This window comes from Thalassophryne amazonica, chromosome 14 (assembly GCF_902500255.1).
Source record: "Thalassophryne amazonica chromosome 14, fThaAma1.1, whole genome shotgun sequence".
Lineage (NCBI taxonomy): Eukaryota > Metazoa > Chordata > Actinopteri > Batrachoidiformes > Batrachoididae > Thalassophryne > Thalassophryne amazonica.
This window is the reverse complement of record NC_047116.1, coordinates 29,283,158-29,571,515: the sequence shown is the minus strand read 5'-3', so window position 1 is coordinate 29,571,515 and position 288,358 is coordinate 29,283,158. Positions and strand designations below refer to the sequence as shown.

At 40.7% G+C, this 288,358-nt stretch overlaps 8 protein-coding genes and 1 long non-coding RNA gene across 20 annotated transcripts; 5 read left to right on the top strand and 4 right to left on the bottom strand.

The window, feature by feature from the left end:
• The first annotated feature begins 19,393 nt into the window (after positions 1-19,393).
• Positions 19,394-57,218, top strand: LOC117524373 (glutamate decarboxylase 1-like). The gene is made up of 16 exons (XM_034186134.1): positions 19,394-19,559; positions 21,118-21,180; positions 22,088-22,243; positions 23,095-23,337; positions 23,503-23,593; positions 32,775-32,887; positions 33,030-33,145; positions 42,773-42,852; positions 42,948-43,002; positions 43,395-43,511; positions 43,627-43,691; positions 53,300-53,378; positions 53,465-53,614; positions 53,894-54,001; positions 54,895-54,984; positions 55,727-57,218. Exons 1-16 carry the CDS (start codon positions 19,451-19,453, stop codon positions 55,898-55,900), a joined length of 1,809 nt encoding a protein of 602 aa, XP_034042025.1. The 5' UTR covers positions 19,394-19,450; the 3' UTR covers positions 55,901-57,218.
• Positions 21,553-41,692, bottom strand: LOC117524374. Its single transcript, XR_004564756.1, has 3 exons — positions 41,510-41,692; positions 39,355-39,359; positions 21,553-21,565 (listed from the first exon to the last, which is right to left on the bottom strand). It is a non-coding gene; the product is annotated as an uncharacterized LOC117524374 (long non-coding RNA).
• A 27,235-nt stretch (positions 57,219-84,453) lies between the features above and the next one.
• On the top strand, positions 84,454-118,408 carry LOC117524171 (Golgi reassembly-stacking protein 2-like). Its single transcript, XM_034185922.1, has 10 exons — positions 84,454-84,466; positions 92,330-92,463; positions 99,742-99,822; positions 99,931-100,134; positions 111,257-111,343; positions 111,424-111,554; positions 112,917-113,028; positions 113,111-113,240; positions 116,210-116,305; positions 117,399-118,408. The coding sequence occupies exons 2-10, from the start codon at positions 92,401-92,403 to the stop codon at positions 117,608-117,610; spliced, it is 1,116 nt and encodes a 371-aa protein (XP_034041813.1). The 5' UTR covers positions 84,454-84,466; positions 92,330-92,400; the 3' UTR covers positions 117,611-118,408.
• A 166-nt stretch (positions 118,409-118,574) lies between these two features.
• Positions 118,575-157,948, bottom strand: tlk1a (tousled-like kinase 1a). Its single transcript, XM_034185921.1, has 21 exons — positions 157,655-157,948; positions 145,744-145,865; positions 145,532-145,603; positions 137,134-137,209; positions 136,980-137,023; positions 136,747-136,842; positions 136,570-136,656; positions 134,204-134,296; positions 133,437-133,547; positions 133,209-133,345; positions 131,668-131,856; positions 131,404-131,470; positions 125,165-125,262; positions 124,891-124,972; positions 124,689-124,780; positions 123,553-123,642; positions 123,296-123,465; positions 122,666-122,801; positions 122,163-122,274; positions 121,963-122,070; positions 118,575-119,609 (listed from the first exon to the last, which is right to left on the bottom strand). Exons 2-21 carry the CDS (start codon positions 145,858-145,860, stop codon positions 119,439-119,441), a joined length of 2,148 nt encoding a protein of 715 aa, XP_034041812.1. The 5' UTR covers positions 145,861-145,865; positions 157,655-157,948; the 3' UTR covers positions 118,575-119,438.
• An 8,012-nt stretch (positions 157,949-165,960) lies between these two features.
• On the bottom strand, positions 165,961-175,955 carry mettl8 (methyltransferase like 8). Of its 2 annotated transcripts, none has more exons than XM_034186005.1 (10): positions 175,871-175,955; positions 174,200-174,363; positions 171,938-172,029; positions 171,490-171,848; positions 171,343-171,392; positions 169,426-169,486; positions 167,996-168,135; positions 166,569-166,675; positions 166,368-166,433; positions 165,961-166,285 (listed from the first exon to the last, which is right to left on the bottom strand). In XM_034186005.1, exons 2-10 carry the CDS (start codon positions 174,349-174,351, stop codon positions 166,149-166,151), a joined length of 1,164 nt encoding a protein of 387 aa, XP_034041896.1. In that variant the 5' UTR covers positions 174,352-174,363; positions 175,871-175,955; the 3' UTR covers positions 165,961-166,148. The 2 variants fall into 2 exon arrangements, with proteins under 2 accessions (XP_034041896.1, XP_034041898.1); XM_034186007.1 differs by having other exon boundaries at positions 165,961-166,282.
• dcaf17 (ddb1 and cul4 associated factor 17) lies at positions 175,613-197,478 on the top strand. 2 transcript variants are annotated; one of them, XM_034186004.1, is made up of 14 exons: positions 175,613-176,078; positions 176,180-176,283; positions 180,285-180,375; positions 180,487-180,623; positions 180,744-180,822; positions 182,014-182,103; positions 183,955-184,062; positions 185,540-185,642; positions 185,793-185,935; positions 189,054-189,163; positions 190,521-190,608; positions 190,859-190,942; positions 196,939-197,094; positions 197,187-197,478. In XM_034186004.1, exons 1-14 carry the CDS (start codon positions 175,956-175,958, stop codon positions 197,292-197,294), a joined length of 1,524 nt encoding a protein of 507 aa, XP_034041895.1. In that variant the 5' UTR covers positions 175,613-175,955; the 3' UTR covers positions 197,295-197,478. The 2 variants fall into 2 exon arrangements, with proteins under 2 accessions (XP_034041895.1, XP_034041894.1); XM_034186003.1 differs by having other exon boundaries at positions 175,616-176,078; positions 185,540-185,639; positions 185,790-185,935; positions 197,187-197,461.
• Positions 197,479-199,099: 1,621 nt separating this feature from the next.
• On the top strand, positions 199,100-205,655 carry LOC117524233 (cytochrome b reductase 1). Its single transcript, XM_034186008.1, has 4 exons — positions 199,100-199,326; positions 204,123-204,331; positions 204,605-204,759; positions 204,875-205,655. The coding sequence occupies exons 1-4, from the start codon at positions 199,140-199,142 to the stop codon at positions 205,146-205,148; spliced, it is 825 nt and encodes a 274-aa protein (XP_034041899.1). The 5' UTR covers positions 199,100-199,139; the 3' UTR covers positions 205,149-205,655.
• A 2,168-nt stretch (positions 205,656-207,823) lies between these two features.
• Positions 207,824-237,520, top strand: LOC117525132 (cytoplasmic dynein 1 intermediate chain 2-like). Of its 8 annotated transcripts, none has more exons than XM_034186977.1 (17): positions 207,824-207,958; positions 208,688-208,805; positions 209,303-209,417; positions 212,402-212,489; positions 213,510-213,569; positions 215,873-215,988; positions 227,426-227,437; positions 227,841-228,003; positions 228,094-228,193; positions 229,633-229,758; positions 231,475-231,621; positions 231,708-231,821; positions 232,803-232,936; positions 234,670-234,814; positions 235,227-235,367; positions 235,483-235,608; positions 236,796-237,520. In XM_034186977.1, the coding sequence occupies exons 2-17, from the start codon at positions 208,698-208,700 to the stop codon at positions 236,907-236,909; spliced, it is 1,809 nt and encodes a 602-aa protein (XP_034042868.1). In that variant the 5' UTR covers positions 207,824-207,958; positions 208,688-208,697; the 3' UTR covers positions 236,910-237,520. The 8 variants fall into 8 exon arrangements, with proteins under 8 accessions (XP_034042868.1, XP_034042865.1, XP_034042866.1 ...); XM_034186974.1 differs by having other exon boundaries at positions 227,351-227,437; XM_034186975.1 differs by having other exon boundaries at positions 213,510-213,599.
• Positions 237,521-237,639: 119 nt separating this feature from the next.
• On the bottom strand, positions 237,640-286,200 carry LOC117525131 (calcium-binding mitochondrial carrier protein Aralar1-like). Of its 3 annotated transcripts, none has more exons than XM_034186967.1 (18): positions 286,079-286,200; positions 285,613-285,666; positions 275,129-275,271; positions 272,796-272,911; positions 268,770-268,909; positions 265,924-266,070; positions 263,848-263,986; positions 262,784-262,877; positions 251,041-251,125; positions 249,823-249,904; positions 247,749-247,907; positions 246,815-246,867; positions 246,548-246,628; positions 242,652-242,792; positions 238,720-238,858; positions 238,352-238,510; positions 238,136-238,226; positions 237,640-238,061 (listed from the first exon to the last, which is right to left on the bottom strand). In XM_034186967.1, the coding sequence occupies exons 1-18, from the start codon at positions 286,088-286,090 to the stop codon at positions 237,842-237,844; spliced, it is 2,055 nt and encodes a 684-aa protein (XP_034042858.1). In that variant the 5' UTR covers positions 286,091-286,200; the 3' UTR covers positions 237,640-237,841. The 3 variants fall into 3 exon arrangements, with proteins under 3 accessions (XP_034042858.1, XP_034042859.1, XP_034042860.1); XM_034186968.1 differs by lacking the exon at positions 286,079-286,200 and adding an exon at positions 285,897-286,056; XM_034186969.1 differs by lacking the exons at positions 272,796-272,911; positions 285,613-285,666; positions 286,079-286,200 and having other exon boundaries at positions 275,129-275,257.
• Between the last annotated feature and the right edge of the window lie 2,158 nt (positions 286,201-288,358).

Below are 288,358 nucleotides of genomic sequence, written 5' to 3'. Positions count from 1 at the left end.
ACAAAGTCCTGGCTGAAGATTTACAACACCTTGACATACCCAGTACATTGGTGCAATATATGGATGATCTCCTTATTGCATCAGAGACTCAAGAACAGTGTGAAAAAGATTCATTAATTGTATTGCATGCATTGGCAGATGGAGGTCATAAAGTAAGTAAGGACAAATTGCAGTTCTGCAAACAACAAGTAGAATACTTGGGAAGACAGTTGTGTGGGACCACGCGATGTATAGCCCCAAGCCAAGTGGAGGCTATAATCAAGGCTCCCAAACCCCAAACAGTGGGACAGATGCTTTCATTCCTTGGGATGGCAGGGTACAGTCGGCCGTGGATTTGTGATTATGCTATAAAAACTGCACCTTTGCGTGCCATGATTAGAGCAGTGGGGCAAACAAGCAATGCAGCTCTCCTCGTCTGGACAGATCAGGCAACGGGAGCTTTTGAGGCCCTAAAAACAGACATGCAATCTGCTCCCGCGTTAGGTAACCCAGATTATGGGAAACCTTTCCATTTGTATGTTACTGAAAAAACTGGATATGCTTGTGCTGTACTAATGCAGGAAACAAATGAAGGAAAACAACCATTGGCCTATTATAGTACAAAGCTTGACAACATTGAAACAGGATTGCCACCATGCTATCAGGGTCTAGCAGCAGCTGCCTTTGCATTTCAAAAAGCATCATCCATAATCATGGGACATGCAGTAACGTTGTACACGTCGCATCAGTTACATGCCCTGCTAACCAGTCAACGGTTTGTCTTAACACAAGCTAGACGCACTGGATATGAAGTTGTGTTGTCCGCCCCAGAAATAACAATACAACGTTGTCACACGGTGAATCCCGCCACCAAATTGACCACACCGTTAGATGGTACTCCACATAACTGTGTGGCAGAGACAGAGAAATTTTTGAGAGCCAGAGAACATTTGTATAATCACGCCATAGATGCAGATCTAACCCTGTTTGTGGACGGCTCATGCTTTCGGGATGCCGCGGGATTGCATGCGGGTATGGGGATTGTTAAACTAAACACGGATGGCGAGACCTTTGAATTACTGGAGTCCCAAGGAATTGATCAGCCTTGTTCAGCCCAACTGGCAGAAATCAAAGCCTTAACTATGGCTTGCCAGATAGCTAAAGATCAACGTGTTAATATCTACACAGACTCAGCCTACGCTTATGGCGTATGTCATGTACATGCAAACATTTGGAAACAAAGGGGATTCCTGAGAGCAGATGGCACCCCTGTCACTCATGGAGAAGCGATTTCCCAACTGTTACAAGCTCTCCAATTACCGTCTGAGGTAGCCATCATTAAATGTGCAGGTCATCAAAAGAATAATAACATCATAGCTCAAGGTAACAATCTAGCAGATGACGCAGCGCGCAAAGGAGCACAAGGAGAAAATATGTTTCCCCTGCTAACCATCCAAGATTGTGCCCCACTGGTTTCACTTGACGCACTGATAGTGGCTCAAAGTAGGGCCAGTGGAGAAGAAAAACGAATGTGGGTTAAACGAGGCGCTATTGAGACACGCAGTCAGGGGCCAGCGGACAAGCTGTGGCGCAGTAGTCATGGACATTTTGTGTTACCCACCAATTTATTACGACATGCAATCATTTGGGCCCACGGACCTGATCATTGTTCGCGAGTCCAAATTATGAACAAACTAAAAGCTGTCTGGTGGTCACCATATATGGCAGCAACAGTGGACCGTTTGTTGAATGAGTGTGAGGTATGTGCACAGTACAATGTCCGGAAATCATTCACAGCCCCTTTAGCCCACATTCCGGTCCCTGATGGGCCATTCAGACATCTTATGATGGATTTCATAGACATGGGAGCTGAAAATCGAGTTAAACGAATGAGATATGTTTTGGTAGTGATATGCAGATTCAGCCGATGGATTGAGGCAGTAGCCTCTGCAAATCAAGACCATAAAACGGTAGCCAAATTCTTGTGCCGAGATGTCTTTCCAAGATTTGGCATTCCAGATACTATCTCATCTGACAACGGTAGGGCTTTTGTAGCCAAGGTTACACAAGAAACATTCAAACAATTGGGTATCAAACAGAAGTTTGGGTGTGTTTATCACCCTCAATCAAATGGGGCAGTGGAACGGGCTAATGGCATTTTAAAGAACAAACTAGCAAAAATCATAGCAGACAGCAATGGCAAACTAACCTGGCTGGATGCGTTGCCGCTTGCTTTATTGTCAATGCGCTCACAAACTAACCGACTAACCCATTTGACACCATTTGAAGCTCTTACAGGTCGGCCGATGCCTATTCCATACCTGAGAGGACCCTACGAAGGACCATCGCTGGAGCAGCTACAAGACGAATGGCATAATTATCTGAGACAGAACCCAAATACACAAAACTATCTTTTTGCAGGTCAAAGGTGCTACAGAAGACAGAGAAGCAGAGATTCCACTCGAAAATCAGAGCATCCAGCCTGGTGATCTGGTTTACGTCAAGGTGTTCAAAAAGAAGTGGGACAGGCCCCGCCGAGAAGGTCCTTTTAAAGTTATTCTTGCCTCACGTACAGCAGTCAAAGTAGACGGTAAGGACACTTGGTTTCATTTAAACCACTGCTGTAGGGTTGGTGGCCCAGCGCCCCTGCGGCCTTGGCAAGCTCGTCTTGGCAGAGCCGCCGGGCCAAGGGGGGAAGCAGGAGAAGCCAGAGACCCTACAGCAGCACCGAGGGACGGCCACGCCTCCCTGCAGCCAGAAGAAGCACAGAGGGAAGGCCACGCCTCCCTGCAGCCAGGCGAACACCGGCCAAGGCGCTCACAGAGACTGATTGAACAAAGACGACGCACAGCTTCAGAGAGTAGTGGATCCCTGCCAGATAGAGCAGCGACAGACTCAGATGCAGACTCAGAGACAACTGGAGACGCAGGCCAACAGACAGACAGAAATACAGACCGACAGATAGACAGGCCACAGGAGACATCAGACTCGGACAGCAACTCAGTAGATTTACCGACAGAAGAACCGCAGGAAGTACAACCCAGACAAAGCACAGATACACCACACATCCCTAGTGACAGCTCATCTAGTGATGGCTCACTTAGTAGCACATCTAGTAGCACATCTCAACAGTCATCAGAGCAATGATTAAGGAATTATTCAAGGGATTGACAACACTACTGGTGGTCAGTATGGGAGAAAATAGACATCCAAAACATACAACGGACTGTGCCGTGGCCATGGCCGCAATAGCAGCTAAACAAGGCATTCTAAACACAGGAAAAACATATAATTTGGTATACATTAAATCAAAAGCCTACAAGAACATAGGAATACAGGGAAAGCTGGGGGATTACATATTAGGCGAAGCCATTAGCATCAAATGTGAAGAGGAGGGAACACTCAACATAGAGGTCATTTGTGATAAAAGAGGATGCAGGGAAACCAAGCAAGACGTAACTGTTACAGTACATGAAGCCACAAAATGGGTAAAAATCAAACCAAGGAAAAAGAGGACAATTAGAAGCCTAGAAACAAGCAGTCACTTAGGGAGATGGGATCCCAGTACAGACCTAGCCCGCACACAAGGGTTGAAGACCAATTTATTTTACCAATGGTTGAAATTTTCGGCTAGGCAGATCAGTGAAAAGCCTTGCATAGCCTGTCACCGGAAAGGTGTGATACCTCAGGCTAAACCCCTACCTGATATCAACAACTGTTATAGGAGTCCCCAACATAACTCAGACCAAGCAGAATGCTATACACAATGTGTTATGAAAATGGCAGTAGGTGATGAAAAATATGCTGCCGACAGTAAACTTTGTCCAGTGCCCCTAAGTACAGAAGGAACCGTTCCACCTATGATTAAAATAGAGAAAGGGATGATACACCCATTCTGTATAGCTAAAGGCTTAGTAGCACAATACATAAGCGATTGGCAGGTAGGGACGACCCAGCCAAAACACCACATACAGTGTATGCAAAAGCAGCAAGAATACAAACCGGCTAAAACAGCATGGAACATTACCGTCTGTCACACCCTGCCAGCAGCAGGCATACAGTGTGAACAAATAGTACCGGCCACAGGGGGGTCGGTAATTGGACTGAATCTCACCCATGCTTCATGGGTATCTACTCCAAATTTAGCTAAGGGAACGGTACCCTTAGCTGACATCTTTTGGATATGCGGACAAAAAAGGAAACTCCTGTCATCGCTGTCCCCGAATTGGAAAGGCCTTTGTGCTCCTGTGATGCTCACAGGAGCAATAACAGTAATTGAAATGCCGAATTCAATACAACCCATGCCACAGAAACTTCGTAAGAAAAGAGGAATAATGACGTTTAAAACAGACTACAACATCACAGTAAGAAACGGGATACCAGAAGGGATACCCCGACAGTTAGAAGCCATAGACAGTAGCAGAGTTAAAGCAGATGAAGATGCGGATAAATGGGGATGGGCATTGGCTCTGTTCGGGGTTACTCCAAAAATCCGTTCTAGGTTCCAGGAGGTGCAGTGGATTAATTACTTGTGGTATAATCAGCAAAGATACCTGAACTGGACATTGGCAGCAGTAGGAGCCTTAACCGAACAACTGCACGCCACCTCGCTAATGACAATGCAAAATAGATTAGCTATCGAGATGATGATGGCTGATGAACAAGGAGTTTGTATTATGATCAAAGCCACCGAATGTTGCACAGCTATTCCCATGCGTACAGGGGAAGACGGAAATTTGACAGAGCTCTTAATCACACTTGAGGAGATGCAACAGGAACTGTTAAGTAACTCCATAGGAGGGAGAAATGAAACTGACGATTCTGGATACATTGTAGGGAATGGAATGAATATTGGCCCACTGTTTTCACTGTTTGGGACTCTAAGGAGAGGGTGGATATCATGGAAAGACTGGTTATACCAGATAGGTGTAATCTTGGCACTAACAGGGGTGGCGGTCTTGCTGGTAATATGTTGTGGTATTCCCTTGATAAAATTTCTGGTCAATAAATTGATTTCATCCACAGTAGGACAGCTCCCACTGTTAGCCATCCGAGCCCTAGAAGAAAGCACAAACGAAACAGACAGAGAACCAGAATATATGGAAATGGATGAAATACCAATTATCCTCCCCGACAGCCCCCAGCTCCCTAATATTGTGGCGTATACCCCAGATAGGGAGGACTGGGATGGACCGTGCTTGGTGATATTGTAGACGAGGAAGAAGACATGCACGCACATTTACATTCACACACATGCACCCACAAAAATGAGGGATAGGATAGACAATATCTGAAAGAATGATATGGAGCTGTAATAATGAACGTAAATGTATATTACTAGGACACAGGAGTATGGCTGAGAGACCAGACTCCCCTGATCAGGGACCTATGCCTGATCTGCCTCTATCAAGTCTGATTGGACTCTCAGAACTGTTCGGAGAAGAGGATATACAGGAGGGATGGTCGAGACATGATTGGTCGCCACAGCCGCCATCCATCCAGCAGCTAAACCAGTTGGCAACAGAAGGATCTTCATCGTTCCAGCACCTAGCGATGACAGCTTCACAGAATCTGCCTGCAGCAAGAGTCGGCCCGAGGACTCCACCATCACCTGAAAGACCCTTTGGACTCAGGAACAGCCATGGAGACAGTCACATGTGCCAGTGGCAACGATACCCTCCAGGGGAGGCAGCCAAGGTCGGCCATATGCAGCAACCGCCCGAGTGCATCCTAGACCCAATTCACTGCTAGGACCTGTCCCCAGCTTTCCACCCCAAAGGCAGGAGAGATATTCTGATCAGCCCAGTACCTCTGGAGGAGGATCAGCAGGGGTAGACCTTAGCCGAACTCACCCACCAGGACAGAGGGGAGCTTTGTACAGGCTGCTAAATGCCCAGAGTGTCCCACCCACTTGCCTGTGCGACATCAACAATACTCCCCCCACACACGAAATGCCTTCCCCCTTGTACTTCCTGTCCCCTGGACTGCACAACCTTAATCTGGTCATGGTCACCCCACAGGACATGGCAATCTTGGTTCGAGAGCTTCGTCTTCCACAAGAGTCTGTTCCAAAAACCTTGGAGCAGCTCCTGCCCCTCACAAATCACATTCCCCATGAGCTATTTGAGGAAATCATGCCACAACTAAGTCAGACAGCTGCATACCTGTTCAGGATACACCGTGACAATGCCAACATCTCTTGTGCTCAGGAGGGCCTCCATACTCAACTGTGTGGTCTTCAGTCTAGTATGGACATGCTAGCCTGCATGATGGAGCATATGGAAAGGGAACAGCTAGGGCTGGCCACCACCACCCTGAATGTGGGCAAGAATTCTCTGGGGGCCCTGTACAACCTGGCCAAGCAGCACAAGGAGCTGGAAAGATCCATCAGAGAACTGCACGACTGTCTGAAAGCCAGAATTCCTGATCCTTCCCCCACTACCCCTGAAAGGCCAACCTCCCCATGTTCCCCAACTTCTCCCAAAACTTCAGATGCTGAGTAAATGCTGAGGAGCGCGGACTGACGTAATGGCACTGAACACGGACTATGATCTTGGTTCTTGAGTTTGAATTGCGGACTGGTTTCAGAAATCTGAGTGTAAATAAAAACAAAGAAGGATATATGTTAGTAACGAAGGTTGGGTAAATGTCTGTCCTTACCATCATCTGCGTAACACAGATAAAGCTAAATGCATACACATAGATATCACATTGCAAAGTTATAAAAAGGGGACCCTTACACGGCGTGTTTGTAGATTTAGTAGTAAAGATGCACCATAGGGACCCCTTTTTTCTTAAATTATAGCATGCCTCAAGAGACATGCATTGCCTAAATTTGGTGTCTGGCCAAAACGGGCATTAGAAAACAAGCTGAAAAAGAAGAAAAACAAAGTGGAGAATGTTGAGAAATGGCCTATAATGAAAACCATTATACGATTGACTAAGGCAAATGACTTAAGGACGGACATGAAGGGAAACCATTTATTGTGTTTATCATTTAACTAGACATAGCTGCGCTAACCTTAGAATAGTTTCTTGATTGGTTGACTAAATAGTGGTAACGTAGGGGTTATTTGATGCATTTAAATAATAAATGTGTGACGCTTTAACAAAATAATATGTAGAACCAAGTATAATGGGTTGGAGCCTCTGGTTGAGTGAGTCAATAGATGCCAGAAGATGATTGGTTGCACTGATGTCAATGTGAAGCCTTTACTTTGCCATGATTAAGAGGTTGATGTAACTTGTTTTATGTGGCCATTTTAAGTGCCTTGAATTACACCAAAACTCAATGTTTGAATGTCACCTTGTGTTGATATAATCCAGCTAATTGCTCACCTTGTGCCTTAGTATGTAGGTTCACCTGCACTGCAATATATTTACCGTGTGAAGTATCACTGATATTCATATCCGCACCAGAGTTATCAGTAACTCGAGTGATGTGTTTTTCTTTTTTTATTGCAATGCACAAATGAGGATGTCTTGTCAGTAAACAACCCAAGAGTATAGTTGATGTAATGGGACTCTTTCGAGTCCCAGAGGAGGGACTGTAGAAGAATTTTTAGGTCCATATTTGAACTGTGATGAACTATCAAGTGTCCTGATCCGAACTGTATGTCCTCTGGTTGAACTAGCAGGTGTTCAACCCAAAAAAAGGGCTCTATTAGTCATTTAGTCTGTCAGGGGCTTTCCAAGGCCTTTTAGGTGCTTTCCCGCAGGCCACGTGCGGGGGCCTCAGGCCAGCTGCACGTGTGGCTGAGGCCACGTGCGGAGGGGGCCTCAGGCCAGCTGCACCTGTGGCTGAAGGTCTTTTAAAAAATCAGTTGTAAATCCTTCATGTTTTAATGGGAGCGTTTGTCACATTGAAATAATGGCCTAACACCTGCTTAGGGTTCACTAGAGGACGCTTCCAATAGAAAACCATGTCTTGGGAATGAAATAAATAAAAAGTCGAAGGAGGAGCGATGCCCGCGGGTCTCCAATAAATAGACGAGCGCGGTTGTCATATTCAGTCTCTCTAGAGGACTCAGTTTGTCTAAGCTTTGTGTCGAAGGCTTAAATAAACTTAAAAACTCTGTGCATTTTATCTTGCTTAAGGCTGAATTATTCTAAAGTGTTGTGTCCTCTTTCTAGCATATCACTTGCAATTAGTTTGTGTTATCTAAAAGACGACATCCTGAGAAGACCAAAAAGACGAGCCGCGACAACTCCAAGATTTCTCACAGTATTACTAGAGGTCAGGGTAATGCCATCCAGAGTAAGGATCTGGTTAGACACCATGTTTCTAAGATTTGTGGGGCCAAGTACAATAACTTCAGTTTTATCTGAGTTTAAAAGCAGGAAATTAGAGGTCATCCATGTCTTTATGTCTGTAAGACAATCCTGCAGTTTAGCTAATTGGTGTGTGTCCTCTGGCTTCATGGATAGATAAAGCTGGGTATCATCTGCGTAACAATGAAAATTTAAGCAATACCGTCTAATAATACTGCCTAAGGGAAGCATGTATAAAGTGAATAAAATTGGTCCTAGCACAGAACCTTGTGGAACTCCATAATTAACTTTAGTCTGTGAAGAAGATTCCCCATTTACATGAACAAACTGTAATCTATTAGACAAATATGATTCAAACCACCGCAGCGCAGTGCCTTTAATACCTATGGCATGCTGTAATCTCTGTAATAAAATTTTATGGTCAACAGTATCAAAAGCAGCACTGAGGTCTAACAGAACAAGCACAGAGATGAGTCCACTGTCCGAGGCCATAAGAAGATCATTTGTAACCTTCACTAATGCTGTTTCTGTACTATGATGAATTCTAAAACCTGACTGAAACTCTTCAAATAGACCATTCCTCTGCAGATGATCAGTTAGCTGTTTTACAACTACCCTTTCAAGAATTTTTGAGAGAAAAGGAAGGTTGGAGATTGGCCTATAATTAGCTAAGATAGCTATGTCAAGTGATTTTTCAGAGGAGCTACAGCATCCAAAGTTGTCTTCAATGAGGATGTAAAACTATTGACGAGATACTCTATCTCCCTTACAGAGTTTAGGTAGCTACTCTGCACTGTGTTGGTATATGGCATTAGAGAACATAAAGAAGGAATCATATCCTTAAACCTAGTTACAGCGCTTTCTGAAAGACTTCTAGTGTAATGAAACTTATTCCCCACTGCTGGGTAGTCCATCAGAGTAAATGTAAATGTTATTAAGAAATGATCAGACAGAAGGGAGTTTTCAGGGAATACTGTTAAGTCTTCTATTTCCATACCATAAGTCAGAACAAGATCTAAGATATGATTAAAGTGGTGGGTGGACTCATTTACTTTTTGAGCAAAGCCAATAGAGTCTAATAATAGATTAAATGCAGTGTTGAGGCTGTCATTCTCAGCATCTGTGTGGATGTTAAAATCGCCCACTATAATTATCTTATCTGAGCTAAGCACTAAGTCAGACAAAAGGTCTGAAAATTCACAAAGAAACTCACAGTAACGACCAGGTGGACGATAGATAATAACAAATAAAACTGGTTTTTGGGACTTCCAATTTGGATGGACAAGACTAAGAGACAAGCTTTCAAATGAATTAAAGCTCTGTCTGGGTTTTTGATTAATTAATAAGCTGGAATGGAAGATTGCTGCTAATCCTCCGCCCCGGCCCGTGCTACGAGCATTCTGACAGTTAGTGTGACTCGGGGGTGTTGACTCATTTAAACTAACATATTCATCCTGCTGTAACCAGGTTTCTGTTAGGCAGAATAAATCAATATGTTGATCAATTATTATATCATTTACCAACAGGGACTTAGAAGAGAGAGACCTAATGTTTAATAGACCACATTTAACTGTTTTAGTCTGTGGTGCAGTTGAAGGTGCTATATTATTTTTTCTTTTTGAATTTTATGCTTAAATAGATTTTTGCTGGTTATTGGTAGTCTGGTAGCAGGCACCGTCTCTACTGGGATGGGGTAATGAGGGGATGGCAGGGGGAGAGAAGCTGCAGAGATGTGTGTAAGACTACAACTCTGCTTCCTGGTCCCAACCCTGGATAGTCACGGTTTGGAGGATTTAAGAAAATTGGCCAGATTTCTAGAAATGAGAGCTGCTCCATCCAAAGTGGGATGGATGCCGTCTCTCCTAACAAGACCAGGTTTTCCCCAGAAGCTTTGCCAATTATCTATGAAGCCCACCTCATTTTTTGGACACCACTCAGACAGCCAGCAATTCAAGGAGAACATGCGGCTAAACATGTCACTCCCGGTCTGATTGGGGAGGGGCCCAGAGAAAACTACAGAGTCCGACATTGTTTTTGCAAAGTTACACACCGATTTAATATTAATTTTAGTGACCTCCGATTGGCGTAACCGGGTGTCATTACTGCCGACGTGAATTACAATCTTACCAAATTTACGCTTAGCCTTAGCCAGCAGTTTCAAATTTCCTTCAATGTCGCCTGCTCTGGCCCCTGGAAGACAATTGACTATGGTTGCTGGTGTCGCTAACTTCACATTTCTCAAAACAGAGTCACCAATAACCAGAGTTTGATCCTCGGCGGGTGTGTCGTCGAGTGGGGAAAAACGGTTAGAGATGTGAACGGGTTGGCGGTGTACACAGGGCTTCTGTTTAGGGCTACGCTTCCTCCTCACAGTCACCCAGTCAGCCCGCTTTCCCGGCTGCTCGGGATCTGCCAGGGGGGAACTAACGGCGGCTAAGCTACCTTGGTCCGCACCGACTACAGGGGCCTGGCTAGCTGTAGAATTTTCCACGGTGCGGAGCCGAGTCTCCAATTCGCCCAGCCTGGCCTCCAAAGCTACGAATAAGCTACACTTATTACAAGTACCGTTACTGCTAAAGGAGGCCGAGGAATAACTAAACATTTCACACCCAGAGCAGAAAAGTGCGGGAGAGACAGCTATGCTAAATCGGCTAAGAGCTAGTAGCTACGCTAAGCTAGCGGATTCCTAAAAACACGCAAAGTGAATAATGTGTAAATAATTTAGAGGTGATTCAGCAGAAGGAGTGCTTTAGTTAAGGCACGTAAAGATTACACTGGGAAACAAATTGTAATCTAGATAACTAGATCAATCTAACTGCGCAGATTAAACAGCTAACAGATACAGAAAAACACCGCTGTGCTCCGGAACAGGAAGTTATACAATACCGCAGTGAGAGCCAACCACCAGTAGAGGCATTATAGAAGCAAACATATTTTGTGATAAGTACTTGTATTAGTTATCTAGGTTCACAAAATCCCTGTACCCCTGCAGCCTAAATGGAGCTCTGGCAAAACCACTGACGCTAATGTGACACAGATCAACTATAAGTGCAGCTATGAAAAAGCAGACACATCTTTTTATGGAAATACTTTTCTGGTTGCACTTCCCCAAAGTATCATTTAATAAGAAAATGACCCTTTATGAAGCACTAGATTTGTAGCCATGAAAAAGGAAGGTGTTGTCTAAGAACAATGCAGATGCTCCTTCAAGTGCAGCATGTGTTTCTCACTCTGCTCTTTGGTTTATTCGCACAGAAGCTTAAGTGTAGCTGAATGAAAGTGATTGGGGCCCTCATGTCTCACAGGAGATGTGCTAAAACATCTCCCAGTGCTGAAAGCGATGCTCAGACTCCTTCAGTCAAACACAATAACGCTCATCGTGCAGCATCATGAAGATGACCTCCTGTCTCCTTTATGAAAAATATAAATACAATTCCTGCTGTTTTTCACTTCATTTATTGATTAGTAAAGCATTATTGCTTGACTAATACTTTCATGAAGATTATTTTATTTTGTTAAATAACTCTTCTGAATATATAGTTTCATTTTAGATCATTTACATTTTTATGTGAGAATTAAATAATTGTGCTTTTGCATGTTTTAATTGGAATTTTAAATTTAAAAAAATGCTGGTCATTTTATCCGTGAAAGAATGGCTAAATTGGATTCTACGTTTGCCTGGTTGTATGTCAACCTATAAAAGTCTTGTGATTAAAAAGGAAATTTCATGGTAGTTTGGTTAAAACAGCATGTCTTGGACAGAAATGTGTGTGCCACATTCAGCAGTCAGTACCCATGTTTCATACATTATTACCCAATGATTAAAATTACTTTATACGTGATTCTCACTTTGTAGGTCACATATAAGTATGTTCAGATGCACAGAACGTCTGCCACATAATGCAGTTACTTTATGATCACATACATTTGTGTTTATTCCCTTGAGTCAACCTAGTCTGCATTGTCTTTGACCCTCTTTGAGCATAAATTCCACTTTTAATGTCTGCTATTATAAACTCAAATAACAAAACAGCATCTCTGTTTTTACAGTTTAACTAACTCCCTTTGGGTCATTTCTTGAATGTGTTTTATCAAAACAAATTCATGTATCTGAACATATACCACCTGACTTTCTAATCAAAACTGATTAATTGATTGTCAGTGAAACTGTCACACTCTTTCCAACTTTGAAATATTCTGTCAGTATTTGAGCCACCACATACAAAACAAGAGCAATCAGAGATCTCTGACATCTGCCAATCTGGATCCAGATCACCTCCAACATTCAGTGTGGTCTCTTCCATGCCCTAATATCTGCCTGTGGTGCAAATTTAGTGAGAATCTGTGAAGTAGTTCTGAGGTGATCCTTCAAACCTATATAAAGTGAAACTTGATCCAGAGTCCGGATCCGGATCCAGATCACCTCCAAAATTCAGTGGAGGCTTCCATGGCCTAATATGTAAGTGTGTTAAAAATGTTCTCAAAATCCATGCAATAGTTTTGATGTAATCCTGCTAACAGTAATCCTTCAAAGCCTGTATAAAGTGAAACTTGATGCAGAATCCGGATCCGGATCCAGATCACCTCCAAAATTTATTGTAGTCTTCTATGGCCTAATATCTATCTGTGGTGAAAGGTTCATCAAAATCCGTGCAGTAGTTTTGACGTAATCCTCCTAATAGTCAGATAGACAAATAAATAAATTAACGCAAATGACTTTATTACGTCCTTGGCGGACGTAATTATCCATTCATTTAAAATTTGTCACACATAGTACATGTATATTCCATAAATATCTATGGAATAAATGGACATAGAGTATTTGTGATGTCTGCTAAACTGATAAATGACCTTTGAGGTGTATCTGCCACAGCCAGGTGAAACAGGTGTCACCTTGGCCCTCCCATCCACTGAAACACAATTCAAGGGATACTCCTCATCTGAGTCTCCCTAAGTAACCATTTGTTTCATACACAATCAATTTGGCTGTACCCGAGGATCCTTCAAAGAGGCCAAGTACCAAAGATATCCTGTCACTTATTAACCCTCCAAGTTTCACAACCCTACAGTAAGCAGCACCAGGAGCCAAAAGACTTGGGCCTTCGTTCTCCTGCTAAGATATCAGCATCACCAAACACCAGTGTCCAACGACCTCATGATTCCTTATATTCTTCCTACAGTCTAACAATCTCAAAGGCCGAGGACCCAGAGACATGCGGAGACAAGGAAATGTATCTAAACGTTTCATACTTTGTTCGTATACAGATCCACTTCTGGTGGCTCAGGACAAGAAGCCACTGAAACTCTGGACCTTAGTCTTAATCCAAGATCGTCGCAAACCCAGACATTCAGAATCCTCATTTAACTTCTCACATGCTGCAATCAGGGTTTCCATTTATTCTGAAAAAAAATCACAGGATCATACTCAACAAGAGAAGCACTTCAACCACAGGTTTCCACCCTACCCAAAACCCAGTCCATGCTAACACTGAACAGTGTAGGAGGCAGAACACACCGACGCACAGAAGAGGTCACATCCTTTGTTCTGTGTATGACAATATTCTGGAGTATTGGATTGCCCAAGTAAGCTTTCACCTCCTGTTGAAGTCTGAATCTAAAAAGCTGAATGTGATGTATAATAATATTCAGATAGACAAGTCAGACAGTTGTGTAGGGTACAGTAAGCAGTCAGCTTCAACAAAAAGTAGAACAAAATAGATTTATAAAAGAAATATTTCTTGGGTTGACTGTTATGGTGAAAAACATGTCTCAACATTTTGACTTGTATGGTTCATTTTCATTTGGGTTACCAATTTGCTGACACAAAAGCAAGGTTTTGAAGCATGAGTGAAATGTTTTTGTTGAGTTACCTTTTTAAAAATGATGTAACGTCATGATGTCCCATGGAGACGGTATAGTGGGAGGAAAACCAGAGGGTCCCAAGAGGTACCCACACACATATATAGATATATAGACAGCTATAGAGCTATATATATACAATGTATATCCATATTTCCCACATATGTTGCATGTAACCTCTCTCATTGGGTCTGCTCCATCAGTTCCATGTTGTCAGTCCTGGTCCATATATGTCTTGTTCCAGTGGCCCATTTCCCATTTGTGTGTCCTGGTTCCTCAACGACTGACTTGGACCTTGTTAACCCAGGCAAAGTCCGAGCTGGTATGGCTTTATTTATGTCTCTCGCTCATGTTCCAAGGTAAGCTGGAGGAGTAGCATGGGGGAGTCTACCCTGGGGACCCTTACTGGATGTGTGTCCTGACAGGGGTTTGAAGAAACAACATGTTGTGGTGTTATTCCAACGGCAGCAATTCTACCACTACACTATCTAGTAATATACTAGCGGGATGCACGATGCATGCTGGGACAGCATACACTGAGAGGCACAAAAAAGTGTCGGGAATTGTGTACAGGAACATCTGTGTCGCATACGGATTAGAAGTCCCCATGTCCAGATGGGAGATGCCACCAAAGGTGGTTGAGAACGGCATGGCTAAGGTCCTGTAGGACTTCAACTTCCAGAAAGATGAGCAGCTACTGGCCAACCAACCAGGCATATTGGTGGTTGACAAGGGAAAGAAGACCACAGTTGTGATCTATGTGGCAATCCCAGTTGACAGCAACATCAGAAAGAAGGAGCACAAGAAAATAGGGAAGTACACAAGGACTGAAGGAGCAACTGGAGCAGATGTGGAAGGTGTGAAAGCAAAAGAATTGTCACAGAAAAGATAATTGAACTATATAAAACATGAAAGGGATATAAAAAGATATCCAAGGGACTGCAGATGCCAATCAGCAGTGTTCAGACTCTAAGAAGTGAAAAATTAAGGATTCTGTTGGAACCAGGTAGACCAACAAAAATTACAGCAACAACTGCCAGGAAAATTGTTCGCGATGCAAAGAAAAACCCAAAAATAACTTCAGCTGAAATACAGGACTCTGAAAAAAAGTGGTGTGGCTGTTTCAAGATGCACAATATGGAGGCACTTGAAGAAAAATGGGCTGCATGGTCAAGTTGCCAGAAGAAAGCCCTTACTACACAAATGCCACAAAGTATCCTGCTTACAATGCGCCAAACAGCACAGAGAACAAAGTAATTTGGAGTGATGAGACTGAACCTTCTGGCCACAACCATAAACATTACATTTGGAGAGGAGTCAACAAGAGCTATGATGAAAGGCACACCCTTCCTACAGTGAAGCACGGAGGTGGATTACTGATGTTTTGGGGATGTGTGAGCTACAAAGGCACATGAAACTTGGTCAAAATTGATGGGAGGATGAATGCAGCATGTTATCAGAAAATACTGGAGGAACATTTGCACTCATCAGCTCGGAAGCTGTGCATGGGACGTACTTGGACATTCCAACATGACAACAGTCCAAAACACAAGGCCAAATTGACATGCCATTGGTTACAGCAGAATAAAGTGAAAGTTCTGGAGTGGTCATCTCAGTCTCCTGACCTCAATATCATTGAGTCACTCTGGGGAGATCTCAGATGTGCAGTCCATGCAAGACAGCCCAGGAATTTACAGGAACTGGAAGCTTTTTGCCAAGAATAATGGGCAGCTTTTCCATCAGAGAAAATAAAGAGCCTCATCCACAACTACCACAAAAGACATCAACTGTCATTGATGTTAAATGGAGCAATACACTGTATTAAGAACTGGGGTGTGTAAACGTTTGATCAGGGTCATTGGGATAGTTTCTGTTGTCATTATGATTAAAAAAGAGTAAGCACAGTTATCTGACAATAAATGGCTTCACACAACCACTAACCATGATTGAAAAAGGTTTTGAGTTATCATTCATATTATCTGAAAAATGGCCAAAAAAAAAAAACAAATTAAAAATTCTGCCAGGATATGTAAACCTTTGAGCCAAACTGCATATATATAAACTGTAGACCTGCACAAGGCTGGGATGGACTACAGGGCAACAGGCAAGCAGCTTGGTAGAAAACAACAACTGTTATGATTATTTATTAGAAAGTGGAAGAAACACAAGATGACTGTCAATCTCCCTTGGTCTGGGATTCCATGCAAGATCTCACTTTGTGGGGTAAGGATGATTCTGAGAAAGCTCAGAACTACACAGGAGGACCTGGTCAATGACCCGAAGAGAGCTGGGACCACAGTCACAAAGATTACATTAGTAACACATGATGCTGTCATGGTTTAAAATCCTGCAGGGCAGCAAGGTCCCCCTGCTCAAGCCAGCACATGTCCAGGCCCATCTGAAGTTCACCAGTGACCATCTGGATGATCCAGAGGAGCCATGGGAGAAGGTTATGTGGTCAGATGAGACCAGAATAGAACTTTTTGGAATCAACTCCACTTACCATGTTTAGAGGATGAGAACAACCCCAAGAAAACCATCCCAACTGTGAAACATGGGGGTGGAAACATCATACTCTGGGGGTGCCCTTCTGCAAAGGGGACAGGACAAATGCACCGTATTGAAGGGAGGATGGATGGGGTCATGTATTGTGAGATTTTAGCAAACAACCTCCTTCCCTCAGTAAGAGCATTGAAGATGGGTCATGGCTGGGTCTTCCAGCATGACAATGACCCCAAAGACACAGCCAAGGCAACTAAGAAGGGGCTCCGTAAGAAGCATTTCAAGGTCCTGGAGTGGCCTGGCCAGTCTCCAGATCTGAACTCAATAGAAAATCTTTGGAGGGAGCTGAAACTCCAAACCTGAAAGATCTAGAGAAGATCTGTGTGGAGGAGTGGAACAAAGTCCCTGCTGCAGTGTGTGCAAACCTGGTGAAAAACTACAGGAAACGTTTGACCTCTGTAATTGCAAACAAAGGCTACTGTACCAAATATTAACATTGATTTTCACAGGTGTTCAAATACTTATTTGCAGCAGTAACATACAAATAAATTATAAAAAAAAATCATACATTGTGATTTCCAGATTTTTTTTTTTTTTTTCAGATTATGTCTCTCACAGTGGACATGCACCTAAAATTAAAATTTCAGACCCCTCCATGATTTCAAAGTGGGAGAACTTGCAAAATTGCAGGGTGTTCAAATACTTATTTTCCTCACTATATATATATATATATATATATATATATATATATTTTTTTTTTTTAAACATAAATACTGAGATTTAGAAGTGTTCTGTCCCTGTCCCTTCATTTTCTCTTTACTTCTATTATGCTCCATCTTGTGGCCAATCTCGTAAAATTCAGTGTATTAAAAATTTGAGTCTTTGAATGGGGGGTGGAGAGAAAAGGTCACCAAATCTTGCATGTGTGTTATTTTTCACTCCATCGACAGAAGGTATGTGTCAGATAAAAATCTGATTGCAGCTGTAAAAAAATAAAATAAAATCACGCGTTTATTCCGAGGAGCTGTCCAGTTCTGAAATCAGCCTCCACGTGCTGACGACAGCCGTGGTTGTCCACAGTGACACAACACGTGACGTGATCTTTGACCGCACTAATGACATAACACGTGTCCAGCCGTCTGTGGCTGATCTGTGTCTGTTTTTTGTGGGTCCAGCCTGAATTCCAGATTAATGTCTCTCTTTTGTAATTAGCTTCAAGAAGCCTTTCTGGATTGGCCCATGTGTGGCTCGTGCACGAGTCATTCCTGGTTTGTCACTGCCACCTTGTGGATTTTAGTTTAAAATCTTTGAACGTGTCACGTTGAAGCTGAAACCTTCAGCACTTATAGCAGCCGTCTCTCTGGACAAAAAATAATAATAAGCCTCTGACACACGTGTGTCTTGATGCATTAGAAATATTCCACTAATTATCGGAAAATGTTTAAATTAAACATTAAATCCAGTATATCAGAAAACACGGCGGCGGGATTGAAGCGCAGACTTAATAATCAAATGAGCATTTAGGCTGGTAATTGCACGTCTTTCGTCACAGTTGTGATTTTTTTGTCCCCCCTCCCGTACAGGAGGAGAACAGCAGCCTCCCCCCCTCCCTGCATCCATCCTCTTCTCCTCCTTTCCTAATTTCCTCACAGCCTCAAACTTCAAGTCTACGATCGTCACCAGGATTCCTTTCAGAGCCTCGGCGCGCACACTTCCAAAAAGTCACACTTTGGAACATTTTTTTTTTAACATAATAATAAAAGAAATAAATAGAGAGGAATAAAGGGCGTCGTTATTGAGTGTCGGCTCTGCAGGCTGCAGACGGATCCGCAGCGCTGGTGGACGCACCTGCTGTGACAGTGACTGGCGTGCACGCAATGACAAAAAGCAGCCAAAGCGAGCTTTAAATATCAGCGAATCACAACTCAACAAAAGCAAGGTCACCTTGCGTGGGATCTATGGAGAACTGAAGCTCGGGTCTTGCTTTTTTTTTTTTTCCTCCTTATTTTTCTCCTCCTTGGAGTGCACCAAAAAACAGTGTCTCCTGCAGGACTTAATTTGGTTGTAAATTCAGTTGTTTTTTTTTTTTGTTTTTTTTTTTTGAGGAGGAGGGGGGCTGCACCTGTTCACCTGGACAACACGGTAAGATTTTTTTTTTTTTTTTTTTTTTTTTTTGATCCAAAGCTTTTCTGGGGTCTCCTTCTCTTTGTCGTCTCCGGAGGTGCTCTAACAGGTGTGACGGTGATTATCCGGATAGATTCTCTTTTTGATCGGTCCAGACGCGTCGCCCTTTCTTTTGTGTGTGACATTAACCTGCAGCATCAGCGCAATATCACCTTGAACAGGTTACTGTCGTTCAAGTTTGCAAACAGTAAAAATATTCTGCAAGGGGGGTTATTTTATGTTATTTTAATGGATTGCTTTGGCGTGCATGTGGCTCCAAACGGATAATTCATGTGCCAGTTTTTCTAAAACAGAGCAGGTGCTCCTATTTCTGATCATCTTGAGCTCTACTCATCAGGATCGAAATGGAATCGATTTAAGCTGGTACTTACTATTGATTGGTTTAAAATGAGTGTATTGATAATTATTTTTAACTTGTCCTATCTGTGGGTTGTGCGCCCTCAGGTTATTCTAAATAACTCCTGTGGGTTTTTCTCCTCCTCGGCCAGCTCTACTTTTCAGCTTGGATGACATAAAGAGAGATTTAAGAAGCGGGACATATATATATATATATATATATATATATATATATTTTTTTTTTTTTTTTTTTTTTTTTTTTTTTTTAAAGTGAGGCATCTTTTGGAGGTGAGGACTTTGGCTCAGGGTGTCGGGAGTGATGGCGGCGTCTGCACCCTCCTGCTCCTCCAACACCGCCACCTCCTCCTCCTCCTCTTCTGGCGTCGAAGCGGATCCCAACTCGACAAATTTACGACCACCAGGCTCAAGTAGGTCCATCACAGATAAAAATGCGTTTGCACTTGTGTTATTTACTTTTTGTGCAATGCCATTAATCATTTCCATCAAGGGAGGCGGTGGGAGTTCTTTTTTTTCAAATCACCTACAGTGTAAGAAGGCTGCTTTTCATTCAGAATATCAGGACATCCAGGATTCTACTTACAAAAGAATGCTACTCTCTATTATTATTATTATTATTATTATTATTATTATTATTATTATTATTATTATTATTATTATTATTATTATTATTATTATTATTATTATTATTATATTGCAACGGCTTTGTGCAGGGGTGGTGGCCAAGTGGTTAGTGCACTTGGTTTCGGTGCGGCAGGTTCCCGGTTCAAATCCCACCCCTGCCACATTTCTCCATGTAATGTGGAGTTGCGTCAGGAAGGGCATCCGGCGTAAAACCTGTGCCAATTACACCTCGGATTTGCTGTGGCGACCCCGAGTGCAAACAAGGGAGCAGCCGAAGGGTCTTACTATATTGCAACGGCTTTGTCAGAATTCCTGCTGCACAAATGTAAAAAGAATTGCATGCATTTAATCAATTAAAATTAGCCCTTAAGTGGTTGTTAATTCATGCATGTTAAATTGGCCTTAATGGAACTTTAAGTGTTGCAGTCTTCATGCAGGTGCACTGTTGAAGCCCTTTAGAAGGACCACAGCTTTTTCATTGTCAGTTCTTATAGAGGGAGAAGAGCAGAGCTTTTTTATTTGTTATTATTATTACTATTATTATTATTATTATTATTATTATTTTGGAATAAAATCTCCTTTATTTTTGCTGCAAACATAGTCAAATCTTGTTTTCCTTTCTGGATCAGATTTTTTCCCCTCCCTTTGTTTTTTTCAATGATGTCTTCAACAAAATGCATTATGTCTGTGTGCAGTGTGGTTTCTTTCTTTTGTTGTCCATTTTATTTCCCCCACATGAACGAATTTTTTTCTAGAGGACGAGTGCGTCGGATGAGCTGAGCAGGGTAATGATTTATCTAATGATCCAAAACCAAGGGAGTGTGGAAGTGCAGTGTGGGAGCTGTGGGAGTACCTCCCCTACCGCCTGCAAGCCAAATTGCTGCTTTTTTTTTTTTTTTTTTTTTTGAGGGTTGTGGTCCTTGCTCCCATCCCCTCCATGGCTGGAAGCACTCGATAACGGCGTAATTCTCTATCTGTCAGCGGCCAGCCGCCTCACGTCTACTGAAGCGTGCATTGTAACCGGCATCCTTTCACTCAATTAGATTGTTTGGTTGATGTGGGTCCAAACGGATAATTAATTTTAAATCCTTGCCTAGGTCATGAGCAGTGACTTACTGTGGAAATTGGTTAATCCACACCCAGGACCCAGGGAAAGCAACGAAATGTAAAAAAAAAATAATAATAAATGAATAAATTTTTAAAAATTTAATATATCGATTGTTTTAAAATAGCTCACTGAGATTTTCTCGTTTCCTCAAGTTTCTTTCTCATTAAATTGCTTATTTCATCTATATATATATATATATATATAAATGGATCATTTGTTTTCCCAAATTATTTCAGGCTATGACGCGTGGTGTGGAGTTGCGCATGGATGCACGAGAAAATTAGGAATGAAGATATGCGGTAGGTTTGTGCATTTATTCCTCTCGGTTTTGTTAAAATTCTGAACAATATATTCTTTCATCAGTCCTGACAGGCAAATGCCATTTAGATCATGAAACGTGGAGGCACGCGGCCTGCACAACTCTCATAAGGATGACATTGTATCATTAGTAAATGGAAGAAATTACTTTGAATTTAACCTGCATGTGGAAAAACGGACACGAAATCTACAGGTTTGTGAATTAAATGCGATATTGTCATGCTTACTCTTTTGTTATTTATTATCCAAGGACGTGCGCCATAATGTAATGACACGCACCGATGCGCAGCGCTATTATTGACCGACATGTTCTGCTGGTTTCATTAACGCTATTTAATCATAAGACAAAAGGACAACAAATTTTTACTTATTTATTTATTTATTTTCAATTATACAAAATATTGCATGGGATAATTGCTTGCACCCACCCCCCCCCCCCCCACCCCCTTTTTTTTTTTTTTTTTTTTTTTTTTTTGCGCCCTGCAGGATTTGCAGATAAATTCACATTTAGCACCACTCCCACTGTTAAATGTGCCTTTGGGCTGTAATGCTGTTCCCTGCCCACTGAGGTGAACACTTAATAAGAATTTACAGCCGCTACATGACAGAGATTTGTTTTTCTGGGCTGGAGTTTGGTGCTGATGTCACGGGCTCAGCCTTCCACAGACTAGCAGCTCCACCCCAGAAACACCATGCCCAGCGCATGAGGCTTTACTCTACACGTACTTATTTATTTTAAATAATAATAATTAAAAAAAAAAAAAGAAAAGAAAAGAAAAATCAAAGACAAGTCACGCAGAGTTAAATTTTGTGCGCTTATTCAAGCTGCCGCTGTCGGCATGTGGAATCACCTGCCGGACACTTCTCCTTGCTGTGATATTTCTTCAGGGTTTCTGCAGAAGAACAACACTCTGGAGGAGAGGAGCAGGATTGTGAGCTCCATCAAGGAGCGCACAGCCAAAAACCTGCTGTCCTGTGACAACATGCGCAGAGATGCGCTCTGCAGGCGCACAGAGACTGACTTCTCCAACCTGTACGCCAGAGGTAGGCGACAGAAAGACAGAAAGCTGTCAGTGTTTTTGCTTGAAAATAGTTTTGAAATGTGATAAACAATGATATACAGAGTATATAGGCTACATGTGAATCAGTTTGTTGCTGTATTAAGAAGTGTTGCTTTGGTTATTATCAAGACTGTCAGCTAAATCCAAAATTTTGATATCCATAAAGTAATTTTTTATATATATATATAATTGATAGGTTTATCTTTTGAACTTGCCTTATGACATCATAAAGATAACCTGCTGACAAATAGAATTCTGACTCCACATTTTTAGTTGTTTAGAAGCATTGAAGTGTTTCGCTCTAGTTACTGTAGTTTTTTTGTTTGTTTGTTTTTGGGTTTTTTTTTAAAGTAGTGGCTGTTTATATTGGCCTTTGAAAATGAAAGACACCTGGGAAGAACATATGGAGCGATGAGGCCACTGATGAGAGGTGTCTGGTGATGGGTTTGGGCATGCTTTTGCAGGAGAAACATGGTCCATGTCTTGAGAGTCCTGATGCTTCTTGTCTTACAATAGCGAGACCAGTGATCTAAGGTGATGACTGGAAATCTTTGGTAGTTAGTCTCTTCAGAAGATTCTTGGTCACTGTTGGAATGACTTTGCCTCAAACAAATTGTTATTTGTGGAGACTCAGATGAGGCCTATCACTTGAATTTACAAAACTAAACTAAACAAAAACAGTGAAAGTGAGCTTTCTAAGAAACTGCCACATAGTTAATAATACTGAACAATTTCCAAATGCAAATGCAGAACCAGTTTTGAGTTTTGTTTGATTGCAAAATTACCAACATACAGCGGTATGTATTGATTTAACATGTGATTACCTTTCTACAGATCTGCTGCCTGCCAAGAATGGAGAAGAACCAACCATGCAGTTCTTGCTGGAGGTCGTTGACATTCTCACCAACTACATCCGGAAGACTTTTGACAGATCCACCAAGGTCCTGGACTTCCATCATCCCCACCAGCTGCTGGAGGGGATGGAAGGCTTCAACCTGGAGCTTTCCGAGCAGCCCGAGTCACTGGAGCAGATTCTGGTGGACTGCAGGGACACCTTGAAATATGGAGTGAGGACAGGTGAGAACAAGGAGACCAAAGACGCCGTGCAGCCTTTCTACAGTCAATAACTCCTATTAACGTACATGCCAGTGTAATGATTACAGATAAGCCTCTTCTCTCTCAGTCTCCAGTGATTTATAGTTTGAGGTGAAATACGTTCCCTTGTGTCTTCATCAACTGCAGGTCACCCCAGGTTCTTTAACCAGCTGTCTACTGGATTAGACATCGTTGGCTTGGCGGGAGAGTGGCTTACCTCCACCGCCAATACAAACATGTGAGTGATGTGACACCGTTAGATCTGCTGCTGCAGCTCATTCTTTCACCTGTGCAGCATCATGCAGCTCATTGATGAAAAGAATACAATTTGATCCAATTCATAAATGATTTGGATAATATCACTGGAACTCTTAAAATACAATGGTTGTTCCTTATTGTTTCTAAGTAGTGCACGGAGAGAAGATGCTTTATTCATGGTGTCACTTGGAGTGACATGCAGTAATTACTATCTTTGCAGGTCTTTTAGCTGAAGAATACGCAGCGTGCATGCACTCATAGACTGTCAATCAAGAAAAAAAGAAAGCACAAAAGAGCTGATCTCACCCCCACCACCCCCCAAAATGCACACCCACATTCACACACACATTATTCCCAGTGTTTTCCTGCACACTGGCTGTGGTCACATAATACAGCCCTGCAGGCAGACTAAATTGCATATTGATTCCCATTCAGAGTTTACATGCTGTCTTTCTTTCATGTCATGCTGATTCCAGTGATATACCAATGTGAGGGAGAAAAAAGGAACATCTGCTCTGAGACCATTATGTGCACAATATGAACATACCACTGGGACTCACCAATGGCTTCTCTTTGTCAAGAGGAAGACTTAAAGTGGAGTAACCAGTTTATTAGGTACAAGAATACAATGTCATACAAATCAACACAATAGCACTGCAATCAATTCTCTGCAGAGCTGATGATCAGCGGCGGCATCAGAGAGTAGTCAAAGATGGCCTGAGCTGTCACTCTTTCCCCAGTAGCTCTGACCGTTAAGCAGAAATGACTGCAGATGCAAATCCAGATGCAAATGTGATATGTACAGTGAGTGGGCAGGCTGTAGTTTTGCACCTCACATTTTACTGACCTTCATTTTGTACACTGTCTCAGTTATATATATATATATATATATATATATATATATATATATATATATATATATATATATATATATATATATATATATATATATATATATATATATATATATATATATATATATATATATATATATATATATATATATACATATATATATAAACAAGACTCCAACACCTTGAATACTTTACTTTTAATGAAATCAGTTGTAATGTGCATTTCTTATATTATCCATGCAGAATATGCTGAACTGATTTGAACCTAAAGGCCAGTAAAATATTTGAAATTATCCACCGCCGAGGTATTGATTATTGTGACCAAGGTCTACTTCAGAAAATCCGAACTGGGGGGTGCAGAAACTGGTTCCTGCTGAGCTTAACAAGTAATGTTGTTACCATTTTATCAATGTCAAAAAACAAACAAACAAAACAAAAATGTAACAGTTTACTAATAATAATCTGTGACAAAATAGGACATATATAAAGTTTAAGATTGTAAGACTATACAGTACTCAGGTAATTTCAGAGTTTTGGTCCTATGTTGAAAGCCCACCCACACGTTACTATTTATGTGGTGTAAAATCTTATCACATAATAGGGCATTGGCAGTGAAAGAGTTGGAAAAAGACAACTAATTAGTCATGGGTGTGTTGTAGTCACAACATAAAACCAACAAATGAGTTTCATCTGTCTTTCCCTTTAAAATGTGCACCAAGTGCTTGTGCCTTGCTGTTGAGAGGGTGTACTTAGAGGTTAGAGGTTTTCTGGTAAAGCCATAAACTAGTATGCACAAAGACACTGGAAGTGTACTGACTGTAGTAACATGCTTTAAAACTCTAACCAAGATAAAGTAGCTTGATGGAATTTTGAAATTATATAATAATAGATATTTTGAAAAACAAACAAACAAAAGATCACTGTAGACTTTGCTAAAAACAAAAGTATGAGAAATATGGCTGCTGTACCTTGGTGTTGATGGTGTGGATGCTCTGCTTGGTGATGGCAGGTGGTGTCCTGGCTGTTGAAATCAGGATCCTGCCTGATGTGTTGTCCTTGGAGGCCTTCCAGCAGCCAGCCAACAGTCCTTTCAGCTGTTCGGTTGTTTGTGTCTATGAGTTGTGCAAATTTAATATTAGCATTACTTGCATTATTTGCAATCTTGAGTACAGAGAGTCTACAAGGGTCTTAGCACATGTCCCTGTGGGATACCTGAGCTCAATGTCTGTGTGAGGAGGAATTATTGCTGATTCTTACTACCTGACATCTGTCTGTTAAAATGTCCATGAGCCATTTGCAATAAAGTGTGGTCAAGTTTTATGAGCAAGAAAATATAAAAAGCTGAGCTGAAATAGGACCAATCACTCACAATATTTCACTATGACAGAAGTGCAATGGATCAGTCAGCACAGACATTGCTGCAGGTCTCTTGGGTGTTGGAATAGTAAGTCAAAATTTTCTGCCTGCACTTTTGCTTATAAAACTATTTTGTGTGTCACACAAGAAATATATTTCATGATATGTACTGATGTATAAGAATGAGGCTGACATAGATTATAAACATTACCCTTAAGGATTATTACTGAGCATTTGATAATGTACTACAGGAGCTATAATATGACCAACAGCCATAAATCTGACCAGATCATCTTTTTAATCTGTACATTTGAGAGGTAAATACAACATGAAATTTCCAAACATGAATAACGTGATTTACATGACAACATATCTTATGCTTAAAGGGGCTATATAATGTGAAATATTATGCACAATTGGTTTATGCCTAACTTTTACAGTTAAGTAAATACACACTTGACAAAATCGAAAACCTCACCCGGACATGACTCATAGACAAACCATATGACGGTCATCATATGTACATACATGACACCTCCTACTGAAGGCTACACTCTCCACTATTGACTCAGTGGCCCTGTACTGTAATTGCCACGGAAATAGAGTCTGGATGAGACCATGTGTGGTTGATTTTTTTGTAGGAACTGAATTTATTGGGTTTTTTTTTGTTTGTTTGTTTGTTTGTTTGTTTTTATCCTAATACACAAATCACCTTTTGCATGTCCATGACAAATCCAATCTACCGTTCATGAAGAGCTTAAAGGTTCATGGTTAATAGCTACAGAAAAGTTAGGGTTAAGGTCTGTATAGTGTTGCATAACAGTCATGGACATGGACTGTGTGTTTTTGTTGGTTGGAGGAATATCCTGGAGTAAGTTCATTTTAGTGTAGTATGTACATGGAGCTGCTCCTTGAAGTAACTCCTCTGCTGTATACAAAATTTAGGCCTGAAACTGCTAATTTTACACTTCCATGACATATGTCACAGGAATCCATATCAGAGATCCTCACTTTCAGACACACCCATTTAGCCTTTCTATGCTCTGTATGATATGCTGACACAGTCTGTGGAAAAGAGATAAGTGACTTTCTCCCATGAGGGTGGGGGGTGTTGCAGGTGAGCTTTCCATTTAAAACAATGGCTACATTTTTTTATGATCGCCTCGGTGTCTATGTGGCATTTTTATACATACTTGAATATCTGGTGAATTCAAATCAGTTTATTTATGTAGTACCAAATTATAACACAAGTCACCTATTAACAATGTGGCCCATGAGCAAGCACACTGTAGACAGCATTTTTTGGTTACAGGAAAAAGCCTAAAGCAGAACAAAGTCAGTGGGGTGACCATCTGCTTTGATCATACCATCAAGACAAAACACAATGCAGAACATGCAATAAAAAATGCTTCTAAACAACCATATTTGAGTCATTATAGGGCAGTGCAGTCTCGTTTGAACCCTGAGTAATATCGCGGGATTTGACCACTTATGGGGACAGTTGCATTGTGTCCTGTTGCGCAATATATACACAGCATAATGTCACGCAGGAAAATGGTGTACTGTTTTGTTTTCGGCTGCAATCACCAACGCAGTTGCGAAAGGTGCAGTTTTTTTTTCGGTTCCCAGTGGAGAACGGAAGGCGAGGCAAATAGGAGACACTGTATCTGTAAGTGTTAGCCTACACAGCTAATCAGAGTAGCTACATTCTTTTGCCTACACAACCACCTCGACACGTTGGATTTTGGGTCATAAACAAACCGCAACACATGTCCACTTTCCACCGCATCGCCACGTTTTCTTTTGCATTTTCATTTTGTTTGTGTGTAATTTGCCCAAAAACTCAAAGAAAATGCCAATTTTTTGTCCCCGGAAGTAGAGAAATGACGTCGTATGCATCATATTTTACCCCTTTTTAGCCCACCCTCAAACAAGACTGCGCTGCCCAATTTGCAATGTGGCACAACTAAATACACAATAATGAAAGGCATCTGAGGGCTGATATACTATACCCTGTGTGCGCTGCATACGGAGATATGAGTTTATATCACAAATACTTACTGTCAGCAATACACGCAGTGAGCTCCTAGGGACCACACATCGTCGAGGTGTTTTTTTTTTAACTATATATGACTTCATTTTAATTCTTTGTGATTTCATCTTCAAGTCACTTATAGATCACAAATATTTTAATGATCAATATGAGCTTTTGATCAAATCTGTAGCCAAACTGGCAGCAGAGATATTATGTTAAATGTGTTTTTTTGGGCTATGTTTTGTTTGACCTTGACTTTTGGCCAATATGTTCCAAAATTTAATCATCTAGAGACACTAACACAAATAATAGACTCTGCTCCTGTTGATGGTCTCTCTCAGATATCCAGGAGTTTAGCCCACACCTACTTGACCCCTTGTTGCTTTTTTCTGTGTATTCGTTCACTCATTAATGTGGTATTACAAAGTCAGTATCTCATTTCAGATAAGAGATATGCAGGAAAATCTGCTTATATTAGATTGTGAAAGATGTGCTTAATAAGACCCCTTTAAGTGTGATATGTGAGATGTTGTAAGGGACTTTAAATGTGATGTGGATGGTAGACAAAATGTGGCACTGTGTTTTAAAAAAATATATAATTGACAGCTATAAGCCTAGAGTAACAATGATTGAAACAAGATCTTATCTTTTTCCTTCTTCCACTCTCAGCCAACAGTCTGCCATCCCCAGGCTCCCTTAAATTTAATACAGCATCAGTTTGGATGATTTGAACCAGAGGCTGGAGGCTGCTTACATACTTGTAAATTACCTTTATTAATTACTCCATCATTCCTAATTACCCCTGGCAGATATTGATTGACACTAATAGACTGACAGACACATCTCAGTCTTGCATAATCAGACAACACCACTGACTGTGCGATCAAAGGTGTTGAATTAATGTGTAACATCTGGGAAGTGCCATCTGACCTGTTTGTATTTTTCCATTCATTATACTGCACATGCATATGATTCTGTGATGCATAATGCACAAATGCTGTAATATTCCACTGAATTACTGTTTTTTTCTTTGTATAAATAGACAGATTCTAGTTAGCAGAAGATACTACGGTGGCTAATACAATGGACAACACTCCAAATTCTCAAATTAACACAACATGAGCAAATACAAAACTGTTTCCAAATACAGAAATAGATAAATAACACATTATCTCACACTGCATACACATTATCAAGTTAAATTGTTATATTGCAAATTGTAGGTTATATTTGTGCTCGCTGTGCTTATGAGCATTTTCTCAATTTACAAGACATATTTTGATTCAACTACTTGTAGAAATCATGCAGGTGAGGAGGGTTTTTTTGTTGTTGTTGTTTTTTATTTTATTTGTTTGTTTGTTTGTTTGTTTTATTTTGTAGTTGTGAGTCATTTCTTAATTTAGTGGCATGGCCTCTTTTGGACCTCTGCAACATACACTAGATGCCTAGACTAAAAAAAAACAATATACAATACAGCTCACTAAAACCATTATGGAGTTCATATTTTGAAAATGTTTACTGGGCTACGTCACATTTGTTGTTCATTTTCCCTCACCAATTTGAAATTATGCCACTGATGGTAAATTTAATGAGCCTGTGGAAGAACAATGTGGCATTTTCTGTCATTTCACTGCAGAAGAAGAACACCAAGAAAACGATGTTTCACTGAAATATGTCTATGTGCATTATGACACATTCTTTCTTACTGTCAAATCTCCAATAATTAGAATGTACTAATAGATTGAGTGGCTTCTGTATTTATCAAGTCCGTCTCTCCTGCAGAGTTTATTTGAATGCAACAGCAGACAAAACAAGCACATATTCTGCCTTAACCCACTACACCCTTAGCAAATTTTGATAAACTTACTATTGACAATTGATGCTTTTCTGCAGAAATGACTTTTTGGACCAAAAATCAATAGGATTCTTGGGGTCCCATTGTACATTTCTGCCCTGATTGACTTCCCGATGTCAAAAATGAGGAAACTGGGCCTTATTGTCTCAAAAAAGTGCCCTGATTGCCCTGATTGACTTCCCGATGTCAAAATGAGGAAACTGGGCCTTATTGTCTCAAAAAAGTGCAAAAATCCTGTGCTATCCGAGTGTAACAGATCATTGCAGAATGCACACAGGCATGCACGATTCCAAGTACACGATTGTTGGCGTGTATGCACCAAAATGCTACTTCTTCACACTCTGTCCAATCAGCTAATGTCTATGCCAAAAATGGCCATGGAATAGCGTGACATGGTGTGCTTGGCATACTTGTTGCAGAGGAGGAGCCAACAAAGGCTGACTTGAATATTTTAATCCACATTATTTGCCAGTAATCGGGTGCAATAGTGCACGTTCCAAGTGCACTCTACTGGGTACTATTTATGACCTGGTTGCCTACAAGTTACAGTGAAATATAATTTGCACCAGTCAAAAAGTGCCTCTTGAAGAATAAAAAGCATATATATAAGTCGTACCAGACTATAAGTCACACCAGAGTTTAAGTTGCACCTTTTTTCTGTATTTCAGCTCTTTAATTTGGGATTTTTATTAATTTCCATTTATTCTGTGTGCAATGGATTCAGACACCACGATAGTTTTAGTGCTTTTGGATCTTAGTGCTGTGTTTGATACTGTGGATCATCGTGATTTACTTGATAGGCTGGAAAATTACTTTGGGATTACTGAAAGTGTTCTTGCTTGGCTGACATCATACTTGTCCAGTCGTTCTTATTGTGTTGTATATAATAACACTACTTCTGGCCTTGGTGAAATGAAATTTGGGGTTTTACAGGGGTCTTTGTTAGGCCCCTTGCTTTTCTCACTTTATATAGCGCCCCTTGGGCATATTCTGCAGCATTACGGGATTGCCTTTCATTGTTATGCTGATGATACTCAATTGTACATGCCGGTAACTGCTGGTAATCTTGCCCATATAAAAGCCTTAGAAGATTTTCTTATATCTGTGAGAAGTTGGTTGTCTAGTAATTTCCTACACTTGAATTCTGATAAGACTGAAATGATTATTCTTGGTCCAGCCAGACATCAGCATCAATTTGACCAGCTGGCGTTTAATTTGGGTTCATGTGTTGTGCATCATATGGACAAAGTGAGGAATCTTGGAGTACTTTTTGATCCTACGTTGTCTTTTGGCCCCCACATTAGAGACATTATGAGGACTGCCTTCTTCCATCTGCGAAATGTGGCGAGGATTCGTCCCATCCTGTCTATGGCTGAAGCTGAGACTTTGATACATGTGTTTATTTCTTCCAGACTAGATTATTGTAATGCTTTATTTTCTGGCTTGCCTCAGCCTAGCATTCGGGGACTTCAGTTGGTACAGAATGCTGCTGCCAGACTTTTGACACAAAGTAGAAGGTTTGACCACATTACTCCCATTCTGGCATCCGTTCATTGGCTACCGCTTTCTGACAGATCGGATTTTAAAGTCTTATTGTTGGTTTATAAAATTGTTCACGGACTGGCACCTTCCTACCTGGCGGACTTGGTTAAGCCCTACATACCTGCGCAGCCCTTGCATTCACAGGGCGCAGGGCTTCTGTGTGTTCCGAGGGTGAACAAGAAGTCTGTGGGGTATAGAGCCTTCTCCTACCGTGGTCCGACTCTTACCTGCAGTTATTAGGCAGTCTGACACGGTGGAGACTTTTAAATCAAGACTGAAGACCCACTTTTTTAGACTTTGTTTTTATGTTTGCTTTGTAATTTCTTTTTATTCTACTGTGTTTTATCTTTTATTGTGCTTTTCTTGATTTTAATTTTGATTTTAAATTACTTTGTGTTGTTATGAATTGTGTGAAGTGCCTTTCGGCGACTTTGTCATGAGTTGGCGCTATATAAATTGAATTGAATTAAATTGAATTCTTTTACTATTGCAGTTTATTTTGTTTAATGTATTGATTCCTGGAAAAGCCTTATATAAATACTAATGATAATTATTATTAAGAATGAAGGTGCAATTTTTCTGTATATAAATTGCACCAGATTATAAATCACAGGACTCCGCAAACTATTTAATAAAAACCTCAACATACTCAGAAAAAATAGGGAATACTTCACTTTTTTTACCCTAATTCACCATTCGGGAGTGTCTCAATTCCTATATACTATTACACCAGATTATCCACTTTTACTTTTCAACAGTTACACCCAACTGCCAGATTGTTTACTTTTGTTGAGTTGTGATTCATCCCAATGTCACATTTATTTTTTACATGATTAAAACTTTCCCAGTTGCTCACCACGTTCTACAACACTACATTTACCACAGATTACACCCACTTAAATGCCCTGATTGGGTATCCAATTAATTGTTGCACCCAGAATGTACACAATCAGGTGTAAAAAAAAAAAAAATTACAAAGGGAAACTGTATTTACACACATACCAAGTTTGGTGAGGGTTAGGCATTCTGGAAAGAAGTTTTTGCACTCACCCGATTCTTACAAACTATGCTCCAGTGACCTTGACCTTCTGACCACAAAGTCAGTAGACTTGTTGGAGGCAATATACCTAACACACATACCACCTTTGGTGACAGTTGGACAATTAAAAAAGAAATGCTCATATTTACATACACAATCAGGTGTAAAAAAAAAAAAAAAATTACAATGGAAAACTGGCTTTACACACATGCCAAGTTTGGTGATAATCAGGTATTTAGGAAAGAAAATTTTGTGCTCACAAGATTTTTACAAAGTACACTCCAGTGACCTTGACCTTTGACCTCAAAATCAATAGGCTTCTTGTGGTCATTATGTGTAATACATATACCAACTATGGTGACACCCGGACAGTACAATAAAACATGTAACTCTAATATGAGACCAAAGATGGGACTGTATGAGATTAACCAAATAGCAATTATTTATTTATTTATTAGCTTTTTCATATGCATTTTCCAGGTTTACCTATGAGATTGCCCCCGTTTTTGTACTCATGGAGCAGCTGACACTTATGAAGATGAGAGAGATGATTGGCTGGCCAAACGGAGAGGGTGATGGGATTTTTTCTCCAGGTAACAGCCCTCTGAGCAAATGACTGAATCCAGCCCTTATGTGAAAAACAAATATTTATTCTTTCCTGTTTTATCATTGACAAGCAGAAGCATTGTCTCTAAATGTGCCAATCCTGACAGCATATATGTCTCATTTTTGCAGGAGGAGCGATATCCAATATGTACAGTGTGATGATTGCCAGATACAAGTTCTTCCCAGAAATCAAGACCAAAGGCATGGCAGCTGCACCCAGACTGGTTCTCTTCACTTCAGAGCACGTTAGTCAATCACTGCACCACTCCTTATCATTACCTGCACAAGCAGCCTGTAGGTTTACTCAAGTACAACCCCTGGCAATAATTATGGAATCACCAGCCTCGGAGGATGTTCATTCAGTTGTTTAATTTTGTAGAAAAAAAGCAGATCACAGACATGACACAAAACTAAAGTCATTTCAAATGGCAACTTTCTGGCTTTAAGAAACACTATAAGAAATCAAGAAAAAAAATTGTGGCAGTCAGTAACGGTTACTTTTTTAGACCAAGCAGAGGGAAAAAAATATGGACTCATTCAATTCTGAGGAATAAATTATGGAATCACCCTATAAATTTTCATCCCCAAAACTAACACCTGCATCAAATCAGATCTGCTCGTTAGTCTGCATCTAAAAAGGAGTGATCACACCTTGGAGAGCTGTTGCACCAAGTGGACTGACATGAATCATGACTCCAACACGAGAGATGTCAATTGAAACAAAGGAGAGGATTATCAAACTCTTAAAAGAGGGTAAATCATCATGCAATGTTGCAAAAGATGTTGGTTGTTCACAGTCAGCTGTGTCTAAACTCTGGACCAAATACAAACAACATGGGAAGGTTGTTAAAGGCAAACATACTGGTAGACCAAGGAAGACATCAAAGCGTCAAGACAGAAAACTTAAAGCAATATGTCTCAAAAATCGAAAATGTTGTGTGGGCCGCTGAAGAGGAGGTACTGCTGGCCCACCACCACCAGAGGGCGCCCTGCTTGGAGTGCGGGCTCCAAGCACGAGAGGGCGCCAGACCCAGAGGAAGTGACAGCTGTCACTCATCACACCAGCTGTCACTCATCTACACCAGTACTTAAGCCGGACTGCAACTCCACCTCCCCGCCGAGAAATCGACTACCGAGAGGTATTTTCTCTGCTATCTGACACTTTGTGTGTACTAAACCAGATCTCTCTTGCAGCCTTATTCTTGTGGACGTTGCTTATCCGGGACTTCGGCGTGTGGCGTGATGACGACGACTGCGCCACACTCTCTGAACAGATAAGTGGTTAGACAAGAGCTGCACGAGTGTGTGATTCGGAGGTGGAGGTTCTCCTCCTGACTGTGTACAGACTGTGGACCACTGAGTGTAAGGACTTACACTCATTCATCTTGTCTCTGCTTTTTGCCAGCAGTACCAGGGTCGACAGCCGAAGACAGAGGTCACCTGGGGACTCGGGACTTGGCGGCTCCGGTGTTCTTCAGACCGTTGGTGGTGGAGGCCGTGTGGGACGCGGCCTCTCTCTCGTCGGGGTCTTCTATCTTCGAGCCTGCCCACACGTCACCTGGTGTTAACTGACTTTACAAATTCTGTGTGTTACGTTGTGTGTTGTCACAACATTAAATTGTTACCTTTTGGCTTACTCATTGTCCGTTCATTTGCGCCCCCTGTTGTGGGTCCGTGCTACGACACCTTCCCAACAGGATTTCTCGGCCAATCGTCATGGATTCCGAGGGGCGTCACCTCGAGCGTGAACGGCCAATGGAAGAGCCGGGAGCGCAGGCGTCAGCGGGAGGCGTGTTGAGTGAGCTGCAGCAGATCTTAACCGCCTTCACGGCTCGGTTGGATTTAGTGACCGAGCAGAATGTCCTCCTTAATCGGAGAGTGGAGGCTCTCGCCGCCAGGGTGGAAGCGCACGATCAGGGCGCTGCTGCAGCTCCTCCTCTGGCTGGTCCTGGGCCTGTATCAGACGTACCACTGGTCGTTCAACGAACCCCCCCACCGTCCCCTGAAGCATACATAAGCCCTCCGGAACCGTACGGGGGCTGTGTCGAGACGTGCGCGGACTTCCTCATGCAGTGTTCGCTCGTCTTTTCACAGCGCCCTGTCATGTACGCATCAGACGCTAGCCGGGTAGCTTATGTTATTAATCTGCTTCGAGGAGAGGCACGCGCATGGGCTACGGCGCTTTGGGAGCAGAACTCACGGCTCCTAACGTCTTATACTGGGTTTGTACGGGAGTTCAAACAAGTGTTTGATCATCCCAACAGAGGCGAGACCGCTTCAAACGTGCTGCTGTCGATGAGACAGGGGCGCCGTAGCGCAGCCGAGTATGCAGTCGACTTCCGCATCGCGGCAGCGAGGTCCGGCTGGAATAACGTTGCGCTCCGCGCCGCCTTTATAAGTGGGCTGTCCCCGGTCCTTAAGGAGCACCTACTGGCTAAGGAGGAACCGCGGGATTTTGACGGGCTTGTCGATTTGGTTATACGCTTAGACAACCGTTTGAATGAGCATCGTCGGGAGCAGGCCGGGGGGCGTGACCGGGCACGAGCCGTCCCTCCCCCTTCCGGTTCCAACAAGGTGACGTCGTCCCCACGCTTCACTGCCAGAGAGCCCCGTGTGGCTACAGCTCCCCCTGCTGAGGAGGCTATGGACACGAGCAGGGCCAAAGTAAGATCAAATGTCAGACAAAGGAGACTGGCCCGCGGGGAGTGTTTTGTCTGCGGCTCTTGTGAGCATATGCAGAGGGACAGCCCTGAACGGTCAAACTACAACGCCCGTCCTTAGAAACTGGGCTAAGGGTGGGCCATAACACACACGCGGAAAGATCCCGCAGATCGGCACGAATCCCAGTAACAATCCTTTGTGAGGAGTTAACCCTTCACGCCCCAGCACTGATAGACACGGGGTCAGAAGGGAATCTGCTGGACAGCAGATGGGCAAAGGAAGTAGGGCTCCCTCTGGTGGCTCTGCCGGCACCAGTGCAGGTGCGAGCACTAGATGGCACCCTGCTTCCATTAATCACACATCAGACACAACCAGTGACCTTGGTTGTGTCTGGGAATCACAGGGAGGAGATAGTGTTCCATGTAACACCGTCTACCTCCCGAGTGATTCTGGGTTTTCCATGGATGGTGAAGCACAATCCCCGGGTCGATTGGCCGTCCGGGGTTGTGACGCAGTGGAGCGAAACCTGCCACCGGGAGTGTTTAGGATCCTCGGTTCCCCCCGGCACTACAGCTAATGAGGAGGTCAAAGTCCCCCTCAATCTATCGGCGGTGCCTAAGGAGTACCATGGTCTTGCTGACGTTTTCAGCAAAGATCTGGCGCTCACTCTTCCTCCGCACTGACCGTATGATTGTGCCATCGATTTAGTCCCGGGCGTTGAGTACCCGTCCAGTAGGTTGTACAACCTCTCACGTCCGGAACGCGAATCAATGGAGACCTACATCCGGGACTCCTTAACTGCCGGGCTGATCCGGAACTCCACCTCCCCGATGGGTGCTGGTTTCTTTTTTGTGGGCAAGAAGGACGGCGGACTCCGTCCATGCATTGATTACAGAGGGCTGAACGAGATCACGGTTCGCAACCGATACCCGTTACCTCTGTTGGATTCAGTGTTCACGCCCCTGCATGGAGCCCAAATCTTTACGAAATTGGATCTTAGAAACGCGTACCACCTGGTTCGGATCCGGAAGGGAGACGAATGGAAGACGGCATTCAACACCCCGTTAGGTCATTTTGAGTACCTGGTCATGCTGTTCGGCCTCACTAACGCCCCTGCGACGTTCCAAGCTTTGGTAAATGACGTCTTGCAGGACTTCCTGCATCGGTTCGTCTTCGTATATCTGGACGATATACTCATCTTTTCCCCGGACCCTGAGACCCATGTCCAGCATGTACGTCAGGTCCTACAGCGGTTGTTGGAGAACCGGCTGTTTGTGAAGGGCGAGAAGTGCGAGTTCCACCGCACTTCTTTGTCCTTCCTGAGGTTCATCATCTCCTCCAACTCCGTCGCCCCTGATCCGGCTAAGGTTGCGGCGGTGAGAGATTGGCCCCAACCAACAAGCCGCAGGAAACTACAGCAGTTCCTCGGCTTTGCAAATTTTTACAGGAGGTTCATTAAAGGTTACAGTCAGGTAGTTAGCCCCCTGACTGCCCTGACCTCCACCAAGGTCCCCTTCACCTGGTCGGATCGGTGCGAAGCCGCGCTCCAGGAGTTGAAACGCCGGTTCTCGACTGCACCAGTTCTGGTGCAGCCTGATCCTGATCGCCAGTACGTAGTAGAAGTGGACGCCTCTGACTCAGGGATAGGAGCCGTGCTGTCCCAGAGCGTAGAGGCTGATAAAGTTCTCCATCCTTGTGCCTTTTATTCCCGCAGGTTGACCCCAGCTGAACGGAAGTATGACGTTGGCAATCGGGAACTTCTTGCGGTGAAGGAGGCTCTTGAAGAGTGGAGACACCTGCTGGAGGGGGTGTCGTTGCCCTTCACGGTTTTCACTGACCATCGGAACCTGGAGTACATCCAGACCGCCAAGCGGCTGAACCCCAGGCAAGCCCGCTGGTCTCTGTTCTTCGGGCGCTTTGACTTCCGGATCACATATCGCCCTGGGATCAAGAACCAAAAATCAGATGCATTGTCCCGGGTGCACGAAGAAGAAGCCAAAGCGGGGCTGTCGAACCCCACCGAGACCATCATCCCCGAGTCCACTGTCGTGGCCACCCTTACCTGGGACGTGGAGAAGGCCGTCCGGGAGGCCCTGACCAGGAGCCCGGACCCGGGGACTGGCCCCAAGGACAGACTGTACGTCCCACCAGAGGCAAGAGCTGCCGTATTGGACTTCTGTCACGGGTCCAAGCTCTCCTGTCATCCCGGAGTGCGTAGGAACGTGGCAGTAGTCCAGCAGCGCTTCTGGTGGGCGTCCCTGGAAACCGACGTCCGGGACTACATCCAGGCCTGTACCATCTGCGCCAGGGGCAAGGCAGACCATCAGAGGACGACGGGCCTCCTCCAACCCCTGCCAGTGCCTCATCGCCCCTGGTCTCACATCGGCCTGGATTTCATCACGGGCCTCCCGCCGTCCCAGGGCAACACCGTAATCCTCACGATAGTGGACCGGTTCTCCAAGGCGGCCCACTTCGTGGCCCTCCCGAAGCTCCCGACGGCCCAGGAGACAGCAGACCTCCTGGTCCATCACGTCTTGCGGCTGCATGGGATACCATCGGACATCGTCTCAGATCGTGGTCCCCAGTTCTCTTCACAGGTGTGGAGGAGTTTCTGCAAGGAGCTGGGGGCCACCGTGAGTCTCTCGTCCGGGTACCACCCCCAGACCAACGGCCAGGCAGAGCGGGCCAACCAGGAGTTGGAGCAGGTCCTTCGGTGTGTCACCTCTGCACATCCGGTGGCCTGGAGTCACCATCTGGCCTGGATCGAGTATGCCCACAACAGCCAAGTTTCGTCTGCTACCGGCCTCTCCCCTTTTGAGGTGTGTTTGGGGTACCAGCCCCCATTGTTCCCGCTGGTGGAGGGAGAGGTCGGTGTGCCCTCGGTCCAGGCCCACCTCAGGAGATGTCGCCGGGTGTGGTGGACCGCCCGCTCTGCCCTGTTAAAGGCCCGGACGAGGGCCAAGTCCCATGCGGACCGCCGACGGTCCCCGGCCCCCACGTACCAGCCCGGGCAGGAGGTGTGGCTGTCAACAAGGGACATCCCCCTCTGTGTGGACTCACCCAAGTTAAAGGACAGATACATCGGACCATTCCCTATCCTCAAGATCATCAACCCGGCCGCAGTGAAGCTCCGTCTCCCGGCTTCGCTGCGGATCCACCCTGTCTTCCACGTGTCCCGTATCAAACCGCACCACACCTCGCCCCTCTGTACACCTGGACCCACACTGCCTCCTGCCCGGCTCATCGACGGGGAGCCTGCTTGGACGGTCCGCAGGCTCCTGGACGTCCGTCGTAAGGGCCGGGGGTTCCAATATCTGGTGGACTGGGAGGGGTATGGACCTGAAGAACGCTCCTGGGTGAAGAGGAGCTTCATCCTGGACCCGGCCCTCCTGGCCGATTTCTACAGACGACACCCGAACAAGCCCGGTCGGGCGCCAGGAGGCGCCCGTTGAGGGGGGGGTCCTGTTGTGTGGGCCGCTGAAGAGGAGGTACTGCTGGCCCACCACCACCAGAGGGCGCCCTGCTTGGAGTGCGGGCTCCAAGCACGAGAGGGCACCAGACCCAGAGGAAGTGACAGCTGTCACTCATCACACCAGCTGTCACTCATCTACACCAGTACTTAAGCCGGACTGCAACTCCACCTCCCCGCCGAGAAATCGACTACCGAGAGGTATTTTCTCTGCTATCTGACACTTTGTGTGTACTAAACCAGATCTCTCTTGCAGCCTTATTCTTGTGGACGTTGCCTTATCCGGGACTTCGGCGTGTGGCGTGACGACGACGACTGCGCCACACTCTCTGAACAGATAAGTGGTTAGACAAGAGCTGCACGAGTGTGTGATTTGGAGGTGGAGGTTCTCCTCCTGACTGTGTACAGACTGTGGACCACTGAGTGTAAGGACTTACACTCATTCATCTTGTCTCTGCTTTTTGCCAGCAGTACCAGGGTCGACAGCCGAAGACAGAGGTCACCTGGGGACTCGGGACTTGGCGGCTCCGGTGTTCTTCAGACCGTTGGTGGTGGAGGCCGTGTGGGACGCGGCCTCTCTCTCGTCGGGGTCTTCTATCTTCGAGCCTGCCCACACGTCACCTGGTGTTAATTGACTTTACAAATTCTGTGTGTTACGTTGTGTGTTGTCACAACATTAAATTACCTTTTGGCTTACTCATTGTCTGTTCATTTGCGCCCCCTGTTGTGGGTCCGTGCTACGACACCTTCCCAACAGAAAATGCACAATAAAACAAATGAGGAACGAATGGGAGGAAACTGGAGTCAACATCTGTGAACGAACTAAAAGGAACTGCCTAAAGGAAATAGGATTTACATACAGAAAAGCTAAACGAAAGCCATCATTAACACCTAAACAGAAAAAAACAAGGTTACAATGGGCTAAGGAAAAGCAATCGTGGACTGTGGATGACTGGATGAAAGTCATATTCAGTGATGAATCTTGAATCTGCATTGGGCAAGGTGATGATGCTGGAACTTTTGTTTGGTGTCGTTCCAATGAGATTTATAAAGATGAATGCCTGAAGAGAACATGTAAATTTCCACAGTCATTAATGATATGGGGCTACATGTCAGGTAAAGGCACTGGGGAGATGGCTGTCATTACATCATCAATAAATGCACAAGTTTACGTTGATATTTTGGACACTTTTCTTATCCCATCAATTGAAAGGATGTTTGGGGATGATGAAATCATTTTTCAAGATGATAATGCATCTTGCCATAGAGCAAAAACTGTGAAAACATTCCTTGTAAAAAGACACATAGGGTCAATGCCATGGCCTGCAAATAGTCCGGATCTTAATCCAATTGAAAATTTTTGGTGGAAGTTGAAGAAAATGGTCCATGACAAGGCTCCAACCTGCAAAGCTGATCTGGCAACAGCAATCAGAGAAGGTTGGAGCCAGATTGAAGAAGAGTACTGTTTGTCACTCATTAAGTCCATGCCTCAGAGACTGCAAGCTGTTGTAAAAGCCAGAGGTGGTGCAACAAAATACTAGTGATGTGTTGGAGCGTTCTTTTGTTTTTCATGATTCCATAATTTTTTTCCTCAGAATTGAGTGATTCCATATTTTTTCCCTCTGCTTGGTCTAAAAAAGTCACCGTTACTGATTGCCACAATTTTTTTTCCTGATTTCTTATAAAGTTTCTTAAAGCCAGAAAGTTGCCATTTGAAATGACTTTAGTTTTGTCATGTCTGTGATCTGCTTTTTTCTACAAAATTAAACAACTGAATGAACATGCTCCGAGGCCAGTGATTCCATAATTATTGCCAGGGGTTGTATATCAAAAGTTGCAGAAATATAATTTGCTATAAGCAGTAGAAGACACTTTTTTGTGAACATCTGATCCAAGACTTAATCACAATTATTTTATTTTATTCTTGTGAATAAATCAAAAAGTAATGCACACATTTGATCATAGATTCTCTGCTTGAGATAGACCAGGGAAGATGTGCCACCAACATGCAATAATGTGTCTCAGCCTGTGATTCACAAAGTGTGGGCCACAGACCCCATGTGGTGGTACTTTACAGGTCAGCTGTGTGAGGTCATTAAAATAAATAAATGAAAATATCTTGAATTAATGTTTAAAATTACACACAAATATTTATGATTATTTTTGAAATGTAATCAAAAGTAATTAAATCTGCCCTAGTTTAACATAATATATACACATGGAAAAGGGTCACTTTTTCCTCATGTATCAGTCAGATTTGTCGTTAAAGGTTTTGGGTGGGATGCAGAATATTTTCAGATTTCAGAGCAGGCCATGGTGACCTTAAGTTTGCCGCTCATGCACAGCAGGTGAGTCGCCGTGATGAGCGGTGATGCGCAGCAGGTGAGACTCTGAGTGCACCATCTGGGGGAAAAACTCAGAGCTACACACAGGGTAGAAAAGGGAAGGAGAGAGAGGCAGAGCAAAGGCCAACCATGACAGGGGCCTCATTAATCAACAGACAACACACACAATATGTGCTTAAACCGTGCATTCAAACATTTCTATGCAAAGTGTGGAATTTACCACCTTATACATAGAAATATGTGTATACACACAGCTCTGACCATGCATACGCACAGCATCTAGTGGTAGAACAGGGGAAACTGCAAACAGAAAGCATTGTTGCATATATATATATATATATGTATATATATATATATATATATATATATATATATGTTACTTCCTCAAATTATTAAGTACACAATTAATAATTTTGTCTAGTTACAAACAGACTTGTCAACTCATTGTTGTCAAAACCTACAAAAGAAACATGTAAGAACAACTAGCAGTTTTTGTCACCAGCAAAACAGTTTTCCTCCTGTAATTTTATATTAAAGATGGGCTCATGTTATTTTCACTGCTCAAATTTCACAAGGAGAGATTTTATTTTAATAATGACAGCAGCACAGTGATGTTCACATGACTCCAATGATTCTGGGAAAACCACCACGCTAAATATTTGTCTACTTGTTCTGTTCATTAATTTTCTGATAGCTGTTAAAAATTATAAAGTGATTTTGATGTCTAAATTAGGAAGCAACATGTTACACTATAATACAGGGGTGGCCAAGTTCGATCCTCGAGAGCCACATTCCTGACACTCTTAGTTGTCTCCCTGCTCCAACACACCTGAATCCAATGAAAGGCTCATTAATGAGTCTTTCATTGGATTCAGGTGTGTTGGAGCAGGGAGACAACTAAGAGTGTCAGGAATGTGGCTCTCGAGGACCGAACTTGGCCACCCCTGCTATAGTAAATGAAACTGAATGGTTAGGTTTAAAAGCTCAGAGAGACACACTGTCACCACCTACTGTTGCCACTCGCTGCATGTATTTTTGTCATTTCACTGCTGTGACTACACAGAAGCACCTCAATCTCCATTTCACAAAAGATTCTTTTCTTCCCTCTCTTGTTTTGTTATTCCGTTGAGGAACATAAGGAACAAGCAGATGTTTTATTCCCATACATAGTTATTTCAGGGCATTTCTGAATGCAAAAAAACAAAAATGTGCATGAGCATGTGCTTTAGAACATGTGAGATTTATCAACAGCTGATACATCCTGATAGAATCTTTTCTGCTCACAGTTTGATAAATGAGGATCTGGGATTGTTTGGTTTTGGCAAAACTATGCCCACTCAAAATCCTCATCTCTATGAAACGTAATGGTTATTGATAGTTATAATTTCTTTCTGCAGAGCCACTATTCCATCAAGAAAACCTGTGCAGCTCTGGGCTTTGGGACAGAGAATCTAATCCTTTTGAACACAGATGAAAGGTTTGTTTTGTGCTTACACTATATGCAGATGATCTGGTAATGTACATTAACACTGGATCTCCACATGATTTACTACATGTTGTCTCTGTGTCCAGAGGACGAGTCATTCCTGCTGATTTGGAAGCCAAAGTCATAGCAGCAAAGCAAAAGGTGACTATCAGCACTAACTTATATAGCTTCCCTTGCAGAAAAATAGACAACCTTTTAATTTACTTCTATCAGTGACTGAGTTGCTCATATGAGCTGTGACGTTCATCTGTCATGAAGAAAAGCATCAGCAAGGTTATTTCAGTAAGGTTAATACTTCTGTTTGCTAACGTGATGGAGCTCTGGTCTGAATCACATCCACTGGAAGCAATTTGCAAAAAAAGTGATGCGCAGACTGAAAACAAATAAGCAAGCAATTTTGTCCCAACACCAGCTGAAAACAGTGCATTATCTGAAAAATGATTTTGTCTTTTTGGTGTCACACTAAAAGGCAGAATATCACAAGCTGAATTCAGCCCGGAATTGTCTTTTTTTGATGCTTTTTCATCTCGCAGGGTTTCATCCCGATGTTTGTAAATGCCACTGCGGGTTCCACGGTCTACGGAGCCTTTGATCCCATCAACGAGATTGCAGACATCTGTGAAAAGTACAACATGTGGCTTCATGTGGACGTAAGTGAATACTGATCAGCTTGGATGTGGAAAACTGGATCAGCTCTGCTCACCGATTCTTTGTTGTCATCGACGTTGCGTCCTGATTGCAAACATTCTGCTGTGTTATGTGCAGGGTGCATGGGGAGGTGGTCTACTGATGTCCAGGAAACATAGATACAAGCTGGATGGAATAGAGAGGTAAAAGATGTTAAACACATGAATGTAACAGAGATGCCTTTTTCTAATCTGGTCCAGAATGCAGTGGCAGTTTTGTTCATTTCCAGTTGAGGAACAGGGTGTGACCAGCTGTGCTCTAACAGGTGCCATTTACATTATATCTTATTCTCCAAACACATATATTCACATTAGAAACCTTAAGAGGCAGAATGTTTAGAATATTTTAAGTAGTTAGCACAAACCACCCCAAGAAGATTATTGGACTGGTTTAATAGTCTTGATTTTAGTGTGAAATGATTCCCAAGATGTAAGACTGCCCTTCAGCACTGCGTCACCAAAATAAAAAAAGAGTTATGTGTATCAGCTCAATTGAAAAACTTGCTGACTTCATGCTCAAATATAACAACAGGTAATGTCATTGGATCATTCATTGGAAAAAGGTTCAGTTGGATCCATTTTATCTCATGCAAAGGTGAAAACATGAATTTTTAATCATTTTCATGAAAAAATTTCAATTGGATTAAACTGAAACTTGGGGTGTCTGAGAAATGTAACCTTCAGTGAATACTACTACAATGGGACAGGATGAAAGGTCAAAATAGGAATTCCCAGTGATTCAAACCGTTTAATTGCACCATACAGAAACTAGGGGTCTTTGAATAATTTAAAGCCAGAATTTTGCTCTCTTGCCTCAGTGGTTACTGAAATCTAAGTAGTGGGTCATTTAATAATTTATATATATTTTTTATTTTTTGCTTTTACAGAATCAGAATCAGAATAGATTTTATTCGCCAAGTATCCACAGAATACAAGGAATTTGACTTTGATTTGAGCTGCGCTCCACTCCACTCCACCGACCTGAAGAGGGCAAAGCACCTTTTTCCGGTCGAGAACCATGGCCTCGGATTTGGAGGTGCTGATTTTCATCCCGGACGCTTCACACTCGGCTGCAAACCACCCCAGTGCACGCTGAAGGTCCTGATTTGATGAAGCCAACAGAACCACATCATCCGCAAACAGCAGAGACGAGATTCTGTGGTTCCCAAACCAGACCCCCTCTATACCCTGGCTGCGCCTAGAAATTCTGTCCATAAAGATAATGAACAGAACTGGTGACAAAGGGCAGCCCTGGCGGAGGCCAACGTGCACTGGAAACAGGTTTGACTTACTACAGGCAATGCGAACCAAGCTCCTGCTGCTGTCGTACAGGGACCGGATAGCCCTTAGCAAAGGACCCCGGACCCCATACTCCCGGAGCACCCCTCACAGGGTGCCCAGAGGGACACGGTCGAACGCCTTCTCCAGATCCACAAAGCACATGTGGACTGGTTGTGCGAACTCCCATGAACCCTTGAGCACTCGATGAAGCGTGTAGAGCTGGTCCAGTGTGCCGCGACCAGGACGAAAACCACACTGCTCCTCCTGAAACCGAGGTTCAACTATCGGTTGAATTCTCCTCTCCAGTACTCTGGAATAGACCTTACCGGGGAGGCTGAGGAGTGTGATCCCCCTGTACTTGGAACACACCCTCCGGTCCCCCTTCTTAAACAGAGGGACCACCACCCCGGTCTGCCAATCCAGAGGCACTGTCCCCGACCGCCATGCGATGTTGCAGAGGCGTGTCAGCCAAGACAGTCCCACAACATCCAGAGACTTAAGGTACTCAGGATGGATTTCATCCACCCCAGGAGCCTTGCCACCGAGGAGCTTTCTATCCACCTTGGTGACTTCGGCCTGGGTAATGGATGAGTCTGCCTCTGAGTCCCCAATCTCTGCTTCCTCTTCAGAAGACGTGATGATGGGATTGAGGAGATCCTCGAAGTATTCCTTCCACCACCTGACAACATCCCCAGTCAGGGTCAACAGCTTCCCACCCGCACCGTAGACAGTGCTGGTGGAGAGCTGCTTCCACCTCCTGAGGCATCGGACGGTTTGGCAGAATTTCTTCGAGGCCGACCGATAGTCCTCCTCCATGGCCTCCCCGAACTCCTCCCAGACCCGAGTTTTTGCCTCTGCAAGCGCACGGGCTGCGGCACGCTTGGCCTGCCGGTACCTGTCAGCTGCCTCCGGGGTCCCACCTACCAACAAAGACAAGTAGGACTCCTTCTTCACCTTGTGGGTGCAAGTAAAATAAAATGTGCAATAAGAGAAAATAAAAAAAGAAAAGGATGTGTGAGACAGACAACAGATTGAAATTAAACTGTACATGAGGTAGATGGCTTAGTGAGTTTTTAGGCAGGTTAAGTTATTCATCAGTGTGATGGCCTGTGGAAAGAAACTGTTCCTGTGTCTGGTTGTTTTGATGTACAGAGCTCTGTAACGTCAACCAGAGGGGAGGAGTTTAAACAGTGTGTGTCCAGGGTATGAGGGGTCTGCAGAGATGTTACTCGCTCGTTTCCTGGGTCTGGACGGCATAAGTCCTGGGTGGAGGGCAGGATGGCTCTGATGATTTTTTTTCTGCAGACCTGACAGTTCATTGACGTCTGTGTCTGTCATGTTTGGAGGCAGAGAGAAACCAAACACAGATGGAGATGCACAGGACAGACTGGATGATGGATGTGTAGAAGATAATGAGCAGTTCCTGAGCTGTTTGAGGAAGTACATCCTCTGCTGTGCCTTTTTCCTGATGGAGCTATGTGTCCACTTCAGATCTTGGGAGATGGTGGATCCCAGGAACCAGAAAGGGTCCACAGTAGGCACAGTGTTGTTGAGGATGGAGAGTGGGGCGGAGTGATGGTGGGTTCCTCCTGAAGTCTACTATTATCTCTACAGCCTTGAGCCGGTTCAGCTCCATGTTGTTCTGACCACACCAGAGGACAAACTGTTCCACCTCTTGTCTGTCCAATAATGGTGGTGTCGTTCGCAATCTTCAGGAGTTTAACAAAGTGGTTCCATGAGGTGCAATTGTTTGTGTAGAGCAGGGGTGGGCAATGAGGGCCAAGACACTGCAGGTTTTCCTTGCAACCAATCACCTCAACAGGTGGGTTGCTGATGAGCTTCTACCTTGAACATAAACACCTGGTCGTCTTGAAATTACCTGCTGAAACACCTGATCATTAATGAAATCACCTGCTGAGGTGACTGGTAGCAAGGAAAACCTGCAGTGCTTTGGCCCTTCATGGCACATGATTGCCCACCCCTGGTGTAGAGGAAGAAGAGCAGTGGGGAAAGCACACACGGCTGAGAGGCGGCAGTACTGATTGTCCGTGTGCTGGATGTGATGCTCCCCAGCCTCACCTGCTGTGTCCTGTCTGTCAGGAAGTTGAAGATCCACTGACAGGTGGGAGCTGGCACAGAGAGGTTGGAGAGTTTTTTGTGCAGAATGTTGGGAATGATGGTGTTGAACTCCGAGCTGAAGTCCACAAACAGAATCCTTACATACTTCTCTGCCGAGTCCGGGTGCTGCAGGATGTTATGTAGACCCATGTTGACTGCATCCTCATCTGTTTGCCCAGTAGTCAGACTGCAGGGGATCCAGCAGGGGTCCTCTGATGTCTTTCAGGTGGCTCAATACCAGCCGTTTAAAAGACTTCATGAATAGCTGGTACCATGTTAAGGCATCTGTTTATGACCATGTACTCCATTAGAGCCTATAGAAACTTCTATCTTGCAAATCATTTGATGACATAAGAACAAGGGTAATGTGCAGAACTGCTGTAACTACAGAGGCATAAAGTTGATTACCCACAGCATGAAGTTATGGGAAAGAGTAGTAGAAACTAGGCTTAGAAAACAGATGAAGATCTGTGAGCAGCAATATGGTTTCATGCTGAGGAAGAGCACTACAGATGTAATGTTTGCTCTGAGAATACTGATGGAGAGGTATAGAGAAGGTCAGAAGGAGTTACCTTGTGTGTTTGTGGATTTAGAGAAAGCTTATGACAGGGAGCCAAGAGAAAAGTTGTGGTATTGTATGAGGATGTCTGGAGTGGCAGAGAAGTATGTGAGGGTAGTGCAGGACATGTGCAAAGATAGTGTGACAGTGGTGAGATGCACTGTAGGAATGACAGACTCATTCAAGGTGTAGGTGGGATTACACCAAGAATCAGCTCTGACTCCTTTCTTGTTCGCAGTGGTGATGGACAGGCTGACAGATGAGATCAGACAGGAGTCTCCATGGACTATGATGTTTGCAGATGACATTCTGATCTGTAGTGAGAGTAGATAGGTTGAGTCCAGCCTGCAGAGGTGGAGATATGCTCTGAGAGAGAAAGGGAATGAAAGTCAGTCGGCGCAAGACTGAGTACGTGTGTGTGAATGAGAGGAACCCCAGTTGAATAGTGTGGTTACAAGGAGTAGAAGTGATGAAAGTAGATGAGTTTAAATATTTGGGGTCAACTGTCCAAAGTAATGAAGAGTGTGGTAGAGAGATGAAGAAGAGAGTGCAGGCAGGGTACAGTGGGTGGAGAAAGGTGGCAGGAGTGATTTGTGACTAAAGAATATCTACAAGAGTGAAGGGGAAAGTTTACAAGATAGTAGTGAGACCAGGTATGTTGTACGGCTCAGAGACAGTGGCACTAACAAAAATGACAGGAGGCAGAGCTGAAGATGTTGTGATTCTCTTTGGGAGTGATGAGAATGGACAGAATTAGGAATGAACATATCAGAGGGACAGCTCAGGTGGGACTGTTTGGAGACAAAGTCAGAGAGGTGAGATTGAGATGGTTTGGAGGGACCCAGGGTATATAGGGAGAAGGATGTTGAGGATGGAGCACCAGGCAGGAGGAGAAGAGGGAGGCCAAAGAGGAGATTTATGGATATGCTGAGGGAGGACATGCAGGTGGTTGGTGTGACAGAGGAAGATACAGAGGACAAGGTGAGATGGATCTGCTGTTGCGACCCCTAACGGGAGCGGCCGAAAGAAGGAGAGTAATTAAGGCTGTATCACAAATTGATGGCGTATAGTGTATTCTGCATCTTACTTTCCTTTTTAGTCACATCATAATAGTCAAGCCAGTGTAGACGCCATTGTCCTCGTTGACTGAATAAACCAGTTAAATGAAAATGTTTGTGGGTTCACTTTTATTCACCGAAGTATCAAAATGTCAAGTGCATACTGTTTTAAATTATTTCCTGGACTGTTGTATGAACAAAGATCAACAAATTATTTTATTTCAAGTTGTATACTTTTCAATTTCAGGAAAACAGTGAAAACAGTGGAGTCAGTGGCTGCAAAGAAAACCTGCACCCTCTTGGCCCTTTCTGGAATCAGTTTGACATCTATGCACTATACCATCAACTCAGCGCCATTGTATGTGTTAGAATTTAAAACCAGTAGTGCACAAAATAAAGTGCAGAGCATTGCATGAGGTATTGATGTTATTGATTAATGCTGACGGTTTGTTTTCAGATCAGAGTTGAGTATGGTGATAGCTTTGGGATAGAAACTGTTCATCAATCTTGTGGTGCTTGTTCTGATGGACTTGTAACATTTCCCTGAGGGCAACAGTTCAAACAGATAATTAGCAGGATGGAATGAGTCTTTCAGAATGTTGTGTGTCTTCTGCAACCATCGAGCGTTGAAGATGGTGTCCATGGTAGGTACTTGTTGGCTGAGTGTTTTGGGCTATTTTTATAGTCCTCTGCAGTGACTTCCTGCTTGCAGCAGAACTGCTACCATACCACATCAGGATGCTGTGTGTGAGAACATTCTCAATGGAGCAGCGATAGGACTTTGGGTGCTGTTGTGAGAGACTGGCTTTCCTGAGTGTGCGGAGAAAGTATAACCGCTGCTGTTTTCTTTACTGTTGCTGTAGTATTGTCCATGATGTTTTGTTGTGGAGGCACCTTGAACACATGCCTAGGAGACATCCTTACCAGATGCCCGAACCACCTCAGATGACTCCTCTCAACGCGAAGGAGCAGCGGCTCTACTCCGAGCTCCTCATGCATTGAGCTTCTCATGTCAGGAAGCCCATTTCAGCCGCTGGTACACAGACCCGGCGCCAGAAAAAAAATATTAAGGGGGAGATGAGTTTATCACAGGGGGTGGGGGCGGCCCCCCCCCCAAAAAAAGTGCACACCGGAGGGGACATGTCTCTGAGAGTGCATAATGAATAGGGTGCGCTCCAGGAAAGCTTGTGTATTTAGGCTACACCGTTGTAAGAGACTGAGTAAGAGTAAAGAGTGATGACAGAATTTTTTTAATTATTTGAACATATAGACCCTCGGTCAAGTGATCTCCACCATACCACACAGAGCCGGTGTTCTGTCGAGATGAGGTGCGTCAAAACATTAACGTGTGACAGGACTGCTCATTTATAGAGCAGTTTTCTGAAGAAAAATCATTGGAAATGTTTTTTGTTGTTTGCTACCTCAAAATTTCTGATTACTGTTTAAAAAAAAGTTTAGAACACTTGTAAGTAAAATAGCTAAATTAATCAATAAATGGTTCTTTAGAAACCTTTCATCTGTAAATTAAAACCACCTGTTAGTTCAGATTAGATAATTTCTTGTTTAACATAAGGAACCTTGGACATTTCTTTTTAGACAAATAAAATAACATGGAAACGTGTACATTTTTTTAAATTCTGGTAGATTATTTATATCTCATTTCAACCAGAAAAACAAACACTAAATAAATACAAATGTTTATTATAAATGCAACAGGAAATAATTTAACAGTGACTGCAGTGTGATTGTAAAGTAGGATTTCTGTGACATAAACCTCATGGTTTTTTTTTTTATATATAGTCATTTCAACTTGTAATTTCGTCAAGATATGCAATTGCCTTTAATGTTGTTATCAGGACAGAGTCATTTCTAAAATATGAATTTGAGCACAATAAGTGGAGAGCTTCTACCTGTGCAAATGTCTTTTGACTTTGATTCGTGGACATTTTTAATGATCCACTCATTTATTGTTAAAATATAAAATGAAACAGCTTTTTAAAAAATAAAATTTTATTTAGAAGCAGGTGATGTTCTGCTGGATTCTCGGGACCAGATGAAGGTCTCTTCTGCAGCTTTGAACTCTGGTGGTGTTGCTGAAGACACTTTTGTCCTATTTTGAAGAGCAGAGATGTTTTCTTTCGACTGGACTTCATGGTGTTCAGCTCATCAATGGAAGTTTGGTTGTCTGCACAGCAAATGTTCCTGATTGGGACAAATAAAAATATTTCTTTAAATATAAAGAAACACTAAACAGTTTCTATATAAAAAGGGGGGGGGGACAGCAAAAAAACGATGGAAAAAAATGCCCGAAAAAATAAGTTATTTAAAGTTGAGCTTTTGTGGTGTCTGAAAAAAGCTGTAGCTTTATTTGGTAAAAAATAAAAAAGACTGAACCATTTACATATTAAAGCGTTCACTCAGATCAACTGTGCTAAAAGGCTAAGCTAACGTTAGCTGATCAATAAACCTTCACAGCAGTACAGAAACGTCACATTTTACTTTTATTTTATCCTCACCTCGATAAAGCTGCAGAACTAACCTCCGTTGAGCAAACTGGGACTTCCAAAAAGTGGGAGATTTCGGACTGAGTGGGTTTGCTCCATCGCCCCGGCTGCCTGCCTCGGTCTGCCCAGGAATGATGCCTGAAGGCCGGCTTCTCCGTGCGGGTCGGCCCGCTGTTGCGGTTTGATCGATATCCCACCAAGTCGTCAGTCCTCCCTCGGTCGGCATCACTCCGAAAAGTAGCCGAAAAAAAGCTTCTCCCAGCAGGGTGATGGGAGAATCGTACTGCTGTTTTTTAAAGGTTATTTGTTGTTCAGGCGATGCAAATTCAAGATGGTGATCGCACCGGCCTGGCGTTACGACGCGTTGGGAAGCGTTAAAGCATTGCGCTGAAGCTTGCAGTGTGAAAGGCCCTTGACACTGCTTGAATAAATCGAACTTGCCCTCTGCCGCACTGACAAGCACAACCCTCAACCTATCAAATCGCTTGAACACAGACACACGCCATATCCGTTTGTTTTAAAATTGATTACTTTAGTTAATTAATTTGGTTTATTTGTTAAATACGTGATATTATTGAATAACTAATATTTTGCTATATTTTCCAGTATTTGTTTTTCTTTCTTTTTTATTTTTATTTTTTGATAACTCTAACATCCGAGGGGGCGAGGTTGATGACGTGAGGGGGCGTTGCCCCCAAACGCCCCCTCGTGGCGCCGGGTCCGCTGGTACCCATGATGTAGTTCTTTCAGTCATGACCCAACCCTCATGACCATAGGTGAGAGTAGGAATGAATTTTGACCAGTAGCTTGAGAGCTTTGCCTTTTGGCTCAGCTCCCTTTTTGTCACAACAGTACGAAAGAGTGGATGCAATACCATCACTGCTGTGCCAATTCTCTGACCAATCTCACACTCCACTGTCCCCTCACTTGTGAACAAGACCTTGAGGTACTTGAACTCCTTCACTTGGGGCAAGGTCTCATTCCCTACCCAGAGTAGTCAGGGTGGGGAATTCCCCATTGCTATTGGGGTAAATCCCCATTTAGTGGAGCACATTAATGTTCAGGCTTATTGTTACAGAGAAGCTGGTCCTCCCAATTCCTTCACAGAACCCTCACTGCAAAAAATGAATATACGATCTCAGCTTTGTTGATCACAAACGTTCATGAAAGTGATCACTGTGACCTTAAACAAGCCTCCCACTGCTGATTTTTGACACAAGAAAGAGAGACAGAGAAAGAGAGAGAGAGAGAGAGAGAGAGAAGGAAATTCAGATATCAAATCAGAGCCTGATTGAATCTTGTGAGCAGTCAGGAAAGTCTTAAACAAGTTTTTACAAATTTGTGACACCAGGACACATTCTGATTCACAAAACATGAGTATCTGATGCAATTTGTGCAGACAAGGGGTAATATGTGTCTTTTACTTTAATTTTACAGATGGCTTTGTTTTTTATTTCAATAATGCACCTTGAAATGAATCATTTCTGCTTAAATGTGGATTTGGCTGCTCAGTTATTTTGATGCCAGGCTACAGTTGAAGCTAAAATTAAAATTCACTGCAGATTGTTTTCTGTTTTGGAGCAAGCAGTGAATGATTTTATTAGAGCAGGTCAAAATTGACTACAGCGGACAGCCATTATGTGCACTTGGTCTGTAGTTGGATGTACATGGGGGATTGGGAGGGAAAGTATAGCTCCATGAGCATACAGTGTGATGCATGGCTCTGCTTATTGCACTGGCAAAAGCATAGATATCATACACGTGCACGATATCTATGTGCCAGAAGTAGATGATGGTGGACATGGAGTGATAAAGACTGACTGTTCTGTGAACAAAAGCCTCCTGGTTCTCATCCCATGAAAAGCATGTCGCGCTCTTCGAAAGAAGACAGTTTTGAGATGTTAGATATATTTTTGCTTTGTGGGAGATTGTAGTAATAACTGCAGGAAGCCCACATAGACTGTATGGTGTAGCTTTGTGTGACACATGTGCACAGACACTCATGGAACTGTCCATAATCAGGTATAGGCAGCAATAAGAGTAAGAAACATACATTGTTTCTGCTTTTCTTCATGTTTTGGAAATGGAGTGGAAATTGGGACCAAAAATCTGCAATGAGAGGTCAGGGTTTAGATTAGTAGCTATGTTCACAGATATGTCATGACGTTCATGCAATCTGTACAATATGGGGACGGAAATTGAACTGTGCTCACTGTTTCAATATCTGTCCAGGGCCAACTCAGTCACCTGGAACCCTCACAAGATGATGGGAGTCCCACTGCAGTGCTCTGCCATCCTGGTCAGAGAGAGGGTGAGACTGCTGCACACATGTACAGTCTGCATGATGAGCACAAACCCACAGGCACATGTTGTCTTTTATGTCTTTCTCCTTTAAAGGGATTATTACAAGGCTGCAACTCCATGTGCGCCGGATACCTCTTCCAACCAGACAAACAGTATGACGTGACGTACGACACGGGTGACAAGGCTATTCAGTGTGGACGTCATGTCGATATCTTCAAGTTTTGGCTCATGTGGAAAGCAAAGGTGCGCCTTTGTCTACTTTCAGCTTTTATCATCTGCACCTCAGTGGTTCTATTGACTTTGCTATTATCAAGCGTACTTTAGTGCACATCCTCAAAATCTCAGTGGGATGGGGGCAGGATACAAAAAAACAATGAAAACTCAATAGAAATGTACGCACATGGTGAAATTAGAGCTGCCTTTCAGAGCTCCTGTTTCAGTGCTCCGAAACGTTCCATTGACTGTGCAGCCACGTCTAAAACATTACTTTTCACTTCAGTGTTTTGTTTATCATTCTTAAAGGGAACAGTGGGATTTGAACAACATATTGACAAGTCCCTGGATCTGGCGCTGTATCTCTACAATAAAATAAAAAATCGAGAGGGCTTCAAGATGGTGTACAATGGCGAGGTAAGAGCATTAAATAAACAGAAATAAAATAAAATGTCAACATTTCTCAAGTTGATAAGTTGCTATAATACGTGTGCCAGTGAGAACCCTTCTGAAGTTTTCACGCATTCTCAAAAAGAACACTAATTTTTATTACACAAACATAAACAGTGGTGTGCAAATGTTTTAAGCACCCCAAAATTACTGTTATCATTATTATTGTCATCTTCTTCGTCTTCTTCAAAACATCCAAACATTTCTACCCCAACAAAAATAAAAAAATAATATAACTTTTATTAAAGAACCCAATCAGTTGTCAAGATACAAATGTCTTTTCAAAACAAACAAACAAACATCAAAAACCTAACTTTCTTTATAGACATACTCTTCTGTTCCTGCCAACATACTGACAGTAATAAAATGGTCTTGTAAAAAAAAAAACAATTTCATATTGCAGGAAACTACTGAAAAGACACTTAGTAGTTGTATCACCTAAGATAAGTTATTTTTTTTTAAAGTGAACAGTGGTCACATTTACAAATGCATTTAATTTTATTAAAATGGTAAATGGACTGCATTTATATAGCGCTTTTCCATCTGTATCAGACACTCAAAGCGCTTTACAATAATGCGTCACATTCACCCTGATGTCAGGGTGCTGCCATATAAGGTGCTCACTACACACCGGGAGCAACTAGGGATTAAGGACCTTGCCCAAGGGGCCTTAGTGATTTTCCTGTCAGGCTGGGATTTGAAACAAGGATCCTTTGGTCTCAAGTCCAACGCTTAACCACTAGACCATCACCTCCCCTTAAAAGATTTTAGTTATTTTAAATGTGCCTAAAACTCAAACACTGAAATTACAGACTGCGATTTTTACCTTATTAATGTCATTCTGATTTTCTCCCTATCAGCCACAGCACACTAATGTGTGTTTCTGGTACTTTCCACCGAGCCTACGTGACGTGCCTGATGGTGAAGAGCGCCGTAATAAGTTACACAAGGTAACAACTCATCATTGTGGGCACTACATAACCATCATTTGCATGAGTAACTCTTGGGTTTGGCTTGGTGGTATCTCTTTGATACCCCCTCACCACCACCACCATCAAGAATTTTAGCAACCTCAGCCGTTAATTCTCTAAATGTTCCAGCTCTATAGTATCCCCAGTGCTCATAACTCAAATGAGATCAACTCTGCATGATCCGGCCACATATATAATGCAAGATGTCCCTTTTTTTTTCATTATTTTATTTGCTTCGGTATGTTAACATGATTAAAAGTGTACTCTCTCCAACCCCCCCAAAAGAACAGCAGCTCTTATCCTGACTGTCTAATCTGTTACTTTTATAGGTTTTATTGTTATTACTGTTGTGCTTGGAAATTTTCTCAAATTTTCCAGATTTGCATTTGGAACTGAAATTTACTTTAAAATACATAGTTGTACACTTACTAACAATTCTGACAGTCCTTCAATTACTGATGCAGCCTCTGTGCATTTGTACTTTTTCTACAGTTTTAGATCTATTCATCGACTGTCTATGCCAGTGGTGTCCTAAGACAAAAGGTATTCCAGAAAGGGCCATGAACTCATCCCATCTGCTCAAAGTGAGGTTTATCAGTTAAATCACCTGCTGGTGTCAGTGGCTGGAAAGAAAACCTGCACTCTCTTGACCCTTTCTGGAATATCTTTGGATACCATTGGTCTATGTTAAGTCTTTGTAAGACTTTGTTTTCCACAACAGGTGGCCCCAAAGATCAAGGCAATGATGATGGAGTGTGGGACTACAATGGTGGGCTACCAGCCACAAGGTGACAAGGTCAACTTCTTCCGTATGGTCATCTCCAACCCAGCTGCCACACAGTCAGATATTGACTTTGTAATTGAGGAGATCGAGCGTCTAGGACATGAGTTGTAAGAACATATATTGTCAAAGGTTTCTTTTTTTAAAACCATTTGCCTTTTCCAACACTGGAGACCCTTCAGCTTGGCTTTACGTCAAATGTGTTACGTGTACAACTTTTAAACTTGCTGGGCTTTCCTGGCATCGTACAGTAAGTAATATGTCATATGTGTTTCCCTGTTTCTTCTGTCCTTAGCAGCAGTCACCTATTTAAAAATTTGCACCACAGGATCTCTAGGGGAAAAACCTCTGGAGAATCATCACAGCACAGAATTATTCTTGCCAAATCTGTATGCATTTTACTGTTTTATGATATTAAATAAAAACAGAATGAAATCTCAGTATTTTTGACAGGCAACAGAATATTCTAGCATTGTCAAAAGCAGCATTAATGTAACATATGATGTACTGAATGTTGGTGCTCGTGTTGTCCATGTAATTGTCGAGCTAGTTGCACCACCACATTGTACTCTCGCTGTTGTTTGCCTTTGGTAATACGTAAGTGAGATTGTTACAAGTACTTGATCGCTGTGTTTCTAGAGGTTTTATTTAGATTGTGTAAACTACTGTTATATTGCCTTAGTGCCAAATGTGTCCTAGTTTTACAGTGAGAAGTTCCTGTATGTAAAAATCAATCATATGTAACAGATTAATAATCCAGTTTATATCAACAGATTATAATTGTGAAGAGGCTATCTGCTATTCTGTACCATTTGTAATGTTAATCATATTTGGAAAGTTTGCTGTACAGTATGGAGATGTTTTGAACTTTTAGTGTATTTGTGAACCAAAGAAGGGTTGGGTTACATTTCTGAACATGTACATGGCCCCTATTCTCTTTATGGATGGATTAGCATATTTATATAAGAATTACCAAATTTAGTATCCGTACCTTTAGTGCCGTTTTTGTTGTGTAACTGTGTTGTTGTGGTTCATTGTCGTGGAGACATGTGGCTGGAGTCTAGCGGATGGCTCCAACCGCCAATGCTTTGTTAATGATAAAAGCACAATGCAAAATACAATTAGGGACAGATGATCTGCATTATGTGTTAAGTCTAGTAATATTATATGCAGAACTTTGTATTATGATCATAATATGCACACTTTTAATGTGACAACGTAAGAAACAGGGATTGTTAAATCATGTAGCAGTTAGCTTGAAAAATATGATGTGCAGCATTTGTTGCTGTCGTAGGATTTATTGAACCGTTGTACATTCCTGAATTATTGGGATGAAAAGTCCCTCGTCAGATTCAATGTAGGCACTTTAACCTCTCATCATCATTTACAGAGTATTACTGTTGTATCCTCAAGATGAATAAAAGCTTTAAAAGACCTGTGTGCACATCTTTTTGCACCTTGTAAAAGGATCTGTGATCATCTACATTTTGCACTCTAAGAATGGAAATGTATGTTAAATGTCACTAATTTGAAAGACTCTCAGCATCTCTCAGTCACTGCCAAACACTGAGACAGGCTGAATCCATTGAGGGATGGACAAAGTGCACTGATGGGAAGGCTATCTCTCAATCAAACCTCAACATACATAGTACGCACAAAACTACAAAGTTATTCATTATAACAAGGCATGTACATTCACCACTGACATACATTTTTGTTGTAAAGTTAAAAATACAGAGTAGCAAACCCAATATTACGGAAGTGCATTACGGAAATGCATTGCATTCACTGGGTTAAAAAAAGACAACTTATCTCGTAATTACATGACAAGATCTCTTGATTATGAGAAAATGATCTCTTAATTATGAGAAAAGATCTCGTAAATACAAGATTCTGATCTTATAATTACAAGATGAGATGAAGAAAATGAAAAAGGTCTTGTCCGGTGTAAATCCTCGCAAATCAGTGGGCAAAGATGGCGCTATCACAGTTAATCTGCTATACCTTCTGCTATATCTGCTATATGCTATACCTAAAATTTCCCAAAATTTCCTTTGTATTGTTAATTGTCTCAGTAGAATGGTACAAGCAGAGGGTCACCCCTTTGAGTCTGGTCTGCTTGACGTTTCTTCCTCAAATCATCAGAGGGAGTTTTTCCTTACCGCTGTCACCTGTGTGCATGCTCTAGGGGTTGGTAAGGTTAGACCTTACTTGTGTGAAGTGCCTTGAGGCAACTTTGTTGTGATTTGGTGCTATATAAATGAAATAAATTAAAGTTAAAAAATACTGTTTCAGTTTGAAACACTGGGAAATATGGATGTTTCTTAAAAATGAGGATGATATTAATATTAGTATGTCAACACTGCACAGGCATCTCAAGTCTGTGGGATTGTTCAGGTGGAAAACCCAGTCTGAGAGGCTGAATGCTGCTCTCTTTCTGCAGGAGCAGTTGAACCAATACGGGATGCTTCATGGATACAAATTCATGCATTTGAAATGCATCCAAGGTGGTTTGGTAGTGACTCAGGGAACTGTGCTGCACCTGCTAAAAATCCTAGATCATATAATTTACTTGTAATTAATAATTACAAGGTAATTTTCTCGTAAATATGAACTCTTTTCTCATAATTACGAGATAAGCTGTCTAATTTTTTTATCCAGTGAATGCAATGCACTTCCGTACAATATCCTTGAGCTTTGGGGGAGTTTCTTGATCATCATACATTTTACGAAAGCGTTTATTTCATGCAAAGTTGTGCAAAAGCTCTTTTTTAAACGATAACAAGAGTTAGCATATGCTGTCATGTTAACCATGATTAACATAAACAGTTATTGTCAACCACAGTCAGCTAATCATACAGAATAGTCCTTTAGTCAATCAATAAATTTCTGCACCATGCACAGTCTGTAAGAATTTCTTTGTTATTGCACAGTTATGATTATGCTAAGCGTGGTTAATGGTAAAGGCTAGCACCTATCATGATTAGCATGACTGTGCAGCAATCAGTGTTATATTCTGTCAGTAGAGGTGGGCGATACCGGGAATTTTGGTATTATAAGTTATCAAGTTGTTCACCAATGAATATGGCTTTATACACCCTGAAGAAAACCATACACCCTGAGGTGTATGTATCACTCCACGTATTACTCACCCCCTTAAGATATTTATCATAAAATTTGGCAAGCTTCTCCGGGGGAACCCCGAGGCGTTCCCAAGCCAGCCGAGAGATGTGGTCCCTCCAGCGTGTCCTGGGTCTTCCTCCCAATGGGACGTGCCCGGAACACCTCTCCAGTGAGGCGTCCAGGGGGCATCTGGAAAAGATGCCCGAGCCACATCAGCTGGCTCCTTTTGATGTGAAGGAGCAGTGGCTCGACTCCGAGCTCCTCCCGAGTGACCGAGCTCCTCACCCTATCTCTAAGGGAGCGCCCAGCCACCCTGCGGAGGAAACTCATCTCGGCTGCTTGTACTCGCGCTCACGTTCTTTCGGTCGTGAGCCAAATCTCATGACCACAGGTGAGGGTCGGAACGTAGATCGATCGGTAAATGGAGAGCTTTGCCCCCCTACTCAGCTCTCTCTTCACCACGACGGTCCGATACAGCAACCGCATCACTGCAGATGCTGCACCGATCCGTCTGTCAATCTCATGTTCCATCCGTCCCTCGCTTGTGAACAAGACCCCGAGATACTTAAACTCCTCCACTCCTGGGACCTCCATTTAATATATACACAGTATATACACATTTCACACGGATAAATGGTGTACTGTTTTGTTTTCGGCTGCAATCACCGAAGCAGTTGCGAAAAGTTTTGGGGGGGGTTCCCGGTGGAGAAGAACTGGCGAGGAGGTGGGAGACGTCATGTCGGTGTTAGTCTACACAGCTAACCAGAGTAGCTCTGTTCTCTCACCTGCAAAACCGCCTTGACACGTTTGTCATAAACAAACCACAACACATGTCCACTTTAACCCAGCATTGTCACATTTCTTTATATTTTCACTTTGTTTGCATGTGATTTGCCCAAACCCCATTGAAAATGCCGTGGTTTGTACCCCGGAAGTAGAGAAATTACATCATATGTGTCATATTTTACCCCTTTAGCGCCCGCCTCCAAACGAGACTGCGCTGCCCTATAATGTCCATTGTAAATAGTAATGACGAAGGGCAGTTTTCCCCGAAACGTTACGCTTTGTTAAATAAAGCTTTTTTTGTATCGGAGTGCTGTGGTTGTGCGGATCATTCGGTTTCTATTTTCAGTGTAAATAGCAGCCCTATTTCACAAATCTGGTAATTCCTGGGGAAAAAAATGATTACTTTTTAAACAAGAGTGATTTCAAAAGCATAGATTTTTCTTAAGTAATTACAGTAATGTCAACATACTAGCAAATGGAAGGGTGGACATATGGGGTGAACAGTGATTTAAGATTCCTTGGCTTCAGTTCACTAATTTTTACAAAAATGTATTTTTTGTATAATCCCTGTTGACCGTACTACCCCCCCCCCCCCCACACACACACACACAAAACCCCAAACAAACAAATGTGAGCATAACATAACCTGTCTGCATCAAGAATAATCCATAATGACATAAATTAAATAAATAACTAAAAAATTAAGAATATTAAGATTTGTGTCTTTACAATGTCAACACAAAATCCTGCAGCCACGAACAGACTAGGTTTGTTTAAAAGAGCATTTTCTTGCATGATTTTCAGTGGCTACTTTCATTTTTTTGCAATTTAACAGATCATCAACAACCACCGGTCAGATTAATTGCCCTGGAGGGATGTTCACAACTGAGACTTCATGAAGCCCTCCTGCCAGTTCTATCACTCCACGTATTACTCACCCCTTTAAGATATTTATCATAAAATGCATTAGACTGTGCTCTCTCTCAACATTTTTTTCCCGAGCAGCCTATTTCCAGGCTCTGCGTGGCTGCGTTTTATTTCAACACAGCCGTGGAGGGACTGGCTGTTTCAGTGGCTCACCTCCCATCCTCCACCGGCCGATGCTGCTTCTTTGTTTCATGGTCCAGTGCAGCAATCATTACCGACCTGATGTCATTGGCTGCTTTGTGAAGTTACGGGGAACCGTGGATTAAAAAAGAAGCAGTTATAATAGGATGATAGAAAATGTAACCACTGGCTTTTTGCCTCTTTTAAAAGGTCCTTGTTTGCTTGTCAAAGGACGCCAGTATCGTCACTCACTAAATGCTGCAAAGGTTAATAACATAGCTCATTTTAAAAGCAGGTGCAGGAGAATCTTGTAATGACTAAATACTCATGTCATCTGGCCTTTAATAGTTTGCCCACAGTCATGACTGACTGGGCAGATGAAGCAGACAGTAATGTGAAATACATTTCATCAAAGTATGACAATTTCATGATATTCTGTCAATGTATGACAGAGCATGTTTGCAGTTTTCCTGATGTGGATTCTGAAATCAACATTTTGCACTGTTTTAAGGGCTTCTTCACTTTACAGAACAGTTGTAATTACAAGCATAATTAATCTTTCAGGATGGTAAGATCATGCAAAATTTAATGAGTTTTTTTTAAAGGCCGGAGCCATTATCTCTTTTCAAAAGCCTCTGTCTCTCAGGTGGATTGTCTCTGTACAGTAGACTGTGAAATGCTTAATGTCTGTCTGCACGAGTCTGTTCACCCACCATTTCACACCTGACACACACACAGGATCCAGCACTCATTACCTTTGTCCCGCCGGAGAGCAGGGAGAAGGTATTGTAAACGGCGCTGTGTGTTATCTGTGTAGCTCACTGCTGTTTCAACATCAGCTACATCCAGCTCCACACTGGGGACTATTGAATTTTTTTAAGGATTAGTTATCATTAGAAGACAGAGGCCACAATGTCAAATCATGGTCCTATCTCTGGTGATACTACTCCAATGGCCCTAATGGACAATTACCTTGGAGATACGTATGGCTCGTTTTTGACATTGTGGCCTCCATCTCTGTTGATATTGCTCAAATTGACTGGGACATTGTGGAGGGTGTTATCACAGCTTAGTCCTCCTCCATCAGCTGGACTTGGACAACAAACTATAAATTTTTAATCAAGTTCTCAAAAGTAGTGGAAAAACCTTTGCACTTCTGGCTTTGCCCTTGTGAAGAAGCAGCATCAAGTGGCAATGTAAACAGTCGAGAGGACAAGAAAGACTTTAACAACAAAGGTCAGGGTCAGTCTGGGAGCATGTGCTGATGCCATGTGTATTAGCCACACCATGAAGCCATGCCAGGTCCTGGACAGCAGCCAGTTTGGCAGACAACCAGTCTATTCCCCACCTCTTGAAATTAACCATCAATCTGTGGCATCCAGGCATCCTCTTGGTCTTTTCCAGTTGCTGGTGTTCATTACATTGAGGCACCTGCACCACTATGTCATCAGCATATTTATTTCACTCACTCATCTTTAATCGGTTCCTCCAATTAAGGGTCACGGGGGGCTGGAGCCTATCCCAGCATTCATAGGGCATGAGGCGGAGTACACCCTGGACAAGACACCAATCTGTCTCAGGGCCACATTGTCAGGATACGTGGTCACGTGGCACAGAAGGTGGGGGGACACAAATGCAAACTCTCAGACCATACGTAAGATGTAATCTCACAAACAGTCCAGGGTCCGGTACACAGAAAGGCAGGCAGCGTAACAAAGGTACAGATGAAGGCAAGGAAAAAAATATGTGGTCAGGAACAGGCTGAGGTCAAAGGCACGGAGAGATACAATATCAGAGGCAGTGGCAGAAGGCAAAATCCGGATAAACAGAACCAGGTCAACAAACACAGAGGCAAATGAGACAAGATCAGGGCTGGAATGAAGATACAAAGATCAATGAGCTGGCATCGCAGTGAGGGAAGTGAGAGCTTAAATAACAGGTGATGTAACAAGGTGTATGTGTAATTGAGGGTTCTGAAAGGAGGTGTGGTTTGGTGAAGCAAAGAGACGGGATGAGAAGCAAGACAGCGAGAGAGTGAGTGAAAACGAAGCAGATCAAAAGCAAGAGGAGTCAGTGAATGAAAACCAGTGGTGAAAGTATAACGTGTCCACAGACCAACAAAAGGAAACGTGAGCAAAATAAAGGGCAAACTAGGAAACAGAGTGACAGACCAAAAAATAGCACAGGAATAATAAGACTATAAACACAACTTGAACAAATCTGAATATGACATCACAAACACGGGAAATAAGATAGAACCGATTATAACCCAATGTAGAACAGAACGTGGCCGAAGTATAACTAATAACATCACAGAAAATAAGAAACCAAACTGTGGAATGACCGGAAAATAAAGAAAGAACAGAAACAAAACCAGAACCTACTGCAAAACAGATAATGGAATGATGAACAAAAGATCACAGGAAGTAATACCAGAAACAAAAAGAATACAACAAGATAATAAAACACCAAAGATACATAATAAACAGAACTAGAGAAAACATAATACAAAATGATCATAAAAGGGCAAACAAGAGGATCAAATAAGGGGAGGCAGATGACAATAGGGTACAAACCCACAACTTCGCTCTGAGCCAGGACCAATCCTGACACACATATTTAATTCTCTTAGTTAAAAGCTGAATTTTAAACTGTTCTTGTGGTTTCTGATGTCTATAATAATTTGTTAATTCATTAGCAAATTATTATTAGTTGATAAGTTGATAATAATCAACTGCATCTGAGCAATTTCATGAAAAATGGGACATGACCAGGCAAAAAGTATTTTCAGTTACAGATTCTGAAAAAGGTGCAACTTATTTATAAAACCTCCAATTTTACAATACAAGTTGAATTCATGAGGAAATATCCCTTTCCCACATGAATTTTGACTGTCAAATGATTAGTTATCAGTTTTTGCCAGATTTATAAATTAGTTTTTTTTTTTTTTTTTTTTTTGACATATGTTCTTATTTCATGTATCTCTAGAAAGGTTGAGTACGTAGAGGGAAGTGGAAAGAGTTTTCTCAGATTAAAAAAAAAAAACCTTTTAAACCCAGAAATGTATGAAAAGGTGCAACGATGTAAAATCATCAATAATTGGATCATTTCATCTTTTCCAAAGCAAATCAGTAAACTATTTCAGAAAACATGTCTTTTTATCTGCCAGTCATGTTAACGAATCATCCGTCGTGTGACGTCCATCACATGGAATTTTTCTCCACCCTGAAGCCAGTTCTGCCAAATGCTTCACTATTTGTTCTCTACCGCTGTCAGTATATTAGCGAACCTATACTCCTCCTGTATACTTGAAGTTCACAATCATTAATCGTTGTTAGTTTTCAGAGAATTTTGAAATAAAGTTTGAAGAAATTTTCATGGATCTTTTTCTTGTAATGTCTGTCACACTCATATTTTTGTTTTCATAAAAAAAAAAAAAAAAAAAAAAATTAATTAATTAATTAAAAACCAGAAGCATCACTGGATATTTTTCTTCCTTGTCTTAATCCCTCAAGACCTTCACTATGCCCACACACAAGATTGGGGACTTATGGCTTCAACTTTTAGTGTGAGATTGGTTGAAATGTCTCAGACTCCTTACAAATGTAGCAGAATGCCCATCAGCATTTACTTGATATTAATCATTTGTAATAAGTAGAATCTTGAAATACAGCACTCAGTCTGCTCTGTGTAAGTCTGATCGCGCCGGCTCTCAGAAGCTAAGCAGTGTAGATCCTGGTTAGTACTTGGATAGGAGACCTCTTCAGAACACCAGGGGCTGTGTGTGTTTCTCCAGGTAAAACTGGAGTTGTGTCAAGAGGGGCATCCGGTGTAAAACTTGTGCCAAATACCAGTGTGAATCTGAAGATATCTTCTGTGGTGATTTACAAATGGGACCAGCGGAAAGGACAACAACAACATAATCTTCAAATACACCTTACAGTGCCTGAGGCCCATTGGTGCCAGGTCTTATCCCCAAATTCTGTAGTGTGAAGCACATCTGGACAGCAGGCCAGTCCAACAAAGATTACTTCCATCGACAAGGTTGGTACACATTTAGAGCTGAGTGGACTGGGACAATACATATGAAGTGTCTCGTCCAAGGAGACAGACAGGTAGCGTGACCAGGAATTGAACATACTGGTAGCTCCTTACTGTACTGACCTACCTGCTTAATGTGGGGCTGCAACCCCCGTTTCCACCACCTATGTATAATAAATACAAACAAACAGCCAAATGCCATTGAAAACATTTCCTTCTTGGCAGAGTACAATACATGTTCTAAGTCAAATGTAACAGTGTTGTTACAGGAAAGTTTGTTCTTGTCTATCCTTGGCACCTTCAGCATCCCCCCCATCAGCTGTTCATTTGCTGTTCTATCATCCTATTCTGTGGTGTTGCTCTTCTGTCCTATTATATCAGTTTCATGATGTGCCAAATATATCTCCCGCCCTGGGAATAACTGCCACATTAGCTTTCTGATAGATACTGATGTTCCCAATGTGTAAGGAAGTCTAATGATGATATTGTCCACGGGCTGCTTGACAGCCCTGTTTTTCCTCCTCACACTGCACATACTAGTGTGTGCACAATCTGGACTAAAAACAATGAACCTCATGTTACATTTTAAACTTCAGTATGTACACCATTTTTGTTTTACCACTCTATTACAATCTGCTCATATAGGAATTGCACAATACCGTGTTTTCATGTCCGATACCAACAATGATACTGGAGCATTCTGTGTCTGCCGATACCAATCTGATACTGTTTAACCCGTCTTTAAACAACCCATCTGGTAATGAATACATTTGTCTGGATGTAGTTTGTTAATCTAGCCATCTATCAAAATCCCCTCTCAAACTGTAAAACAAATAATCCTCTAAAGGAAAACATTAGGGGTGTAACAATTAATTGATAGTACTTTCTGTACAGAAAGCCAAGCACAGTAGCCACTTTTCCACTGCCCCTGCTAGGTGTAACAATTAATTGATACAAATAAAAAAATAAATTCTCAAGTAATACATATGACAATATTGATATGTGAACTCCTGAATCAATCAGTGGCTTGATTTTAATGTCATAAATCATATTAAGCGTGTTTCACTATTATGTCTGTATCTATAGTAAAAGATCAAAGGTCGTGCGAGGCTGTCATGAGACTGGTTACAAGAACATTTATCTTTGCGTCCTAAAAACATAATAAATACATCAGATAGTGATAGCTGGTATAAGAGAAATATAACGCAATGCTAAAATACGCTTGGCCATATGAGCATTGTCTTCTTTAGCATTGTCGATTGCGTCATTTGCTGGTAAGCAGCCTTTGTGTGAGGACGTGTGTAGTGCACTCAGCGGATTTTCATTGCAAGGAAAATGACGGAACGACTGGAGCAGCGCTGCAACAAATTTTGCCAGAAAGTGGGTGACAGCCAGGTGGAAACCATTCGGAAGATTTAGATGGCTTTCAGTGACGATCCTATGGGTATCACACAGATTAAGGAGCGGTACAACCAGTTTAAAGACGTCCGCACAACGGTGGAGAGCGAGCAATGCTCCAGTCGGCCATCAACATGCTGAAATGACCAGATCATTTCCAAAGTGAACGCTGTGGTGATGCGGGACCGTCGTGTGACTATCCGAGAAATTGTGGAAGAGGTGGACATCAGCACTTTTTCAGCACATTCCACTGTGACAGAAGATTTGGCCATGAAAAGAGTGGCTGTGAAATTCATGCCGAAGATGCTAATGGTGGAGCAAAAGCACCTTCGTGTTGAAGTCTCACAGGACATGCTTTGACATGCCCACCTCTTCCACAATTTATCAGATAGTCACACGACTGAAAAGTCACCAAAAGCCGCCTGAATCATCCAAATGGTTTCCACCTGGCTGTCGCCCAGTTTCTGGCAAAATTTGATGTGGTGCTGCTCCAGTCATTCCGTCTTTTTTTTTAAATGAAAATCCGCCGAGCTCATTACACACCACCTCACACAAATGCTGCTTACCAGCAAATGACGCAATCGACAGGCGTGAAAAAATTCACGCATGCACACGAAGGTTCAAGGTTGGCTGATGCAAGCACACGTGATTCAAATCCATCAGGTTTTTGCAAAAAATTAAAAGATCCGATACTTTTCTACCTCGAATATATATATATATATATATATATATATATATATATATATATATATATATATATATATACACTCAACAAAAATATAAACGCAACACTTTTGGTTTTGCTCCCATTTTGTATGAGATGAACTCAAAGATCTAAAACTTTTTCCACATACACAATATCACCATTTCCCTCAAATATTGTTCACAAACCAGTCCAAATCTGTGACAGTGTGCACTTCTCCTTTGCTGAGATAATCCATCCCACCTCGCAGGTGTGCCATACCAAGATGCTGATAAGACACCATGATTAGTGCACAGGTGTGCCTTAGACTGTCCACAATAAAAGGCCACTCTGAAAGGTGCAGTTTTATCACACAGCACAATGCCACAGATGTCGCAAGATTTGAGGGAGCGTGCAATTGGCATGCTGACAGCAGGAATGTCAACCAGAGCTGTTGCTCGTGTATTGAATGTTCATTTCTCTACCATAAGCCGTCTCCAAAGGCGTTTCAGAGAATTTGGCAGTACATCCAACCAGCCTCACAACCACAGACCACGTGTAACCACACCAGCCCAGGACCTCCACATCCAGCATGTTCACCTCCAAGATTGTCTGAGACCAGCCACTCGGACAGCTGCTGAAACAATTGGTTTGCATAACCAAAGAATTTCTGCACAAACTGTCAGAAACCGTCTCAGGGAAGCTCATCTGCATGCTCGTCGTCCTCATCGGGGTCTCGACCTGACTCCAGTTCGTCGTCATAACCGACTTGAGTGGGCAGATGCTCACATTTGCTGGTGTTTGGCACGTTGGAGAGGTGTTCTCTTCACGGATGAATCCCGGTTCACACTGTTCAGGGCAGATGGCAGACAGCGTGTGTGGCGTCGTGTGGGTGAGCGGTTTTCTGATGTCAATGTTGTGGATCGAGTGGCCCATGGTGGCGGTGGGGTTATGGTATGGGCAGGCGTCTGTTATGGACGAAGAACACAGGTGCATTTTATTGATGGCATTTTGAATGCACAGAGATACTGTGACGAGATCCTGAGGCCCATTGTTGTGCCATACATCCAAGAACATCACCTCATGTTGCAGCAGGATAATGCACGGACCCATGTTGCAAGGATCTGTACGCAATTCTTGGAAGCTGAAAATGTCCCAATTCTTGCATGGCCGGCATACTCACCGGACATGTCACCCTTTGAGCATGTTTGGGATGCTCTGGACCGGCGTATACGACAGCGTGTACCAGTTCCTGCCAATATCCAGCAACTTCGCACAGCCATTGAAGAGGAGTGGACCAACATTCCACAGACCACAATTGACAACCTGATCAACTCTATGCGAAGGAGATGTGTTGCACTGCATGAGGCAAATGGTGGTCACACCAGATACTGACTGGTATCCCCCCCCCCCAATAAAACAAAACTGCACCTTTCAGAGTGGCCTTTATTGTGGGCAGTCTAAGGCACACCTGTGCACTAATCATGGTGTCTAATCAGCATCTTGATATGGCACACCTGTGAGGTGGGATGGATTATCTCAGCAAAGGAGAAGTGCTCACTATCACAGATTTAGACTGGTTTGTGAACAATATTTGAGGGAAATGGTGATATTGTGTATGTGGAAAAAGTTTTAGATCTTTGAGTTCATCTCATACAAAATGGGAGCAAAACCAAAAGTGTTGCGTTTATATTTTTGTTGAGTATATATACAGTCCCAAGTCATGTATCACCTTATATATAATTATTAAGATCCTATTACCTTACGTACAATTTGTACATGTTCAATAAAGCCCCTCAAGCAATCAATCAATCATAAACAATATTTACGTTTTAACGCGTCTGGAGGAAGGCACGCGTGTGCACATACATGAGCTTTTAACAACAGCAGAAGTTTTAGCGGAAGTTAGTTTTGACTTAGCAGAAGTTAGTGTGTACGCTGATGTCCGCAAAATGTCTTGTAAATCACTCCAGAGTTGTTATCAGGTTACAAAAACAGCGTTTTCATTTTTAGAAGTGTTTGCAGCTAGCTAGAACAGCCTGTGATGTCACCATGCTAACGTCCACAAAATGGTAAATGGACTGCATTTATATAGCACTTTTCCATCTGTATCAGACGCTCAAAGAGCTTTACAAATAATAATACAATAACATGCTTTTGGAGGGGGGTATGCATTTTCAGATGCTCGACGTCCATGCCCTGTCGCCCAAAATGACAGATATATCTGTCATTGCGGGCGATGGCATAGACGGAGGGACTCAGAAAATGCATACCGCACAACAGCTGCATGTTATTTGCATTATTATCACTTACTGAGATACACAACACGTGGAATCACATTAACAATATTTAATGTAATTTTAAAACGCACGACACCCAGCAAATACGTACATAAAAAGTTGGCTCACTTTAACTTTTGTTGTTTTACTTGGTACCGCGCTGCTATCCAAATTCGCCAGTGCGTCCTCATCAAGCTGGCTGCTTTGGCTGCTGTTCATTGTCGGACTATCTGTGATAAAATCATCCGGAATATCCATATTGGGACCAACACACACTTCTCGCCTTTTCTTCTTTTCCTCTGCAGACAGTTCTTAGGCTGCGTGCTATGACGTCATCAGTTTATGCACAGTGGGCGGGTATTGCCAACACCCACCCGCTACTGCGGGCAGGTATAACCAGGTAGCATAAATGTAAATCTAAGCTACCGGCCCAGCAACGCCTCAGTAAGTGATATTAATGCCTCACATTCACCCAGATGTGAGGGTGCTGCCATACAAGACACTCACTGCACACGGGAGCAAAACGTCTTGTAAATCACTTCAGATGTGTTATCAGGTTCCAAAAACAGCGTTTACAGTTTTAGAAGTGTTTATTTCTCACTAGCTTTTACATAATATATGACAAAGAGGTTATATGTATGTAGCAGCTGCACTCTGCGTTGTGTTGTTATTGACTCCGCCCATTCACTCCCCTCGGGACGCAAACTCACGATCCTCGGCATGGAAGTCCGACTCTCTAACCAGAAGGCTAAAACCCAGGGCTATGGCCTTGTGACCAGAGAATCCTTTTGAGCTGTTGGGAGTGAGGTTTACTAACTACATCTGCACATCGACCCCTGCTGGCCTCCGTTACATATATACACAAAGGAAACTTGAGTTTGCAGCTAACTAGACCAGCCAATGACATCACAGTGACACTCTTCTCTGATTGGCTGTCACCCCCGCCCCTCAAAAAAAAAAGAAAAAAGAACAGAATGAAACAGAATGTGACTTTTTAACCTCTTAAAATACCTCTTAAAATAGGTCAAAGTTAGCCATCTTTGAACTTGTCCAAGGTCTGTGTCCCAAGAATGTTCCCTGTGAATTTGAAGACTCTGGCAGTAATAGGACTGGACCTATGCTAAGCACAGACAGACAGACAGACAGATGGACACGCAAATAATTCGCAATACCAGATGGCCATATTTGATGGTCTTGGGTAAAAATGTACCCCTTTGAACTTTTCATTTGGTTCACAGTTTGTCATGGGAAAGATATGCTATGCTATTTGTACGATGCAACAGCTGGCTTCTTTTATGCTGCGCTTGATCCTACTGTATGTGGTGTTGCCCCCAGTGGTGAAAAAAAAGCAAACAGACAAAATGCCAATGGTCTGGTCCTTTGTAAAATATGCATTTAAAGGTAAGCAATGCTACTTTTGACTAATTCTAATTTATCATAGAAAATAAATCCCTACATTAAACAAAGAATCGTATAGTATTGTATTGCACTGAATCAATTGGACCCCCCCCCCGCCACACACACACACACACACACACACACACACACACACACACACACACACACACACACACACACACACACACACACATTTGATTCCGTAAATTTGGATAATAGCGGACTGAAATAATGGATCGTGCAGCCCTATTTTTAATATCACAATATATGCATTCTGTCATTTACTTCATACCAAACAGCAAGTGAGCTTAAGATTTAAAGAAAAAATGTGATTAAAGAATCAATTGTTACACCTTAAGGCCCTTGACTTTTAAAGTAATTATAATGGGTTACAATTATCTAAATAGCCTCCTTTTATTGACTGCATATCTCTGGTTTGATTAATCTTGGTAGAAGTAAATTTTAATCAGCGGATTAATAGTACAGAGCCCACATCTTGCCTGTCTCCATGGCTGAGACGTGTAAACCTAATGTGGCGCTTGTTATAGTTGAAAGGCTGCTCATAAATGTCTCTGTTGGATATTTTCGAAAGGAATAAGCATGAGCCCAGGAGCAATTACACTGCAGCTAACCAATTCTCTGTGCACTGATTGCTATCATGCACACTAAATGAACACAACAGCCTGGAGCACATAGCAATAATATATTTAACAGAACCTTTCAACTGTTTTCTATGCAAGCATGCGATTAAAAAAACTGTTTTTCTTTCTGGGGGTGGGAGTCGGGGGGTCACGAAAGGAAGTATGTGTCTGATATTGCTGAAATAAAAATGATAAGCAACAAAAATAATGATGTGATAACCACTTGTATTGGTGTTTGGTCGTGCTGCGGTGACACCTTAATGCAGGCTGTTTTTATTCACTTAGCATTTTATCTCTGCCTCACAGCACAACACTCATCACAGAGCGTGCATTTATTATACGACCTTTTCATCTGAGAAAAAAAACTATTAAAAAGGCCTCTCACAAGATGTGACATTAAGCCAATTTCCATGACAAAAAAAGTCATGTTTGCAGCTCTTTTGTGTGTGTGTGTGTGTGTGTGTGTGTGTGTGTGTGTGTGTGTGTGTGTGTGTGTGTGTGTGTGTGTGTGTGTGTGTGTGTGTGTGTGGTGTGTGTGTGTGTGTGTGTGTGTGTGTGGTGTGTGTGTGTGTGTTTTTAATGATATATACACGGAAATGTGGAAGATTCAGTAAAGTAGAGTGCTTGAAAATTCACCAAACTATGGACATTTGTTCATGTTTGTCTGGTCCACTGTGGTATAAATATCTGAAGAAAGCAGAGTGCAATTGTTTGCAGCTTCAGTGGTAAATTCCTTGGAGTATAAATCCAGGACTGGGCTGAAAGGAACAGCGATTGCAAAGTTTTAAGGTGTCAGCAAACTGCTGCTGAAATACAGAGTTTATTTATCTGCTCCCTGAATGTGCAGTATCACCACAGAAGGTATATTTCCTCACTGGAAGTAAGTAATATATGAAAAGATGCATTACATGACACAAAGGGTGGTTATTTAAAGAGATATGCCGTTAATAGTAACATAAAGTATAAAAGATTCAAATTCTACCTTTCTGTCCCATGCAAACTTTTTGTTTTGCAACAACCACAAGTGGTTTTAGGGTGGGATTTTTGAGGTCACAGCCCCCCATCCCCCAAAGAAATTCACTTTTACCCCACAAGAAAATGAACATTTGTCATTCAAAGGCCTGTTTTACTTCCAGCGTTCTCTGTCTAATCGGGTCCTATGGTAACCCCAGTTTCCATAGTACCCGTGACGTATTGTTTATGCATTGCACTAGGGTCAACTCAGGCATATCAAACCACTCCCATAATGCAAGATGTATTCATTATTCTCTTGGCTTATATATGCTTTTGTGATGGAGGCCAGCAGGAGTCGCTGTGCAGTAGTAGTCAATGGGCCTCACTACGACCGAGTTCAAGAGATGATATTACATGATATTACTCTTAGATGATATTACTATTGATGCTGTGCAAGGAGAGATGGATGTGCGTTTTGGGAAGCGCAGTAGCATGCTCATTGGCACACTTGCTGTTTTGAACACAGAGACAGAGGACAATTTCCTGGACCCCTCAAAGGTAACCCTTCAGAGGGGTTACTTTTGAGGGGTTACCAAATGTATTGAATATACTGTACCGATTTGAGGTATCCCCTAAAGATGGGAAATATAGAGGTGAAAGTGAGAGCTTCACACGCTCGCATCATATTAAATTTATATTAAATTTATGTAGCAGGGTGAAGTCTGGATTGAAAAGACGTTCCCGCTAGGTTGGCTAATAGGGAATTCCCCTTTGACTGACCTGGTAGAGTTCTGGTCTTTAGTTTGAGCAGTCTGGTGTTCGATCCCACCGCCGTTCCGGCCACAAAGGTCCTCCGGTCACATTTATAATATGAATGAATATTAAATTAAAGATTTAATATTAAAGACTGCTCTTAACCCATCTGCGGTGCTACTTTTACAGAGCGCTTCTCTGCCAAAAATCAAATAAAATAAATAAATAAAATGAAATAGTCACACCAGCCAGGGTGAAAGTAAGATTATTCAATCATTTGTGGACCAAGTTGAAAGAAATCTACACTACACTGTTTACACGGAGTATATCACAGAGAAATTAATCTCATTCATGTGTATTCTTATATTAGTAGAATACACAAAGTCAAAGCAACTGTCAGCCACCAAACTGAGAGAAAAAACATTTCCATTCTATGAATTTGCTGTTACACAATATCTCTTACAGAATGTCTCAGGATGGTGAATTAAAAACCTGAGGCTAATTAAAAGGGATAAATTGAGACTTATGAAAGTGAGACATCTAATTGAATCACTAAACTAAATTACTTTACAAAATACAGTCCAACACAAAAATAAATCATTTTCTAACCTTTATTAAGCAATTTTAGTCATTTCCTCCGCATCATTTATATTTTATATAATACACACTTATGAAAGCTCACAACACACTTTATTATTTATTTATCTGGTAATCCTATGTCAGCTGGATGCTGCACCCGAACTCTGCACAAAACAGCTTTTTCAGATCAGTTTAACCCAAGTTTAAGTCTGTGACTTCATGTTTGGTTTGTGCTCTGACATGCATTGTCAAATGTGGGACCTTATATGCAGACAGGTGTGTGTCTTTTCAAATCATGTTCAACCAAATGAATTTACCCCAGGTAGACTCCAATTAAGCTGTAGAAACATCTCAAGCATGATCCGTGGAAACAGGATGCGCCTGAGCTCAGTTTTGAGCTTCATGGCAAAGACTGTGAATACTTATGTACCATGGGGCCAAAAAGTATTTAGTCAGCCCCTGATTGTGCAAGTTCTCCTACTTAGAAAGATGAGAGAGGTCTGTAATTTTCATCATAGGTACACTTCAACTATGAGAGACAAACAGAAAAAAAAAAAAATCCAGGAAATCACATTGTAGGATTTTTAAAGGATTTATTTGTAAATTATGGTGGAAAATAAGTATTTGGTCAATAACAAAAGTTCAACTCAATACTTTGTAACATAATCTTTGTTGGCAATGACAGAGGTCAAATGTTTCCTGTAAGTCTTCACCAGGTTTGCACACACTGTAGCTGGTGTTTTGGCCCATTCCTCCATGCAGATCTCATCTGGAGCAGTGATGTTTTGGGTGCAGTGATTTCTTAGAGTTTTTATTTTTAATACATTTGCAAAAATCTCAAAAAATGTTTTTCACATTGTCATTATGGGGTACTGTCTGTAGAACGTTAAGCAAAAAATAAATTTCCTCCATTCTGGAATAAGACTGTAACATAAAATGTGGAAAAAGTGCAGTGCTGTGAACACTTTCCGGATGCACTGTATATCATGTTATTGAGATTTGTTTTAGTTTGATTTTAAAGGGTATCACTTTAAAAAAAAAAAAAACAGAAAAATTCAGAAAAATAAAAAATTTAAATGTGTACCTGCAGTGTGTGTCAGCTTTCACTTTGTATATTCACTTTCATTTTTTTTTTATTTTAATAGTTGTTATTTCATATTTATTGCTTTTTTCTAAGTTGTCTTTCAACTATTAGAGGAAAGACTGTGGAACACGTACCCTCAGGATTTATTGCTGTAATGCTGATTTCCACTGTGGTTTGTGCAGAACATTACTGATCAAAGTACGGTTCAATACTGCAAGCAGCTCATTTTTTGATCATCTTTTTGATTTCCCATTTTTTAAAAGGTTGCATAAAGAGGCTGATCTGAATTTAAATACCTGCCTTACTTTGTTGCACAGTTTTGTGGTGTGGAAAATTATACACGTTAACAGATGAATGCTATATTCAATTTGTGCTCTATTAGTGCATCTAAATCCTACACAGTGTAGCTTTAAATATCTCTCTAAAATTATTGTTATTATTATGCTGAATGTTGTATTCTTATTTATTTATTTATTGAGGTACTTAATTTAAGGGTTTGTGTCATTAGCCATCTTTTGCGGACCAGAGCAAAGATGCCCATCCCATTTTTAAATTGTTCCTCAGCCCATATGGCTCCAACTTCTGATGACTTGTGAACATACTGACAATGAGGCACGCTGTAGTTCTCAGCTTATGCACTCACACTAAAAAATGCCTCTGGAGTACAAACTAAAGAAGACAAACAGGAAGCCATTAAGAAAGACTGTAAATCTTTCCTGACATGTGAAGTTGACAGTTGTCAGTTGGCAATTCCCGATCCGTTATGACTATCAGATGGTTGGGAAAAGCAGACATTGGCAACAACCCAGTGGCCCCTCTTCATGTATGTAGACATTAATGAGTATCTCAGACGGAAAGACGACCAAAACTTGCACAACCATGCAGCACACAGGGTATACAGACAGAGACCTGTCTCTTTCTATATATAAAATATAATAATTAGAACTTACTAATTTAGGTCACTCAGCACATCTTTTGGGATCTTGCAACTCTGTTGGAAAAGTGTGTAGGACATACGGAGAATCAGAAATACAATGCACTGTGCCTTGTTTGCACTCGTGGACTGGACAAATTTGTTTAATTCCATTTGTTCAGCCCACAGATACCGACAACTGGCCATGGAACAATGTGGATATTGTTGTAAAGCTTGCTGCTTTAAAACTTTGCTTTAAAATGCTACTTTATCTTTAAGGACAAAATATCAATGGGTCACACATGCAAGTCACAACTTTGTTTACAATCCCAATTCCAGGGATGTTGTGTAAAATGTAAATAAAAACAGAATACAATGACTTGCAAATACTCTTCAACTTATATTCAGTTGAATACACCACAAAGACAACATATTTAATGTTCAAACTGATAGATTTTTTTTTTTGTTTTTGTGCAAATATTTGCTCATTTTGAAATGTATGCCTGCAACACGTTTCAAAAAAGCTGGGACAGTGGTATGTTTACCACTGTGTAAATATTTATGAACACTTAGGGTTCATAATCATTATTATAAATTTCAAGAAGGATTGAATGCACACTTTTTAAAGTAATAGACAGTTACAAATATCTGGATCTTATTAATAAGGAAAAGGCACCCACATGGATCCAGTTCCTATGTTCCATAATTCATTGACTTCAGCTACGTGCAAAATCCCAAAATATCCAAAATGCCTCACGCACTATTACTATTCATCGGCTTCAGTAATTTATAATTAGTATCTCTGGATCCTTGCCCTTCAAACTATTATTTAGTAACTTCAATTGTAATCCTATAGGTTAACCAGAAGTCCAAAAGGTGAAAAGGTTTTCCAAGGTTTCCATTTTTAGAAATCCAAGATGGCCACCATAACAACCTTTGGAAAATAAATGGAAACATTACTTATTTATTTATTTATTTATTTGAATTCCTCTAAGCTTACTAAATATGAATGGTTACAAAATCTTCAAAAAAAAAAAAAACTTTAGCAAAATAACACAAGGAACAACCTGACTATTTCTTCAGTAAGTATCTTCTTTCTTCTTTTCTCCTTCTTTTGCCTGGTTCCATTCAGGGTGGTGCAGCAGCTCATACATCTCCATCTCACCCTGATTTCTGCATCTTCCTCTGTACCACCATGTCCTCCCTCACTACATCATAAATCGCCTCCAAAACCTTCATCTTCATCTGCTGTCTTCCAGCTTCATCCTCAGCATCCTTGTCGACCCAACATCCTTCCTCTGCACATCACAAAACCTTCCTAGTCTTGGCTCTCTCACCTTGTCTATAAAACGGTTCCAGCTGCACTTTTTCTTTGCTATGCTCATTCCTAACCCTGTGATCCTCATCACTAGCAAGAAAAGCTGCAACAACTTCAGCTCTGCCCCTGCAGCTCTGACACATGAGTTATGGAAGGGGAAGCAAGTGTAATGAGAACAAATGAGGTCCCAGGACAGAAACTTGGGGTACGCTACTGGACAAAATAACGGACTTAAATGTACCAGCAACAATGGGAAAGGGACAAGACGGAACTTTTTAAAAAGTGTCTGAACAACAACATGTTTCAAACAAGATGATATAAGATATAAATGGACAATTCCCTCCACCACCTTTTGGTAAAGTACCTGAATTGGATGACCTCATGATGACATATATAGATACAATTTTTATTGATTGCTTTGACACAACAGTCAACTCAAAATCCACATTTTCAAAACAGTTAACACAGAGGCCTAAACAGTGCCCCCAATGGTCAAAATGACACATTTTGTTTGCAAAAGGCTCTACCTGTGCCAAAACATTTAAAATAAGGAATAAAAGCAAATTTTGCCTTCAAACAGCACAACTTGCTCACAAGTGTATGAGCACTTACAATCAATCATAACACAATAGACAACAAAATACAAAATACAGCACTCAGAGTGAATCAGTGCACCACTGGTTGACATTGTAGCCCATAACTGTTACATGCCAGTGCCGTTTGCTGCCTTCTTGCAAAAAATGGATCCAGACTCAGATATGCTTTGATGGAAATTTTATTGATTCCATTACATTCTTTTTTTTTTTCAGGCTTTTTTGTGGCTGACAATTGAAATATTCCTACAGAAAGTATGTAAATCAAAATACATAAAATCCATTACTGTAGGCCTATAAGAAATTAGGAAAATAAAAAAAATCTATCTTTTACAGTAAAGAACAAAAATCTTTAGTAGGCCTATACTATAAGAGTATAGAGTACAGTTAGAGTACAGTACAATTGATACTCATTCTCTTCTGTCTTGACGAATGGGCCACATGGCCTCATCTACATCGCATTCAATGTTCTCTCTGGCAATGCAGTAAGGGGAAAACCTTCTGGCATGCCTGTATGGCTTTTGCCTTTCAATATAAAGCGCCTTGGGGCAACTGCTGTTGTGATTTGGCGCTGTATAAATAAAATTGATTTGATTTGATTTGATCCAGCCTTGGCATGCCTCTGCATCAATATTTTGGGCTGCAGCAGTCATTGCATTGAGCAAGGCCATCCAATCATAGGGGCGATGATAAACTTTCCATCTCCAAGCACTGAAAAATTCCTCTATCGGATTCAAAAAAGGGCAATACGGTGGTAGGAATTGCACCATCATCCGAGGGTGGACTGCAAACCACTTATTTACAATACAAGAGTGGTGGAATGCCACATTGTCCCATATGATGATGAACAGTGGCAAGCCAGGCCTCAACAGCCCTCTCTCCTGAGGTGGGATCAGCATGTCGTGAAGAGCATTCAGGAATGCTATGAGGTGCCTGGTGTTGTAGGGGCCAGTGGTGGGGATATGGCACAGGATGCAATCATTGGGGATGGCAGCACACATAGTTATGTTGGCGCCCCTCTGCCCTGGACCTGCAATATTGGCCCTATGCCCAATGAGGTTCCTTCCTCGTCTCCTGACTTTACACAGATTGAAGCCGGCCTCATCTACATAAATGAAGACGTGATGTGCCCCCTCGGCTTCAAGCTCCATTATTCTCCAAAGAAAAAAAAAGTCAAAATTACAATTACGTAAAAGTGACTCTAGTTGACTCTACAGTAACTGTATGATATGACAAGGCATACAGTAACAGTATAGTAATGTTTCATCAGAGTTTCTTTGAAAAGGAACTCTGTAGAGCTGTTTCATTGCCATATGGTTCCTCCTGAGGATGCAGTCTATGGTGGTCTTGCTCACAGTATTTATATTCTAAATACTCCCTGATCTGCAATTACTGCAGCCCTGATTTCTCGCAGCCTAATGACATTATTTGCCACAACCATGTTGACAATGGCTGCCTCCGGCCCAGCATTATAAATTCTTATTCTACCACCAGTGACTGGTAGTCTTTTGATTCTATAAAAAATACATGAAATTTGAATGTGGAAAAAAATTACATGAAGTACTGTATATTACTGTACTGCAGATATTTCTGTATATATTGTAGGCCTACATTATCTGTTCTCCTGTCGAAAAACTGTGACAATTGAGGCAACAGTGTTTCTGTTTACAACAGGTTGGACACTTTGTCCAGCCTTGAAAGGCCATGATTTATAACATGATCAATTATAGTTGCCCGAATTTCATCAGTAACTTGAGCCCTTCCAACTATACCTCCACCTCGCACACGGACTCCTCTTCCTCGAACTCCTCTACTTCTTACTCTCACTCTCATCTGCCTTAGACCTCTTTGATCCATGTTTGCAAAGAGCAACACAGGCATGGCACCTTTTAAGGCCTACTACAGACTGATTGCAAATTGAAGATTTGTGTGAAGAAGTGTCAAACAGGTGCTTCAGTGCTTGCATACGATCAGATAGTTTCTAATAGCTGGGAACATATGGTTTCTGTTGGGATACCGGAGCTAAAACAATGGAGTTTTGACTGCTTGAATGACATCTATGTTAACTGCTTTGAAAAAGGGTGGGGAAATGTGTCAATCCAATGAGAATGGGTTGACACATTTGCACGAGGTGTCTTTTGCTCTGCTGAGATGGTGATGATGAAGGCTGAGAGGTTCCTAGTTTCTTCAAACAGGTCAAAGCAATCAATAAAAAAATGTAAGAAGGTCATCTGGTGTCTAGTGGGTGCCTTGGAGTCAGTTGCAGGCTCTGTCAAAATTTTGGCTCCCAAGCTCAAGTAACATACAGTCTCAATCATGATTTTACATCCACTGACTCCAGAACCTAATTAATATGCAAATCAGATCAGTGCTGCCATGGTAATCTTCCTCCCTGCTCGGACTACATGTGCAATTCTTGGTTAGTTTGAGCACAAGAAGTTTATGATATAATTGCAAATATTCAGACAGATGGATGTACGGCGCTTTTTCCCCCTGCCAATATTTTTGTTCTGGTGCCCAGAGATAAAAAAAAAAAAAAAAACTGGATTAAAGCCAGAAACCAAAGAGCTGTGTTTTTAAGTGAACACATGATTTTTATTTTATTGTTTCATTCCCATATATTCTTGTTTTGTGTCACACTTGCTTTGGTCATGTAAACGTATATTTCCCATGCTAATAGGTCATTTGTTAAAATTGAATTGAATGCGAATCGTATTGATTTGATTGTTTTAAGTGAACGCATAATTTTTTTTTATTTTATTGTTTTAATCCCATATTTACTTGTTTTGTGTCACACTTGCTTTGGTAAATGCCAATAGGCCAGTAGGCCATTTTTTTAATTGAATTGAATTGAATTAAATGAGAATCGTATTGCTTTGAGGAGGTTTTGGTGTTGTGGAGCTGTCCACGGTGCTGACCTGCTGTTTCTGCCCTCGTGCACAGAAGCGCACAGAGGTCCTCCAGTCTCACGGTTGGATTCACTAACATCTCAAAAAACTAGTGCAAAAGTGCGTGGACAGGAAACCGTTTTGTGCTTTGGGGTGCAGACAGATTTGCGGGTGATTTACTGAGAGTAAATGTGCAGCTCGTGACGGCTGGAATGTGACGTAGAAAGCATCATGTGAATGAATTAAATGAAATAAGCTCGTATGTTAAGTTACTGCGCGCAGGTGCCGCGCACCTCTTCATCCACATGTATACTATAGATGGAACACAACTCAGTCCTTGAACAGCAGTAATATAATATATATATACGATCACGCAGGGGCGTGATCCAAACCAAGGGCGCTTGGTTTTAGTGCGCCCTGCCACATTTCTCCACGCTGTGTGGAGCTGCGTCAGGAAGGACATCAGCATGCAGATCCACGCTGGATCTGCTGTGACAACCCCGAGTGGGGGATAAAACAAAATAAAGGAGCTGTTGGCACGGTGGATTAGTGGTTAGCACTGTTTCTTCATAGCATGGGTTCGATTCCCACCTGATGCCTTTCTGTGTGGAGTTTGCGTGGGCTTTCTCCCACATTTAAGACATGCAGGTTTGGTGAACTGGAAAATTTATAACTGTCCAGGTCTCCCTTGCAAAAGAGGTATCGATCTGGGAATAACCTGGTTAAATAAATATTTGATTATTTGTCCGATGTTTGATGTATTTTAAAAACTGATCACACTTGGTGCTGTTCCGCGTGCTGCAGGTTCCTGTAATCCGGACAAAACCTTCTTTCAATTAATTTCTTAGAGCAGGAGTTGACTTGCAGTATGTGTCATGCGCTTCATTACGCACGACCTGTGAGACAAAACTGTGTTCACACGCTGGCAAAGAAAGACAGACAGACAAAGAGACAGACAAAAAATCAGCTGCTGATGGCGTCTCTCGTTTGCGAGTTTGAAACTTTGGCCTTCACTGACTACCCTTGACCCCAGCCCGGCTAAAATAGGGCGAAATGGGGGTAAATAATCACGAAATGGGGTCAATAAACGTTAATTTCATGAAATGCATACCTTGAAATAGCCCACCCGAACCCACGAAAGGCTATAAAAATCTATCACGCTATAATACTCCTTTAAGTACACAAGAAAGTGCTAATTAACAGGGTGCCCGATGATCCAGAGTACGTTTTGTCGTAACTGAGTGCATGTCAGGAAATGTACCGTTATTTTAGGCCACATTTCGCTCTATTTCGTTACATTTCGCCCATTTCCTATTAAATGTCAATAACAGGTGGACCAATAAATAAATAAATAAATAAAAAGAAGAAGAAAACCCGCACATATCAGAGCGTGTGTGGCACATCATGACTGTGCGTAAAGGACGCAGAGTTTGAACATGTTCATCAGTGGCTATTAAAACAAACAAAAAAACATATAAAATATATTGTTTGTTGTAAAAAACTGTTATTGTGTTCTCCTCAAATTTTTTTGGTGAAACATTTTTACACTTACAATAATGAGTAAATTAAAAAGCTGTGAAATCACTTAAAAATACTTGATGATCCTGGTAAATCTAAGTAAAAATGTTAAATATATTAGTCCTTTCCGAATATTCTGAATGAAATTTACCAAACAAATTAAGTATATTTCAAAAAGTATAATTTGTTAAGGAAATGCTAATTTATTTCAATGAAATAAACTCAAATAATAAATGTAAAGTTAAGATTTTATTAAGTCAGTAATAACTGTTTCTTACTGTGATAAATACAAAGTCACTGAATTACTTTTTAGAATATAAGAGCCATGTTTCCACCAGGTTTAATCCATATTAAATCAGGACACAGGTCATGAGACCTTGATTTCGAATAACTGCAACGTTAGAACGCAGGCCACGTGACCTTGACTTAGAACACCTCAAACGTCATCAGTGGTCAGCTAGTGGAAAGAGCACTTAAAGCTTCTGATCAGAGCAAAGAGCTGGTCACAACTTCTGATCAGAGCAAAGAGCTGGTCACAACTTCAGGACAGAGCAAAGAGCTGGTCACAACTTCAGGACAGAGCAAAGAGCTGGTCACAACTTCTGATCAGAGCAAAGAGCTGGTCACAACTTCTGATCAGAGCAAAGAGCTGGTCACAACTTCAGGACAGAGCAAAGAGCTGGTCACAACTTCAGGACAGAGCAAAGAGCTGGTCACAACTTCTGATCAGAGCAAAGAGCTGGTCACAACTTCTGATCAGAGCAAAGAGCTGGTCACAACTTCAGGACAGAGCAAAGAGCTGGTCACAACTTCTGATCAGAGCAAAGAGCTGGTCACAACTTCAGGACAGAGCAAAGAGCTGGTCACAACTTCTGATCAGAGCAAAGAGCTGGTCACAACTTCTGATCAGAGCAAAGAGCTGGTCACAACTTCTGATCAGAGCAAAGAGCTGGTCACAACTTCAGGACAGAGCAAAGAGCTGGTCACAACTTCAGGACAGAGCAAAGAACTGGTCACAACTTCAGGACAGAGCAAAGAGCTGGTCACAACTTCAGGACAGAGCAACAAGCAAGTCAGAACTTCTGGTCAGAGTCACAGGATGTCTTCAGTCAAAGACTTTAAAGTGTTGTCTACAGTTGGATCAGGTGCTTTTGGAACATGCCAGAAAATTCGGAGAAAGTCTGATGGAAAAGTAAGTTAATCTAAGTAAATATAATGATTTTCTACTAAGGGCTTTCACTAACGGTTTTCAACTGAAACATATCTGTGACAAATATTAGAAAACTGTTAAAATACTGTTTTTTCTAGTCTTAATACAGATCACACTATCTTCACATAAAAGTGTGAAAATGTTTATGGTCAAACTTGAGTGATCATGTTGATTTTGGGACGTTTTATTGGAGGTGGAGCTGTTCACGGTGCTGAGCTGCTGTTTCAGCCCCAAAGACATGCAGGTTAGGTGGATAAGTTGGTTCCATTCCTCCAGCCAATGCAAAGGAGTCGACACGCCGCTCTCTGATTGGCTGCAGCCTTTGTTTACAACGTAGCACTGGTACCAAAGTCTCTGGAGGAGTGGAACCAACTTTTCGGCCGTCACGCCACAGCCCATCACAGAGCGTGGCGTGATAGCCAATAGCGGCCGACGTATCAGATGGACACTTTAAAAACTGTCCAGGTCTCCCTTGTAAAAAAAAAAAAAAAAAATGATCTTGATCTCAGTGGAACTAACTTGGTTAAATAAACAAAATGCGATGAAATCAGCACATAAGTAAAGTTACTGGACACAGGTGCAAAGCACCTCTTTGTCCAGATCTAATATACAGGAAAGACAACCTGAACTGCAGTTTGCACAAGTTTTTAAAGACATAAACCTTTAGTACATCAGGCCCAGAATGTGTGGTTTCAAGCATTTTTTTTGTTCGTGCCCCTGTCACGAGAAGCGCCCCATTTTCATGAGGGTATAACAAACTAATATATTAATTTACTTTTCGTGATGCCTTCACGGACTGCTGTGAGAATGAGTTGTAAAAATGCCACTTTATATAAATGTTTAATGATGGTGTTTTCTATTCTGTGTTCCTTGATTGGAGAAAGCAGGTATAGAAAATGAATGAATGTGGCGGTTTGCATGTTCTTCTACAAGTATTTGGCACACTTGCGTAGACACAACCCAAATTGCATACATTAAGGCAAATCTATTAAATGGACATTACATGCTATTTTGTACATTTGAAAAATGAAATCTTTAGTGTGCAATGTGAGTAGATCAGGTTGCACATGTTTGTTTGCAGGTGGTATGGAGTTTGCACACATTTGTAAACACTCAAACCTTGAGTACATCATGCCCGATGTGGTCACCTGTAAACATATGGAAGCTATGAAAAGATTTTCCCTTTCTAATATTTTATACTAAAGTTTAATCTTTCATCAAAATTAACAATAAATTAACAATAAAATAGTTGATTGTGGGAACTGACGCGTATGCTTGTATTGAATTCTATGTATTTAAGATTTGTTTTTAATGAAGCCCATTGGTATGTGCAGATCCTGGCATGGAAGGTGGTGGACACCAAGAACATGAGCGAGCATCTCAAGGACAGGCTCATCCAGGAAATCAGCCTCCTGAAGGAGCTCGACCACCCAAATATAGTAAAGTATGTTGATCACTTCATAAAGAAGAAGAAGGTTTACGTTGTGATGGAGTATTGTGAGGGTGGTGATCTGGCCCACGCCATCAAGCGCTGCATCAAAAAAAGGTAAAAACATCATCCTTAATTCGTCTTCACTTTGCAGTATTTCTGCATGTAGTTTTATGTCTGTGCTTTGTAGAAATCTCTGTTGTATTAACTGGTTGTCTGTTCATCCCAACAGTCTTCTCCTCCCTGAGAAATTCATTCGTCAGGTTTTGAGACAGCTCACCTCAGCCCTGGAACACTGCCACAGACGCCCCGATGGCAGTGTCATTCTCCATCAGGACATTAAGCCAGCTAACGTTTTTGTCGACTCCAATTTAAACGTGAAGCTGGGTGATTTTGGACTGGCGGACATCCTCTCCAATAGGAACGAGTACTTGAAAATACAGTCTGGGACGCCTCTCTACATGTGTCCAGTAAGTCCAGTTTCTTGTTCGTTTCTTTTTGAAGTACCTTCTTGTCAGGAGAAATTTCAGAGATTTACAATATGGGTCAGTGCAGAGTACAAAGAGATCGTCCTCAGTAACAGCAGTCGTTTCTGTACCATCACGGGTTTTTTTTCACACCCCTGTCATGATAGTGCCCCATTTTTGTGACACTTTTTTTTTTCATTTTGCCATTTATAATCCCCCCTTCTCTTAACTCTACCATAGCGTTAATGCCCTCCCTCCCCTAAACCTAACCATAACCCCCCCATACCCCACTGTCACCCCACATTTCATGCCCCGTCACAAAATGAAATCGTGCCCCATCACGAAAAAACGGCCTGTACTTTTTGCCACCATGAACTGCCAAGAGACTGGTTTGATGAGCTACGGGGAAGCTTCAGGTTGAGTCCCCTAATTGAAAGAGTACCAACATGACGAGTAAAAAAAAAAACTATTAAAAAATGGTCTCATGACTCGTGGTGCCATCTTGGGGCCAACATAGTGTTCACTGTTAATCTGTCTGCATGGAAATCCATCTTTTTTTCTTATTCGCTGAAAATTGTGCATTTGGAGGCACAAATGGACACAACAAGGGCTTCAAGATGTACAGATTTCCTTCAGATCCAAACAGAAGAAAAATTTGGGAAAATAAAGTCAGCCACGTGGGATGGATGCGACTTCATCATCAAAGTTTTGCGAGGTAAATTTATTGTTCAGTCCCATGTACAGTAAAACTCACCTAAACCACCATCATATAAACCGGATATTTGCAGTCACCAGACAAAAAAGTCCCAAAGTTTTTGTATTGTTTTCCATGCAATAAACACTGTATATATCAGAGTTTGTATAACTCTAAAATATATAAAGAAAAAATATCCCATCTAATTGCAATGTATTTACATTAAAAACCCAGAGTAGTCTGGACATGCAAAGTAACAGAGGTACAAATTAAAGTTCAACATGCTGACACTCGCCGATTTGAGGAAAGCGTGACCAGAGTCATTTCCGTGATTTGAAGCCCAACCATTTATTTTTTCACACCATGCTGAGACTCAGACCTACTATATATACAGCCTGGATGTGTACCTGTTAAATCAGACACAGACTGCAAATCTACAAAACGAAGTCGGAAAAAGATGAAATTGTACAGCTTACCTTTGAAATGGAGGTGATGATTGAAGAAAGAAAAGCTTGCTGAGGGTCATATTAATCCATAATAAAGCATAATCCAGCAACACTGGGACTCTTGCTTCAGGTTCTTTCCCCACTCGAGTTAGTGAGGTCTGGCCAAGAGGTCAGGCTGAGTGCTCCTAATTTCTGGGATTACGCTTTCCAAAATGACAAAAGTCTATGAAGCATAACAACACAAATTGTCATGTCATAAATGCAGAATATAAACTTCTTCCCTTTGTTTTTACAGGAAAAACTCAACAATACTTTCTATCATGAAAAGTCTGATATCTGGGCACTGGGATGTCTCCTTTATGAGCTGTGTGCTTTAAAGTAAGTATTGAAACTCATAACTAAGATGATTGTATCAAATTTGTTTCCAGCAAAATGGAATACTTTTTTGTTGAATTTCTCCTCTTCAGGCCTCTGTTTGCTGGTAAAGGAGGAAAACGTCTTATCAAGAGAGTCAACCGCGGGAAGGTCAAAAGAATTCCATCCCAGTATTCAGACGAGCTGAACTCCCTGATTGGAGACATGCTGCAAGTATTGGTAAGATACACTGCTGCAACAGCATGTTCTATCTTGATCTCATGGATTTGATGAGGGGTTCAAATGCTGATTCATCAAACTTAGTCCATGGGCCAAGCAGGTTTTCGGTACCACTTAAGGAGATGAAACAACACTTAGAATCCAGCCTCAGTGTACCATGGCCTACACAAAAATGTATAACAATCCCAGGGTGGTAGTTATAGCCAGTTAGGGGTCAATGAAGAATGACACAGAGGTCAAAATGTAAAAATACTCTGATCTTGTTAAAAACTATACTACATTATTTGTCTGATCATAATGATTCCAAAAAGGTATAGTTTGCAGTATCTATGACTGAATGTTCTGGAGTTATGGGGTAAGAACAGCACAAATAGCGACAAAGGTCAATTTTGGTTTGTACAGGGGTCAAAAGTTAAAGTTGCTCCAGTTTCAGTAAGAAATGATGCAAATTATTTTTTTGGTTAACAGGGTTTTAAAAAGCAATAGTTTGCATCATGTGCACCATCTTGCTTAGTTATTATGTTACAGGGTAACATATGTCACATATCATAGAATCCAATGGACATCGACCTTGTTTGATTTTACTTTTCAACACAGAACTATTTCATTTATTAATCCTTTTATTTCAACCAATAACTTGCTTCAGACAGATAGTCCAAACCATACCTTTCTGGAATCAATATGATCAGACAAATAATGTAGTATAGTTTTCAACATGATTAAAGCATTTTTACATTTTGACCTCTGTGTAATTCTTCATTGACCCCTAGCTGTTTTGTGTAAGACATGGTACACTGAAACTGGATTCTAAGAGTTGTTTCTTCACCTTATGTGGTACCAATTAGGTCAAAAGTGATGACTGGCTCATAGACTAACTGTAAATGCTTGTGGTTGGGAAGAAATTCAGACATTCTCATTCCATAAAGGAAGCTCATCGCAATAAGCCTTTTCACAGTCACACACGCTTCCGGGTATGACGCACGAGGTCAAAGAGCAAGAGGTGTAAACTGCAGTCTCAAGGCATCATGACTGACTGTGCGAGCAGTGAGAATGACAGAGACTTTATTTTTCCCGTTGGAGTGTTGATTCATTGAGAGATGTTTTGTGAAAATGTAGTATTGGTGTCCAAGGAAGGAAAAACTGAAGGTTATGCTGCACACAAACTGAAAGTTCAGGTTTTGCCTGACTCCATCCACTGCCGAGCCAGACAGTCTGTTCGTAAACATAGAATCAGCTGATCACGCCTTTGCTTTGCGGACCTCTATAAATCTTGCACATTACGTTTCTATTTCCGAGAGTGTGAAATAAATGATTTGTGAAGAATAAAATAAAATTAATGATGGATCTGGTTGGTGAATGGCAGTTGAATGGTGTCTCTATTAAATAATCGTGATGTAACTGCCTAATCCATTTCCCTGCATGTTCTGTGTCATTTATTATAGGCTTATAGGCACATGTGTCTGTGATTTGGATCAATTAATAATGAACACGGGTGGGATAAAACACACTGATTTGTATCACAGTGGAGCAAGGTGACAGATTACGCTGCCCATTTAAAAGAAGATGAAGGCAAATCATTCCCCGACCCGATATCTGAACTCAAGTCCGGCTGGCTGGATGATAAGAGGCGCCATGACTCGACTCATTTAACCTGCACACTGCCACACAATCGCTGGGCCAACGCAACCTGTTGGATGCCGCGCTGTGTGCTACTGGACACTGCGTTATATAAATAATTATTTTGTCGTGGATTAATCATTTGCACTCAGAGGTTGGCTTATAAAACCATCTCTAATTGCTTCGGAAGCACAGAGGAATTTTCTCCAACAGCTTTTCTTATGTGCTTCTTGGGATGGAGAAAGTGTTTGGGATAATCTCAACAGTTGCATTTTCATTCTTTCTTATAAGCATCTGTAAAATTATGCTTATTATGGATTTAGATAGTTTATTGACTGATGCTGCACTGACGGACTGAGCGTCTGTTTACGTTTTTACACCTCTTGACCTTTGAACCAACCTGGTCACACAGGCGCATTTCCAGATTGTGAAAAGGCTTATTATGTGGCTGAATCAAAGACGTCGTCATTCAGTCAACATCTTGGCGAGATCCATATTAAAATCTGTGCACTTTAGTAGCGTGCACTGATCTGGTTTAGTTTAACCTGCGACATGTGATCAAGGTGACCTTTGAGATCTGGAGAACTCATGCGGCTTTAAAAATTCAAGTTTCCCCCCATTAAAAGTATTGTTCTGACTTATCTGTGATGTGTTGTTACATCAAATTCCTCATAAGAAAAAAATGTCTCTCTTTCTAGGACTTTCTGAGGCCGTCCACCGAAGAGATCCTCCACAGCAGCCTGCTCACTCAGCAGAAGAAGAGAGCTGGTGACTCTGCTCATCATCTCCCTGCACCTACAACAGCTGCAGACGTCAGTCCCAGGGAGCCACAAGACACTCCAAAAAAAGCACAGAAGCGGAGACTGGACGTTGAGCAGCATCAGCCAAGAAAGAAGAAGCGAAAAAGTAAGTGTTCTCCCTAAAAACCAGGGCCCATATCCACAAAGCATCTCAAAGCTCTCTCAAAGAGCTCTTAACTTAGCCTAAAGTTTCCCAGCAAAGAATCGTAGCCTAAGAGTGAGCCAGCAGGTGTCTGAGAGCAAGTCTGAGCAAAGAGGGGACAGAAACTCCTGTCTTTGTGAGGAGGTGGGGTTGATCCCGTTGCTAGATATGATGCAGTCCTCTAAGAGCTGTGATTGGTTGTCAGGGAAAGGAGAAATAAAAACAGAAATGCCCTCCTAGTCATGAATGAACAGTAAATCAACCAATCAGTTTATCTGAACTGGATGAAGACGTGTAATCGTGAGAATTATGAATTGTTACACAGCTTGAAAATGTTTGAATGTACGTCGTCCACATGTTGAATATCTATATATTAAAAGCCTGCATAAGTACAAGAGTTTATTTAGTAAGTCCTTTGTAAGTACAGAATATAATTGTAAATATGTTAAAAATACATGCATGACACAAGAAGGTGAAAACACTTATTTCCATTGAGGTCCATTTAAGAATCAAATGACAAAACAGAAGTAGTAATAAAAGAAAATACTACTACTACTACTACTACTACTACTACTACTACTACTACTACTACTACTACTACTACTACTACTACTACTACTAATAATAATAATAATAATAATAATAATAATAATAATAATAATAATACGGGTCCAGTTTGTCAGTTCTCTGCATTACTCATTTTTTCAGTCAGTCTCCACAAAACCTGCTCAAATCATATTATCAAGTTGATTTTGAGAAAATTTATTCTCCCATCCCTATTTATTCCCCACAAAACACAGTATAACTGCAGTTTTCCACACTGTGCAAAATCTGATGTGTTTCTTGTTTCAGTCTGTTGCACTCTGTCATTTAAAGTGAATCATTATGAAATAACTGACACAGTTGTCACATTTGTCTCATAAACAATGAAACAGACAACTTGATAAATGTCTGAGTAACTTTTTTGTCTTTGTTACCCACAGGATCGTGTGACATGGATTGGTGTGCACCTGTGACTGCATCGACCTTCACTTCCCAAACATGATTCTGCTCCTATTTTCTTAAATTAAAATGAGAGGTTAATGCGCTTGGTTTCAGTTCAGAAGGCTCCGGGTTCAAATCCCACCCCTGCCACATTTCTCCATGTAATGTGGAGTTGTGTCAGGAAGGGCATCTGGCATAAAACCTGTGCCAATTCAACATGCAGTTCCACCTTGGATTTGCTGTGGCGACCCCGAGTGCAAAACAAGGGAGCAGCCAAAGGGACTTACTTTGCTATCATATAATTAAATATATCTCTTATTGTGTCTCCTCTTCAGCTAATAAAGTGTATTTTGTGATTCATGAGAGATTTCAAACATGTTGTCTCCTCCCATAATAACACAATGATCAGCATCGACATGAAATTGTCACACAGTCGGTATGAAATTATATTCATTCATTAATTTTCTATACCCACTTATTCCAAGATAAGAAGTTAAGATGTTATTATTACAATGATTATTATAGAGATTATACCTACCATGCTGGTTGGGAATGCCTTGTAATGCCCCAAGAGTTAGAGGACTTGGCTGAGGATAGTGAAATGTGAGATGAGTGTTGCTTTTCGTCCTTGCCGCTTACATGTAGAAAGTTCTCCAGATTCTCTGAATCTTCTGATTATATTATGACTGTAGATGATGGAATCCCTAAATTCCTTGCAATTGAACATTGAAAACATTGTTCTTAAACTGTTGGACTATTTTTTTCACACAGTTGTTCACAAAGTGGTGATCCTTGCACCATCTTTGCTTGTGAATGGCTGAGCCTTTTGGGGATGCTCGTTTTATACCCAGTCATGACACTCACAATTAGTGTCCTCAGTTCCCAAATGCTTATTGAGTGTTGTTAGAAGGAAAGGTGATGTAACACAGTGGTAAACATACCACTGTCCCAGCTTTTTTGAAATGTGTTGCAGGTATCCATTTTAAAATGAGCAAATATTTGCACAAAAACAATAAAGTTTATCAGTTTGAACATTAAATATCTTGTCTTTGTGGTGTATTCAATTGAATATAGGTTGAAGAGGATTTGCAAATCATTGTATTCTGTTTTTATTTACATTTCACACAATGTCCCAACGTCACTGGAATTGGAGTTGTAGCCAGATAATAATTATGGTTATTGTTCTTTTATTGTCATAATTAAACCAACATAATTTATGTCATGATGTGTCTTGTCATTTTACAAGACAACAAATAGTGATGTCATCTGGGTCTCCAGCTGGAAGGTATGAGGTTTCTTCGTTGTATAAGCTAAAATATTTGTGTTTTTAAAACAGACTAGTTTATTTATTCATTCATTCATTGGAAGTACAACACCTGAAGATTATCAATAGGTTAAGTTGTCCAAAAAACAATGTCAATAAATATCTGTGACCAACTTCTCCTAATATCCAGTTTCATTATTTTGTCCATATAACTACTGGATTAAAAATTTGACCTTGACCTTAAATCTTTTTTTCTCCCTCACAGCTCCCTCAACGCTTAGAAAGGATAAAAACTGCAAATAATTTAATACTGGTGTCTTTCTGTCTCTTTTCAATTGTCATCATCGATGAACACCAAAAATAACCACACAATGAACAAAAGCCAGAACACATTGAAAAATAAAATAAAATAATAAAATAATAAGATGAACTTTATTACCGCGAAGTTCAGCTTATCAAAAATAACCACATAACATACAAAAGCCAGAGCACTGAGTGAAAAAATAAAATAACATCATAAAATAATATAATCTGTTCTAAATGTCCACAAAGGACAAAATAATATATAAAATAATCCTGGTGTGTAAAGCTTTAACTTTGTGTAACAGCCATGTAATAGTTAGCTAACTAAAAATCAATGATTAATACAGACTTACATTAACCCATGAGAATATATTTTATAATTTTAGAAAAACAAGTAACATTCAAAATCCGGTTTGGTCATACTCACACTTTAAAAGACCCTAATTAGTTCCTAATTATTTCAAGGAGACAACGTTCAAGTTTGCTCTTGGGTGAGACAACATGGCGGATTATTGACGTCAACCGTACGTGCGGAGTGGTGCCCAATCCAGTGTTGAGAAATCTGGAAATGACGTCATATGTTGAGGAAGTACACAAGCTGATACCAAGTTGGCTGCTCGAGCAATGAACTGGAAAAGATCCGTCTTCTGAGCGTATATTTGGGGACACATGGGAGGAGCTCAGAGCATCCAGATACCCGGTGGAGGAACTGAGGGGTACCACGTCCTCAGAGTAAGAACTTTTTATGCGCAACAGCTGCTAAACGCAGATTAGCTGTTTAGCAGCACAGCGAGGGGCGCAAGCAGATGTTTGCCTTGCAGTACACCATTTACGGCTAACCTAAAATAAGAAATGGAGCCTAATAATCACGAAATGGGGGTAAAAAGTAGCGAAATGGAGCACACTGATCCAGACTGACTCCAAATATGATTCAATTGATTACTTTTATTTAACTATTTTTAAGCAAAATTGAGCGAAATAGAGATTGATAACAACGGAACGGGGTTAAACGTATCGAAATGGAGCAGGCTGACTCCAAATATGATTCAATTAAGTACATTTATTATTATTAGGCAATAGATATTTTGTGGATCTCCTCACTGATTGGCTAGTTCAGATGACATCATCGTAGAGGGTTTTTCAACATGGCGGCGCCCTCGGTATTGAGTGTTGGTTCTAATTTTTCCATCTTTAAATGCTGTTTTGGGTGCCATAAAGTCATTTGAATTGGAACAGAAAATCACCTACTAGTGGAGGGATTCCCTGATGCTAAAAGCAACTCAAAAATGTGGCATAGCTGTGCCTGAAATTATTTCCACCTTGTGGTGAAGATTATTTCCACCGGCGCTTTTCGCCACACAGTGGAACTAATTTCGGGCATGGTGGAAATCATTTTTGCAGTCTTGTAATTTTCTGTGTAGGGCGGGGGTTATAAACAACTTAGTTTTTTATTTGACCTTTAGTGGTGGCCTTTTGTGTAGCTAAGATGATAAAACATTCAAAATGCCATGTTAAACAGAAATAATCTCTTAGATTTGTGATTTCCAAAACCTACAAATTCAAGACAGATTAAAAAGGAAAATACAGAAGTCCACATCGGCACAAAATGAAAATACAGAAGTCCACGTCGGCACGTGTGTTTATCCTGTTTTTCTCTGTCAGTGTCATGTCTGCAAAATCTTCGATCAGTCCACCCCTGAAAATAGTGACTGGTAAAATATGCCAATTTTCAATAATGAAAATCACCAATATTGAGCTACTATCATGAATGTGAAATAAGGAGATCTTAAACTAGTATTATTATTTATTTATTAAGTTATTTATATATATATTTTTTTATTTGCGAAATGGGATGAAATGGGGGACTGATAATAATGAAATGGGGATAAAATAAAATATTAAAACTCCACAAAATGATTGCGTTTAAGATTGTTTAATTAATGTATAAAGTGAAAAATAAGCAACTGCCCTTTAGAATTCAAGAATTTTTCACGGCGAGAGAGGGAAAATATAATCTAAGGGGCTTGTATTATTATATATTGTATTATATTTTTAAAATTGCTGGTGCTCAGACGACCAGGAAAGTTTCTGTGTCTCTATTTGTGGTCCTAAAATACCGCAGTGAAGTTAGTTTTAAGTTGGATATTCGACAGACAGTCGCTCTGGTTAAAGCTCTTCTTTGCTCCGGGTGCAGTGCGCCTCTGAGCAAGCCATTCCAACATTTCAAGTGCATCTGTATTGTAGAATTTACACTAAACACACAGGGATAGAAGACAGCTACGGCGTGTACAGACTTCCTGTTTTCAAAATAAAAATGTGGGATATTCAAACCAGAGATATTGTGTTTAAAGCTATTGAGAAGCTGTTGAGCTAAAGTGCTAATATTTAAAATTAATAAAAAAAAATATGAATAGATTTCAAATGTAAAAACAAGAGGTGTATCTCATGCAGCCAGTGGAGTACTATGATTCCACACTGATTTTGAGTCAATTGATCCCATGACCTGGAAGCTGTTGAGCTAAAATGCTAATATAAAAAAATATATATAAATATATAAAAAATATATAAAAATTAATAAATTTGATTAGATTTCAAATGTAAAAACAAGAGGTGTATATCATGCAGCCAATACAGTACTATGATTCCACATGGATTTTGAGTCAATTGATCACATGACCTGGAAGCTATTGAGCTAAAATGCTAATATTTACATATAGAAGTTCATAAAACATATTTAGAGATTTAAAATGCAAAAACAAGGGGTGTATCTAATGCAGCCAGTGGAGTATCCCACACTGATTTTGAGTCAGCTGATCACATGATCTGCAAACTATTGAGCTAAAATGCTAATATTTATATGTTAAAAAATTAATAAAAAAATATTTAGAGATTTAAAATGTCAAAACAAAGGGTGTATCTAATGCAGCCTGTGGAGCACTATGATTCCACACTGTTTTTGAGTCAATTGATCCCATGACCTGAAAGCTATTGAGTTAAAATGCTAATATTTATATGTAAAAATTAATTTAAAATATTTTGAGATTTAAAATGTAAAAACAAGAGGTGTATTTCATGCAGCCAGTGGAGCACTATGATTCCACACTGATTTTGAGTCAGTTGATCCCATGACCTGGTAGCTATTGAGCTAAAATGCTACTATTTACATATACAATTAATAAAAAATTTGATTAGATTTCAAATGATGGCTACCGTACATGCCGTAGCCATCTTCTAGCCCCGTGTGTTTACTGTAAAGTCTGCAATATGAGTGCACTTGAAATGTTGGAGTGGCTTGCTCAGAGTCGCACTGCACCCAGAGCGAAGAAGAGTTTTAACCGGAGTGAATGTCTGTCGAATATCTGTCAAATATCCAACTTAAAACTAAATTTGATGAAGTCTCTAAAAATATGGAATAACCTGACGGAGGAACTCAAGCGATGCCCAAATATTAATCAGTTTAAATATCAATATAAAGAAATGATGGTCTCTAGATATGTGTCTTATGAAGAAAGATGAGTTGTGCGCTATGTGCTACTAGATTGTAAGTGTAAATTGTTCGGTAACATTAGGATTGTGTCCTTTAAGTTGCCGTGATTAAAGTGGTTGAAAAAGGGAGTGGGAATAAATACGTTTTTTTACTTCCCCCCACTCCTTTTCGGACTGGATTAAACTGTATGTATGGTCAAGATACGCGTATATAGGTTGTCACAGTATTGTGCTATATGTTATTTGAATGCTGTTGGCTTATAGCAGCTTGTATGTTTAAGTTGAGTACATATTATGTTGTTTTTCTTTTCTTTTCTTTTTTTTTTGGTCTGAATAAATCATGTATCATTCATTCATGCATTAGTTTTAAGCGAAATGGGGACTGCTAATAACGAAACGTGGGTAAAACGTAACGAAATGGAGCAGACGGACCCAGACTGACTCCAAATATGATTCAATGAATTACTTTTATTTAATTATTTTTAAGCAAAATGGAGTGAAATGGGCACCGATAATAACAAAATGGGGGTTAAATGTAGCGAAATGGAGCAGACTGACTCCAAATATGATTCAGTTAAGTACGTTTATTATTTTTTTTTAGTGAAATGGGATGAAATGGGGACTGATAATAACAAAATGTGGGTAAAACAACAAAATGGAGCAGACTGACCCGTTGACTAAAGTTACATCTCTCGAACGCCAGATGGCGCACCGACCCCTACGACATGTACTGAGCGCATCTCGCAAAAAACAAAAGCTAAACAATTAAATAAAAGTAATTATTTAGAGTCAGTCTGGTTCACTCTGCTCCATTTCGTTACATTTTACCCCCATTTGGTGATTATCAGTCCCCATTTCACCCATTTTGTCTTCTAGTATGGCCCCATAATTTATCACTGTGCCCTTACCGGGGAGGTACTTACAGCATATGTTTCCCATGTTGCCAACCAAAAGTTTGTCAAAACTACTTTGTAACTAACTGTAAGCACAGGCTGACCTGCAACAAAACTCAGAGTTGGCTTTCTACTTCACTCAGTTACGATGGCAACTGTATGGGACATCCTTCCTGGGCATCACAGCTGGACAGGCACTGGTAATGTGCTGTGTCTGGTTGAGACAGTCTCTGACTTCTTCGCAGGCAATTCTTGGGTTTGTCAGGGGTGTGTTCAGGCTCCTAATCTCTGCAGCTGTCCTAGATCAAAACTAAGATCCTACCTTCCTGGACTTGGCCATCAGATATGCACAGTACACTGAGGCTGCAGTTAACAATTATTTTCCATCATGGATTAATCGATAAAATAATCAGCCAATTAATCGATTAGTTACCAGGTCCACAAATTGTCAGAAAATGGTGAAAGTTAAGTCTGGGAGCATGTGCCAGTGCTGCACTTCGTCACATCCATGACATCACAAAATTGCCTTGGTTCCTGCGTGGCAACCACAGAGGCAGTCAGCTGGTTCATTCCCACATCCATAAAATGACAATCTAGCTGCCACAGTCAGATGAAATGTGGGCGTCCCCTTGGCCTGTTTCAGCTTCTGTGATCCTCAGTATTCGGTCACCTGCGCACTGGATCATACACAAAGCAATGCACCACATGTTCAAAATGTTGAAGCTGAATGCAACAATGCAAGTGATACTCATCTTAGTCTCTCTAAGTAACTGTTTCTTTGATACAAAGTCATTCCAGTGGTACCCAAGGATCCTCCAAAGATACCTAGTACCAAAGACATCCAGTCATTGTCTTAGTTGAAAATGGTGGAAAAATATTGATCAGTGTTTTTCAGAGCCCAAAATGATGACTTCAAATATCTTGTTTTGTCCACAGTCTGAAGATATTAAGTGTACTACCACAGAAGGGATAAACAAACTACTGAATTAAACCTTAAAATATTCACATTAATCAGAATTTTGATATTATAGCAGATGAACAAACTGATATTTGAGAAGTGAAATTAAGTTTGTAGTATTTACAGAAAGGGTGCAATAATTAATAAAACAAAATTAGGCAGGTGGATAAATTTGGGCACCCTTGTCATTTTATTGATTTGAATATATTTAGCACTAATTATTGGAACACAAAACTGGTTTGATAAGCTCAATGACCCTTGATCTCCTTACACAGGTGAATCCAATCATGAAAAAGGGTATTTATGCTGGCCATTTACAAATGTTTCTCCTCTTTGCATCTCTTCTAATGAATGGCAACATGGCAGCCTCTAAACAACTCAGAGATTTCAGCTCTCAGTTCCCACTGTGAGGAGCATAGTGAGGAAATGGAAGACCACAGGCACAGTACTAGTGGCAGGCCCAAAGTGGCAGGCCAAGAAAAATCTCAGATAAGGTGAAGCGAAGGATGGTGAGAACAGTCATAGTCAACCCACAGACCTGCTCCAAGGACCTACAACATGATCTTGCTGCAAGTGGCAGGCCAAGAAAAATCTCAGATAAGGTGAAGCAAAGGATGGTGAGAACAGTCATAGTCAACCCACAGACCTGCTCCAAGGACCTACAACATGATCTTGCTGCAGATAGTGTCTCTGCACATCGTTCAACTATACAGCGCACTTTGCACAAGGAGATGCTGTAATGCAGAGGAAGCTTTTTCTCCATACATGCCACAAACAGAGTCAGTGAGGTATGCTAAAGCACATTGAGACAAGTCAGCTTCATTTTGGAATAAGGTGCTGTGGAATGATGAAACTAAAATTGAGTTATTTGGATATAACAAAAGGCAGTATGCATGGCGGAAAAATTACACAGCATTCCAAGAAAAATACTTGCTACCTACAGTAAAATTTGGAGGTGGTTCCATCCTGCTGTGGGGCTGTGTGGCCAGTGCAGGTATTGGGAGTCTTGTTAAAGTTGAGGGTCACATGGATTCCAGTCAATATCAGCAGATTCTTGAGAACAATGTTCATGAATCAGTGACAAAGTTGAAGTTGCTGGATCTTTCAACAAGACAACAACCTTAAACACTGCTCAAAATCTACTACGGCATTCATGCAGAGGAACAAGTACAACGTTCTGGAATGGCCATCTCAGTCCCCAGACCTGAATATTATTGAAAATCTGTGTTGTGATTTTAAGCGGGCTGTCCATGCTCGGAAACCAACAAACCTGAGATGTTTTGTAAAGAAGAATTGTCCAAAATACCTTCAGCCAGAATCCAGACTCTTATTGGAAGCTATAGAAAGTGTTATTGTGTTAAGTGGCTGTTATTTCTGTAATAGGAGGATCTATTAAATATTGATATTTTTTCTGTTGGGGTGCCCAAATTTATGCACCTGCCTAATTTTGTTTAAAAAATTATTGCACACTTTCTGTAAATCCTATAAACTTCATTTCACTTCTCAAATATATACTGTTTGTCTGCTATATGATATATTTAACTGAAACTGCTGATCCAAACAACCAGTGATTTATAAAGGAACATCACGGAAATCATCAGGGGTGCCCAAACTTTTTCATACAACTGTATGTACACAAAATATAATTAATTCCCACAGTTAGTCCCAGGTCGAGTAAAGTCTGGGAACATGCTCTAATGCCACACGTTGATGCGAATCACAGCATTCATCACACCACAGAACAGTCCTGGATGACAACCACCCAGGCAGAGAACTGATAAATCCCCATTTCTTGAAAGTAACCATCTCTCTGCCTCAGCCGTGTGAAACCTTGTCATCCACTTGGCCTCCAGCAGCTAGGGTCCTCAACACGGAGGCACATACGTGTATCAAGTGCAGGAAGTTTTACTGTTACAGTAAGTAAAACAGTAAGTTTTACTGTTGTGAAAATGATGATGTACATTTGGTCCAAACTGAGTTTTAAGACTCATTAGACAAGTCATTGTTGTTAGGTTGTGTTGAAGCTGGCTAGTATGAAATTTGAGAGCCTTGCAGGTATTGGATAAGATTTTATTCTCAGATTAAATCAAGTTTATTTGTTTGAATTGAGTTCATTCGCATTTTCCCCCCAGCACGCACACTCCACCTGCAATGGCTCTACATTCTCCAGGTAGGCTCCACCCCACAGTTTATAAGCACATGCACACTGACCTCAATTGTTTCCGTGTTAAAGCCTGTGCATGTTGCAAGTTTAATCAGTGTCTTCTGCACACTTCAGACAAGGTGTGTGTGCAGTTACGTTAAAGCCTGTGGTGGTTGTTTGCCTTTGTCTTACCTTTCCTGCTAGTCATTTTCTGTTTTATGCAGTGACTTAAAAAAATCTAACGAATAAACACAAGCATGAACATTACATACTAGGCAATATCCAGCGGGATTGCTCAGTATCATTTTCTTCTCTTTTTTTATTAAGGAGAGACTCTTAATGCACTCAGATTCATTGACCTATAAGAATGTTGGGATTTGTCTCACATTGTATACTCTGATTAGTGTTGAGATATGAAAAAGAGATATTGACAAAATACGAGGAATGAGCAAAATATATCACATTGGACAGCAGGTGAAATATGGCCAGTCTAGATTGTGTATACTTATGGTCCAGATGGTGTTTTACAGGTGCAAGAGAATTCCCCTGGTTCCGATGCCGGACTGGAACCTTTCTTCGATTTCATTGTTTCGATTTCTGGCACTCGTCTGGTAAGTTAACTGAAACGACTCCTGTCAGAGTTCTTGCTTTCTTCACATCTACTGCAGTGTCTGTTTGGCCTTGAGCATTATGACTGACAGTGTACTGATGTCTGATAGAACAAAGATAATGACACTCTGAAAGAGGTGTTGAAGATAAATGCGGACAGACCTACAAAGATGCAGCTGTACAACAGCAAGACGCTGTCTGTGAGGCAGACGACTGTTACACCCAGCAGCACGTGGGGCGGCTCGGGGCTCCTGGGTATCAGCATTCGCTTTTGCAGCTTTGAAGGCGCAAATGAAAATGTTTGGCATGTCTTGGTGAGTGGACGCGTGGAAAAGTATATATGCATGGGGAAGCAATATGGAATTTTTTTTTTTTTTTTTTTTTTCATTTTCCATCTCATTCCAACCCATTTGATTTGGGGCTGTTGAAAGAAGCTATACCTAAGATTTCAGCTTGAAATATCTCTTTGTAGACATCTATGAAGCAGTATAATAACTAAATTATCACTTTTATAGTCATTTTTCTTTAGCCAACTCAGGAGGAGATGGACACATGAACATTTATAGGGATTTTGTTTGCCTGTGACTGGAGAGACTGTGGATGGTGCAAATTTGTTGTGCCACCAATCGCAGCTTCGTGGTGGTATTGAACAAAGATGGATTTTCATACAAGAAAACATCAGATATATTTTCCAGTCTCCCATTTGCCTTCTGGCAAACTGCAGCTGAAATTTCCACATCATCGTTTTTGGAAAATCTGTCTCCTGTTCCACTCCACCTTGGAGCTATATAACTGATTATGTTAGTTGTTATACTAACAGGGGTACGTGTTTAAGGATGCCATTGTTTAGCCTTAGAAATATTTATGTTATATTGAAGAGATTTATTACGAATTTTAATATTAAAAAAAGATATCTTGGCTATACAGTACAAGTAAACAGTTTGGACACACTTTCCCATTCAATTGAATGGCAGCACAACCGTAGCATTTGAAAAAACAAAAGCTTATTTCCCTTCTGTCAGAATCCACAACTTCTGAGGAGAGTATGCAATAAAAGCAACAATACAGTGCATCCAGAAAGTATTCACAGTGCTTCACTTTTTCCACATTTTGTATGTTACAGCCTTATTCCAGAATGGATGAAATCCCCCCCCTCAAAATTCTACACACAATATCCCATAATGACAACATGAAAAGGGTTTTTTTTTTTTTTTTTTTTTTTTTTTTTTTTTTTTTGCAACTTCATTAAAAATAAAAAAAAAACTAAGAAATCACATGTATGCAAGTATTCACAGCCTTTGCCATGAAGCTCAAAATTGAGCTCAGGTGCATTATGTGTCCACTGATCATCCTTGATGTTTCTACAGCTTAAATGGAGTGCACCTGGAGTAAATTCAGTTGATTGGACATGATTTGAAAAGACACATACCTGTCTACGTACAACCCCTGGCAAAAATTATGGAATCACCGGCCTCGGAGGATGTTCATTCAGTTGTTTAATTTTGTAGAAAAAAAGCAGATCACAGACATGACACAAAACTAAAGTCATTTCAAATGGCAACTTTCTGGCTTTAAGAAACACTATAAGAAATCAGGAAAAAAATTGTGGCAGTCAGTAACGGTTACGTTTTTAGACCAAGCAGAGGGAAAAAAATATGGAATCACTCAATTCTGAGGAAAAAATTATGGAATCACCCTGTAAATTTTCATCCCCAAAACTAACACCTGCATCAAATCAGATCTGCTCGTTAGTCTGCATCTAAAAAGGAGTGATCACACCTTGGAGAGCTGTTACACCAAGTGGACTGACATGAATCATGGCTCCAACACGAGAGATGTCAATTGAAACAAAGAAGAGGATTATCAAACTCTTAAAAGAGGGTAAATCATCACGCAATGTTGCAAAAGATGTTGGTTGTTCACAGTCAGCTGTGTCTAAACTCTGGACCAAATACAAACAACATGGGAAGGTTGTTAAAGGCAAACATACTGGTAGACCAAGGAAGACATCAAAGCGTCAAGACAGAAAACTTAAAGCAGTATGTCTCAAAAATCGAAAATGCACAACAAAACAAATGAGGAACGAATGGGAGGAAACTGGAGTCAACGTCTGTGACCGAACTGTAAGAAACTGCCTAAAGGAAATGGGATTTACATACAGAAAAGCTAAACGAAAGCCATCATTAACACCTAAACAGAAAAAAACAAGGTTACAATGGGCTAAGGAAAAGCAATCGTGGACTGTGGATGACTGGATGAAAGTCATATTCAGTGATGAATCTCGAATCTGCATTGGGCAAGGTGATGATGCTGGAACTTTTGTTTGGTGCCGTTCCAATGAGATTTATAAAGATGACTGCCTGAAGAGAACATGTAAATTTCCACAGTCATTGATGATATGGGGCTGCATGTCAGGTAAAGGCACTGGGGAGATGGCTGTCATTACATCATCAATAAATGCACAAGTTTACGTTGATATTTTGGACACTTTTCTTATCCCATCAATTGAAAGGATGTTTGGGGATGATGAAATCATTTTTCAAGATGATAATGCATCTCGCCATAGAGCAAAAACTGTGAAAACATTTCTTGCAAAAAGACACATAGGGTCAATGTCATGGCCTGCAAGTAGTCCGGATCTTAATCCAATTGAAAATCTTTGGTGGAAGTTGAAAAAAATGGTCCATGACAAGGCTCCAACCTGCAAAGCTGATCTGGCAACAGCAATCAGAGAAAGTTGGAGCCAGATTGATGAATAGTACTGTTTGTCACTCATTAAGTCCATGCCTCAGAGACTGCAAGCTGTTATAAAAGCCAGAGGTGGTGCAACAAAATACTAGTGATGTGTTGGAGCGTTCTTTTGTTTTTCATGATTCCATAATTTTTTCCTCAGAATTGAGTGATTCCATATTTTTTTCCCTCTGCTTGGTCTAAAAAAAGTAACCGTTACTGACTGCCACAATTTTTTTTCCTGATTTCTTATAGTGTTTCTTAAAGCCAGAAAGTTGCCATTTGAAATGACTTTAGTTTTGTGTCATGTCTGTGATCTGCTTCTTTTCTACAAAATTAAACAACTGAATGAACATCCTCCAAGGCCGGTGATTCCATAATTTTTGCCAGGGGTTGTATAAGGTCCCACAGTTGACAGTGCATGTCAGAGCACAAACCAAGCATGAAGTCACAGACTTAAACTTGGGTTAAACTGATCTGAAAATGCTGTTTTGTGCAGAGTTCAGGTGCACCATCCAGCTGACATAGGATTACCAGATAGTTAAATAAATAAACAATAAAGTGTGTTGTGCACTTATGGACACCCTTGTGCTCGAACATGGTGTTCGTGACGAACAAACTGTGACTAGCACAGAAGTCCAACACCACTCGGGTTCAGCTCGGGGAGGCTGTGCTTCCCGATCACCCCCCTCCAGGTCTCACTGTCGCCGCCCACGTGGTTGTTGAAATCCCCCAGGAGTCCCCAGTCGGAGCGCTATCTAGTACCCCTCCCAGGGACTCCAGGAAGGTCGGGTACTCTGCACTGCTGCTCAGCCCGTAGGCCGAGACAACGGTGAGAGACCTGTCCCCGACCCGAAGGCGTAGGGACGCGACCCTCTCATTCACCGGAGTGAACTCCAACACTTGGCGACTGAGCTGGGGAGCAATAAGCAGTGCGACCCCAGCTCTCCGCCTCTCCCCGTGGGCGACACCAGAAAAATGAAGCGTCCAGCCCCTCTCCAGGAGTTGGGTACCAGAGCCCAGTGGAGTGGAGGTGAGCTCGACTATCGCTAGTTGGTATCTCTCAACCTCCCGCACAAGCTCAGGCTCCTTCCCCCCCAGCGAGGTGACATTCCATGTCCCAACAGCCAGGGGCTGTGAGCATGGACCGGGCCGCCAGGCCACCCGCCCTCGACCGCCACCCAATCCTCTCTGCACCCGACCCCCATGACCCCATCTGCAGGTGGTGAACCCACAGGAGGGCGGGCCCACGTCACTCTTTCGGGCTGAGCCCGGCTGGGCCCCATGGGCTAAGGCCCGACCGCCAGGCGCTCGTGCGCGAGCCCCAACCCCAGGCCTGGCTCCAGGGTGGGACCCCGGCTCCGCCATACCGGGCGACGTCACAGTCCTTGATCTTTTACTGGTCATGGAGGTTCTGAACTGCCCTTAGTCTGACCCATCACCTAGGACCTGTTTGCCTTGGGAGACCCTACAGGGAGCACAAAGCCCCCGACAACATAGCTCCTAGGATCATCCGGGTACGCAAACTCCCCCACCACGATAAGGTGGCAGAGACTTAAGGTACTCAGGACGGATTTCATCCACCCCAGGAGCCTTGCCACCGAGGAGCTTTCTAACCACCTCGGTGACTTCGGCCTGGGTAATGGATGAGTTCGCCTCCAAGTCCCCAGTCTCTGCTTCCTCTTCGGAAGACGTGACGATGGGATTGAGGAGATCCTCGAAGTACTCCTTCCACCGCCCGACAACATACCCAGTCAGGGTCAACAGCTCCCCACCCGCACCGTAAACAGTGCTGGTGGAGAGCTGCTTCCGCCTCCTGAGGCGTCGGACAGTTTGCCAGAATCTCTTCAAGGCCAACCGATAGTCCTCCTCCATAGCCTCCCCGAACTCCTCCCAGACCCGAGTTTTTGCCTCTGCGACCGCACGGGCTACGGCACACTTGGCCTGCCGGTACCTGTCAGCTGCCTCTGGGGTCCCACCTACCAACAAAGATAAGTAGGACTCCTTCTTCAGCTTGACGGTATCCTTTACTTCTGGTGTCCACCACCGGGTTCGGGGATTGCCGCCGCGACAGGCACCAGAGACCTTGCGACCACAGCTACGAGCAGCCGCATCGACAATGGAGGTGGAGAACATGGTCCACTCGGACTCCATGTCTCCAACCTCCCCCGGGATCTGGGAGAAGCTCTCCCGGAGGTGGGAGTTAAAGACCTCGCTGACAGAGGGTCCCGCCAGTCATTCCCAGCAGACTCTCACGATATGTTTGGGCCTGCCAGGTCTGACCGGCTTCCTACCCTCCCAGCGGATCCAACTCACCACCAGGTGGTGATCAGTCGACAGCTCTGCCCCTCTCTTCACTCGAGTGTCCAAGACACGTGGCCGAAGGTCAGATGATACGACTACAAAGTCGATCATCGACCTCCGGCTCAGGGTGTCCTGGTGCCACGTGTCTTGACTGACACGCCTCTGCAACATCGCGTGGCGATCGGGGACAGTGCCTCTGGATTGGCAGACTGGGGTGGTGGTCCCTCTGTTTAAGAAGGGGGACCGGAGGGTGTGTTCCAACTATAGGGGGATCACACTCCTCAGCCTCCCCGGTAAGGTCTATTCCAGAGTACTAGAGAGGAGAATTCGACCGATGGTCGAACCTCGGATTCAGGAGGAGCAGTGTGGTTTTCATCCTGGTCGCGGCACACTGGACCAGCTCTACACGCTCCATCGGGTGCTCGAGGGTTCATGGGAGTTTGCCCAACCAGTCCACATGTGTTTCGTGGATCTGGAGAAGGCATTCGAACGTGTCCCTCAGGGCACCCTGTGGGGAGTGCTCCGGGAGTACGGGGTCCGGGGTCCATTGCTAAGGGCTATCCGGTCCCTGTACGACCACAGCAGGAGCTTGGTTCGCATTGCCGGTAGTAAGTCAAACCTGTTTCCAGTGCACGTTGGCCTCCGCCAGGGCTGCCCTTTGTCACCGGTTCTGTTCATTATTTCTATGGACAGCATTTCTAGGTGCAGCCAGGGTGTAGAGGGGGTCTGGTTTGGGAACCACAGAATCTTGTCTCTGCTATTTGAGGACGATGTGGTTCTGTTGGCTTCGTCAAATCTGGACCTTCAGCGTGCACTGGGGCGGTTTGCAGCCGAGTGTGAAGCGTCCAGGATGAAAATCAGCACCTCCAAATCCGAGGCCATGGTTCTCGACCGGAAAAAGGTGCTTTGCCCTCTTCAGGTTGGTGGAGTGTCCTTGCCTCAAGTGGAGGAGTTTAAGTATCTCGGGGTCTTGTTCACAAGTGAGGGACGGATGGAGCGTGGGATCGATAGACGGATCGGTGCAGCATCTGCAGTGATGCGGTCGCTGTATCGGACCGTCGTGGTGAAGAGAGAGCTGAGTAGGGGGGCAGAGCTCTCGATTTACCGATCTAGCTACGTTCCGATCCTCACCTATGGTCGTGAGATTTGGCTCATGACCGAAAGAACGAGATCGCGAGTACAAGCGGCCGAGATGAGTTTCCTCCGCAGGGTGGCTGGACACTCCCTTAGAGATAGGGTGAGGAGCTCGGTCACTCGGGAGAAGCTCGGAGTCGAGCCGCTGCTCCTCCACGTCGAAAGGAGTCAGTTGAGGTGGCTCGGGCATCTTTTCCGGATGCCCCCTGGACGCCTCGCTGGAGAGGTGTTCCGGGCACTTCCCACTGGGAGGAGGCCCCGGGGAAGACCCAGGACACGCTGGAGGGACTGCATCTCTCGGCTGGCTTGGGAACGCCTTCCCCCGGAGGAGCTGGGGGAGGTGTGTGTGGATCGGGAGGTCTGGGCGGCTTTGCTTGAGCTGCTGCCCCCGCGACCTGACTCCGGATAAAGTGGAAGAAAATGGATGGATGGATGGATAAAGTGTGTTGTGAGCCTTCATAAGTGTGTATTATATAAAATATAAATGATGTGGAGGAAATGACTAAAATTGCTTAATAAAGGTTTTGAAAGGCACACACCTGTCTACACATAAGGTCCCACAGTTGACAGTGCTTGTCAGGGCACAAACCAAGTATGAAGTTACAGGAATTGTCTGTAGACCTCTGAGACAGGATTGTCTTGAGGCACAAATCTGGTGAAGGGTACAGAAACATTTCTGCTCCTTTGAAGGTCCCAATGGCTTCCATCATCCGTAAAAAGGAAGACATTCGGATCCACCAGGACTCTTCCTAGAGCTGGCTGCCTGTCTAAACTGAGCGATTAGTGGAGAAGGGCCTTAGTCAGGGAAGTGACCAAGAATCCAATGGTCATGCTGTCAGAGCTCCAGCATTCCTTTGTGGAGAGAAGAGAACTTTCCAGAAGGACAACCATCTCTGCAGCAATCCAGCAGTCAGGTCTGTATGGTAGAGTGGCAAGACAAAAGCCACTCCTTAGTAAAAGGCACATGGCAGCCCACCTGGAGTTTGCCAAAGGACTCCCAGAGCATGAGAAATAAAATTCTCTGGTCTGAAGAGACAAAGATTGAATTCTTTGGTGTGAATACCAGGCATCATGTTTGGAGGAAACCAGGCACCGTCCCTACAGTTTAGCGTGGTGGTGGCAGCATCATGCTGTGGGGATGTTTTTCAGCAGCAGGAACTGGGAGACTAGTCAGGATTGAGGGAAAGATGGTTGCAGCAATTACAGAGACATCCTGGATGAAAATCTGCTCCAAAGCGCTCTTGACCTCAGACACATTTCCACTGTGGAAATGTAGAAAGGCAGTGCTTTCCACTTTCCACTGTGAGTTGAATAGAGAACACAAGTTCTCCATTCTTCCTGCTCAGATTGTGCTGGGCATCCAAGCGCTTAGCTAAATGCTAAATCTGGGCTTAGACAACTGCTTAAAATCTGCTCTAAGATAGTGGGACAGTCTCTGGATGGTCAGTATGAAGCCGCATATCACAACAACATGATGCGGTTAGCAAAGAACATCGCCTCTGACCCCAGCCATGTCCTAAACTCTGAATATGTGCTCTTACCATCAGGGCGACGCTACTGTGTGCTGCGCTATAACAAAGTCAGGCTTAAGAACTCATTTATACATCAGTCCATCTTGAAACTAAATGAGGAGCTTAGTTCCTAGAGTCAGAGTGTGAAGGCATATGGATGGATGTTTATTGTTGTTTTCTTTGTGTGATGTAATTGTTTTAATGTATGATGTCTATTGTTCTTGTGTTATACGGAGCTGCTGAACATGTGAAACAAATTTCAGATCCCATGATCTGACAATAAAGTTCATATCTATCTATCTAGATGGAAAAAGGACAGGATGGGACAGAACCCCCAACACCCTGAGAGTAAAGGTCCATTTTTGAAGACATTTTTTGCATATACTAGTACTCCTACTATGACTGATGATATTTTTAACAACTAAAATGTTTAATCAGTATTACTCTGTCTTATCTTTACTATAGTTCTGCACTAAGTGGAATTGATGAGCCATGTACAATATGTTTACTTAATTTAACTTTTTTGCTTGACTAAATTCAGATGTGAAGGATTTTTTTAAAGCAATATCTTAAGTGAGGGCATAACTTGGTCTCTTTGGGGTTCTAGCTTTAAAATCAGGTAATTTAGGTTTAGGGAAGCCACAAATATGAAAATGGTTAAGGCTCTTCCAAAGAGCCTTAATCAAACATCAAACATGTACAGTAGTGTTCAGAATAATAGTAGTGCTATGTGACTAAAAAGATTAATCCAGGTTTTGAGTATATTTCTTATTGTTACATGGGAAACAAGGTACCAGTAGATTCAGTAGATTCTCACAAATCCAACAAGACCAAGCATTCATGATATGCACACTCTTAAGGCTATGAAATTGGGCTATTAGTACAAAAAAGTAGAAAAGGGGGTGTTCACAATAATAGTAGTGTGACATTCAGTCAGTGAGTTTGTCAGTTTAGTGGAACAAACAGGTGTGAATCAGGTGTCCCCTGTGTAACGATGAAGCCAGCACCTGTTGAACATGCTTTTCTCTTTGAAAGCCTGAAGAAAATGGGGCATTCAAGACATTGTTCAGAAGAACTGTGTAGTTTGATTAAAACGTTGATTGGAGAGGGGAAAACTTATACGCAGGTGCAAAAAATTATAGGCTGTTCATCTACAATGATCTCCAATGCTTTAAAATGGACAAAAAAAACCAGAGACGCGTGGAAGAAAACTGAAAACAACCATCAAAATGGATAGAGGAATAATCAGAATGGCAAAGGCTCACCCACTGATCAGCTCCAGGATGATCAGAGACAGTCTGGAGTTACCTGTAAGTGCTGCGACAGTTAGAAGACGCCTGTGTGAAGCTAATTTATTTGCAACAATCCCCCGCAAAGTCCCTCTGTTAAATAAAAGACGTGCAGAAGAGGTTACAATTTGCCAAAGAACACATCAACTGGCCTAAAGAGAAATGGAGGAATATTTTGTGGACTGATGAGAGTAAAATTGTTCTTTTTGGGTCCAAGGGAAGCAGACAGTTTGTGAGATGACTCCTAAACTCTGAATTCAAGCCACAGTTCACAGTGAAGACAGTGAAGCATGGTGGTACAAGCATCATGATATGGGCATGTTTCTCCTACTATGGTGTTGGGCCTATATATCGCATACCAGGTATCATGGATCAGTTTGGATATGTCAAAATACTTGAAGAGGTCATGTTGCCTTATGCTGAAGAGGACATGCCCTTGAAATGGGTGTTTCAACAAGACAATGACCCCAAGCACACTAGTAAACAAGCAAAATCTTGGTTCCAAACCAACAAAATTAATGCCTCGCAGATGTGAAGAAATCATGAAAAACTGTTGTTATACAACTAAATACTAGTTTAATAATTCACAGGATTGCTAAAAAAAAGCAGTTTGAACATAATAGTTTTGAGTTTGTAGCATCAACAGCAGATGCTACTATTATTCTGAACACCCCCTTTTCTACTTTTTTTTCTAATAGCCCAATTTCATAGCCTTAAGAGGGTGCATATCATGAATGCTTGGTCTTGTTGGATTTGTGAGAATCTACTGAATCTACTGGTACCTTGTTTCCCATGTAACAATAAGAAATATACTCAAAACCTGGATTAATCTTTTTAGTGACATAGCACTACTATTATTCTGAACACTACTGTAGGTTGTGATGGCCATTTTAGGATAAGGTAAAGGCAAAGAAAAGTTGAAAATATGCAACAGGAAATACTAATACAACATACATTAAGCAATAGAGCCGTAAAGCTGGATTACACAATAATACTACCATTTCTGCATGCATTTAAATAAAATTTATATAAGCAGTATTAAGCACATAAATGTATCTATTGCGATGCGTGTAGAATGTCCAATGATATGTATTGTATTGTGTGTGTGTGTGTGTGTATATATATATATATGTATATGTATATATATATGTATATATGTATATATATATGTATATATGTATATATATATGTATATATGTATATATATATGTATATATGTATATATATGTATATATGTATATATATATGTATATATGTATATATATGTATATATGTATATATATATGTATATATGTATATATATATGTATATATGTATATATATATGTATATATGTATATATATATGTATATATATATATGTATATATATATATATATATATATATGTATGTATGTATATATACTCAACAAAAACATAAACGCAACACTTTTGGTTTTGCTCCCATTTTGTATGAGATGAACTCAAAGATCTAAAACTTTTTCCACATGCACAATATCACCATTTCCCTCAAATATTGTTCACAAACCATCCGTTTCGGCGTGTCAGAGGACAAGTTTGGACATGTCTATCTTGGCTTTCAGTGCTTACCAGTCCAGTAAGTATCATAGAAATTGTGGAGAGCTGAACATGTCCAAACTTGTCCTCTGACACACCGAAACCGAGGTGTTCCTTTGTCTCGCTCCATCAGCGAATCGGTCTTTACGCGCGAAGCCTCCGCGCGGCTTTCCATGACAAAATCTCTTGTTAAAAGTGAAATCTGCCGGAAAATGGCTGATGTCCAGCTCTTGTGATAACCAGAGAAAGAGCACACGACGGTCTCGTATCCACAGAGCCATCCTTAAAGGGGTCCTTAAAGCTGTAGTAACGGACCTTATTCTCTGTGAAGCCCGTAATATTTTCACCGAAAGCCAGATACATTTTTCGAATGGTTTCCAGGTGCCAGTCTCTAACAGCTTCTGAAAAAATTCTGATGGAAAAAAAGTGCTTTTCATTCCGCCATTTCCAGACAAATGAAAATCCGACGAGGGGGCAGGACCACTCCTTCCCAAGGCGTGCTCACAGGCGAATGACGTCACCAACAGGCGTGGAAAAACTCACGCATGCGCACGAGGGTTCAAGCATGTCTGACGTAAAAACATATGAATGAAATCCATATAGTTTTTGAAAAAAATAAAAAGGACCGTTACTTTGACAGACCTCTTATTTATATATATATATATATATATATATATATATATAATATATAAAATGCGTAAAAGCTGCAAAATGACAGGATGGCACACTAACATAACATTTAAATATGAAAGTGAAGTGAACTTGAACTTATTTATTTATTTGGCACACAACTCGCCAACAACAAAAAATGTGAAGTTGTAATTTCCAACTATTTTGCATAGAACAACTCGACACTCACAAGAAACTGTCAGTAGTGAAGAAAAGTGAGTTGAAACGTTTGTTTTGAGTGCAGGAAGTAGAGCCAAACTCACCTGCAGCCCTGGCTGGTCTAAGATCACACACCGACTACATTATCGGAGCCGACACCGTCATGAGTGAGGTACCTGATTTCCACATGAACCTTGTAAGACATGTTGATACAGGTTTGACTTGCACTGCATCTCTCTGCTCTTTTGTCAGAATGAGGATCTTTTCTCCATCATCAGCACGTATGAAGGGAAGGAGCTCAAGTTGTTTGTTTACAGCACAGAAACAGACTGTTGTCGTGAGGTTTTCGTCACACCGAATTGTGAATGGGGTGGACAGGGAAGGTAGGTTGGTCATCAAGAAAATTGCCCACCTGACCTTTTTCTTAAGTTATGCACAAAAAAGTATACAGAATCCTCTATCACAACACAGTTAACGCTACAGAATACGCCACACGGATATTTTGTCTAAAATTAACACAATTTAGCCAGATTTAATCTTCTTTTGAGCATATTTTCCAACTCTCCCTGCTCCACCCACTGCCATTTAAGCATGGCCGGTGTGCTCAGCCAATCAAGGCTTAAGCCTCTTTCACACCAGGGCTGCTTCGGGTTGCATCGGGCATCGTCATGACGACGCCGCGTGGAAGCAACCCAGTGCCAAGACGATGCAGCTCGACGCCACAACAGCGTGAGGGGCGCAAAGGACAAAGTGAATCGGATGCCAACAATTAAACATGTTTAATTTTTTTTTTTTTTTTGCATCCTGTGCTGACGCAGAAAGGAAGTGGTTTCAGCACAAGTCAGGGCAAAGTGATGTTACTCGACGTGACTGGAAGCCACACCCTCACAATAATTACCCGACGCCAATTTATGATTCCTGATGTGTTCCATTGTTCCCACAGTATAAATCAGGCAGGATTGCTTTTATACCGTGTACACAATGCAGTGAAACTACACGCTTGAAAAGAGCACAGAAGAAAAATGCTGCTGATTGCAGCTGCTGTGACTCGCTCTTCTCTCACAAATGTGTTGAAATAAAGTCCATAAAAGTCCTGCTCACAGACTGATTGCCAGAGACAGGACATGTTCACATCAAGTATAACTCCAGACATCTATCTCCACATTTACTCATGGACGGTTCGTTCGCACGCACACGCACGCGGTCAAAGGAAGAAACATAAACTATAACAGAACTCAGAGCGCAAGACCTGCAGCTCAGCACAAGAACAGATATAAACTAGAAGAGGAATCAGAGTGCACAGTCTAGCTGCAGCCGAACTGTGCACTCTGATTCCTCTGTGCAGAGAACCTGCAGGCTGCGTTATAACCTCTTCTCTGCCCCCTGCTGCACGCACCTGACGCAGACGTTCCTGCGTCGTCATGACACCACAGGAAGCAACTCGAAGCAGCCCCGGTGTGAAAGGTGCTTTAGAAAATACCAAACTTGATGAGTTAACTGTGGTTGCAGCAGGTACACATTGGGGAAAAAAAAAATAGAGGGCAGGTGATCTCTAGGAGCAAAGGTTGTGACAACAGGTCAAGACCTGACTAATGTATATCACTTTGAGGTACCTTGTGATTTGACGTAGTATAAGTAACCTGAATTGAAATTGAATCAATGCTGCCGTAAGACTTTATTATAATTTGGGCATTTTGAAGTCACTGTACTTCCCCTCAGAGTAGAGCAATACTTTGTGTTTTCAGTCTAGGATGTGGGATCGGCTATGGATACCTGCACAGGATACCCATGTTACCTTTTATAAACCCTGGACAGACTCTTGCTGGTGTTCCTTCACCTAAAGATGGCATCACAGAGGTAGCTGAACATTTTGTTTTGATGTCACCTGAATTTCACTTCCTGTGTAGATTTAAAAAGTTAAAATAACTTTGGTTTCCAGGTGCAGCTCGCTGCTGTCCTTGCAACTGAGCCAGTCGCTCCTTCATCTGCACCCGATGGATTAGAACAGAGGCTCGCTGGCTTGTCAGTCAACTCTAACCCGACATCAGTTGTTACCTCTTTTCACACAGGTACGCTGTTGTCGCCTGTTCGGTACAATATCCCTTTTTATCCAATGAGCCGCATGTCCGTCTGTCTGTCCGTTTTCACTTGTTAGCGTGATATCTCAGGTATGGATTATATTCTTTGTATGTGTTTTTTATGTGTGTAGATGTTCTCTTATTTAACGTGGGTAACCAACGAAAGACTCAACGAAGGACTTATTTGTAGAAGGGCCCACGGCACGTGTCTCTCACTCCTCCCCAGCACTGTTGTTAAGAGTGCCAGTTGGGAGCGTGGCTGCAGTCGAGAAGCGAACCCAAATTGCTGGCGTCCCAGTCCAACGTGCAAACTCTTACGCCACCACCTCCCCTGTACTATGTTAGGTGGATTAAGTTGTTGATATTCTGTCATGATCCTGGATCTTTTGGTTCTTAGAAAACATGTTTCTTTGGTTGTCACAGAATGGCAAACCTCAGGAGCAGGTGTGTTGAATGCAAATGGGATTAGATGACACACGTAAAATGCAGTGTTTTTAGGAACTCCACCCAACCACTGGCGATGCCGGTTTTCTGGGAAGCATCAACTGTGATTGATGCATTATATCCACAACATTCAAGTGGAATATTGCACAACTGTCACAATGGTTTCGTGTAGTTTGACTAATTTTTAGGGATGTCCCGCTTCAGGGAGGAATAATCTAACAAGTTTGGCGGTCCATGTTGGACTGGTACTTGATCTGATTATTAAGGATTAAACGGTAAAGTAGTATGATAAATTAGAAGATGAATAATGCGGTGGAGACTCAGCGGTTGCAACAGCCAACAAAAGGACATGTTCATCACTTCTCATTGTTCTGCTTCTTGGAATCTGATACCAATTCTTTTAGTTGGTTTGTCAGTTTTATAGTGTCCTTAATTTAGGTTTTACTGTCTTAATTTTATGTTGCACAAGGTATTGTCAGTAGTATGTTTTCCAGATTGTGTGTGTATGTATTGAACACAACCTAGATAAGGGTTTTTCCAAGTTATCCTGGATGAATTTAGCCTTGACTTGGTTGTATGATGTCTTTTAAAGAGAGCTGTGTACATGGGTTTATCAGGATTATTGAAAATCTGTTTTAACTAAGTCACACCTATTCATCCTGGATTGGTTTTAGTGAACTGTATAAAGCCAGGATATGTGGCCCATGCTAGGTCAAACCTGGATTTGGCCTTCATCTGGGATTTATAAAATACTACTTTTGTCAAACACCCCCCAGGTCAGTGAATATGAGTACAGTAGTGTTCAGAATAATAGTAGTGCTGTGTGACTAAAAAGATTAATCCGGGTTTTGAGTATATTTCTTATTGTTACATGGGAAACAAGGTACCAGTAGATTCAGTAGATTCTCACAAATCCAACAGGACCAAGCATTCATGATATGCACACTCTTAAGGCTATGAAATTGGGCTATTAGTTAAAAAAAAAAACAGTAGAAAAGGGGGTGTTCACAATAATAGTAGCATCTGCTGTTGACGCTACAAACTCGAAACTATTATGTTCAAACTGCTTTTTTTAGCAGTCCTGTGAATCACTAAACTTGTATTTAGTTGTATAACCACAGTTTTTCATGATTTCTTCACATCTGCGAGGCATTAATTTTGTTGGTTTGGAACCAAGATTTTGCTCGTTTACTAGTGTGCTTGGGGTCATTGTCTTGTTGAAACACCCATTTCAAGGGCATGTCCTCTTCAGCATAAGGCAACATGACCTCTTCAAGTATTTTGACATATCCAAACTGATCCATGATACCTGGTATGCGATATATAGGCCCAACACCATAGTAGGAGAAACATGCCCATATCATGATGCTTGCACCACCATGCTTCACTGTCTTCACTGTGAACTGTCTTGAATTCAGAGTTTGGGGGGTCATCTCACAAACTGTCTGCGGCTCTTGGACCCAAAAAGAAGTTTTACTCTCATCAGTCCACAAAATATTCCTCCATTTCTCTTTAGGCCAGTTGATGTGTTCTTTGGCAAATTATAACCTCTTCTGCACGTGTCTTTTATTTAACAGAGGGACTTTGCGGGGGACTCTTGCAAATAAATTAGCTTCACACAGGTGTCTTCTAACTGTCACAGCACTTACAGGTAACTCCAGACTGTCTTTGATCATCCTGGAGCTGATCAATCTGTGAGCCTTTGCCATTCTGGTTATTCTTCTATCCATTTTGATGGTTGTTTTCCATTTTCTTCCATGCGTGTTTTTTTTTTTTTTTGTCCATTTTAAAGCATTGGAGATCATTGTAGATGAACAGCCTATAATTTTTTACACCTGCGTATGTTTTCCCCTCTCCAATTAACTTTTTAATGAAACTACGATGTTCTTCTGAACAATGTCTTGAACGTCCCATTTTCCTCAGGCTTTCAAAGAGAAAAGCATGTTCAGTAGGTGCTGGCTTCATCCTTAAATAGGGGACACCTGATTCACACCTGTTTGTTCCACAAAATTGACAAACTCACTGACTGACTGCCACACTGCTATTATTGTGAACACCCCCTTTTCTACTTTTTTTTTTACTAATAGCCCAATTTCATAGCCTTATGAGTGTGTATATCATGAGTGCTTGGTCTTGTTGGATTTGTGAGAACCTACTGAATCTACTGGTACCTTGTTTCCCATGTAACAATAAGAAATATACTCAAAACCTGGATTAATCTTTTTAGTCACATAGCACTACTATTATTCTGAACACTACTGTACATGGAGTCATCTCATGATTTCATTCTATCTTGTGTAATAAAGCTTCAGTTAGCATGAAGAACAGGATTAACTGTATTTGCATGACGAGGATCAACAGATCTTGGATTGCTGAATTTATTTGGGTGCTTTCCAGCCACATACAAAGAATAGGGTCCTGGTATCGGGTAGGCAGAGGCTGGAATCACACTAGCGTGATGTTACTCTGTTGTACCTACCATTATGTTAACTCGCACTTTATGCTTTTACCTGAAGGTCTGCCACCCCTTCCTAATTTGCCAAATTCAAATGCTGGAATGACAGATGTGGGCCAAGGACTGCCATATGGATACGGGGGATTTCAACATTCAGGTAGACCCTCCAGTTCTTTTGCTTACACTTACTTGTGAAGAACATCATATTTGGTTTCTCAAATCTTTTATGCATGAAACGTACTACAGGTGTAATGAATGAATTAATTTTATTCGGCGTGCACACACACATACTTAACAAAGAATCTCTCATAATACAAAACAAAGGAAAACAAAAACTCAATTTCCCAATTTTGTGTGGCTGAAAGGGTCTCAATGAAGGACTTATTTCCAGAAGGGCCCACGGCATGTGTCTCTCACTCCTCCCCAGCACTGTTGTTAAGAGTGCCAGTTGGGAGCGTGGCTGCAATCGGGAAGTGAACCCAAATTGCTGGTGTGCAAGTCGTTACGCCACCACCTCCCTGTACTGTGTTAAGCCCTTTTCACACTGGGCCCACTTTGAGTTGTGCCGTGCGTGCACGCACAAGCATGAACGAACCGTCCGTGAGTAAATGTGGAGATGTCTGGAGTTATACTTGATGTGGACATGTCTTGTCTCTGGCAATCAGTGTGTGAGCAGGACTTGCGTCTTTTTTTTTTTGTCCTTTAACACAATTATGAGAGAGTTTGAGGGGAGAGCAAGGAACTGCCTGTAGCCAGACAGTTAATTTTTTTTCTTTTACGTAATTGTTCACATGTGCGCATGCAAACGAATAGTCTGTGAGTGGACTGGAGATGTCTGGGCAAGAAAATGTGTGCAGCACAAAGTCATGTATTTTATCATTCCCCAAGTGTTTTTTTTTTTTTTAAACTAGAGCAATGCTCAGTATGAGCATCTCCCAGAAGACACCAGACAGTCAGAACTGGATCTCTACCCAGACTGTTCAGTTCTTTGACAGATTCCCTCAGATTTTTATCAATACTCAATGTGCTGAATTACCATACAAAGAAAGATATCAACATGGTTTGTTTCAAAATGTTAATACGCGGGGGGGGGAGTTGGTTGTGAAATGAGATCTACTGTATAGTAATATTAAATGAAAATGCAAGAACAGAAATCTATCTCCTCTGTCGTCAGTCAGATGAGGATGTGGTTAGAAAGACTTTAGGGGTGACCATGGTAACATTTTTGTCTTGTGTGCTGGGCTTCTCAGGTGTTCTTTCTCTTGGCCTGACCGGTGCACCCCCTGCTGTTGGTCCGCATCCACCTGAGCTGGTTCCTCCTCACACCAACATGAACTCGGCACAGAATACATCACAGTCTTCTGTTATCCAGATGGACAGCTCAGTGAGCCTAACCCCTGTCCCGGCGGCAGTGACCACCTCTGAATCAGTGACTATAGCAGTATCTGTAGACCTGTCTTAGTTCCCCCCCAACTCAGCATGGTTGTTCTGCTGGTTAAAGCATGAGATATAGTGGATGAACCTACTGCTGGTTTCAACAAAACCTGGACAGATTCAAGTCCAGCTTAAGTTAATCTGGTTCTTCAGGGCTTTAAACCTGTTCATTTAAAAATGATTGTCAAAATAAACAGGTTGAACTTTGGATGTATCAGTTACCTTATGGTGGAACGACACAGAGGATTCAGTCGCTGCTGGAGGAGCAGATTAAATGGTTACAGTGTGATTCACTTGGAATTGGTAGGACAGAATCTGCGACGTCTTTCCTCATAGCTTCAAGGTTTTAATGTGGTTTTTCCTCATTCTGAGGGAAACGGGTGCCATGAGCAGGCTTTGAACACAGGTCTACATAGTCAGACCCTATCCACTCAGGTGTATTCACATACTGCAGTACTGGGAAGCTGAACACAGAAGAAACCCTACTGTCATAAAAAGTCCAATATATTTTTCTGTCAATGTTAGGTAAGTGATAAATTTAATGAGAACATATTGGGTTCAAACTTAACCATAATCTATATTTTAGCATTCACTGAAAAATGCAGTTGGACTTAGTGCTACTGTTTTCTCTAACTGGTGGTGGATTTCTTGATACCCAACTACTTTGTGCCATTTCTGGTTTTTGGGAGATTTAAAAAAAAAAAAAAAAAAAAACTTTATTAAACTGGGAATGTGTGTACATCAGAAAACAAGGTTTGCTTGTTCTAATGTATGACTTTGTAAATGCTTTTTAAGTAAGATGTCTTTATAAAATGTATTTTCTTGATTTCAGACTCTGGCCTTTTTAATTCAACTTCATTAATGTTGCAGCACTCAACAAAACCGCAAGGAGGCAGTGTAACCTCAATATAGGCAGCAGGGCACCAGCCCCTCCCCCCCACCCAAAAAAACGACGATTCCTCTTAAATAACATGATTTATTGTGCATACTGCTCATCGGAAGAATTTGTATTTATTATTCACTTTCAGAACTGTACAATCTGTACCCGAAGTGAAACATACAGCCCTTGGATAAGGGCAACAAAGCAACACTCTGAAAAACACTCTGGGAAGCTAGTTTTACAAGAGAAAAATTTTAAACCGTACACTTACTACTGCAATTCAACTTTTTGTAAATTCACCTGTACAGCATATACAGTTTCCAATGTATTGGTTAATATTCCTCCATAGGATTTTTTTTTTTTTATTGTTATTTAAAGTTTGGTTACTTTGTGCATTTAAGATTACTTTGTTGCCCTGACCTACATGTTGCTAGGTGCCACTTGTATGCTACACGTTACATTCTGATGGCTAAGTGAGTCAAAGCCTAACAATTTCTGGGAAAACAAAACAAAAATAGCCACATTAATGGTAAAATCAATGGAGTTCTACACTGACCGTTTTCTTACAGTAAATTAATTTCTAGCAGCTGAATCGTTTGCACCCTGGCAGGCCTGTGTTAATTATTTTAACAGCTGGCTGCCGCCAGGTCTCCCTTCGGCCCTTTAAGGCTTTAGCTATTTGCAGAGTCCAGTCACAATTTCTTCAAAGTACGCTGTCAATTTCAGTGCTTATCAGACCCTTATATAGGCCTATTGTTATCCAGGTTCTTTGAAAAGTCCATTCACCGTCCTCGTCAATCAAGCTTGGGTAAAGATGGAGAGGGCAGGTCAAGTTTTCCTACCACTTTCCTCCTCACACATGCACACTGCTGCACTAAAGCCGGCTTTTCTTTCTTCGAAAAGCCAGAGTGTCCAAGCAGCTCAAAAAGATTGGAATCCACGCGGTCAGGGTGCTGTCTGCCGCAGTGCTCCACTGTCAGTATGAGACGATGCTGGACGAGGCTGGTCCTGAGCCAGCGGCGTTCATCTGTAGGTTTCCAGAAGAGCTTGACCTGCGCATGTGAGGGAGCAAGTAAGAGTCACTTCCCAGCTGAAGAACATCGAACCGATCCTCCTTCCTGTACGCCAGGCACCGCCTAATAAAGGCCTGGAGGGGTGAAAGAATATTAAACACTTAAATGTGACAAAATCTGAAGTTGTGTTTGGTATATTAACTTTTTTTTTTTTTTTTAAGAGCAGCTCCTCTTCAATCCATTTCAAAGTAGAATAAGCTATTTCAATCAATATGACTGTATATAATACTGAATAAAACCAGTATTAAAGTTTAAAAATTGCTGTGCAAAATTCTGTTTTTGCACATACGTGATGAGGTTACTGCAATAAAGGTTTTTCAGTGTTTATATTGGTCTTGGGAAAGAAACTGGCTCTGACTCTGAAGCTGCGTGCTTTAACCAAGCGGCAATGCTAAATTTCAATTACCAACCCCCAGAGCAAGCACACAGGCGACAGTGCTAAGGGAAAAACTCCCTCTGATGATAATTGAGGAAGAAACCTCAATCAAACCAGGTTCAGAGTGGACCCACTGCTGACGCCATTGTAACAATTACAAGGTTTTGCAAAGCTGCAGAAACAAACTAGAAAATCAAATGACATAATATAAAAAAGAGAAGTCCACACAGGCGGGGTCGTCCACACCATCACTGGGCCTGTGCCTGTGACAGTCACTTTCAAATGTAGACTGCAGCATGCAGCACCCGCCTCAGGCCTTCAACCTCACAGTCCAGATCCGTCCATTGCTCGTACCTCAGGCAGAGAGAGAAAAATAACTACACCTAAGGTATAATTCATCAGCAATAAATCAACAGAAAAAACTAAGGTGATCGCTGGCCACTAGCCCTAATTTTGATAAAGTTGAGGCCGAGACCTATTCCGGTGCTAATAAGGAAAGAAAGCATAGTAACATACTATGCAGGTATGCTAGCCATATGAGAGGGAGAATAGATGCGTCTTAAGTCTAGACTTGAAAGTCTCCACAGAATCTGTTTTACTGATGCATGGAGATCACTCGAGTCTGAATTTTTGCCCTAAAGCAAAAGTCATTTTTACTGCAGTTCCTTCACTGGCCACTTTACAGCCTGGTACACACACAAAAAAAAGGATTTTTGTTGCAATATTGACGCTGAGTTGTCTTATTTAATGTTGTGTGCTAAAGATATCAGCACTTTTAGCAGATGTCGGTAAGTCCACTTAGTGCATGATTACCAAGGAAATACATGGCGCATAACTTTTACTGTCCACACCAAATTAAACCGTGCTAAGACCTACCAAAAATATGCTTTTATAAACACCTGAACGGAAGTTAGCCTGTTAGCTGGTGGTTTGTGCTCAAGGAGAGGGGCGTGTTCAGGGTTTTTCATCTCCCTGAGCCACTTGCACTCTGGCCTAGGAGCGCCTCAGTATCCCCCAGTCAGAGGTGGTTAATGTGGCCAGGGAAAGGGAAGTTTGGGGTCCCCTGCTGCAGCTGCTGCCCCTGCAACTGGGATAAGCAGTTGAAGATGAGGGATGAGTGAGTTCATTGTGAATTAGTGTGGGTGGGGCTCTCAACATGGCGACGCCCACATAAGGGAGTCTCTGGAAAACCAATGGATGACATCACACGGCTTGGTCCAGTATATATTCAGTCTACGGTTTTTAGAGACCTGTAGCACCTGCCAGAGGGCAACAGATCAAACAGGTGGCAATTGGGATTTGTGGCATCTCTGATGTTAGCGGCTCTACTGGGGTAGCAGGAGCTGGCAATGATGTCCAGGGAGGGCAGTGAGCAGCCGATGATTTATTCATTTACTTATTTTTTCTGCCATGTTCTCAACTCTGCAGAGCCTTCCTGTCTGCTGCTGAGCAACTGGAGTACCACACTGTGATGCAGTATGTCAGTGTGCTCTCCGTCGCTGCAAGACCCCGAGCAGCTTCCCCTTCAGGTTGTTTTTCCTCAGAATTCTCAAGAAATGCATTTTCTTCAAAGAAGAAAAATCCACTGTATGTCTGTGGCACTTTTATATTCTGAACTTGATTTTCATCTGAGACTCAGTCCCGAGTCTTCCCTGGCAATTACAACCCAGCAGAAACCAATAAACATTCTGAATTCCATTTTTATACAGAATTTTCCAACTCCTGGTCTAAATACCAGACTCTTAATTTGATTGAGGGGAAGAATAGATTCTTCAGTTACATTTTTTTTCCTTAAAAAAACAAAAAAAAAAAAAACAAACAAACACTTGATAAATACTTCATAAGAATGCCTAAATTTGAAAAATATTTACATCTGGAATATTTTTGTTTCTCACGTGTCATGGCCTTAACAGTATCCAAACATAATCCAGAAAACAACAAACAACTGCTGTGCTGAGGATGAGAAACAAGATTTTTTTTGCTCACCAAATGTGAAAGGGAAAGAGCATCTTATCTCAGCTCATTTATAAGCTGGGCCTATATTCATTTACCTTTGCTTCATTACTTGAAACAGGCTTGACAGGAAACTGAACATCGGTGGCTTTGAGTATGGTGTTCTCCTGCAGGATGTCCTGTTGGGACTGATTGTGGCCAAATGGCTGAAAGGAAGAAATACTTTACTATCAAGCAACAACGGCAGCAGCAAAACTAAGTAAAAAAAAAAAAAAAAACCTGCAAACGCCCTCCTCACCTTCCTTCCATACAGACACTGAAAAAAGATGACACCCACGGACCAAACATCTACCTTGTTGGAAATCTTTGGAGGTTCTTTACCAACTACAAAACATTCAGGAGGCAAATACCTGTACAGAAAAACAAATTAGTTTAGGTATGAAAATTCCTTGTGGATGTGCTGACATCAGTTTGCATGAGACGGGTGTTCTTCTGCAGTTACTGGTTTGAGGGATCCGGGGAGCATAATCTGGTGCATTTTTCATTGAATGACGGAGTTTCTAATCATCTACCATGACATCATCTCAAAAGGCCGCGATTACATGATGATGATTGGTCAAAATCAAAAGGAAAGAGCTTTATCCCGCACCGGAACATACTACACAGATTCCTTGTATCAATTGGCGTAATTGCGACACAGGTCCCTTGCAAACATGGATATCTGTGAATCTCAGGAATTCTACAGCCTGGTCGTTGGGAATATTTACTGCCATTAATACCAGTGTCCTCATGTCTTCTCACCAATAAGTTCCTGCTCCCTGTGATGTCAGGTCCATCCCATCAGCACCATAGTTGTCATCATCCATGATTTTTGACAAACCAAAATCAGTGATTTTGATTTCCCCACAGGCTGTACCGTCCACTAACAAAATATTTCCTGAAAATTCAAAACAGAATAAATCAGCACTGGAGTATGAAATGGCAGCAGATTAGACACCTGTAATCTGATTCACGGTAGAATCACTCCAGGGTTTGTTTGAAATGACATCTTTGTTTCTGACTAATTCAGAAAGTCAAATTTCCCATAAATTAAAACTCCAGACATACTGATGATCAGCATAAAAATAAACAAGATAAATGCTGTTTTATTATCTCCTCTGAGACTTTTGGAATAAATCATGTTTTTGCTGTGCACTGAGGATGTGTGGGTTTATGATACAAATTTGGATACGAGAAGAAAGTTTAGAATGTCAGCTATATATATATATATATATATATATATATATATATATATATATATATATATATATATAAATATATATATATATATATATAAAAGAGAGAGAACATAATTTTTAATAATATACAATCATCCATATAGTGTTAAGGAGTACTTTCATCACATTACTGCTGAGAAGATACTGTATTTACCTGGCTTGAGGTCGTAGTGGATGATGGGCGGTTTGATTTCATTCAGGTATTTCAGTGCGTTCACAATCTGCATAACAATGGACCGCGCCTCCTTCTCAGACATCAATTTGTGTTGTTTCAAGTAAAAATCCAAGTCATTGCCTTCGCAGTACTCCATGACGGTGCAAAACCTGCTGAATATAATTAAAACCATTACCAAAATACTCGTCGCTATAAAGTGTCAAAATCATAAACAACAAATCGATGAAATGACTAACGTGTCTGTGTCCAGTGAGAAGTAGTCATAAAGTTTCACAATCCTGGGGTGATCCAGCTCCTTGTGTATTCTGTACTCTCGACATGCATGCCTGAGGAAACAAAGAAAATTATGCTGCTATTAGCGCTCAAAGCAGGGAGGAGCAGCTGTCGTTTTATAGGCTGCACTTCCATCTAGGCTCAAGAGCTGATGGAGAGGAATACAAATAGTCCGGAAAGCCACAGCAAAAAAGTCAAAGCACTGATCAGAATAACTGGCACCTCTGAATTTTCCATATGATTGAGAGATGTTCACATATGACTTCAAACTGACCAGTTTTCCAAATATGGAATATTTCATAAAATATTCAAAATCATTTGGGTGGGGGGGGCTGCAAAACAAAACATAAAATGCACCCACGGAACTTCACTGACATATTCAGAAATACAAACAGTATGGTAAAGCTTTCTGGAGTAGGCAGTTCTTAAAAACCAAGTGAATGCACCAAGAATACTAGCGAGGGAAGCCACCAAGACATGTATACAAATGCTGAAGGAGTTATAGCATACTCTGGCTGTAACTGAGAAATTCAGACTGCAATTATTTATTTATTTTGCCGGTTGCATCAGTTTTTCAGGTTAGTGTGACAGTGGAACAAAAAAGTTTTCCTTAAAAAAAAGAAACTTCAGCAAGTTTGACAGACGGCACATAGGAGACTTGAGCCTAGATTGGTTTTCTTGTATTAAAGTCCTTCTCTTTTCCACTCAATCATGAAAGTGTGACTGGAGCAGTAAAAAGTAAAAAGCTGCACTGTTGTTTCTCTAATCACAGCCACAGAGGACTATACCTGCTTAAGAACTATCATGAGTGTCTTAGTGACTTCCCTCACTTGTCTCCCCTTCTTACAGTTTCTGACAACTGCCTACTCCAGACAAAGTCCACGCTATTCAGTGGCTTGGAAATGTTCATATATCTAACCTCAGACCTATCTAAAACTGGATATAAAAGTGATGATTTAAATTTGTTAACTTACAATTATACTGACTATTATTTCTGAACATATTTTAATCCAGGAGTGCCAATAATTCTGTACATATTAACACTCAATACTCTAAGTGCTGCAAGTGAGGTTTTTATTAAATTTGTGGGCCAACATACTTGTGATAATTCTCCTTTTTCTCCTCTCTCCAGTTCTTATTAAGTTGGTGGATTTTCACAGCAGCATATCGTTGTTCAATCAAGTCAAAAGCCTGTACAACATGCATGCGCACACGCACAGACACACACACACATACAAGCAAAGAGCTTAAAGCACAGTACTTTTTTGTGAAACTTTAGATACAAACATTAAATCACTAACCTTGTAAACTTCACTGAAGCCCCCTCTACCTAGAAGGTGCAGGAGCAGGTATCGCTCATTCAGCGTTGGGTGATTCTTAAATCTTTGGATAAAAATGAAAACGTACAGAATATCTAAATTATAAATCAGGAGCCACGTCCATGTCATATTAATTATCTAACGCAGTCATCCAACTGTGGTGCCAAAATAATCCATATGGAAACATGATACATCACCACTGTGGGTGCAAATCGTGTCAATACACCAACTACCAGAGCAACTGATTCAAACTCACTGTGAGCTGTCTTCATTATTTATTCTCTTCAGCTCCCGAATGTGAAGGTTGCGCACTCTCTCCAGACGCTCCAGCTCTGCCTGGATCTCAGCTTCTTCCTATAAACAATTCAAGCACCAAACATACAGAGAGAAAATCACAACACTGATAAGAAACCGGAACACATCAAAACCCACTTCTACAAAGATGACTAGCAGGGGAGAGCGGAGGGAAAGTATTCTTAGCTGTATCAAGATGCGGACATTGGACGATTCGGAATCGATTCCCAAATGTCAAAAATCGATTTTATAAACGTTAACTTCAGGGTGGTGTCCACCTTTAACGAGCACTTCTGTATGTGTACCTGCATTTCTGCTTTTACTCTAGACGCATCTGGTAAGTATTCACAGCGCTTTACTTTTGCCACATTTTATGTTATAGCCTTATTCCAAAACAGAGTAAATTAATTCCCCCCCCCCCCCCCAAATTTTATTTATTGCAAGTTTATTAAAAATAATAATAAAAAAAAAAACTAAAATCACATGTACATACAGTTGTGCTCAAAAGTTTACATACCCTGACATTTTGGGGTTTTTTTGGGGGGGGAGGGGAAGCATTTTTCAGAGAATATGAATGATAAGTTTTTTCCACTCACAGTTAGTGGTTGTGTGAAGCCATTTACTGTCAAACAACTGTGTTTACGCTTTTTAAAATCATAACAACCCAAATGACTAATCAAAGTACATACCCCGATTCTTAATACCATGTATTGCCCCCTCTAACAACAATGCCAGTTTGGAATCTTTTGTGGTAGTTGTGGATGAGGCTCTTTATTTTCTCTGATGGGAAGGCTGCCCATTCTTCTTGGCAAAAAGCCTCCAGTTCCTATAAATTCCTGGGCTGGCTTGCATGAAGTGCACATCTGAGATCTCCTAGAGTCGCTCAATAATATTGGAGGTCAGGAGACAGATTGCCACTCCAGAACCTTCACTTTATTCTGCTGTAGCCAATGACAAGTCGACTTGGCCTTGTGTTTTGGAACGTCCAAGTACATCCCATGCACACTTTCCTGGCTGTTGAGTGCAAATTTTCCACCAGTATTTTCTGATAACATGCTACATTCATCCTGCCATCAATTCTGACCAAGTTTCTTGTGCCGTTGTAGCTCACACATCACCAAAACATCAGTGATCCACCTCCATGCTTCACAGTAGGTATGGTATATCTTTCATCATAAACCTTGCTGACTCCTCTGCAAATGTAACGTTTATGGTTATGGCCAAAACGTTCTCCCCAACGTTCATGTATCCATCCCCTGACTTGTGTGAAGAAAACTGGCAATAAAACTGATTATTCACAGGTTTAGTTTAAAAATGATTTTATAATCTATATACATAAAGGGCTACATCTATCTGATTATGTAGCCCTAAAAACTATATACATATTCTGAATCATCATGACATGGGGAACAAACTGGTACCATTTTTTTTTTTAAAGTTGAACTGAAAATTACCCCCAAAATAGCTGGCTGTGGGTATGACCAGGCAGATTCAAATTTCCAGCAATGTATATGTGTTGGCCATCTCTGTTTATTTAATCCCTTCTTTCAGCTAGTTTATGTTCTCAATTGTTAAGCACCTGACTGTCTTGTACAACCCAGTTTGCCTTCCTGTCTGAATACATTCATTTTATTTTTGTAAAATTGCAATGTAAAAAACTGAAATACACCACTACCTCAATTTTTATTCACTGATATTTACATTTACTGTTACCTACCTTTTGTGTGTAATTTTGTTATAAATTTGATTGCAAAACAAAATCTGCATGAAGGACTTCAAATGTGTTTGTCTTTTAACCAAGTATTTCCACTTAGTTTGGGGAGTCCACCTCATAGTTCTGCTGGACAAACTTTAATCCAATCGTAGCCCTCTGAATCATAATCAAATCAAACCGTGAGGTACCTAAAGAAGCCCACCCCTACTGACTAGTCTGTTATCTAGTGTCTCTATGCTTATTCATTAGAAAAACAATGACTCAGCTCACTCCACCCTCAGTGTTCAGCTGAGCAAACAGGAGAATCAGGCTCCCTGTCATATGTATTGAAATGTTTCCTTGTCAGTGCGAAAGACGTCCCAACTAAATTTAACAAAGGAATAGTTTACTGCATGCCAACTGTTTTGAAACTAAAACAATTGGAATGTGCCTTGAGGGAGTAATATACATAGATAGCTGCATTAGTGGCTCACTGTGTCCTCAAACAGTTTTATTCCATGCTGTGCTTTAAATAACTTTCTCTGACATTGATTTCCAAGTATGTGCACTTTTGTCTATCATTTGTGGACTGACTGAGCGTTAATAGAGTCTGTGTAAAGAGTCTGTGAGAGCAGGCCCCTACAGAAACTATTACACGGATGAACGTAACATAAAAAAAAAAAAAAAAAAAAAAAAAACTGAGTTGAAAACAAGGGCTTTGATCAAAATTTGAAGAATGAATGCACTCGCTCTCTACCTTGTCACACAGCACAAGCCCACAACTGAGCCTGTTCACGTGATCAGGACAACAAATCTGTCATTTCACACACTCAATGCTCCAATGATATTCAAGCACAAACTGGCAGATATCTGTGCTGCATTCCACTGGTGGAAGTGCAGAGACATGCTACTCAGAACCACCGCTCAGCCAAAACACACAGCATTTCTAGGGAGTGAGAACATGTTGAACAGGGTTTCCCAACCAGGTACCGTAGTTAGAACCTGGACTGCGGTACTGATTTGCATCGGTGAAGCCATTTTGTAAAAGCTGAAGTAAAATAATGCACTTTGACATGTTATTTGGACTGTTACTGTATTACTTTAACCTTAAATATTACAAATAATAACAGTACAGTTAATAATAATAAAAAATTATATTATTCAATAATATTTTTCAAAGTAGTAGAATGTGGCCAAGTCAGCTCCGCAAGTTTGTTAAGTTGGTGCCATCAAACAGCGAGAAAGACGCTCACTGCTGATGATCTAAAATAGCCTTGCTGCCTTTTTAAAGCAAAGCAGCGTGTTCATGTATTTTTTTTGTTTTTTAATACACAGCACTGTGTGTTGATCCCCTGGCTGCTCACTTTACCTCGCTGATGAAGTGAAAAGAATCAAACTAATGTCAAACTGACTAAGCAAAAAATAAATAAACAAGTAAATAAATAAATAAAACACACCTTTATGGGACTGATTCTTATCAGATTCAATCAGTTTTCATCCATATGTCAACAGTGCGCACAGCGGATTCATCAATGCAACTTTGGAGGAAATCAATGCATAAAAGCTGCACTCCACAGCTCTACACGAGGCTGTTTTCCACAGGCAACATTCATGATGTGCACCCACCTCCTCTCCACTCACTGTGATTTTATTGCAAATGCATCGAAATAGACAGTTATCACTTTAAAAACAAGTCACCATGACACAAAATCACACTTCTGTAAACTCTGCAAGTAAACCGCGGTTCACCTGTGTGCTGAGTTGGGTCAGGTGTGTACTACAGATCATAGATCAGCCGTGATCAGTTACACCACGAGTGTGTACTATGCATATGAAGGCCGCACTGCAGTCTTATACTCGCGGCTATTTTTTTTAATCGGTGAGGTCCACCATTATCATCAGCTTAAGCCCCGGTCACACAGCACTAACGAAGGACACCAAAGCCAAAACGAAACAAGAAATAAGGACTTACGTTGACTCTGAGGCATCATTTAACCGTCATCCAGCTTTGTTTCTGTAGCTGGCGCTTCATCAGAATTTTCAAACTGTTGAAAAAATGTGAACAAATCCTGACGACAACCTCAATTTGTCCGTATTCCGTTTTGCTTTCTGTCTTGACGGTTCCTCGTCGTTTGCATAGTTTCCGTACTGTCAGCGTTCCGTTTGAATGTCGTTCAACTTCATCCAACCTCCAGCCTCTCAATGTCTCTGGATGCAACGTGCATGTGTGCGCACATGTTATCAAGACAACGCAGCTGCAGGTGACTGTGGACAGCACAGACTCGCTGCCAAAATGATCACATGCTGGCGTTTCATTTTGATTTTGTTTAAAGCGTCAAGGTCGCCATTCGCTTAATTTTTCTTTTGTTACTTTCGGTTTCGTTTCAGTCTTTTATCCACTCGACACTCACAGGCTTTTCAGTGATGGGATTTGTGACTTTTTTCATTCGTTCCGCTACGCCATGTGCCTGGGCCCTTAGTCTAACATAAGACTATTTCCCATGTGAGGGTTTCTGTTGTCTGCAGCTACACGTCTGACAAGGCAACTCTGGGCAACGTCCAAACACAGTCCGGAGTTTGTATAGGAAAATGGTTAGAATCGTTTACCATGACTAGGGATGGGTATCGAGAACCGGTTCCTTTCGGGTATCGTTAAGAAATTACTCGATCCACCAACATCAATAAACTTTTTGCTTAACGATTCCCTTATTGGTCCATCAGAGTGGCTGTTGTTTTTGGGGGCGTTTGTCAAGAAAATGATCAATTTTCTACATTGATTACAGACCCTGCAGCAGGTCTGTAATAAACTTTTCTGCAGCGTGACTTTGCTTTGAACCTTGAACCAATCGAAGCAGTGATTCGCAGATCAAAGCAGTGCTTCGATCTACTGCTTCGTTGATTCATTGTTTTATTTTGTTTTATCTTTAATTTTCCTCCACTAAAACCCTAAAGAGCATGTCTGCGAGTAATATTTACCTTTTTTATGTTAAACCAACCTGTTATGGTCTTCTGAAACAGTTGATAGATGTATTTTAGAACTTCAAAACAGGACCGATGCTAACGCGTTAGCATGTCTACGGCGTTTTCAATGTTAAAGTTAGCATTAAGCTGTTGCAGCTGTCAGCACGTTTGTGTGCATTTGTTTTCTGTATAATAATTACTCAGCGTTTGTCGTAAGAGTCAAATGTATTCCAAATTGTAATATTTTTAAATTAATTTTTGTTTATATATGAATAATAATAGCAACAATTATAGTAATAATAACTAATAATGCTACAATTTTAGAGAAAGACAAAAAGAACCTGATTAAAAACACAACAGAAAATATAAAACCAACTAACAATGAACATAAATAAATAAATGAATATAGAAATAAATAACCGTTTCCTGTGAACACCTAGTGACTCATACACCTCCACTTCATCCCTGTCTTATTTAAGTTAATGACAATTTGTTTCGGTGAAACCATATTTTCAATTTGTTAATTTCTTCAGTGATTTCCTCCAGAAATATCTGCCAAGCTAGAAAACTGCTGCATCCTAGTAAGGGCAGAATACTACTGGAATGAATTTCAATAAAGAAAGTTGGTTTTTTTCCTCACCAAATGGATGCTGTGCTCACTGCAGTTTATTGTCTGGAATAGTCCAAGATTGCATTTCAGAGCTTCTAGAATTCAAACATTTTTGTGCAGGTGGTGTTGGGGGGTAATTTTTGGTTATAGCCTTTTTGTTTTTCACCACTTTCATCCCTGAATATGTCAATCGTGAATCACTTTTGTGTGGATTAAAGTCACTAACTGGGACTCCTGTCTTGTTGCAAGAAAGAAACGAGAATCGTTCTCCGTTCTGTTCACACAGCTCCAAACGCTACGCAGCTAGTTATAACGATAGAGTCCAGTCAGAATTAATAACTTCAATGTGAAACATTGTTTAAAATCAACTGACACCTCTTTCTAAATGTTGTAATACAAACAAACTGCAATCAGTCAAAATGTTTTTTCCTTCCAAAATGAGATGCCCTGCGCTGACGTGCAGCAGCCAGCTGAGCTCAGAGGTATGGAGAGACATTCATGCCAAAATGTCTGAAAGGAAATGCTTTTGACAAAAACTACAGATTGTTTATATTTATTTATGCCCAGAGATCAAGGATAGTGACCAATTTCATATTTATTTACTTTAAGACTCAATAAAATACAAAGAAAACCTGTAAAGCCTACTTTTAGTACAGAGAAAATTCACAAGAGGTATCGATAAGGGAATCGATAAGGAATCTGATCAATAAGCAGAATCGATAATGGCATCAATAGATAAAATCTTATCAATACCCTTCCCTAACCATTACCCTATAAATGCTTCTATATCACCTCCTATAAGCGTGATCTGGTTGTTTTTGAGAGCCCCTTGTAATGTTGCATAAACATAACACCACAGATGTAGAAAAAAAAAAATCATCCACAAGCTTATTTAAAAACAAGAATGTTGCTTCATCAGTTTTTATATCTGACAAACCTTTTTGAGATGTCCGAGTCGAAGTTTGAAGATCTCTTCCTGTTCATGGTACTCTGCTAGGGTCAGCCTTGTTGGAACGAGAGTAATAAAAAAATAAATAAAATAAATTGTTTTAACCATGCTTGCTATCAAAAGCATCACCAAGTTTGTCGTATTTGTTCCATGTGTGCAGTCATGGAACCAAAACCCTGCTGTAGATTTCTTACACAGTGGCTTGTCACAGAAGAAGATGCTGTGAAATTGATTATACAAGCAGGGACTTACAGTTGAGGTAGACTTGGTTTTAGAAAGGGATCATTTTCTGCTCCATTCACCACCTTGAATTTGCGTTGCTTTGGCTCAGAGTTTGTGTTTGGGGTTTGGGAGCTGCTTGAGGACGGTGGTTTCCTCTTGGCTAAAAGTTTTCTCTGTCTTTCAATTTCTTCTCTTTGTTGGTTTATCCACTCTTGCTGTCTGCCAATGGAACATAAAGCTAATCATTAAAATAGGATCAACTTTAAGAGGAGATTGACATTTCTGTACTAGCAAAGACAACACCTTAAACAACATCATCTTATCATAACACGGGTATTGCAATAATAACAATAAGAAGAAGAATAACAATAAGAAGAAGGATAAGTCTATTTCTGTGCAATTTCCATTGGGTGGGATAACCTGCAAAAGGAGTTTGGGCTTTCTTAAAGCAAACTAGATTCTATTTTTTAGATGTTTTAAGGTCCATCTTTTCATTTGAAGCAAAAATGAAATTAAAGCGATGCATCATTGATTGAGAACACAAACACAGTCACAGGCTAACTGGCTAATTAATGTAATTATGCAGGGCAAGTTAAAGGCACTCAGCAAAATGTTCTTGTCACCAGTGAACAGGCAAAAATGTCATTAGAAATGTCTCCTAGCATGGAGATTGTCCCTTCAGACGACCAATTATAAAGTTAGTCTTGTACATTATCCTCCTAACCATCATGAGAATGACGCAGCCCGTTATCGACAGTTGACTTGTAATGCCCCTGTGGAGAGCAGTACTGAGGAAGATGAAAGGTTATTAGACTGAAAAGTACCATCCTTGATGCCTTTCATCTGAACATTTCCAAAGATAGACTCTTTTCATTTATTGATCAATGTGATTTTGAGCATTTCAGACAGTTATAGCAAAGTTTTCCACAACTCTGCAATGAAGCTTTCAAATACAAACTACTGACTGGGTTTTACATTCACTCACGGTTTTTCTATTCTCCTTCAGATTTATTTGATGGGGTCTCTTCTGAGTGGATTAAAGCTGCCAACTAATGAATCACCATTCTTAATTTAGGTGACAATTAAGTTTTACATTCTGTCCAGACGAAATGGCCCAGATATGTTTTAAACCATTGTACAGATGTATCCCCAGAAATGAAGTTATAATGTGAATTTCATTATATTCCTTCTTTTCAGGGGCTGGACTAGAAAATTTTCAATGGTTGGTAGTGGGTTCATTAAAAATTTTCAAAACTATAACAATAAAAATGACTGCCCTAGATTCCAAGTGAAAACAAAGGCTGTTAATGGCGTAATCATGATATTCACATAATTTATTCAAACATTCAAACAGTTGATTTATATTTTGCCCACTGAAAAACTGTAAACTTTTACTCAGTGAGAGGAGGGAGGAAGGTACTTGTGACTTACTAGTTGCTAGATACAGCTAATCATTATTTTCTCAAATGCATTCATACCATTTACACAGTAGATCAGTATGTTGTAGACAGGAAAAAATTTGAATACTAAAAATTTATTAAAAAGGCACAATCACAACAACGGCTTCTTACTTGACAAGGTTTTGGAAGGCGTAGCCATCTGTCCACTGTTCAGTGAAAGAGGCACCGTGTCTCACTGTTGTGAAATGGCCTAAACGCAGTCTGTCCTGCATGCTCTTCTCCCGACACGCCTGCTTCTCCTGGGTGCTCTGACCAATACAGAGTACAAGACAACATCTGAGTGTGCAAATACACAAAAATGTTGAGCATTTTGGAAGCAATTATGAAAAACAATGTTACCTTTTCTATGAGCAATTTCTTGCTCATGGTGATGCATTTATTCAAGCGTTCCTTGTACTTTTCAAGTAATTTTTGTTGTTCATCTATTTGTCTCCTGAGATCACAGTTTGCCTAGAAAGCAAAAAAATAAAACGAATTTCTGTCATAATCCAACAATTAAGCTTTAAAAAAAAAAAAAAAAAATCAGACAATACATAAATTCACTCAAATTGTTCCACTCGACAAATGTGCCAGTATACTTCAACAGAAGGACATATCAAAACAAAAAGATGGACTTTCAGGTTCATCAACACAAATCTTGACAAAGACTTAAAAAGCCATATATTTCTGACCTCTCCCCCAGGAGTCATTGGTTGCAATTTCTCAACTTTTCTTGTGCTCCTACAGGAGCAAAGTGCACATTCAAAATTAGAACATATTTGTGTGAGAAAGCTGAAAAGCCCATTTATGATATGTCAGGAATTATAACAAAAAATAGCAACGAATTTAAATGATTTGAGGCTCATTTGTGTTCCCACTGGTAAATAAAACATCCACTGCAGCCTTGTGTTTAAGTGTCATGAGTCACTGAAAGATGGTGACTCTAATTCATTTTGTGCCATCTACTGGAAATGACAGAAAAAAAAAATCCAATTTGAAGGTCTATACTGCAAATTAGAGTCCAAGGACATGTTCACCACCCTGCTGTTTAGAGTATACAGGCACATTAATATTACAGTTCAGTCAGGCCATTCTGTAAGGTAGTAAACAAGATACATTTTCCTTACCCTTAACAAATCATCTATTCTCCCCTCCTTCTTTTCCAGGTCAAGATTCTTAGTACTTTCAAGGGCAGCCAATTTCAACATTGTAAGGTCAGTCTAGATCGGAAAACAACCCAAGTTAAAATAACACACACACACTGAATAATTTACAATACAATCAAATTGGTTTTTAAAGTAAATGATATGACTATACCAGCACATTAATCCCTGGATAAATCTGAATGTACTATGCACCAATCAGAGGTGTCAAGTAACGAAGTATAAATACTTCGTTACTGTACTTAAGTACACTTTTTAGGTATCTATACTTTACTCCTTTACTTATTTTTCTGCCTACTTCTGACTTCTACTCATTACATTTTCACACAAGTATCTGTACTTTCTATTCCTTACATTTTTTAAAACAAACAGCCTCGTTACTCTTGGCTTCAGTTTAATGTTTATATATATATATATATTTCACGTCATGTGCGCCTGTAATCAACATGCTTTGAACCGTGAACCAATCCAAGCAGTGGTTCGCAGATTGAAGCAATGCTTCGACCTATTGCTTCGTTTATTCTTTCTTTCTTTCGCTTAATTTTCCCCCGCTAAAACCCTAAAGAGCATACATCTGTGAGTATTATTTACCTTTTCTATGTTAAACCGACCTGTTATGGTCTTCTGAAACAGTTGATAGATGTATTTTATAACTTAAAAACGGGAGCGACGCTAACACGTTAGCATGTCTATGGGATTTTCAATGTTAAAAGTTAGCATTAAGCAATTGCAGCTGTCATAACGTTCGGGTGCATTTGTTTTCAAATTGTAATATTTCTTAAATTTATTTTTGTTTATATATTAATAATCTAATGATTATTATATACAATTTTAGAGAAAGAGGCAAAAAGAACCTGAATAGAAACACAACAGAAAATATAAAAGCAACTAACAATGAACATACATAAATAAATACATACATACATAAATAAATGTTTCCTGTAAACACCTAGTGACTCTTACACCTCCACTTCATCCCTGTCTTATTTAATGACAATTTGTTTCGGTCAAACCATATTTTCAATGTGTTGTGATTTCCTCCAGAACTATCTGCCAAAATAGAAAACTGCTGCATCCTAGTAAGAGCAGAATACTACTGGAATGAATGAATAAGGAAAGTTGTTTTTTTTTTTTCTTCTTCACTAAATGGATGCTGCACTCACTGCAGTTTATTGTCTGGAATAGTCCCAGATTGCATTTCAGAGCTTCTAGAATTGAAACATTTTCGTGCAGGTGGTGTTGGGGGGTAATTTTGGGTTTTGGGTCTTGGGCCACATGTAGAACGAATCAGTTTTTAAATTAAGCTTTCAATTCATATAGTGGCATCTACCTTTTTTTTTTTTTTTTTTTAAAGGTTACTTTATACTTTTATACTTTAAGTAGGTTTTGGAGCACATACTTTTTCACTTTTACTTGAGTAAAGAGGTCAAGTTGATACTTCAACTTTTACCAGAGTGTTTTTAAACTGCAGTATCTGTACTTCTACTTAAGTAACAAATGTGTGTACTTTTGACACCACTGGAACCAATGGTGGTGCAATTTATTGTTAGCAATCCATTGAGTAAAGCTGTTATGCAGCTATTTCCGTGTCTTCAAAATGTTCTAAAAACTGAGAGGTCAGCATGAAGCTCTTGTGATGGTTGTATCTTTGCCTGGGAGGTAAAAACAAAAGCAACATGTCGATACTGTTAAGCAGCATACCCATTTGAACTTTAAGTTCGGTTCACAATTAGTTAACACTGCCATAGCAGTTCAGGAGAGAGTCTGTTAAAGCATTTGGTAAATGCCTGTTTTTACTCCTATGATGCTGTACGCCTGTGTCGCTTCTGGCTGACAGACCACTACCAATCAACTTTGTTGCACAAGTCTCTTGTATTGTAAAAAAATAAAATAAAGAAGAAAACTGCAAAGGTCATATATCTAAAAATGCAGATGAATTACGTCACATGGAAACATATGCTATGCTAACATGCTAGAAACAGATGGCTTCTTCTATGTTGTAGTTTTTGCTACTGTGTGTGATGCTGCCCCCAGTGGTGAACTCAAGATGAACAGAGACAGCACCAACAGCAGTTAAAAAAAAAGGTAAACAATGCTACTTTTAGTTTATTCTAATATATCATGGAAACTCTGTCTATATTAAACTCAGACTTGTATCAGATTGGATCATATCTCCCCAAATAGTTCCGTAATAAAAAAGTGACCCTGAATTGTTCCATAGGCTATTTATCTACATACGTGTCAGATCATTTTATAATGGAGAAACGCGCATGCACAACTAGCAATTTCAAACATACAGAATAATTAAAAGGCATCCCGGACCTCCTCACCTGAACAAATTTGACTGCTAGTTGCTTTGGATGCATCATATGGTCCCCAAAAGACAAACTAGTGGGAGAAGAGCTATTTTGTCTAACCTGGAACAAAAGAGAGAACAGTGAGAAAAAACAAAAGAACCACAAAAAAAGTTGGAGCACCAAAACATTTTGAGTGCATGGACAATTTACAGCGGTGCCCTGAGCAGATTGGGAATGTGAGTTCTGGGGTGAACGAATCACTGGGGGGAGACCTCTCACAGGACTGGATCCATTTCCTCCCTGGAACTAAAAAATAAATAGAAGACATTTGACACCACAGAATGGCGTGATAGTCAAAAACACCAACCACCCATTGTCATTTCAAAGTCAAGAAGTGCATTACACATTGGACATCAACTGCAGACACCAAAAGGAACACTTACATCAAAATAGTCACTTATTTTGGGTCCCCGCACAGCAGATTTTCCTGGAGAAGAAAAACAGAATTGTGTTTTTTTTTCCCCACTGTTGTATTGAAGTGGGAATTCAATAAGCAGTAGAAAGATTATACTAAATGTATGAAAAACCTGCTGTCACCTTGACTGCTCTCTGACTGGTTATCAGGTTTCCTTTTTCTGCCTCGAGTAGTTTCTGACTGTTTCTTCTCAGGAGTCTGAAAGAAAGAAAACATTCTGCATCTAACTAAGGTTGATGTGATCACAACACCACACCATGGCTGCTTCAAGACGCCAAGCTTAGGAAAACAAAACACCTTTATTTACTCAAGGAAACTGCTCTCAAGCAAACTCTATTACTGGAAAAAGAAATGTATAACACATGAATTTGTGTGTTCATATCTACCATCAAATGTTTTTTTTCCTCAATCAAATGATCATGAAAATAATCAAACAATTATTTGATTAGTTGTTAGTTTTCCAAAGCCCAAGATGATGCCTTCAAATCTATTGTTTTGTCCACAACCCAGAGAAGGAACAGTTTACTGCAAGAAATAAACCAGTAAAACAAACCAGAAAGTATTCACATTTAAGAAGCTGAAATAAGAGAATTTAATTTTTTTTTAATGACTTAGAATGATTAGTCGATTATCAAAATAGTTGTCAACTAGTAGGGTCAGTCATTTAGTACCGTATACTATCATCAATTAAGAGACCTAATAACCAATTTCGTAGGGGAAACAATATTTGTTACACTCTAGACCAGTGGTTTTCAAACTGTGAGGCATGCGCCCCCCACCCCCCTGTCAGAGTTCTACAGGGGGGGAGATTTGTTAGCTAATATGCCAGGAGCAAAATGGATCCACTGTAGGAAATTTACATTAAAATCTGCAAATAAGTGTGTACATGCTAGATTTTAAAAGTAATAACCAGGGCTGTGAAATGAAAATTGTGAAATCCGAGGAAAATTCACAGGGGGTCAACCTTTCATTTAAACCGTCAATGATCATGTTGAAATAACAGAATATGACATGGAAGTAGGACCTGGTATGATTTTCCTTTTAACTGTAAATCAAATTATGCATTAACTCAGAACTCTATGAAATTCATGAAGACTGAAAAGACTGTTAAAGTATTTCAAAAACCACAGCTAAAGTTTGTAAAATGTTTTAAAAATCACGGTAAAATATCAATAACATACCTTATAGTAAAAAGCCACATATTCTTGTGGAAATTCCTGTAAATCCACTCAAAGCCACAATGTCTTTTTTTCCCATGAAAAAGTCTATATGAATAAAAACGAATTTACATTGTTGTGTAAATTCATGTAGCCTAAATTCATTCAAAGCCACAATTCCTTTTTTTTCAATGAAAGAAAGTCTAGATTAATGAAAGAAAAAAAAGGCACATAATCTTTTCTGAAATTCTGTTTGAACAGCACAATGTTTATTTTCCAGAGAAAAAAAAATTCTTACCAGTTCGCTTTTCCCGTTCATCTTTCAGGTGTGTTCATGAAGCCAGTGACAATTCCACGGATTCTTGTCCTTATCAAACTTTTTCAAATTGTCTTTCTCGCCATCTTCGCTCTGTCTGATGTCGCTCCATGACAGACATGCTGCAAAGTTCTTCTTTTAAAAACTTGAAAGCTCTAAAAGTTTGCGATGTCCACATGCTACATTTAGCTAAGCTTCGCACAGGAGCCACACAGTGTCACCGCAGCAACCAACCAGTCCCGCTTTACGACAACTGTCGCAACAGCCAGGCTTTGAGTGGCATTTATTCTCCTCAAAACTCTGCGGATCCGAGGAAACATTTGTATCTGTAACACACAGATCAGTGTCCGCAGACTTATAAAACTTGCATGATGTCGTAAAAAAAAAAAAAGAACGCTTTGCGAAAAGCATTTTAAAAACTCAGTAACGATCACGATTAAAGAGTACAACACTAACACCCCCCACCCCTCCCCATGATGAAATCCGCGGAATCCCGTGGATCCGCAGAGTTTTCACAGCCCTGAATAACAGTAAATTATGACTATCCCAGACAGGTAAAATGTTGTGTTCATTATTAAATACAAAGTGATGATCAGGAACAAAACAACTAGCACCTTCTTCAATAAACTGCTCTAGACTGTTCTTTATTTATTATGAATGTACTTCACACTGAATGTGTACATGTTTGTGTATACACAGTGCACACAAACATCCACACAAGTACATGCAGACATGATATTCATGAATATTACTTCATCTGACTCAGTACCTCATATTGGAATGCATCAATTGTTCTTTGGAACTTCAGCCAAAAATCATGACTTGCAAGTGTTGTTCTGTTATAATGATGCCAATATTATCATTCTGTTATCAGTCCCCTTGAACAGTCCAATCAAAAATCAGCACGAGGCAAAATGTTGCCATTTGCCAATATAATCAACTGAATGTGTATTTACATATATAAAATAGCTACAGACAACACTAATGCTGCCTTCACGTTGGTAGAAAAATTGTCATACCGGTTGTTGTAACAGAATTACTGTTGTCTGCAGCAGCAAACAATTTACTTAATGGAAAGACAACAGTTTGAGTGTTGTTTAGACAGTGTTATATTAAAAACAGCAGCATCTGGCTCTGACAGTTGCTTAAAAAGTTAACTTGTGAAGTTAGTGACCAAATGCTCACTGTAATATCACAAAAGATTCCCCAATTACCAGATTTAAATGGGATGACTTTCTGCACTTAAATAATCCACCTCTCATTGTTCTCTTCATTAAATCAGGGATGGCCACTAAGACCTAATTTCATGTATTTCCATTTTATATTTTTTGTATGTTGGGGTATGTGGAAACCTTACTGTAATAAAATAATATGTCTATGTAGACATTCTTTCAGTGATACCTGCCTCGTGCTATAGCACATGTACGTACTATAAATGCCATAGCATCGGACAGATATCACTGAACTTGTCAAAACTATTCTTTAAGTGTCTTTCCTTAATCTGCAATGAGCTCTGAAATACACTGGAACATCAAGCAAGTATGTGTAAATCATTCAAAGAGATTAAAACCTATTAAAACAACATTTGTGGTATAAAATTTTACATGTAAAATGTATGCTCACAAATTACTACCTCAAAATAAATTCCTAAATCACTCCATGTGAGTTTGCACCCGACTATTTATGCCAGTCAGCAAACCCCACAGGCACATACAGCATAGTATCATTAAAAAGCACACATCCTGTGCACCAGCTGCACCGTAGTCTATGAAGTCACCAAAATAAAAAAAATTGATGCAGGACGATTTCAGCATGCAGGCAAAATATATCTTATTTTTGAATGGTTTATCTATTAAAGAGTGAAAACGGAAGGAAATCAATTCTAAGGCCTGAAAGAAGCTTCTGTAGAAAGTATTTTAGCCATAAGGTCAAGTGAGAGGTGGAAGTGTTGGCTTTTTAAATACTGATGCAGCAGGTGGCAGCAATGCAACAATAAGGTCAGCTGCCGTTATACACCACAAAAAAAGAAGGGTTCGTTTGTTTTTTTCTCCACACACATGTTCACACTGTCACATTTTCAGAAAAAGAGCATTTGCAGATGCGTGGAGGAAAACGGAAAACAACCATCAAAATGGATAGAAGAATAACCAGAATGGCAAAGGCTCACCCATTGATCAGCTCCAGGATGATCAAAGACAGTCTGGAGTTACCTGTAAGTGCTGTGACAGTTAGAAGACGCCTGTGTGAAGCTAATTTATTTGCAAGAATCCCCCGCAAAGTCCCTCTGTTAAATAAAAGACGTACAGAAGAGGTTACAATTTGCCAAAGAACACATCAACTGGCCTAAAGAGAAATGGAGGAATATTTTGTGGACTGATGAGAGTAAAATTGTTCTTTTTGGGTCCAACGGCCGCAGCCAGTTTGTGAGACGACCCCCAAACTCTGAATTCAAGCCACAGTTCACAGTGAAGACAGTGAAGCATGGTGGTGCAAGCATCATGATATGGGCATGTTTCTCCTACTATGGTGTTGGGCCTATATATCGCATACCAGGTATCATGGATCAGTTTGGATAATCAAAATACTTGAAGAGGTCATGTTGCCTTATGCTGAAGATGACATGCCCTTGAAATGGGTGTTTCAACAAGACAATGACCCCAAGCACACTAGTAAACAAGCAAAATCTTGGTTCCAAACCAACAAAATTAATGCCTCGCAGATGTGAGGAAATCATGAAAAACTGTGGTTATACAACTAAATACTAGTTTAGTGATTCACAGGATTGCTAAAAAAGCAGCTTGAACATAATAGTTTTGAGTTTGTAGCATCAACAGCAGATGCTACTATTATTCTGAACACCCCCTTTTCTACTTTTTTTTTTACTAATAGCCCAATTTCATAGCCTTAAGAGTGTGCATATCATGAATGCTTGGTCTTGTTGGATTTGTGAGAATCTACTGGTATCTTGATTCCCATCTAACAATAAGAAATATACTCAAAACCTGGATTAATCCTTTTAGTCACATAGTAGTACTATTATTCTGAACACTACTGTATATCTTTTTTAAGTTAGCAGTTTTATATGAAGAAATAAGAACATGGGAGTAAATTTTGATGAAAATCTGTATACCAACACTGGTTTTGCAGAACTGAATTTCATTTCAGTATGTGCACAGTATAAATAACTGAACCACACTTAAAAATTTCAGTGATTGTAAACACATTTTAATTGCATGAACAGAATAATTGGACCTGCACCTGAGCAGTGGATGTCGCTGACCGGTACAAGTGTTGTGGGCTTTGGGGCTCATGGTGCCTCTTCCGCGCTCTGGACCCGGGCAGATTAGTCCGTTTAATAATAATTTGATGACATGTTTCTTCGTTTTGCAGTGTTCATCTTGCAGTGTTCTTCCAAGGTTTTGTTGATGAAATCCAAACATAGCATCTAGAGGGCTTTACGAGGGAGCTCAACCTTGTGGATGAATTCACTGAATCTTGCGTTTGTCCCATTCACGTCCTCCTCCAACATCAAACATGTCCCCTTAAATATTTTTTTTACACCACCATCGAGGTCTTCGTCCTCTCTCTTTGTAATTTTGGCCATGTTACAGATGCAGTTCGACAGAGCAAACTTGCAGAAACTCAAAATGTCCATGTCTGGGTACTTTCAATGACTTTAGATTTACAAGGATTCTGATGGGCTGAAAGATAGCTGTTGTAGAAAAAGTAACCAATGATATTGCGCATTTTAGGTTGCAGTTTCAGCAATGCGGTTCCCTTGCATGACAAGCACGGCTGGCCTCGCTGACCCCCCCAAATCTTCTCAACGGATTTACGCTGATCTCAAAAATGGCCCAGAAATCCAGAAAAAGTTGGAAATCCGCAGATCCGGAGAATTCTCATCCCTGTTAAATATAAAACATGGTTTGTCCATCACTGTAGCACATATTTTACTTTTGATTGCACATACTGTTGCAGTGTGCTGCTGCCATACTCACAGCTAGCACTGATGTAATTTTCTGTCATCCTCACTGAAAACAAAGGAGCCTTCAGTTTACCATCTGCTACTTACAACTAGAGCATGACACGGGAGTGGATTTTCACTCCTGTCCCATCCCGCTCCCAGAAAAAAAATCCCATCCTGTCCCAATCCTGGACTGGAGTTAAAAAAATAAATCCCATCCCGCTCCCACTCAAAATCAGTCCCACTCCCATCCCACTCTCGTATGTCTCGCGCCGTGATGATCAATCAGGGACTGAATATGTAGTGACGTGGAGATGTCTGGAGTTTGACTGAAGATGTGAACATGTCCTGTATCTGGTAGCAGCCTGTGAGCAGGACTTATGTCTCTTTTGTCCTTTATTTCACAATTATGACAGAGTTTTTGGAGCAAGCAGCAGCACCACAGCAAGCAGCGGAGTTTCTTTCTTTCTTTTTTCCTTACGTGTGCGTGTGAGCGAATCGTCTGTGGAGAATATTTTATTAATTAACTACACAGATGTATAATAAAACAAATGGTGACTGGTTTCTAAACACAATTATGACAGAGTTTTTTGGTGGAAGAGCGAGCAGCAGCAAGCAGCGGAGTTTCTTTTTTTTTTATTGTTTACATGTGCGCGCGTGAACGGGACAGCTGGTCCTCAAGCTGGGTACTGCAGAGGCAGAAGGACCGCTGAAAGCAGCCGTCATCCAGACTCAGCTCCTGGAGCAAATAATGATACTCTCTGTATTGGGAGCTTTCCACAACAACTCGCTGCGTGTGATCAAGGGCCGTCATGTTAACTTGACTGACAACGGAATGGAAGCTCCTCCTATTTGATGACGCACTGGGGCGAATTTTTGCAGGAAAAGCAGAGCGACACACCAGGCGAAGGAGGCGCGTCCGTCGCCACGCGAACTCCGTGTATTTGTAGTGTCTGATTGCGCCTGGTGTGAATGCGTTTTGATTGTTTTAAATAGATGAAAATCATCATCATCTATTTTTGGCATTCCTGCTCCTGCCCACTCCCGTTCATTTTTATTCCCGTCCCATCCCAATCCGGGGACTGATAAAATGTTGACTCCCATCCCGCAGGAATCACGTGACCCACGGGAATTCCCCAAAAAATGTCATCCTCTACTTACAGCTACCATGTGAATGCAGCGTAACAGCTAACTTCCTTGATAAAAATGGTCAGGTTCATTATGGAACAGGGCAGGTATATCTCCAAAGTTAGCTGTCCCATGGACAGGCAGATAATACAGAAGACCACACAGAACAGATTAACACAGTCTTGTCCTGATGTGTGGTCTTTCTCAGATTTCACATCATATTTGTGCATCTCTGCATGTGGTTGCCACAACTTAAGAAATCGGTAGGATAAAACAGTTCAGTTTTTAAATCAGTTAAACAATTGGATAGATAATTAAGGTTTGACCCAAAATTTTTGTAACAACCAGGAGCTGGGAAATCTCCTGTTTTGAAGGGGGTTTTCTGGGCGGGGGGGAGAAATCAGTCTGTGCCTGTACTTCATGCATTTGATCTCCCAAAATATACTTGAAACCCTGAAATGTTATGCTACCACACCACAGCATTACAGAGTCACTTTACATGTAGTTACTCTGTTACACTGCCAAACATTACATCAAACTTCCAGCTGTTTTCCCCATTTAAGCCATGGAAGAAAATATTAATAGATGAAAGTACTTCTGGAGTGAGATAAACCATGGTGCAACTACTCTATATGCAGTTACTTCATCATCTTTACAAGATGATGCACAGATTTCATTGCAAGTGGAAAAGGGTTTTTTATAGTTTATTGTTATATGGCTCAATTTACAGCGCATCCAGAGTGTATTCACACTGCGCTTCACTTTTTCCACATTTTTTTCCCGTCAAAGGTCTACTCACAACACCCCATAATGACAACATGAAGTTTTTTGTTTTGTTTTTTAATTAAAAAAAAAAAAAAAAAGAAATCACATGTACATAAGTATTCACAACCTTCGCTCAATGCTTTGTTGATGCACCTTAGGCAGCATTTACAGTCTCAAGTCTTCTTCAATATGATGCCACAAGCTTGGCACACATATCTTTGGGCAGTTTACCCTATTCCTGACTATTCTCCCAGTTCCTGCAGCTGAAAAACAGCATGATGCTGCCACCACCATGCTTCATTGTAGGATGGTGCCTGCTTTCCTCAAAACATGACAACTGGTATGGTTTGAGAGTCCTTCAGGTGCCTTTTGGCAAACTTCAGGAGAGCTGTCATGTGCATTTTACTAAGGAGTGGCTTTCGTCTGGCCACTCTACCATATAGGCCTGATTGGTGGATTCAGGTTCTTGGTCACCTCCATGACTCAGGCCCTTCTTCCCAGATCACTCAGTTTAAACAGGCGGCCAGCTCTAGGAAGAGTCCTAGTGGATCCAAATGTCTTCCATTTATGGATCCTGGAGGCCACTGTGCTCATTGGGACCTTCAAAGCAACAGAAATGTTTCTGTACCCTTCCCCAGATTTGTGCCTTGAGACAATCCTGTCTCAGAAGTCTACAATTTGACTTCATGCTTGGTTTGTGCTCTGACATGCACCGTCATCTGTGGGACCTTATATGTAGACAGGTGTGTCTTTCCAAATCATGTCCAATCAACTAAATTTACCCCAGGTGGACTCAAATTAAGCCATAGAAACATCTCAAAGATGATCAGTGGAAACAGGATGCACGTAAGCTCATTTTGAGCTTCATGGCAAAGTCTGTGAATACTTATGTACATGATTTCTTTGTTATTTTTTTATTTTTAATAAACTGGCAAAAATCTCACCCCCCCCCCCCCCCCCAAAAAAAAAAGTATTTCATATTGTCATTATGGGGTATTGTGTGTAGAAATTTGAGGAGAAAAAAATTAATTTAATCCATTTTGGAATGAGGCTGTAACATAACGAAATGTGGAAAAATTGAACCACTGTGAATACTTTCTGTATGCACCCTATACTATGTATATTTTAGTCCATGTACATCACCTTAAGTTTTACTAAAATGTTTCCAGGCAGAAAGATTTATCCTGTACCTCTGACTCCTTGTCACTTGAAGATCCCAGGCTTCCAAAACTGTGATTTGAACATTCATTATTTGTCAGGCCCTGAGAATTTGGGGTGGGGTGGAAAAAAGGAACAGAAAATTATTTTAGGATAAATTCAAATATGAAAACAAAAATATTTTTGCAAATTATTCTCCACTATAGTACAACTAAGCTATAATATTGCTCAAATTACTACTGACTTTGGTTCCTCCACTCGTGCTGCAGTTGCTTCCGCCAGTGCTGCCGCCAACGCCGCCCATAAAACGTGCCTCCAGGAGCTCCTGTCTACGGGGGTCCAAGCTGTGCAGCTCCTCCATGGTACCTGGAATGATTAGCAACAACCTTCAGTGTGTGTCTGTGTTTAAAAGATCATTTAATTGAAGCCTTTGAATGCCTACACAAGTAAATCCAGAGAGATGGTCATATTTTAGTCTAGATCAGGGGTAGGCAACCTGTTCCAGAAAGAGCCATGAGGGTGCAGGTTTTCTTTGCAGCCACTGACTCCACCAGGTGATTTCACTGATTAACTGATTCCATCTGCTCAAAGTGATATTAATCAGTAAAATCACCTGGTGGAGTCAGTGGCTGCAAAGAAAACCTGCACCCTCATGGCTCTTTCTGGAACAGGTTGCCTACCCCTGGTCTAGATGATACAGGTCAAGCCCAAATGCATCTTCCATTCCTAGTGTTATTTCTAACACTAAGAATTCTGCCTTTATCAGACTAGTAGCTAATATTTCCATTGTGGTGAGCCTGTTTGATCGATCCCATCATATGACCATATCTTCAATTAACTTCAGTTTTTTTATAGTACAAATTAAGAGACTTCCCATAATCAGCGCTATGTTACAAAACACTAAGTAGCTGTTAAGCACATGACAAACCTGCAACGTAAACAAGGTACTGTTATGATGAAAAAGACAAAAAACAATGTCTCAACTGGTAGGCAATGATGAATACTGTTCTGGTACGACACAAGCTCCCTTGGCTTCAGTGGTGCTGCAGACTGAAAGAGCATCTGCTGACAAAACCTATACTTTAATGAGACAACCATTTTACATCCACAAAGGGCCTTGCAGCCTTAGAACCAACCCAGTGCACACAGTGTTTTATGAAATCAAGACTTCAAATGAATTAAGAGTAACGACAAAATCATAACAGCAGCTACCATAAAGCCCATTTCTGGTTAAATACATTTAAGCCATTTACAACATCTATCAACCATGACAGATACATGCAACTACTCATTATCTTCAAAAACTAATTACAGAACACCGGTTAGTGAATAAGAGGTACAGAATCCAAAATACATACTACAGATTGGAAGAGACTGTGGTAGCAAGGATTAATGCAACATCATTTAATCTTTGAGGCAGGGTACATTAATACAATTCACCCGTGGATCTGGGAACCAACACAAAAGTGTCAAATAATGAAACAAAGACAAAAATCTGTTTGGGCTCTAATTTATGTGCTTGTCAAAACTACAGATCATTTCCTTACACCACATTTATTATCTTGTGTTTCAAAGCCAATTATGAAAAGCATTCTCTATAAGCAAAAGGCACGAGAAGGGGAATATTTCTTACAACAGTGGTCAACTTCTTCATTGACAATGGAAACAATTCTTCAACAGAAACACTATCCAGTTTCAGAATACAGAAACATGTAAATAAAGTGAAAATGAAGAAATCTGATGACAAACTCATGTAATAAACTGCTTAACATTGCAGCATAGCCCAAAATCCATAGCACTGTGTAATATGAATCTGGCAGAATATGGATATTTCTGATGCATTCAGGACAATTTTTTTTTCTACTGAACATCTTCACCTCTGAGCTGTCTTCACAGACATGTACAGATTGATGAATGTCTGCTTACCTTTAAAAGTTCACCACTTGGGCAATTGCCACATAAGGTACCAGAAGGTACAGCAGCAACAAGCCCAGAAGAAAAAGGCTGCAACAGACCACTGTTACATTGTTTGGTGCATGCGCAATTGGGGTGTTGAGAAAGAAAAAAAAAAAAAATCGATTCACGTCAAAATCGCGATTCTTATTTATTACAATTCTGAATTGATCCAAAATGTCCAAGAATCGATTTTTAAAAAGCATTTCTTTTTTTACTTTTTTGCTTACTCGCAGCGTGTACTGTTTGTCAGGCAACGGCTTCCATACTACAGCGTCCCTGCGAGGGGGGTGGTCCGGCGTGCTTCAAACAGTGGCTGTAGCTTAGCATGGTGGACGAAGAGCTAATTCAGCCAGCACCGTCTTTGCTGAAGCCAAATGTTTGGGCGCATTTTGGATTTTATTATTTGCTGCGTAAGAAGGAGCTTGACATGACTTATGCAGTGTGCAAAATCTGCAAAATGAAAGTCAAGTACTTCGGAAACACTTCAAATCTGCAAGCCCACATGCTACGCCATCACCCGGCGCTAAAAGAGAGGAGCAGCGGTCTCTGCCGACTACTGACCAGCGCTTCGCTAAACTGCCAGCCAACTCCGAACGAGCAAAGCAAATAAGTACATTTACATCTAGAATCACTTGTTTAACCTTGTAAAGCTGCATTTTCTTAAACATAAACATTTTTTAAGTAATATAACTTTCTCAGAGCTCTTTGAATCAAAAATCGATTCTGAATCGAATCATCACCCCAAGAATCGGAATCGAACTGAATCGTGAGTTGTTGAACGATTCACATCCCTAATGCACAAGTTGCTCTTGTAGAACGCCGTGGGATACAGCACCTTTTAATGCGGACATGCATCCTTAGTATAACTACATGGACTTGACTGAATCTACGGATAACACAGTGACAAATGACTGTAACTTTCCCAAAGAAAGGTGGACAAAGTCCCTTAAAGTACATGTCACACGTTATTGAACGTCCCGGTTAGCAAAACAACATCAAAGCATTCATGATTGTGTTGATTGCTGTGCAATGACAATAAAGGTGATTCTGATTCTAAGTCTATCCATGCATATGTGGCAATAATTAGTGGTCAAGGATGTATGTTATTGCTAATTATTCCTCTTGCTCTCAGAGTTAAGCCTGGTTCACATGGCAGGATTTTAAAATTGTCTGTAGGTTTCCAAAACCTCAGAGACCACACACGTGGAGATAAAAAAAAAACCTCATAGATCTATCAGTGTTAGTCGTCTAGTGTATGTGTGCAGCCACACAGTAAGGACAACACCACCACACACAAACAGATTTTCCACACGAACATTCCCAGGTCAGACAGGAAATCTCGCAAAATCTCTCGCGATTAAATGTGACTTCAGAGTAAACAAACGGAGATACTTTGTGGACTATTTACAAAAGAGATTAAAAAATGATACAAAAGAAAAAGAAAAGGTGTTCTTTAAAAGGAGTGGAGACAGCGCGACCACCAGACTTCTGGTAAGCTATAACAGCTGTTTTGATTTTAGATTTCGCTCCGTGCGTTCGTCACAATTGCTTTCTGATTGGCTGCATGCAGAGCACGCAGCCTGCTGAATGCAGGTTGCGTGCTCATTTGTGGTCTGAGGACACCACACACACTGTGATAACGGGCCAAAGCAATCCAACATGTTGAATATCCCCGATTTGCGATTGGAGTGCTCCTGATGTCCTTCCGAGCAGATCAGAGCATTCTGAATACACCACACACACGGAGTCTTTAGCGTCATCACAAATGTCGGGGCGTCCTTAAGATTGTCAGAAAGGGAAAATCAGGTCCGATATCAACTTAATTATCTTGCCATGTGAACCAGTCTTTAGCAGGTACATTTCTGTAAAATGTCTTACTCTGCATTTCTCAACATGTGACGTACATTTTAGAAAAAGCAGAAACATCCCAATGGCCACAGGCAGAGTGAAACTAACGCTGCTCCATCCGATAAAGCTTTTGAGCTTTCATTCGAAAGTGACTGTTCAGAATTACAGAGGATGTACAGAGAGGACACACTTCACCCCAAAACTCTTAACTTTTTCCGGAGTCTGGCAGATTTTGGACCCTTATGTGTTGACGCTGCTGCTTGTATCACACTACGCCGTTTTACTGTCGCCCTGGAATGTCTCCACGACGCTGTTTTTACAGACTGCCTGAACATACCATATTCCTTACACTGCAAAAAGTCAGAAGACATTATCTTCAGGAGGTAATGGACTTTCTATCTAACATGCCAGAATTTGGAGAGAACTTGAGCTGACAGCGGCGCTGTCGTGTGACATTGGTCTCCTGCCAGTGATCGTGCACGTGATCCATGCACGACAACCTGTGGCTGCAGATAATTTCTCTGTGATTGTGGGAGCAATGAGAGAATGATTTCATCAGCCAAGTTCTGAGAGCAAATGTGTCATCGGCTATGAAATGATTATTTTATATAGGGGCAAAGCGTGGCATCAAGCAGGAAAAAACGGGATGCATTAGCACAAGGAATTGCACAGCAGCGCGGGGATCAAATTCAAGGTGTCTTAAGGCCCGTCTACCCCGATCACTAAGTTCAGACAGGCGATTAGGACTAGGAAAAGCCCTGGTGGATCAGAACTTCCTTCCTTCCTTTTACAGATGATGGTCACCGTGCTCATTGGGACCTTCAAAGCAGCAGAAATGTTTCTGTACCCTTCCCCAGACTTGTGCCTTGAGACAACCCTGTCTCGGAGGTCTATAGACAATTCCTTTGACTTCATGCTTGGTTTGTGCTCTGACATGCACTGTCAACTGTGGGGACTTCTATGTAGACAGGTATGTGTCTTTCCAAATGTCCAAGCAACTGAATTTACACCAGGTGGGCTCCAGTTAAGCTGTAGAAACATCTCAAGGATGACCAGTGGAAACAAGATGCAGCTGAGTTCAATTTTGAGCTTCATGGCAAAGGCTGTGAATACTTACCTACGTGTAATTTCTTAGTTTTTTATTTTCAATAAATTTGCAAAAACCTAAAAAAAACAAAACTAAAACACAACTTTTTCACATTGTCATTGCGGAGTATTGTGTGTATAATTTTGAGAAAAAAAAACAACAAAATTAATTTAATCCATTTTGGAATAAAACTAACATAAAATGTGGAAAAGGGAAACGCTGTGAATACTTGCCGGATAGGGAGATTAAGTTCAAGAGTATCACTTGCACTGTGAGAGATTTCTTACTGAATAAAGTTTTCCCCTCCATCCGCTTGCTCCACCTTTTTCCTTCAATCTGTTGTGGCCATAATATGCTGTCATATTAATATTGCACCACTGCAGGCACCACCCTACATACAGGCAGAATGTACATGCTTTGTGAAGGCACTTATGCCTGATGATATGAGTGTACTGGTATTGCGCCCATCCACAACTAATTGTTAGATTAACATGCAGGTGTACAATAGGATCCTAAATAATTAACTGAAGAAGTTTCACCTATAACTTTTTGCTAGACTGATGCAGAAGACAAGAAATAGCAGTAGCCCATTTATTATACCCTTTATTATACACACACACACACACACACACACATCACATTAAAAAATTATAAAGTTCTCAAATTTTCAGCAGATCCATTTTCACAAGTGAGAAAGGAAGAAAAATATGGAGGTGGATACAGGTGAAGTTCATAGAGGAGAAAAAGTTTTTGGTTTGGTTTTGTTTGTTTGTTGTTGTTGTTTTGGGGGTGGGGGTGGGGGAGTTCAGCCTGTAATGATACTGACTGAAGCTTTTTCCTACTTTGATACACAGAAGATGAACCTAAACACTACAGCTCATATTTACAACCACAATTCCAATGAAGTTGGGACGTTGTGTGAAATGTAATTAAAAACTAGGGATGGGTATTGATAAGGTTTTATCGATATCGATGCCATTATCGATTCTGCTTATCGATCCGATTCCCTTATCGAAACCTCGCGAATTTTGTACTAAAAGTAGGCTTTACAGGTTTTCTATGTATTTCCTTCAGTCTTAAAGTAAATAAATATTAAATTAGTCACTGTATCCTTGATCTCTGGACATAAATAAAAATAAAACTGTGTTTCGCTTTGAAGTTATTAATTCAGACTGAAGTCTATCGTTCTATCTTGACTTGTCAGAGAGCCGCGCAACGTTTGGAGCTGTGTGAACAGAACGGAGGATGATTCTCGTTTCTTTCTCGCAACAAGACAGGAGTCCCAGTTAGTAACTTTAATCCGCACAAAAGTGAATCACAACTCATATTCAGGGATAAAAGTGGTGAAAAACAAAAAAAGCTGAAACCCAAAATTACCCCCCAACACCACCTGCATGAAAAATGTTTGAATTCTAGAAGCTCTGAAATGCAATCTGGGACTATTCCAGACAATAAACTGGAGTGAGTGCTGAATCCATTTAGGTGAGAAAAAAAAAAATACAACTTTCCTTATTCGGACTCATTCCAGTAGTATTCTGCTCTTTCTAGGATGCAGCAGTTTTCTAGTTTGGCAGATAGTTCTGGAGGAAATCACTGAAGAAATTGACACACTGAAAATATGGTTTGACCGAAACAAACTCATTAAACTTAAATAAGACAGGGATGAAATGGAGGTGTAAGAGTCACTAGGTGTTCACAGGAAACATTTATTTCTGTATGTATTTATTTATTTATGTTAGTTGCTATTATATATTTTCTGTTGTGTTTCTATTCAGGTTCTTTTTGTCTCTTTCTCTAAAATTGTATATAATAATCATTAGATTATTAATATATAAGCAAAAATAAATTTAAGGAATATTACAATTTGAAAACAAATGCACCCGAACGTGATGACGGCTGCAATTGCTAAATGCTAACTTGTAACATTGAAAATGCCATAGACATGCTAACGCGTTAGCATCACTCCCGTTTTTAAGTTATAAAATACATCTATCAACTGTTTCAGAAGACCATAACAGGTCGGTTTAACATAGAAAAGGTAAATAATGCTCACAGACGTATGCTCTTTAGGGTTTTAGCAGGGGAAAATTAAGCAAAAGAAAGAAATAAACGAAGCAATCGACCGAAGCATTGCTTCAATCTGCGAACCACGCTTCGATTGGTCCAAGGTTCAAAGCAAAGCCGCGCTGCAGAAAAGCTAATTAAGGACCCGCTGCAGGGTCTGTAATCAATGTAGAGAAATGATCATTTTCCTGACAAACACCCGCCAAAACAACGGCCACTCTGAAGGACCGATAACAGAATCGTTAAGCACAAAGCTTATTGATGTCGGTGGATCGAATCATTTCTTAACGATACCCGAAAGGAACCGGTTCTCGATACCCATCCCTATTAAAAACAGAATACAATGATTTGCAAATCCTCTTCAACCTATATCCAACTGAGTACACCACAAAGACAAGATATTTAATGTTCAATCTGATAGACTTTTTGTTTTGTGCAAATATTTGCTCATTTTGAAATGGATGCCTGCAACACAGTTCAAAAAAGTTGGGACAGGGACAATAAAAGACTGGGAATCAACTTTCCCAGTCTTCAAGCAAGAATGGGAAAGAATTCCACCTATAAAGCTTCAACAATTAGTGTCCTCAGTTCCCAAACACTTATTGAGTGTTGTTAGAAGGAAAGGTGATGTATCACAGTGGTAAACATACCACTGTCTCAGTTTTGAAACATATTGCATGCATCAATTTCAAAATGAACAAATATTTGCACAAAAACAAAGTTTATCAGTTAAATATCTTGTCTTTGTGGTGTATTCAATTGAACATAGGTTGAAGACGATTTGCAAATCGTATTATTTTTTTATTTACATTTTACACCTTGTTCCCAACTTCATTGCAATTGGGGTTGCACACAACACCAACAACCTAAGATGTGTGTTGCCTGCATTTCAAAAATTCATTGCGATAGTGTGTCTACACTCAGGTATGAACATTTTAAATATTTTATGAATTTCAATGCAATTACAGTAAAGTCTGCATGGACACAGAAACAATGTAGCTAGGTTTAAACATGACACCATCCATAATGATTTGTCGGTTGTACATTCTACCTCTTAGATAAAATTGTTCAGTGTCCGACACACTGATTATACAAATTTTAGGTAAGCTTTTAAAAACAGTGGTATCAGCTGCTGTCTATTCTTTGTCAGCAGCTATACTATTGGTGAAGAGACAGAAGGCTGAATGCATCCTTAGGTAACTGCACCCTTGTTTCTATATTTAATTTCTTAAATCCATTTTATATCATGCAATGTTAGGATTTTGGCAGCTGCAGCATAACACCTTGGATTACAGAGGCTGCAACACAGTTCCATTCCAGTGTTTGTTGAGGGTCATCACAGGAGATCCAGTACAGACCCACATTGGGATCTGGCACACATTTTACACCAGATACTGTTCCTGAAGTAACTCCAGTGGAGAAACACACACAGCCCCTGGTCTTCCTAAGAGGTCTCCCATCCAAGTACTAACCAAGACCAACTCTGCTTAGTTTGAGACCTTATGGGATCAGGCTTACACAGAGCAGAGCGGCTGTGCATACAGATGAACCACTGAATAATTTGAAATTAAATGTTTAAAGAATGTGTAAAAATGAACAGTAAAAATGAAAGCCCTAGATTCTATGCAATAAAGACAATGGAAAGTAACCACCATATTGGTAATCAATTGATTAAAACTTAAAAAAAAAAAAAAAAACTGATGTTGCATTTTGTCCAAAGAACTAATGAACTGCGAGTATCAGTAAATGTAATCAGCTGCTATACTACATTGTCATGGCTGTGATTTAACAAAAATAGCTGAATCTTCATTACATGTTTTAACCCTCAGAGAATTTCATTAGCATTCATGAAAGATATTTGTGTGTTTCTCTCTTAAAAATTTGCCAATGTAATATTTGACAACCTTTTCAACCACTGAGCCTAAATCTTTGTTGTTATTTAGATTACATTAGATATATAATTTCATTAATCCCTTGGGAAGATGCCCTCAGGGAAATTGAGGTACCAGCAGCATTGTATAGCAGGTCACATTTCATATACTGGTGTATCAAAAAGGGTGGACTTGTAACGCTCTGGTTAATTTCTATGAATATCAGATGTAATTTCTTGGAGAAGAAGACCTATCAAGACAATCTTGTGCCATTTTAAAGCTTAGGATGTTCTCTTTCCAGTGATATGCATTTCATAAGATTTGGATATAAATCAAGGAACTTCTGGTCTGTTGAAATAATTTTTTTCAGGGGTGGATTTGGCAGCAGTGGTGGTTCAATAAGTAATTCAATTTTTTCAATATATTTTCATTTATATAGAGCCAAATCACAACAGAGTTGCCTCAAGGCGCTTCACACAAGTAAGGTCTAACCTTATTAACCCCCAGAGTAGCAGTGGTAAGGAAAAACTCCCACTGAGGAAGAAACCTCAAGCAGACCAGACTCAAAGGGGTAACCCTCTGCTTGGGCCATGCTACAGACATAAATTACAGAACAATTCACAAAACAAATATACAGGAAATGCTGTTGGTGCGTAGGACAGGAGGGTCGCCAGCACAAATACCACACCCATCTGTGGATGGAGCTGCACCTTAAACAGAGAAAAACAGAATCAAGCATCAAAAAGACAAGAAATACAGTATCATTTGCCAGCATTAAACAACAAGAAAAACAGGAAATACTAAGGTGATCGATGGCCACTAGCCCTAAGCTTCACTAAAAGATCCAGAATTTAGGTAAAGTTGAGGTCGCGGCACGCTCCGTTTCCTAATAAAATGAATTAAAAGAGTAAAAAGAGTAGAACTATACTATGCCAGTATGCTAGCCATATGAAAGGGAAAATAAGTGCGTCTTAAGTCTAGACTTGAAAGTCTCCACAGAATCTGACTGTTTTATTGATGCAAGGAGATCATTCCACAGAACAGGGGCACGATAATCTAATAATATAATTGATATAAATATTCATTTATTCCATTATCAGTGAAGCTCATAAATCAGCAGATACTTCAGGGAAGATAGCTTAAGGGTATGTATTGCGGAATTTGCACAAAGATGTTAATAATGTTGTGTATTTATATTTTATCCTTTGACTTACTGTGTTGTTTTTAATGTATGGGTGCTATGTACTGGATGTGTTGTTGTGTAGCAGACTCTGTCCAAAGCAAATTTCTCCTTAGGGAGACAAATAAAGACACTTTGACTTTGATAAGAGAAAGCTCTATGACCCGCAGACTTCTTATTCACCCTAGGGACACAAAGTAGTCCTGCACCCTGAGAACGCAAAGCCCGGGCCGTTACGTAAGATTTAATTAGGTCAGTTAGGTTGGGAGGTGCCAGTCCGTGAACAATTTTATAGACTACTAGCAGAACCTTAAAATCTGATCTCACTGAGACAGGAAGCTAGTGAAGGGATGCCAAAATGGGTGTAATGTGGTCGAATAGTCATTTTTTTCCCCAGATGTCTTTAAATATGGTATATTATGAAATAGCAGGTTCTTCAGAACATTTTGACACCAGTTTCATCGATTTGCATGAAAACTGACTGAATACAATGTTTTGGAAAAAAAAAAAAAAAAAGGTCAATTCTGAGAAAATCAACAAGAACGTTTTGAATTCCAATACATTTTCCATTTATTTATGTCACATAAATTGGCTTTTTTTGTAAAAGTACATAGAATATTTAAATCCAGAAGGCTGAATCTGTAAGGGATAAATGTGTATACTTTACATAATGAATTTTGACCCTGTTACACTTTTTAGGCCCAGTTTGTGAAATGGAACCAGCAGCACACAGTTTAAGAAACAGAGTATCAACAGTGAAAGCAAAAACAATTTTCAAATGTAAATATACACAAATCTAAATACCAGAAATACTGCTCGCGACTGGTTTACTGGCTACTACTGTTCCTCTCTTTCCCATCCTCTGTCTTCCTGTTACTCCTCCTCCCCTGTACAGTCTCATAGCTTGAGGGACAAAGGAGTTTGGTAGCTGTTACGAAGTAAATCTGCTTGTATTGGCGCAAATAAAGACTGATCTGCGCAAGTACATCTCTGACCCACTTGCCCAACTGGGTAACTAAAACAAAATAAATAAAAACACCTTAACACTGACTCCTGATTTGTATAAGATATGTTCTTCAATATTGTCGACCTGTTTGGTAAAATTACAGCATGGCTGAGATGCAGCCTTAACCATAATTCATTTAACATCCTAAACACAAATTAATTGCTAGGCCATTATCAAGGATTCCCCTTTGTTTCACCCATGAAGGCCTCAGTGCACAGCTATTATCTACATTCAAGCCCCTGCCAGAAGAAGTGGTTGAACCCTTACACCTCTTGTTGTGGATGTCATTTTAAGTCCATGCTGCTCAGCAGTGACCACCTGTTTATGGCAGATACTTGGAAAGTCATTAAAATCTCAGGCAGGAGCTGGGAGATTTCTCCCACCTAGTTTCTATTATTAATGACCTGACAGCTCAAATGATGCTAGACTCCTCAATTTAGGTTTAAAAGTGGCTCTCCCATACTGGTAACCAACAGCTAATCCAAAATCAGTGCATAAAAACTTCAATATAATGTTGATAATAAAATGACAGCCTAAAGCAGAAGGTATTAGTTGCTCCAAGCATGCATATGATGCACAGGCTAGTGCAGTCAGCAAATGTGACTTCTTTAGCCTGTGCATCAGTTTCATTTTGCAGGAGCATCTACTGCTTTGGGAATGAGTTTTCCTAAAGTAAAACAAGGTACGCCAGCTGCCATCCAATGCATGCATGCATGCATGCACGCACGCATGCATAAAAAAAAATACCACACGTAACAGGATTCACGCAGTCACCTGGCATTAACCTCAATCAATGCACATAAAAAAGTGTGAGCGTAATAACGTTCACCATCACCAGAAATTCCTTCATTTCACATCTAAGGTTAACTTGGCTTTCGCAGCCACAGCAAGCGCGAACAGGACACAGCAGATGAGAAACCCAGCTTTTATCGCCATTATGCATGTCAGATATCTTTACTATTAGTGTAAACGGAGCTAGCAAACAAGCTCGATGGACTTTGGAGCAGAAGCGCGGCTCTATCGTTAGCTAGCTCGCACATTTCGCCACCTAAGATATACTCGGTCACTTTCACCCTTTATTTTTTTGCACAAAACGAAACAGGCGAGCACGACGTCAAGATGTCTTAAAATGTTTCACAGTACCTTCCCGGGCCTTCACCCCTGCTGTGGTTTGTAGCAGAAAACACAGTCCGTGTTGGGGACGTGGAGAGCTGGAACCAAAGATGGCGTCCCCTCCAAACTTCCACTACTTTGGACACTCATCAAAGCTACTTTTCGTGTATAGTTATCGCAGCGCACACGGTTATGTTTCTCACCCACTGTGAAATTAACTAACGCGGCTATTTATTCGTGAGCACATTGACCGCCAGCGGGTGGGGGGGAAAGCGCAATTATTTTCCTTATTTTTGGTAACAAACCTCTTCACGCGGCGTCACGCATGGTGTGCAAAAACCTGCTTCCGTCATACATTTCTTTCTCATGACGTCACCACCATAAACAAATATTATTTTTGTTGATAAGCAGAAAAGTCACAGAAAAGTCCTTCAAAACATGTCTTTTCAGAAAAAAATATAGCCTCAGTTAAAAGTAATACTTTAAAAATATCTTTTATTGGAATGATCTTTTTTTTATATCGTTTTACACACACACACACACACACATATACATATATATATATATATATATATATATATATATATATATATATATATATAAACAAATTCCTTCGGGATTAATAAAGTTCTTCTTATTCTTATAATCGTGTGCAAAAATCCGCTTCCATCATATACTGTTCTCATGACGTCACCACCATGAACAATATGATTTCTGTTCAGTCCATCCTCAATTTCAAGGTAATACTTTTCTAAAAATATCCGTTATTAAAATAATTTATTGAATCTCTTCATGTAGTAATTTTTTGTCGTATTTTCTATTTTCACTTACATATTTATTTTTATCTTTTATTACATACTAGAATATATAATATAAAATATAAAAATATATAGAAAATATCACATCATTAAGAATGAATGAATGAATGAACTTTAAAGCTGTACCTTTTTGACATATATAAAAGCAATTATGCAAATTCAAGATAAGATAAACAGAACATCAAACAATCACATTCAGCACAAAGTGGTAAATAACATTGTAAATAAGTAACATTGCCTTCATAATTTATTACAGTAATCCTGCACAAAATATAGCTTCATTTACCAGATATTTTTGAAAGACTGTTTTCTGATTGCTTTTTTTTTTTATCATTTTTCTTTTAATAGATGAATATACTCTTCATCAAGTACTTAATGCACTTGCTTTCAAAACAGAAAATTTGTGGTTCAAGACCCTTTCTCCATAATGTGGCGTTCCATCAGGAAGGGTACTATCCGGTGTCAAACTAGTGCCTTGCATCTATCACGAGCAAAACAGGAGAAGCCAAAATAACTTAATTGTACAAGAAGAAACAGGGGCACATTAGGAATAGTTTAAAAAATGGTAAATGCGCTGCACTTCTAATGTTTTTCTATCTCACGCAGAGAGTTAAAGCAGTTTTACAGTGATGCCTCATATTCATCCATTCACACACCAATGTCAGTGGGCTGCCATTCAAGGTGCTTAGCTATACACCAGGAACAAATTGGGGACGGGGTGCCGCTAGGGATTTTGGGCCCCATGAAAATAAATCTTACTGGGCCACCCCCCATATTATTGTGTCAGTATTATAAATGTATTAGGGGCTTTTCTGGACCCCTGTCAGCCATGGGCCCGAAGAATGCTTCTCTTTATTCTCCCCTTTCCGGCACCCCTGCTTGGGGATGAAGGACTTTGCCAATGGCGCCTTAGTGACTTTCTTCTCAGTTGGGGAATCACACAGAGGTTCCTCTGGTCACAAGCCCGACTCTCTAAACTGAAAACCACTACGTCCCCAAAACTCTGTTTAAGAAAACGTTTTACATTTTATGATCACCTTTGGAATTTCGTTAGGAAAATGTCACAATACATAAAACATTCAGAGGGTGCAACACCATCGCCTTGCATATTTGACAACAAATCAGTTTTGCAAATTAATTAAAAATAATGCAGTAATATCAATTCTTTGTGACTGAGTGATATCAAAACAAAAGGCTCTGTGTGGCCTTGATATCTGAGCAATTCAGTCCAGAATTTAACCACTTTATCCTTGAATAACAACCTAACCACTGTTTAATCTAGGGTTGGGAGTACTAGTTGTAATAGACAATGACTAGTACCCATCGACTAATCTTCTCCTAGTTGACTCGTCAGATAATTCAGATAGCATGATTCTCCGACAACATAAGGGAAAATCTAAAAAAAAAAAGTTTCAAATAACTTTAAGGAATGTACGGTGCATCTGGAAAGTATTCACAGCTCTTCACTTTTTTAACATCACTTTGAGCAGATGGGATGAGTTCATGCGTTAAATCACCTGCTGGAGTCAGTGGCTGCAAAGAAAACCTGCACCCTCTTGGCTTTTTCTGGAATACTTTGGACACCACTGTGTTACAGCCTTATTACAAAATGGAGTAAATTCATTTTTCCCTCAAAATTCTACTCAAAACACATCATAATGACAAAAAGGTTTTGCTAAATGCTTTGTTGATGCACCTTTGGCAGCAATTACAGTTCAAGTCTTCTTAAATATGATGCCGCAGGCTTGGTGCACCTATCTTTGGGCAGTTTTACCCATTCTTCTTTGCAGCACCTCTCAAGCTCCATTATTTTGGATGGGGAGCGTCGGTGCACAGCCATTTTGTCTCCAGAGATGTTCAATCAGATTCAGTTCTGGGCTCTGGCTGGGTCACTCAAGGACATTCACATAGTTGTCCTGAAGCCACTCCTTTAATACTGTATCTCGGCTGTGTTTAGGGTCATTGTCCTGCTGAAAGATGAACTTTCGGTCCAGTCTCGGATCAAGGTCTAGAGTAAGTTTTCATCCAGGACATCTCTGTACATTGCTGCATTCATCTTTCTCTCAATCCTGACTAGTCTCCCAGTTCCTGCTGCTGAAAAAAATCCCCACAGCATGATGCTGCCACCACGCTTCAGGGATGGTGCCTGGTTTCCTCAAAACATGATGCCTGGCATTCACGCCAAAGAATTAAATCTTTGTCTCTTCAGACCAGAGAATTTTGTTTCTCATGGTCTGAGAGTCCTTCAAGTCCTTTTTGGCAAACTCCAGGTGGGCTGCCATGTGCCTTTTACTAAGGAGGGACTTTAGTCTGGACACTCTACCATACAGACCTGATTGGTGGATTGGAGGTTCTCTTCTCCACAGAGGAATGCTGCAGGTCTGACAGAGTGATCATCAGGTTCTTGGTCATCAACCTGACTAAGGCCCTTGTCCCCTGATCGCTCAGTTTAGACGGGCAGCCAGATCTAGGAAGAGACCTGGTGGATCTGAACTTCTTTCATTTATGGATGATGGAGGACACTGTGCTCATTGGGACTTTCAAAGCAGCAGAAATGGTTCTGTACCCTTCTCCATATTTGTGCCTTGAGACAATCCTGTCTCAAGAGGTCTACAGACAATTCCTTTGATTTCATGCTAGGTTTGTGCTCAGACATACACTGTCAACTGTGGGACCTTATATGTAGACAGGTATGTGCCTTTCCAAATCATGTCCAATCAACTGAATTTACCCCAGAAGGACTTAATTAAGCTGTAGAAACATCTCAAGGATGATCAGTGGAAACATTATGCACCTGTCCTCAGTTTTGAACTTCATGGCAAAGACTTGTACATGTGATTTCTTAGTTGGTTTTTTTTTTGTTTGTTTGTTTGTTTTGTTTTGTTTTTACGAAATTTGCAAAAATCCCCCCACCCCCACCCCCCCAACAAAAAAACATATTTCATATTTTCATTGGGGGGTATTTGTAGAATTTTGAGGGGGGAAATGAATTTCATCCATTTTAAAATAACGCTGTAACATTAAAAAAAAAACGTGGAAAAAGTGAAGTACTGTGAATACTTTCCGGATGCACCATATTTTTATGGCTTTAATTTTCAATTTACAGAGACAGCTGTGGTTGAGTTACACTGTGCCACCTGATTTGAACAATGATAACTTTAATTTTCAAAAATAAGGGAGTCTCTAACACTCCAAAGACAAGCAAATACTGGAAGTATTTTGAACTGGAAATTAAGGTGAGCAAACTGAGAATAAGTTGCCAAGCCATGTTGTTAACCTATAGTTTCACAGTTGTTTTTAGCTTGTTTTTTTAATTCAATTTCATCTCATTTATTTATTGTGAAGTTTTGCCGGGTTGACCCGATGAGTCAACTGATGATTTTCATTAGTTATCCCAACCCTAGTTTAGTCCATGCTGACTCTAAACTGTCTGATGCTGCCTTCACGTGCCAGTCAGAAGAACCTTTTTCTCACATCTGAAGTCAGAATTCTGAGTACATCATGTTCAAGTCTTTTGTTACCAGAGTGAAATGAAAAATGTCAGAGGAACCATATCTTTTCTCATGTGTTATGGGCAAATACTATTTTGATTCTTTATTGTATTGTTCAGATGATGAAAAAGATGCAACACACAGATGTGTGCGGGTTAACATTTTGTACACAACCAACACCGAACAATGCTTACACAGTTAAAGTCAAGATTTACCAACGGTCTATGACTGAATCTGTCATCTTCTGTCATCACGTTGGAAGGTTGATGGCCACACCAAGCTGAGAACTCGCATAAAAAATCAACTCTGAATTTCCTATTTGAACTTATGGGGCAACGTGAGGTAAAGTTATGACCTTGAGATTGACCTTCAATGTTACCAAGGGTCAAGGGTCATATGGCCAACAGAAAGGTGATCTATGTGTTGTGTGTTGGGGGGTGTGGCTGGATATTTTGGTGTTCTTTTCTTTTCTTTGCTCTCCAGGTGGCATGAGAGCTGATTTGTCTGTGGAGAAGGTGCTGGCTGAAGAATCCTTCACCCTCATCAACATCATGTGAAGCACCTGTGACTGGTGCTCACATGCAACCTTAAAGACTTTCAGCTGAAGCAGATAATTGGATGGCGTTCTGCATTTAAGTCATGTGTGATTCAAGCAGAACTGCCGGGAACTCGACCTTGTGATGTTCGTTTGTGAGACGCTGAGGACCGCGCCTGGGTTTGACACATCGAGCCCGTGAAGCAAGGAAGGGTGAGGACACATGCTGTCAGCACACATCAAAGGTGATTAAGTGTTTGACTAATTGTTGATAGTAACTTGGTGTTTTGTTACACAGTATACTTGAATTGTGATGAGAATTGTGCAGTTTGCTTCTCACTGCTGTGGCATGCGGATAAGTGATCCTCCACCTGTTGTGAGAAGCTGCTCATTTGCATAAAGTTAAAAAAGATACAGACCTGAATGTGTTGCTGATAGCGTGTGTCTTTTGAAAGATATTGTTGTAACTGCTGACTTACCTCACCTCTTCTTTGCTTCACAGAGAGTCAGTTTGTCGTGTCCACCTGGGGGGTGTTTGGCGGTGGTAGTGGGTCCAGGAGCGCCGGGCTTTGATCCTTGCGGGCGCTGGAGAGCGTGCCAACAGTCACTCCACCAGAAAAACGCTGTTTAGTTTGTACACATTGTTATGCACCAAAGAGGGTAAAAAATAAATTGTTTTGTTTTGGAACCGCTTTCTGGTTATTTTTAGCGCTGGGTTCTGTCAGACGCAGGTCCGCTCCTCAACCCGCGTCGACACATAACACTATGACTTCATATTAGTGCAAAAATAGTAATCATAAGTGTATCTTTAAATAATTCCTTGATGTAGCCATTGTAAATGGGTTTGACATGTCAATGTCACTTGAGGTCAGTGGTCATGTGATTACCAGAAAGGTGATATATCTGTTCATATTAGTGTTTAACAGTAACCATAGATGTATATTCAACCAGTTCCTTGAGGCACCCATTCTTAATAAGTTTAGCCTTTCAAGATCACCCAATGTCAAAGGTCAGGTGGCCAATAGAAAGGTGATATTTCCCTATAAGTGTTATGCGCTCTATAGATGTATCTTTAACCAATTTCTCTGAATAGTAATTCCAAATATCCTCTACAATTAAGCACTGGACCCAAAATCTTGACCTTGGCCTGTGCCACAGACTTTTAATTTATTTTTCCACAAAAATTACATAACTTTGACCTTGACTGAACCTCAGTCATTCCACTAAGTTTAGCCCAAATTGGATATAGTATTTTTTTTTTTTGTCCCACCACAACACACACACACACACACACGGATGAACAAAGACAGGCACACAGGACCAAAATCAATCTAATCTACACTCAACAAAAATATAAACACAACACTTTTGGTTTTGCTCCCATTTTGTATGAGATTAACTCAAAGATCTAAAACTTTTTCCACATACACAATATCACCATTTCCCTCAAATATTGTTCACAAACCAGTCTAAATCTGTGATAGTGAGCACTTCTCGTTTGCTGAGATAATCCATCCCACCTCACAGGTGTGTCATATCAAGATGCTGATTAGACACCATGATTAGTGCACAGGTGTGCCTTAGACTGCCCACAATAAAAGGCCACTCTGAAAGGTGCAGTTTTATCACACAGCACAATGCCACAGATGTCGCAAGATTTGAGGGAGCGTGCAATTGGCATGCTGACAGCAGGAATGTCAACCAGAGCTGTTGCTTGTGTATTGAATGTTCATTTCTCTACCATAAGCCGTCTCCAGAGGCATTTCAGAGAATTTGGCAGTACATCCAACCAGCCTCACAACCGCAGACCACGTGTAACCACACCAGCCCAGGACCTCCACATCCAGCATGTTCACCTCCAAGATCTTCTGAGACCAGCCACTCGGCAGCTGCTGAAACAATCGGTTTGCATAACCAAAGAATTTCTGCACAAACTGTCAGAAACCATCTCAGGCAAGCTCATCTGCATGCTCGTCGTCCTCATTGGGGTCTCGACCTGACTCCAGTTCGTCATCGTAACCGACTTGAGTGGGCAAATTGTCACATTCGCTGGCGTTTGGCACGTTGGAGAGGTGTTCTCTTCACGGATGAATCCCGGTTCACACTGTCCAGGGCAGATGGCAGACAGCGTGTGTGGCGTCGTGTGGTGAGCGGTTTTCTGATGTCAGTGTTGTGGATCGAGTGGCCCATGGTGGTGGTGGGGTTATGGTATGGGCAGGCATCTGTTATGGACGAAGAACACAGGTGCATTTTATTGATGGCATTTTGAAAGCACAGAGATACCGTGACGAGATCCTGAGGCCCATTGTTGTGCCATACATCCAAGAACATCACCTCATGTTGCAGCAGGATAATGCACGGCCCCATGTTGCAAGGATCTGTACACAATTCTTGGAAGCTGAAAATGTCCCAGTTCTTGCATGGCCGGCATACTCACCGGACATGTCACCCATTGAGCATGTTTGGGATGCTCTGGACCGGCGTATACGACAGCGTGTACCAGTTCCTGCCAATATCCAGCAACTTCGCACAGCCATTGAAGAGGAGTGGACCAACATTCCACAGGCCACAATTGACAACCTGATCAACTCTATGCGAAGGAGATGTGTTACACTGCATGAGGCAAATGGTGGTCACACCAGATACTGACTGGTATCCCCCCCAATAAAACAAAACTGCACCTTTCAGAGTGGCCTTTTATTGTGGACAGTCTAAGGCACACCTGTGCACTAATCATGGTGTCTAATCAGCATCTTGGTATGGCACACCTGTGAGGTGGGATGGATTATCTCAGCAAACGAGAAGTGCTCACTATCACAGATTTAGACTGGTTTGTGAACAATATTTGAGGGAAATGGTGATATTGTGTATGTGGAAAAAGTTTTAGATCTTTGAGTTCATCTCATACAAAATGGGAGCAAAACCAAAAGTGTTGCGTTTATATTTTTGTTGAGTGTAATAATGTAAAAAATTTTCCCAAATCATCTCTTAATTTAGTTATTTAGTAATTTACAGAGATGCATAGGTTCCTTTCAGTAAATTCGTCAGAGTTTACTGACAGGAATATTCAGGAAAACCCCTAAGCTACCATCTATAGTTTTAGTTTAGTTTCTTTTTGTGAGTTTTTTTTTTTACGTTGGGCAGTACTGTGGCTTAGTGGTTAGCACTGTTTCCTCACAGCCAGAAGGCTCTGGGATCACTTCCCACCTGGTCCTTTCTGTGTGAAGCTTGCATGTTCCCTCCCACAGCCAAAGACATGCAGATTAGGTGAACTGGTGACTCTAAAAAATGGTGTGAATGTGTTTGTCTCTGTATTGTAGTCCTGTGACAGACTGGTGTCCTATCCAGGGTGTACCCCGCCTCTCGCCCAATGACTGCTGGGATAGGCTCCAGCTTGCCCGGGCTGTGGGCCTTAATTGGAATAAATGGGTATAGAAAATGAATGAACATTTTACTGTTTGTTGTGTGCATATGCACAAAACAGTACTGTTAGAAGTTGTAGGCACATTTATTCATCTACTCTTGTACAACCACATATTAACAACTCATTTGTTGTTGACCAGTTGTTTCGTACTGTATATTTACTGAACATGGTTTTGATTGTTCTACAGCTACTCCTGGTAGAAAACAAGAAAATAGATTTCCATCGGCCAGTGTTACAATTCTGGAAGTGTGTAATGTCATAATTTCCTGTACTTGCTCTGCACCCACACCCGATGCATTACAAGTTTCTTTCTTCGGTTCACTTGTAGACGTTTATCCTCCAGATTCTGGATTTCCTGCAGTCCAGCATTGGAAAACAAATCATGAACTTCTTCTGTAAAACAGGAAAGGGGGTCAACAACTCTTTGCTCTGGATGTAAAAAAATGGAAACCACAAAGATAAAGACATACTCCACCTTTAGTGAAAAAATAGGCACAGGTTCCATCTCCACGTACATAGAAATTCTCTGATAAGCACTGTCCTGATTAAAGATGTTTAAAGGTCAAAAATTAGCTTCTGACATTCAAGCTTGCAATCAGATAGCTTGCAAAAGAAGAATGCATCTAATTCAATTTTTTTTTCTTAAAATAAGTCTGTGTCAAAACTTAACACTCACCCTTTTTAAACCTGAGTTGTGAACAGTCATATCTCCCATAATCGCGGAACAGAAATATCCCTCCATGTTTCAGGTATGTACAAAGTTGGTTCAAGACTCCTTGCAATCTTTCAAAAAAAAAAAAAAAATGAATTTTTGGAATGAAGCATAACAGGATTACAAGTCTGTAATGCTACATAAGGTTTTTATGGGTATATACAATATATTCATTAATGGCTCAAACCAACTAACAAAGCAAATTACTGGAACCTAAAACATTTTATGTTTTATATGTTTTTAGGTTTTATGCCCTAGTGCTGTTAAAACAAACCAAATAACTACATATAGCAAATCATGCCATACCACTGGTATCCTGATTTAGAATTTGGGTTTAGCTATTGAGATTCACTCAGAGCCTTGGCAAAGGCTGGAGGTGGAGGACCTGCCACAGTGGTGTGAGGACAATAACCTCATCCTTAATGTTCAAAAGACAAAGGAGATGGTTGTGGATTTCCAGAGGTCTGTTACTGCTCTGCTTCCTGGTGCAGCTGTGGAGATGGTCCCCTCCGTTAAGTACCATGGGGTCAGGGGTGCCAAAAAGGGGAGAATAAGGAGAAGGATTCTATGGGCCCATGATTGACAGGGGCCCAGAGAAGCCTCTAATACAACTATAATACTGACAAAATAATATGGAGGGTGGTGGCCCAGTAAGATTTCTTTTCATGGGCCCAAATCCCTGGCGGTGCCCCTGCTTTGGGTGTAGCTGACCAACACCCTCACCTGGCATACCAACACCACAGCTATAAGGAAAAAGGGCCACCAGCCCCTCTATTTCCTAAGAAAGTTGAGGAAGGCAGGACTGGAGGCTGATGTCCTCAGGTCCTTCTACAGCTGTGTGGTGGGGAGTACCCTGACTTCCTGTGTGGTATGGGAGCTACCTGTAGCAGAGAAGGAGGCACTGCAGGGAGGGGTAAAGTCTGTACAGAGGACCATCAGGAGTAGCCTACCACCCATCGGGGACATTTACACCACCAGGTGCAGGGATAAAGCCACCTGCAGCCTCCATGACCCCCACCCACACTGCTCACCCTGCTCACGAACTCCGTCACTCTGCACTTTCTTGATAATTTCTGCACTGACCACCTTAAGCTGTTGCTGCAACTGTACATCATGCAATATTGTACACAGGTTTTATGTTATTTTATTATTGTATACTTTTATGTTTACCTTAGCTTACGTTCATTTAAAATTTCACGCAAACAAAAGTGAGAGACCTGCGAAACTGTGTTTCGTTCTATCATGTTACATGGTTAGAATGGCAATAAAGCTGAGTCTGAGTCTAAGTCAAAGCAAGGGTGGGTTGGGAGCACTGCAGCTCTCTGAGAGAGGCCTGACAGGTGACAAATGATATCAGACTCCCCCATCTTTGTCTCATCACCTTCACCTACCTCTGCGGATGAATGGAAGAGAGCACAAAGACTGCCAAAATAACATCCAAGCTCTCAGGAGGAAAAGGAAGGGAAGCCTCCTGCTCACAAATATCATGCACAAACGCATGGCACACAGAGTGATCGTAGTCTGGATGCTCCTACGGGGGGTAAAGCAGACTATACATAAAATAGTCTGACATAAAAATTACAATGACAATGAAATCCTCATCACTGTGGGTGCAATATTATTGTCACTATATATATATATATATATATATATATATATATATATATACTCAACAAAAATATAAACGTAACACTTTTGGTTTTGCTCCCATTTTGTATGAGATGAACTCAAAGATCTAAAACTTTTTCCACATACACAATATCATCATTTCCCTCAAATATTGTTCACAAACCAGTCTAAATCTGTGATAGTGAGCACTTCTCCTTTGCTGAGATAATCCATCCCATCTCACAGGTGTGCCATATCAAGATGCTGATTAGACACCATGATTAGTGCACAGGTGTGCCTTAGACTGCCCACAATAAAAGGCCACTCTGAAAGGTGCAGTTTTATCACACAGCACAATGCCACAGATGTCGCAAGATTTGAGGGAGCGTGCAATTGGCATGCTGACAGCAGGAATGTCAACCAGAGCTGTTGCTCGTGTATTGAATGTTCAATTCTCTACCATAAGCCGTCTCCAAAGGCGTTTCAGAGAATTTGGCAGTACATCCAACCAGCCTCACAACCGCAGACCACGTGTAACCACACCAGCCCAGGACCTCCACATCCAGCATGTTCACCTCCAAGATCGTCTGAGACCAGCCACTCAGACAGCTGCTGAAACAATCGGTTTGCATAACCAAAGAATTTCTGCACAAACTGTCAGAAACCGTCTCAGGGAAGCTCATCTGCATGCTCGTCGTCTTCATTGGGGTCTCGACCTGACTCCAGTTCGTCGTCGTAACCGACTTGAGTGGGCAAATGCTCACATTCGCTGGTGTTTGGCACGTTGGAGAGGTGTTCTCTTCACGGATGATGCAAAGGAGATGTGTTGCACTGCATGAGGCAAATTGTGGTCACACCAGATACTGACTGGTATCCCCCCCCATGAAACAAAACTGCACCTTTCAGAGTGGCCTTTTATTGTGGGCAGTCTAAGGCACACCTGTGCACTAATCATGGTGTCTAATCAGCATCTTGATATGGCACACCTGTGAGGTGGGATGGATTATCTCAGCAAAGGAGAAGTGCTCACTATCACAGATTTAGACTGGTTTGTGAACAATATTTGAGGGAAATGGTGATATTGTGTATGTAGAAAAAGTTTTAGATCTTTTGAGTTCATCTCATACAAAATGGGAGCAAAACCAAAAGTGTTGCGTTTATATTTTTGTTGAGTGTGTATATATATATATGAAATATTTATGTAACTACTTACCTTTACTACTTGAATGGCCCGTGAAGAAAAGTCACAGCAGTATAAAAATCCATCTGTCTCTCTGACAACCAAAACAACCATTAACGGTTAAATATGACCAATGTTTTGTGCTGTAATAATAATAATAAAAAAAAAATCAGGTAAATAATTTGAAAAAATGTCTGTTATATATTAAAAAAATTATACTCCATTCATCTCATTTGCACACACAAAAAATTATCTGCATCCACATTGTGAACCTAAACCTGCTTATTTTTTTATTTTGTATTTTTTTTGCAATTGAGATGAATGGAGTACAAAGTTTTGTAATGATGATACACCGAAGCTGACTGAATTTAGCTACGGCTATCATAGATTATTTATTTATTTTGTTGGTAAATGAGGGGCTGGCAAATCAATCCCTGGGTACTCCTCTCTGCTACTCCTGTTGTCAAAGGGTCCTTGAGCAAGACAATATACCCCAAATAGTTCTTGGTGCCAGCAACTTGCACAGACACTCAGTCCATCAGGATTTGGATATCATTACTAAGGTGATTAAAGTGGTTAAAGCAGTGGGCTTGTGTTCAGAGGATCCTCGCGGCCTCAACTTTATCTAAAGTCTGGGTCTTTTAGTGAAGTTTAGGGCTAGTGGCTGGTGATCACTTCAGTATTTCTTCTGTTCTTCTTGTTGCTTAATGCTAACAAATTATACTGTATTTGTTGTCTTTCTACCACCTGATTCTGTTTTTTTTTTTTCTCTCTGTTTAAGGTGCGGCTCCATCTAGAGATGGGAGTGGGTGCTTCTTCTGCAGGCCTCCCATTCTAAACACCAGCATGGACTCCCAAAATTTCCTGTATATTTGTATTGTAAATTGTGTCTGTAGCATGGCCCAAGCAGAGGGTCACCCCTTTGAGTCTGGTCTGCTTGAGGTTTCTTCCTCAAATCATCAGAGGGAGTTTTTCCTTACCACTGTTGCCTGTGTGCTTGCTCTGGGGGTTGGTAAGGTTATATCTTACTTGCGTGAAGCGCCGTGAGGCAACTTTGTTGTGATCTGGTGCTATATAAATGAAATAAACTGAAATGAAATAAATTGAAGTTGAAATCCCTGTAAAAAGTAAGTCCCTTCGGCTGCTCTCTTGTTTTCGCTCGGGGTCGCCACAGCAGAACCTCCATGTTCATTTGGCATGTTTTGTGCCAGATGCTCTTCGTGACAGAACTCTACATTGGATGAAGAGATTGGCAGGGGTTGGGGGTGTGGGGGGATTTGAAGCAGGGACCTTCTGCACTGAAACCAAGTGCACTAACCGCTTGGCCACCACCCCTTTCGGTTGAAATCCACGTAAGATCAGAAAATCCCTAAGGGCCCTTGGGTAAAGTCCTTCATCCCCATGTTGCTCCCAGCATGTAGTCAGCACTTTGCATGGCAACACCCTGACATTGGTGTGTGAGTGAATTTGAGGCATCACTGTAAAGTGCACTGGCTATATAAATGCAGTCCATTTAAAGGGTTGTACTAAATGTGCACATGTCAAAGTTTATGGATTTTCCTCTTTATAGCAGAAATTTGTTAACTGATTGCAATGGATGTTACTTTAAATACTGGCTTTTAATCACGGGAAAAACAGGTTCAATATGTTGATAATTTGATTCAAAGGTTAATTGTAATTCTTTTTAGCATTTAGAGACTAAAACTTTCAAACATTTTATCAGGAATTCTTAAAAAAAAAAAACGTGTTGCAGGGCAAATTCTTAAATGCAATTTGTCCTGAATCAGGATTGCATTACTTTTGCATCAATCTTTATACATTCTTACTTGATGAATATGGTTAAAGGGTACAGTTACTATTTTGTGCTATTCATAAATTTTCATTTTTCACAGATAGCAACTGGAAAACAGTAAAAGTTCATATTTAAAAATAGCTCAAATATTTACTCACTTGATGGAATCAACAATGGGAAACACACTGTTACCCACCCCACAGCCAACCTGCAAAGAGCAAAAATGTTTTCTAATTCTGCTTAATGATAGAATAACTGAAAACCGACATAAATGTGCAACAATCATTATTTAGAAAAAAAAAGACCTCAAAGATCCTGAAAGAAGAATGCTCTCCAGGAAAGGCAGATTCTGTGGTAGCTTCATTTTTCCGCAGCACTGCTCCTTGACAGGACAACTGACAATCTGAGGCGTTGGGACATCTGTGATGATGAGTAGTTCTGCTGTGTTGATCGTGCATGAAGTCTGTTTTTCTGCCTGATGAACTAGATAGCGGGTAACCTGGCTCCTGTTCTTCATAACACCCTTGCATGGCTTGACCATGGGCACCTAAAGGAAGCAGTTCTGGGAATTCTAAGAACAGCCATTTGCGGTTTTTGAAGAATTTATCATGGTGCATCTTGTAAAACCTGTCCCAGTACTGACAACCTTTTGTGTGAAATTTGCCTGGTGGGTAGAAATAAAGAACATCACAGCAAAGTCCAATTGAGTCTTTTATGTAAAAATAGTTTTTGTAAGAATGTGTTCTTTCTTACTTTGTTCCATTAAAGGAATTTGAACGCAGGAATTTTCTTGTGCCTTTTGACATGCATTTTCTTTTTCTTCTTCTGTCCACTGTACATGATCCCTAAAACATAAAAAGCAAGACTGAGCAGCAGTTGGTCATAGGTCACGACTCACAACAGGGACACAGGGAAGTTAAGATCCCATATACCAAAACACATGCTAATACCAGGTATGTCCCCATTCCTGGACATTACCCGCATAGATACCGGCATTGCCAATAGGGTATGTCTGCAGTAACATTTGAACACTTGGAAAATGTAATTTTAAAAGCACAGATTGTCAGGTACAGCATAAAAGTGTATATGAAAAGGCCCAAGTAGATACCCAAAACTAGGACCAATAAATCTACAGTAGCATGATCAGAAGCTCTTGAGTGTAGCCCATTTCTGCTCACTAATGTTACACATGTGCACAGCAGTAACATATCGCACTGCTCATCGTAACATATCGCACTGCTTACTGTGCCGCTCTCGTTGGAGCGACACCTCTGCCATTTTGGCATAGTGGGACTACTTTCGCCTGACCCAGCGCTGAATTTGCAGACATGAGAAGATGCTGCTGGATGAGTATGAGTACTGACTTACAATCATTTAGGCATAAAAACACACGAGATACACAAGTTCTTGTGCCAAATATACTCCTGTTTTTGTTACCCATGAAAATGCACTGTCACCGCAAATACAGCACTGTTTGGGAACTACTTAGGAATTCATGAAGCACGTCGGCCGCTGGCGCGTACTAACACAGAATATACAAAAACTTTATAGTTGTTCGGCCAGAACTTGAGCGTCCACTTTTAGGTTGACAAAAGCTAAGGGTGCATGACTTTGATTCACGCACTTGCACGCACGTCGTCGTGATGATCCCACCCACTGTGTTCCCAGTTGGATGCCGTGCTTTGTTCCACCGCCTGCCACATGCTTTATGCTGGACTCTGCATGCATAAAATAATTATTTTGTAGCGCATTTTCTCTGCAAATTGTCTGCTGAAAATGGCTCTAATTGCGTCCTGAATCACAGAGAACTGCTGCAGAAGCGCTGTTTGCGCGCACACTTAATGAGCTGGAGAAAGCATTTGGAGCCGTCTAAAAAGGTAATTATTTGTCATGTTTACATTGTCATGGCTTGGTAAAACAGTTGCATTTTCTTTCCTTCTTGTCTGCAGCTGTTAAAGTATGTTTATGACAGATTTAACATCTCGTCATAATTGTTCAAATAAGCTGCACTCTGATGCGATCCGCTGACACAACCACTCACTCTGTTCACTTCTTCTTTACTCGACTTGACAAGCTGCATGTCGTGTTGGTGTGCAGATCGTGCCACGTAGCATGACATTTATGTGTGAAGGATTCGAACATTTCAAAATTGTCTTTGCGCAATTGCACGCGCCAGCACCCCTCTCACGTTCAGTCTGCACCTGTTAAAGTTTACTCTCAGTATAGTAACATATGTGGGGGGATTGTTTTTGCCATGTTTGAACAAAGAGTTTTGAGCTGAATGACTGAGGGCACATATTGGGGATATTTATAAGGCTTGGGTGATTTTGAAAGGTCGAACTCATTTAGAATGGCTATTTTGAGGAAACAGTTAAAATATATATGTATGGTGAGTATGAAACATCAACATCACTTTTCAAATGGTTACATGACCCTTTGACCTTGGGTGACTTAAAATGTCAAAAACAAGTTCATAATTGTTTAACTGAAACAGTTTGGAGCAAATATAGATTAAACATGGTGAAAGGGTTGTGTGTTAGTCAAGAATACATGGTTTAAAGATTAACAGACAATCAACTTGCAAGACCACACAGAACCACATTTACGGTAGCATCACTAACTCTCAAAGAGTTAATTTACCTGAATCGGTGTCAGACATGCAAGGCGTGAGTGTTGCACTCTCTGACTGCCCATTCTTGTTAAATGTGTGAATGCTTCATTGTAATACTCCCATCCTGATACAAGGGATCTCAATAAATAAGGTCTAACTCACTGATTAACATCAGTTTGAGCAGATGAGATGAGTTCATCAGTGAAGTCACCTGCTGGAGTCAGTGGCTGCAAAGAAAACCTGCACCCTCTTGGCCCGTTCTAGAATACTTTGGGCACCACTGGTCTAAATAGTACAGGCAGGTAAACCACCATTAGGCAGACATGGTACAACTGCAACCCTGACACAGACTAGTATCCCCACCCTACTCCTTATGAATACATGTATACTCATAAAACACTGACCACATATTGTGCTTAAAAATGTCATCAGGATTGGTCAGTATTCTTGATCCCAGGGGAGCTGAAGGTCTTCCTCCAGAGCTTGCAAGTCTTACGAACAATTGATGAAGAATTTTAGCCAGTTTGGCTGTGAAGAGGCTCTGCAACTTGTGCATTTACTCTGTAAACTGCAGAAAGACAAAAAAAAACAAACGTTAGATCTGACGCTTATTTTTACTTTCTCCCAATATTCAAATTTAGACAGCACAGTATTAGTATTGTAGCACAATTCTTTACTCAGTGAGCCAAGTCAGTGCAATTTGCATTAAAAAAAACTAAAGAGAAGAACAACACAAATTGCAAAGAAACAAACTAACAAAAAAGTGAATGCAAAAGAAAATAAAAAAAGCAGAATCAAGCATCAGAAAGACAAATACAGTGTAATTTGTCAGCATTAAGCAAGAAGAAAAACAGAAGAAATACTATGGTGATCACCGGACACTAGCCCTGAGCTTCCCTAAAAGACCCAGAATTTAGATAAAGTTGAGGCTGCAACCCGCTCTGTTTCATAATAAAATAAATTAAAAGAGTAAAAAGCATAGAAACATACTATGCCAGTATGCTAGCCATACGAAATAAGTGCGTCTTACGTCTGGACTTGAAAGTCTCTACATAATCTGACTGTTTTATTGACACAGGGAGATTCCACAGAACGGGGGCATGATAAGAGAAAGCTCTGTGACCCGCAGACTTTTTATTCACCCTAGGGACACAAAGTAGTCCTGCACCTTGAGAACGCAAAGCCCGGGCCGGTACGTAGGGTTTAATTAGGTCAGCTAAGTAGGGAGGTGCCAGTCCATGAACAATTTTATAGGCTAGTAGCAGAACCTTAAAATCTGGTCTCACTGGGACAGGAAGCCAGTGAAGCAACGAAAAAATTGGTGTAATGTGGTCAAAAACATCATTGGAACATCATTGGAAATCATAAAAAATGGTCAGTGTTTGAGATGCAGCAGAAGGGAGACTGTTAAGCATGTGTTAGTGGAGTACCAAACATATAAGAGACAAAGAAAAATTCTATTACATGACATCAAAACACTAGGACAGAACAGATTAAGACTTCAGGGATTACTTTCGTTTTATACACTTACACCACCAGATTGGAGGCATGTATTTGCATATTTAAAGGGAACAGGGTGTTTCTACAGAATATAGCACAGGGTAATTTCCCCCCTTTTTCCTCCCCATTTCCTCATTGGTATAACATACGTCACTCTAGTAATGCTCCACTCCCTAACAGTTGGTGGCGGTAGTGCAGCGTGTTGGTCGGTTCAACCCGCCAAAAACAAACAAACAAAAAAACTCGATAGAAGAAGAAGAAAAACAAGTCGCTAATGCCACAGCTCTCAAGGCGTTTTGCTTTTGGTTTGTTTTTGCAAAACTATAATTTAACTGACGTTTACCCAACGGTGTTTACATTAATGTTCCCTGAGAACTGTTTTTCATTTTTAAGATCACATTTAGCACTCCGCATAAGAATATCGCTAGCTCATCCATGCTAGCTTCAGCTGTGAAGTTTTTTCCCCCGATTTTACTGAGAATGAGACTAGAATTCTTGCAAAGATGCATCTTATAGTTGGGGTCTAAATTAATCGGTACGTCAGGTTAGGAAGCGAAACTGCCTTTAATTGTTACCTCCTCTGATCGTGGCTTCGGGTCCCCGCACTTTGTTGTCATCGGTTGTAGTTCTCTTGTAGTACAGACTTGTTGCTGCCTGGTGATGGCGCTATTGCGGAGAAAGTGCTCCGGTAACGCCGCGCAGGTTTTGACCCGCAGGTCCAGAGGCTCTGCTGGGTCTTTGATTAGACAAAATATGAAGCTCCTTAGAGGAATCCTCCTTCAGGTTAAGAACAACTCATACATGCAGTTTATTATAAATGTAGCTGTCTGCTTTTGGTGAATGGGTTTAAGATTTATTTATTTTTTTGTCCCTCCACATTACAGGACAACAGACATTTCATCAAGGTGTGGAGCAAGACCTCAAAATCCGCCATATCTTATGAGAATGGTAAAATCTATTTTGAAAGCTATCAGAGATGCTACAGCTGGTGAGTATGAATGAATATCTGGTTCAGTTTTCAGCACATTTTTGTGAAATAAGCCATCTCACACTCTCAGGTGATGCACTGCATTGTGGGAGAGGTGACAGGTTATCTGACCAAACACAGCCAATGCGTGTGAGCGGTGCTATTTAAATCCAAGTAATTTCGCTCTGTTTATCAGTATTTTGCAGTAATTCCAGCTCCAATAGCGTATGTTAAAGTCAAAGCTTGTAATTGGATCTCGATGCTCTTAGCTGAGTGTCCCACTCGGTCCAAAGCGGGTTTTTTAGGACTTTATTACAGCAAAAAAGAACAAAGGAATACAGTGACAACTCTCAGTATCTTAGGGCCTAGTTCAAAAATAATGAAGCCTAACTGCTGATTTGCATTGCATTTGTCATGAACAAGCCATTATTTTATTTAGCACCATCCAGATTTATCTGTGAGTTGCCTATAGTCTCTTTGAAAGGTACTGAAAATTTCATGGAAAAATTCCACACGGTTCCAGAGATAGGCACGAAATTTACCCCAAAAATAGCACTTTTTTCATAAATTTTTTGTGACATTGATATTTAGCATTATCATTTAAAGTTGAATGTTAAAGAAATAACCTTGTATTTTGTCAGTTTGTTTGTGCTTCATACTAACACACAGTTATACAGTTTTGTAAAGGTAGAAATGTCATTTCCTAGAAAAAAAAATCATGTTTCTAAAGCAAGGTAAAACTGTTGCAAGCGTAACACTGAGAATAAGTCCTTGATTTATTTGTGTTAAAACCTTAGCTATATCTCCTACTCTGCTTCAATAGAATAATTATATTACTTGCTCAATAATAACAGGAACTATTGGACATTGGAAACTCTGCTATATATAACCATACCTAAAATGATAACGTTTCACAAAAAAAAGACCACTTTTAAATTTTGATGGTTATGTCACACTTTGGCTTCATTATTTTTGAACTAGGCCTTAGATGAGATTTATTGTCATTGTCATTACACGAGTGCAACAACAACAAAGTTAGGTTTACACTCCAATTACCTCAGACAAGATACAGCAATTAATTCTTTACCGTAATAATGCCACACATCAAAGTTAAAGACAACACATATACATTTGACATTGTTTATGTGTACTAAACTTGAAGCAGTCCGTTATCCGAATTGAGGCAAAGTGGTTGAAGGCTGCAGCAGGAGGGGCCTGCGCCGCCCAGCTTGGGGAGTTGAAGGCTGCAGCAGTAAAAATAAATAAATAAATAAAACACGCTGCCTCCAGGGTGGCAGGGAGGAAGCCAGGGTGAGGGGAGTGGAGAGAGATGGGGGTGGGGGGGGGGGGGGGTTAATAGGGATGGAGGGAGGAAGACATGCGTCATGTGCAGATGAGTTAAGTTTCTGTCAGTTTCTGTCTGTGTGTAAAGTCTGACGTTGCTAGGCAACAGCAGGCTGGGGGGGGGGGGCAGATAGATGAGAAGGGGGAGCCGAATTGCTTCACCAAGGCCGTAGATCCTTCTGGGGGGATCAGATGTAATAACAAAGCGATTATAAACCTCCAAAGAAAATGCATTACAGCATTTCCTCAATGAGTTGGTGGATTGTATCCGTATTCCGTTATAATGTGGTCTGAAGCGTTTACTTTGAAAATGACAGTGTTTAAAGCGGGCCACCTGGAAATCCCAGCTAGGAATAATGGAATAGGTCTGTGGTTCTATTTTGTGTGTTTTCTTTTCATAACTGGGGCCATGATTAAGAGGGACGGCTGAGGGCTAGAGGTGAAATTATACTGGTATACAAATATTTAGAAGTTGTCTGCTTCAAAAGTAAAATGTGCTATTTATTATAGATTTTGGCATGTTGAATTCAAATGTGACAATAACAGTGGCTAATTGGCTATTGTTTCCAAGATATACAATGTTTTACATGTTGCGTCTACATAATTATATTGTGTTAACAGTAGAGTTTTCATGAAAAATCATAAACATAGGTCTTTTTTATGTTTCTCTGACTGTATAATATTTTACCTGTTCGCTTTTTGTAACACTTTAAAAATCAGCAAAAGGGTTATATATTAATCATTAGTAGCATTTCTTAAAACTACAGCCAATCCACAATTTCAAACAATATTTTCATTCTCTGTGGCTCAGAATTAATAAAGTTGGACTATCTTTAATTCAGAAGCATTTTGGCGGTAGGCCAGTGTTATTGGACCAAGAATGTTTTCATTCATCAGGAACAAAAGTAGGAGGTTCGAAGACTATCAGATACTATTGTATTTCCGACCATAAGCGATGACAACTAGCGATTCGGCAGCATTATTCCCAGAACCCGCCAGGCGGCGTCTGGTGTACCGGGAAGACGGTTGGAAACAGAAGGGCACTGATTAATTTGACTCGACATGGGAAACCTCACCTGGCCCGGACACAGAAAAGACGAACAGACTGATCGCTTTTTTGCTGTCACCAGCTCCTGTCGGTATTTATTCTCACCGTTCTTAGTTGGTAGAGCGATTTATCTGGTTAATAATGAACGATACTCCGGCATACTAACTAGTTATGCGACCCCGTGCAGTCGGCACCAACTTCTTAGAGGGACAAGTGGCGTTCAGCCACACGAGATTGAGCAAAAACATGGGTAATTGTGACAGTAGTGAAGAAGAAAGCAGACATGCAAACTCCAGCCGTATTGTTAAGCCTGCAGCAAACCATTGTTTGGGGACCGTGACCGTTGACCCGGAAGTGCTGTAGGGTTTCAGCAGGCATACGCACTCGTAACTGTGAGATGGCTTATACACTAGACTGGCACTCAGAGACTAGGTACAGGTGCACTGACACGAGCATGCCTGAGACATGCAATAGCACGAACTGTGTCGTGACGATCCCACCCGCTGTATTCACGGCTGGACGCCGTTCTTAGTTCTACCGGCTGCCACGTGCTCTGCGCTGTACGCTGCGTATATAAAAATAATTTTTTCGTGGCGGATTAATCTTTTTTTTTTTTTTTTTTTTGCAAATTGGCTATTGAAAACGGCTCTAATCACTTCCTCACTTTTCACTCAAAATTCTACTCAACACCCCATAATAACAACATGAAAAATTTTTTTTGTTTTTTCTTTGGGGGGAGGTGAAATTTTTGCAAATGTATTAAATAAAAAAAGCTAAGAAATCACATGTTCATATATATTCACGCCCTTTGCTCAGTACTTTATTGATGCACCTTTGACAGCAATTACACCCTTAAGTCTTCTTGAATATGATGTCGCAGGCTTGGCGCACCTATCATTGGGCGGTTTTGTCAGTTTGGATGGGGAGCGTCGGTGCACAGCCATTTTCAGATCTCTCCAGAGATATTCAGTTTGATTCAGGTCTGGGCTGTCACTGGGCCACTCAAGGACATTCACAGAGTTGTCCTGAAGCCACTCCTTTGATATCTTGGCTGTGTGCTTAGGGTCATTGTCTTGCTGAAAGATGAACTGTTGCCCCAGTCTGAGGTCAAGAGCGCTCTGGAGCAGGTTTTCATCCAGAATGTCTCTGTACATTGCTGTACATTGTTCATCTTTCCCTCAATCCTGACTAGTCTCCCAGTTCCTGCTGCTGAAAAATATTCCCACAGCATGAGACTGTGGTACCTATGTACATGTGATTTCTTAGTTTTTTTTATTTTTAATAAATGTGCAAAAAAAAAAATCACACTGTCATTATGAGGTATGTGTCGGATTTTGAGGGGAAAAAGAGAATTCCATCCATTCTGGAATAAGGCTGTAACATAAATGTGGGAAAAGTGCAGCGTTGTGAATACTTTCTAGAGCCACCGTATGCTACTTTTAATGAAACATAATACTTCCTGGTGATATTTCATTTAAAATCCAGAAATAATTTCATTCCAAAAGATATTTTTGGAAGATTGGAGACACAAGCCATGCAGACAACAAAAAAGTAATAACTAAAATGAATAAAATAAATTGTCCTTTCCTTTTTATAGTGTATTAATGTGCTGTCTGTCTTCTGGTTTCAGTGTTCATTCAGAACCTCGGCTTCTATACAAACTGCCCAAGCGGTCTAAACTGGAGAAATTTGAAGATGCGTTGTTGTGTCAGTCCCCACTTGTAAGTGAAACTAAACAAAATCATCTTTTTGATGGATACATGTGGCCTTGCAGTTAACTTATTTCTGCCAAGACATTTTCAGGCTGTAATTTTGCGTATTTTTCTTGGCAGAACAAAGTATTAGCCTCTCCCTCTGATCATAAAAGTAGCCTCTTGGCTTTGACAGCCAATAACTGGCTCTATCGTCTCTCTGCTGAGACAGGAGAAGAGTTGGAGAGAGTTTACCTCTTTTCAAATAATAAGTTCAGGTATCTCCAAAACTTTTGGCTCTGTGTTCTTTGAAAATCCTTTTCTGTCACTTTATTAGGTAATGTGTGCTTTCTAACCTTTATGAAACTGTTTTTTTTTTTTGTTTTTTTTTTTGGTAGGTATCTCAGCTGGGATGTTTGCCAAGAGACATTTTATGTTAAATCTGTTAAAAAAAAAGAAATACCTTTGGCACAGCAGGTATGGCAAATTTATGCACTCATGAACACCACATGAATTTTTGTTATTATTAAAGTGTGTCAGAATTGTTTACCAATTATTAATTTAATTGCCTTTTTTAATAATTGACTAATTGTGTTGAGTCCAAATTCTCTGATTTCAACTTTTTAAATGTGGCTAAAAAAAAATGTTTATTTCCTCCTCTCTTTACAGTAAAAGGAGTATACTTAGGTTGTATATAAAGTCAGACATTTGAGGATGTTATCTTGGGCTTTTGGAAACACTGATTGATCATTTTTGCTGTTTTGTGATATTTTATGGACCAAACAATGAATTGATGAATTCAGAACATAATCAGCAGATTATTCAGTAATGAAAATAGTCATTAGTTACTGGGGAGGTGATGGTCTAGTGGTTAAGCGTTGGGCTTGAGACCACTGGATCCTCGGTTCAAATCCAAGCCTGACCAGAAAATCACTAAGGGCCCTTGGGCAAGGTCCTTAATACCCTAGTTGCTCCCAGTGTGTAGTGAGTACCTTGTATGGCAGCACCCTTACATTGGGGTAAATGTGAGGCATTATTGTAAAGCGCTTTGAGCGTCTGATGCAGATGGAAAAGCGCTATATAAATGCAGTCCATTTACCATTTAGTTTCAGTCATACAAAATGTCTTTTTGTTTCTCAGGAAGAAGGAAAGTTGTGTCTCCAAATTTCTTCCATAATATTTTCTGACATAAGTGCCCTTTATTGCCTTTATGTTTTGGTTTTTAAAAATTTGGAAAATAAATAGTTTTTTATGCCAATATTTGAATTCACCATTGAAAGTTCATTGGCAGAATTTATTTTTGGTTATGACTTACTAGTAAGTTAACCAAATGATAAATTGACTGATCAGAAAATAATCAATAGATTACTTGAAAAAATAATAATGAACTTAATCAATTAGTAAAAATAATCAATAGGCTAATTGATTCCAAAAATAATTTTGTTGCAGTGCTAGTCAGGATATTTTATGAACAGTGATAAAGTGCATGATCCAACAATTCTTTGAATGTTTACATCATCATAAAATTAACTGGTGTAAAACAAGGTGTATAATGAAAACCTATGTATAAATACTAATAATTCTTAGTATTATGTAAAGAGCAGTTATTTGTGTCAGCCATTTAATGCTGATTTTACTTTTTTACTCCTTTTTTTATAATCCCTAAAGGCAGGTATAAGTCAGAGTACACTGATGCACCTGGCAGTATTTCATATTTTCCCCTTACAAATTGTGGGCATTATGGAGATCAGCAAAAAGGTATGTACATTTATTTGTATTTTTACCTCCACCAAGGAGGTAATGTATGTTTGTTAGTAGAATAACTTTAAAAAAAGTAATAGATGGATTTCGGTGAAGTTTGTTGAGCAGAAGGATAATGTTTAATCTTTGAGTGTTTCAGTTTTGGAGGTGATCTCAAATACATTCTGAAACTGAGGTCCAGAAGAATGTTTGGTGCACTGCAAAATTTAACTCAAAAAGTTGTAAGGGGATATTGAAATTTGCTGAGCAGATGTATTATGTCATAGAAAATGAGGGATTTTGTTTTAAATTTGATCTAGATCATAGTATGGATCCAGAAGAATTTTTAATTATCCAGGAACATTTAATATAAAAAATATATATATATTGATAAACAACTTCAATAACATTTTGTGAGCAGATGAATAATGTCATGCAAATTAATTTACAGTTGTGCTCAAAAGTTTACATACATAGTTAGTGGTTGGGTGAAGCCATTTATTGGCAAACAACAGTGTTTACTCTTTTCAAATCATAATGACAGCAGAAATTACCCAAATGAACCTGATCAAAAGTTTACATACCCCTGTTCTTAATACTAAGTGTTGCCCCCTTTAACATCAGTGACAACTTTGATGGTAAAGCTGCCACTGAATATGTTTTGGACTTTATTTACATCAATTACAAAGAAATACAAACAATATGGCACTCTATGGTAAATCTGCATGGAGTAGACAGTTCTCAAAAACTGAGTGACTGTGCAAGAAGTAGAAGAGTGAGGAAAGCCACCAAGACACCCAGACAACCCAGAAGAAGTTATAGGCTTACGTGGCTGTGATTGGAGAAATTATGCACAGTGCAAGCTTTGCATTTTGTATCAGCAGTTATCCATCTTCATGATGAAGTGGTATAGAGGAGGATTTTCTTAAAAAGAAAACCTGAAAGTTTAGCTACAAATTGCCAGAAGGTACATCTGAGATGCAAGCCTTCATTTGATCTGTTTTGGTGAAAGAAAATCCTTCTCTGCTCTACTCCACTATGAAGCTAAGAGTAGTGATGCAAAATGCAAAGCTTGCACTGTGCACAATTTCTCCAATCACAGCCACATAAGCCCATAACTTCTCCTGGGGTGTCTTGGTGGCTTTCGTCACTCTTCTCCTTCTTGCACAGTCACTCAGTTTTTGAGAACTATCTACTCCATGCAGATTTACCATAAAGTGCCATACTGTTTGTATTTCTTTGTAATTAATGTAAATAAAGTCTGAAACATATTCAGTGGCAGCTTTACCACCAGAGAGCCTTGTCCACAACCACCACAAAAGACCCCAAGCTGTCAGTGATGTTAAAGGGGGAAACGCACGGTATTAAGAACAGGGGTGTGTAAACTTTTGATCAGGTTCATTTGTGTAGTTTCTGCTGTCATTATGATTTAAAAAGAATAAACAATAAATGGCTTCACCCAACCACTAACCATGAGTGAAAAACATGTTTTTGTGTTATCATTCATATTCTCTGAAAAATGGCCAAGAAACCAAAAATCTGCCAGGGTATGTAAACTTTTGAGCACAACTGTATGTAACTTTTGAGTTAATCTTGAACATATTCTGGATTTGGAATCCAGAAGAATATCAGTGATATAGTATCACTGGACTCAAAAAGTTCTGAACAGATCTTGATCAAATGTTATGAGCATATTGATAAATTTTTAGGCAGCAAGACTTGTTGTTAAACGCTAGTGCAAGACAGTATTTTGGCAGCGAGGAACATGTGACCTTGGTGTGGTATGCGCTCTTGAGTACCTTTTTCATTCTTTTTAAAATTTGCTTTTCTCAGTGGTGTGCAGTTATTAAAATAGTCATCTTTTTTCAGGTATTCGGGAATTGTGTTACCGATGTTGTTCTGTCTCAAGGTGTCCTTGCCATCTCCCACAGCACCAAGTCAGTGAAGATGTACAGCTTTGAGTACATTGTGGAAAATGTAACTATTTTATCTTGAACCTGCTACATATACAGTACTATCTGAATTACTATATTCACATTTTTGTGAAGTAGTAAAATACATTGTTTGTTCATTTGTTTGTACACTGCTCAAAAACATTAAAGGAACACTTTTTAATCAGAGTATAGCATCATTTCAGTTCAACTTCTGAGAGGTTCTGGTCAGTTAAGTAGTGGAGGGGATTGGTAATCACTGACATTTTTCTCTCCTCATCTTTTTTTCTCTGATTTTTCACTAGTTTTGCATTTGGCTAAGGTCAGTATCACTACTGGTAGCATGGTGCGTGGTACCTGTACCCTACAGAGGTTGCACAGGTAGTCCACCTCCTCCAGGGTGGCACATTAGTACGTGCCATTGTCAGAAGGTTAAGACCATGGAGGAGATTCCACGAGAGAAGCACTTACTCTAGGACAGTTGAACAGGGCCAGTATCTGCTCCTTTGTTCAAGGAGGAACAGGATAAGCACTGCCAAAGCCATAAAAAGTACCTCCAGCAGGTCACTGGTGTGAATGTCTCTGACCAAACAATCAGAAACATTTTCTGATTTTGTAATGGGCCTTGAATCCTGTAGTGGGCACTGTGCTCACTGGCCAACTATGTGGAACTTGAGTGGTATTTGCCATAGAACATCAGAATTGGCAGGTCCACTACTGGCGCCCTGCGCTTTTCCCAGATGAGAGCAAGGTCAACCTGAGCACATGAGACAGACACGAAAGAGTTTGGTGATGCTGTGGAGAACGTTATGATGCCTGCAAAATCATTCAGGGTGACTGTTTTGGTAGTGGGTCAGTGATGGTCTGGGGATGCATATCTGACAGGGTACACAGACCTCTTCAGGCTAGACAACCAATACCTAACAACAGTCAGTCGGCACCCTGACTGTTATTAGGTATCAAGATGAAATCCTTGGACCTTTGAGTTGCTGCAATAACATTTTTACAAAATGGACAAGCCTGCTGCATCAGTTTTTCCTCTTAGATTTTCATATATTCAGCCCTCTGTAGGTTGACAGTTTTCATTCTCATCAACCAATGTGGCATCCTTTCATTCCAAACACATTACCCAGTCCATATCAGGAAAGATGTCAGCATGATTTTTTTCCCCCCCATTGAGATCTGATGGGATTTCGAAGTGTTCCTTTAATTTTTTTTTGAGCAATATAATTTTGTGCTTACAGATTTTTTTTTAAATGCTTAGCTCTTGATTGGTCCAGAGTTTTTAACCTGATTTGAAAGAGACCCATGAGAAGGACCAGACAATAATTATTAGAATCCGAAACACTAAAGATGCAAACATATTGATCCACATGCGTATTTGAGATAATAGAACTCGGCCTGAATAAAATGGACTGAAAATTAAAATCCACACTAGGTTGGGTGTCATTTACTAGGAGCCTATGAAGATCTCCATTTCACATCTTTGTCCTTCAGATGAATCTTTTATTTATCAATTTCAGTACATGACTGAAAAGTTAACTCTTGGAAATAAGAGTACACTCCATGGGGACAGAACCGTTGGAGAGGCTCCATTCGGGATCCCAGTAAATATCAACATCAACGGTGGGTCAGCTACTTGTTTTACACTGCCACAATATTGTAGCTTGATATTATTCATTTTTATTTAATTTGTAATTTTATTCCGACATGTTGTCCACTATGAACTCAGCAATATTTCACTCAGTAAACAATTTTTTTTTTTTTTTTTGGCAGATTGCCCTCCAGTGCTTTTTGAAGTGTCTTGTGCTGATAATGGTGTCCAGATTGGAGGATACCCGTGGCACTACATTTTCACTCCACCACATAAGAACCACAAGGGGACTCATCACATCTGTTCACTCAAGGACGGCATCACGGTATTTGAATAAATTCTTTAACCATATTACAATATACTTGGTATATAAATAACGTACATAAATTATGTGAAATAGATAATATATCAGTACATTTAACAGCGGTTAAATACTTATTGTCCCTACACCTGTGTAATGTTTGATTTACAGCACCATACAATCTATTCAGATTTTTGAGCCCTATGTTTAGAGATGTTACACCTGTTACATTACTGGTAACTGCTTTCTAACATAAAGCTGAAAAGAAAATGCAAAATAACAAAGTTTACTGTATTTTGCGGAGAAAGGGATCCAGTTAATTTTAGGTACAGATTCAGCTGCCTGATATTGAAAGTCTTCACAGTGGTAGTCATCTTGGTACACTATTTATTTTGACTTTCAAGAATCTTGCTTATACATGTATTTTAATTATATTTAAAGTGAAAAGTGCCAAAAACAAACTCACCTATGATACATTCACCGATGCCATAAAATGTTTTAAAAAGACCTGTATTGTACCATTGGTAATAAAAACAATTATTTAACATACAGTGGCTTGCAAAAGTATTTGGCCCCTTGGAATTTCATCCATTTTAATTTATTTATGCCATTTCAAATACAAAAAGTAAATCGGGTTTCTCAATATAAAAATTTGGAAAATTATGTTCCTTAAACTCAAACTGAAAACAAATCTCTACAACTTGATATAAATCAATAAAAAATCTAAAAGCCAAGATGATGGTTGCATAAGTAATGGGTAAGGAGTGACTTTTGTTTGCTTTGGTGCTGTAACAAATAAAATGAATTGAAATTCTGCTCAGTAAAAAAAAAACTGCTCATGTGGCATAACTGATTTTCAAAAAGCATAGAATATTCTTAAACTGTTGGACAATTTATGTTTTGATGAGTGAGGACAATTCTTGTTGAAGTTGCATGAAACCATCACTTAAGAAGTTTCATGACATAACACTTCATGCTGAATGTCACACTGCAGAGAACAGTTAACATATGTATTTGACGGTGGGGGGGAAACACCTTGAAGCCAACTCATTAATTCAGTGGTGTCCCTGAATAAACTGAAGGCAGCGGCATCACATAAAAGGTTTCATACTTTAAAACTATTTGCAGATAACCTTATGTATTTGATATTTCTGTTTTTATTTTAGCTCAAAGATCAAATTGCTGCTGTGATCACATGCTGTTTTCATGTTTTGTTTCCCGCGTGGGTGTGAGACATGGGCAGTGAGGGCTGGAGCAGAAGTTGGATGTGCAAACATTAAGAATTTTGAGATGGATATTTAGAGATACGTAAGAAGCTGGACAGAATCAGAAATGACAGAATACAGAAAGATGTACAACAGAAGCAGGAGAGAGCTTAACAAAATAAGGCCCAAGAAAGTAGGATGGGGTGGTTTGATGCATGTTGAAAGGAGAAGAGAAACAAGGGAAAAGCTGAGGTGGATGGAAAGAGAAAAGAAAGAATTGAATGGAAGGAGGAGGTGGTGTAGAACTATGCTCTATGGAAAAAGATTATCAGAAATATTGAACATGAGATGATGATAAACACATTTGACTCTGTTCATTTTGGTATACCATTAAAAACACAAACCTGATACTTTTAACAAGTTTGTATTGTTAATGGGTTATTGGCAAGTATTATGGATCATGGATATTGGCAAAAAATATGGACCCGGAAAAATAGCAACCCAGAAGTTCCTTTAACGTTGCTAATTCTATACATTGGTCTGAGACATCAAAATGGCCTAGTGTGATTTTTCAGCTGCACACAAATCTTTTGGAGCCTCTTGAAGATGTCAAGGTAAGGAGGCCCACAGGTGTTTTAGACAGGCTTTGTGTTCCACTTTTGGACAGAGTAGGCAGAAACAAAGTGTTACCTCCAGTCAAGACACCCCTAAAAAATGTGTTTGCATTCTGATATTTTAGTGTGTTTTTTGCCTTTGGCCCAAAGAGTTTGGGGGGACAGCAGAGTCCCCTCTTACTCACTACTTTTCCTTTTATGTAATTCAGTTTTTACTGCTTTTCAGAAAAAAAATCACACAGAACAAAGACTTCATAGACAGAAATTATAATAAGAAAAAAGGGGGAAAATGACAAACATGGGGTAAGGATCACTGATACCCATCATTAGGCTACATGGAATACCTGAATACCGTTATACACGGCAAGTATATTTATCACTCCTATATAAAAAATGCAGACCAGGTGGATCAGTGGTAAAAGATTGTCTTGTGTCCTTGTACAAGTTCATCCACATTGTCCCAGACCACCCAGCTTTAAGTACCAGCCTCAGCTGAGTAAGTAACTCACAATAGACTGGCTTCCTATCCAAGGGGAGTCATAGACTCTGTTACTTCACACTACAGTATCCGGGGGTAACCACCAGTTCAGTGAGTCTCAGTACATATAGAACTTTTTGATATAGAACTTTTTCTGGATCAAAATAACAACCAGGGCAAGAATTTCACTGACATTTTTATTGATTCATGATCATTTTTCACACTCCACTATTGTCATCAACAACCTCTACATAAGGACTTCACTACTGTTTTTTGGCAAATGCTTTTGTCCAAAGTGACATACATAATCACACTTGTGAACTGATGTCAGTAGCTTTGCCATGAGGTGCTGACCTGCTGACAGTTTAACACAAGGGCCTAGCATAGTTATCAAATTTCTGACCAGTTGAGTGAACAATCTACTTTAGAAGCTGAGCCGTAGTGGCACCTGATTATTTTTAAAACAACTCATAACTGACACCACTGCAATTTTCCAACCACAGGCAACAGCAGTCTTCTAGAGACAATTTGTGGAATTTTTAAATTGTGGACAATACACATCATTTAGAAGAAGCCACGTTCTACTTGTCTGACCACCTAATGACTAAAATTGTATACTTGCAAGCTACTTTTTGATACTACAGGAGTCATAGAAAAACATTATGTTTTGGGAGGGATATCAACTTTCAGGTTCTTCTTGGTTGTTAATGGCATTAGTTGTTAATTTTTTTTGGTGCTCCGGGTACTACTTTGTTTTTTTTGTTTTTTTTACTGTGAAAGATGGAAATTATGTTTATCAATCTTATTTGTTTTGTTCAGTTATAACATTGCTAATGTTGTCCTAGGCAACAAATGGAGTACGAAATATGAACTGCTGCTCTCTGGAGATGGATGGAATTTCCTTCCACCCTGATGACTCAGGAAGAATCATGCATGTTGGCCCTCAGACTATAAAGTGAGTACAAATTAAACTTTGTATGAAAATGAAGGTTTGATAAGGTTTCACCTGAATTGAATCAGAAGTGAGGAAGGAAGGTTTGATAAAGATTTCACCTGTAAATTGAATCAGAAGTGAGGAAGTAAATGCGGTAAATACTACTTGCATAGCAACCTGACCTTTACTCATATGTACAGAAACAGATTATTTATTGCATGCAGTTCGTTATTAGAGACTGGCCTTTATTCAAGGCTTTGGCCTTGTGTCTGATGAGAAACCAAGCACTGTGTGACTGTGGTCTTTTGTGTGTTGTCCACTAACCTGTGCTTCTCAGTGTTTCTAATATCTTAATGCACAGTGATACAGGAGAATATGTAGACCTTGACACAATTGATGAATATAATCCTGATTTTGTGTCCTCTTCAGGTCTTCTGTCCTATGGTGTGCCCCAAGGTTCTGTCCTTGGGCACATTTTGTTGGTTTTATATATGCTTCCCAATGGATGCATCTTGAATAGTTTTACATTGTCATTGTACAAGACTGGATTAATGTTATCGGGACTCGTGACTGATCATTTTTTCATTAATTCAGAGGAAATAGAAGTTTACTTGTTTCAGTCTTCCATGGCATCTTTAGTTTATGCATGGTTGTTTATGTCATGTGTTATCATATTCTTATTTACTCTGTCTGGATAATCAAGGCAGTTGTTTTATGCTTTGCTGTGTTTTTGTTGTTGATGTGTTTTTTTGTTTTGTTTTGTTTTTTTGCCTCACACTTGGAACATTAGTCACATCAAGCATTTTGTATCACAGTTTGAAATGGAATCAATCATCCCATATATGTATTTTACATCTTACAAGTTCCTCAAAACTTGCCTACACTGGCTCCCTGGAAATTCAGGCTTCAATTTTAGATTTTGGCCATCACGTTCAGAGCTTTGCAGGATCAGATGCCTCCTGCATCAGTGAGGGTCTGTCATTATCACCAGCAGGTCTCTGAGGTCTTCTTTCAGAGGACTGTTGGTGCTACAATGCTACAGGCTGATAACTAGCTCCTAAAATAGCAATCAACAACATTCCAATTGGATTTAACATTAGTAAACCTTGTGGAATGTTTTAAGAAGCCTCAAGACTCACTTGTAAAGCTTGACTGTAAATACTTTTATTGATTTTATTGTTTGTGTTTTTTTAAAGGCCTTTTTCTTTCTTTTTTATGGTGAAGCACTTTGACCTCTGCTCTTGAGGGTTTCTATAGAAATCAATTTTCCCTCTTCTTTGTTTATATTAGGCTAAAACAAAGAAAAGGCTTAGTTGCTTTATGTGACTCTTTTTTGCAGTGTTTGATGGAGCATAAATTGTCTTTTTCTTTTCCCAAGTGTCCTCAAAATCCTCAGTGAGCGTAACAGTGGTTTGCCATCAAAAGTAGTTGAGGATTTTTCAATGGCGACCCATCGTCAAAACAATGTGAGTGTGGCAGTTTATCTCTACAGTAATCCTCCTGTGTGCTCTTCAGTCTATATAAACATACAGGCGTTAACCTTGATAATCAGCTGCAGGCTCATGTGTGTATTTACTGCGAGTTTGCTGGCAAATACTGTATAAATAACCATGACTCCTCAGAACTATGCCTCATGTCTGATTATCTCATAACTTCAGAAATGTGTGTTCCCATTTTTTTTGAAAATTTCATCATTCTGCTTCCCATTCACTGCAGCTGACCTCACAAGTCACCGTCACCTCATCTGGTCGCATAGTGAAAAGAAGATTTCATCAGCTGGATGATGACCCAGATCAAGAGGTACCAAAATGGTGATTACTCTCACATCAGTGATCTAGCCACTCTGGAAAAAAAAATACACGTTCTGTACTGCTTTGATGAAAAACGTATTTAACATGCAAGCACAAATAATGGCCCAAGTACATTAACACTAAAGCAGTTACCAGGCAGTATTTGACAATTACACAATCTTTGTCCTGTCTTATATCCTGGTGTTACAGACTATCTGCAGTCATGGTAATAAGTCTATATACACCTTGGCTATTCCATTAGATCAAATAATACAAGTTAAATAGTTAATGTCTTCTTTGTTTCCATATAATCTTATTAAAAAAATAGCTGCCTTATGGATTTATTTCTGTTTGTATTCGCTATGTCATATTTTCAGCGGATCACCGGTTTACATACACCAAGATGAATGTCTCTTTAAACAGCATAAGAGATTACTAAACATTACACAGATTGACGGAATTACATTTAAAACATCTTAATGAGTAACTGGCTTAATTGGGGAGACTTTGGTTATATTTAGTGTATGGGACAGACTCACTAAATTTGGCTCATAACTATACTTGGGGGAGGTGAGGGGGCAGGGCAGGATATGCTTAACATATTTTTCTGAAAGCTATGTATCTCTAGAGTTGATTTCCCTATGTGTAGCTTATTGAATTTACAGCCTTTCAAAGTGACCAATTTTCAGCCAAAATTTATGCTTTTGAAATAAAATTTTTGCCTTTAAACACATAAATTTTAAATAGCATACTAAATGTCATATTTGATGTTCAATTTCCAATATGGCCACCAGTATCAAAGATGGTGACTTTAAAATGTACCAGACACAATCTAACGTTTTCTCATGGTCTTAAATACCATGTCTGCTAAGTGCTTGTATTTTTTTCCCCCAACAAAATGCAAATCAGACAACTAAGGAGATGACAAAATATTTATTTTGACCTTTTCGACCTTTGTGGAAACAATTATTTCTACTCTAAAAATGTCTTAAAAGAATAATTACTCAATTCAGAAAGTAGTTCTTATAATTGTGATTATTCATGTTGAGTTTATGGCTACACTTACTATAATGAGTTGAATAATTTAAAGCCATCAATGTCAGTGTCTTTATTAGTCTACCTAGTTTGCCTTGGACAGAGGGGCACAGCAGCACATACCACCCATGCATCAAAAACAGCCACATAATAGATCAAAGTTAAAATACAAATACATAATCAACAAAAACCATAGCATCTTGACAATGACATTGACAGTGGAATAAACAAATGTTTATATCGGGTATATTTACAAAGAGGAACGCTGTACCTCCTCCTGAGTTAAGTATGAGACACATCTGATAAAATATTGTCTGCAAGTCTGAGGATTGCCTGTTCAAACAACTCTTGGGGAGTTAACAGGTGCCACCATACCAATGATTTTGCCAGTTATTTTTGTCAGATTTAATATTTGAGTTTTTTATTTAACCGTTAAATTGCCAAACCAGCTGGTAATACCATACCGTAACACAGACTCAGTAGTTGCTCTGTAGAAAATGTACGTAATATTCTACATACACCAAACAATCAGAGTCGACGGAGAAAGTGCATGTGCTGGTGGATTTGGGCATAAACGCTTGACACTTGCGTGTGCCAGCTTAAGTTGTTATCAGTGTAAACCCCCAGATAGTTGTATGAATCCACTTGCTTAATGGTACGCCCATGTATGGCTACCAAACCACAGTCCCCAATAGACCTGGGATCCACCAACATCTCCACTGTTTTTTGCATATTCATCTGCAGTTGGTGGGCGTCACACCAGTTCACAAACCCGTCCACTCCAGATTTGTGGCTACTTAATTTGGCATTAGTGTTTAGCAAACTAAATATTACAGTGTCATCTGAAAATTTAACAACATACTGGTTTGGCTGGAAGCTGACACAGCATTGGTATACAATGTAAATAGAATTGGTGAACTAACACAGCCCTGACAGGCTCCAATGCTGCTTAATGCAATATCAGAGACAACTGAATTAAACTTCACTTGCTATGACTGGTTTGACAGGAAAGAGTGATTCTACTTAATAAAGAAAGGGTTCACGTTCAGCTGAGACAGTTTTTGAAGAACAATATGTGACTGGATACAGTTAAAAGGAAAACTAAAATCAATAAAACTAATTTGGTGTATGCAGTGGAACTCTCAGGATGCTTTAAAACCAAGTTCATTATAGTTAAAATGGCATCACTCATACTCCGATTCCTTTTGTACGGAAACTGATGTTGATCCAAGTGTTTGCAGTTTTTCTACATTAGAGGTTAGAGCCACCGGCCGAAAATTATTGTTCACTGGGGGGGCATGATTTCTTAGGGACTGGAGTAATAACTGATCTCTTTCAAAGCTCAGGTACCGAATAAGTGTCAATGGAGAGCTGGAAGAGTTGATGCCAAGCTGGAGTGAACTCCTCTGCATCTCACTCATTTTCAACCGCTTAAGCCCCTTTCACACCGGACGTGCTTCAAGTTGCGTCATGCCGCGTCACGATGACGCCAAGCTGATGCAACATAGCGCTGAGTTGATGCAGCCTAACGCCACAATACCATGAGGGATCCAAAGGGTGACGTGAAACGGACACAAAGCGTTGAGCGTTCAGTGTTGAGCACAGGACGCAGAAAGGAAGTAGTTTTCTTGAAAGTTGAAGCAACTTAACGGTACTTAATGTGACTGGATGCCACACCCATACAATATAAAACTACCCGATGCCAATTTATGATTCCTGCTGTGCTCCATTGTCACGCAGGATTGTTGTTGAACTTTTTTTCTACGGCGAGTCACAGACAGCTTGTGCGCGCAAACACCAGCTGCAGCTCTACGGTCACAGGAAGAAATTTCAACTAGAAGAGAAATCAGAGCGCACACCTGCTCAGTACAGTCTGGCTGCAGGTCCTCGGCGCTCTACCCTCTTCAAGCTCCCCAACCTCCCTCCCCCCACTGCATGCAACTGACGCAGACATTCCTGCGTTATTCGATACGCAGCATACACAACTCGAAGCACACCCGGTGTGATAGGGGTTTTACTCCAATTAAGAGCAGGAGGGGGCTGGAGCCTATCCCAGCAGTCATAGAGCGCGAGGCGGGGTACACTTTGGACAGGATGCCAGTTTGTTTGTCTATCCACATATAGACAAACAAACACATTCACACCCACACGCACACCTACGGACAATTTTAAAGTTTCCAATCCACCTAACCTGCATGTCTTTGGATGTGGGAGGAAGCCGGAGCACCCGGGGAGAACATGCAAACTCCACAGAGAAAGGCCACAGGTGGGACTTAAACCCATGACCTTCTTGCTGTGAGGCAACAGTGCTAACCACTAAGTCACCGTGCTGCCCGCTCCTCTGCAAATGTTTTTAAAAGAAAAGCAGACATACGAGTATTATCTGGCCCTGTCGCTTTGTTAGTATACATTGATTTAAAAACCCGAGTGACTGATTGTGGGTAATTGAAGTTTTGTCCTTATGCAAATTACACCTAATCTCTTTTAAAAATTCCCTGCATTCTTTCTGGTTTACTTTCAAAACGCATATAAAAATCGTTTAGCTCATTGGCTTTTTCAATTTCATGGTTGGCAATTACATGTTTCCTTTTTGCGTCCATGTTTGTCATGCCACGAGTAGAATCCCACAGTCTGTTGTTGTTCACCCTGGAGAGGTCCCGTTCTGCACGCTCCTTATGTTGTAGTCGAGCGTCTCTTATCCTCTGATTCAGGTCTTTTTGTGTGACCCTGACCCCTGGAATGTCCCTTGATTTAAAGGCTGCTTTCTTCCTGTTAATACATTCCTGTATTTCCTGTGTGATGTACGATTTATTGTTTGGGTATTTCTTAATAATTTTTGGGGGGAATGATTGAGTCAACACAGAAGGAGATGTAACTAGTAATTGCTTCTGTGGCAGTGTTGATGTCCACATCTTGGAAAAAAAAATGTCCCAGTCTGTACACAAAAAACGTCCTTTCAGCACACCACAGTTTGACAGAGTGGACCTCAGGTTTACTGGATTTAAACGCTGATTGATAGGTGTTGAGAAGCCGGTCCACATTATGATTCAAATTGCCGTTGGGGGGTGGGGGTCTAGCTCTGACTGTATATGCATCTCTTATGTTCCCATAGCACTTATCAAGAGTCTTATTGTTCCTGGTGCTACACTGAACATATTGATAGAAACCAGGCAGGGATTTATTCATACTGCAGTGAATTAGATCACCGAGAACAAACATGGGAGCAGCCGGTTTGTTTTGAACACGAGAGCGGACACAATCTGAAATCTGGCTAGCTGCTCTGGTAGCATTTCCACTTGGTGGAACATAGACTACACACAAACTCAACAAAAATATAAACGCAACACTTTTGGTTTTGCTCCCATTTTGTATGAGATGAACTCGAAGATCTAAAACTTTTTCCACATATACAATATCACCATTTCTCTCAAATATTGTTCACAAACCAGTCTAAATCTGTGATAGTGAGCACTTCTCCTTTGCTGAGATAATCCATCCCACCTCACAGGTGTGCCATATCAAGATGCTGATTAGACACCATGATTAGTGCACAGGTGTGCCTTAGACTGCCCACAATAAAAGGCCACTCTGAAAGGTGCAGTTTTATCACACAGCACAATGCCACAGATGTCGCAAGATTTGAGGGAGCGTGCAATTGGCATGCTGACAGCAGGAATGTCAACCAGAGCTGTTGCTCATGTATTGAATGTTCATTTCTCTACCATAAGCCATCTCCAAAGGCGTTTCAGAGAATTTGGCAGTACATCCAACCAGCCTCACAACCGCAGACCACGTGTAACCACACCAGCCCAGGACCTCCACATCCAGCATGTTCACCTCCAAGATCGTCTGAGACCAGCCACTCAGACAGCTGCTGGAACAATCGGTTTGCATAACCAAAGAATTTCTGCACAAACTGTCAGAAACCGTCTCAGGGAAGCTCATCTGCATGCTCGTTGTCTTCATCGGGGTCTCGACCTGACTCCAGTTCATCGTCGTAACCGACTTGAGTGGGCAAATGCTCACATTCGCTGCCGTTTGGCACGTTGGAGAGGTGTTCTCTTCACGGATGATGCAAAGGAGATGTGTTGCACTGCATGAGGCAAATGGTGGTCACACCAGATACTGACTGGTATCCCCCCCCAATAAAACAAAACTGCACCTTTCAGAGTGGCCTTTTATTGTGAGCAGTCTAAGGCACACCTGTGCACTAATCATGGTGTCTAATCAGCATCTTGGTATGGCACACCTGTGAGGTGGGATGGATTATCTCAGCAAAGGAGAAGTGCTCACTATCACAGATTTAGACTGGTTTGTGCACAGTATTTGACGGAAATGGTGATATTGTGTATGTGGAAAAAGTTTTAGATCGTTGAGTTAATCTCATACAAAATGGGAGCAAAACCAAAAGTGTTGCGTTTATATTTTTGTTGAGTATATAAGGTCGTAGGGTTATACACAGGAGGATCTTGAGTTCCTGTGTGTCACTTAACTGGACAATTTTGCATATGTTTGTACATCAACGGTTATGTTTAGTATGAGTGGAATAATATTTTATATTGTATTTGCAATTTATATGCATTTACATGCAATTTTTTATTTATTTATTTATTTATTTATTTATTTGTGGGGGGTGGACATGTGAATTTTTAGTCATCCTACAATTAACTGTATGTAACTTTAAGAAAAATATAGTTTGCATTTGCTCCCTTTGTGCCTTATTGCATTTACAGTCACAATTAAATAAATCTAACATCTAAAGAGTTAAAGAAAGGCATTCAGAGCAAAATTATCTGAAATGAACCAGATGGTAATTAGACTCCTACCACAGTACAACTGACCATATGGGACAGATTAATACAGTTTTGTCCTATAGTGTGATCAATCTTAGTTTGGATGTAATATGCATTTGAGCTAAATGAATGGACTACTTCCTAAAATCACCTCAGTAGTATCCCATTATCTTCACAGACTTTCCGTACGGTGGAATATGAGGATGAGCTCGATCTTTTGGCAGTCGTGGTAACTGACAGTGATGAGGGAGAGGGACGAGCTCGCATTCAACTGCATGACAACCAGAGCGGGAATTTACTACGGACTGTTGATCTGGTGGAACCTTGGGATGAAGTGAGTCACTGCAGTTATTGTGCTAATAAATAAAGCTTTAATGTCTGTGTGTATGGACTAATATGGGCTTTCATATGTTGTTGTTCTTTCAGACATACCGACACGAGTTGTTCTTTGACAAAGAGACAATTGTTCATATTGAACAGCAGAACACCAACTTCTGCTGCCATGTCCACAAACTTCATTCTGCCAGGCAATAAGTGCTGCAAAAGTAAATTGGAGCTGCTGGAATGCTTGTAATTACTATTTTTGATGATTTTATAGATGTACTTTAAGTGCTGTCAATATGCTTGTGATGTTTGCTCTTTTTATGGTTTTCACTATTAAACTCGTGCCTTTTTATACATGTACACATAAATCTGTAGACTACATTAAATTCCAAACTGTCTGCTGTGATATGCTTGATTCTGGTTTCTTTTTTAATAGCTTTTGTACACCTTTGCCAGTAGGAGATTTAAGTGAGTTTATTCTAAATAATTGTACAACCCAGTAAAAATGATAAATAATAGGTAAATTGCACTTGAAACATTTGTACAGAAATGCGTATTACATATTTCTTGATTCAGTAACTGCATAAAATATCTGACCACTGGTTAGAACTCCATTCAAATTTAATTTTAATGGATGAATATATATTACACCATCACCCAATTGAAGGAGGAAAGCAGTACCCTCTCCTGCCATTAGTCACTAGAAATGTATCTCAAGAAATCGGTGCCCTTTGCCAGATTTGTGTTTTGTGTTTGCTATCAAAACCACAGAATGATTTCCAAGCAAAGACTGTGTATGTCATTTATAGCCAGTCAGTTTTTGTCTGTACATAGGTGTGACCAGTATCAGACACCGCTTGTCTGAACAATTGTTTCATTGCAATCTATATTTGTTCAGTGCATCGCCTACATCTAGGGGAAAATACCCATTCATGAGGCTATTTCAAAATCTGCCTCCATTTGGATTTTAATGCAGTGTTTTGTGTTAGATGGGGGTGTACTATATGCATTGTGAGGGAGTGTCAGTTGTTACACAGTGGCAATGTGGCACATTTCTGCCTCAGTGCAAAGGACCCTAGCAACTGGTCGAGGCTAATGGTATGCCCTTATATCACCTGGATGCAGCAGATACCTGGCTGCCTTTGGGCGGTCCGTGGTGCTTAAAGTACGAGTAAGTCATAATGTAGGCCCTAGGGGCCATTGGTGTCGTTTATACCTAGATGCCATACAGAGAAGCGGGTGGCAGCCTACAACTCACTCCACTGTGGAAGGGATGCCAGTTTGATGGTTACGTCCCCAACTGGGTGGACTGTGGGACAATACAGAAATATCTTTGTCCAAGGACACAGGTTGCATGACTGGGAATTGAACCTAGGTCTACATGTCTACAAACACCTTATCCCACTGTTGAAGCAATAATAAAAAAGTACATCAATACAATAAAACAATTTAAAAAATATTATACAGTACTTTTAACATAAAAATAACAATAAAAATTGGTAAGTGATTATGTGGATGTACCAATTGTTATATTGATGTCCAGCTCACTGCAACTGAGATGAACAAACACAAAATCCCATTGCTGTATATAAATTGTGGAGAACAAATGTGCTTTGAAGAGTCTCAAAAGACAGATTTGATCAAACTGGATCAGCCAAGTTATTCGATTTAGTAAGGAAGCATGATAAGGGGGAAAAAATAGCAGTTGACGACTTCCAGATTTCTCCATTAGAGAGTAGTAGTTACATGAGATTGTGCACAAAAGGCTCCAAAAAGTGCAGCACCATTCAGTATTTTATATGTCAAGATTATAATTTTAAAATTCAATTTCAGGTGTTTTAACTGCTGCGTTTTGAATCATCTGAAGTCTGCTGATGCTGGAAAATCGTCAGATGAATGTTTAAATTCTCTGCAGCCACAGACAACCAGAGGATGATTCAGCACGCACTGAAACTCTTCTGCAGCTTGTTTTTCTGGGTCATGTGATCGAGGTCCGTCCTCCCGCTTTGCGTTAACAGCTGCTGCTGCTGCTTCGCTCTGAACGTCACCGCGGCGATGGACAGTCTGAAGCTGTTCGTCGTCTTTCTCACTGCAGCCGCCGTTTTCGGTGTACTTTCCATAATATTCGTACTACGATGGGTTCTACACTTCAAAGAAGGCTTAGGCTGGGACGGAGGACCGGCCGAATTCAACTGGCATCCGGTTTTAATCGTTACAGGCTTTATTTTCTTGCAAGGAATCGGTAAGAATTTAGTTATGTTTTTTTTTTTTCTTTCTTTCTCAGTCATCAAATATGTCAAGATTCTGTCTTTGAGTCAAAACCTTAAGGCAAAGTTACACGAAACTTGTTTCTCCGCTTTGGTTTTTACTTTTGATGAGTATGCGTCGTTATTTTTGTAAAATAAATACGTATAAACAAAAACTTGTGAAGTTGTTTCATAAGTGTTGCGTTCGAGGGCAAATAGGAAATCGGAATTTCCGCTAGCTTAAAAGGAAGCATCACCCAAACAAAATGTTGGTGACTCACGGATGACATGTCGCCTAAAAAGAAGTTCAGCGAACAGTATGAAAGTAGTTACTGCCGTTATTGAATGTTGTCGTTTATTTGTTGTTTATGTTTTTCTGATTCCAAGGAAATCGTCACACTTTGCATGCTTTTTAAAATCACGTGCATGATGAATAAATCAACAAAATGGTTGCACATTTATACAATCAGTTATGTAGTTTTTTGGAATTCAGAAGGATGTGCATAACATGCTTTTGGAAAATATGAATATTTGTTAAATTTCAACATCACCTGCAGACTCAGTGGCACTTTTAGCTTGAACAAGTTTATATATATACTTGGAGTATTTACATGTTGTGACTGTAAAGTGTCAGTTAATACTGTGTTGTGGTGTCTGACAACCCCACTAACACTTTTTTTCTACTGTAGCCTCATGCTAAAATTTTTGAAATTACTTTTTTCCCCTCAAGTCACACTTAGTGACGAGGGGCATCATGTGCAAAGACTTGCGTGGATTTCCTATTGAAGCATTGTGTACACCAAAACCCAGATACTGGCATAAGCACAAAAATATCCAGATGTATCAAAGTGTCCGTATGCATGGATCCAAGCACGTTCTGTTTGTACATTCCACTGAACACGGAATTGAGCGCACATGCAGATGTATCAAGCTCCTCCCTTTCCACGCCCCTATTTAAATAAGCAAATTCATGTAAATGGACCCTAGGATTCCCTCGCCATCAGATCAGTCAACATGAACACCGAAAAGAAATTATACAGAGTGTGATGTACAGATGACTGGAAATGATGTGGAGTCATACTAGGATAGTTTATTTAGTACCCTATCAAATGGAATAAACATGAAATGGTAAAAATGTTAGTGGGAGCATGTGTGTGTGAAGCTGTAAGGGTGATTCTTAGACTACGGGCACTTATCATGTCCTTTGATCATATTGTATGAAAAACAGGAAAAAGGGGAAATTTCACACTTTTATAGTTATCTTTACAATGAAAGTGTGTTAAGAAATTTGTTCTAGTAGTCTATGATGACTTTTTCACCTTTTTTCAGCATCATTATATGCAAATATTGCCGTTTTGTGCTTGTCCCACACCCAGACTTTTGATCTCCAATGATAAAAATGAATGGTAAAGAAACGTTTTTTCTAATGTTTTAAAATATCTCTGAATAAAATATCAGTAAAATAATCAAAACATAATTGGGGTATTCAATGTTATACAACTGTTGTGATTTTTTTTTAAATAAAATGTATATGGCCCACACTATTGCCGTAATTTCCACCACAACACTGTAATGTCCCTAAACAGTTTGTATGAAAGATTGTTTGGGTAGTTTCTATGGAGATAAACAGTGATATCAGAGCACATGTATATAGTGCCAAATCACAATAAACAGTTGCCCCAAGGCGCTTTATATTGTAAGGCAATGGTCTGGTGGAAATTACATTTACAAGGCCAATAGTGCCCGTAGTTAAAGAATCACCCGTAAACGCTGTGGGCTTAGAGCTGCACACACACACACATACACTGAAGTACAACAAAATAATGAGCGCTGCGGCCGATGATGTGTGTCATTCACAACATTACACGTGTTTATTGACAAATGCTGAACACAGGGAGACAATTGGGGGCCTGTTAAGAAGCTCTGCAGCTTTAGTTTCACCATAAAAAAGACATCAAATGAATAAAATAACATAAAACATGTTTGAATTCACACATGCCCTCGCTGGTTTTCATTCAAAACAATTACACAAATAAACCATTTAACCACCAAGCAGCCACCCATTGCACACCGTGCCAACTTCTACCCTATTCCCAACCACCCCAATCCATTTGCGCATCACATATGATTTGTACATTGATGGTATGAAAATGTTTGCTATTAATCATACGTTTGCGCCTTTATAGCAATATGTGTGCAGTCAATAGCTCTGATTACGTTAGGGAAACCGGCTCTCGCTGCAAATTGCTCTGTAATGTTGGAATGTGATGTACCTAGATGACGTTCGGATGATTGCATTCGACACAGCTGGCATGGCTCGGCTCATGGTTGACAGGCACACTCCTGACCAATCCACCAGCTCCCGCTGGAATGCCCCTGTTGCCAGGAATCCCAGCGTGGTCAGCACCTGTGTGGGCACAGACAACCCCTAGCTCCTTGCCATATTGTGCTGTGGGCTGGCCGCAGTTCTGCAAGCAACCCCAGTAACAGTGGCCTTGGTAATCGAAATTGGCTTATGAGCCAATTATCGTCATTTACAAGTAAATCCTTGCGTTCCCTGAATGCACGCTCACGTCAGATTGCGCCATTGCAAGGCCTTCTAACAATGCTAATGCAGCCATTGTTAATGCCTTTTTCTTCATCACTTTGCACATGTTTTTATATCCACCCATATAATTGCAAATGTGGGTGTGTTAATTGTTCATAACTGTGTCTCTGGTGTGCACATCTTGTTTCACACTATTAACATTAGGGAGACCCACGAGTCATATATATTGCTTACAATGTTAGGGAAAACATGAATTACAACACTATGATCATGTGGTATGTTTCCGTGAGCATGATCCTGCACACAACCTTCTCATTGCAGAGGACCCCAACAGCTGCAAGTCAAAAGGAACGTGCACGTATCACATGGTTGGTGCAGAACAATGGCTACATTCGGAAGATGGGGATGGACCAGTGGTCTACATGGGTGGTTGCCAAATAAGAGTCAGGGTAGTTGATGTTGTAGCCTCAGTACGCACTGGTAGACCTGATTTGACCAACAACCCATTCTGCTGATAATCATAGGCATTGACTTTAGAGCTTGGAGACAGGATTGTGGTGATGGACAAATCTGAGAAAGGCTACAAAATAAATTTAAAAAAATTATATATATATATATATATATATATATATATATATATATATATATATATATATAAAACAAACATCTGCACCACTGAAGGTTCCTAAGAGTAAAAGTGTGAACCAATTACCATTCCTTGAAGAGCTGACCAACCAACCAAACCTGACAGTAACCTGGGTAAGAGGAATGACCAAGAGCCTGTGGGTCACTCTGGCTGAGCTTCAGAGGAGTTGATGGAGATAAGAGGATCTCCTTAGAAGAACACTTACACATCCAAATGCTCCACTCTTCTGGATTTTTTGCGAGAGTCACCAGACTAATATGTGTATACGAGGTCTGTCCAAAAAGTAACGGACCTTTTTATTTTTGTTCAAAAACCATATGGATTTGAATCACGTGTGATTGCATCAGCCAAGCTTGAACCTTCTTGCGCATGCGTGAGTTTTTTCACGCCTTTTGGTTGCATCATTCGCCTGTGAGCAGGCTTTGTGTGAGCAGTGGTCCACCCCTCTCGTCGGATTTTTATTGCGAATAAAATGTCTGAACGATTTGGAGCTTTGCTGCATCAGATTTTTAGGTTTAAAGACCGCCCACAGTGTCTGAGAGCGCGGCGCACTCCGAGCGCGGATCGACAGGCTGAAACCCCGCTGAAACAACCAGATCATTTCCAAAGTGAAGGCTTTGTTGATCCGGGATGTCGTCTGACTTCCACAGAAATGTCAGAAGACGTGGACATCAGCACTTTTTCGGCACATTCTACTGTTACAGGCGTTTTTGTCATGGAAAGAGGAGCGGAGGGATTCGCGCGTCGGGATGGAGCCGCATGGCGCAAAGCAACGCCGTGATGAAGACTCACAGGACATGTTCTGGCATGTCCAGCTCATCCACAATTTCTCGGATAGTGACACGACTGAAAAGCCACCGAAAGCTGTGTGAAAGCCGTCCTGTGAGACCAACACGGAGGTGCTTTTGTCCGTGCCATTCGCGGCTCTGTGGCGCATTCCTCTGCTTCTCTTTCCATGACAAAAACTCCTGTCACAGTGGAATGTGCCGAAAAAGTGCTGATGTCCACGTCTTCTTCCTAGTTCTGTGGTAGTCAGACGACGTCCCAGATCAACAAAGCCTTCACTTTGGAAATGATCTGGTTGTTTCAGCAGGTTTTCAGCCTGTCGATCAGCGCTCTGAGTGCGCTGCGCTCTCAGACGCTGTGGGCGGTCTTTAAACCGACTGGAGCACTCCTTAATCTGTGTAATCCACATAAAATCGTCCCTGAAAGCCATCTGAATTTTCCGAATGGTGTCCACCTGGAGGTCTCTCACAGTTTCTGGAAAAATTTGATGCAGCAAAGCTCCAAATCGTTCAGACATTTTATTCGCAATAAAAATCCGACGAGGGGGGTGACCACTGCTCACAGGCGAATGACGCAACCGACAGGCGTGAAAAAACTCACGCATGCGCACGAAGGTTCAAGCTTGTCTGATGCAGTCACACGTGATTCAAATACATATAGTTTTTGAAAAAAATAAAAAGGTCCGTTAATTTTTGGACAGACCTCGTATAGTGCATGAGATGAAAATTTACTAATGTCAAATTTTAATATGTACACTGAGCATTAGCCAAACAAGAGCAAGTTAAATGACACTGAACCAACTTCTCTTTCAGCTATCATTGTCTACAGGCTCCCCTGGACGTGGCAGTGCAGCAAACTTATGATGAAGTTCATCCATGCGGGTTTGAATCTACTGGCCTTCGTTTTTGCCGTCATAGCCCTGATAGCAGTGTTCGATTTCCACAATGCTGCCAAGATCCCCAACATGTATAGTCTGCACAGCTGGCTGGGCCTGTTAGCTGTAATACTGTACGTGCTACAGGTAACGTTTGGTTTTTTTGTTGTCTTCACATAACTACCTTTTTACTTTTTGAGAGGTGAGAAGATATTTCTTAAATATACTGAGCAATATCTAAATGCTACAGTGCACGTAAATACTGTATCACATTTCCCCTTCAAGTCAAGATAAGCCACTGAAGTTTACCTTGTTGGTCTTTTTTCATGTAGTCATGGTGACAACATTCTTGGCAAGTGCAATCAATATCTGATGAGTAGATTTCTCTTCCCCTACCCCCACCCCCTCCTCAATGGGCAGCTTGTTCTAGGAGTTGGCATGTACTTGATACCCATTACACCTGCATCCTGGAGAGCAGCGTTTATGCCCGTCCATGTCTACAGTGGTCTTTCACTCTTTGCCTGTGTTATAGCCGTGGCCCTCATGGGCATCACTGAGAAACTCATTTTTGGCCTGTGAGTTTTTAAAAAAGCAGATGCATACATTAATGTCCATAAATTGTACACAACTGTTAAATTTTAATCAACTACATCAATCCCCCCCCCTTTTTTTTTTTACATTATCTTTCAGAAAAGACCCAAAGTATAAAGACTCTCCCCCAGAGGCTGTTTTTGTCAACATTCTGGGAGTCCTCCTAGTGGTTTTTGGAGCTCTAATCCTGTGGATTGCCACTCGATCATCTTGGAAACGCCCCAGTGATCACAGCGTGCACACACTGCATACCAACGAGGGAGGGGAGGACAACACCAAAACTGGGCCAGAACTTTCGCAACTCTCTGAAGGAGCAGAAGCTAGCGGGGATGTTAGGAAGAGGAGCAATAAGTCAGATGAGCTGGATAACTGATATATTGTAACAAACTTGCAGCTTGTTCTTTTCATCTGGGACTAAAATAATGCCCATTAGAGCACATTCCCCTGTCAAGGGTCAGCTATTTGCCAGATCTGGAATTTGTGGACAGTCATAAGCGCCACTCATTCCCTCCAACATTAACAAGATTTGTATGTATGTTTATACAACCACCATATCCACAAAGTTTCATAAAATGTCTCTTACTTAACCAACTGGTGAATTTATAGCATGATTTGTGTTTTTTTTTTTTTTTTTTTTTATACATCCTGTGGTGTCTTCATATGCTGGCTTTTTGATTTCAGTTTTTGCCTTCTGCTTTTATTGTAAGCACATGTAAATAATGGCATTTCAGTGATATTCAGATGACACTTTAATTGACATACACTGCACTGTTATTCATGTCAGATTGTTATGGATCACCAAATCCTCTGTATTATATCTCAGATTTTCAAATGTATGTCATGAAACATATCTTCCAATAAATATTTGCAACTTGCATTACTTATAATGATTTGCTGCCTTAGAGGAGATTGTTCAACACTGTATAAAGTTGTCATTTGAGGGGCAAAGAAAATTGTTCCAAAATAGATGAATCATTTTATGAACAAATACTAATTTCTGAATCATGGTATTACCATTAAAGCTGGATTCTAATGAACTTCGTTTAGCTGTTTCTTCATTTTAATTGCAGAGCGGGGAGGTCAGTGCGGTAAGGAGTTGGGTTTGATTCTGGGCCACACTACCTCTGTCTGTGTATTCTTGAGCAAGACACCCATTCCATGCGGGTGTAAATGGGTACCGGCCTGTGCTGGTGAATTAACTTGCAATGGGGGAGTTATCGACTCTCATTAGTTTCACGCAACAGAACCGGGGGATAAGCTCTGCTCTGCTGAGCCCCAGGACCTATATAGAAGTTCTTATTTTTAATAGGCTGGTACTAGAGCGTCGGGCCTGGACATACCACATGTGCTGATCTTGCGGGATTTCCATTTGACGTATGTCTTAGACTTTAATAGACGTTGACCTTGTTTTTGTTATGGAGTTATGTTTTTACCTCATAACTCCATAACATTAAGTTATGGATAGTCCAAACTATACCTTTTTGGAATCTTTATGGTCAGACAAATAATGTGGTATACTATTCAACATAATTGGAGGCTGTTGAAATTTTGAACCCTGTGTAACCCTTCACTTACCCCTACCTGACTATAGCTGCCACCGTGGGTTGACCATCATACATTATTGTGTAGGCCACGGTATACTGAGGGTAGATTGCAAGTGTTGTTTTGGCAACTTAAGTGGCACCAAAAACTTTTTTTGGCCCATGTACTAATCACAGTTTTAGTGTTGAGCCTATCCCCTACAGAAATTTCACTTTTGAATATGAATAACAGTCATGTTAAGTCTCATTAAATTCATGGTCTTAAAACAGACCTATGCTTTCTAGGTCTCTTGGTGCTGACCACTTCAATTTCCAGTCTTGATCTTGACTTGGACCCTATAGACTCCCTTGGACAGCCGGACATTTACTGTGGACACAGTCCGGAAGTGTACCCCTCACTGGCTAGCAACAGCAGAGCCGATGAGAATAAGTCTCATATGTTGCAGTCACTTTCCTAACCGAATGTGACGTAGCGCTGTGCCAACCCATATTAAGTGGAGCCACTGTGTATATGCCAGGGATTCCCATCCCTGGCATATACACAGTGGGTCACACGATGGATTCACTTTTTATGTCTAGTGGACCAAAACCCAAAGATATTAACGTGATTTTTGACCAGTAATAATTAACAAAGGTGGGACAAAGTCACTGTTAAGTCATTCTCAAGTCATCAATCTGCACGTCCCAAGTCATGTCTCAAGTCAGCTTGTAAACAATTGGTGGTCATTGTGACTTGAGACTTGCTGATTGATGACTTGAGAGTGACTTGATGGTGACTTCGTCCCACCTCTGATAATTAATTTCTATAAGTTATACAATTTAAACTCTTTGCAAATTCAACAACCAACATCAGGCTAAAACATTTTAAAGTTAATTTAAGCCACTTCAAATAGTTGTGAAACACAGTGCCCTTGGTATTTCACACATTTTAATTTTTTAATGCCATTTCAAATATAAAAAGTAAATGAAGCTTCTCAATATAAAGTTTTCTAAAACTATCTTTCTTAAACTCAAAGCAAATTTCTAGAACTTGATATAAATTAATTAAAATATATCAGCCAAAATGATGGGTTGCATTAGTAATGGGCCCTTTGGTATAACACCTGTAAATAATTTTTATTGCCAGTTTTCTTCAGACAAGTCAGGGGATGGATACATGAACATTTTTAAATCACTGAATATGGCTTGGACGCCAATAACGAAGAAATACAAACAGTATGGCACTCGAGTGTAAATCTGTATAGAATAGATAGTTCTCAAAAACTGAGTGTGCATGAAGGAGATGAGTGAGGAAAGCCACCAAGATGGCTGTGATTGAGAAATTGTGCATAGTGCATGTTTTGTTGCATTTTGTACCCCCAGTTATACAACTTCATGATGAAGTGGTATAGAGGAGGATTTTCTTATTTAAAAAAAGACCTGAACGTTCAGTGACCATTTGCCAGAAGGTACATCTGTGATTCAAGCCTGGAAATTACGTGTCACACACCAACCAAACGAAACCAAAGTGAGTTTCTGACAGCGCAGTCCGTCATGCAGAATTTTGGCTTTTGGAGGCATCCGTAGTTTGTCTCCTACTGCTTGTTTATTTCATAGATTGTATATTTTGGCTAGTTGGTGAACGAAAACGAGTTTACTATAGGTGTGTTAAATAAACACTGACATTTTATTTATGATGTTATACAACTGTAAGAGTCCTGTAATCCGTCGCGGTGACAAATTAGAGGGACGAACTTTCTTTTTATTCCGTGAAACCACTGTGGCTTTTAGCTAGCCGGTAGCGCAACATAGCTAGCCGAAAACAGTTGCTTAAACACGTTTTTATTTAACTTGGACAGAGTTAAATTAAGGAAGCTAAACTTAATACAACATACTGTATGTGCACTAATCAACTAAGTTGACGTTCTTAAATTTAAACAGTGACTACGCTAACAATTTAGCATGATAACGAGGAAGACAACTCGCAGCAACCGAATGCTCCTGTTTGTCATCAAAGTACTGTTTAATTGCTCAAGGTTAAATTACAAATCGACGAGGGGTGCTTTGGTTGTTTAAAAGCACATGTAATTAACTCGAAAAAGATGTATGAAATGCACAGGATAACTGAAGTGCAGGGTGTGGCTCTTGGCACTAATAGCGTTAGCCGAGTGGCCGAAAATCATTGTTGCATTTTAAAGTTTGTGTTTTTTGCCCGAGAAGTATTTCTGAGTATTATTTAGACGAAAAGCCTGCATGATACCACTGAGGGTTCACTGTCTTTATTTGACATTAAATGTATGGATGCTTGTCTACTGCTAAAACATTCAGGTCTGCACTTTAATAGAAATTAAGTCGGTTTAAAGTTTGAATATCAAAACAAATGTGTTTGCAGTTTTGGCATCATGTCTGATAAAAGTGAGCTGAAAGCAGAGCTTGCAAGAAAGAAGCAGCGATTGGCACAAATCAGAGAGGAGAAGAAAAGAAAGGAGGAAGAGCGCAAGCAGAAAGAGGTATGTGGACATCATGAGTAGAGGTCGACCTATATAGTAGCTCCACAATATACATATCACGATACACTTACACTTATTACGATTTGATACATATCACGATACATAATTACAACTGCTCTTCACATAAAGAACAATCTGGTGAATATATAAAGAAACAAATTATTGTGAAGTATAAATTGTAATCCTTATTATCCATTTCCTGTTTGTATATTTTATAAATCATTTGATTTGTCTGTAAGAAATCATTACTTCTTCCATGCGGTAGTTGAATTTTCATGGTATTACAATACTCATAAAAAAAAAAGATATGATTCGAGACAGGTCCCAAGATATGATTAACATGATATGTGATGCATTGTTCCACCCCAAAGAGTAATGAAATTTTCAGAAGTGTATCTACTGAACCAACTTGGCTATTCCTAAGTGTGAGTTACAGGGAACATTTTTGTCTGCTTATGGAAAATGAGATAAACATAACAAACTAGTGTTTTCCCCAGGCTGACCAGTTGAAAGATGCTGTACTTAATCAAGATGATTCTGACCTGGAGAAAAAAAGACGTGAAGCTGAAGCCCTTCTCCAGAGTATGGGCATAGCGTCAGATGTTCCTGTTGGTATGTTACCCCTCATCTTCTGTTGATTTCTACACACGTAGTTATTGTATGCATAATGTTGCATCCTATGTTGCATCCGGAAAGTATTCATGGCTCTTCACTTTTTCAACATTTTGTTATGTTGCAGCCTTATTATAAAATGGAGTAAATTCTTTTTTTTTTTCTCTCAAAATTCTACTTACAACACCCCACAATGACAATTAAATTTTTGCAGGTTTATTATAAATAAACTAAGAAATCACACGTACATAAGTATTCACGCCCTTTGCTCAATACTTTGTTGATGCACTTTTGGCAGCAATTACAGTCTCAAATCTTCTTGAATATGACGCCACAAGCTTGGTGCACCCATCTTTGGGCAGTTTTGTCCTTTCCTCTTTGCAGCACCTCTCAAGCTCCAACAGGTTGGATGGGGAGCATCAGTGCACAGCCATTTTCAGATCTCTCCAGAGATATTCAATCAGATTCAGGTCTGGATTCTGGCTGGGCCACTCAAGGACATTCACAGAGTTGTCCTGAAGCCACTTGTTTGATATCTTAGCTGTGTGCTTAGGGTCATTGTCCTGCTAAAAGCAAAACCGTCACCCCTGTCTGAGGTCAAGAGTGCTCTGGAGCAGATTTTCATCCAGGATGTCTCTGTACATTGCTGCATTCATCTTTCCCTCAATCCTGAATAGCCACCCAGTTCCTGCTGCTGAAAAACTTCCCCACAGCATGATGCTGGCACCACTATGCTTCACTGTAGGGATTGTGCCTGGTTTCCTCTAAACATGATGTCTGGCATTCACACCAAAGAGTTCAATCTTTGTCTCATCAGACCAGAGAATTATGTTTCTCATGGTCTGAGAGTCCTTCAGGTACCTTTTGGCAAACTGCAGGCAGGCTGCCATGTACCTTTTACTAAGGAGGGGCTTCCGTCTGGCCTGATTGGTGGATTGCTGTCGAGATGGTTGTCCTTCTGGAAGGTTTTCCTCTCTCCACAGAGGAATACTGAAGCTCTGACAGAGTGGCCATCAGGTTCTTGTCACCTCCCTGACTAAGGCCCTTCTCCCCCGATTGCTCAGTTTAGACGGGCAGCCAGCCCTATGAAGAGTCCTGGTGGATCTGAACTTCTTCCATTTATGGATCAAAGCAGTTTCTGTACCCACCTGTAAAATAAATTGTCAGCGTCTTAATAAATTTTTGTGGTATGTTTGTAGGAGTTTTGAGGAATTAGTTTCAAAAATTGTTAAGCGAATTTATGTTTAAATAATCTCTAAACTGTTTTTACAAAATCTCTGCAAACTCAGCTGTCCACTCTTTTGATATGGACCTGATACCTGGTCAAGTGGTTAGTGCACTTGGTTTCAGTGCAGAAGGTTTCTGGTTCAAACCGCACCCCTGCCACTTTCCTCCATGTAATGTGGAAGGGCATGCAGCGTAAAACGTGTGCCAATTCAACATGCAGATTCACCTTGGATTTGCTGTGGTGCCCCAGAGTGCTAACAAGGGATCAGCTGAAGGAACTTACTTTTTACCCAACTCAGCATTCTGACCAAAATTAAATACCATTCTAACACCGCATTTTTATGCTTTTCCTGTTCATATCCATTCACACTGTGAACTAATTGACATCACATTTTACCACAGTAAGGACACACAGACATGTACACAGGTTTTTTTTAAGGCTTGTACAAATTATATATTGTATTTTTTTTTTTTTTTTTTTTTACAAAGGTTTAAATTATTGTGTTGTAACATATAATAAACAATGTTAATTCATTTTATGTTGAGGTGGCTTGATTGCATCTGACGAGTACCTAATAATAAGCTTCAAAAAGTCAGCATTAGTGCTGACCACACACTTGTTAAATTACTGTACAAGTGGTACATCAGTATCTGTGAAACTGAAGCATCATTGTAAAGCTCTCTGAATGTCTGCTTTAGATGAAAAGGTTCCATATAAATATAATTCATTTAAATTGAGTAATTATACAGTACAGGGTGGGCCAATAAAATGTTACCACTTTTTGATCGTGCACAAGTTTTTGAAATGAGAACTTATTTGAAAATTTTATTTACAGACTTGTAACAGCAGCATCAAATTAACATTTGATACCAAAGGTTTCCCACTTTGTCTCTTGTTTTCCGCACAGTTCAATAACTGATGACATGTTCAATCCACGCTCCTCTTCTTTGGATTACAGCTGCAACATGCACATTGAAGTTTGTGATGGCATTGCCACACATCTCAAGAGGGATTCTCCGAATTTCTTTTTCATTTTCAAGGATTGATATTCCTGAAAATGAAAAAGAAATCTTTGTTATTTTGGAAATTGTACAAATTAAAAAAGTGGTAACATTTTATTGGCCCACCCTGTATTTTCATTATGTAAGTAAGTTCTTTCAGCTTCTCCGTTTCACTTGGGGTAACCACAGGAGATCTGATATGGATCTGCATGTTGATTTGGCCTAAGTTTTACACCAGCTCCCTTCCTGATGCAGCGCCACAATACATGGAGGGTGGACACGAGAGGTCTTGAACTGGGAGCCTTCTGATCTTGAAGCAAGCACGCTGACTGCTTGGCCACTGTGCTGTCCACACTGTTCATTACATCTCTGGGTGAAGTCTGATTCTAAATGAATGAGTAGGGATTCAGAGGCGACCCTGAACATTGTCATGTTACTAACAGCAGGTGGCAGAAGAGATCCATAAGAGCATTTAGAAGTCTCAGGATGCAAGCAGGATTTTTTATTAATTTTTATTTATTTATTTATTTATTTTTGGGATGAATGATTTCATGTATTTTGTGTATTTATCTCCTTTTAATGTCACATTTATTTTATGTATTCTGACTTTTTTTTTTTTTAGGAATACAGTGAGATAATGTTTAATCACACATGTGAAACAAAGGATCAGCTGTTGCAGCTCTGCTTATTTTTTTAGGAACAGTGCCACTTCTTTCAACTCTTAACAGTTAATTCTCTTGTTTCCTACCATGCAGTCCCTCTTCCAGTGTCGACAACTCCCAAGTCTGCTGGTACACCAAGCGATGCAGGAAGTCAAGACTCTGACGGCGCTGTGGGACACAGGTACTCAAATGCTTCATTAGTTTATGTGCAGTGTTTTGCAGCTGTAAGTGTAGCAAAAACACCAAGAACCTTATCTATTATAAGAATTATGTACAGTTTCTCTGCAAAAGGTGAAAAAGCTCAAACATGCGGTGCTTAATTGATATGTCTTCTTTAACTTTTTATGTGCTGCTTTCCTTTTCTAAGAAAATGTTTTAAGTTCACACCCCTCGGCACACAAAATGTTGTGCAGCCAATCATTCTTCTTAAGAATTTTGTATGTTGCATGGAGAAGTATTAAAATTTCATTTGCTTTCTAAGTAGTCTTTCTACACTAAATGGCCATAAATGCATTATGAGCAACAGAGCTAAAACTTTTTCAAAGTCTCATACCATTGCAGTTAACGATGACGAGTTTATGCCTTGTCTGCATGTTTATTTAATTTGTGTGAGGTTGAATTAGGACAATCCTAAATTGACAATAAAACAGCAGGCTGCTGTGATGCCTGAGGGACTTCTTAACCCTTAATTAGAGCCCCTTCCCTGGGCTGAAATTCAAGCTCCCCCAGTGTCCCATCAGGCCCAGGGAGCTTGTTCCCTCTACATGTTGACTCATTTCCTTCACCAACATGGCCATTTCCTACACACATGGAGGTCATGTTTTCTCCCCGAGGGTTCTTGCTCTCCCTCCCTCGCCAGCTACACAGTACTCAGAGCCTTTGGTGTGACACGGTTCTGCCTGTATCAGCCCCTCAGGTGACACAGAACAACTCCTGTCATCCCACTCAACATGTCTGTGAGTTCATGCATTTCAAGCAGACACATTATTCCATCTTTGAGTTTAGTTGAAGCATATTTACCTTGTTTTCAAATGCAAAACACTCTGTTTTAAGTGTTATGATGATGTGCAAGTTTAATTGCTGTGTGACCTAGGCTCTAATCAGCATGTTTTGTGGCACACTGCTAACTTTATTTCCTCTCTTAATGGTTGCTTGAATGAATGTCTCGCTAATGCCGTCTTGTTGCTGTGACACTAACCAGGACTCTGCACTGGGACGCTGACCTGTCCACTCTTCAACTTCACTCTGACTCTGAGCTGGGGTACTGGACACTCTCTTCTCTTCTTTCCTGGTCATTTTCCTTTCTCTCAATCTATGGCATGCTTAATTGTCTTTCAAAATCATTCTTGTGTTTAATGAATTCCAATTCAAATTACGTTGTGCAAGAGTGTTCAAGCTAAAGTCTCTTTCTGAAATACAATTAGCAAATTAGGATCTGGTTTTCTCAGAACTATCCTGAATCAGAACTAGTGGCTGCTAAAGGAAGTTCCCTGATCAGATTTGTGCTACCTTCCAGGTGTTTAACATTAGGTTGATTCAAAACAAATGGCAGTTAATAGTGCTTTTTGTCGTTTCTTCTTCTTCTTGAGGTCTTTTTTTTTTTCTTTCTCCTTTTTTTTTTATTTTTGTTTCAGCAATAGAGCTGCAACAAACAACTATTTTGATAGTCGACTAGTCAACGATTATTTTTGCGATTTGTCGACTAGTCGGATCATACGTAAATTGCAGCTTATCGCATTTTATTTATAGATACCATTATCGATTCCGCTTATCAATCCGATTCCCTTATCGATACCTCCTGTGAATTTTCTGTGTGCTACAAGTAGGCTTTACAGGTCTTATATGTCAACAACATTTTATTGAGTCTTAAAGTAAATAAATATGAATTTGTCACTGGATCCTTGATCTCTGGACATAAACTCTACATGGTGGATCCTTGATCTCTTGACATACAATAAATGAACTACATGGTGGATCCTTGATCTCTGGACATAAATAAACTCTGCATGGTGGATCCAAGCCATACAGTCTTATGCTGCTGCACGTCAGGCAGGATGTCTCATTTTGTGAGGTGAAAAAACATTTTGATCGATTGCAGTTTATTGTTTGTATTACAACATTTGGAAAGAGGTGTCATTTGATTTAAACGGCAATTCGCTTTTAACTTATTAATTCCGAGCGGATTCTATCTTTCTAACTTGACTCGGTGGCGCAGCGTTTGGAGCAACGGAACGGAGGGCAATTCTCGTTTCTTTCACGCAGCAAGACAGGAGTCCCAGTTAGTCACTTTAATCCGCACAAAAGTGATTCATGATTGACATTTTGTAATGGCTTTGAGAGGGAATAAGAAGCAGAGTTGCCTCTTCTGAAGAGGAGCGAAGCAAAGATCCAACGAAGCAGCGGATCGAAGCAGTGCTTCATTGGTTCAAGATTCAAAGCAAATGACTCGTCGACTACTAAATTAGTTGTCGAGGGTTTCAACTGTCGACGTAGTCCTGACTAGTCGTGACAGCCCTACTCAGCAACAGAGAGCAGGTAGTTCCGTGGGCTAAGCAGCTGGTCTATCAATATGTAGACTTGGGTTTGATTCCTGCTAACTCTCTCTGTGCCCTGAGACATGACTTTTTGTTGACATTGTCCCTGTCCACCCAGCTATCAATGGGTACCAGAGATGTAGACTCTCATCTGCTTCGCTCTACAGAACTTGGGGATAAACGACACCAATGAGTCTCAGGGCCTACATCAGGGGTGGGCAATCATGTGCCATGAACGGCCGAGACACTGCAGGTTTTCCTTACTACCAATCTCCTCAGCAGGTGATTTCATTAATGATCAGGTGTTTATGTTCAAGGGAGAAGCTCATCAGTAATCCACCTGCTGAGGTGATTTGTTGCAAGGAAAACCTGCAGTGTCGTAGCCCTCGCTGCCCACCCCTGGCCTACATACAACTTAATTCTTTCTTCTCTGCAACACTTCATATTTTGTAATATTTCAACTTTATATAAAATGGATAATAACATATTATGTACATTTATATATATATATATATATATATATATATATATAAAAAATATGGTAATAACATAATTTCATTCATCAAATAAAGGTTTTTGTCTTTATTTGTAGTTTATGTTGAGTTTTCCGGTTTTCTATGAGACGGATGTTTTACAGCTGGTTTGTGGATGTCCACATGGAATGCAAGACACTTGCTTCTCATCAATCAGTGACTGCTCAGTCCCACAAGCTCCACTCAGTAGTTCCACTGTCTTTGCAGAATATTTGCCCTGCAACTGAAGATAGTTCAGAAGTTGAAATAATTCCCGATTCCTTCATGTGGTACAGTGGAAATGTTCCTGTGGTGAAAAAGGCCTGTTGAGCTTTAATCTGAAGTTACAGCTCATCCAAACTCATTATGTTCTCAACTGCACTGGTGTCTAAATTCCATATGCACATGTATGTGAGAGTCTTTAAAAATTAGGTAAGTGTTGCAGGATTATTAACCGTCATAACTGCCCTATTGTGGTTCCCATTCTGTGCACTATTTGACTTATTCTGTGTTTTTAGGCGTGGAACTCCAAAACTGGGATTGTCCAAAGTCACACATGTGGACTTCCCTCCCCGTGAAACTGTGTCCTACACAAAAGAGACCCAGACACCTGCGATGACTCAACAAAAAGAAGGTGACCATCTTTTAATGTTTCACATGTGTTGAATCGTCTGCTTGATGATGTGGATGGGTATGGCTGTGTAAGACATGGGAGTTTCCCACAGCAGTAGTAGTGTAGGTTCTATGATTGTACATGTGGGTCTAAGTGAACACATGCACTAGATTATTTTCATAATTATTATTTTATTAAACCAAATGCTGAGCTAAAGGCAAATCAAAATTTCAGTGGCCTGGGAAGCATCAGGAGGCAGAGAGAGAAAGAGAGAGAGAGATAAAAATCCAGGCAAACGTTGCACTCCAACATCTGCACTCCACCATATTTAATGAGCAGAATGATTAAAGCAGTGACAGGAAGCAGAAGAGAGATTGGGAGTAAGATATTATGCGCGATGCATATGACTGCTTACAGCATGTGAAGCATGTCGAATTGATATGTGTGTAATTGCTGCGCTAAAGCTTTCCTGTGGTTGGTCAGAGAGAGTACACACACTACATGTTGAATATGTGTACCCTCTAATATGCAGTATTTATGGGTAACCTGCCTGTTCTTGGTTAATCTGTGTAGTTATGGCTCCTAGATGATGTTTGATTAAAATGTTTCACAATTCCCCCCCCCCCCCCCCCCCCCATAAATAAATAAAGCCAAACCCAAAACAAGCATTTAACCAAAGTACTGTACTTCCAGCTACAATTTCAAGTGTATCCATTTTTTGTGGGGCTCTGTGTCTTTTTGTCTGAGACTTTTAAGTGCAACTCCTGTTGAACAGTTTGATGGATTTCAGTGAAACTTCACATGGCAATAGCATACCATATGAAGATGTGCATGAAGGAAAAATAATTCTGGTCTGACATCATCAAGGGTAAATAATTAGAATTATGTGTTCAGTCGATACTTACCACTATGATATTGACATTGTAAGCATAACTCTTAAACAGCTTCATGAATTTGAGTGGAACTTCACACATTTGTAGTACACCATGTAAAAAGGTATATGGACATTAACATTTTAAATTTTGTGACTGATTTGGTATCAGTAATCGCTAGTTGATTGCTGCAGCCGGAACTCAGATCTTTGCCTTCAAATGCTCTTTCAGGTCATTTGTTATTGTGAGCACAGGATACTTAGCTGTGTTGTTTTATTTGTGAGTATGGTCAAAGCAGAAAGTCTCCCCACTGAGTCTGTCTGGTCTGCTTGAGTTTTGTGCCTAGAATACGCCTCAGGGAGTTATTCGTTACTACGCTTGCTAGTGTGCTTGTTCATGGGGTGGGTAAGATTTAAACGTAGCGCATGTATAGTGCCTTGGAGTGACATTTGTTGTGATTTTGTGCTGTATAAATCCATCCATCCATCCATTTTCTTCCGCTTTATCTGGAGTCGGGTTGCGGTGTATAAATACATTTATAAGTAATTTAATTGAATTAATTCTGGTACAGCATCTTCAAGTTAAGTTCTTTGGACTTTGATTTTTAATTAATGCATCATTTGATATTGGCATCATAAACACAACTCCTCCTATACTTGTTACTGGATTTCATTGAAACATCTCACACTGGTAGCACACCATATGAAGATGTGTATGAAGGAAAATTATTCTGCTCCGACATCTTGAAGGGAATTTTTATTTCTTTCTTTATTTAAGTAAATCATATTTGTCAGTTACGTACATGTGCAGAGGTTGACCAGTTTGTTAATTCAGGTATTTCATTAGAAAGATTTACTACTACCTGTATACATGCAAGCAGCTTGTATTTTTTTTAATTGGTGCAGGATTTAAAGCCTGGTTAAAACTCCAAGGAATAACTACATACACGGACTTGGTTTTTGTCTGATTAGTCTCCTGTGGAAACTGGCAAGGTGATGGGTCGAACATTCTGAGACAGCATGCTGAGTGAGAAAGGGGGGAAAAAATTGGGCCATTTTGTGGAAAAACCGTGAGCAGAGTAACTGAAGGATGAAGAGCATACCTGTGTTCCTGGCACTTCGTTCCTGCGGACTTCTCTGGGCATTGTAAAACTGTGTTAAACAGTGATGGTTTCTGCCAGCTGTTCAACACGAGGCCCCCACCTTCCCCTCTCCGCCACACTGTAATCATTTCATCAACTCCCTCGCTTTCCTGTCTTCTCCCTTCACCGAACAGGCACATAACAAAACACACTCAGTGACATTGTGCATTTTCACACCATCACTTCTGGCACTCGATGAGACGGCATCCCCTTCCTAGCTTGCTCCCCTTGGCGCATATTTGATGTCTCGGGTGGCTTCAGGCCTGTTCTCTGATTGAGCGATTTATCGTGTTGTCAAGAGGAGGAACCAGCACAGCACTCTCAAGGTCAGCAGGCGGTGGTATTCCAAGGAGTGGCCACCGTGGCCCGACTGCTGCAGGCGCTGCAGGACATCTGAGAGAGAGGGAGAGAGGAGAAAAAGATTTCAGAATTTAGCATCACTTGACCTATTGACCCAAACAAAATCCTCTCAGTGGTGGAAAAAGAATACATCTACGTCCTCTCTGTGAAGGAAAACTTTTGTTTTTTTATTTTTGTTAACACAATTACTGAAAGCCTAATGAATAATTCAACCAAATGGCCTTCATGGTATTCTAGAGTGCCAAAGATAGAGCAGCATGTCCCAAATCCCAGGGATATTCAGTTAGGTATTTACAACCACTCAAAACAAATTTCTGCATTTGCTCAGTTTGAATCCATTTTCCATGGGTTAGAACTCTTTAAATGAGATTTAAATCAGTTTATATTTCATATCATTCCTTTCATTAACTTGTTTTACAGTGACTTTAAAGCATATTAAACACATCTGTTGTTGGCGTAGAACTGTTTAAAAAGCAAATAAACATTATTATTTCTATACAGTTAGATTAAACACAGCTGAAACATTTTTATCAGTTGTTAGTGCTAAATTCAAAATGAGCTCATACTTAAACCTGTTCTAAAACATGTTTGAGGGTAATTCTATGGTAACAAAATTGCAATGACAGCAAAATCTGGCCATGTTTTAGCGCACCATTTAAAAAAAAATTGCTTTGATTCTGTTACCTTAGAATTACTCTAGACCAGGAGTTACCAACCCTGTTCCTGGAGGGCAACTGTCCTGCATGTTTTCTAAGTCTCCCTGATCCACTCCCAGGCAATTAACTATCAGGTGTGCTCAGCCAGTCAACAGCTGGAAGATGTCCCTTAAAAAAAAAAAAAAAAAAAAAAAAAAAATCAGGTGTAACCCCTGAGATACAAATTTCAACAAAAGCTCATAATGTCAGTAACTGTGATTGGCTGATGATGAAGTCACAAAGCAGGGGTCACCAACCCTGTTCCTAGAGAGTCCCTGCCCTGTATGTTTTCCACATCAACCTACTCAAGTTGCACCTGTTCTTTTTTTTTTTGTTTTTTTTTTAGTGGTGTCTTCCAGCTGTTTGGCTGAGCACACCTGATAGAGTTAATTGCCTGCGAGTGGAACATGGAGAGTTAGAAAACATGCAGGGCAGGTGCCCTCCTGGAACAAGGTTGTGACCCCTGCCCTAGACTAATTTTAAAAACTGTTTAAATGTAGAATAGATGCTAGTTTTAAAATCTATCCTAGCCAGATTTCAAATTAAGCAGAACACAAAAAGTCATGACAATTGTGAAACTGAAAACTAAAACTTGATTAATTTTTCAAATGAAAAATCATCTATACAGTTAATTGACTGAATATTTCAGAGTTTTTGTTGCACAGTGCCATTTAAAAGTCCTAGCCACCTGCCTATCCTCCTTTTTTCTTTTTTAATTACAATGTCAAACTTAAAATTGAAATTTCCAAATATAAATTTTAAAAACAAAATTTTTAATTGCCATAATGTTGTGTTTTATTGAAATAATATAGTATATTAAAGGATGTAACAAACCTTTTCGTGTTGAGAAAAACCTGTTTGTTTTCTCTAAAGCCCAGTGCACTATTCCACAATGGCAACAAATGGGACAGTAATCAAAGCATAAATAATCAATCACTTTTTTGTAAAACTATGGGAGAGTTCACCAAAAAAAAAAAAAAAAAAAATGTTCAGTTATAGATGAAAGGTACTCACACATTTATTTTCCCTTTAATACTTATACTGCAAATTACAATTATAGTACTTATTTATTTTGTGTGACATCTTTGATTTAGAAATGGTCTGTTTGCTAATGTTGCCATTTGTCAAAGTTCTTATTACCAAAAGAGAAAAGCTTTAGTCAGTTTGAGTTCCTGCTTTGATTTTAGCCTGAGATTTCTCTGCTGACTCTGCAGAATTTCTAGGCTGGCTAAGTCAGTAATATGCAGCATCAGTATGTGCTGTTTTAACAAGAGGCTGTAATTAGGCTGTAAGATATTGATGAGGGTGGGGGTGTACAGCATTTTATAAAGAACTCAGGAATAAGAGTATGTAGAGCATTTTAATAAATGTGATATTTAATTAAGTGTGATTGTTTTAATTACTCTGAATTCAGAGCCAAGTCAGAATTTTTTAATCACAAAAGCCCCTAATGGGCCGCTTGTTTGGAGTGGCACTTATGATCGTGGTCACGTTTTATGCACTTACTGACTAGTACTCTTGTTAAATATCTTTTGTGTCCCTTTGTCATACTAGTACTCCACATTGACAACAGAAAAGATATACGTTTTATACCGAGGTGTGATTGTAAGCTTTTTATATTTGCACCTTTGATGTTGCTGTTTGTCATTTCACAGGTGTGTGAATTCAAATAATGCATGAAGTAGTGTATGCTTGGAGAATTTTTGATGATTATCTCTCTGTATATTTAGGAGGGCGAATGCTTTAGATTTCTGTTTAACACATCACCAGATCTTGGTCTATTCATCAGTTTGGCAGAAATGTCTGCTGATGTCGTTTGTGCGTATTTATCCTCCACTGGCCGAAAGCCCAAAGGTGGATTCTGTCTGTCTGAAAAAGGCTATAAGAGACATTTTTAGGAGGAATTTCATGAAACTTGGCACACGTCCTTGTAATTGGTTGGTAATATGCATATTATCACATTCTTTGAGTTGGGCTTATTTACTAGAGTTATGACCCTTGATTAACAAATCTAAACACCACCAGTTACATGAGTTGGCGCCTGCTTTCTGAAATAAACCCACATATTTAGGACGAACTTCATGACAATTGGTACACGTCCTTATGTTGATTATACGCGTATTATACTATAATTTGATATATTTATTATTCTATCCTGTGTGATTCATTAGCAAGAAATGTTTCTCTTGATTTATGAAACAAATCCTTCACTAAAATGAGCTCATTTTACAGTTTTTGTTGACAAAACAAATGCTATCAGATACCTAGATATATTATCAAAACATAGCAAGCATTGTACCAAAGCAGCATTTGCCAACTGGGGATATTGTGCTCTCAGAGCACTCTTGTTTAGATGAGATTTCTTATGCTAAATAGAATAGTCTGGTTTAGACAATTTTAGTATTATTAGTCAAACTAGATCAGCTGCAAATACCCAGATTACATAACCACCCTGAATTAAAAGTAAGTCCCGGCAGCATCTCCCTTGTTTTCACACAGGGTCACCACAGCAGATCTGAGGTGGATCTGCATGTTGATTTGGCACAAGTTTTACAACGGATGTCTTTCCTGACACAGCTCCATTTTGGAGAATGGGCAGGGGCGGGATTGACCCGGGAACCTTCCACACTGGAATCAAGCGCACTTAACAGCTCGACCACCAACCGTTTACTTCTTTACACTATTCTAAATCTAGGAATTATAGTTAATATAAATAATCACTTTTACAGTCAGTTTTCTTTAGAGAAGTTGGAATAGACGCATGAAAATTTTCAAGTCAATCAAAAAGTCCTGAACTTTTTCATGAATCTTTAAGAAATTCAAACAGTTTGGCATTCGATAATAAATCTGTCTGGAGTAGGCAGTTCTCAAAAACTCGTGGACCTTGCCAATAAATGAGTGAGGGAAGCCACCAAGACATGCATGACAAATCTGAAGGCGATATTGCCTTCTGCGGATGTAATTGGAGAAACCTAGCATCATGTAATGTTTGTTGTACCACCAGTTACAGCTTCATGGTGGAGTCGAATCGAGAAAGATTTTAATTCAAGAAATCTGTCTGATCAAATCTAGGCTCAAGTCTCGTGTGCCTTCTGGCAATTTACTTGAAATGTCAAGACTTCTTTTTAAGAAAATGCTTCTTTTTTTTTTTTTTTGCACCGCACCACACCACTGTGTCACATCTGGGAGCATGCACTGGCAATGCACTTTGCTGCATCCATGATACCTAGGAACTGCCTTGAGTGTGGATTATAGCCACCCAGCCATAAAACCAGTCAGTCCCAAAATCTCCACAGTGAACATTTGTCTGCTGCAGCTATTTGAAATGTGAACGCCTCCTTTGGTCTTCTCCTGCCACTGGGTCCTCCACAGGCAGTCATATATGTGCTGTATCATGCACAGAGCACACCCAAAGCAATTAATATTCTTCATCTTAGTCTCTGCGTAACCACTCATTTGATAGTCAGTTCAGTGGAACCCAAGGATTCTACGAAGAGACGTAGTACCAAAGGCATCCGGTCGTCACCTTAGGTCACTGGTTAGGGTGACCTAAGGCGGGAAGCAGCAGAACCCAAAAGACATGGACTTTCCTTCTCCTGCAGAGATGTCTGCATTGCCAAACACATCTATCCAGCAACATCATGACTCCATGCAACAGACAAAAGTTGTACTGTGCAGTTTCTCCGATCACAGCCACAAAAGCTTACAGTGCATCCGGAAAGTATTCACAGCACTTCACTTTTTCCACATTTCATTATGTCACAGCCTTATTCCAAAATGGAGTAAATTAATTTTTTTCCCCTCAAAATTCTACATGCAACATCCCATAATGACAATGTGAAAAAACGTTTTTTTGTTTTGTTTTGTTTTTTAGGTTTTTGCAAATTTATTCCAAATGAAAACAAAAACTAATAAATCGCATGTACGTAAGTGATCAGTCATTGGCATAGGCTCAAAATTGAGCTCAGATGCATCTTGTTTCTATTGATCGTCCTTGGGATGTTTCTACAGCTTAATTAGAGTCCACCTGGGGTAAATTCAGTTGAATGGACATGATTAAGACACACACCTGTCTACATATAAGGTCCCACAGTTGACAGTGCATGTCAGAGCTCAAACAAAGCATGAAGTCAGAGGAATTGTCTGTAGACCTCCAAGACAGGATTGTCTTGACGCACAAATATGGGGAAGGGTACAGAAACATTTCTGCTGCTTTGAAAGTCCCAATGAGCACAGTGGCCTCTATCATCCATGAATAGAAGAAGTTCAGAACCAGGACTCTTCTAGAGCTGGCTGCGCATCTAAAGTGAGGGATCGTGGGAGAAGAGCCTTAGTCAGGGACGTGACCAAGAACCCAATGGTCACACTGTCAGAGTCCACCTGGGGTAAAGTCAGTTGATTGGACATGATTGGGTAAGGAACACACCTGTCTAGATTTTTGTTTTCATGTTGTTTCATGACAACATGGATTTTTTTTTTCAGATGAATTAAAAAACCCTTTGCTCAATACTTTGTTGATGCACCTTTAGCAGCAATTGCAGCCCGAAGTCTTCTGAACAGGATCCCACAAGCTTGGTGCACCTATCTTTGGGCAGTTTTGTCCATTCCTCTTTGCAGCACCTCTCAAGCTCCATCAGGCTGGATGGGGAGTGTCGGTGCACAGCCATTTTAAGATCTCTACAGAGGTGTTCAATTGGATTCAGGTCTGGGCTATGGCTGGGCCACTCAAGGACATTCACAGAGTGGTGCTGAAGCCACTGCTTTGATTTCTGGGCTGTGTGCTTTGGGTCATTGTCCTACTGAAAGATGAATTGCTGCTCCAGTCTGAGGTCAAGAGTGGTCTGGAGCAGGTTTTCATCCAGAATGTCTCTGTACATTGCTTCATTCATCTTCCCCTCAGTCCTGACTAGTCTCCCAGTTCCTGCTACTGAAAAACATCCCCACTGCATGATGCTGCTACCACCGTGCTTCACTGTAGGGATGGTGCCTGGTTTCCTCCAAACATGACGCCTGGCATTCACATCAAAGATTCTAATCTTTGTCTCATCAGTCCACAGAATTTTGTTTCTCATGGTCTGAGAGTCCTTCAGGTGCCTTTTGGCAAACTCCAGGTGGGTTGCCATGTGCCATTTACTAAGGAGTAGCTTCAGTCTGGCCACTCTACCATACAGGCCTTATTGGTGGATTGCTGCAGAGATGGTTGTCCTTCTGGATGGTTCTCCTCTCTCCACAGAGGAATGCTGGAGCTCTGACAAAGTGACCATCGGGCTCTTGCTCACCTCCCTGACCAAGGTCCTTCTCCCCCTATTTGTTCAGTTGAGACGGGCGGCCAGCTCTAGGAAGAGTCCTGAACTTCTTCCATTTATGGATGATGGACGCCAATGTGCTCATCGGGACCTTCAAAGCAGCAGAAATGTTTCTGTACCCTTCCTCAGATTTGTGCCTGGAGAGAATCCTGTCTTGGAGGTCTACAGACAATTCCTTTGACTTCATGCTTGGTTTGTGCTCTGACATGCACTGTCAACTGTGGAACCTTATATGTAGACAGGGGTGTGCCTTTCCAACTCATGTCCAATCAACCCAATTTACCCCAGGTGGACTCCATTTAAGCTGTAGAAACATCTCAATGATGATCAGTGGAAACAGGATTTGAATTAATTTAATTAGCTTATAATGCGCCAAATCACACAAAGCCGCCTTACATAAAACAATTCAACATAAAATTTAAATAATTAATTAAAAATGAATAAAAAATTTCAAATGCATGCTTAAAAACAGAAGTAAAAGAATAAAACAGATAAAAAAAAAAAGCTATTCATAAGAAAGAGAATAAAAAGGTTTTCAGTCTTGACTTAACTGTCTCACGGTCGCAGGATGCACCTGAGATCAATTTTGAGCTTCATGCTAAAGACTGTGAATACTAATGTACATGTGATTTCTTAGTTTTTTTTATTATTATTTATTTTGAATAAAGTTGCAAAAATCTTACAAAAAACGTTTTATCACATTGTCATTATGGGGTATTGCATGTAGAATTTTGAGGAAAAAAATGAATTTCAAACATTTTGGAATAAGGCTGCAACATAAGAAAATATGGGCAAAGAGAAGCGCTGTGAATACTTTCCGGAGGCACCGTATAACTTCAGAGATGTCTGGGTGTCTTGGTGACTTCCCTCACAAGTGTCCTTGCGTGGTTACTCAGTTTTTGAGAACTGCCTTTTCCAGACAGATTTACCGTACAGTGACATACTGTTTCTATTTGTTAATGATTGTAAGTCCAAGGCAGATTCAGTAACATGGAAAGGTTTATGTATCCACCCCTGACTTGTCTAAAGAAAACTGGCTGTGAAAGTGATTTCTTTGGACTGTAATTCTTGTATTTAGTTTATTCATTTATAGTTTCAGTGGCTATAATTCTTAAATAGCTAATGTGACATTTGTGTTGAGCATCTTGAATTAAAGTTTCAAGTCTACACAACAAGTACATCTTGTTTCATTTCAACTATATCATGGCAAAATGTAATGTTTTTTTCTCTCCCCTCATTGTCCAAATACTTATGGTTGTAATGGCAGACATTTGCCTTCTATAAGTTCTTTCACTTTTATAATGACAAAGTTTCTGCACATATAGAAAATGGAAGACACCTGCAGCAGAGTGTAAAGGTCATTTAGTTTGATACTTTTACATCACTGGCTGCATGTCGTGTTTGTGTTTAATATATTGTCCACTGACAAAGAGCAGTGATTACTCCTTCCCACCCAGTTCCCCCCAAAAGGCTTTTATTTCTTAAGTGTTACAAAGCGATAATTGGGCCTGCTTTGAAATGAGGTGTCAGTGCATGGGACATCGTTGATCCGGGTGAATTCTGTTAAATGCACCCCTCCTTCCCCCAATGCCCAGCCTCCCTGCATGCTCCTGCCCCCTTACACATCCCCAGCAGGGTCACCAGGATCACTAGCTTTTCTCCAAATGGCCATTTTCACTGGCAGGTGCATTATACCCTTTATTTTCTGATTGTCTATCCGCTCCTAATGCCTGGCAGGTTGATTGCTCTGGCTGCCTCACCAGGGAAAGGGCTGACGAACACGGCGGGACTATCTGAAAGACAGTGATTACTGTTTTCCTTTAAGCCTGATTGAGGCCCTTGAAAGGAAAGATTTTAACCTTCTCCTGTTGGTTGCAGAGTATGGTCGTACATCGAAATTGCTCATGTCATCAACCCAGATCTGTAAACTCATCAGTGCACCCACTAACCTTCTTTCTCAAACCTCAGGCCGAGAAAGGGGCTAAATCACTTTATAGACAAAGTGACAGCTGACATTATCATTTAGATTATCTCAGTAGGAAGGAAATTCTGGCATGCTGTGTTGTTATCTCAGATTAACGTTAAGATAAATGGCTGCAGCAAACAGGCAGATATTTCCCCTCGTATCTGTTTAGTCCTGATTTATTCTTCCTCTATATTTTTTTTTTTCTGTCCATGTGCGGTCTTTAGAGACATGTTTTGAAAAAGGATGTTCATCGTCTTTGACGCTGGACTGGTGTGCAGTTTGCCAGCTGGTTTGGCCTGTATTTTGTTGTATATTCTCTAAGGTTGAATAGCAGTCGTAGCACCTCCTGCTGGGACGGTAATTGCACAGCCTTGCTGTTCAGGGGGAAGCTTGTCTCGGAGCAGCCAGGCGGAAAACCTCTGTGCCATCCCTATGCCACCTCTGAAGAGAACAAGACAATCCCAGCATTACCATCTGCTTTTGCACCATGCCGTCAGCTGGCCACACCAATGGGATGAGTCCGGGCAGCTGCTCCACACCCTCTGCCCCGCCGTCCCTTGTCCAAGAAGGGCGCAACAAGGGCCACACTGACAGCTCCTCTCCCAGTTGAATGGCTCGAGCTTGTTAACAATTAGGAAAGACAGGGGTCCCTATGACAACAAGACACCCGCTGGGATGTGTTCTTTAACACAAATGCTGAACTTTTCCTGCTTTAGAGGAGCAGGTTCTTTTTTGAAAGGAGACATTGCGCTGACAAACCAAACAAATGTACCGCACCACTACCAGCTCAGTCGTTCGCCTTAGCTACAGTATAGTCACTGTGTGTAGGCCTTAATGGAGAAGGAAGATGTAGAGACCAAAAGGTATGAAATATCTGCGCAGTGCCATGATCATTTCAGCATTATTCTGTTGAAAGAACATTTCACTGTTGCCATTTGGAATTAAGGGAAAAAATGTGATAACATTTATCTTGAGTAGGAAGTGTTATTTAGCGTGGTGAATATAACCCAGCAGTTAAGAATAAATCACTTTTTGATCAACAGTGGAAGAAGAAGAGGAAGAAATTGTTCCGACTCAACCTGTAGTTGAGATTCAACCTGAGAAACCGGACCACAAAGAAGAGGAAGAAGGTACGATGCATATTTGACATAATCAAGTAATGTTGGACCAAATCAGCTCTATTAACAGTTTGTAGCCCACCAGGGGGCAGCAAAGGCATTGCAGGTGGACTGCAGCCCCCTGTTTGGCTGTGAAGGTACTGCAGGTAGGCCAGGAGATAATTTTAAAATATCTTTTCAGTTTTGTAATAAAGTTTAAAATGACCTAATAATGATCAAAACAATTGTTTAATTATATATATATATATATATATGTGTGTGTGTGTGTGTGTATAAATAGCATCTTTGACTTCTGTGTCGATCACTATTGTGATTTGGAGTGGCTCGCTGTATATATGTGCATACAGTAGATATTTTACATTTTTCGCACTCCTTATAATACTAACAGTGAAAAACATGTTGCTTTTTTGTGTAGCGCCGCCTCATGAGCTGACTGAGGAAGAAAAACTCCAGATCCTGCACTCAGAAGAGTTTGTGGACTTCTTTGAGCACAGTGCTCGCATTATTGAACGGGCCCTATCAGAGCACGTAGACATCTTCTTTGACTATAGTGGCCGTGACCTGGAGGAGAACGAGGGGTAGTTGCAGAATTTATTATTATTTTTTTTTTCTAATTGGTGTTTGAAGAAGCGATGGTATTGATTTGTGCTGGTTTTGTTTGTGACAAGTGAGACTCAGGCAGGCGCAAAGCTCTCCCTGAACCGACACTTCATGGACGAGAGCTGGTCCAAGCATCGTGTTGTCACCTGCCTGGACTGGTCCCCACAGGTAACTTTTAAAAACCAGACCATTGGTTTCACACAGCCTTTAGATTTGGTTAGTGTTTAGGAGAACATTAACGGTGAACGTTCCCTGCTGTAGCGTGTACTGTTACTTTTGTGCTCAAAGTGATGTAAAATGTTTTCGGTGCTGTTGAAGTGACTTACCTTTGTGCACCCATAATGCTTTATGATTACGTAGTTTGCATTTGACATGATTTCCGTTTAGCCACAGCTCCCTCAAGAAACGTAACTTGTGTCACACCCAAATTGTCACTTAGAGACCATAATGATTCGTTTCCTCTGGTGTCAAAGGTCATTTTATCCATGATCCTACAACAACTTTTGACAGTGATTAAACACCACGTCTTTGTTCAAAGTATTTTCTCACTCTGTGAAATACATACCCCTGTCATGTGAAATTACAAATAGGAATTTACAAACTATAGTTCAAGAAATGGGAAGCTACAGTTTGTTTACATCTGGATGGCAGTTTTTGCATTTGCACTGAAGGATTAATTTTTCAAATTCTCAGAAAGCTGCTGGTCAAGTCTGTTTCTTTTTAGAATTATAGCTTTGTGTGAAATAGGAGTGGGCAGTACACTGGGGTCACAGTCATCACCACTGTGATAGTACACAGCACTGTACTATCAACACCACAGGAATTTTTTTTTTCCCCTCTATAATAGTACAGCACCCCCACCGGGCCAGAAATAATTTATTTCGCTGCTAAAATGATTAAAAATAATGCCATATATCTATTAATTTCAGCATGATTTCAGTACAGCTCTGATCAACACTGCAGCACTGATCGGCGATGATCAGAGGTGGTCTGGGTAGCTTTTAATCTCTTTTTTTTTCGCCTCCCCTATTCTGCTGTGCAACATGCAATTCTAAAGACCTGTTGAATATTTTCTTAGAAATGTAACTGGCTGTAAATCCATTTTCACATGAAGACACAAATTAAGAGTCATGGAAATGGTTAAACTGGGATTCTGTTGTGTGACCCATCTGCCTTTTATGTTGCCGGCTACTTTAAGCCTTAATCATTAATTAAACACGGCTGGGGATTTGCTAAAAGTAAAACTGTAAAAATCTTTGATTCATGAAGTTTTTCATTTAGATTTTAACTTAAGGATCAAAATTGAAAATGAAAATAGTCCCGGGTGAACTCTTGCTCAAATAAGATGATTATTAAATTGGTCATATAGTGCAAAACCAGTAATACAGTGACGTAATACACCACTATCCAAAAAATTAAATTTACCAAAGTTCTTGGTGTTTGGGTGGGGGGTACAGCCATAAATTTTGAGGTGGGGTTATGTATTCTGCAAAATATTCAGCAGCACCACACAGAGTTGGTGACGTTTGTTTACTTGAAGCCAAGTCTTGCAGGCACGTCTGCCTCTTCACAACATTCATTTGAGTTTTAAATATTTCTGTCACCAGTTTCCTGAACTTCTGGTCGCCTCATACAACAACAACGAGGATGCTCCCCACGAGCCAGACGGCGTGGCCTTGGTGTGGAACATGAAGTACAAGAAGGCTACACCAGAGTACGTCTTCCACTGCCAGGTACCCAGTACTTCTCAGTTCCCCCCCCCCCCCCCCCCCCCCCACACACACACACACACACAGCTTCATCAACAACAAATACAGCTCGCCGCCAACCACCTTCTTCATCATGCACGTTTCCCCCCCGTCTCAGCTCCTACTACTCTACTTATCCTGATGCCTTCATCCTCACTGAGTTCATCATGCTGGCATTCACCTCCACCACATCTATTCACAACCACATGTTGTCTAGGCGCAGGAGAAGACCTGTGGCGCTCGAGTTGACTAGTTGGAATCTGAGTGCTGCAGTAGGATTAAGTGTGTGGAAGGGAGGTTATTGTGTGCATCTAAACAACAGCCTTGTGTTCAGACAAGCTAGCAGGGAGAGCTGTGCAGCTCCTCTGCTGCCCAGCTTTATTATACTGCCTGCCCCGAGGCTCCGACGCCAGGACCAGTTGAGTAGAACCACATGTTGCTGCTTCCAGAACGGATGTAGTTGCAGGCGTATTGCTCAGTTGACTAAAACTGAACAGAAGTGTGAATGCAAGTGGGCACAAAACAGGCTTTTCTTCATCCATGTGCTGCAAAGTTTGTCAAGCAAATACTCACGTCTGTGTAAGGCAGTAAATGCAAATATGGAAAACGCAATCATAATCTCGCCTGAATTAAGTCTGAGCATACTCCATAAATATTAATCATAGTAATAGACCACCCCGTTGACCAGCCTCTAGGTTTGTTCTGCTTCCACTGTCACGAGTGATGCATGAGTCATGGAAAAACACACAACTACTTCATATCTGTTGTGTTTTCAAAGTGAGGGAACATTAAAAACAACAACCCTGCATCTTTGTAAGAGGAAGCTGGAAAACAACACTCGGTTTCAACAGTCATTTCATAGTCATTTTGCTTCTATGCAACACCACAATGGAGATGAAATTAAACAGTTGAGATGTACTTTGTAGTGTTGACTTTCAGCTTTCACAAAAAATATTAATCATTTAGGAATTATAGCCATTTGTATACGTAGTCCCTCCAGTCAGTGCTCCTAGGAAATTGGACAAACTATAAGGATTGTTTGTAATACAGATCATCACTTTTCCAGACACTTTTCTTGAGACAAGTCAGATGATGATACATAATCATTTCCAAATTACTGATTGTCTTGGACTTCATTTATATCAATCATTAACAAATGCACACGCAGTATGGTACTGTAAGGTAAAAGCCTGTCTGTCAAAAACTGAATGTACAAGTAAGTGCCTAGTGAGGGAAGCCAACCACACAACTCTGATGGAGGTATAGTCTTCTGTGTTTGGAGAGAAATGAAGCAACGTTTGACTCTTGGCACCACCAGTCACAGCTTCATGGTGGAGTGGAACAGATAAGGATTTTCAGAGAAGAAGACAGATCAAATCTAGACTTGTGTCTCCCGTGTGGCTTCTGATAATCTGTAGCTGAAATTTCACGTCATGTTTTTAATACACTCTACCGTATTGCTGTATAATGAGTGATACAACAAACAAAAGTTAAACAATGCACAGTTTCTCCAATCACAGCTACAGAAGCCACTAACTTGTTGAGGGTTGTGCTGGTGTTATATGCACTCAGCCGGCTTGTTTGATTGGCTGTAACATTGCTAACACATTACAGGAGAATGTTTCCTTATAAATGTGTACTTTTTCCATCACAGTGGAAGCTTTGCAGTAACTTCATCAAATCAAACCCTCTTTCTGACAGTCTGCCGTTATGTCAGCTGCGTTTGCAAAGTTCCACCCTAATGTTGTGGTTGGTGGTACGTACTCTGGTCAGATTGTCCTGTGGGACAACAGGAGCAACAAGAGGACACCAGTACAAAGGACTCCTCTGTCAGCAGCAGCACATACGGTACAGTCAAATAACTGATACTCTGACTCATGCTCAATATTACAGTAATGTATCATTGCAGGATTTGTCATTCTGTCTCCTTGCAGCATCCGGTATATTGTGTAAATGTGGTTGGCACCCAGAATGCTCACAACCTCATTAGCATCTCCACTGATGGAAAGATTTGCTCCTGGAGCCTCGACATGCTGTCTCAGCCACAGGTAAGACGTTAAACCGGATCAGATGAATGAGGAATAACAGAATTTACATCCCATCCCCACCAGTGAAATATTTAAACTTTATTAAAAACTTGAAAATCAAAGATGCTTTGATTTATTTTTAATGATCTCTCATGGATTACCTGCAGTTTATTCACGGCCCAACAGGGGGCTGCTGCCACACTTTGGGAATCACTGACGTAAGCGACACAATGTTGATTTTGTGATCAATCCGGTGTCTCAAAGTTCGCTAGATTTTATCAATTTTGGCATCTTTGTATTTTCTATTTAATTTGGAGACGTACCACATGATGGCATTTAAACTAGAAATGGACTTGTTAGAATGGATTTGTCTGTCAAGGCCCAAAACACCTCGTCTCACCATTGCTCCATGCCAAAAATAACAGGCTGTGCATTATTGGGAGAGTGGGTACTAAAAGTTTCCTCTCTCCCTCCCCCCCGTCTGGATTTAGTCCAACATTTAATGGACTGGGCTGAAAAGTTTCACACACTTTTGTGAAAATGGGTGAGTTCATTTTTGAGCAGTAACTGTGAACAATCTGAGGAGCAAACAGATGAGTGAACATGTAACCTCATTAGCACAAGAGTCCAGCTTAGGTTTTACATCAAACATTTTTTTCCAGCACTCTGTGCGCTCGCTGTCCGTCTCATTCATGCTAAATGTCAGACATTTTGGCTGGACTCCTCCATTTTCATGTTCCACTTTGGTATTTCTCCCTGGCTGCACACGTGTGCCCGTGCAAGTCATTTTTCAATTTCAAGGAAATGAACTTTGCTAACTGTCATTTCATGTGTGCCGCCAGAGCCTCACTGTCAAACGTCAGCATTTCATCCCGTGCTTGTTGAATTTCAATTACGCATAAATAAACTGACAGGTGATTTTTATAGGTTGTGTTTGGCACGGCGTGTGTTAGCTTTTTTCTCTTTGGTCCACATTGTTCCACGCTCGCTCTCCCTCCACAGGACAGCTTGGAGCTGGTGTTCAAGCAGTCCAAAGCCGTGGCCGTCACCTCCATGTCCTTCCCTCTCGGAGACGTCAACAACTTCGTGGTGGGCAGTGAGGACGGCTCAGTCTACATGTCGTGCCGTCATGGAAGGTGCGTTGAAAAGTAGCCACGATCCCCAGCGTTCCTCCCAGGCACCGGCAGGAAATCGAGGCGGCCGGTTACACCCACCCAGAGCCTGTGTGTCAAATAAATAGAACCCACTCGCAGCACCAATGCACCACTTGATCTCCTGCTGTTTGAGGTTTCACTCCTGCCCAGTTATCCTGTTTTTCTTTTCCGCTTGTCAGTTGTGTTTGTAAAGGTCGTTCAACATAAACAGGGCACACATGCAGGGGAAACAAATCATTTTTTCCCTCCACTATGTTTCTCTGGGTGAGAGTTTATTTACAGCTGGTTGTTCCCCGGAGACGATGTCCCACAAATGTTCTCGTTTAAGAGCCTTACAGTGGACGTTCCTCTGTGTGGCTGTAATCACGAGCTGCCAGACGCTCGGTGCTAATGTCCTGCAGTCTGCCGACAGACCACACAGAGGGGATAGTAGCTCAGTTTTTCTTAGCAGCATCACCTCTGTAATTGGGGGAATAATTTTCCACCTCATTTACAGTGGTATGACACTCTCATCGCACTTAATAATGCATAAGCATCACTCGCGCTGGGTATTTACCTCTCTGTGTTAATTAGCAGTCGGGTAACATCTCCGTGATGCGGCTGAATGGCTGCAGGAGCTTCTCCTGCTCTGCATGTCATCTGCCAATACACAGCATACAACGGAAGTGACTCCGCCCCGTACATTACCACAGTCATATAATCCAAAACTCTATTGCCTCAATAAACTTTTAGAAGTGAGCGTTTTAGAAGGTTGATGTTGAAAATACAGCCGCCAAAGTAGAAACGTCACTGCAGTTAGTACGAGTCGGCACACCTTTTAATATAACACATCTAAAACTTCTTCCTGACCGGGGCTCACCAACCCGGCTCCTGGAGATCACCTACCATACTACCATGCTTTCCATTTCTCCATGCTCCACATACTGCTGTTTAACCAAATTAGGTGTGCTCAACCAATCAGGAGGTGGGAACCACCAGACTTGACCCCTTGACCAACCTGTGGTTGGAGAACACGTAGGGGAGGTGATCTCCAGCAGCCGGCTTGGTGACCTCTGTTGGAGACGAGAACATTTCCAAGTTAGAATGAAGACATGAAACTTGAGCCCAAATTTAATCTGTTTTTGCTTTGTGTCACTCAACCATAAATGGACTGCATTTATATAGCACTTTTCCATCTGCATCAGACGCTCAAAGTGCTTTACAATTATGCCTCACATTCACACACCGATGTGAGGGTGCTGCCATGCAAGGTGCTCACTACACATCGGGAGCAACTCTGAGATTAAGGACCTTGCCCAAGGGCCCTTAGTGATTTTCTGGTCTGGCTGGGATTTGAACAGAAGAGCCTCTGGTCTGAAGCCCAACGCTCAGCCACTAGACCATCACCTCCCCCTGTAACCATAGAGCTGCAACTGGTGAAGCAAACGTGCACTGTTCCCAGTTTGTCCAGTCAAAACTGCAGAAACTTCTAATTCCTTTACAGTTCAAAGCTTCTCTCACTAGTATTTGTTTTGGATTGTTAATGAGGAAATACTGTAAGTTTAGACAAAATACAATCATTGATGATGCATTTAACTGATGTTACACTGGGGTCGTGCGCACGTCTGTTGTATCCTTTAAGACGTTTGTCTTCCTCATTCGAACATTACAGACACGGTCGTTTCTGTTTGTACTATGCGTCTTTAAATTTCTGCGTTGCTCTTTGTGCCAAACAGCAAAGCGGGCATCAGTGAGATGTTTGAGGGCCACCAAGGGCCCATCACAGGGATCCACTGCCACACTGCTGCAGGGCCCATTGACTTCTCCCACCTCTTTGTCACCTCATCGTTCGACTGGACCGTCAAACTATGGAGCACCAAGGTACGAGCAAATCCCCCGGCACACGTTGTATTTGGTTTAAAAAGTGTTCCACTGCCCACGTTTGTGACACGCAAAGTGAAATTTCCAGCACGCGATTATTAGAAACACCTTCAATCAAAACACAAAGTTAAAAATGACAAATTTTAGAATATTTTGTTTGTGTTTAAGGTAGTTGACCAATATTGGCAATGAATTTGACCATTGACTCTTAAGGGTGTACTGGTGAACTGTTGGCACGTTTACCTCTGCAGGGATCCTCTCCATGCTACCAGACTTTGAATATTTTTGTCATGTTTAGTTGAAACAAGAAGCGGTTTAGTATGTTGTAGACCAACAGCAGAACCAGCTTTTCTTATTTCATGTAAATCTGTTCACTTAATGAACTTGTGTTTTTAATATGTGCTTTTTGCAGAATAACAAGCCGCTGTACTCCTTTGAAGATAACTCTGACTACGTGTATGATGTCATGTGGTCTCCGACTCATCCTGCGCTGTTTGCCTGTGTGGACGGACAGGGTCATCTGGACCTGTGGAACCTCAACAACGACACAGAGGTAGGGCAGTCCCGCTGACACCATACGCATGCTCGCAATGAGCTTTTTTCTAGCACTGCACAGCCCATCAGCATTGTGTGCAGCGTTCTTCACCAACATGCCGTTATTGATCCAGGTGCCCACGGCCAGCATCACTGTGGAGAGTAATCCAGCCCTCAACAGGCTCAGATGGGCTCATTCTGGCAAAGAAATCGTCGTGGGAGATTCTGATGGACGAGTTCTTGTGTATGAAGTTGGGGAGGTGAGCAGGCATGACTAAGTCCCCCCTCCCCCCGCGTCTTTTAATGTTTATTACATTTAATGTTAATTTCATCTGATGAGCAGGTGACGTATACTCATCAGGACATTTAAAAAATACATAAGTAAAACGCACAAACAGTGTTTAAAGTAACATGGTGGAGCTGAACCTTCAGTCAGCGAAGAGTTGGCGGTTTTGAAGCAGATGTACCACCAGGAACATTTTGAATAATTCTGTCATCTCCCATTCATGCCCATGTCATTTCTACTTTGGTGAAACATACCACCAGTCACATAATTAGGCAGAAGTTATTGATGCATGGATTATTTTCCCAGTCGATTAGTTAGGTCCACAAATTGTCAGAAAGTCTCTCACTGTTACCCAGGGGCCAACATGAAGATTTCAAATGTCTTCACAGCCCAAAGAGCTTGAGTCTGCTGCCACATAGGAGTCAAGAAATAAAATAAACCAGAATATATTTACATTTAAGAAACTGAAGTCAAGGAATTTGTATAGTTTTTTAAATTAAACAAAATGATTATCAAAGTAGTTGTAGATTAATTTAATGTTCAATATTTGCTGTGATAATTGCTGCAGCTCTAGTTCCAAACAATAAAATAATGAGTGAACAGATTCGTTGCAAAAATGTGCTTAATAGAAAACAGTTAAGTAAAATTTCAGTAACATTTTTTTTATATAATACACCTTAAAAACCTACCCAACAAGCTTTTTAAAATTTAAGATATTTAAGCTGGTGTTATTTGTAAAATATACAGCACTCCTTAATACTAGTAAAATAAAGCTCAATGTTTTTCTTAGCTAATTTCAAGAGCTTAAACTTTATTTACACAAAATTGTGTTTTTAGCTTGTACAAAAAACTACCTATGAAAATTCACTTTTGAACTTTCCTTGATATAAGGTCTTGCAATTAGCTGGGAACATGAGCTTTATTTTACTTGTATTAACTAAAAAATAAATAAAAATAACATTTTCTTGAAATTTTACTTGTATGAGTGATTGTGTTATGTTAAGTGTAGATTCGATATTCTGAGACTTAGACCAACTTGATAAGATTTTGCTTTTCTTTTAGTATAACTTCGTGTCCAGGCTGCAAACTCTTACTCATAATTTCATGTTGTAATTAAGTCGCTGCACGTATCTCATGCCTCGCTTGTCCTTCTCTCTCTAGCAAATCGCAGTTCCGCGGAACGATGAATGGACCCGTTTTGTCCGCACTCTGGCAGAGATCAATGAGAACAGAGATGATGCCGAGGAACTGGCTGCTCAGCGATTGGCGGCCTGATTGAGGTGACGCCGACTTGTTTTGGGGACCAGTGGAGCGCTCGTTAGTCAGCCCCTCCTGATGGAAGGAACAGATGTGATGACAACATGGTTGCAAGAAAAACAGGTTTCTGCAGAGGTTATAAATAAGTGTGGACATCTTTTCTTTAACTGATTTTGCTTACACCAGCCTCAGTTAGACTTTTGCCTTTGAGTATGTGAGCCGCCACCAGTCTTCCTTAAAGGACTACCGCCAGACACCAACATCCGAAGCCAAACATCTAAATCAGTTATTCTTTCTTCAGCCATATAAGCCTTAAATCTTCTTTTTAAACTGGATTATGAAGCACTTTTTTTTTAATCTCCTGTCCACATTTGTTTACCACAAACAGCACTCACGGTAACACAGACACAACCTTTATGCATCATCTCCTTACTGAAGCTTGGATTGAAAAGCTTTTGTACTTCTGTAATGTTCTTTATTCTATCAGGGTTAAATATCTGCAGAAATCATGTGCTGTATCAGAGAATCTTCAAAGTTTGTCAGATATGTGAATGTAACTTTTCACACAGCTGAAACAATAGTCTCAAATGATTTATTTCATTAAAATACAATAAATACATTGAAATAATTTTCAGGTTGATTTTTTTTTTTTTTTTTAAATAAATGCTATGAAAACAGCTGTACATCCACTCGTTTCAGACAGACACTTCGGCCATGCACACACAAAAAAGCATTTACACATTAGAGAAAAGCAGTAACAGTCCTTTTGAAATGCCATAATGTGCCTCTGTGGAGAAGTACAGTATGTACAATATCACTGTGCAAAAGAAAAGGCCAAAAAAAAAAAAAAGCAACAAGGCTCATGCAGCATTTGGAGTAAGACCGATTCATTTAAACTTTTTATAATGAATTTTGGAGCCACAAAAAACAAAAACACAGTCATGCAGCCCTCACAGTCCTGAGGAAGGCGAGCGTTTACGAGGCTGCGGTTCTTTCGTGGGCTGCACTGGTTCTCCTACAGATTTGAACTTGGGCAGGTGCAGACCAAACTTCCTCTCTATACCAGCAAAGGTAGCAGCAGCCAGGCGGTATCCACCCACGTGGTCTGCGGTCACAGAAGGAAGGTCCTGGATTACAGGCTTGTGGATGGGCTCAGATCCAGCAGGACGACTGAGGACAGAGGAGCGAAGTGAAGATCACATCGCACACACGTGTGAACTGTGGGTTATACTGTCTGCACTTACTGCCCGCCGAAGTCCACGTAGAACCATCTCTGTAAGAGTTCGTAGGTCACCAGTGTTACACCAAACTGTGGCGATGATCTGAAGACACGGGCTAATGGAAGACAGTGTGAAAAATACAATGATTTGGATATTTGTCCATCGGATTCTAAAGAATCACAGCGAGCGTCACGCCGCCAACATGAAACCGCTTATCGGACTTCGAGGGCATGCATCTACCTCCTGCGCCCTTCCAAAATGCCCTGAACCCTTCCTCCTTTAGAATCTTCCTGAAGCAGTCAATGACGCCACTGTAGGTCGTTTGGCCTGCTCGGGCCGCCACCTGGAGTCTGGTCTTGATGACATCAGCAGGAGTCACGAGTGAAGCAGCTGGGACACCTTAGGAGATGTTTCACAACACAAATAATGAGGCGCTTTCACTTGGCACGGACACATTCTGCTGCTGCAGTTTCGCACCGGCTTTAAAATGGACACAGCTCCATGGGTTCAGATGACAAAGTGCTTATGTACAGATGGAACACCGAAAAACAAAAAAGACTTCAGCCTGCCGCGCTGCTGTGTGAACATTTTACAAAGTCGCTGGTTACCTGCAATAGCACCAGCAACGAGCAGCTGCAGCGGCCCCAACCTGCCGTCCTCAGCAGCCAGCTTCTGCTTGGTGTGGGCATAGACGGGGAAGTAGATGGCAGAGAAGGGGATGTCCCTCAGGAAGCAAGCTTTAGCTCCCTACACACAAAAACAAAGCAGCCATGAGTGCACCGTGTGCTATGACAGGACTGTAATTACACGAGGGGCTGATGTGGTGTGCGCTCAGAGCCGCCTCACTCCACCTCTAGGGGGCGTTTAGCGGCTTTAAGAGCCAAAGTGCCGCCAGCAGGCTGAGCCGCCTCCAGAGAGTGATCCATCACGTCCACAGTTCATGCCACAGACCCCAGTGTGCTGGCTCCTCCTACCAAGAGGAAGTCGGCTTTTTTTTTTTTTTTTTTTTTTTTTTTTTAAACAAGCCCACACACTGCCTGCTCCTCGTTAAAATATGGGCTAAGAACACGACTCTAACCGTAACTCAACCCACAAGGATCTGAAACGGAGCGAAGCAAAAAATCCCTCACTGGTGTGCTGCCGTCTGTAGCCACAGTGCTGCTCGCATGTTTTGGGCACAGTAACCAAAAAATGAAATAATTCAATTTCATATTCTGATCCACAAACCCATGGAAACATGTTGGTAAACAACAAGATTTATTCTGTGCACGTGCTGAGTTGGAAAACAAGAAAACTGCTGGGTCCAGGCCCAACATCTTCAGACAGACACGTGTGTAACCAGAGCTCCAACTGACAAGTCTCAATGATCAATACATTTATTTCTACAATTAATCAAGCAGTTTATACATCAGAACGTCTTTAATACTTTTCATACCATGAAAATTCAGTAAGGTATATGTTATATATTATATTCCAATGAATATCCAGACATAATTACTGTACTTGTTTTGACTAAAACCAACTAAATTTAAAGAGTTTCAACAATTTCTTGACTGGTTTAAACTTGATTAATTATTCAGAAACAATTTACATGAGATAAAAAAAAAAAAACTTAAGACTTAAAACGACTTTAAACTATTTCATCCTGGGAACCACTGAAATACAAAGCTGCAAATGTCTGAAGTGATTAAGCACTTTCATAATTTTTGTTTACACTTTTTTTTTTAAGTCCATCAAGTTGTCACATCAGGTAGATGAATAAACATTTTTCTCCACCAGATCCAGATGAATAATTTGATCTGGGCCATTTCAAAACATTTTGTAAACGGTGAGCTTCTTTTCACTTTCTTGTTTCAGTTGGTCCCGTTAGGGGTCGCCAGAGCAGATCAATCGTTTCCATCTCACCCTGTCCTCTGTATCTTCCTCTGTCACACCAACCACCTGCATGTCCTCCCTCAGCACATCCATAAACCTACTCTTTGCCCTCCCTCTTCTCCTGCCTGGTGGCTCCATCCTCAGCATCCTTCTCCCTATATACCCTGGGTCCCTCCTCTGCACATGTCCAAGCCGTCTCAATCTCACCTCTCTGACTTTGTCTCCAAAATGTTCCACCTGAGCTGTCCCTCTGATAGGTTCAAGGTATATAGGTATGTATATGATTTGTTCATTCCTTATCCTGTCCATTCTCTTCACTCCCAAAGACAACCGCAACATCTTCAGCTCTGCCTCCCGTCTTTTTGTTAGTGCCACCATTTCTAAGCCGTACATCATAGCTGGTCTCACTACCGTCTTGTAAACTTTCCTCTTCATGCTTGCAGGTATTCTTCTATCACGAATCACTCCACCTCTCTAGCACACTCTCCATTTCTTTGAACAGTTGACCCCAAGTATTTAAACTCATCTGCTTTCGCCACTTATACTCCTTGTAATCAGTATTCCACTGGGCCCCCTTTCATTCACACACATGGACTCAGTTTTGCTCCTATTGACTTTCATTCCCCTGCTCTCCAGAGCATATCTCCACCTTTCCAGGGTAGACTCAACCTGCTCTCTACTTTCACTACAGATCACAATGTCATCTGCAAACATCATAGTCCATGGAGACTCCTGTCTGATCTCATCCATCACATCACCATTGTGAACAAGAAAGGACTAGGAGCTGATCTTTGGTGTAATCCCACCTCCACCTTGAATGAGTTGTTGAGCTTTCACTCTGTTCTTCTTTGCCTCTAAAATCATCCTACAAACCACCATCCTATGCTGTCTAGTTATACTCGCCCCAGCCACCACCTTACAGTCTCAATTTTTTTAGCTTGCATCTCCTACGAAGAATGTAGTCCGCCTGTGTGCACCTTCCTTCCACTCTTATGTCACACTGTGCTCCTCCCTTTTCTTAAAGTAGGTATTCACCACAGGTATTTCCATCCTTTTTGCAAAATCAATCTTCCCTTCCACATTCCTGTCCTTGATACCATATTGCACTCATCACCCTATCAGACACTCACTTAACCTTCAACACATCCTTAACATATTCTTCCTTTAGAAATGACCCCAATACCATTTCTCTTCCTATCCTCACTATGATACAACAACTTGAACCCTCCCGCCTGTGCTCCTGCTCTTACTTCCCTTCCACTTGGTCTCTTGCAAAACAATATGTCTACCTTTCTCCTCTCCATCATATCAGCCAGCTCTGTCCCTTTACCAGTCATACTGCCAACATTCAAATTCGTGACTCTCACATCCACCCCAATACTTTTCCTCTTCTCCCGCTGTCTGTGGACATGTTCTCCCCTTCTTCACCCAGCAGCAGCACAATTTCCGCCGCCACCTCATTGGGCATTGGTGGCAGTAGTTGTAAACTCAACCAGTCCAGTATGGAAATTTAATTTGTACTCTGCATGGTTATTTTAGGTTGTTTTACACCGGATGCCCTCTTGACAGAACCCTACTGACTTATCCGGGCTTGGGACTGACACTCAGAATGTACTGGCTGCACACCCCACGTGGCTGAGATTTGACAAACTTTAAGGTTAACACCTTGCCTCTTTCTACCCTCCTCATTTATCCAGGCTTGGGACCAGCGCTCACAATGTACTTTCTCTTTAGTATTTCAGTATTATGCATATTTGTCAATATGAAATAATCTACCAAAGTGTGGGGGGCGGGCCCCTGATAGACTGTAAAGGTGCGGCAAGTGGGTCAGGAGGTCATTAAAATCAGTTTTAAAAGTCTGACTTTCAATTTTGTAATAAAGTTTAAAAGTGCCTAAGAGGATTTAAAAAAAAACATAAGTAATAACACTGCTGTGGGATTTAAACTGTTATTCTTAAATTTATCTGCCCTAATTTAACATATTGTATATATGGCAATAGTTCATTGTAGTATCATGTCAAAATTGTGATCAAAGTTTTGGGTAGGCCTCAGATGATTTCAAAGTGGGCCCGGTGTTCTGAGGTTTTGGGATAGCTACGATCGAAAACACTCGACAACTCCCATATTTCAAAGTATCAGACACGTGAAACAATGTGTTACACAGACAAGTTCAGCAACAATTTAAATAATAATTAAAAAAACTAATTTCCACAAAATTAGCCATTTTCCTGTGTATTAGCATGGGGCCACCAATTTGACCTTGACCTTGATTATTGACGGAGCCTAACCAAAATCAATCACTTCTTCCCATCCACAGGCCCAATATACCAACCAAGTATGATCAAAATCAGATTTTGTGGTTGAACGTAGTGGTTGGATGGTGTCGAACTGTAATTAGGATGGGTTAAATGCAGAGGACAATACAAAAAAAACAGTCTATCTGCACAACTGATCTGGCAGGTGGGACACGTCACAAATGCTCCAATTGTTACCAAACTAACTTCACAGACCAAGCTTTCTGCTTTAATGCAAAGACAAAGGGAAGCGATGGCAAAACTCTCTGACCCTTTGTGGTTCAACAGACTGGGGGGGATCTCAAACTGAAGCTGCTGACAGCAGAGGTGGACGCTAAAAGTTGCTCTTTGCTGGGGAGGTGCTGACCTACCTTGTAGAGGCCAAAGAAGCCTAGGTCCTTCACAACAGTCAATGCACTGACCCGAGGCCCGGTCGTGATCTCTCCTGCCACCTGCAGACGGATCTTTACAATCTCCAGAGGATTGGTGAAAATCACCTGAGAAGCTCCAGCCTGCAGAAAGTCAGAACAGAAACACCTGATGCCCGGTCGACATGCTGCTGCAGCTATGAGTCACAGAACTCGACGATCCACTTTTTTTATTTTTTTTTTTGGATTACGCAAGCTTACACATCTGAAGGGTGAACTTTGGGTGAAGATGGTAATGAATGATGTTTAAGCATTTAACCCGAGACAGTTTCCATCATCTCAGTAAACGGCAAAACAAAAGATATTTGTTTTTCCTGATCGGATCTAATTTTGACAGAACGGCCTTGACAGGAGGAGGAAAAAGCCGGCATTGAGGGACGAGCGGTTGAGGTCAGGCTAGAGGAGGAGCTGGGTGAGGAGAAGCCCCGGATCATGGTCAGAAGGCTCTGACCCTGGCATCGGCCCTCTGCCCCCTCCCTACCCCCTGAGGCACCTCCTGCGGAGGGGTGAGCGGCCCAGCATGGCCGGGCCTCGCACACTTCCCCAATTCACTGCCTTCCCAGGGGAGCGTCCTGAATCACCCGGGCGGCTCAGGGTCCAGGGAAGCAATGCCCTGAGGCAAGGCACCCTCTGACTCAGGCACATTTATCACCTTCCCCAAATCTAATCAAGCCCCAGGGTGGCTGCTGGTGACATTCAGGGCAGGGGTCTTATCTGTAAACATCCGAGCAAAGGTCTAAAAAAAGCTCCCGCACATTTAGTCATTTTCAAAGTGGATGGGGAATATCCGCTCCTCTGAAGATTGATGCATTCTCGCTCTGTTTTATCTTCTTCAGTTCTCTGATTGGAGAGATAATTTAACAAGCCACTCCCATCAGATTAACCTTCCTGAAATCACACTACATGAGCAACGAGACCAGTTCACATAAACTGTTCTCTTCTAGAAATCTCACAGGCGCACACACGTGTGGCCGCAGACCGGACGTCTTCACATCTGCAGCCGCAGACAGTTGGCGTTGTCCTGTACTGTGTGTGTGTGTGTGTGTGTGTGTGTGTGTGTGTGTGTGTGTGTGTAGCGGCTGGTGAGGCAGCGGCCTCAGGTATGTACCATGTTGTCAAACTCAATCACAGTGAGCTAGACCCAGCTACGTCCAGAACCCTCCGGGGCCCCTTCCTCCAATTACAGCCTGACAGGGGTCGCGACCCCACAGACCCTGCTCCTCTGTGAGCAACCTGCAGGCTCTGCTCCGAGGCTCGCCTGTTTCACTTCATCCCACCCGGAGAATTACTCACTTTAATCCGCTGCTGCGCTCACAAAACTTCACAGCTTTGCCGTTAAGCTGCATAAATAACTAAAGATAAAATAGGACTGATTTTACCGACCCCACAGAGGAAATTAGATATTACAGCAGTATAAAACAAACATCACATTACATCACGCTCACTGTGCTAATGTGACACTCTGGCTGGTTTCTTTTATACGTACAATTCCCAGTATGTGAATATTGTTGCATGTCACATGTTTTCCACCGTTTTCCATGAAGCGGAGTTTCATGTTGCAGAGGATCAGAAGGAGGTCCTGATTTCTGCGTAATCAACCAGATCGCCCACTTTTACCTACTTTTGCACAAGAGTACCCTCTGTGTACCAATTAAATCAGATTATTCAGTTTTTTTGGATCATTATGTATCCTGATGTCACAAAATGTTTTAAACATTTTTAAAACTTTAGTAATTGATCACAAAGTTCTAAAGCTCTTCTTTCACTACCGATTACACCTGATTTCAGGAGGTTTTTTTTATTTTATTTTGTTTTTAATCAAAAACACAAGACAGGCTTAACATGTCAGGATGGTCAACTACTCAGCTACTAGTACTTTTTAAAAATAGTTTAAATGTGATGATGAAACACTGAAAACATTATGTGACACCAGACTGTTGCTCCAAATTACTTAGCAGCAGGTTGTCAAGCCAGAGAATATGTATTAGATTAATAAATTATTTAGTATTTTTATTTATTTACTTAATACTTGCTGTGCTGTGAATAAACTGCATGTTGAACATAAACTACTGTTGAATGGGTAGGCTTCGTCTGCGGCCCAAAGTGTCCTCTTTTATTGAAAAGTGAAATATGGTCATCCTCTCAATTAATTTTGTCCTTGGCTGACCCTCAATCATTACTCCAAGTTTAGTTGTTTTGTTCACACAAAGATGGACACAAAGGACCAAAAACAATACCCCCCTATGCATTACTGCTGTTTGTGGCTATAAAAATGTACGTTTCTAAGAAATACCCTACTTCTGTGTCTGTCTGGCAGAGTAAGCAGTAGTTCAGACATGAACTTTGTAGATATGTGACTTGTGGCACAGAAGTGAAGGTGGAGCCATTTCAGTCTTTCAGTTTGCTGTATGTACAGTATGCAGTTTTTCTTTGTAGGCTGTTTCGACAGCTCAGTCATACAACTGTGAGACTTTAACACAAAACATGTTTAAGTGCAAAAAGGGTAGCTTAAAAAAGGGAGTCTGATTGACACCCAACTCAAGATGAACGTTATTGCTGACAACAATTCAGCCCATTTGAGAATTGAGCAGGAAGGCAAGACAGCACAGTTTTTTGTGTGGGAATGACTTTGGCCAGTAGAAATACACAAAATCAAGAAGATAATTTCCTAAGATTTTCACAAGACGTGTTTATCCTCCTGAAAGTCCACTGGCTTCCTGCACCACAATGGCTTCACGTTGAAATTATTCTCTTCACCCACAAAACCTTCCATAACCAAAACACCTCATACCAAATTCCTCACACCTTCCTCCATCCAATTCACTTTTCCACTGCCAAAACCCTCCCTGTAACCCCTTAGGTCCAAGTCCCGGATCTAGTACAATAATTTCTCCATTACTGCCTCCTCCCTCTGCACCCAACTATCAATCTTCAAATCACTTCAATACTCACTTTTTTAGTATTTCTGTTAATGTATTTAATTTTAATTTAACCTTCATTTAATCAGGTTAATCTCACTGAGACCGAGATCTCTTTTGCAAGAGAGACCTGAGCAATTATAAAGTTTCCAATTCACCTAACCAACATGTCTTGAAATGTGGGAGGAAACCGGAGCAAACCCACACAAACATGGGGAGAACATGCAAACACCACATAAAGGCCACAGGTGGGAATCAACAGAGGTGGGACAAAGTCACTGTCAAGTCATTCTCAAGTTATCAATCTGCAAGTCCCAAGTCAAGTCTCAATTCAGCTTGCAAACAATTGGTGGTCATTCTGACTTGAGACTTGACTTGGGACTTGCTGATTCATAACTTGAAAGTGACTTGATAGTGACTTTGTCTCACCTCTGGGAATCAGTCCCATGACCTTCTTGCTGTGAGGCAACAGTGCTGCTTCATTGTTTCATTCTGATTATATTAAATTGCAGGTGATGCCACTTCCCTAGATAAGCCCTTGAAAAATGCAATGCATTATTATTATTATTATTATTTTTATTATTAATAAAATGTTTAGCCTAAGTTAAACAATTCCAGTTTGGACATAATTTGTAAAATGGCACAGAGCCGGGAAAAGTAAGCATTGCTTTTCCGTTACATGAAAGAGCAGGTTAATGCAAAAAAGTTATGTTAAACTTTGACTAGATTGGGTCTATCCTGCAAAAGAATCCATTCAATTTAGCAGTCGATCTGAATAAAAGGGGCAGAGTTACGACACTTTTAAACAATGCATTTTAACGCTGCATGCATAAATATTCAAAATTCTGAATTCCAGTATGTGAATGAAGCGTCGCATTCTAATGCACGTGTGAATTTAACGATGACTAAACTGATGCTTACACATCCACCTGCAAGAATCTCTGCAGCCAAAGGAAGTGTGTCGTCTTGTCTGGTGAATTTGTCTCTGACAAAATCATTCACCTAAAAAAGAACAAAAAAAAAAATATCCACATAAGACAAAAGACACAATTCAAATTGTGACAGAGCATCACCGTTAACCTGTGGCTGAAGTCACATACTGAACGCAAAGTGTAATTTCAGCAATGTGTGTGTTTCAATTCACAGCAACTTTCTGGACACACTAATCTGCTATGTGGAATAACCTACCGTAAGTTTGATAGCTTTCTCTGGCGCAACACCGATGAGCTGGGGGAGGAGACCTGCAAAATATTATTCATAGATACCATTAGAAGACCTGCCGGAAAGTTGAACTCTGACGTGAAAAATAAATGTGCATTTTTATTTTTGCATCCACTGGCAGAACAATATGAGCTGCGGGGTTCTGCTGCGTGTAAAACAAAACCCATAAATATTTACAGATGTGGCTGATAAAATGATGCACCAAAAGACAACGGTCTTGTGGAAAATCTACAAAATATGACCCTGGTGGTGTGCGTGGGATCGGCCGTGTTTAGGAACAGAGAGACCTGTGTGGTCACTGGTGAGATCTGTGAGGGGGTGGGGGCTTTGGCGCTACTGCGGCGATAACCACCATACTGTCTTAACCATCCGTCTTTCATCGGGCCAGATAAACTTCTGAAAGAGCTGTTGAGCGACTGATGCTGGTACACAGCCAGAAAACAGCCGAGCGCGTCTGTCTCAGTCTCAGAGTCAATCACCTTCTTATCGTGTGAAAACGAGTGAGAGACGGGACGCAGATGAGAGCAGAGAAAAACAAAGAGCTGCAGTGAAGGCAGCAGTAGATGGCAGTCTTGACTTCCTTCAGGTGAGCAGCTACAGAGAACAAGTGTTGTAGTATGTCACCGTCTTTCAACAGCGTGATCATTCTGCAGGTCAGAAGCAGATCGGCTACTACATGATTTCAGCTGGACTGTGTCCTCAGGGAGAGCTCCCACTTATCAAGATAATGAAAACGCAACACCCAAGTGTTGCTTTATTCACTGTTGAACAAGGAGGGCAACAGTATCTGGTATCAATTAACACACTGCTGGGGCTTTTTTTTTTCCTGGGCATGAGGCCCACATGTTGGCCAGCATGCAGATTTACAAAGTCTGAGCAGGACAGATCTTTAATGCATTACCTCTGTAAAATCCAAAGAAGCCCTCGTAGCGAAGCACCTTCTTGGCGCAGTCAAAGCTGTTCTTGTACATGAGTTCACCTACAAAGGAGCCTGTGGAGCGCTGGTTCTGCATGCGCGTCTTCACCAGGTCAATGGGGTACACAGCGGTTGCTCCAGTGGCTAAAAGAAAGAAAGAAACAGTATCCTCTTCAGGATTAAGATCTTTCCAAACATCATTTAATCATTTCCACCAAGCAGGTGATGTTTTTGCAGGATATGCACTCAGCTTTGGGTCAAACTTTGAGCAGAAATTATTATTATTACTTTTTTTGGCTTTTAACTGACACAGTGGATTCAGTAGAGATGTGCATTGAGATTTGGCACAAGTACAAGTGTCACACCAGGTACCCTGCCAGATGTAACTCCAGTTCTACTTCCTCAACAGTGTCCCAGCTGAGTACTAATCAGGACCTCCTCTGTTTAACTTGTGAGATCTGATGGGATCAGGTGCGCACAGAGCAGCACGGCTGCACACCAGAGTACAAATCATTAATAAATAACTAAAAGAAAGAGATGACACGTGTCTTTGCCGGTCACTTTTAGTGGAAAGGAGCTGCTTCTCGCTGCCTATCCATATCTCTAAAATACATCATGTGGGCGTGTCATACAGAATGGAGAGCAGCCCAGTGGGCGTGTCTCACAGAATGCAGGAGACCAGCTATGGACTCGCCATACAAAAGGAGCCGGTTCAGGCTAGAATTCTTGCAATAAGCTTGTTTCCATGCGCACAGAAACACATCTGTGGAACTTTAAGATGCAAGCCCACAAATATTTAACTGTAATACGTGATTACAAACAATTCTGCACAATATGACTGCTTTAAATTTTGGAGTGTATCTATGGAAAAGTGAAGGGCAGGTAAATATTACTTTCAAAAACGAATAAAATGCACTGATTTTCATGAAACTGTGCAAAGACTTGACTTTTTGTAGAACTAAAATCTAAAGAAAAAGCTGGAGCAAGAATATTTTTCAACATTTCAATAGAGATGATTTTATTTTGAAATAAATGCTGTGTGCTACTAGAATTCTGAAAATGTTGGATGGGACCATACCATTACATACTATGGAAAAATCTGCATAAAGAGTCACATCCACAAAATGTAAAAGTATGTTTTTACCATGCAGGTTCGTAACTAATCTTCACAATTTTTTTTTTTTTTGTAATTTCCTCGAATGCATTCAGTAAAGCATTAAACACATGTACAGCAGGGTGACAGCACCCACACTCGTGATGCGTGCAGTCTAGTTTGTCAGTCATGTTCCTTGTACAATGGATTACACAATAATAATTAAGCCCTCAGCTGGTATGTTTATGTGCTGTGGTTGTTTAACGATGACTGAGTGATAAATAGCCGTGCATAATCCAGAGGAAACTGTCATTACTTTCAGACGGAGTCATCGAAACTGAGCAGAGAAGCTGTTGCAGAGAGAGTGTTTGGGAAGACGATTCTGCAGCCCGTTGCAATAAATCGTGCTCTTGGCTATACATGTCATAATGACAACTTTGAAACACGCAAACAGAGTTCAGGATGGTGTCGGCATGAATGGTGTCACTACAAAGACTAGTGCTTTTGCTGTGCATCTTCTCTAAGCCTGCCTGAATTGGCCACTGGTGAATGAGGATTGATAATTCGTTGTGTGTTTGGTTGAGAAAAGGGGAGAGTACACCCAACACACACACACACACACACACACACACACACACACACACACACACACACACACACACACACACACACATCTGTTCCTATCTCAGGGGCAGTTATGTCAGACATTCCTTATATCAGTTCCTTCCAGTATAATTAGCTGGAGATGCCAGAGAGTGCAGTTCCGGAAGATTTGTGTCATTCCAAAGCTCCGACTCCAAAGACAGCCTGGAGCCACCAATGGCACGACAGCACAATGCGGGAGCCTCACATCCCAGCCGCTCTCTCTGCAGCACAATGGGCAGCCCCAGGGCCTCCGCAGCCAGTCTGCCCGGCTAAAGTTACCCCTCGGCAGGCCGGGGGCTCTGCCACAGACATGTCACTCACCTCCAGCAATTGAGCCCACAGTAAACCTGTAGGCAGACTCTGCAGCCTGGAGCCAGACGGGCCGAGATGTTTCGTGAGCATGCTGTATGGGGAGGGGGAAAAAGACACCAGTGGTCAAATGAATCTGGAGAAAGATGAGGGATCAGAATACTAACCATGAATTGTCTGGTCATTAAACTACAGTGAACAAGATACATTGTGGAAAGAAATATGTATACGTGTTGTGGTATAATGGTAGGTTCATCAGCCAGTACTGTATGTCACAGACAGAGTACGACTATGTGAACCTGCAGCCACATTTTCAACACATGCTTGGAGATGTTTTTAATTTTTACAACGATTTATAGTTTTTCCTCTTATCTACTTGATCTTTGGGCTGGTGTTTGATGCTGAAAGTGTAATTCCCTTGTTTTTGCCAAGGTGCTAGGGGATAGATTTGCCCCACAACCCCTTTCCTTGTTCAGATAAGTATCTACATGAATATTATACAGTCTGGGTGAGACTCCGTTAAACTATGTGTGCCTGAGCTGAGGCAGTGACTAACTTCTCCCAGACCAGATGAGAAGGGAAGAAAGCAGATCAGACTTTTCCTCTTCCCAGATGCTTCCACTGAGGGTTGTATGCTACCAGGATCGAGGTCTTGATCAAAGGGTTTAGACAATTAGCCTACTTCCACTAAGGGCAGGTCTGAGAATTACAGCGTCCCCCCAAAGGAATCGAATTCCAGACCTCTGAGCAGAAGTCCCAGGAGCATGAGTGGTCTGAAGGAGGTGACCACAGCCTGATACATCACCATGTAATCCAGCACAGGCAGGAACCATTTCGTTCTCCCACATCCACCTTGACCCCCACTCTTCCCCTGCCATTAACAGACTTTTGCTAAAGGCTCCTAAAACTCCCAGAAACGCGTGCTGATAAAAGCCTCCTATTAGCTTCTCAGATGTGTGATTGCACCTGATGTGTACGTGCACCTAAAGTGAATAAAAAAGGGGTGAGCCTTTCATGGAGAGTCACAATCCTCTTCTATAACTATAATTGGTATACTTTTATCTCGGAGTTTTAGTAATGCACTTCACAAGGGAAGAAAAACACGGGCACTCTGCTAATTCAGTGGCTGAACATTCTCCCTTTTTTGTGAGGAAGCAGAAGCAAAAGAGGGAAAGGCCTTGATAAAAGGCAGCAGGATGTGAGGTATATTATGGAAGTCAATCAGACTACCTGTTTTTGAGCCTCGGCTAGGTGGCATGGCATGGCTCCTTCTTCCAACGGGGCTATCCTCTCAATGTCTGCATGGTTCAGCCGCCTTAACACACAACAGCAGTGGAGGCAGGGAGTTAGGCCAGGGAAGAAGAAAAAAAACACCATAAGCAGCGCTGATGTAAGAGTTTCCACTGACCTTTTACTGGCTTATAACTTTAAGTTATTGCAACTTTAATTTAACCTTCTATAAACAACAGACATACAAAGCAGGGTGAATGCCCAAGGCCCAACAAGTAAATGAAAGTGTTTTGTTGAGAAACGTTTGAGACACAAACATGCCCCACCGGCCTGATACATCATAAAATCCATGTTTTGTTGTGTTTGTTTTTTTTTTTTTTGCTTTGTTTGTCTTGTAAATCTGCCCGTGGAGCCACTGCGGTTAACGTGAACAAGCAATAAATTTGACTTTACATCCTATAAACAGAGATTTAATATTTTTATTCCACGTGTGGTGCAGTCAAGAATAACACTGTTTTGTGTTAATCTATTGATTGCATTCAGTGGATTTGAAACACAGCAGCAAAACCTACCTGCTTGACTATGAGTACAAGTAAAAAGAAAAACAAAAACTCTGCAAGGAGACTTTTTAAAGTGCATAGATCTGCCAAGGCTGAAAACACACTGGGTTTGGAGCCTTGGGATTCACTAAGATCCCATATATCAAGTGGTAAATTGTGTGGGCTTTCCAAAATTTTGCATGTAGGGTTGGAGAACATTTTGTGGGTGACTTAAGAATAATTGCAAATGACAGCAGGTGGTAACATAATGTAGACAGTGGTATGTAAATGAGGATTTTGCATGTGCTCAAGACCATAAGCCAAAAATGAAATTTTGTATATATATATATATATATATATATATATATATATATATATATATATATATATATATATATATATATATAAATCAGTGACGTGAGGTGAGGCTGATGGCTGGTGAGGCACTGATTTAATCACAATCAGATTTACAAACATATGAACCCCAGAGAGTAGCTTATCCACTGTTTGATTGGCAGCAAGCAGGTTATGTTTAAAATCTTATATCAGCATTCTTTACCCATACAAACTGTAGCACACAAAAAGCACATTTAATTTAGAAAACATTACTATGGACTTACCTTTACTTATAAATGAAGTCCATGTACCACTTTTTCTGAACAAATGCATCAATGACTTGTTTGTAGAAGTTTATTAGTTTCCTTCAGTTTTAAAATCTCTCTATCTCAGTGTAGATCATTTCCAGGGAAGAAAGTCATCCTTCATCAGTCCTGTTCCGACTGTATGTTTTGAGCCTTTTCTGGCTTTGAATGCGAGCTGTCAACCGCTTGTGTTTGATGAGATAAAGCTGGAAAAGGCAGTTACTTGCTGGACGTCCACACAGCCAGACTTTAGTGTGTCCCACTCTATTTGAAAAGCGCAGGTCTTCTGTACCACAGTCTGAAGCAAACCTTTCAGCTCCGGTGTTGGTCGTCTTTTAATTATTACCTTCTGCTTCGATTGAAAATCCAGTTTAGAAAATTGTTTCAGTTTGGATATGTAATCCTCCATTCTGAAACTAAAGGCCAGGCGAGAAGAAAAATGAGCGGCTGCTCTTGTAGCTTGCTGTCACTTATTCTGCAGCTGAGGAGCTGCTGCAAGAATTCCTGGGATCATTAGTGGCCCCTAACATGAGGCAGAAGAACTGCATGCCTCACTTGGTGCGATTTTGCAGCCATTTTGTGATAGCTCAGCACACGAAACACGTTACACACACATACATACAGCTGTTCACAAAAACACTGTACATTATGTACATCAGCTAAACTATGAAATCTAAGTTCATGCAGCCAAAGTGTTTGACCATTTTAATGGCGACATACAGTAGAGAGACACTGAGACAGTCTCACTGCACAGCATGCCAGCAGTTAGCCTAGTGACTGCGCAATCCAAGGTGAGGCACAACTGGCTGCTGCCTCACCACACATACACACGTCTCTTCTCAGTATTTGAACAGCACATGTAAAATTTCAGCGATTTTGAATAAAAAAATAATCTAAAACTGTTGAAGTTAAAAGGAAAATAACTTTATAGTATATACGAGGTCTGTTAGAAAAGTATCCGACATTTTTTTCAAAAACCATATGGATTTGAATCACGTGTGATTACATCAGACATGCTTGAACCCTCGTGGGCATGCAAGAGTTTTTTCACACCTGTTGGTTACGTCATTCGCCTGTGGGCAGTCTTTGAGTGAGGAGTGACCCACCCTCTCGTCGATTTTTCATTGTTTAGGAATGGCTCAGAGACTGCTGCTTTGTTTGATAAAATTTTTTTCAAAAGCTGTAAGGCACAACTGAGTGGACACCATTCGATAAATTCAGCTGGTTTTCGGTAAAAAGTTTAACGGCTGATGAGAGATTTTGGTCCGGTAGTGTCGCTTTAAGGACGGCCCACGGCGCCTGACGGCGATCTGCGCTTCGAGGCGGCGTCTCGCCGTTTCAAGTTGAAAACTTCCACATTTCAGGCTCTGTTGACCCAGTAAGTCGTCAGAGAACTTTCAGAAGGAGTCGGCATGAGGAGTTTATTCGGACATTCCATTGTTAACGGACATTTTGTAATGAAAGAACGTGCGGGCAGAGTCGCATGTCGGGCCGGACCCGACCGCGGGAGGTCGCGACAGGAAAAACACCTCCGTTGGAAACCTTAACGGGCAAGTTGGAACATGCCCAAGCTGTTAAACAATTTCTCAGTTACTCACTTGTTGAAAGCCATCAAAAGCCGCCTGAATTTTACAAATGGTTTTCAACACGGAGGTGTTTTTCCTGTCGCGGCGCACACAGATTCGCCGAGTCGTCACGGAAACGACCTGTCTTTCATTACAAAATGTCCTTAAACAGTGGAATGTCTGCATAAAGTCCTCATGCCGGCCTCTTCTGAATCTTCTCTGTTCTCTCACAATGTCCTGGGTGAATTAAGCCTTAAATTAGGATGTTTTCAGGTCGAAACAGGCCGACGAAGGCGCCTGGAAGCGCTGCGCGACGTCCCGCTTCGTGGGAAGTCCTTACAGCGACAGAAACACCCCATAATCTCTCATCAGCCGTTAAACTTTTCACCGAAAACCAGCTAAATTTCTCAAATAGTGTCCACTCGGATAGTCCTCACAGGTCCAGAAAAAATTTTGATAAAGCAACGCGCGCCGTCTCGAGCAGCGTGTGAAACAAAGGAATTCAGCCGAGAGGGCTGAACCACATCTCACTCAAGGCCTGCCCACAGGGAAATGACATCACCGACACGCTTGAAAAAACTCACGCATGCACACGAGGGTTCAAGCATGATTGGTGTAATCGCTCGTCATTCAAATCCATATACTTAAAAAAAAATAAATAAAAGTGTCGGTTTCTTATCTTATAGACCTCATATATATACACTCAACAAAAATATAAACACAACACTTTTGGTTTTGCTCCCATTTTGTATGAGATGAACTCAAAGATCTAAAACTTTTTCCACATACACAATATCACCATTTCCCTCAAATATTGTTCACAAACCAGTCTAAATCTGTGATAGTGAGCACTTCTCCTTTGCTGAGATAATCCATCCCACCTCACAGGTGTGCCATACCAAGATGCTGATTAGACACCATGATTAGTGCACAGGTGTGCCTTAGACTGTCCACAATAAAAGGCCACTCTGAAAGGTGCAGTTTTGTTTTATTGGGGGGGGGATACCAGTCAGTATCTGGTGTGACCACCATTTGCCTCATGGAGTGCAACACATCTCCTTCGCATAGAGTTGATCAGGTTGTCAATTGTGGCCTGTGGAATGTTGGTCCACTCCTCTTCAATGGCTGTGCGAAGTTGCGACGACGAACTGGAGTCAGGTCGAGACCCCGATGAGGACGACGAGCATGCAGATGAGCTTCCCTGAGACGGTTTCTGACAGTTTGTGCAGAAATTCTTTGGTTATGCAAACCGATTGTTTCAGCAGCTGTCCGAGTGGCTGGTCTCAGACGATCTTGGAGGTGAACATGCTGGATGTGGAGGTCCTGGGCTGGTGTGGTTACACATGGTCTGCGGTTGTGAGGCTGGTTGGATGTACTGCCAAATTCTCTGAAACGCCTTTGGAGACAGCTTATGGTAGAGAAATGAACATTCAATACACGAGCAACAGCTCTGGTTGACATTCCTGCTGTCAGCATGCCAACTGCATGCTCCCTCAAATCTTGCGACATCTGTGGCATTGTGCTGTGTGATAAAACTGCACCTTTCAGAGTGGCCTTTTATTGTGGGCAGTCTAAGGCACACCTGTGCACTAATCATGGTGTCTAATCAGCATCTTGGTATGGCACACCTGTGAGGTGGGATGGATTATCTCAGCAAAGGAGAAGTGCTCACTATCACAGATTTAGACTGGTTTGTGAACAATATTTGAGGGAAATGGTGATATTGTGTATGTGGAGAAAGTTTTAGGTCTTTGAGTTCATCTCATACAAAATGGGAGCAAAACCAAAAGTGTTGCGTTTATATTTTTGTTGAGTGTATATATATATATATACACATACATACATACAACCATCGACATTAACGCTTGTCCGATTGTCCGGGGCAAGTGTAAAATGTGACTGGACAAGCAATAGCTCTAAATCGTTGTCTGACCGGACAAGTGCCATTTTTTTTTTTTTTTTTTGGGTTTAAAACGTTCAAATTCTTCTCGCACCTCGCGAGAAAGCGTCTTCGGTTTTTCCTGCCACTCTCCGCTCAGAGGACAATCGGAAAACATGATAACACAGGGTTCTCCCCAGACAATGGAACAACGGCGCCGCACCATCAGTGTTCTGACAGCGCTGTCACACACTGCCCTGCTATCAGGTAGTTTTTCTAAAATACAGCCAGGCTGTTTGTGCTGCACTGGCTGCTCCCCCCTCCCCTGCAGACAGAGAGCCGAGCAGCTGCAGTGGAAAAAAACTCAAAGTCTTCACATAAAACGAGCTCCTTCTGCTTGTATAGCTCTAGCTTGTATTTGCTCTAGCTATAGAGCAAATCTACTCCTTCTTCCAGAATTATTTTTAATTTTCTTTTTATTATTGTTTTTTATGCACCAATGACCCCAAATCAAATTACTTGTATGTGAGAACTTACTTAGCAATAAATTTGATTCTGATTTGACAATCAAATCAGTCCAGATTTAGCTCTTGTTCAAACAAGACAATTAGGGATTTTATATATAAGTATGCAATTCCACTCAAAAATGTTGAAAAAAAAAAAGCTGGACTAAAGCTACAGTGTGTCATTTTTAAAGAAGAGAGCAAATGTTATGTCCATCAAATATTAATGTGTTTTTAAACTTCAATGTCATTTATTTTCTTAACATAGACAGAAAAATATAAAAAAGAACTTTGATATTACAACATAAGTGTAAATTTTTTGTCTATTATTCTTGCTTTCAATGCATCTAAAACCAGTCAAAATGACTCGCAACGCGCACCGCCTCAGGTGATAATTGCCAACAGCACCGCTATACTAAAAATTTCTGGGGAGAACCCTATATCATGTGTGCACGAGACCACTGTATGGAGTGTGTGTTCGTAGCATCTTCTTGCAAGATGCTGTGGTGGGAAACATTAGATAATGAACATCGCATCGATTAACACGCCTTTTGAAGAATATATTGAACAGAATGTCTTTTCTAAAACCTCCGAAACAGGGCCAGATACCAGGGAAACCACCAAACGCAAAACATCAACCCCTGCAACTGTAGAAGCTTCAAAGAAGAGGGATGAAGAGAAAGGAGGAGAGAGGAAGTCTGTGAGTAGCTGGACACAGGATTATCTGTGGCTGGGGCATAAGGAAGAGGACAACACAATATACTGCCATGTCTGTCGGGATTTTCCTTCAACTGCGGACTAGTAAGGCATTTTTAAATGTTGAAATAAAATAATTTGATTTGCTTTATAAAATACATACTGGCAAATGATCATGCATTGAACAGTGATGAATTTAGAAAACACACAGGAGAGAAGCAGATGCATATAGGCATTTACCAATTATTTAAATTTTTTCCCCAATTATGAACAATCGCAGGAGAGAAACATTATGAGCTATGTCTTGGTTAACAGATTAAAAAGCTAGAGGCTATGCATGCAATAATAAAATGTATTTTTTGGAACTTCAATTTTACCACCCACACAGGAGAGAAGCAATTTATGAAAAAGTGTAATTTCAGGACTTACACAATAGCATGCCCCCAGACACCCCTAGGTGACAAGCGCCACTGGCGTATGTATCAACGCGACTCGCGCCTGCGGCGCTCGCTTGTCCGGACAACCAGCTTTTCCTATAGGACAAGTAAACCACCAGGGTTACTTATCCTATGGACAAGTACACTAAAAAGCTTAATGTCAATGCCTGATATACACACACACACACACACAGTGGTGGGCACAGTTCCGCTAATTCGCTAACTGCTAATTATCAAAGCTAATGTTTTCATTATGGGATTAGCTTTTCAGATAACTCTGAAAACCATCATCGGACCAATTATCTTCCGATAAGTTTTGGTCTGATAATCTTTAGACTGCTAATGTATTTTTGCAGGCATGGTGAACTAAGCTTAACAGTTACAAACATTTATTAAGTTTAAAATCAGTTGAGTACCTACCTGTTAAATGATTTGTAGTAGACATGCAGACTACTCTATCCTCTGCAAACAGAGGAGAGCTGGTTCAAAAAAAAACACACACTCTATCCTCTGCAGGCAAAGGAGAACTGATCACAGAAAAGAAAAAAGCTCATTTCTTTTGACCCCATACTGATGTGCTGGTAATATCACCCCAGTCATCCAGAGGCATACAGTTTTAACTTATGGTTAAAATTTTAACCAAACTAATTTCGGACAAGTTATTTCAATTAATGTCACGTCTGAAGTTTTATAAAGTGAAAATATCAGATATATGTTTTAGTTTTAAAGTAATGCACTAATTTTGAAGGTTTTAGCGCCCCGCATCACCGGTGTGATGCAGTGCGCTGACTCGATCACTCGCACTCAGTGTTTTTTTAATTGTTTGCGCAATGTTCATGTGAAGTTCACGTAACTAATGCGTGACAGATTTTGAACATTTCAAAATTTTCTTTGCGCACTTGCACGAAGCCGTGCACAATTTACAATGGTTTGTGATGAGTTTGCTCTCCTGCACCGCAGAGTGCATGAAAGTGTGCGGATCAAACTTGTGCAAGTGTCAAGGTACCTTTACACATGGAGACATTTGTTCTGAACAAAACAAGCACAATGTAAACAATCCACCCATCCATACCCGCTTACTCCAATTAAAGATCACAGGGGGGCTGGAGCCTATCACAGCAGTCATAGGGCATGGTACACATATAGACAAACACATTCACACCAACGGACAATTTAAAAAGTTTCCAATCCACCTAATCTGCATGTCTTTGAATGCGGGAGGAAGCTAGAGCAGCCGACGGGAACCCACGCAAACATGCGGCGAACGTGCAAACTCCACATAGAAAGGCCACCAGGGCTGAATCGAACCCATGACCTTCTTGTTGTGAGGCAACAGTGCTTACAACTAAGCCACTGTGCTTCCAGATGAAATAAACCATTAACACATTAAATATGCATGCCATTTACAATGAATTATTTTTTCAAATTCTGTCTTTGAGGAGTCTGTCAATCATAATTAACAAGCCATGTTTCAAATATGCAATATAGAGACAATCGGAACCTCCTAAATTTCCTTGTGATCTTGATAAATCTCATTGCCTGTGCAAACTTCACCTATTTACATGTTCAACAGCAACACATAATTTTGCACACTCTGACAGACACATCCCAAATTGCACAGTCATGAGGGCAAACGTGTTCAGTGGATAACGTGCTATTCTGCACAATGGAAAGATGCCATTCTCAGTGTGGACCATTAGGAAATAAATGTGCATCTTTTGTTGCAAGACCTATGGTGTTTGCGCAAGTTTTTACACATGCAAACCTTTAGAAAAACAGGTCATCTTATTTAGACAATGCAAAATGTTTTTCCTTAATTTTCTGGCCACACCCATTTATTGGGAGCCATCCAAAACATGCTGCTGGTTACTATGTCAGACCAGGCATGATATTATAGAATTTAAAGATTATATTATAGTGGGGACCCACTGGTGGGATAGGGGTTAAGGTACATACAGTAGTGTTCAGAATAATAGTAGTGCTATGTGACTAAAAAGATTAATCCAGGTTTTAAGTATATTTCTTATTGTTACATGGGAAACAAGGTACCAGTAGATTCAGTAGATTCTCACAAATCCAACAAGACCAAGTACTCATGATGATATGCACATTCTTAAGGCTATGAAATTGGGCTATTAGTAAAAAAAAAGTAGAAAAGGGGGTGTTCACAATCATAGCAGTGTGGCATTCAGTCAGTGAGTTCGTCAATTTTGTGGAACAAAATTGTGTGAATCAGGTGTCCCCTATTTAAGGATGAAGCCAGCACCTGTTGAACATGCTTTTCTCTTTGAAAGCCTGAGGAAAATGGGACGTTCAAGACATTGTTCATAAGAACAGCGTAGTTTGATTAAAAAGTTGATTGGACAGGGGAAAACTTATACGCAGGTGCAAAAAATTATAGGCTGTTTTCATCTACATTGATCTCCAATGCTTTAAAATGGACACAAAACCCAGAGATGTGTGGAAGAAAACGGAAAACAACCATCAAAATAGATAGAAGAATAACCAGAATGGCAAAGGCTCACCCACTGATCAGCTCCAGGATGATCAAAGACGGTCTGGAGTTACCTGTAAGTGCTGTGACAGTTAGAAGACGCCTGTGTGAAGCTAATTTATTTGCAAGAATCCCCCGCAAAGTCCCTCTGTTAAATAAATGACATGTGCAGAAGAGGTTACAATTTGCCAAAAAACATCAACTGGCATAAAGAGAAATGGAGGAATATTTTGTGGACTGATGAGAGTAAAATTGTTGTATTTGGGTCCAAAGGCCACAGACAGTTTGTGAGACGACCCCCAAACTCTGAATTCAAGCCACAGTTCACAGTGAAGACAGTGAAGCATGGTGGTGCAAGCATCATGATATGGGCATGTTTCTCCTACTATGGTGTTGGGCCTATATATCGCATACCAGGTATCATGGATCAGTTTGGATATGTCAAAATACTTAAAGAGGTCATGTTGCCTTATGCTGAAGAGGACATGCCCTTGAAATAGGTGTTTCAACAAGACAATGACCCCAAGCACACTAGTAAACGAGCAAAATCTTGGTTCCAAACCAACAAAATTAATGTTTTGGAGTGGCCTGCCCAATCCCCGGACCTAAATCCAATTGAGAACTTGTGGGGTGACATCAAAAAAGCTGTTTCTGAAGCAAAACCAAGAAATGTGAATGAATTGTGGAATGTTGTTAAAGAATCTTGGAGTGGAATAACAGCTGAAAGGTGCCACAAGTTGGTTGACTCCATGCCTCGCAGATGTGAAGAAATCATGAAAAACTGTGGTTATACAACTAAATACTAGTTTAGTGATTCACAGGATTGCTAAAAAAAAAGCAGTTTGAACATAATAATTTTGAGTTTGTAGCATCAACAGCAGATGCTACTATTATTGTGAACACCCCCTTTTCTACTTTTTTTTTTTTTACTAATAGCCCAATTGCATAGCCTTAAGAATGTGCATATCATGAATGATTGGTCTTGTTAGATTTGTGAGAATCTACTGAATCTTCTGATACCTTGTTTCCCATGTAACAATAAGAAATATACTCAAAACCTGGATTAATCTTTTTAGTCACATAGCACTACTATTATTCTGAACATAACTGTACCATGTACAGTGAGCCGTGTTCTTTAATATTCTCTGTTCGATTCCCAAGTTGAGATACCTGGGACACTCTTGAAGGTCAATTCCTCAAAATGTCATGTGACTGATAAAGATAGCCAAATGCCCCCACAGACATTTGGATATTATGTCAGCATAAACATAGTCTGCCTGGTAAAGACGCCTGAAGTACACTTTCTCAGAATATTACATCATTTCCTCATAATGCCAAATGAACAGTGAAAGTTGCCAAAGATATCAAAAAGGCTGCCAATGTCTGACACTTACACATGGTGATTAACACAAGCTTCTTATAACCTAAACCTATTAGTTACCTTCATCTGGATATAGGTTCACCACTTATTCCAATTGTCCTTAAGGCCATTTTGCTGTCTATAATAATTTGAGGCTGTAACATAAACATTTTGCAATTTACTACAAATTGTGTCTGCATTAATCTGACTTTTCTTCTTGCAAATGTGCATACTGACAGTTCTGTGTTTGCACCACAGCACCAAGAGAAATTCTTCGTAGGCGAAAAGACACTTTGCAATAAAACCAATTCTGATTTTTGAGTCTCCATCTACAGTGTGCCAAGTACTATTAGTTTAACATTGGTAAAATAAACAAAAACAGACAGTATGGGAGTGATGAGCTAAATAATTTTGATTTATTTTTTATCACATCCATCCAATTTTTCAAGAAATCAGTCAAACAAAGAGGCCTCAGTCACAACTTGGATTGCAAATGTGTGACACAGCTTGCTGCTGTGCAACTGGTTTTCAAAGGGTTTTTTTATATACATAAATTCCTTCCTTCCATAATTTATGTAAACCTCATGCAAAACTGAGGCAATATTCAGAATGTCAACATCAGCAGAAGCCTTCAACTTCCTTTGTCAGTCATGCACCATGAAAAACAATAAATGAACTTTATCAGTCTCCCATGTTTCATCAATTAAATGCAAAAACAGCATTCTTTAGAGAAATCATGGCTCCGTTACTTCATCCTGATCTGCAATAAAATTGAATGTAACTAACAGCACAAACCCAAACATTTCAGCAAGTTTCCTTTTCTATTTACGCAAAAAAAATCTCTTGTATCAATATGCCTTTTCTTAATTGATTTTGGTGGCTCCCAATTAATTAGGATTGCCACAGCCTATCCAGTACAGATTTGCACTGGGATTATAAATTTAAGATGGATGCCCTTCCTGAGACAACTCGAGTGGCACATGGAGACGTGCAGCTCCTGGTGTTCCCAAGCAGGTCTCCCAGCCAATTACTAATCAGGACCTACTCTGCTTAACTTCTAAGATCTGACAGGACCAAGTGTCCACAGAGTGCCATAGCTGTCTCAGACTAATGTCTTGCAATTATTATTATTTTAAAGGGGAGGGGAGGTGATTGTCTAGTGGTTAAAGTGTTGGGCTTGAGACCAGAGGATCCTCGGTTCAAACCCCAGCCTGACCGGAAAATCAATAAGGGCCCTTGGGCAAAGTCCATAATCCCCTAGATGCTCCTGGTGTGTAGTGGGTGCCCTGCATGGCAGCAGCCTCACATCGGGATGAATGTGAGGCACTGATGTGTTACGCGCTTTGAGCGTCTGATGCAGATGGAAAACCGCTATATAAATGCAGTCCATTTACCATTTATTTAAAGTATTACTATATTGAGTCTTTTCCCGTTCTGATAATTTGACACAAAATGTAGTTGTTCCTGCTCCAGGTTAGTACCAACCTTAAGATTTTTTCTGAAAATGAAACCAGCAGATTCAAGTGAAATCTGAACTTTGGTATGATGAGCATGGCAAAACACAGACTCCATATTCACAGCAAACTCAAAGCAATGTCAGCGATTAAACCAACTAATCCAGAATCTTACCCAGACTGTGAGTGAAGACCAGAAAGCTGGTAGAGGATGTCAATTTCCATTGGCGTGATTTGACCAAACTTATTGGCTGCATGCACAAACTCTTCTGCAATGCAATAAAGAGAAAATGAATCCTGCAAACTGAGCTTTCAGTCACCAGAAACCTCAGTATACAGCATTAAAGTTAACCATCAACTGGAGGCACCTTAAAGCTGAGGGGTTAGACACAGTGGACATAGTCTATTAGATAGAACTGAATAGTATTTGCAAATATTGCTCCTAATTTTTATGTTATTATAGATTGTATGATGGTTGAGGGTTAGCACATAAGACAATTAAGCAATTGCTGTAAATCTGGGAAAATATTTCAACATAAATTCTGTGCTTATTTCTAGCTTTACGCTGGAGCACACTAACTGCACATTCTTCCTCTCTGCAGCATCCTGTTTCACTCTTCACTCTGCCTGCTGAGAAGCTCCACTACCACCCAGTTGCCTTCCATAAAGGTAACCTGATGGCAGTTGTTGAGCAAGAAAGCATAGTTAGTTTTCACTACTCCCCCCCCACAAAGGTTTTTCCTGTCGGCTCCACGCGTTTCAATCCTGCTTCAATCCTCACAGACCTGCTTCTCTGGTCTGGTGGCTGTTGCAGGAATAGTTGGCTGGTACTGATGACTGAGATGCAGTTAAACTCACAAAAGTGACATCATGATTGTGGCAAATAACTAGAATTATTTGCAAATACTATTTGCCAACTCCCTTTTCTACGGGAGGGGAGGGGGATCACAGAGATAGAAGACAGTCTATAGTATGCATCTCAAAGGAAAACACAAGAGCAGATGTGACTGACAGCACGACTATCAGTTACACAGGAACTACATGTAGGGGTGAACTGATTACCGTGGTAAAAGATTTCCATTTACCTTTTTGTGATTTAGTGCTACAGTAAATGTTCCCTGTGTGTTCACTGACACCATTCTGTCAAGAAAGTTGAAATATGATCGAACAGCCACATTTCATATATGACATGCACACGTCTAATTTCAGTGGTGCTCAGGTGCACTAGCTCAGGTGTACCTTTGGTAACAAGTGTGTCTGTGTATGTGCCAGCAAGTGTGCTGTAAATCTTGCGGACCAGCTCCATATTGTTGAGGAGGGCATTGAAGGCATTGAAGTAGGAGAAGCTCACCATGTGGGAGGTGCTTCCTCCTGCAGCCTGGAGGAGAAAAGAAAGAAGGAAATAAAGGGAAAAAGGCAAAGTATAAAAATGATCATTTCTTCTGCATCCAAGGAGTTTAACTGGATATACCCCCTTAAATCTCCCTCGACTTGCAAAATGACTGCAATGTTTTGCGTATAAATTACATGATGTCTAAGCAACCGTGGTGGACCACTAGAGGGCAATAGAGCGCTGCCTTCCTGGGAAACGAAGTTCATATCAGAAACTTTAATTTATAAAATTAACAATTTTCTCAATATTTTTAGTATTTGGATGATTACAATATGTCCATTGATGTTAAATAATATATAAATTGTTAGAAAAATATATACATTTGTTTATTTGGCTCAGGGTCATCATAGCGGATCTATGTTGATTTGGCATAAAATTTATGCCGGATGCCTTTTCTGATACTTCACATGTGCACAGGGAATGAGGTACTGGTGGGCTCAAACCAGGCATGTTCTTGTTGAGAGGAAAGCGCAAAATAAATAAATAAAACCAACAACAACAGAGCAATGACTTCCAGTTTTCTATTTCCTGCTCAACTCTCTCAGCTCTGTGGGCAATGCTATTTTTGCTCTAAATACATGAGATTTCAAGAAATTGCAAACTCAATTAAGCAACTGTAAGTGTAAATTAAATAAATGTAAAATGCAAATTAGTGCTATTAAACCTTTAAAGAGCAACAGTGTTACTGGCTGAAACTTGGCTTTCAGCAGATTTATTGTGCATACATGATGTGTGTGAATTTCCAGCTACATGGCAAAAAAAAAGGGGTGTCTAAAAACAAGTTAAAAACACTAAACCTGAGGGAAATTATCTTGTTGCATGGACAGATAATTTCACTTGACAAAATGTCTTGAATTAAGATTGTTAAATCTAGAAATGAGCATGTCGAACACTTAAAATAAGAAATTAACACTTAAAACAAGATAAATTATTTAACACTTCTAAATCTAGAGATTTATTTTTTTATCTTGGTACACTGCAAATTATTTGGTTCTTACAAGATTAATTATTTAACTACTTCTAAATGTAGAGGTTTAATTTTTTTTTTTTTTATCTTGGTACACTGCAAATTATTTGGTTCTTACCATGATAAAAAAAACTTTAGATAAAGAATGTTAATGATCTTGTTTTAAGGGTTAATTTCTTAGTTTAAGTAGTTGACATGCTTATTTCTAGATTTAACAATCTTAATTCAAGACATCTTGTCAAGTGAAATTATCTGTCCATGCAGCAAGATAATTTCTCTCAGATTTAGTCTTTATTTTGCTTTAAGACGCCCCTTTTTCTTGCACAGCGTGGAAACTGCAGGCTTTACATTTCTGTCTCTTTTTTATACAGAAAATATAAGAAAACCTTCGGGAAGAAACTTCATGTGAAGAGGCAAATCCAAATCATCAATGATTTCTTCACAGTTGACTGTTGAGTCAACAAGTAAAAACCTCACTTAGCTTTCTGTAGATTTTTTTTTTAACAGATAATGGATGTAAAGATGTATAAGACATTTTGAAAGCATTTGTGAATGCCCTCGCCACATTTATCTTTGTTTGTGACATTTACATTAGACATGATGCAATTCACATTGTTACAAAAACGATAGCTGTCTCAATTTAAAATCCGTATATTTATTATTATTAAAATAAAGTTTATATTTTTGTGACGGTTTTTCTCTTGGCTATAGTGGTGAATGTTTTCCAAGAAGTGTATTGTTAAATGTTTTGATAATGTGTACTTTGCATATCCTGCAGTTTGTATTAAACCATATTGGTGGTGACAGTGAAGCTCACTAAATGTTATTTAGGACAACTTACAGAAATATTTCACCATCTGCCACTGTTTAAGGTAACTGCAGAGTTTAGATATATCACTGGATCTTAATGTCCAACTTTATTAGCCTGAAATGTGAAGAACTTTCTACAACTTACAGAGACCAAGTTCTCCTCCACAAATGGAGTCAACATGTGATGTCTGATGGTGGCCATGATGTCGCTGAAATCCAAGGCAGTGATGGTGCCACTTTTGTTCTTGTCTTTCTGTGCAAAAGCCTGGCGGGCGTGCTCCAACTGCAGCTCCTGCAGCGATGCAGAGAGAGAAAGAGGAGGTCAAGCTGTTAGCTGACAAAAGAGGCAAAGAGTGGGTCCCTGCAACGAAAAGCATCACATTACGAGTCAGTGGCCAAAATGGAACTTTGGAGGCAGAAAGCATAATGGTATCTCTGTTGCACAGATGTAAAAGGCATCAGATGTGGCCGTGTTAGACTTTCTTTTATAATCACAGTCTCTCTGGAGGTAGCAATGCAAACCATGTTGTGATAAAGTCTGATCTCACTGCAGAGCGGTTGGTGGGACGCGCGGCAGGTGTGCTTACAGGAAGATGATTCAACACAACAACCACGCAATCAGAAGGGGACGCGGTGGGAGACTGACCCCGGGATCACTGACTGCCATCAGAGCTCATTGGATATAACCAGATCAGAAACTTCCTCCCAAGACGGTTCATAATTTAACTTGGCACTCTGTTTTTGATAGCTTAATCAATGAATTGTTTCTGAGGGTTAACTCTCAAAGTGTTAGCTGATTATTCTGTCAAAACCTTGACAAATTTTAATAATGCTTCATTGTCACTGCACTAAAGTTTATGCATATCATACTTACAGATGTTCAACCTTGTCTGCACTCAGCTTGCACACCCAGCTTCAGCAGCTGGTTCCTGCAACTACCACAAGGTGGCCGAGCGTAAACTGCTTTTTGGTATTTTATTGTGACAAAACAATGGTTTAAAAAAAAAAAAGAGAAATGTGCTGTTAAATGACAAAAAACATGATGAAAATAATAATAATTATAATAAGACATGGAAATGAAGGTCGACACACAAGCATCTTTGCTGCAGTGCTGGGAAGCTTGAATCAAGAATGATAAGCCACAAAGTGCTCTGAGGGATCCCACGCTACAGTGCAAGCGGAGCGCAGCCGGTCTAACTCTGGGACCACCCAGATTCTGCTTAAAGACCACAGCCTATGACTGAAAACTTGGTTCATCTGTGGCCACACTTCAGCCGTTTTAACAGTACAGAAGACTGAGTAAGACACAAGCAGCCAGCAACCAAAACAGCAAAACAACAACCATCCTAAAGGCAGACTGAGATCCCACAAACCACCAGAATAATTTCAAACTCCTCTGATTGCATGTCTGGTATGTCGTCCACTTTGCTTCACTTCTATTTGTCAGGATAAAAATGTCTCGTCACAGGGTGAAGATGATCGTAATGTAAGGTTTTGCATTTATTGCACGCAAGTTTTGGAAACCCAAAGAAAGCTTCACATGTAGTATCAACATGTTTTGTGTCCCTTATTTACACATGCAGTGCAACCAGAAAGTCTTCACAGCATTGCACTTTTTCCACATTTTTTATGTTACAGCCTTATTCCAAAAGGGATTAAGTTATATTTTTTCTTCAAAATTCTATACACAATACCACCTAATGCCAATGTGAAAAAGTTTGAGATTTTTGCAAATTTATTAAAAAATGAAATAAAATATGAAATAAAAAACTAAGAAATCACATGTACATAAGTATTGGAGCAAGACAGAGCGCACAGCACGTCATCAGAGTCTGAACCAGACAGTGAGGATTCTGATAATGAAGGAGATGATCCCTGTTTTGTTCTGCATGAGCAACCAGAGCAGGTGGATCCACCAAGGTGCGTACAGATCTCCACAGCGGATCGGATCGCATACTTCTCTCTGCAGCTTCTCCAGGACTCATGTGCTATAGAGCTCGCCCCAGCGCGGAGTGCTGTAATGCAGAGCAGGATGCAGCAGGCTGCGTGCGGCTTTTATAGCTGCTGTCGGTCACGTGATCGTTTCGCTTAAAGCGTTGAGGTCAATGTTAGCTTCAGTTTCATTTCTTTCCTCTTTCATTCCTTTTGCGCTCTTGATTTGCAGGCTATTCGTAATGGGAAAAGTGAAAGCTCATTCGCCCATCTTTTCTCGACAATTTGTGACTTTGTAGCTTTTTTTCCTTCATTCAGAAATCGTCATATGCCGTGTGACCGGGCCATTAGTAAAAGGCACATGACAGCTCGCCTGGAGTTTGTCCAAAGGCACATGAAGGACTCTCAGAACATGAGAAACAAAAGTGTCTGGTCTGATGAGACAAAGATCGAAATCTTTGGCGTGAACGGCAGGCATAATGTTTGGAGGAAACCAGTCTCCAAGGGAATACCAAGGGAAGATTGAACTCTATTGAAGCAACACCGTCGAAGCAGTCAAAAACGCACTAACAGACGAACCTTCATCTGTTACCCACGACAGGAAAGTCCTCTGTGTGATCTTGACATGTGAGCAATTCTGTCCAAAATTAAACAACTTAATCCTTAAAACACAATCCTTTCGCCATGTTTAATTCCTACTAGCTTTGATCTGTTTGAGTAACAGTTGTGACCTTGAGTTTGACCATTCAAGGTCACCTAGGGCCAAAGAACATATGACCAAAAGAAAGGTGATATATGACTTCCTATTAGTGTTTAACAGTAACCACGGGTGCTTTAACCACTTTCTCAAATCTGGTCATTTGACTTTGGCCTCAACTTTTAAACAATTTCTCTCAAATTCAAAACACTTTGTCCTTCGTTGACTTTCAATCATCCCACAGAAACAGTTTAAGTTGCTCACACACAGGCACAGACAACCGAAAACAATATCCCAGCATGCACCACCATGCATGGGTGTAAATATGGTGGCATCACTGTAATATGCATGCATGCATATACCTGCAGAAACTGGGTGAACTCTGAGTAGCTGAGGCGCTTGTTTCTTTCATGGCCGAAGTGCAGCCTGATGAACTCACAGTCCCAGTTGAAGGGAATGTGATGATGGACTGTGGTCTGGCTGAAGATGTCACGAACATTCTCTGGAAAAGTGAAAAATCAGTGTATAATAACAAGACACAGAAAGGAAAAAAAAAAAGATCCAAGAGCCAATTATATGTAATGTCCATCTCGCGTCCCTGTTGCAATTGTAGAGGTAAGTAAAGGAAAGAACAGGCTGTTTGATAATCTTACTCCTTTTACATTTTGAGGAGTACAAGCCCACCCTGAAATTCTGAGCACTGCTCTCATTTCTGTCACCTTTATGGGGGCCTATTCCACATGAAGAGCAGAGCCGCGGCTCCTTGATAACACTCTTCAATCCCACAGTTTGTGACATACTGGAGTCATTTCTCTTTTTGTTAGATGACAGTGGTTATAATGAGATGTTCCACACAGCTCGCCTGCTGTCCTGCCCTGAAACATGACTGTCAGAATATAAGTTGCTAGCATCAGTGACGCAGTAGTCCACAGAAAGCTGCAAAAGACAAACACGACTACTGACGCAGCCACTGAGCTTCAGTCCTTAAATGAGCCTATGCACAGCTGTGATCAACACGTGCATGTGGTCACATTTTCAAAGTGGTTTGTTTTAGCACAGTGGTTTGTAGATGATCCCCTTTTGTCATAAGTTGAAAAACTGTAATGCCTCATTGTCACAAGAAGAATTTTAAAAAATGATCCAATATTAGAAAGAACAACACAGAGAGCATATCTGGATTAATTTTATTAAACCCACACAAAACAAAAACATACTATTTAATTTATTTATTTTTAAACCTTTCATGGCAAAATAGTGTCCTGTTTAGAAATTACTAAATGCTGCCATGCTGGAATAAATTGTCAGGTGAACTGAATTCAGCTGCACATTCCACACCCCTGCCCCACCCATCACCTCCACTAACAACCACTACTACAGTAAAAACACAAAAGGCCGAGATTTATTTTATAGGCCCAATTACACGGCATACGAGTCCTGAACGAAGGGAAAAAAGTAAAAAATTCACAAATCATTGAGAAAAGGTGGACAAATGCGCTTTTGACTTTTCCCCATCACTGAATAGCTTGCGAATCAAGAGCGCAAAAGGTATGAAAGAGGAACAAAACTAAACCAAAGCTAACTCCATGTTTTAAACGAAACGCGCCTGAGCCACTGCATTCCAGGACTTGGTGCTGGGATGGAGCTCTGCAGCACCTGAGAGCTGCAAAGAGAGATCCGACCCACTGTGGAGATCTGTGCACACGTTGGTGGAATCACCTGCTCTAGCTGCTCGTCCAGAACAACAGAGGGATCATCTCTTTCATCATCAGAATCCTCAGAATCCTCACTGTCTGGTTCAGACTGACGACATGCTGCGTGCTCCGTCTTGCTCCAATTAAAAAAAAAAAAAAACAAAACACTGGTGTGCTGTGGTGGCTCCTATATTATGTTACTAAGCCATATATATTGATTTATAACAGAAAACTGTCAAAAGCTGGAATAAATATAAGTGTAAAGACGATTGAATATATCAGAGCAGTAAATTGATCAGTCCGTGTGAACGTCGCGCATTTACTCCACGTGTGGTTATTTCCACCAGCTGCCACTGATCCACAACATGAATTCTGCCTTCCAGAACAGCTCTTCTATAATCTTCTGAATCATCTACCTGTTGCCAGATGTACAGAAGGGTTGGATTGTCATTCCTACACTCATACTGTTATATTTAATAAAAAATAATAAGCGCACGCAGGAGGCGATGGCTGCTGCTGATGCTGCGTTCAAGTGCTGTCGGAAATTACATGAATTTTTTGTTGTTTCAATTTCAGCAGTTGCTTGTAGCAGGAGCGTGGTAAAATAATTCATTGTATCCACAAAAAAAGATTAATCTGGCCTATATAAGGTGCTTGAGCCCACTGACGCTGACCCCCCCACCCAGATAAAAAAATCCAAGCAAACAGGCTGAGTTTGCCCTGTAATTTCCCAAGGTACATGAACGCAGTGGCAGCAGCACTCACAAACCGGCTTCTGCACTGTATGGAAACATTCAGCTGGTTGAATGAAGTCAAACTAAACACTAATGTTACAAAAACTAAGCAAATGATTAAAAAACATTAAGAACTACAGCAAAATGAAATACGGATTAATCGAGGTTTTCAGCGGCATTCGTTCAAATGTTTCGACAGTTTAAAAATCCTGATGAAGCGACCGCTGCAGGAACGAAGCTGAGCGAAGGTTAAATTATGCCAATGAAAGTCAACGAAAGTCCAGATTTCTTGTTTTGTTTCGGCTTTGTTTCCCTTCGTTAAGTGCCGTGTGACCAGGCCTATTAAAACCTATTACATAATAACATGTTATTTTGAGCACTAAAATATGATGCATTTTAACCCAATTATACAATCAGGTGCATAAATATTTGGACAGTGACACTATTTATGTAATTTTGCCTATGTACATCACCACAATGGAGTTGAAATGACAAACAAAATGTGACTGAAGTGTAGAATTTCAGTTTTAACTGAACAAAAATATCAATTTAGCCATTAATGTGATATTCATGAGGGAAGCCACAAAGACCTGATAACTCAGGACAGGAGTTACAGGATTCTATGATTGTGATTAGGAAAACAAAAACAAACCGTGCACCTTTTGTCTGTTGCATCACCAGTTATACAGTTTAATGGCAGAGCGGAGCAAAGAACGATTTTTTTTTTGTAAGAAGATGTAATATTTCAACTACATTTATCAAGCGCTAGGCTTGAACCTCACATATGTGAGATTTCAGATATGTTCTGTTTTCATGGAATAAAACAGTTCTTCCTTTTTATCAATCCTAACCTTAACCTTTTTCTGGTAATGCAACAGACAAAAGTTGCCCTTAGCACAGTTTCTCCCAAAAGACACTGAAGCCTATAACATTTTCACAGTTGTTACTGGTGTCTCGTTGGCTTCCCTCACTAGTCTTACTCTTGAACTCAGTATTTAAGAACTGCCTACTTCAGACAGATTTATCATACATACACTTTGTATTCCTTAATGACTTATGTAACAAAAACAACAAAAAAGCAAGTTGGAAATGTTCATGTATCCATCCTGACTTGTCCAAAGAAAACTAGCTGTCAAAGTAATGATTTCAGAAACAATAACCCGTATATTGAGTTTCTCCAATTACCTTCGGCCTCTGAAAATGTAGGAACTGTGTATAATCAGAATCAGAAGACTTTATTAATTCCAAAGGAAATTGCTTAAAATGGCTGTAATTCCTAAATGATTGTGATATTTTTGTTAAACACCTTGAATTAAACCTGAAAGTCTACATTACAAGCACATCTTGTTTCGTTTCAACTGCGCCGTGGTGGTATATATAAATACTGTGTCACTGTCCAAATACTACCTGACTGTAATTTGAATTGGCTTTCTCTAGCTCCTCTAGCGATCACTGTGCACTCTGTAAAATGCCATCACATCAACATGTTATCAATCCTGCCAATTATCTGCTACAGTATTATTAGTATTGGTAGTGTCTGTTATGTTAATTTGGATAAATTACACTGCTAGATGATTGTTAAACATCACTATAGACTGCTCTCCTTATACAGAATGACCTGGGTATTTTCTTACATTATGGCAGGTTGTCTGCCTAATGTTGTTCCATAGGAACAATAATGATTGATATAGATTAGCACACATAAGAATGAAATGGAAAGTCTATACGTTTCATGAGTCAGATTCTTCATATTTAATGCACTTTATAAAGTAAATTAAGAGAAAATCACCAGCGTCAGTATAAAAAAAATCTCCTAAAACCCACCACATTTAGTGTTACTTCAATTTAAATGGACCCGCATATTCAGCCTCCCCACTTAGTGACTCAGGTGGTCTTTGTCAACTTCCATTATCCGGCATTCCATTACTCAGCCATAGGAACAAAGCAGAAAACATGTACATACCAAATGATATGTCTCCTGTTCCAGTCTTGTCAAAGAACTGAAAGGCAACGATGAAAAGGGCATCTGGAGCGCACAGAACTGATTCAAAAGCCAAAAACTCCTGGATAGAGATCAATCTATTTGGACAGGACAGACAGAGTGTGGTGTGATAAAAGGATACATCTTTGACAAATTTACAAAAGCTGTATCTGTATCATAATCTAAATGTACTCATTTTCTGACAGCTGTCACCAGTAATACCCCATCAAACACTAAAGTCTTATGATGGCAATCAAATGGATACTATCTTTGTCATGAAAAATATTTTAAGGCACATTATCGTCTATTTTTAGAGGAGCATCTTAACCTTAGAGCCCCAGGATGCCCCTAAATCCTATATCTGCCCCCCACCAATATGTTCATAAGGCTAACTGCCACTCAAACAGGCTTGCGTAATAAAAAAAAAGATCAGGTGTACTTCACCTTATCTTATCTTGGGACATTCACTCCATTTGTCAGTCCATAAAACTGACAAATAAAGAGGACTATTTACTCTGCAAACATCATTGGGATCAAACATTCACAGACTCTGTGGCACTCCCTACATGGTTCATGTGTGTGTGTGTATATATATATATATATATATATATATATATATATATACATACATACACATACACACACACACACATATATATATATAGTGCTTCCAAATGTAACCTGTCACACTACCGCATAGGCATCAAACAGATTCCAGAAAGGGCCAAGAGGGTGCAGGTTTTCTTTGTAACCATCAACTCCACCAGGTGATTTCAATGATGAACTCATCCCATCTGCTCAAAGTGGTGTTAATCACTGCACCTTATTGGCCCTTTCTGGAATCAGTTTGACACCTATGCACTACAGGATATTGTCTACTTAAATGTGTCATCCACAGGTTTAAAATATATGAACTAGTGCTGGGCGGTATGACCAAAAATGTATATCATGGTATTTTTCTAAATTATATTGGTTTCACTGTATTTGACAGTATTTTTTCTTTTCAAGCACAACTGGGTGTTTGCCTTATTTTCTAATGATTTAGAGAATAATTACTGCAATAAAATGGCTTGGAATGGTGTATTCTACTGTTATGAGGAGTGAATATTGTAGAAAAATGAATGTCCACACTAGTATTAATGAAGAGGAATCAGAATGCTTGATTGTTGTAGTCAAAATACAGACCTTTTTATTATGCAAGTTTTCCATCTTTTGTTTTCCAAACATCTTTTGAAAACAATGTAAACTATGCAAACTATATGACTCATGTAAAACTTAAGTAAAACTTCTTTATTCCCTGAACATTCAATAAGGAATCATCCATAAATAAATAAATAAACAGAAAAGGTGTGCAGCTTGCTTTAACTTTACCTGCAGATGAGGAGGACGAAGCTCGTAGTTTACTTTCCTGATACTGCAGGAAATGTTTGCGGCTGAGGTGGTGGAGTAAACTGCTCGTGTTTCCTCCTCCTGCTACAACTTTAGCGCGACAGCATTTGCATAGTATTGTAGTTTGGTCGACGTTGGACTTTTTAAACCCAAAGTAATTCCAAACAACGGACACAGCTCCTCGTTTCGGTACAAGTTCTTCCGTTTCAGTTTCTCGTTCTGGTTGTTCAGTTTCAGAACTTTCCCCGTTTTGCCATTATGCTCACCACTAAACATCCATTCACTCTACACGGGCTGTACTCATGCTGCTTGTTTGGTGCAATTGCTAAACTGTCCCCACTCAAACAATGCCCTGCGGGCACGGCGTTCCACCGCTCTGCGCAACGCACTCACCGGTATGGAGGTATTTCTATAATTCATATCATAGAAAAAAACACCAGTATTCGGTATGAACCGGTATACCGCCCAGCACTAATATGAACCAAATATTAAATATTCCAAAATGTTTTGTAAGAAAAATACTCAAAATCTAAATTTATGTTATGCTGATATAACAACCCAGTCTCATGAGTTTTTGGTGCTCCGGTCATGAAATGGGTCAACTTTTCGTGATAGGGTTTTCTTTTAATCTTACTATTACTAACCCTTCCCTCCCCCTAACCTTAACCTAACCCTACTACTTCCTCTAACCCTAACCATAACCCCCCAGACCCACCCTCCTCATCAGTTTTAATTTCATGCACCACACACCAAATGTATTAGAATAAATCTGTTCTCCCGTTATGAAAATTTTTCACTTTTCGTGACAACCAATAGATTAATGTATACTTCATGATGCTGAATCTTCACGACATGCCGTGAGATATGGTAGGAAATAACATGCCTCAGCAGAATAGAATAATTACAAAGTAACTTGTGTTCCTCACCCATCTTTTGTAGTGTCAGCCACTCCAGCAATAAGTTCCACAGTTTTGGGATTATACTGAGGTTGTGTATGAAGGCCCAGGTAACTCTGAACAAAGTCCCGAGGGGTCATGTAATGCTCCCCTTTGTCCACCACACTGGCATACTGCAGAAGAAACAAGTGCAAAGATGTGATTAACATTCAAAATAAACTTCTCATTTGGATATTAGGATCAATCAGATCAATAACCTGTTCTGTGCATACAAATGAAATTAAAAGAACTGTGAGGGCCGCTCTGTGCAGATCACAGACGGGCCTCATAGTTCGGCACACATATTTCCACAGATTAATTGCAAAGTTGTCATAATAGTGTGAAATACATATTTATTGTCATGGTGAATTGTAATAATTATTGATTGCAGGTAAACTTTGATGCAGAGTTGCAGTTAAATCAAAGTGCCATCTGGGAAAAAGCAGTTCTACATCCATGTGAACAGAGGCTGTAAAAAGCAGACAGACAGTCTATGGCGCCTTGTGCTCCGCTCAAGGCAGCGTGCTGGAGGTTTGATTTACATTGGGGTCCAAGCACAGAAACAATCATTCCGAAATATCTAGAGTTGAGGATGGAATATATGAGATCACTGAGATTCATTCAGATTAGTGAATGTGTGCAGCAATGAGGGCTGAGCTCCAGTCAGTGGGGGTGGGGGGCTTTTCCCAACATTTACTAAATGCTGTGCCTACTTGGGAGTCTTTGTAGTCATCCTGAATATGCTATATAAATAAAGTTATTACTATATTATTGTTATAGTCTCACCAGACAAGGTAAACTTCACCTTTTTGAAAAAGAATTTGAAGTTTTTAATTCAGGTCTGCTTTGTTTTTTGCTTGTTTTCATTGTGAAATAATGATAATTCAGTAACAATAAAAAGAGAGCATTTAAGAACCAACCTGTTTCTATGCCTGTTGCTCAAATGGAAAGATCCATTGTCTGAAAATGAGGACAAGCAAGGGCATTTTAAAAGCTCACACACTATGTGGCTGTGTGTCTCAGAGAAAAAGGAGTTCAGAAGTGGACCACCATATCTGACATATTTCACTGTAGTCTAAAACAAACTGCTTGAGACCTACATTTTGCTTACAGCAGGGCAGTTTCTTTCTACAAGCACAAAAGTGTGGAACTTTGAGGATGTTAAAATGAACATTCAACTGTAAAAGATGGATAAAACTTAATTTTGCACAATGTGACCTCATTAAATGATTAATGATGCATTTCACAATGTATAAACATTAGACACAATAGTAAACAGAATGAGTTGTAGGAATTTTATGGAAACAGTATAGCTATTTTTCAAATCTAGGGCAGGTCTGGGTTTTCCCCCATTCTTTTGTTAATTTTTCACTGATCATAATGGCCACATCTTGTAGGTCTGCCTCCCCCTTTCCCAATCACCTTCCCCTAAAAATGAGGCTGAAAGCGTGTCATTCAATCATATACATTTTAAATTGGCTTTTCAAAACAGAGAATACCAAAACTGTAGAAACACTTCAGAAGTGAAGAAAAGTTGTTGCAATTCCTTCTACCAAAGTAAACATCTGTTTTTCACACACGTGTGCACAATAATTTATTTTTCCTGGTTCGTCATTGGTAACACACTTCTGTAGCTTCAGGCCATAGAGTACACCTGTGACGCTATGCTCAAAGAATGAATTTATTTTTCCACGGTAGAGAACACAATAAATGGGCCAACCAATAACTCTTACACTGTTCCCTGAACTACGACAGATATTTCTGGCTAATGGCAATAATAATTTTTTTTTCTAGCTGCAAAAAAGTAGCAGTGGCCACCAGACCTAAGCTTTGGAAATTAAATAAACTGAAAATAAAGCTCATGTCACGCAACAGCTAACTGTAAAACCACACATAACTTAGGGCCCCTTCAAACATAGTACGAATAAGTCCAAATCAGGGCGAATCACGGCGAACAGCTCGTATGAGCGAACCACGTAAACATCAAGCTGACAGGCAGGCGTGAACGATGCCACTGCGATGGTTTCGTGCACGTGGGAACACAGTGCGAGCAACTGCCCCAAAAAAGAGATTTTAGCCAAAGAAATTTTTTTCAAAGTGTGGGCTAACTCCACCAGGATATTCAAGATGGCCACCAAAATCAATAATATGGTATATTTTTACTTCAATTTTGATGCCTAAACCTATGTTTTTGGGGTCAAAGAATTCAAATATAGAAATAAATATAAAATAAAATTCACATATTTTCAACAACAGGAGGCCATATTTAAAATAGCCACCAAAATCAATATCATGATATTTTCACTTCTATAAGACCTAGAACTAGGTCTTCCATGTGAAAATTTAGAAACAGACAGGTCTGATAACTTACTCACTGGACTTTCAGGTCATGAGAGTCTCTGACAAGTGGGATTCTTGAGGTTGATTTTTTGAGATTCTTCCATTTGAGAGCTCTGGCCTGACTAAGCGTCTTGCTGATTTTGTCACTGCAGATGTATCGTATTGTAAATACGGCCATGTTTTCTAGAACTTTATTGGAAGCAGAAAGTGGCCTTCCCACCAACAGCAGAATTTGCTTGGCCTCTGTGCACGCCACTTTGTCAAAAACAGATTGTTTGCCATGGCCATAGAAGGCAGAAGTCGTATCACAGCCACTGTGAACAGACAGTGGTATAATGATTTCAGCAATGTCTAGGGGAGGTGATGGTCTAATGGTTAAAGTTTTGCACTTGAGAGCAGAGGCTCCTCAGTTCAAATCCCAGCCTGACCGGGAAATCACTAAGAGCCCTTGATCCAGTTGCTCCCGGTGTGTAGTGAGCGCCTTGTATGGCAGTACCCTCACAACGGGGTGAATGTGAGGCATTATTTGTAAAGCGCTTTGAGCGTCTGATGCAGATGGAAAAGCACTATATAAATGTAGACCATTTACCAATGTCTTCTGTAGAGAGTCTGCTTCAATGTGGTTACACTCATATTCATTCATGTTTTCACATTGGAGTGCCACAGAGTAGATCAGCTGCTTGTTTGTCAGACCAGCTGACATACTTCTGAACTGGTTTTTCAGAAATGCTTGCGAATTCTGTTTATTTCTGGGACCTGCGAACAGGTCACCAAGTAATTTAGGCAATGGGAAATTTTCTTCTGCCGTGATGAATATGTTTCTCATTCCTTCACCACCGTCTTTGCATGCTTGCAAGATCTTTTCACTGTCCTTGATGGTGTATGGCAAGTTGTATGGATCATTCACCAGGACAAGTCTTGGAGTGGATTTGTGACATCTCAGTATTAGGCGCTACATGTCTGAAGCATATTCAGGTGTACACTGTTCCATCACATTTGTTACGTTTTTCAGCTGACGGAAGGGATAAACGCCATATGAAGCCCATCTCGATTATGGCAGTGTACTCATTTGCAGGCAGCAGACCTTCCAAATGCAGAACCTTAGTGTGCCATTTATGTTGAGGATTGGTAGACATTCATGAGTGACCCTGTATTCCATGATGTGTGCCAACACCAATTTGTCGTGGAGTTTCTCATTTCAATAACAGCTGCCAATGGTATTGAAAATATATGATTTTTTTTGTGTTAAATTTGAATTTGTTAACCCCCAAAAAGTATAGGTTTAGACATCAAAATTAATGTTCTAGGTCATACAGAAGTGAAAGTATATCATATTATTGATTTCGGGAGCCATCTTGAATATCGCCCCCTGGTGGAGGTAGTCCGCACTTTGAAAAATTTTTTAAAAATTAAAAACTTAAATCTCTTTTTTGGGGGGCCTATCTCAAGGAATCTGTATTAAAAAATTGCTCCCGTAAAATTGGTCACGATCTCAATGGCGGGGTCCTCTACCAACACAGTTAGCTGTTATGCTCTCACTTGTCATAAGTTATGTAACAGTGCACCCTAGTGGAATTAAATGGTATACATATTCATATTGTTCAACGCAGCCAACATTTTTAAAGAATCTAGAACATCTGCAAAATATAGCATGTGACAAATCAATCCAGTCCCAAAACATTCTATTAAAGGTTATCCACAATTTTCCTGACAAAAACGAAGACAAATGCGTATTTCTCCTTAAAGTGAGGTGAAGGTCAAAAACAAAATACATGGCGCATGGTGTCTCCATAGCAAACATACTGGATATTCCTCACTTTAAGTGCAAATACTGTGTTGCACTGCCCTTGACTGAAGCGGTAAAGCTGAAGCTGTGCTACAACTCAGATGTCGCTTGGCCTTAAAGACCCAAGGTCATTTTTAGAGCCTGGGTTGGGTTTCAAGTTGGAGCAGAGATAGCTCTCCACACACAAGGGCCTCATGAACTGGCATCAGAAAGGGCACCGCCTTGAAGCCAAGCCAAGCACAGAAAGAGCATGAGATAAACACAGAAAGAATGAGGGAGGAGACCTTCACGCTAAGTGTTTTGGGGGTTATCTACAATTCCACACACTGTTGGATTAACAATCTATGTGAAAATATTAATTCCAGCCAATTTATTTCTGCATTTCTCCAGTAAATGACTGTGTATCCATTCACCCTCACAGTAGGCCTCAAGTACCGGTAGTTCTTAATCAAATTATACAGACGGACAGTAATTAATGCTTCCACCTGAATACGCATCACAAATTACACAGCGCTTTCAGGCTGCAGTGAGACGTGTGGAAAAGTCAGGATGTTCAAGATTAGTATTGCACGATAAGACATTAAATGACATTCTACTTATCTAAACAGTGCTGAAACTATTTTTGACAACTGAGTAATCTTTTTTTATTATTATTAAATCAGGAACAAAACCCCAAATGCTGACAGATTCCAGTCTTTTGAATAGAAGATTTTGTTGCCCTTCTCAGATTTATATTATTGTACACTGAATGAGCATTATTTGTGTTGCTGTCATTGTTTGTATTTGTCATTCAAAACAGAGAATATGAGGATGTGGCCTTTGACTCTAGAAAACTGTAAATATTTTACAATATTTTATAATCACAATTTCTAATATTGTAATTGGTAATTGAAATAATCCACTGTTACAACTACAAATCAAAACATAAAACACACAAATATGAAGTCAGGAAAAGAGAAGATCCTATCTTACAGATCCAAAATAAGTCAAAGTATTCCTGTAATCTTTATTGGACGGACGCCTGTCACACACTACACACTAACTGGAACTCATGCCAAGTGTATCTGTGGCTTTGCATTAAAATTATATTGCCCAGTGGGTAATTTAAGATACAGTAATACAGTGACTAGATCAACTAGGAAAAATTACCCTCCCTGTACATATTTTAGGGATGTGATCATGTTCTTTATCAAACAAGCAACATACGTGCTCGTGCACATACAGATCCCGTGCTGACTGTAGCCTTTAAATATGAAATTCAGCATGTATGTCTTGAAACATTTGTTTTGAATCAGTTGGTGAAGTATTGAAGTATTAGTATTTAGCACAGTTCCTGATGTCTTCCTTTTGGTAAGACTCCAGAACAACATTTGAAACAGTATTTCGAGCAGCAGGCGCTAGTTTGTAGTTAGATTTTTGGCACCATCTCCAGCTACATGGTCTATATATTGTTTAATACCAGTTGTATTTTCCTGATATATGCTTCCACTTCATGTTGTTCCCTGGGGGTGCTAACTTGTTAGGTGGGTGGGGCGCAGTGTCAAGAACACAGCATTTCCAGTATTCAGGAGGTACACAAACTCCATATGAGTTTCAATTGCAGTTGTTCATAATATGCAACAATTTAGCCAATATCCATGAACCATGCATAAGGTAAAAAAAACAAAAACATGTTAATTTAATTTGGTGGGATACAAGATAATAGCATTTACCATTTTACATGAGGCCGAAATATGGCCATCAGATATTGCGAAGACCTTGCATCCCTCCGTCTGTCTATGCTCAGCATAAGTTCAGTCCTATTACTGCCAGGGTCTTCAAATTCACAGGGAGCATTCTTGGGACACAGATGTTGGACAAATTCAAAGATGGCTAACCTTGACCTATTTCAAGAGGTCAAAAGGTCACATTCTGCTTACTATTTTTATGCTCATATGGTCGAGGGTATTTTAGCATTGCGTTATATTTAATTATTACCTACACATGCTAGGCGAGATAGACTAATTACTTGCTCACCTACTTGTCTTTACCATCACAGGGAATAATCAGTTTATTTTTATATAATTCATATACTGTTTTGTCGAAAGTAAAAAGAAATTATGCATGCAGTCTATAAAATGTGCATCACAACTTCCCACAGCCCAAAAACACGCTTTAGTTACTTCAGATACATTAAAATGTAACACCAGATACAAACATATCATGCATACCAAGAAATACAGTTTAAATGATGTTAAACTATCAACTAATTTTAAGCAATAGAAAACAAACATATACAAGTATTAAAATAAAGCTTAAAAAAAAAACTTAAGTAAGTAAACTTTATTTATATAGCACTTTTCACAGACCAGGGTCACAAAGTGCTTCACATGATAAAATCAATAAATACAAAATAACACATCCAAACATTTAAAAGAAAATCAAGCTAAAATGCAATTTTAAAAAGGTGAGTCTTAAGTTGCTTTTTAAAAACATCGACAGTCTATCGAGCGAAGGGAGCAGGGAAGCTCATTCCAAAGGCGCAGCGCCACGGCTTTAAAAGATCTGTCCCCTCGAGTTTTAAAACAGGTACGGGGAACCATCAGCAGGTTCAGGTTGGAGGACCTCAGGCCCCTGGTGGACACATACGGTTGGATCAGTTCCTTGATGTATTCCGGAGCCTGCCCATGCAGAGCTCTAAATGTAAGCACCAGGATTTTATAATTTGTCCTAAACGAGACAGGGAGCCAATGCAGGGACTTGAGTATTGGGCTAATATGGGCTCTCCTGTGGGTGCAGGTCAGAAGCCGTGCAGCGGAATTTTGCACAACCTGCAAACAAGCCAGTTCTTTCTTATTAAGACACGTGAACAGGCTATTACAGTAATCCAGTCGCGAAGATATAAAAGCATGTACAATCATCTCTAACTCTTCAAAAGACACCATTTTTCGAAGTTTAGATATTCCGGATCTGGAAAAAACAATTCCTAACTAACTGTTTTGTATGATGTTCCAGAGACATCCCTTTATCCAAGATAATGCCAAGATTGCGCAGGCTGCCCTTAACTGAACTATTCAGTTCACCAAGGTGCAGCCTGATAGCAGGCACGGCACTCTCCGGAGCAACAATCAATGTTTCAGTCTTATCAGAGTTCAGCTGCAAGCTGTTTTCACTGAGCCATTCCTTAACTTTGGTGAGACAATTGGTTAAAGAATTGAGTTTCTGGGTCTCAGTTGTTTTAAAGGAGCAGTACAGCTGCAGGTCATCAGCATAGAGATAATAGGATACGTCACAAAACTGCTGGATCAACTTGCTGAGAGGGATGATATACAAAAGAAATAAAATAGGTCCCAGAACCGAGCCCTGCGGCACACCCCACAAAAGGTCAGCAGACTCAGACATCACATTATCAACAGACACACTGAAAGTTCTACCAACCAGGTAGGAGCTAAACCACTCTAATACAGGACCCGACATCCCCACCAGATCCTGTAGTGTCCTGATCAGGATGCCATGGTCAACTGTGTCAAATGCAGATGACAAATCCAACAAAACCAAGACAGTGCATTTGCCAGTGTCAGCGGCCATCATAATGTCACTCGACACTTTCAACAGAGCAGTTTCAGTGGAGTGAAACTCACGGTACCCAGATTGAAAAGTGTCATAAATATTGTTAGTCTGCAAAAAGAAAGTTAGTTGGGCACAGACCAATTTTTCCAGGACTTTAGCCAGGAAGGGGGTTTTTGATATTGGCCTAAAGTGCTTCAGATCTGTAGGGTCCAGTCCAGCTTTCTTAAGCTGTGGCTCCACAACAGCATGCTTAAAAGAACTGGGGAACACACCAGTCGACAGGGACATATTAAACATTTTGGCAATTTTGTGCACATTTTGGCTTGTGCACCCACCAAGTAGACTTGATGGGTGCACAAGCATTTAGAGCCTTTATAGGTCAATAAAAAAAATCTTAAAATCTGCTCTTAAGTTAACAAGACACCAATGAAGGGAAGCCAAAACTGGAGTAATGTCATCAGAGTAGTTTAAAAACAAAATTTAGCACACAGTCCCTTTAAAGTGAATTTAAGACATTTCAATACAGATGAGTCTGTGAAAGTGGTTTGCATTCGGACTAGGGACAGAGTTCCTTTCTGCAATATTTTCATCCACCACCTTGGGAGAGTGATTGTCATGAGTTTGTGACCCACCTCCATACTGACAGCAACACCAAGACCCACAACTCAAGCCACTCCCACCAGATGAATAAATTCATCTGGTGGGAGTCATTATCAAACACTACATACAAATAAAAATACACAAAAAAATAATTCTGCTTACCGCTCACCGTGTGCCCCGTCATATTGCTTTGATGTCAGATTGGCAAACTCGGTCTACGTGGATCTTGCCTGAGTTTCCAACTTGGAATTCTGACTTGAATGGCCATCCCATTGGGAAGTGGTTACAGATATGGCAGCCGAAACCCTAAATCTTGAGGCTATGCTTACAGCAGCTGCTGATGATCTGTGACTCTGTGGTCACTGCTAACTCCTCGTTAGTAAAGTGGTAATTATCCCTGCCCGTCATGTGGGAGACTGAGGTTCGATTCTCCAATGGAGAGAACTAGTGTTTTTGTTTTTTCATTCCCTTGATATCAACCAACATTTCTTGTTTCAGTTACTTTTTCGGTTCATGTATCTCTGAAAGATTTGGGTTATTAAGGTTAGGGAGTCACATCACCGCCGTGATAACCTAATTTATATAACGGCTGAGTGGATCCTTGTCATTTGATTGGTGCTTTGTATGTCACTTGACGTGGATTATTCATCCCATTTGTGCTGCATTGCATTTAGAGTGTAATTTGGTTCTATTTAGCGTGCAAATCCCTCTGCTTCTCTTTCCATGACAAAAACTCCTGTAACAGTGGAATGTGCCGAAAAAGTGCTGATGTCCACGTCTTCTGCAATTTCGGTGGTAGTCAGACGATGTCCCGGATCAACACAGCCTTCAGAGCCGTTAGCCAAGCTAGCGGGAACATCTTTTCAATCAGGACCCGGGACCTTCATCCCGCCACACACACACACACATACATATACTCAACAAAAATATAAACGCAACACTTTTGGTTTTGCTCCCATTTTGTATGAGATGAACTCAAAGATCTAAAACTTTTTCCACGTACACAATATCACCATTTCCCTCAAATATTGTTCACAAACCAGTCGAAATCTGTGATAGTGAGCACTTCTCCTTTGCTGAGATAATCCATCCCACCTCACAAGTGTGCCATATCAAGATGCTGATTAGACACCATGATTAGTGCACAGGTGTGCCTTAGACTGCCCACAATAAAAGGCCACTCTGAAAGGTGCAGTTTTGTTTTACTCGGGGGGGATACCAGTCAGTATCTGGTGTGACCACCATATGCCTCATGCAGTGCAACACATCTCCTTCGCATCATCTGTGAAGAGAACACCTCTCCAACGTGCCAAACGCCAGCGAATGTGAGCATTTGCCCACTCAAGTCGGTTACGACGACGAACTGGAGTCAGGTCGAGACCCCGATGAGGACGACGAGCATGCAGATGAGCTTCCCTGAGACGGTTTCTGAAAGTTTGTGCAGAAATTCTTTGGTTATGCAAACCGATTGTTTCAGCAGCTGTCCGAGTGGCTGGTCTCAGACGATCTTGGAGGTGAACATGCTGGATGTGGAGGTCCTGGGCTGGTGTGGTTACACGTGGTCTGCGGTTGTGAAGCTGGTTGGATGTACTGCCAAATTCTCTGAAACGCCTTTGGAGATGGCTTATGGTAGAGAAATGAACATTCAATACACGAGCAACAGCTCTGGTTGACATTCCTGCTGTCAGCATGCCAATTGCACGCTCCCTCAAATCTTGCGACATCTGTGGCATTGTGCTGTGTGATAAAACTGCACCTTTCAGAGTGGCCTTTTATTGTGGACAGTCTAAGGCACACCTGTGCACTAATCATGGTGTCTAATCAGCATCTTGATATGGCACACCTGTGAGGTGGGATGGATTATCTCAGCAAAGGAGAAGTGCTCACTATCACAGATTTAGACTGGTTTGTGAACAATATTTGAGGGAAATGGTGATATTGTGTATGTGCAAAAAGTTTTAGATCTTTGAGTTCATCTCATACAAAATGGGAGCAAAACCAAAAGTGTTGCGTTTATATTTTTGTTGAGTGTACATATATATGTGTGTGTGTGTGTATTTCAATGAAATACGTTGAATGAGAGAATAAACGAGTCTCTCAGCATCGGAGCCAGATGTTTTTTTTTAAGTATTTAAAAGCAATTTCATTAAAAAAAAAAAAAACCTTTAAAGAAAATAATGTAGTTTATGTTCAGTCTTACCTTGAGAAAAATAGTCTTCAAGATATGAGGGTCGGCTCTTTTTGTTGCTTGTACCTACAACACAGTTCATAGTTTAGAGGCTAAAATACTACATATAATGCAGTTTTTCAGTTGAACAGGATTCCAGACTGTATCTGTTTTAGCTCAGCAAGTCCACAAACACCGACAACATTAAGCAAACCACTGCCTGTGACTACAGCCGAGCCGTGGCCCCTCAGACCGTCACAGAAACCAGTTAAAATCCCAAACAATCTGCCAGAAAAGCCAGAGAAGAGATAAATTACAGTTTTCACTCCGAGGCCGGGAGAGATGCGCCAGCGTAAAGATGGACTAATTAGGTGGGAATCCGCTGCATTTTACACAGAAGCTTTAAACGGCCACGCAGAAGATCCGACAATGTTAACGCACAGTCACGTTACTGCCTTTAAAAGTAATTTCTGATAAGAAATGTTTTTAACGGAGTCACCTTGACCGCCATGCTGGGTGTGACGTCAGCAGCAGTGAGGCGGCGCACGCGCCACACACATCGAGCGGACCTCAGGAATCCGAGTCCCGCACTCTGAATTAAATTCACATCCTTATCGTCATTTTCTGTCTGTCTCTCTCTGTCCGCTCACGACACGCTCGCACCGGATGCTCCCAAACGGTGACGCTCGGACACGACACGGTTTTTCTGGCGGGTCAAACGAGGACACGGTTGCTTCTGAACATCAGAACATCAAACGTTTTGTTAGAATTTTATAGTTCTGGTTCCATTCAACTGATTGTTAGTTCATTTCTGTTGAATGAGTATGCCCACACCACTTGATAATTTGTCCGCAAGTAACAGTGGCGAATCTAGAGGGGGGTTGAGAGGGTTGAAACCCAGCTGGCCCAGCTTGGCATTGGGCATCCTCAAAATTCTGCTCACAACACCCCATAATGACGTGAAAAATTTTTTTTTTTTTTTTTTGCATATTTATTAAAAATAAAACAGCAAATAAATTATGTATATAAAAATGTATATAAGTATTCACACCCTTTGCTCAATACTTTGTTGATGGCAGCAATTACAGCCTCAAGTCTTCTTGAATATGATGCCACAAGCTTGGTGCACCTATCTTTGGGCAGTTTTGCCCATTCCTCTTTGCAGCATCTTCAACCCTCTGTGCATGTAACTTCTACATGTTGCACACATGCACATCTTATGCTGCATTCCAGAAAACTGATTGGATTGGATTTAGAATTTCCATACAAATAAAAACCATGAATTAAACAAAGACATAATAAAACAATAACCAGATTAAAATCTTTGGAATTTCAAGGATAACACAAAAATGGTTCCCGACTTATTTCCATTGTGGTCCTTCTCTAAAACAAACATGTTAAGCAACAAGATAACGACTAAATAAAAATACTAAAAACACTTAAAAAAATTATAAACTTTTTGCAGCAAATAAAGTACATATTTACACAAATTGACTGACCTGACTTTCAAGAATGCTATTGAGCAGATAAGACTTAACCATTCTCTTAAAACAGTTCACAGCTTAGAACGGCTGATGGCAACTAATTCCAACTAATAGCACCAATATATTTAAAATAATTTTTACCAACATTTGTGGTGAATCTTGGAATAAATAACGATGAATGGCCAGATCTAGTTCTGTTGCTGTGTACTTCAGACACATAACGAAAATAGTTCTGAAAATATATGGGACAGGTGGGATGTTGGATGTTGGACTTGTCCCACTTAGAGTGTAGTAGGTCCGACCTCAGATCGTTTCAGGTGAACGAAGTTGAATGTAAACAAAAAAAAAACAAAAAAAACAGACGACTGCAATAAGATAATATTTGCTATGTTTTTGAAGAGACACTTTGATTGTCAGCAGAGCAAGTTGTGTCAAACAGCGATGTCTAATATGATAAATACAGATAAATATAGTTTATGTTTTTAGGATTAACAGTGTATGCATGTGTCGCCATTATTCTGTCATGTCAGGAACTGAAATTATGTAATTGTGGCCCCAATTCATATTCATATGCTAAATTTAAGACCCAACCAAAACAACTACAAAAAAGGGTACAAAAAAGCTCTGTCACTTCTTACCTAAAATGAAATTTGTTTCACACACACAAATGGAATTGTCAAATATGCAGAGACTGAAATGTTGCAGCTAAACAAATATGAATGAATGAATGAATGAATGAATGAATGAATGAATGAAAACTGTTTATTTCGAACATTTGATACAACAACAATTACAAGATAGATCAGTAAAGACAACAACAAAAAAGTTCCTACTGTGTACCCAACATGTCCGAAAAGGGGTAGGGTGAAGCATCCATCGATCAAACTTAGCAGGTACATTGGGACAGTGGATAGGAACAAGTTGTGTAATTTTGAATAGGTCATGTCTGGGAGCATGCACTTGTGTCACACATTGCTTCATCCATCACACTTCAGAACCACCTGAGGTCATGGATGGCAACTACCGAGGTAGAAAGCTGGTCCATCATGACTTCTTGAAATTAGCACCTATCTACTGCATCTACATAGATGAAATGTGGGCGTCTCCTTGGTCTTCTCCAGCTGCTGGAGTTCTCAACACTGAGGCATCTGCTGGATGTTGCCCTGAGAGATGCATCTCATTACCAAAATGTCTTATCTGATGTTTTCTCACAATGCAAGTGATGCTCCTCACCTTACCATCTGACAATAATCAAGTCCAGAGACAAAGGTCAGATTTTTGGTCCCAGGTTAATA

Excerpts from the sequence above, each read along its gene's own strand:
- LOC117524171 (XM_034185922.1), top strand. The coding sequence starts at position 92,401 with ATGGGAGGAGCTCAGAGCATCCAGATACCCGGTGGAGGAACTGAGGGG. Across the intron at positions 92,464-99,741 it reads AGGGGTACCACGTCCTCAGA|GTGCAAGAGAATTCCCCTGG; the intron begins GTAAGAACTTTT and ends GGTGTTTTACAG. Across the intron at positions 111,344-111,423 it reads CCGACACCGTCATGAGTGAG|AATGAGGATCTTTTCTCCAT; the intron begins GTACCTGATTTC and ends CTCTTTTGTCAG.
- dcaf17 (XM_034186004.1), top strand. The coding sequence starts at position 175,956 with ATGGCGCTATTGCGGAGAAAGTGCTCCGGTAACGCCGCGCAGGTTTTG. Across the intron at positions 184,063-185,539 it reads TTGAGTACATTGTGGAAAAT|TACATGACTGAAAAGTTAAC; the intron begins GTAACTATTTTA and ends TATCAATTTCAG. Across the intron at positions 190,609-190,858 it reads CGACCCATCGTCAAAACAAT|CTGACCTCACAAGTCACCGT; the intron begins GTGAGTGTGGCA and ends CATTCACTGCAG.
- LOC117525131 (XM_034186967.1), bottom strand. Across the intron at positions 246,868-247,748 it reads CTTCTTTGGATTTTACAGAG|GTCTCCTCCCCCAGCTCATC; the intron begins GTAATGCATTAA and ends AATATTTTGCAG. Across the intron at positions 238,859-242,651 it reads GCTTCTTTGGCCTCTACAAG|GGAGCTAAAGCTTGCTTCCT; the intron begins GTAGGTCAGCAC and ends TTTTGTGTGTAG.
- tlk1a (XM_034185921.1), bottom strand. The coding sequence starts at position 145,860 with ATGGAGGAGCTGCACAGCTTGGACCCCCGTAGACAGGAGCTCCTGGAG. Across the intron at positions 136,843-136,979 it reads AAATAAGTGACTATTTTGAT|TTCCAGGGAGGAAATGGATC; the intron begins GTAAGTGTTCCT and ends TTTATTTTTTAG. Across the intron at positions 133,346-133,436 it reads AGAAATTGCTCATAGAAAAG|AGCACCCAGGAGAAGCAGGC; the intron begins GTAACATTGTTT and ends TGTATTGGTCAG.
- mettl8 (XM_034186005.1), bottom strand. The coding sequence starts at position 174,351 with ATGCACAAGTTGCAGAGCCTCTTCACAGCCAAACTGGCTAAAATTCTT. Across the intron at positions 166,676-167,995 it reads TCTTCCATTCATCCGCAGAG|ATTGCAAGGAGTCTTGAACC; the intron begins GTAGGTGAAGGT and ends TTTTTTTGAAAG. Across the intron at positions 166,286-166,367 it reads TGCCTATTTTTTCACTAAAG|AAGAAGTTCATGATTTGTTT; the intron begins GTGGAGTATGTC and ends CCTGTTTTACAG.
- LOC117524373 (XM_034186134.1), top strand. The coding sequence starts at position 19,451 with ATGGCGGCGTCTGCACCCTCCTGCTCCTCCAACACCGCCACCTCCTCC. Across the intron at positions 22,244-23,094 it reads CTCCAACCTGTACGCCAGAG|ATCTGCTGCCTGCCAAGAAT; the intron begins GTAGGCGACAGA and ends ACCTTTCTACAG. Across the intron at positions 43,692-53,299 it reads AAGCTGGATGGAATAGAGAG|GGCCAACTCAGTCACCTGGA; the intron begins GTAAAAGATGTT and ends ATATCTGTCCAG.
- LOC117525132 (XM_034186970.1), top strand. The coding sequence starts at position 208,698 with ATGTCTGATAAAAGTGAGCTGAAAGCAGAGCTTGCAAGAAAGAAGCAG. Across the intron at positions 209,418-212,401 it reads AGCGTCAGATGTTCCTGTTG|TCCCTCTTCCAGTGTCGACA; the intron begins GTATGTTACCCC and ends CCTACCATGCAG. Across the intron at positions 235,609-236,795 it reads TTGTGTATGAAGTTGGGGAG|CAAATCGCAGTTCCGCGGAA; the intron begins GTGAGCAGGCAT and ends TTCTCTCTCTAG.
- LOC117524233 (XM_034186008.1), top strand. The coding sequence starts at position 199,140 with ATGGACAGTCTGAAGCTGTTCGTCGTCTTTCTCACTGCAGCCGCCGTT. Across the intron at positions 204,332-204,604 it reads TAATACTGTACGTGCTACAG|CTTGTTCTAGGAGTTGGCAT; the intron begins GTAACGTTTGGT and ends CTCAATGGGCAG. Across the intron at positions 204,760-204,874 it reads GAGAAACTCATTTTTGGCCT|AAAAGACCCAAAGTATAAAG; the intron begins GTGAGTTTTTAA and ends ATTATCTTTCAG.